Below are 268,333 nucleotides of genomic sequence, written 5' to 3' on the forward strand. Positions count from 1 at the left end.
TATACAACCTAAAAGTATACAATTAAATTATCTTCAAGCCAATTATATTTAGTATCATACTACTGAATCAATCTGACTATATTGAGTTACAGCAATTAAATCAATGTTTAAGGCTCAGATCATGTAGAAACCTCATGCAATCCAAGACTTTCTTTGTTATGCTGAACCCAAACTAAAATTATTAGAAAAATATCTCAGCTCTGTAGGTCCATACAATTCAAGTGAATTGTGGCCAGAACTTTGAAGGTCCAAAAAGCACATAAAGGCAACATAAATGTAATTAATATGACGCCAGTGGTTAAATCCATAACTTCAAAAGCGATATGATAGGTGTGGGTGAGAAACAATCAATATTTAAGTCCTTTTCAACTATAAATTCTCCTCCCTGCTCAGTAGGTGGTGATATGCATGAAGAATGCAAATCACCAAAAACAAAAGAATGTGAAATGGAAAATGGAGATTTATGGTAAAAAAAAAAAAAAGGACTTAAATATTGATCTGTTTCTCACCCACACCTATCATATTGCTTCTGCAGTTATGGCCTTAACCAGTGGAGTCATATGGATTACTTTTATGCTGCATTTATATGCTTTTTGGACCTTCAAAGTTCTGGCCACCATTCACTTGCATTTTATGGGCTTACAGAGCTGAGATATTTTTCTAAAATATTTTGTTTGTGTTCAGCAGAAGACAGAAAATCATACACTTCTGGGATGGCATGAGGGTGAGTAAATGATGAGAGAATTTTCATTTTGGGGTGAACTATCCCTTTAAAGAGCTGTAAAATAAATACAAATAAAATAGCAGCCACACTTCCGAATGTTCATCATCAACGAAATGCACGACATATGATAACCTACAGGCAAATATAATATAATGCAAAGTAATTTCATATAATATAAATATTTATAATATATTAAATATTAAAATATTTAAGCCATAATAATAAAAAAAAATAACAATAATAAAATAAAAAAATACAAACCGAATAACACGGAGAATAATAAAAAATTAACATAGATACTGAACAATATGTAAAGAAAGTATGAATCTCTACATGTTCCTTGGGATAAATATTTAAAAACTCGAAATGCGAAAGGAACAATGGATAGTTAAACGAATGGAGGCCCCGCCCCCTTTTCCATGTACACATCAATCACAGCTGTCAAAATGCACCACTTACACTTGTAAATGGAAGTGCCTTTAATTATATTTCATAGATACCACTGTTAATGGCATCCTTTATGTTAAAACCCGCAATAAAACAGCAGTTTTCAAGTGTAAACTTGGAAACACACACGCACGCACGAACGCACGCAATTTATTTAAAAACAAGTATTTTGTTGTGTGTACACTTGATTGGCTGCTCATAATGCCTCGACTGACTGACTGTGTTCATCTGTAGATGGCATTTGAGACGTATTCCTCGCTATTTCTAAACTTTCTCACCCACTTTCCGTACATTCACAACTCCATATAGTGATACTGAATTACTGGAGCGAATTCCAGAAGGACTTTACACACATATACACCCTATTATTTGTACCCACCAGCTGTCGTCTTAAGGTCAGCTGCTCGTGCTCTCTGCTGCTGCGGGCCGGACCGACATCACCCCACGCCGGGCATCCAGGCACTGTGTCCCCGAGCGACAATGCGCCTATGATCAGACTCTCCTGCCGCTGCTTTAACATTTCCAGCTCACACAGCCATGTCAAACTGGCCTCGAGACGCCCTTTATTCCGACTGCGCTCTCCATCCATCTTCAGAGAAATCCAGGAGTCCACTGAGTCTTCCCAACAGAACAAAAGCAATCAATCTTTCAGTATGATCTCGTGAGCATGCAGTATGTTTCTTCTTTTATAATTGTGGGTGTTTATCACCTCAAATGTGACAAATGCCCATTTAGTTGATGTGTTCTCCTAACACGAGTTTATGTTAATCATATTGCTGCGTTCGGACAGTGTTTGGGCATCGTACTTTTGAATCTTTCCCTCACATTGCTGTACATTGAGGTGTTCCCTGCTTATTAGAATATTCCGCTCTTTTCACTGTGATTGGTCGAAACATCACCGCTACCGCCCTCATGAGTAATATTGCCCACCCACACCCAGACTACTCAGACTCCTATTGGTTAGTCTCTGACAGCTTCATTTGCATGCAGGCCATAGACAGCGCTTCGTGCTCGTGACCATCAAGCACTATCTCTAAATGAATGGATGAATGAATGGACGCTGAGATTAATAATTTGTCTGGTGCTAATTATTCAGTGTTACCGACTAACAGGTCAGACGACTAGGAAATTCGTGCGTGGATGAGATAATGAAACTAATTGTTGAATACCTGGAAAATGGTTCCAGCTTGTATGACACAGGCTTTAATCCTTTTGCGGATATTTGGTGCGCGCGTGTAGGCGTTATGTATTTCAACGAAGGTTATTTTTTTGGAGAAATTATTACTTTAACTTACGTTTTATTTGCAGGAATATAAGAATATGTACATTCTACGTAAATAATATTTTCAGTTTTTATACACACACACACTCTCACACACACACACAGGCGGCCAAAAGTTTGGAATAATGTACAGATTTTGCTCTTATGGAAAGAAATTGGTACTTTTATTCACCAAAGTGGCATTCAACTGATCACAATATATAGTCAGGACATTAATAATGTGAAAAATTACTATTACAATTTGAAAAAAACTTCTTAAACTACTTCAAAGAGTTCTCATCAAAAAATCCTTCACGTGCAGCAATGACAGCTTTGCAGATCCTTGGCATTTTAGCTGTCAGTTTGTCCAGATACTCAGGTGACATTTCACCTTACGCTTCCTGTAGCACTTGCCATAAATGTGGCTGTCTTGTCGGGCACTTCTAACGCACCTTACAGTCTAGCTGATCCCACAAAAGCTCAATGGGGTTAAGATCCATAACACTCTTTTCCAGTTGTCTGTTGTTCAATGTCTGTGATTCTTTGCCCACTCTAACATTTTCTTTTTGTTTTTCTGTTTCAAAAGTGGCTTTTTCTTTGCAATTCTTCTCATAAAGCCTGCACCCCTGAGTCTTCTCTTTACTGTTGTACATGAAACTGGTGTTGAGCGGGTAGAATTCAATGAAGCTGTCAGCTGAGGACATGTGAGACATCTATTTCTCAAACTAGAGACTCTGATGTACTTATCCTCTTGTTTAGTTGTACATCTGGCCTTCCTCATCTCTTTCTGTCCTTGTTAGAGCCAGCTGTCCTTTGTCTTTGAAGACTGTAGTGTACACCTTTGTATGAAATCTTCAGTTTTTGGGCAATTTCAAGCATTTTAGAGCCTTCATTCCTCAAAACAATGATTGACTGACACGTTTTTAGAGAAAGCTGTTTCTTTTTTGCCATTTTTGACCTAATATTCACCTTAAAGCTAGGGTGTGTAATCCAGAGAGGCTAGCAGTTAGCAAGCTAGCTTTGAAAGCATAGAGCCCGCACTCACTTCAGAGGTGTCTCCAAAGCCACGCCTCCTCTATCACACATGAATACACACTCACACACACAGAGCAGAGTTAATTCTGCTTTTAGCACACTCTTGATCCAGACGTTTTTTCGTTGTAGAAGTTTCTAACACGGTCTTTCTTTTCTTGTTTCCTTTTACTGGTGGTTCAGGAGGAATATAAGGTAGCTGCGGTTCGCCTTCCATTCTCGCGCTCGCTCTGCACAGCGTCAAGGGTCCAACGCAGATTACATGTGATTGTCTGCACGAACAATTTGTGCGGTGGTACGCAAATATAGATTGACAGACAGGAAGGACATCCTATCATTATATTTGGACCGAATGCAATGATTGGTCGATCATTTTTTAGTCCTGTCCTTTCCACAGAGGATATATATATATATATATATATATATATATATATATATATATATATATATATATATATATATATACACAGGTGCATCTCAATAAATTAGAATGTCGTGGAAAAGTTCATTTATTTCAGTAATTCAACTCAAATTGTGAAACTCGTGTATTAAATAAATTCAATGCACACAGACTGAAGTAGTTTAAGTCTTTGGTTCTTTTAATTGTGATGATTTTGGCTCACGTTTAACAAAAACCCACCAATTCACTATCTCAAAAAATTAGAATATGGTGACATGCCAATCAGCTAATCAACTCAAAACACCTGCAAAGGTTTCCTGAGCCTTCAAAATGGTCTCTCAGTTTGGTTCACTAGGCTACACAATCATGGGGAAGACTGCTGATCTGACAGTTGTCCAGAAGACAATCATTGACACCCTTCACAAGGAGGGTAAGCCACAAACATTCATTGCCAAAGAAGCTGGCTGTTCACAGAGTGCTGTATCCAAGCATGTTAACAGAAAGTTGAGTGGAAGGAAAAAGTGTGGAAGAAAAAGATGCACAACCAACCGAGAGAACCGCAGCCTTATGACTGTCAAGCAAAATCGATTCAAGAATTTGGGTGAACTTCACAAGGAATGGACTGTTGCTGGGGTCAAGGCATCAAGAGCCACCACACACAGACGTGTCAAGGAATTTGGCTACAGTCGTCGTATTCCTCTTGTTAAGCCACTCCTGAACCACAGACAACGTCAGAGGCGTCTTACCTGGGCTAAGGAGAAGAACTGGACTGTTGCCCAGTGTTCCAAAGTCCTCTTTTCAGATGAGAGCAAGTTTTGTATTTCATTTGGAAACCAAGGTCCTAGAGTCTGGAGGAAGGGTGGAGAAGCTCATAGCCCAAGTTGCTTGAAGTCCAGTGTTAAGTTTCCACAGTCTGTGATGATTTGGGGTGCAATGTCATCTGCTGGTGTTGGTCCATTGTGTTTTTTGAAAACCAATGTCACTGCACCCATTTACCAAGACATTTTGGAGCACTTCATGCTTCCTTCTGCTGACCAGCTTTTTAAAGATGCTGATTTCATTTTCCAGCAGGATTTGGCACCTGCCCACACTGCCAAAAGCACCAAAAGTTGGTTAAATGACCATGGTGTTGGTGTGCTTGACTGGCCAGCAAACTCACCAGACCTGAACCCCATAGAGAATCTATGGGGTATTGTCAAGAGGAAAATGAGAAACATGAGACCAAAAAATGCAGATGAGCTGAAGGCCACTGTCAAAGAAACCTGGGCTTCCATACCACCTCAGCAGTGCCACAAACTGATCACCTCCATGCCACGCCGAATTGAGGCAGTAATTAAAGCAAAAGGAGCCCCTACCAAGTATTGAGTACATATACAGTAAATGAACATACTTACCAGAAGGCCAACAATTCACTAAAAATGTTTTTTTTATTGGTCTTATGATGTATTCTAATTTTTTGAGATGGTGAATTGGTGGGTTTTTGTTAAACGTGAGCCAAAATCATCACAATTAAAAGAACCAAAGACTTAAACTACTTCAGTCTTTGTGCATTGAATTTATTTAATACACGAGTTTCACAATTTGAGTTGAATTACTGAAATAAATGAACTTTTCCACGACATTCTAATTTATTGAGATGCACCTGTATATATATATATATATATATACACACTGTATATATATATTTACATTTAGACCACTTAAATTATTGATTGCTATCAGGATGTGAAGAGACTTTCAACCAGTATAACAAAAAACATTTCTGGAAAAGATTGCACACCCTAGCTTTAAGACATGCCAGTCTATTACATACTGTGGCAACTCAAAAACAAACACAAAGACAGTGTTGTGCTTCATTTAACGAAACCAGATATCTTTCAGCTGTGTTTGATATAATGGCAATGATGGCATGATTACTCAAGGATAAGGTGTTGGAGCGATGGCAGCTGGAAATGGGGCCTGTCTAGATTTGATCAAAAATTACTTTTTTCAAATAGTGATGGTGCTGTTTTTTATATCAGTAATGTCCTGACTATACTTTGTGATCTGGGTAGGGTTGCACCAGCTGTGTGTAAGTTCTCTTGTAAGTGTGGACGTAAAGTTCACACTAAGGGCTTAGTAACTACTAGATAGTTTGTCTCAGTGCTTAATTTGGTTGCACCACCTGTTCTTAAGGCAAGACTTAACTAGTAGGTTGTAAGCTCACCGTAAAGTAATGCGTAGTCGCATAATATGACGTTTACCTGTACTGATCCAATAAGCAGCCTTCACATTTGTACACAGAAGTGTTAAAAATCTGTGAACTTCAATTTGATCTTGTTATGGTTGATGTTCAAACCTGGTTTGCTCACGTAACTGTCAGCTGTAATAAATTATATCCCCATTAAAATACGATATGTAATAAAAGTAGATTTAATAAATAGTATATTTGCCCTGTGTAAATAACAATATAGGAACTGTATCTCAAATAAATAAGGGGACATAAATAAATACTAATACAACAGGCTGGAAAAATAGACATTTATTCATTTTAATATCTTATATATTTTGAATGTGTTGAGACTTTACACCGGGCGACGCACCCTGAAAACTGCACCGTCTTCATGCTTTTTATTCCAACCTTTACTCCTGGTTGGAGGCTTCCCTAAATATTTAGTTTATACGTAGGGTTACGCCCTACCTAAGTTTAATGGTGCAATGCTCAAATATTTAGTTGTGCGTAAATTGTGACTTAGTGCCCATTTATGCCACAACTAGGCTAAGTTTTAACTTGGTGCAACCGGCCACAGTTGAATGCCACTTTGGTGAATTAAAGTACCAATTTCCTTCCGAAACAGCAAAATCCGTACATTATTCCAAACTTTTGGCCGCCAGTGTATATATATATATATATAATAGTCAAAAAAATATTTTTCTTGTAATTTCAACAAAACAAAATAGTCTTTAATTATTTTAAAACACAGGGGTTAATACAAACTGATTATTTGGTACTTCGTTCATATAATAACATTCTTTGATCACATCACTCCCTCTAGTGGCCAGACAGGGTAGTGCATACAATCTGCACTATAGTGTGGAAGTAGTATTTTTAGTTTGAGATTCCTTTTTGGTAATGTGTTAAATAATCTCTTTTGACCCAGATTCAGACAAACTGCCATACTGGATAAATTAGAGCATCAATTCATTTATATTGTATAGCTGAGCCACAGAGAAAAATAATCACATTAAATACATTCTTTAACTGAAATATACATTTTCTATAGAAGTCAGTATATACTACCGTTCAGAAGTTTAGGGTCACTTACTCATTCTTTATTTATTTATTTATTTTTTTTTTTTTTTCACATTTTAGAATAATAGAAAATTCATCAAAACTATGGAATATCATAAATAGAACTATGGGAATTATTTTGTGACTAAAAAAAAAAATCCAAAATAAATCAAAACTGTGTTATATTTTAGCATCTTCAAAGTGGCCACACTTGCCTAGATTTTGCAGAAATGTGCTCTTGGTATTTTCTCAACCAGCTTCTTGAGGTATCACCCTGGGATGCTTTTTAAACAGTATTGAAGGAGTTCCCATCTATATGCTGGGCACTTATTGGCTGCTTTTTTTAATTATTCAGTCCAAGTCATCCATTTCAAAAACTTTTTTTTTTTTTTTTTAATAAAATTTTAGTTTTGTAATTCAATAAATGAATATGTTGGCACAATTATTTCAAACATTTAATCATACGCCTTCAGATCAAGAGGTTTTTAATATCACGAGAAACATTTCAGGCAAGTGACCCCAAACTATTGAATGGTAGTGTATGTATAAAAAACAAAAACAAAACAACAACAACACAAAGTGTTTTACCAGTATTTTTTATTATTCTTTTTAATCTGTCTACTTCACATAGATCAGAAAGCCACTGAATCTGAGTCTTTATTAGACAAAGTGGTTTGTAGAGTGGAAAACTGTGCACAGCACAGTTTTTCTTCCTATGTCAGTGAACACTGCAGATATCGTCATATACATACACTGCATATGGAATCAAGTACAAATCAGCCCATTTTAGAGATAAAAACAGCTCTAAAACGAAGAAAATAAAGAAAATAAACAGTTGATTTAGTGAGAGTTTGTGACATAAAAATATGTGCTTGGATACAGTTGCTATGTCCATCATGGAGTTACAGTGGAAATTATGTTGGTTTGCATTTCCATGGATACCCAAATCTGATAGCACATGGTCTAATGCTCTGAGTATGATATGAAATATAATTTAGAGCAATATCTTTCCTTTGCATTGAGCCTGGATAGTTTTTTTAATCACCATTGGTCAACATAACTTTGATTGCTAAATTGAGTATTCATCTCTCTAGTTGTGACAGCAAATTTTTCAGCTGTAAAATGCGAACTTGGTCACATCTTTGTTCAAATGCTTTAAGGAAGTTGCTGCATATGAGCAAAATAATGAGGCTGAATGTTAATTAAGTTGTGTTTTGCTCCAGTAGATTCAACAGTAAGTAAATTATCTTCTTTTGGGTTTTTTTTAGCATAAGAGAATAGGTGGTCCACAAAGGTGGGAAAAAAAGCAAAAAAACGAAAACAAAAAACAACATACAGTAATTTCACACGAGGCATTCGGACATGCACACACATACAGTACAATGAACATGATTGTGACAGCGTTTTGCTTGATCAATCACAGTAGCGTGCATCAGTTCCAAAATACCAAACCATAAGCAACCAATCCATCCCTTATCTACACACAAAGTGAAAAGTGATTAAAACCATACTGCAGAATACACACCAACAATCTATACAGATGCACTCTGATGCTAAAAAAAAAGAAAAAAAAAAGAAACTCTTAGCGCAACTAAGGCCTAGATGTCAAGCTTTTCAAATGTATTAAAATATTTTTTTAAAGAGTGAAAAAAGCAGTGAGAGAAATTGTCAAAACTGTAAATATCTCAGTTCCTCAACTGCAACAAATCTCACTTCTGGAATAAAATGCCTGCCCACAGAGCAACACTAAGACTGATTTGAAAGATTTGCACCAAAAACTCCATCATATTCCAAAGTGCTGGACTCTGGAATATGGTTCATGATTTTAGTTACATTTAAAATAAATGAAGATGCCTTTCTTGGAAAAAGACAGATCTTTCTTAGATACATTCATTAATACAACACCATCTTGTTTCTAGCTGGAGTGTTATACTGTATGTGCCAGCTGACATACAGTTGAAGTCAGAAGTTTACATACACCTTAGCCAAATACATTTAAACTCAGTTTTTCACAATTCCTGACATTTAATCGTAGAAAACATTCCATGTCTTAGGTCAGTTAGGATCACTGCTTTATTTTAAGAATGTGAAATGTGAGAATAATAGTAGAGAGAATCACATTCCCAGTGGGTCGGTAGTTTACATACACTTTGTTAGTATAGCATTGCCTTTAATTTGTTTAACTTGGGTCAAACGTTTTGGGTAGCCTTCCACAAGCTTCTCAGAATAAGGTACTGGAATTCTGGCCCATTCCTCCAGACAGAACTGGAGTAACTGAATCTGGTTTGTAGGCCTCCTTGCTCACACATACTTTCTCAGTTCTGCCCACAAATTTTCTATCAGATTGAGGTCAGGGCTTTGTGATGGCCACTCCAATAGCTTGACTTTGTTCTCCTTTAGCCATTTTGCCACAACTTTGGAGGTATGCTTGGGGTCATTGTCCATTTGGAAGACCCATTTGCGACCGAACTTTAACTTCCTGGCTGATGTCTTGAAATGTTGCTTCAATATATCCACATATATTTCTTTCCTCATGATGCCATCTCTTTTGTGAAGTGCACCAGTCCCTCCTGCAGCAAAGCATCCCCACAACATGATACTGCCACCCCCATGCTTCACGGTTGGGATGGTGTTTTTTTGGCTTGCAAGCCTCACCCTTTTTCCTCCAAACATAATGATGGTCATTATGTCCAAACAATTCAATATTTGTTTCATCAGACCAGAGGACATTTCTCCAAAAAGTAAGATCTTTGTCCCCATGTGCACTTGCAAACTGTAGTCTGGCTTTATTATGGTGGTTTTGGATCAGTGGCGTCTTCCTTGCTGAGCAGCCTTTCAGGTTATGTTGATATAGGACTCGTTTGACTGTGGATATAGATACTTGTCTACCTGTTTCCTCCATCATCTTCACAAGGTCCTTTGCTGTTGTTCTGGGATAGATTTGCACTTTTCGCACCAAACTACGTTCATCTCTACGAGACAGAATGCGTCTCCTTCCTGAGTGATATGATGGCTGTGCGGTCCCATGGTCTTTATACTTGCGTACAATTGTTTGTACAGATGATCGTGGTACCTTCAGGTGTTTAGAAATTGCTCCCAAGGATGAACCAGACTTGTGGAGGTCCACAATTTTATTTTCCTGAGGTCTTGGCGGATTTCTTTTGATTTTCCCATGATGTCAAGCAAAGAGGCACTGAGTTTGAAGGTAGGCCTTAAATACATCTACAGGTACACCTCCAATTGACTCCAATTAGCCAATTAGCCGATCAGAAGCTAATTGCCTAAAGGCATGACATCATTTTCTGGAATGTTCCAAGCTGCTTAAAGGCACATTTAACTTAGTGTATGTAAACTTCTGACCCACTAGAATTGTGATACAGTCAGTTAAAAGTGAAACAATTTGTCTGTAAACAATTGTTGGAAAAAGTACTTGTGTCATGCACAAAGCAGATGTCCTAAACAACTTGCCAAAACTATAGTTTGCTAATATGAAATCTGTGGAGTGATTAAAAAATGAGTTTTAATGACTTTAACCTAAGTGTATGTAAACTTCCGACTTCAACTGTATAGTAACAACAATGTCTGGACATAAAGTGCCACATCTCTCCATCATCATCATGAGAATTTTTTACATTGACCTAATTCTGTATAAAAGGGAACAATTTCATTTCACATATAAATAAATTCTACCTTCTATAAATACTTTATTTGGTTTAGGCTAGAGCACTAATGCTCTATAAAAAAAAAGGTGTATCACCACCTTTCATCCATAAGTTTTCTTTCATTTGACCAATTCAACAGATGACAAAAAGGGGCTTTTAGCTAAATTAAAGGTGATCAAGTGTTTTCAAACTTTTTGATGAAAAGGACCTCCTAATGACGATTTCCTTGTAATGGACCTCCTTAAAATAAAAAGGCAACTTTTTTCCCCCATGTATAAAGAGGCAATCAGTTACATAATTTTTTTTTTTTTTGTAGTTGATTGATTAACTCCCAACTTTAAGTCAAAAGAAATATCAGATTTTGTATTTCACATGCATGTTATTTGCTCTTGATTTAAAATACTGTGTAAGCTATCTCACATTTTTTATGGTGCTAAACTTTAAATGTAACTCTTTGGCTGAACTTAAAATTAACATGTAGGCTCAAATTAAGTACTTCAAGTACAGGACTCTAACTAATTAGTACAGCATATACTAGCATGCTGAATTAATGTTAATTGGAAGCATGCTTTGATTAGCATAGCATCTTAGACTTACCTGTCCTCAACCTAAGCTCAGGCTTCACTATTCACCATAATGGTAACCCCCCAACAACATAACAGAAACTCTTCTAAATAACACAAAACATTAAACAATAACAAGTCCCCCTTTGCATGTATTTTGCACAAAGACACATTAAATAACACTTAATTTTAACATTTACTCTCCCTGTAGAGTGCAATGAAAAGCATGCTGGGGAATTATAATCCCCTGCCTAGTTTCAGTTAAAAGTTCCTGTAAATTTAAAGAGACAAGTTCATTAAACTCAAAACAATGAAACAATTCAAGTTACTGAATAGGTGTAAGTTTTGAGAACTCAAAAGAAAGTTCTAAATACTCATCAGCCTTAATTTATTCAAACTAGTTTGTATGAATAAATGTTTCCCTACTCAAAGCAGTTATTAAATTTTAGGGTTTACAGTTATTTGTTGTCAAATAAATGATTGAAAAATAATTTTAATATTTTTTTTTTTATGAAAAAAAAAAAAAATCTGGATGCTAGACATATAAACCTGACAAAAGAACATTTTAATTTAAATTCAAATGTGTTTGTATAGCATTATTTTTATAATAGAAATCATAGCAACTATTCAAAGGACAGATTTCTTTTTTATTTATTTGAACAATCTGAATCTAATTTTATTTGTTATTTATGATACATTATTAATTAAAAACCAGAAGCCCTTGAGCGTGACATTATATCCTGTCCGTTGCGATGTCCGAAACAATTTCACATGCTCAAAGCCTAGTGTAACTGTGGCTTTACTGTTAAAAATAAATACATTGTTTATTATTATTTTTATCTAAAAATTTCTTCAGAACCCCTAGCACGCTTTTGCACCCTCCTGTGGCCTACAGTTTGAAAAACCCTGGTCAAGTTCATCAGATTTCAGTGAACTTCAAGAAGCTAGTACTACCATTTCCTGCAGTGCTTGCTTGTCAAGACACTCATCCCAAACAAAAACGGTGCCACAGCAGGAAAAGTGTGTGTGCACGGGTTTGGGCCGAGTCAAAACATAGTAATTTTAGATCACTCTCTGAAGCCAGGCAGAAGTGTAAAAAGACGCCCACTGGTCTGAGCTGCTGGGCAAGAAAAAGGCAGTTTGGCTTCATGTGCCGGGAGGAAGACACAAAAACATACAAAGTGGAATGATTTAAAATATCACATGAACACAGTTGTACACACTGTACATTCACCAAAATGGACCACTTGGGTATATGCTGACCACACACCCACACACACAAAAGTCACGTCTCAAACGTGCTTGTGCATGTTGAAGAAATCGCAGTTTTAATAATTATGAACTCTTCAGCCTGTCTAGAGCTTTGATAAGTTTTCTATGTACATAAATTAACAATAAATATTTGCAATGATCTCTATATTTATATATTGAAATATATATTAAATTTTGAATAAAAGTATACTTTTTGAACATATTTGTATCATTTTCTACATCTTCAAATAAATCTGGAGATATCACAGTTTAGTAATCAAACACAAACATACAATTCTTCCAACTTCCTAGCTGCAGTGTCCCTTTATACAGTTATTCACTGGCCTGTCATGGTGTAATTCCAGCATAACACAGCACGACTAAATAATGCACACTTCACAGAAATGTAAGGTTTCTGATTAGGTCAGTGGCCCTTTTGCAGAAACTGTACGGTATTTTGGCAATGCACATGAATGCGTTGAATGCTGCAGTGAATTGCAACACAAAACCTTCTAGGTCAGGATTATCAAGGAAACCAGCCCTGATACTACAGCTATAGTGAACTAGACTGTTTAATGTCTTGGAAAAAGTCTCAAATAGGAAAAGGGACATGGCAGCTTTACCTTTGCAGGTCAAACCAGGAAAACCACGCCCTACTGACTAAAATACAAAATATTTCCTCATCTGTGTCCCAATAATCCAATAAAATTAAAGCCACTTCAAAAGCAAGGAGGGCTGAGAGGATTCAAAATTAAAACAATGTGCTCTTCATTTTCAGTGCATTCCTCCTCAGTCCCATTGCATTTTCCATTCCTCTGGCCAAAGCATGCAGTGACACATCCTCTGAAAGAGATCCCGAAAGAAAACACCGGAACAGTGATGAGCCCATATTTGCGAACTCGGACTGCAACCTTCCCATGATTTCACGAGACAGATATGGCTGCATTTCCTGTCATGATCTAGGATGGGGCCAAGTGTTGACTGTCCACTAGTATCACCAGATGGTCCATCTCTTCTTCTGGTATCTCTGGTATCATTTGATTGGTATGCATAGTCATTCACACACAAATGGGCCCTTTGTTTTTTGCCTTTTGTGGTGTAGTATACACATCTGTAGACACAAACTCACATACGTGGCTCTACATTGCACAGCGTGCCCTGGTGGCCTGGAGGGTAATTGTCAGTAATATCAACTCCTCTTCTCTTCTGAGTCTGAGTTATAATCTCGCAGACCCAAGCCTTTCTGTAGGCTCAGCAAGGATTCCTTCATCTGTATGAACAACATATGACAGCAATGACATCACACTTTTGCATGACATTACGTTATATTCAAATCACTTGGTAAGAGCGTACAAAAAGACCACTTGCTGATCTCATTGTGCATACTGTATGTGTGTGTATTGTATACCTGATCCAATAACAGTACTGATGTTTTAATGATCTCTCTCCATTTCTGCAGCTCTGCATCATGGTATCGCTGCTGGGACTCTAAGAGCTGTGCCCATTCCATTTGTGTCTGTGGTAGTTTACTGCTAAAACACATATGCACAAATAAACACAAATACCCAAACAGAAACGCCACCTAGTGATCTAATGGTCTTATCAGATGAGTTTAGGAACAAGTAATTTGCCCGTCCTCACTGAAAGCATAATTGTTGCGTGACACGACACAATCACAACCAATCAGAGGAAATTTGGTGTTTAATGTACAGCTGTGTGGACTGGGATTTTGCAACAATGAGATTTAAAAATGGGTGGGGCTATCGAGCGCAACATGACAGAAGGTTAAATAAAGTGAATGACAAAATGTCCCATCACTTGTCGTGGCTAAAAGGAATATTCTTGGTTCAATACAAGTTAAGCTCACTCGACAGCATTTGTGGCATAAAGTTGATTACCACAAAAATACATTTTGACTTGGCTCTCCTTTTCTTAAAAAAAGGGGGAAAATATCTGGATTAATGTGAGGCACTTACAATGGAAGTGAATGGGACCAATTCGTAAACGTTAAAACACTCACTGTTTCAAAAGTATAGCTACATTTCATAAACAACATGAGTGTTAACTTGATTTTAGAGTGATAAAATCACTTACAGTCCTTCGTTGCCATGATGATGTAATGTCAACAAACCCTAAAACGACTAAAATGACGATAAAAAAACACACACACACACACACAAAAAACTGTCCTAGTCCCTGAAAGATATTATTGAAATAAGTGTTGTGAAATATCTCACCTGTCTCTATGACAGCACTAGGCTCTGTAAACAGCAAACAAAAATGTCTCCACGGGCCTGTCTGTCTGTCTGTCATTTTGAGCGTTTTCATAGTATTGTAGCTGCAGTGAATTATTGAGGCTTAATGCCATTTTTATGCCATGTTGCTAAGAGTTGTCAGTTGAGGGCACTATTTTTCTGCTGTTGTTTTCACAACCGTTTCTGCTGTGTTGGTCTCAATAAAGCTCATTTGGTATCTTTGGAGTGCGGGGTTTTGGAAAGAGGGGGCGTGGCTAATCCAACGACTGAGCTTTTTGAAATTCCAGAATAGCTATAATCACTTACAGCACCTTTAACACTGATTCACTATCAGCATGAAACGACGTCTTAGCGGTAGTGATGTTCATACCTGTTACCAGAGCAACCAGAAGTAGGAACGCCTGCTAGCGACCAAACAGACTACAGCAACAAAGTCACTTGCAGTATGAATAGGGGTTTAGATTTACAAGAGCCAGCTACAGTATTATCACCTACCACTTTTTCATGTCACACCAGGTTAAGATACAGTGTTAGGGGCTGTTCACACCAAACGCGTTATTGCGTCCATCTGTGCTTTTTTAAATTGTTTTTCTATGTAAACATGATCTAGATAAAAGGCTTTGACCGTTGCACGTGTCTCACTGTTCTTTCAGTGTTTTGCGCACGAACGCTGCATTTTTAAGTTGTGTCAAGTTAACCCAAAACATGTTTCGAGACACCTGCATTCTGTTCCATTCGTTGTGTGATATTTAGCTATTTCTAACATAAGAAAACATTTGTTCTGAAAGGCTCACGAATATGTGTGTGAGTATGTGTATTGTACCTTTCATGTAGGTGTAAACTCTGCCAGCTGGTGAGGCTCTGAGCAGAGTACTCCAGCATCCAGAGTTTATAGAACATCATCATATTAAGGAAAATCAGCAGCACCAGACTGCAGAGTAAACAAACATAAGAAAAACTGGGTTCAAAGGCCAAGAAAATATCTCCATGAACACTGTGGCCACATTTAGTGATAAAGAAAGCCAAATGCTAGACTTGTGATGACTAATGAAATACATGATCTTAAGTTAGATGGGGCAGTGTGCCAAATTCCTAGTGATAGTGAAAATACCTTGTGAAATACCAAGTGAGTAGTCTTGCTGCCTACCCTTACATAGGTAGCTGCCTCCTAAGACAATATTTGAAAAGCATCAAAATGGAACCTCATAAGTAACCGAACATTTCTCTCGAGTCTGTACACCTTTTCTGATGAATTTTCACTGAGCTTGTTTGTGAACCACTGAGGTACTTTATAGGTACAGTATCTTAAACATCTTAAAACATCTTAAACCTTCTCATTTGGAGTGGCTGTTTTATAAGTTTAAGATACCTATAAATTAAATAGGACTTTGAGGCCATAAAATGTTGTCTGGGTAGGCAGCTCACAAGGTATCAGAAGAGATCTTAAGGCTGAGAGAGGGGGCGTGGCAGTGAGAACAGTATGTGTCTATTGTACTAGTATAGCATACTAGGGATGAAACTTCCAGCATAGAAGAGAATGGATCTATATTTTATATCAGTAAAGGCATGTACCTTATACAGATCCTAAGGCCAGGCACAAGAAACAATACCAAAAAGAACAAAAAAAGAAAACAGTTACACTGCTAATTCATGTTTATAAAAATAACCTAAAAATAATCAGTTAAAATCAATAATAAAATATGACTTAGTACTGGTTAACAGAGTATAGAGAGAAGGACATTTTCGCTACTTACACAAAGCTGATGAAGAATAATGGTTTGGAGAGGTTGCAGAAAACCCCGCCCCCTGACATGTGCTCGGGAATGTGTCTTGTCTGAGTGGAACCTGTGAGTGGAGCAAACACAAATCAATACAGTGAAACCTTGAACTCTGGCGGTGTGGGTGTGTGATTTAAGTACAGATATCTGGGAGATTTTGTGTTTTTGGCTGTGTGCATAAAACTGACCTGCCACGTGTTTGATGCGGTGGATAACCTCCTCGTCTGTTGGCGTTGTAACAGAGCTGAGGGTCTCATCTAGAAGGGCCGTGCGGAGATGGGTGAGGGGTCTTTTTCTCCGCCTCAGGGAGGAGTTCTTCACTGCTTTAGCTTTAGGAGATGGCCTGTGGGTATCTATTATAGCGTCCTCCATCTTTGCCAACTCCAGCTCTGCCATAAAAAATCAATTATATATATATATATATATATATATATATATATATATATATATATATATATATTATTCTAAATATTTTTTAGTGGTGACAAAGGAGTTATTCTGCACAACTGCAAAATTAAACATGTAATGTGTGTGAAGCTCAAGAAGTTGTGGGTGGAGCTCAAAAAGGTTTTGGGTGGAGCTCAATAAGTTTGTGGGTGGAGTTCAAGAAGGTGTGAATCAAGATGGCGCCAGGCTATATGTTGGCGTGCCGTCGCTCCGTGTTTAGGACACTTGTTCTTTGTATGTTTGTTCTGTTTGTGTGTTTAACCATGCATTTGGACTGCTCCCCTTTGGTCTATGACCATCTCACGCTACTGAATATTCGATCATCGGCCATGGACCTCTGGAGCCGTGATTCTAGTGTGCAATGGTTTACTGAGCCGCCATGCATGTTTTTCGCTCAGATGAAGACTTGCCGTGTGCCTGGCTGCATGTGCTGGAGGAAGAAATGCCGCAGGAGATGGAGCAAACGAGCGGGTGGTTTAGTGAGATCAAAGAAAAATTTTAGGAATTTGGCCAGTGGATTAATAACAGCTGAGGAGTTGCGGATGTTTCTATGCTCTTACTTGATACCCGTCTTCCTGGTTCCATCAAAGTCATTGTCGCAGATTATTCCAATAAAGACTAAAAGTGGAGGAGTCAATCACTCAAATCAATGCTCTCTGGATCGAGGTATGCCGACAAATTCAAGTGTTGCATCTTCTAATCAGTCTTTCGAGTCAAATACAGTGCATATGGCTCTAGTAAATGCTCGATCTCTTGTCAAAAAAATGTTTATCTTGAATGAATTTTTTCTATCACATGGGACTGGATTTTCTATTTATCACTGAGACTTGGTTAAATGTTGCAGAGATAAGCCCTTTTTCTGAACTTTTGCTTCTGGGATGTGACTTTTTTAGACTTTTTGTTATAAGAGCTTTGAAGCACAATTTATCATGGTCGACTTGTCTAGGCTGGTGCTTTGCGCTCTTATATACAGGCCTCCTGAATATAATACAGATTTTTTAAATGAATTTTCTGATTTTCTATCTGTTTTTGTAACTTCTGCAGACAGAATTTTAATTCTGGGAGATAAATTCTGAAAGACAAATTACAGGTATCCTATGATATTTTGAAAGAATGTTTATTAAATTATCAAAAAGCTGTTAAGGTGGCCAGATCCTCATATTTCTCTGGAATTATTTCACAAAATAGCAATAATCCGAGAATCTTGTTTTCTGCTATAAATAAGGTGCTTAATCCGGTTATCACTATCTTCTTAGATCCTTCTACAGATTTGTGCTTAAGTTTTTTTAAGATTGTTCTACTGATAAAGTTCTCATAAAATCTACCATCTCACCATCAGGGAGTGCTGTAGTTGAATTTAAAACCACTTCACATTGTTTTAGTTGCTTTGAGCCAGTGTCTCTGGTACATTTAAAAGACATTATTTTACACTTGAAAAAGACAGTTTCTCCTGAAGATGTTCTCCCGTTGCAACTTGTTAAAGAGGTTGTGGACACTATTTGTCCTAGTATTTTATCTAAATAGCAGTCTAGCATATGGCGTTATTCCAGTAGTTTTTAAACATGCAGTTGTTGAGCCTGTTTTAAAAAAACCTAGTATTTCAAAATTACCTTTTATAAATAAAATCTTAGAGAAGGTAGTTTACATTCAGCCAGTTTCTTTTTTGACAGAAAATAATTTTTTTGATTAATTTCAGTCTGGTTTCAGGGCTAAACACAGTACAGAGACGGCTCATTTAAGAGTTACGAATGATATCTTGTTAAGTACTGATTCAGAAAAATGTGTGGCACTAATGTTATTGGATTTGAGTTCAGCCATTGACACTATAGACCATACTATTTTGATAAAACGTCTTAGGGATTATGTAGGCATTAAGGGCTTGGCCCTTAAGTGGTTTTCTTCATACTTGCAGGATAGAACTTTTTCAGTCAGGATTGGGAAATGTTCTTCATCATCTGTCACTATTTCTTGTGGGGTTCCACAAGGTTCAGTCCTTGGTCTGGTTTTATTTTCATTATATATGTTGCCTCTGGGGTTAATAAAAAAAATAAATAAATGGAATGTTATCATTTTTATGCTGATGACCTACAACTGTACCTACCCTTAAATCATGATGATTATTCTTCTATTACACTTTTTATAATTGTTTGGTTGAGGTCAAATGTTAGTTGGTGAATAACTTTCTCCAATTAAATGAGGATAAGACAGAATTTACTGTTTTTGGTCAGAATCAATGTGATAAGTATACGATTTATTGTTTATTTGCTTGTGCAGAATGCCGCAGCGAGGCTTTTAACTTATACCAGGAAGAGGGACCATATAACACCTGTTTTGGAAGCTCTTCACTGGCTTCCGGTGAAGTTTAGGATCCAATATAAGGGGTTAATATTTGTTTTTAAAGCCCTACATGGATTGGCGCCACTGTATATCAGAGACTTGATCATCCCTCATCAATCCCAAAGATTCTTGCGCTCTACTGACCAGTTGTGTTTTACAGTTCTGCGGTCCCGCTTGAAGTGCAAAGGCGACTGTGCTTTTTCAGTGGCAGCCCCTAGACTATGGAATGATTTGCCCGTCTATAAAATCAGCATCATGTATTGATGCTTTCAAAACTGGCCTAAAGACTTATTTATTTACTTTGGCCTTTGAATAAGTTTTAACTTTGTGAGTGGTATTTATTATGGTGTATGAGGCAAATTTGTATCTTTGCACAGTTTTTATTTGTATGTCTTTGTATAAGTATTTTAGTTGTTATGCTATGTGTTTTGTTTGATGTTGAAATGGGAATATCTGTACAGCACTTTGGTCCATTCTTGTGGTTTTGAAAGTGCTCTTATAAATAAAAGTTGAGTTGAGTTGAAGGTTGTGGGTGGAGCTAAAGACTGTTATGTGAGGAGTTTAGAAATGTTGAAGCTCAAGAAGATTATGGGTGGAGCATAATAAGGTTGTGGGAGGAGTTAAATAAGGTTGTGGGTGGTGTTCAAGACTGTTGTGTGAGGAGTTCAGGAATGTTGAAGCTCAAGAAGGTTGTGGGTGGAGCTCAAGAAGGTTGTGGGTGGAGTTCAGGAATGTTGAAGCTCAAGAAGGTTGTGGGTGGAGCTCAAGAAGGTTGTGGGTGGAGTTCAAGAATGTTGAAGCTCAAGAAGGTTGTGGGTGAAGCATAATAAGGTTGTGGATGGAGTTCAAGAAGGTTGTGGGTGGAGCTCAATAAGGTTGTGGGAGGAGTTCAAGAAGGTTGTGGGTGGTGCTCAAGACTGTTGTGTGAGGAGTTCAGGAATGTTTAAGCTCAAGAATGTTGTGGGTGGAGTTCAAGAAGGTTGTGGGAGGAGCTCAAGACTATTGTATGAAGAGGTCAGGAATGTTGGAGCTCAAAAAGGTTGTAGGTGGAGCTCAAGACTGTTGTGGGTGGAGCTCAAGACTGTTGTGTTCATGAATGTTAAAGCTTAAGAAGGTTGTGGATGTAGTTCAAGAATGAAATGGGTGAAGCCAAGAAAGTTGAAGCTCAATGAGGTTATGGGTGGAGCTCAATGTGGTTGTGGGTGGAGTTCAAGAAGGTTGTGGGTGAAGCTCAATAAGATTGTGGGTGGATCTCAGGACAGTTGTGGGCAGAGATAAAAATGTTGAAGCTCAAAAAGTTTGTGAGTGGGGCACAAGAAGGCTGTGAGTGGAGCTTAATGAGGTTGTGGGTGGAGTTCAAGAAGGTTGTGGGTGAGGCTCAAAAAAGTTGTGGGTGGACCTCAAGACAATTGTGGGTGGAGTTTAAGACAGTTGTGGGCTGAGATCAAGTAAGTTGCGGGTAGAGTTTAAGACTGTGGGACAAGCTCAGAAGATGGTGCTCAAGAAGGTTCAGGCGATGTCTTACCGAGGCTTTTAAAGTTCTCGTCTAGTCCACTCCAGAAGTTCTTTTCAATGAAGCCCTTCACCAACCCCCATGGCTGTTTCTTGTACCTCAGCTCTGTTGAAATTCTAAAGGACAGATAAATCAAATCATATTCAGTACTCCTGTTTTTCTATTTTAAAAATGTATGTACCTCAGTGCCAAAGCCATTATTGTCCTGTTCTTCAGTACCTCAGCCGACACTTGTTCTTGGCCACACGTGTAAGCATGTAGCGATTTAGGGTGTAGAAGTAGTCATGATATGGTACATCATGAGTAATGACCTCTGCGTCAATGATGTAGCACTCGCTCTCCTGGCTGGCCTTATATAGGGTCTAATTCAGTAAGAAATTGCATTTTGAACATACACATTATTAAAAAAATAATATACGGTATATTATAGTAGAGAATCCTGAATGATATCTTATGCTAATTGAAGAATAACCTACAGTGTGGTTATGTGACTACAGTATTTGAACTCTAGGATAGTTTCATATCTCACCTGAGTCTCAGTAACAGTAGCCGTTTTGGGGGCCAGTGGGTTGGTCAGGGAGATAGTGTACATGATCTCCCTCGTTTGGTTTCCAGCATCCTCCTTCTTCCAGGGGTGATACACCACATCTGTAGATAAATGTTTGAGTATTGAATGCAGAACCAAAGCAAGTGAGTGGATGTATTGCAATCAGAAAACTAAAACGAATAAACGAAACACATTTGAAATTCTATAAACACATTTACAGCTGTTTTATCCACACAAATACTATATTATAAAATGTTTAGTTCTGACTCTTAAATCTAATTGGATGAGCATTTTCAATGTTGCTGTACAACAACATTAAAAGTATATTAATATATATATATATATATAAACATATTATGTATACACAAATTACAAATCTAATGCATTGCATTATCTAACATTTTTTTATGTTTTTTGTGTAATTCTCTCTAACCGGTGAATCTCCTCTGCTCCATAAAGTCTGTCATGAACTGGGACTCAGTGAAGAGAATGGCATACAGCTTGTCAACACTGAATTTATACACCTCGTTAATGTACTGACGACCGTTCAGATCCTCATGAAATGCTTGCACTTCAACAACTGAAAATACACAAAAACATACAAGATGAACTTTACAGGAATACTCAAATATTAGCTTCAAATTATGTAAGTTTTACATTGTCCTCAATTCATATGTGCATATATTATATTTGTTTTTAAAAATGTAAAAACCTGCACTTTATATTGTAATGTTTACATTTTAAACGTTTTTTTATTTTTATTTTGTTATAGACTTTAATTTGCACATTGTTTAATAGGAGGCTTTGGGCAACATATGGAATAATAAGCTGCTAAGTGCTTTTTCAATAAAATTCAGGAAAATTCAATTTGGCTTTTTTAATCTACGTAATTATTCAAAGAAAATGGAAAGATTAATTTATAATAGTTGCAGTCCTAATATTTATGAATTAAGCTCTTGACTGCATGTGTACTGTATCTGAGAATGCAAACCTTCATCATGTGTTTCTGAGGAATCACTGAGGTCAGTGGGTATATCCTCATTGTCATTGAAGTCGAGGGCAGGTGAGGGCAAATGACCCAGAGGGCTGACTGGTTCGCAGTTCCCCTCCTCAGCCAGCAGAGGGAGTGGCAGCAGATCGCCATCAGGAAGGCAGTCTGTATATTCCTCAGCAGAAATGTCAAACTGAACGCAGTACAGGGCACAACTTTAAATGCTGTTTCTCAAAAATAGTATACACTGCATGGCCAAAAGTTTGTGAATACCTGCTTTTAATTAACAGGTTTGTCTATGCCCCTTAATTCCAGTGAACAGAAATCTTAATTCTACGGCATACAGTGACATTCTAGAGAAGTATATTCTTCCTACTTCGTGGCATCAGGATGGCGCTTTTCTGTTTGGAGTCTTGTTTGGAAGAACTTGAGCAGCCTGCACAAAGCCCACATCCTAAACCCTACTCAACCCCATTAAGGTGTATTGTAACGCTGACTGTGAGCCAGGCCATGTTCCAACATTTAGCAGAAAGCCTTTCCAGAGGAGTGGAACCAATGTTTTTGCAAGCACATATGGGTATGGTGTTTGGGTGACCACATACCTTTGGCCATATTGTATATGTAAAGTGTGTATCTCAGAGTGTACTTGTGTCTGAGCATATATACTCACAGACAATGGTGTATCAGTGCTGCTGGGAGGAGTAGTGGAGGTGATGGTAGAGTGGGTGATGGATCTCTTGTGTGCTGAAGGAGAACTGTTGTCTGGTTTGTTCTCACCACTGCTCTTAGATGAGTTATCATTACTGACCTCATTCTCTTCTGCTGGGATCTCCTCACAGTACCTGAACCACACACATAAACAAGCATACACAGAGAGAATGTCTAAGATGCTACCATTTACTGTATATGTTTGATTAAGTATATATGTGAGTAACATTACTGCAAACAAGGTGCAATATGCCAACTAGATTTTTATATTTTCTGAGTGAAATGTGAGTGCCAGTAAAAAACTACACCACATTGCTAGGATGTTGTGGGTGGTTTCCACGGTTGCGGTTTGCTAATGTGTTCTAAGCCATTGCTAGGTGGTTCTATCCACAAATCTTTACGATATTGTGGTTCCTAGATATGGCTCACGTTTGTTTTCACCCATTTTATCGTCCGCAAGGCAAAACTTGTAAGTGTGTTCCATTAGGAAGGTAATAGCACACATCTCCTCAACAAGCCACGCAATTTGAGGCATCATGTCCGAGGTGAGTTACACACTGAAGTTTATTACATTAGTTTGAGAATTTAAAAACCTTCAAGCCTAATTATGAGCAATAGTAATAATAGTAACAGATTTCCTGATTAGATTCCATTCCGATTCACAAGCTCTTAATTCGATTAGATTCCGATTTCGACATGGATTCATATGGGTATATTTCAGTTATAATGTCCCTTCTGCTTACATATAAAGGAAATTATCTCCCAGCTAATGTGGTTAATTATACAGGGGACCTTGATACATTACAAAAAAAAATATTTTATTAACTTTTCATCATTTTGGTCACATCTTAGCTTTTTTAAAATATAAAAAAAAAACATGTATTCAATCAATAAATATGATCATATTATACTGCATATATAATTTTTTTGTTACATGTTTATTTGCATAATTTGTACTATTCACAAGTATATACATTGATTTGTTTAATATGCCCTAAAAACCGGCACTGTCTCTTTAAGAACGTCTATAAATGAGCGCATGTTAATGAAACTCGAATGGCTTTCTCATCCCTGCTATGCGTGATTAGCATTACGTTTTTATTTTTTGTTGTTTTTTTGTTGAATCAACAACTGACTATAGCGAACAAAAAGTTTTAATAGAGACATTATTTATTGACAAATGGGCCGAGTAAATCTCGACTTTAGAAACATAGAAATAGTCAAACCAAACTTTTACTCTCAACACGCAGTGAAAGGATCTCGCTGCTGACTACACCACTATACTACACAATTACTGGAGGGGGAAATCTAAACATTTACCAGCCAGTTGCTAAATATATACATTTTAGTCGCATAGGGTGAAATTTGGTTGCAAATGCGAGTGATTTCCTGTCAGGGTTGCTGCATAGAATAAACGATCGATCTTGGGATTTAGGAATCGATATCAAGATCGTTCAAATGAAGATCACGATGCAATGGAAAATTAATATTTTACCCACCCCTAGTAATAATGATGAGCACCACTAATGAGTGCATGCACGCATGTGTGGCCACTTTAACTCACCCCATGGTGTTGAAATCATCATCAGGGGGCACATAGTCTTCGTCGTCACTGGTCAGACCCAGCTCATTGCCATAACACTGATGTACAAAGTGCCAGAGCTCTTTAGGGCAGAGGGGCTGCAGACAGATAGAACAGACCATTTAGGAGAAGGTGCCTATTTGAAATAACTCAGATCTACCATAATATAGCTTATTAAACAGGTGATTCTCACGAAACATGTTTTGCGTCGTGATATTATTTTCAGGACACTTAAGCAGTGTTTTAACCCCTCATAAGGCTAGCATAACTTTGGGGGTCCCCTGCTGTCTCTTTGAAACTAGAGTACTAGAAACATAAATATCGATTTTTTTTCAAATTATTGTCCTAGTTTTCCTAAGTAATTGGAATTTTTCCATCTTTAAATTCTAAACATGTTCAAGTGCACCATGTGCAGCTTTCTGAAGAAATTTACAGGAGGCATCTGACAGTGGCAGAGTGGATCCTCATTTTCACCTCACAATAATGGTTAGATATAATTATTCTTTGATTTACGATTGCTGATAAACCTAATAATAACCTAATTAATATATATATTTTTTTATCTTAGAATGATACAGTTGCTAGGTTAATATGCACCCAGTTAAAATGTATAGTATGTAGAATTGGCAGTATTGATCTAAGCTCACAGTCAAACAGTTGTAAAGTTATTGCAGTGATGTTATGTGGAGAGATATCTTTCTCCATCTATTATGCTGTAGTCATGACGAGCGGGCCCTCGCACAATATCTTGAAATACGGAAGCCATAAATGATAGCGATAACAAATAAAACAGTACTTTATACAATCTTATAATTAAAAAAAATGGAACCATATTACTACCATATACTATGCATCTCATCCACAGTAACCACTATTAAAAATTCGAAACATTTTTTAGTCTATTATTAAGCCTAACATTTTTGCTACTAAGCTGTAGGGATTCTTGGGAAATCTTACATACAGTTGTGCGCCTGACGTAAATATTCAGATCAAGTCATTTTTATTTGTATAGTGCTTTTCACAACACACATCATTTCAACAGAAAATTATACTACAACAGAAAATTATGCTGTAATGTCTTAAAGTCCTCATTGTGTGGTTTAAATTAATAATGCGATTGAGTTAAAATGGGACAAAATGCAACTTTTTCTGCAGCCCCAAACTCTTTTCTTCCTATCATTTCATTTCAGTTAAACTATAACAGTGAAGCACTGGGCATTGGACAGACATTTAACGTGTACTATTTCCATTGCTTTCAATGACTATTATCAGTCATGAACACAGTCAGTTTTTATTTTATTTTGTTAAAATCAGCGTAAATGAAAAGCAGTACCAAGGGAGTACTACTATGATATATAATAAATATTTCATAATTTAAATAATACATGGTTTCTTTTTCAAATTGCGGCAGGATATTATAATGACCATCTTTTTTGCATTTTTGCATCAGATATATTTAACTACATTTTAATTTGAAGCTTCATAAGATTTAAAATGTATTATACAATTTATGAGATGCAATAGCAATTTATAACTTGCTGCAATAGATCTTAAAGACACACAAACTCCTTTCGAGACAGGAAGTTGCCATGTGCGGCTGTGCATATGGTTCATATTCTCACCTTTTCCAACAGTGCATTCTGCCAAAGTCTGAACATCATCATGTAGGTCCTGTCCCTCGCACCAAATGATGTTAAAAAGTGCTGAAAGGAAGAGAAAAGCACAGAGAAACATGGATTAAATGATGAAAGTGAACCTGTGTTAATGCGTTTTTGGACACTTTGGTAACTGAGTATGTCTTGGTGGAGAGCTCTCACCTTATCAGTGTCTGTGCACAACTGGATGGCATTGGGAATTAGACGTGCTGTCTTTTCTTTCGTCATGGAGCAGATATCTTTCAGCCGCACTGTAAGCTGAACACACATGCACCAGATTAACAAAACACACTAAAAGAGGCAGTGCAGAATTTCTGTGCTACTAACAGCACCAAATGGAAATGCAAACTGTTTGTTTGAGCAGCCTGACATAGCACTGGCTGAACCAATGGCATGAGTTTAGGGCGGGACTATCTTTTTGCTGATCAAAGGAATGTTTGAAACTTGTTTGAAAATAATTTTTGCAATACTGTTTAATGCCAGTAGTGAAATTACAAACTGTAGCTTTAACTCTTAGTGTCAAAAAAGTGTAGATCCGTCAACAGCAACAGCAGATAAAACTGATAAAACAAACCAGCGTCTCCCAGCGAAAGATGTTGCTGTAAAAACAGATCCAGTTTTCGGAGAGGTAGAGGCGCCCCTGCAGGAGAATATCCCGCTGCAGAGCACATGAGTAGTCTGCCAATAAAAAGACAAGGTCAAAGTTCAAAATAAGTCTCTAATGTTCATTTTTAATGTTTACTTTATTTACATGGCACAACATAAAGCGAAGTGTAGTCGTGACTTGCTGCATTAATATAGAATTCAGTTGATGTGCGGCCATAGGCCATAGAGTATATCAGCAATTTACATCAACATTGAATGTGGCTCATCCAGTCAGAATTTAGAATCTGTTTTATAATATTAGTTTTACTGTTTTTATTATTTTATTACTTTAATGTTACATAATGTGAATGTGTTTTTGCACTAATGCTAGACTTATTCCTTATGAATAGTTACATCTTTCGGTTTTGCGTCCATCAAGTTACAAATAAAAACAAAGAATATTCAAATGTTAAAAATACTCATAAACTTCATTTTGAAGTATTTAATTCACAGGATTACCCAGAAATAGGCATTACCACATGATAATTAACATATAAATAATTTTCCATGGAATTTCAAGCAAAAATAATTATACTGTTATATATTGTTAACGTGTTACCGAAATTCTTTAAATGTGGCCATATTTTATGATATATGATACAGTATGTATAGTCATCAACCTACATTTTTTAAGTTTATTGTGATGTAAATTTCAACTTACCGTATAGAGGCCCACCCCTCCCTTCAAAGTCTGTCTTGCTATGTAAATCACTATTTGATGCAAAAATTATTTAATTGCCAGTGAGTTACTCTATCCATTTGTACGGTTACACTATACTTAGTGAGGGCTCTTACCCACAATAAGACGTTCTGTGTCTGGCAACTGCTTGAACAGCTTCCTGAAATCCTCATTGCGTTGCTTATATGTGGGACTGAGGACCTACAAAACAAATAAACCAATAGAATTAGGGCACACAAGCATACTCACACATCCATACTCAGAAAAGCACAACGGTACACCCATTTCCACTATTTCAAACAGCAATTAATAAGTCAGATGCTGGTTTAGTTCTGTCATGCAGCAGCATGGGAGGAACCACAATAAACCCATTCCTACAGTGGCACAACGGAAGCCGGTCGAGTGTAAAAGATGACTTCACACTGTTCAGCATTCAAAGATGCACTACACGCCTGCTAATGAGCAAACACAAACCTCATATTAGCAGCAAAGTGCAAACAACGTATTAAAAGACAAATACTCAAAAAAGAGAATATTTAAAATTTTGGTTACGTGTCTTGAGGTCAACTGTGTGAAATGGTAATTCCTTTTTACACAATAGAGAACCAGATACACTGTTGACTCCTGTTGCCAAAAACTTTGATTTTGATGCAATATCTAGAAAACACTGTTAAGAATAAAGATAAAATGAAGTAAATATATATTTTAAAATAAGCCGAATTCTTTTAGTAAAAAATTTAAAATAACATTTTTAACATTATTGTGTCAGTGATGTCTAATGACAAAATGTGTGGGGGACATGCGAGATGAAACATTAACACATCTAGTGGTTGACTGATATGAGTTTTGATATGAGTTGACAGATGCTGATATCAGTATCTAGAGAGCAGTGTGGCTTATGTATATTTTACAATTTAATGGCAACAAATGAGATGGACACAAAATTGCTGAAATAAACACTTATTTAAAAAAAAACAAATTATCCGTCATTATCCATTGACAAGGCAGCAGATTTTGGAACTGTCACAAGGGGAACTATAATTATAATTAATTCATTATCACACATTTGCACATATACAGTGAAATTCTTTTTTTCACATATCCAAGCTAAGCTGAGAGTGCAGGGTCAGCCATGATACAGCACCCCTGGAGCAGATAGGGTCAAGGGCCTTGCTCAAGGGCCCAACAGTGGCATCTTGGCAGTACTGAGGCTTGAACCCCTGACCTTCTGATCAGTAACCCAGAGCCTTAACCACTGAGCCACCACTGCCATAGTAATTTTATTTATTTATCACCACTTGGAGCGGTTCGAGCAGGACTGGTTACAGTGGTGCTGTGACCCAGATAGGAGTGAGGTTTAGGGATTGAGTGTAATGGTAGCCAGCTGGTAGATAGCTGTGCAGTGTGTAAACCTCACTCCTCTGGCCTCAAGAGATGCACTAGCGACTGATGCTAGAAGCTGTAGCCTTTAGCCGCCTCATTAACGCGCCTACCTCCCATGCCGGTTGACACCGGTTCGAATCTCACTCGGAGTGGGTCAAGAAGGACTAGTTACATTTGCGCACGGTTTTTGCCACCACTTCCATGTGTGACGTAAGCAATGACATTGGCAAAGGATCGGTCTTTTGGATACAGCTTTACATTGATATGGTTAGTGTAAGGGAGTCACACAGTATGAGGGAAGGAGGACACTTGGACAGGATGTGTCAGGTCTCAGGTGAGCTTTTAATCACAAACTTCGGGGTAACACAGTCACAACTGGCACAGTAACTTCTTCGGCTTCACAAACTCTTTAGCATCACAGGCTCCTAGTCACAGCCTCTTAATCATCACAAAGTCCTTATCACAACTCTTTAGCGTCACAAACTCAGTAGCTTCACCGTGAGACTCTCATGCCAGAATCTCTCTCTCTCTCTGCTGGTGGGGTGACCGCTTATATGCCACTCTCCCCATGCTCGCTGGAATTAGAGACAGGTGTTAGACATAATCTAGCTCAGGTGTAAGCGCACTTACCACTTTCTCTCTTTCCGGACGGACGCTTGACCAAGCCCCCGCTGCCACAGTTAGTAAGTAATTTTTGTCACACTAAAAATCATTAAAATTTATAATATTCACGTCTTGTGACTAAACTGTTGAAACCATGTTTATTTGAATGTTTATGCACTGGACCCCTTCACCTCCATTGTAAGTGCCTTACTATAACTGCGTTTGTTGATTCTTTTATTTTTTTGTAAATGGAGGAGTCAAAAATATTTTTTGTGGTAAACAACACTGCGTCACGAATGCTGTCGATTAAGCTGATTTTGTATTAAACCTGGAACATTTTAAGTGTGGTTCTCATCCATGACACTAAGAAAACAGCGAGACGCGGTGCAAAAGTCAAAGACTGTGTAGTGCATGTTTACCTAGAAAAACAATTACAAATAAGCACAGATGAACGCAAACAAGCATTGAGTATGACCGGTCCGTAACCCTTTTGTTAATCGCCTATACAGACACAGTTGTCAGCCGATGGTGATAATTTCTAAATTTACCGAACTGGCCTGACCGCCATATATCAGTCTATCACTAAACATGACTGTTTTGTATTTATTTTAAACCTGTTTTATTATAAGATATATATATATATATATATATATATATATATATATATATATATATATATATATATATATATATATATATATATATATTTATCATCAACAAAGTGTACACTAAACTAATCTTACTTCTCCAGGATATATCGTAATTCATAGATCTATAAGACTCAACAATCCTATGCATTAAACTATTCTCTTTATGAAAAACTCACAGCAGGTATTTCCTCATCCTGGTACGGGTTTTCCCTTGAACCCCAGGGCAAGTTCTGGTTCCAGTCTGAACCCTGAATCAACCACCCAGCCAAAGCCTCCTCCAGCTCCATTAGGGTCTCCCAGTCCTCCTGAGAGCCAAAGGAAGAATCCATGTTTCCAAACCTTTCCTTTTTTTTTTTTTTTGCCAGTATCTGGATCAAAGATCAATCAGTTCATCAATGACTCTCAACTAAGACTGTGAGATTCTTTCTGATGTGATTCCTCCAGCTTCAATATAGAGTGTGTTTGCCAGGTTTTAAATTTGTATGGGTCTGTAGATAAGTATCCCAGATGCAGACCCTCCTTGGTTCAGCGTATCTGTAGGCTAAGGGTGTAACCTCTATCTGTGTATAAATGTTGAGCTCTTCTGACTAGCACCACATGATTCCAGTGTGCAAAAACACACTCACATGCAAATGTCCTTTAGTAACCTCGGCAGACAGAACCTTTATTATGCTGGTGTTTGTTCCAGTTTGCTGTAGTTTGTACTGGGAAGCGTCTGGGCGTGTTTGTGAAATTTTCGGTCTTAATTCTTCATCCAATGTAGTCAGAACATTCAGTTACTTCCGCAAGCAATCATTAGTTGTTACCACAGTAAACGATGGCCACTATTTTTTCTTCATTGCTAGTTGGTCGATGGCTTTCAAGTTTGAGCATGAAAGTCCGCCAAGATGTGATTTGGTCCTCAGATATTGGACTTGTTGTTGTTGTTGTTTTCACCAGCTTGTTGTTATACTTTTGAGAAGAACGATGGCCTTCTCCAGGTATGAAAGTCAGAATTTATGACCACGGCATCAAATAAAGTCCCTCTGGAAATCCACTTCACCAATTCCTTTGGTTACTAAGCTGTCAAAAGCTTCCTAATGTTCAATTCACAATCCCATCTCTCAACTCCAACTTCTACTCACTCACTCTCTTTCTGTTATTTGTGCTGTCAGTAAACTAAAGATAACCAAGCACAAAGTGTGACATATGATCTGCAACAGTCGTAGCACTGAGAATGGACACAACGTAAGAGGAATTCTGCTCTTGCAAGCGGCAGCTTTAATCTCTGTCACGAAAGTATTCGTTCTTCAGTCGTTATGCACAGATATTATCCATATATGAAGGAGAATAGACTGTTGCTCCTTTGAAGATCTCATCAGAATCCCAATGGAATAATAGATGTCCAATCACATTCCAGTGAGCCAAACATTGATCAACTGGAGCAGTAGGATCAAATAGAAAAACCTATGAAGTTCTTTGGATGACAATAGCTCTGTCTGCCTTGCTTATTTATATAGAGCTGGAGGCTCTCTGAGTGTGTAAGGAGAATTTGCATATGTGTATGTGTGTGTGAGTTTATCCATGGTGATGAGTGTGTAAAAGTTAGTTACACATTAACAGCAAGAGTAAATAATGAGAGCTGCCAGTGGCTGGTACCAGGGTGAGTGGGTGTGATGACTCCAATAATGCCATCTCTCTCTGTCACATAGACACACATACTCATGAGGGGGTTACCTTTTGTTTTGTAACATTTGACAGGGACAAGTACAAGAGTGTCTGTCTAACTCAGGAATTTGGACTTTTGCACCCTAAGGGACAATTCACACCAAAAGCGTTCTTGTGCTAAAAAAAGCTAGACGCATTTTTAACATTTGAAGTTCTTTTAAGCTTAAAACAACGTATAAAAAACATAGCACTCATGCAGGTGACGCTGAAAAAACAGCAAGATGTGGTACAACAGTCAAAGATGCACATTTTGTGCATGTTTACATAGGAAAACAGTTGAAAAACAGCACTGATGTATGCAAAGCTGCTTTTAATATACCTTTTTTTTTTATCTTTGTCTCTCATCATGTATGTGTCTCTTGACGTCAACTGGGTTAATCAGGAATCTATTAAATACAGTGGTCCCAAAGTCTTTGGACCCTTAAGCAACACTAAGATGTATGAATATTAATTGAATTAGACAGGAAAATATCAAATCAAGTGGCATCTACAATAAAATGATGAACAAACTTTTATGAAATTACATTAAACCAAATGGTATTAGTTGTTTGATCTCATTTAACATAACACGAGATCACATCAATCTCCAATGATGACGCGCGAGAGCAGCACTTCAGCTCAGGCCTGACTGAGGAGAGGAAGAATTACACAGCTCACAGTCCAGATGCACTCTGAACCTTCCAGACAGCTTAAGGTGATGTAGATCGCAAAGTATGAGGGAATTATAATGCAAAAATACAAAATAAGTAAATCCAGAAGCACTCTAGTTGTGGAATCAACAGAGCCGGAGCTGCCGCTCCGCTAAAGCAAAACTTGAGAACTCAAGCGTTTTTAAAGGAAACATCCCGGCGTTACATCTTTAATGCAGTTATATTTTACGCGTTATAGCTTTAATAAAGTTCAAATAATATGGAAGCAGGTCATGTAAATAACTACAAACTCTGAAAATGGCATTTCTCTGTGCAGTCAGCGCCTCTTCTCTGAGTTGCGCGATGCGTCCCGATCTAAGAGACTGAAACTGCACCGGGCTGATGTACACTCTGGTGCGGGGACGCTCGTCCATCGAGCGCGTGCGCTTGCTGCAGCTAGATTATAACGTGATGGCTCGTGACTTATTGAATCATAATATGTGTCACTGTGCATTTATTATCTTAAAGAAAATTGGCAATACGCAGCTTTATTAATAAGACAGTGTTTGTTTTTTGTGAGTTAAAGATGGATTGAAGTGAACAGAAAGGTGACAGAGGGTAGTCTACGTTTTTGATTTTGTTTTGGCTTGTTTTCCAATATAAATATCTAAAACTTCTTTAAAACATACATTTACTTTAGGAGCTATACTGCAGAAGAACATTTTTTATCTGAGAATGTTGAATATAATATTAAAAATACAAATATTTTTAAATATCTAAAAATCCTTTAAAAAAAATGCATTCACCTGAGGCAGAATATGAGATATTTAGACTTGCTTTTAGAGAATAGATCTTGAATAAAAGTATATTTTGTCTTTACTGCACTCGCCGAAGTATATCAAAGTGAACAAATACACTAATATACAAAATACACTTATATTTAAGATACATTCTTTTAAAGCAAGTCTAAATATCCTATATGTTGCTTCTGTATCTTAAGAATTATTCTGTATAGTAAATATATCTTGTTTTAAGGATTTTTAGACAATTTTAAATGGAAAACAATACAAAAACACTTTATAACATTAGGATTTTTTGCAGTGAATTTCTTTACTGAATTAAATTTAATAAAAAGTATTTTTTTCCCCCATTTTGTGAATGTCATTTAGGTATTTTTAAAAGATGATTTTGTCCTCTTTGTTGTTAGTAAACACGTGTAATACAACCTTTTAAGTAGGGGCACAAGCTGAATAATCTATTAAGAGCTAATGATTAATCATTGCAATAATCGACAAATAGTCGAATAATCGTTCTAATAATACTTAGATTAATCGATTATCAAAATAATCGTTAGTTGCAGCCCTACCTAGTAGAGTAACCACAGGTATAGTTTATCACATGAGCATGAACAGCCATAAAGTATCCAAATACTTTTTGTTTTATTATTTGAAACCTATCAAAAAGCCAAAATTTAGCTTTAATAACGGTAGTCAACGAAGAACCAAATAAATGAGGAGTAGCACTGTGAAAAAATTATATACATACTTCTAATTTAGAAGGAAAATTAGAAAGAGCTTATTAACTTAAAGCTCCGTCGTCGTCATCTGATCCTCAACAAACATGGAGAGAGATGCGATCACTTGGAGCAAATACCTCTGGAATTATTCATTAACACCTTTATTAACTGTGTATTTATATCTAGTTTATAATCACCAGAAAGGATTCCAGTATCCAATAGAAGGCTAAATCCAAATCAAATGTGTGATGGAGGGGTAAAGTTGCTGGGAAAAAAATGTGGGATGATAACAGCCATAAAATTCAGAGACAGTGCAGGTCATTGTGCGACACATCTTATAAGTTAATGTAACACATCCCCTCTCTCTCTCCTACACTCACTACTTTTCCCACTGAATAAGAACAAATATGTCATTAAAATATCACCCAAAAATAAGCTACTTCACTTAGCCTGATGCTTCTGTATAAGTGGCAGATGCCACTGGGCTGTAATAATTAGTGGTCTCCTGTAAGCCCAAAATAATGGACGTTAATGGCGACACAGCAGGGTAGCCAACATTAACTCTTGTGGTCAGTACAGTTACGGGCTCAGAACTCACATGAGGACGGTTGAGATGTAATCACAGTGCTCTCAGGGCCATGGGAGATCATCACTGCCCATACCAACAAACTCACATTTGTTTTTCTGTCATGGTAGGGATTTATCTTTGACCAGGATATCTTATACAGTAGCTATCCATTGTTTTCATAGCAGGCTAATGGTATTATCTTAACCCCAATCCAACCCCTAAACCTAATCCTAACTCCTAACCTAACCTTAACACAAACCTGTACAAACCAGTAGATAATTATTTTTTTTACTAGTGATGACCACCTAAAATGTCCACACACAAACACTTGATAGATGTAAAAAAAAAACAAACAAAAAACAAAACAAAACAAAACAAAAAAACTAAGCTATATATTCAAGCTTATAAATTATTTATGGCAATATACCTTCAACCACATTTTGAAAAACTATATGCAATTAGTATGCATCACATCCATACAGCGGTCAAATAGCCACGATCAACCATTTCCATCACCCCACTGAGAATCAGAGCCATGCAGGTATTAATCCCACGCATCGTTGGTAAGCATTCAGTTTAGTGCAGTGAGTAAAATTCAATGGGGAATCCTATTCATTCATACAATAGCACTGTCAGGAGTTAAAGGGATAGTTCACCCAAAAATGAAATTTCTCTCATTTACTCACCCTCATGACATCCCAAATATGTATGACTTTCTTTCTTCAGCAGAACATAAATATTTTTAGAAAAAAATTTCTCTGTTCTGTAGGTCCGTACAGTGCAAGTGAATGGTAGCCAGACCTTTGAAGCTCCAAAAATCACATAAAGGAAACATAAAAGTAATCCATATAAAAAAGGTAACCTTTATTCTGGAAAATACAGTACTTTTACTGTGGTTTTATAGCCTCATGCGACCCCATGTCCACATTGTTTTTTGGCTTCGCTATATGCAACACATCATTTCAATGAATAAAAACTGACTGAATACTATTCACAAGACTCTAGACTGTCATTTAAAGGGTTAACTTCTGCTGCACTGAGTCACGTGACACAACAGCATGCCGTCAATTTCCTTGAAGCGTTCCTATGGACGCAGCGCCAACAAAAGTGCCTCTGGTATGAAATCACTTTAAGTGTTTCCATTGAAACCTGTTTGACTGTAAATAGTAGAGTCTCTAGTTTCGTTTGATATGCCACTTTAAAAAATCCATTGTTTTTTTACATGTCAGTGCCCTGATAAACATGATGTCCACATATGTGGAAACTGGCACCGCATTTCCTCAAAAGTAGAAAAAACATGTAAGTTATTTTGAATAACTTTTAACTCTAACACATCTGTGGGTCATTTAGTTTCATTTTAATATACATGTTAAATTTGATTATCACTGTGCAATACAATTCTATTTATTAACATTAGTTAATGCATTCCTATATATTTACTGTGCACTTTCACATTGAGAATAAATGGGTTCATCCAAAAGCTGAAAAATGCTGCTTTCAGAGGCATTATATTGAGTTAGGATGAAAATAAGGTGCATTTCAAACTGTTCTGAGACCAGTGAAGAACAGTTTGTAGAACAGTATTTAGTGAATGACTTGAGGTTAAGTAATTCACTAAATAGGGAGCAAGGGAGCATCCTATTGCTTTCTATGCAGCTAATCCTAAAATCACCAAAAAGTTCAGTTTCAGGCTGCAGATGATGTTTTGACCACTCAGCATGGGACAAGGGTAATAAGTACATAGATTCAGAATTTTATAGTGCTACATTTTATTTTTACATGGTTGGCAGTGATTGGATGATGCTGGACATTACTTTGAATAATAGTTATTTATTCAGCTTTACAGCAAATCAGCTGTAATGCCTGTAACGTCTCAAAAACACAAATAACCAACATTCATGGAAACATAAACAATTTGATGAAAAGATCTGACTTTATATAGCTTAGTGTTATTTAAAGTTTTACAACGTAGTCTCACTGTCCAAATATGTGGACACTATTTTTTAGGAAAACTATTTTCTCTAGATTAAAAAAAAAAAAAAAAAAATATATATATATATATATATATATATATATATATATATATATATATATATATATATATATATATATATCATTATTATTATTATTATTATTATTATTTATTTATTTTGCTTGTTTATTTGGTGCTACTAGTTACCAATTAAAAATGGAAATGGAAAATGCACACAGCAGTCACACAGGGGTCTCAGGAGGATAGGGTTTATTTGTCCTTTATGTACAGCCCGCAGTCACTATTCAATTTCAAAAGACATGCAAAGATAAAAATAAATAAAATAAATAAAAAATCTTTTTGCGCATGAAGAAAGAAAGTCATGCAGGTTTTCAGCAACAATAGGGTGAATAAATAATGACAGAATTTTATTTTTAAGGTGAAGTATCACTTTAAAGAAAATGCAGCACATTTGATGACACTGCCTAAGATGTTGTTGAGCAAGTGGTGGGACAGTTAGCATGGGTCGTGAAAACAGCAAGTCAGCTAACATTAGTAGTGAATTATACTTGGTTGCATTTGTTCTGTACAAATACATTAATTGATATCAATGAGCATATTCTGTTCTGGGGATCCCTAATGAGGTTTGTAAGATGACAGGGGTCCAGTCCTCAAAAAAAAGTTTAGAACCATGGATTCATTACAAAGTGCATACATTACAAAGCCATCACTAGACCTGTGGAAGCCTTCAAGGCTAATTTCATTCCTTATTTTCATACTGCACTTTTGGGAAAGGAATGGTGTGAGACTATTAGAGGAGACTGTGACAGACAGGAAGTACATTGAGGGCAGAACTGTAAATCATGCTTACTCGGAGGATGTGCTGTCTCTCATGCTAGAGGGAAAGAGTGAGGGAAAGAGACAGAGAGAGTAGAGGGGCAGACAAACAGAAGCTCAGACAGAAAGAAAGAAAATATATTGGATATTAAAGATAAAGGGACTGATACGCAACATAAAAACGTCACCCTCTTGTGGCTAAATGGTTTTAATTATAAATTGGTGGTTTGGATCTAAAGAGAAAATCTTCAAATTGCACTTTTTACAATGAAAATAAAACACTACCAAAAAATGCCAAAAAGCATTATATTACAGTATATCAAAATACCACCATATACCACCATATAATATTATTATTATTGTACCAAGAAAATGCACAGCACTTTTTGCAATGGAATTCAGCAAAAACAGAAAAAATGTAATTTAACATTTTGGAGACATTCAATATCTGACACACCACACAACTGTAAACTTTGCCAATGAGACGGTTGGTTGTAATCAGTCAGGGGTGCGTTTCCCGAACAATGACGTAACTCACTGCTGAACCACCATGGTACGTTGCATCGTTAGAGAAACTAACCAGCTAATCACGACTGTTTTCCAAAACCCTAGAAACTATGTTGCATATCCATCGTTCCAACCACGTTGGTTCAACAATGTGGAGGTGTCGTTAATGACGTTACTCAGGGGGTGGAGTAATCATTTCTGCAGAGATCGAATGGATATCAAATTGTAACAGCTCATTTACATGATCAGAAAGCCGTTTATTGTGAAAAAACCGCTTAAGACACAAAACAGACATTTAAGTTTATATGCACTTCATAAGTGGCATACTCTTTACTACAGTATACAAGTGGTTTGGTCAGTAAGCAGCTCCATAGCAATGTTATTTCCCCACGACGCTGCTGTTAATAACGAACATGGCATCTGAGGACTACTTCGCTATTTTCTTTTCTCTGTTGTTTCGCTTTATTTTCAAATTTCCTCTGTTGCTCGTGTGTTTGTTTTCATTGCGCCCTGTCGCAGCATTGAGCTGCAATAGTGGGGTTTCCCTCTTACCTCACTTTACAGCACTTGAGCACATCTTCAAAAACCAATAAGAATGGCACTTTTATTCTTGACACAATGAGAGATATAGAATTAAATATGGAGTGAAAGATACAGATAGGGTCTGGCAAATGGGGCTCTGGTGAAGCTGTGTGATGTTGCATGGCAACAAACATACGATTTTCAACTTGCTTTGAGAAGTTAAAACCCTTCACCATCTGAATTTAAATACAAAATATAATATCCCATTTGATGACCAAAAATACTCTGTCATTTTGCAATGTGTTTTGTGTTAGTGCTTTTCTAATACACACGACATTCAACCAGTAGTTTAAGATGTGGAAATGAGCACATAAATGTGATACTTGTGACTTAATGCATCACAGTAGCATGTCAGATCAAAATGTAAGTAATTATTGTTTGAATCATGTCTACCATGAATCCCTGTCATCCCTTCATTATCAACTACCAGAATAATGTCATGAATAAATTAAATAAGTATGATTATGAATCATATGGAATACAAACCTTTATTGTTTTGCAGTGGTGACCCACCATCACATACACTACAACAGTACACAATATAATTATAATTATATATATATATCCTTTATTTAAATCCTCAGACAAGTCTCAAGAGAGGCTTACTTCTCATTTCTCCCAAGCCACAGCACGAAAACAGATCAATAGAATTACAATATGAGAAACATGATAATCAAATCAAACTGTGCCCTATTACTGTCACAAATCATTGATGAATCACTCATATTTAGCTAGTTAATTTAGAATGATTATTAGCCACCAAGGTTTTTCTATCCATCCCTCAGGTACATCAGTAGCAGGTATACTAATGACTCTCCTAATAAAAACAGTATTTATGCATGTTTCAGATGCTCAACTGTGGCAGGGAGGAGGGCGGGGCCAAGTCATGATGCTGCACACCCGGCCCCTAATCAGGCTAATCAAGCCCTCGAGAGGGATAAAGGCGACCAGAGGCGGCAGTTCGGGAGAGAGAGAGTTACGGGCAGCTGCCCTGCATGCATTTATGTTTGTGTCTTTTTGTTTAATTAAACATTACTTTGATTCTTCGTCCGGTTCTCGCCTCATCCTTTCCCGTTTACCCTAGTTACATCAACAGTGGCGGCTTTACAAAGAATCCTACAGCTTGAGCACAGAAGGTGACACAGAACACAGGCAGTTTAAATAAATGCCTACAAAAGGACAACGTTCTCCCCGTTTGACTCTCTGTCCGATGGCGACATCATAAGAATATTCCAGCTTCCAAGGACCAAGATTCTTGAGAGGGCCAAAAGAAGAAACTATGCCTTATGTACAGCAATGCGGTTCTTAGCTGCAATGTGTTAATATGCTGTGGGAATTTTTATGGAGGTGGTTGATGGCCTGTGGCTCAGCAAGACTTCAGTCAGCAAGGCTGTGACAGCAGTAACACCTTTGCTGTTATAGCTTATGAACACATTGCTATCTTCCTCCTCAAGAAATCCAGCTGGCCAATCAACAGTTCCATAATATTGCCAACATCCCCAGAGTGATTGGTGACAACCATGGCACCCTTATCCCAGTGGCAAGTCCTGTGGTGAATGAGCCCTTGTACATTTGCAGGAAGGGCTATCCAGCCATTAATGTTCAAGTAGTGTGTGATCACCTGGGGATCTTCACTGACATTGTGGCAAAATTGCCTGGAAGCACACATGACTCTTTTAAGTGGGCCAATTCAGCAATTTGGTGACAGCTGGCTGCTGGGAGACAGTGCATGTCTTCTTCACCTGCACCTCTTGACACCTGTGCAGCATCCAGCCACCATTGTAGAGGAAAGATTCAATCAGGCCCATGGAAGGACACGCTCTATAGTGGAGAGGGCTATAGGAGTGTGGAAACAACGTTTTCGCTGCATCAGCAAGTCCAATGGCAGCCTGAAGCTGAACCGCTCCAAAACCTGTGCTGTTGTAGTGTTTACTGCAATTCTCAACAACACTGCAGTCAGGGAAAATGTTCAACTTCCTGAGGAGGAAGGGGGGTTCGTGCTGGTGCTGATGATGATGAAGATGATGCTGACGAAGATGATGATCGTCTGAACCCACATCAAGGCAGAATGCATCATGCAGGAGCATTTAATTTTAATTTAAATTACATTTAATTCAGAATACAACAAATTATGTTTATTTTTTAAATACAGTTTTGTTACTGTATTTTCTTATTTTATCTGACTGACATAATTTATGTTAATAAAAATGTTGTGTAATTGCCGACCTTGTTCTAGGTTTTTTTCCCTGCATACATTAATTGAAAAGACTGCTGCAAACAAGAAGCATACTGTATATTTTTTTTCTATAACAAAGCCTATTGAGAATATTCCATATTCTATTATATTCTACTTCTGTTATACTGTAAACCCAATAAACCCAAAACCACTTACACTGACATGTAATCCCATACAGAAATCAGATATATGGCCATGTACATATTTCTACAATTACTGTTCATTTATTTAGGTATATTGGATATATACATCATGAACATCATGATTGCGCCGTGGATGGCCGCCTCGGTGTGGAGCGCTCCTACTGTTTTGTTGTTTTTGTTTGTTTGTTCTGTGTTTAGTAATCTTTTTCCAGTCAGTTTTACTAGAGAAAAACTGCTGAACATTCAACAGCATATACCAGTCAATCTTTTCCCGGATTTTTAATATTCAGACATTTTACTGGACATTTTAGTCGGAGGCGCGGCTGTGTTGTTTAAATGCGTTAGGAGATGCAGGCGAGGGAGACAAGCAGGCACGCTGGTCAGGCTCTGTCAGTGCGGATTTCGAACAGTGCTGCCGAGCATTCATCTTGCGAATCTCCACTCTCTCCCTAACAAAACGGACAAACTACATCTCTTCACCCGCACAAACAAGGACTTTTCAACCTCTGCTGCCTTGTGCTTCACAGAAACTTGGCTGAGTGAAGCCATTCCGGACAGCGCGTTACATCTGCTGGGCTTCTAGCTGTCCAGAGCGGATAGCATCGCGGAGTTAACAGGGAAAACGAAAGGCAATGGAACATGCTTTTACATCAATGAAAGTTGGTGTACAGATGTAACAACGTTAAAGAAGATGTGCGGTCCTAATCTGGAAGCGCTCTTTATTAACTGTAAGCCTTTCTACTCACTGCGGGAGTTTTCCTCGTTTATTCTGGTGAGTGTTTACATTGCGCCAAACGCGTGTTTGAATGCCGCGCTGCAACAGCTGGCTGATCAAATCACAGACATGGAACAACAATACCCAGACTCAGTTATTATTATTCTTGGGGATTTTAACAAAGCAAACCTCACACGTGAACTGCCCAAATACAAACAGCACATTGCATGCCCAAACAGAGACACTGATTGGAGTGTTTTTGAAGCTGCAGACACCAATCTGAATGAGCTCACATATACTGTAACATCATATATCAGTTTCTGTGAGGATATGTGCATTCCTATTAGGACTTATTTAACATTTAACAACAACAAACCATGGTTTACAGCAGAATTCAGGCAGCTTCGTCAGGCCAAAGAGGATGCTTACAGAGTTGGGGATAAAGTCTTGTACAATCAGGCCAGGAACACACTGAATAAGGGAATCAGAGTGGCTAAAAGAAGATACTCTGAGAAGCTGAAAAACAAGTTTTCAGCTAACAACCCTGCATCTGTGTGGAGTGGCATGAAACAACTTAAGAATTACAGGACTCCTGCCCCCAACCCTGTGGTGGACCAACAACTGGCTGACGACCTGAATGTGTTCTACTGTAGATTTGAAAGGCCCAATCTCACACCCCACACCCGCTCTGACATTCACTTCACACGAATACCTCTCTCTGTTCCCACGTCTGTCTGTCAGTGGATTACTAGCTTTCTGACAGACAGGCAGCAGCTTGTGAGACAGGGGAAATTCACTTCCAGCACCTGTACAATCAGCACTGGTGCCCCCCAGGGATGTGTGCTCTCCCCACTACTCTTCTTCCTCTAAACCAATGACTGCATTGCCAAGGACCCCTCTGTCAAGCTCCTGAAGTTTGCAGACGACACCACTGTCATCGGCCTCATCCGAGATGACGATGAGTCTGCATACAGAAGGGAGGTTAAACAGCTGGCTGTCTGGTGCAGTCAAAAAAACCTTGAGCTGAACATGCTCAAAACGGTGGAGATGATTGTGGACTTTAGGAGGAACACCCCAACACTGACCCCCCCTCACCATTCTAAACAGCACTGTGGCAGCTGTGGAGTCATTCAGGTTCCTGGGCACTACCATCTCACAGGACCTGAAGTGGGAGACTCACATTGACTCCATTGCGAAAAAGGCCCAGCAGAGGTTGAACTTCCTTCGCCAGTTGAGGAAGTTCAACCTGCCGCAGGCGCTGCTGATACAGCTCTACTCAGCAGTCATTGAGTCTGTCCTCTGCACTTCTATAACTGTCTGGTTTGGTTCAGCTATGAAATCAGATATCAGAAGACTACAAAGGACAGTTCGGACTGCTGAGAGGATTATTGGTTGCCCCCTGCCCTCCCTTCAAGAACTATTCACTTCCATAGTGAGGAAAAAGGCTGGAAAAATCACTCTGATCCCACTCACCCTTCCCACTACCTTTTTGAACTGTTGCCTTCTGGCCGATGCTTCAGAGCTCTGAGCACCAGAACCGTCAGGCACAGGAACAGCTTTTTCCCCCAGGCTATCCATCTCATGAACAGTTAAAACTGCCGCTTTGAGCAATAATTAATGTGCAATACACAGCTTAGTCTTTTTATATTATCCAAAACATCCTACTTCTTCTGCCATTACATTCCCTTGCACTGTATATAACTGATTTGTATTTAGATTTGCACTACATATGTGTATGTGTATGTGTGTGTGTGTGTATGTATGTATGTATATGTATGTATACAGTTGTGCTCAAAAGTTTGCATACCCTTGGAGAATTGGTAATATATGTACCATTTTTAAAGAAAACATGAGTGAGCAGGCAAAACACATTTCTTTTATTTCTTATGGAATTCATATTCAACTGTAGGTTATAACAGAATGGCACAATCATACAACAAAACATGGCAACAAGGAAAAAATTAAATGACCCCTGTTCAAAAGTCTGCATTCCCTTAGTTCTTAATACTGTGTATTTCCCCCTTTAGCATCAATGACAGTGTGTAATCTTTTGTAATAGTTGTCTATGAGGCCCCAAATTTTTGCAGGTGGTATAGCTGCCCATTCATCTTGGCAAAATGCCTCCAGGTCATGCAAAGTCTTTGGTCGTCTTGCATGAACCGCAAGTTTGAGATCTCCCCAGAGTGGCTCGATGATATTAAGGTCAGGAGACTGTGATGGCCACTCCAGAACCTTCACCTTTTTCTGTTGTAACCACTGGAGGATCAACTTGGCCTTGTGCTAAGGGTCACTGTCGTTCTGGAAAGTCCAAGAGCATCCCATGTGTAGCTTTTATGCAGAAGAATGCAAATTGTCTGCCAGTATTTTCTGATAACATGCTGCATTCCTCTTGCCATCAGTTTTCACAAGATTCCCCATGCCTTTAGAGCTCACACAGAGCTTTGACATCAAAACATCAGTGAGCCACCACCATGCTTCACAGTGGGGATGGTATTCTTTTCACTATAGCCCTTGTTGACCCCTCTCCAAACATAGCGCTTATGGTTGTGACCATAAAGCTCTATTTTGGTCTCGTCACTCCAAATTACAGTGTGCCAGAAGCTGTTAGGCGTGTCAAGGTGTTGTCGGTAACTTGGCTTTTTTGTGGCATTGGCACTGTAAAGGCTTGTTTCTGGCAACTCGACCATGCAGCTAATTGTTGTTCAAGTATTCTCATATTGTGCTCCTTGAAACAACCACACCGTGTTTTTCCAGAGCAACCTGTATTTCTCCTGAGGTTTCCTGTGGGTTTTTCTTTGTATCCTGAAGAATTATTTTTGGCAGTTGTGGCTGAAATCTTTCTTGGTCTACCTGACCTTGGCTTGGAATCAAGAGATCCACGAATTTTCCACTTCTTAATAAGTGATTGAACAGTACTGACTGCATTTTCAAGGCTTTGGATATCTTTTTATATCCTTTTCCATCTTTATAAAGTTCCATTACCTTGTTACGCAGGTCTTTTGACAGTTCTTTTCTGCTCCCCATGGCTCAGTATCTAGCCTGCTCAGTGCATCCACGTGAGAGCTAACAAACTCATTGACTATTTATACACAGACACTAATTGCAATTTAAAAAGCCGCAGGTGTGGGAAATTAACCTTTAATTGCCATTTAAACCTGTGTGTGTCACCTTGTGTGTCTGTAACAAGGCCAAACATTCAAGGGTATGTAAACTTTTGATCAGGGCCATTTGGGTGATTTCTGTTATCATTATGATTTAAAAAGGAGTCCAACAATTATGTGATAATAAATGGCTTCATATGATCACTATCCTTAAATAAAAGACAGGGTTTTTTTTTGCATGATCAGTCATATTTTAAAAACCAATACCAAAATTTCACAATTTCTGCCAGGGTATGCAAACTTTTGAGCACAACTGTATATATTCATATATATATGTATATGTGTATATGTATGTATATATATACAGTATGTGTGTGTGTGTATATATGTATGTGTGAATGTGAGTGTGTATGTATGTGTGTATGTATGTGTGTGTATATGTATGTATTGTGTATTCTATATATACTTTTTTCTTTTCAATATTAATCTATTATTTATTCAATTTTAATTATTTTTTAAAAGTCTTGTTGCTGTTTTTGTATTGTTGTGTACTGGAAGCTACCAAGACAAATTCCTTGTATGTGTAAGCATACTTGGCAATAAAGCTCATTCTGATTCTGATTCTGGTAAAATTATATTGTGATTTGGGAAATAATGTTTTACATATATGAAAGTGTCATATTTTTAAATGTGAATGAATGTATTTTACACTTACATAGTGCTTTTATGACCCTACACTAAAGCACTGAAGATATGTTGAATATATGTACAGTACAGATAACTTTTTATATCAGTGAAAATCACTAACATACATATTATGTTTTACATATATTTCCATATGTGAAATTTCTCTTTTGGAATGCTGTAACAAAGATATTCGCTTGTAAATAATAAAATAAAAAAAGCCAATCCTGTGTACCAAATGGCATAAATAAGGACTTCGGAGTGCACTTTGAAGGGAGAACAGTTGTGACAGTCACGCTGGAAGATCGTTTCAAACAGAATTTCCAATAAATATAAATTATGTGATATTTGAACACCACAACTTTAAGCCTTCCAAAGCTCTCAAAGTGGATGAAGTATTTGAAAGGAATGGGGCATAGGGGTGATAACTCTGAATAGAACACACCCTAGCCGCAGCCAAATCAATGAAATCGACAATGCAAACTAACAAGGAACTATGCTTCTAACCACAGGCGGACAGCTGTAGTTCCCACTACACAACTTTGCGACGCAGTTTGCGAATGTTCGTTGGAACTATGGTTTCGGGAAATGCCAAATTGTTGAACTATGTTGGTAACGATGGAACTTGCAACCATAGTCGGCTGACGATAGTTTTGTGAAATGCACCCCAGTCTGACACAGTGATGTGAAATATGAGGAAAATGATAACAAGATCCTCAGTTACAGTAAATAAGATTTTGCATCTAACCTGATAAATGTGAGTGTAAAGAGTCTGTAAATCATTACTAACACAGGACAAGAATTCTCCTGTTTAATCACCAAGCACATCAATAATCACCTCTAAAACATATGTACACACACACACACACACACACACTACACACACTCACTCACACACACACACACACACACATGTTGGTGTGGCTATCCATATGAGGACTCTCCATAGACATAATGATTTTTATACTGTACGAACTATAGATTTTATCCCTATCCCCTAACCCTACCCCTCACAAAAAACGTTCTGCATATTTACATTTTCAAAAAACATAGTTTAGTATGTTTTTTAAGCGATTTGAATTATGGGGACACTAGAAATGTCCTCACAAACCACATTTACAGCATAATACCCTTGAAATTACCAGTTTGTAACCTAATTTTTTTTCCCTTGTAAACCACCTAAACCCACCCACACACCCACAGCCAACTGCAAAGAAATCCTTCTCAACAATAATAAAAAAACATAGAAATATCTCAATTTCCTGTCCCCTAACACAAGAAATACACACTAAGCAATATGTCATGCAACCTTTACCACAAAACACATACTGTATTTACATTTACAATTGTAAAGTCAGGGAGATACACAGCTTCAATTATTAACACATGCACAAACAAAAATAATCAATAAAAGTATGACTTACGTTGTACCAGCTCTGGCTTTTCTGAAAGAGGAGGAGAGAAAAAATATTATATTATGGAAAGCAACAAACTATGCAAAGAATTATACACCCCCTCACAGAGTGCATATTTACAGAGTGTGAGGGCTGGCCAAGGGCCTGTCATGAGCCAGCTGGTAAGTCTGTTGGAGTGACAGACATATCCTTTCAATGGATAATTACAAACATATACGTCATTTGACCTTTCCACAAATAGAGTGGAACAGAGATAGATGGTTAAATGAGCAGTTCTGAAACTAAAATGTCATTGGATTAAGACAAATTTATACTTTTAAGAACCAAAATAGGAACTGTGTGTGTTTGTGTACAGGGACGCACTGACATCACTGCGGGTCTGTGTGGAGGGACTGTTTTACTCTATGACGATGCGCTACATGTGCGGCTTTCGCTGTTGCGCACCATCATCGTGTTTATATTACCGTCTCCCACTGGACGCGTTTACATGCGTTTCTCCTGCGAACGCCACCAGGGGAGAAATGGTTGGCTGATTATGGAGATGGAATTGTTTCATATACAAATGGAAAGAGATTCACAAATAGAAAGTTGGTTCACAAATAGATTGAATGAGATCCAAAAAAAATAAATGTAAGGAGTTTCACAAAAATAAAGTGAATTCACAAATAAATAAAATGAGATCTGCAAATAAAAAAAAAAATTTTGCAAATATATTTAACTCACAAATACAACTCTGTCCAGCATTCATTTGTGAATCACGCGCATTTATTTGTGGATCGCTTCCTGAGCATTTGCGGATTGCTACACGCATTTGTCGATTTTGAAACAAATCTAGCGTCAAGATGTGCACACAAATCTACAAATAGGTGGACTCCACCCATCGTCTCCTCAAGCCAATCAGATAACGGCCACGTTACTCAGACCAACCATAGTGCATTCTATCTTCAACCAATCACGCTTCGTTTTACTATTAGGGTGGGACCAGAGTCACAGTGCTCTCATGAGCATGGAATCGAGCACATTCAGATAAGCTCCAAGGCTGCAAACTTTTAAAGAAACGGACGCCATTAGAGGAATACTGTGACTTAAGGTTCATATCATTTTCTCTCGGTTATAAACGTGTAGTGTCTTGTTAAATGTTGACAGCTGAAAATTGCCCATTTGTAGAGTGTACTGATCATTAGCTTTATAGTTAACCTGGCTGAATGTATGTGTCTGCTATTTTAATTTTAACCAAGTTTCTTAACTGAAATGTTTAGTCAAAACCTTTGCTCTTAATGTTACATGGCAGATCCAGACAGACACACTACTAGATGCTACAAAAGATCAGTAGTACAGATAGTGTCTTTATAAAACATGAATCATATTAGATGATCTTAGGAGCACAAACCAAAATTAATACCCTATATTACACAGTGTACAAAATCTGCTATGCCAATAATTTGGTTTCACATTATGTTAATGTATTTTATAAAAGCAGTTATAAGGTAATATTTATTAGAATTTTGCATTTTAGCACTTTCTTGTGAATATTTTAGGAGGTACTATTACGGGGTCCCTTTCTAAAATACAACATCATGTTCTGACAGTGTTAACTGGCTCATTGGTTACTGCTATCTTTTTCAGATATTCCCCCTGTGTACTGCCCATCAACTTTGGGCAATTGACTCACCTGCTCCAAAACTCAGTGGTTCCAGCTCCAATACAGGACACCTCTTAAAATGTGTAATATAACATTGTTTATTTTTCTGTTATATCAGATTTCTTATAAGTTACAATGTCATGTCTTGAAATGAAAGTGCAACACAAAATTTAAATAAACCGTAACATTGTCTTTGGCTTGACTTACTTAAAAATGAAAATTCTGTCATTTACTCACTCTCATGTTTTTTTTTTTTAAACATGTATTATTTAGTTTCTTCTGTGGAATATGAGAATACGGTGTGGTGTTGGTGTAGTGGATTAAAGCTCTGAACTGGTAAGCAGAAGGTAGTTGGTTCAATCCCCACAGCCACCACCATTGTGTCCTAGAGCAAGGCACTTAACTCCAGGTTGCTCCAGGGGGATTGTCCCTGTAATAAGGGCACTGTAAGTCGCTTTGGATAAAAGCGTCTGCCAAATGCATAAATGTAAATGTAGAATACATTGTAAAATGTAGATGCTGCTAATGAGGCTGAAATGAAAGTGAGTTCCTGACATCTCCTTTTGAGTTTCTCCCACAGAAGAAAGTCAGTCATTTGGGTTTGAACAACATGAATATGAGTATAAATGATGACTCATCTCATTTGACAAAATATTTTTTGCCATTTAGTTGACAAATCTTTTATTGAGTTCTATCGAGGCATTTTGAGGTAAATACGTTTTAAAGAGTGTTTGTTTTTAACACTTCAAAGCAAGTCTGTTGGCTAAAAGGTATGATTTGTTTGGTTACAAATTACAGGTTGTCATGCATATAACTACAAATGACAATAAATTTGAGTACATGTATTGACACACACAAACACTTTACAACTGGAGTACTGGCATTTTGCTTGATTTTGTTGTACATGAACATCCTCATTGCCACGTCATTGTGTTGTATAAGTTGTCTGGGATGGATACTCCAAGTCAGTGTAAGAGCATTCTGCACAAACGATTGAAAAAAATAACAGTTACTTGTTAAAAACAAGTCCATTACTGTATAGAAAGAATATGTTACACAAACAAGATTGGGCCATGGAGCTTTGTGATGTCTTATCACCAGTAGCACAAAAGTCCCACAACTGTTTCCATCTTTTTGTGATGTGGAGCAGAGAGCACCATTTTTTTTTTTATTATTATTATTATTATCATTGTCCTCCTGTATCTCACAGCCCATATACTTCCTGAGTAAATAAGTGAAACATGCATTGTTTTACAGGGTTAACATAATTATTTCTTGTGAGTAACATTGGACTGGTCTGTCATAACACTAAGTGCTAAAAAATATAAATCCTTTGAAATATTACTTCAATTATATATATATATATATATATATATATATATATATATATATATATATATATATATATATATATACATTAAAATAATGTGAAACCAAATTAATGCCATAGCAGACCATGTACACTGTGTAATATAGGGTATTAATTTATGGTTTGTGCTCCTAAGATCATCTAATATGATTCATGTTTTATAAAGACACTATCTGTACTACTGATCTTTTGTAGTGTCTAGTAGTGTGTCTGTTTGGATCTGCCATGTAACATTAAGAGCAAAGGTTTTGACAACACATTTCAGCCAAGAAACTTGGTTAAAATTAAAATAGCAGACACATACAGTCAGCCAGGTTAGCTATAAAGCTAATGATCAGGACATTCTACAAATGGGCAATTTTCAGCTGTCGACATTTAACAAGATACTACACGTTTATAACCGAGAGAAAATTATACGAACCTTAAATCACAGTATTCCTCTGATGGCGTTCGTTTCTTTAAAAGTTTGCTTATCTGAATGTGCTTGATTCCATGCTCATGAGAGCTGTGACTCTGGTCCCACCCTGATAGTAAAACGAAGCATGATTGGTTGAAGATAGAACATGCTACGATTGGTCCGAGTAATGTGGCCGTTATCTGATTGGCTTGAGTAGAAGATGGGTGGAGTCCACCTATTTGTGTGCACATCTTGACGCTAGATTTGTTTCAAAATAGACAAATGCATGTAGCGATCCACAAATGCACAGGAAGCGATCCACAAATAAATGTATGTGATTCACAAATGAATGCTGGACAGAGTTGTGTTTGTGAGTTTAAAAATATATTTGTAAATAATTTTTTTATTTGCAAATCTCATTTTATTTATTTGTGAATTCAAATTATTTTTGTGAAACTCCTAACATATATTTGTGGATCTCATTTAATTTATTTGTGAACCAACTTTTTATTTGTGAATCTCTTTCCATTTGTATGTTAATATGAAACAATTCCATCTCCATAGCTGATGGACCTCCTTGGTCAACTCAAAAGAAAGAAAATTATATTTGACAAACCATTTCATGAGTTCTATAAGGGCATGAATAAAGACCTAAAAAACTACTCACGAAGACAAGGAAACAAGAAAAATGTCCTTGTTAACAGAAAAGGAATCCAATGCTTAGTGTCATATAAGTGTCTTTAAAATGGTTGAGTCATTAAATGGTTTACATAACAGGGATAAAATGGCTTTGTATTTCAACAAACACTATCTGAGTAAGGTTAAAGGGGGAAATCAGTCATTTTGAGAAGTTATATTAGTTTAAATGTGATGTGATTAAATTTTCAATGCTCTCTTTCCCAGTTTATTAGAGCAAGACTGTTTCTAGCTATAAGCTGTATAAGCAGCTACCAGGGGGCCACACAAAGCAAGGTCATTTTTTATTTGTTAAAAACCTGGAGGCGGCATAAGGCGCCCACACAGACAAGTGTGGACTGAACTCCACCAGCCATCTCATTTCCAAACATCCATATTTAGACTTGCTTTAAGAGAATGTATCTTAAATATAAGTGTATTTTGTATATAAGTGTATTTTTTCACTTGGTTATACTTCTGTGAGTGCAGTAAAGACAAAATATACTTATATTCAAGATCTATTCTCTAAAAGCAAGTCTAAATATAATTTGTGCTGCTTTTCAGGTGAATGCATCTTTTTCTAAAGGATTTTTAGATATTTTTAAATATTTGTATTTTTAATATTATATTAATTCTCAGATTAAAATATATAATGTAAAATAGAAAATGTACGTTGTTTTAAATGAGTTTTAGATATTTATGTTGGAAAACAAGCCAAAACAAAAACAAATCAAAAACGTATTTTGTTGCAGTGTATAATGGGGTGAAGACCACCCTCTCTCACCTTTCTGTTCAATCCATCTTTAACTCCCAAAAAACAAACTCACTCTTATTAATAAAGCTGCATACTGCCAATTTCCTTTACGATAAGAAATGCACAGTGAAGTATATTATGATTCAATAAATCGTGTCCATCACGTTATAAGCTAGCTGCATTAAGCATGCGCGCTCGAGGGATGAGCTTCCCTGTGACAGAGTGTGCCTCAACCGGGTGCAGTTACAAATCTCTCCCCCTTAGATCGGGACATTCACACAACTCATAGAAGAGGTGCTGAACGCACAGAGAAAAGCCAGTTTCGGAGTTTGTAGTTATTTACATTACCTGCTTCCATATTATTTCAACTTTAATAAAGCTATAACGCATTAAATATAACTGCATTAAAGATGTAATGCCAGGGTGTTTCCTTTAAAGACGCTCGACATGCAAGTTTTGCTCCAGCTCCACTTATTCCACAACGAGAGTGCTTCTGTATTTACTTATTTTTTATTTTTTGTACTATTATTCCCTCATACTTTGCAATCTACATCACCTGAAGCTGTTTGGAAAGTTTAGAGTGCATCTGGACTGTGAGCTGTGTAATTCTTACTCTCCTCAGTCAGGCGTGAACTGCAGTGCTGCTCTCGCGCATCATCATTAAAGTTTAATGTGATCTCATGTTACGTTAAATGAGATCAAACAACTATTCGACAATGGAAATTTTTGTCGACAATTTTTTATTGTCGAAGTTGTCGATAACGTTGACTAGTTGTTTCAGCCCTAGAATCAACCAGTGGCATGGGTTTGGTGCGGCATTGTCTGTTTGTCCAACCAATGAAAGATGGAGGGAGTGAAACATTGTTTTTGCAATTTCATTTGGAAATGCATGTCCCAACCTTTAAAGGAAAGTTATGGTGCATAATGGACTCCTTTGTTTTGTGTCCCAGGTTAATGGAATAGTTCATCCAAAAATTTAAATTCTCTCATCATTTACTCACCCACATGCCATCCCAGATGTGTTTCTTTCTACTGCAGAACACAAACAAATATTTTTAGAAGAATATTTCAGCTCTGTAGGTCCATTCAATGCAAGTGAATGGTGACCAAAAATCTGAATCTCCAAAAAGCACATAAAGGCAGCATAAAAGTAATCCATATGACTCCAGTGGTTTAATCAATGTCTTCTACAGTGATCTAATCGATTTTGGTCTTGAGAACAGACCAAAATCTTACTCCATTTTTCACTGTACATTTTGCCATTGCAGTCTCTAGGCACGATCATGATTTCAAGCTCGATTACACTTCCTGGTGCTTGATGCATGTGCAGAGCGCTAGATGGTGCTAGGAAGTGTAATTAAACTTGAAATCATGATCACCAAGGAGACTGCTGTTGTCAAGATTTATAGTGAAAAAGGAGTTATATTTTGGTCTGTTCTCTCCCAAAACCAACTGTCTACAGAATGCATGGATTAAACCACTAGAGTCTTATGGATTAACTTTATGCTGCCATTATGTGCTTTTTGGTGCTTCAAAATTTGGTTACCATACACTTGCATTTTATGGACCTACAGACTTCTAAAATATTCTTCTAAAAATCTTTGTTTGTGTTCTGCAGAAGAAAGTAAGTCATACACATCTGAGATAACATGAGCGTGAGTACATGATGAGACAATTTTCATTATTTGGGTGAACTAGTCCTTTCAAGTGAATTGATATAATGACAGAGAATGTGTGTCAGCCGATAAGCCAATTAATTAGATTACTCCCTCAAAAAGAGAAACATTGTGTGCATGTGTGTGTTGTGTGTGTGTGCTACTTTAACACATTAGCTGGACCTACAGCACACAGCCTAGCTGTTCATGATCCTTAAAAGCTTAGAGATCAACTCAAAATAGCTCACACACACCTGCTCACACACATACTGGTCTATGTCTAGGGATTGGACAGTTTAATGTAGTCTAATGTGATCTACACTAAAAGAGCGGTAAGAGACAGGTCTTGCGTGTGAACATGTAGATAGAAAGAGAGAGAGAGACAGATGGGGAAGGGCTTGGAAGAATGGTTTGGGGTTTCTAACACTTATGAACTAATACTTAAAGTAATGTTAGTTCAGGGGTCAGGGCCAAATGAAGAGCAACATGAATGCTTACTTTAATCAGGTTTAATCTGTCATACTGCAAAGCAATGGAAACAGGATGAATTTACAAAAAATAACAACAAGCATTTGAGAATTTATCTCAAATAACAAATTATTTATGCCAAGAACTCTTAGAAATCCATTAGATTGCTTGTGACTAACGGACAGACAGAAATTGGAAATAGTACAAATAAAATACGAACAGAAACGGAGATAGAAGCTGTTTTCCGAAACCTAATGAGCTACCTACCTTGACAACATTTAATGGCATTTGTGATGTGAAGCCTGTTCCAAAAAGTAGCCATTCATTTTATGCTGCCTTGTAAGATACATACTGAAGTCTTGGCCTAATTCTATGGCAGCACTGCATGCATCCTATGCGGATTAGGCAATTACAGAATATAAAAAAGTAAATAAAAACAAGATGAGGGATGGAGAGAAATGTCTATTAGAAATATACTTTTACTGCATTTAATACTGACAAGTATCCATGAAATAGTTAAAAGTAGTTAAAGTAAGTATATATAGAGAGAGTAGATAAGTAGATAGATTAAGAACAGTTAAGAAGAGTTAATATCAGTTGATTAAAATAGGTAAATATTTTGCACAATGTGTGTGCATTGTAGGGATGCACCGATACCACTTTTTCTCTTCTGATCTTATTCCGATACCTGACTCTCAGTATCGGCCGATACCGATTCGATACCACTGTTGTTTTTTCCTTTATCAGTTTAGAATATCTGTGTGAAACTGGTTGGGAGTATTCTTTAATGTGTGTAAAAAAAAAAAAGAATTTCACATTTCAATACAAAATAGATAAGACAGAAAACAATTTCATTAAAAAATATTGCCTATTAAGAAAACCTTTTTTGTGAACTACTCTACTGGATAATGCAGCAGCAAAATTAACAGTAATTCCTGTGAAGATTTTAAGTGGACAAGAAACCAGTTCTAAGCCAGTCCACATTTTTTTCCTCACATTGTATCTGGATTTCAGACATATTTTTTGCACTTCGTTTGTGAAAAGATATCAGTACACTTCTCATTAACAGTTTTTTTTTTTTTGGAACTCAGTCAACCTAAATATTATTGCATTGTGTAATATAATATATCAAAGTTATATACTGTATATATACAGTACTGTGCAAAAGTCTTAGGCACATAAGATGTTTCACAAAACATTTGTCTTAAGAAGGATATTTATATCTTCAGTTTTAGTGTGTCAATAGGAAATACACTATATTGCCAAAAGTATTCGCTCACCCATCCAAATAATTGAATTCAGGTGTTCCAATCACTTCCATGGCCACAGGTGTATAAAATGAAGCACCTAGGCATGCAGACTGCTTCTACAAACATTTGTGAAAGAATGGGCCGCTCTCAGGAGCTGAATTCCAGCTTGGTACTGTGATAGGATGCCACCTGTGCAACAAGTCCAGTCATGAAATTTCCTCTCTACTAAATATTCCACAGTCAACTGTCAGTGGTATTATAACAAAGTGGAAGCGATTGGGAATGACAGCTACTCAGCCACGAAGTGGTAGGCCATGTAAAATGACAGAGCGGGGTCAGCGGATGCTGAGGCGCATAGTGTGCAGAGGTCGCCAACTTTCTGCAGAGTCAATTGCTACAGACCTCCAAAGTTCATGTGGCCTTCAGATTAGCTCAAGAACAGTGCGTAGAGAGCTTCATGGAATGGGTTTCCATGGCCGAGCAGCTGCATCCAAGCCATACATCACCAAGTGCAATGCAAAGCGTCGGATGCAGTGGTGTAAAGCACGCCGCCACTGGACTCTAGAGCAGTGGAGACGCGTTCTCTGGAGTGACGAATCACGCTTCTCCATCTGGCAATCTGATGGACGAGTCTGGGTTTGGCAGTTGCCAGGAGAACGGTACTTGTCTGACTGCATTGTGCCAACTGTGAAGTTTGGTGGAGGGTGGATTATGGTGTGGGGTTGTTTTTCAGGAGCTGGGCTTGGCCCCTTAGTTCCAGTGAAAGGAACTCTGAATGCTTCAGCATACCAAGAGATTTTGGACAATTCCATGCTCCCAAATTTGTGGGAACAGTTTGGGGATGGCCCCTTCCTGTTCCAACATGACTGCACACCAGTGCACAAAGCAAGGTCCATAAAGACATGGATGAGCGAGTTTGGTGTGGAAGAACTTGACTAGCCTGCACAGAGTCCTGACCTCAACCCGGTAGAGCACCTTTGGGATGAATTAGAGCGAAGACTGCGAGCCAGGCCTTCTCGTCCAACATCAGTGTCTGACCTCACAAATGCGCTTCTGGAAGAATGGTCAAAAATTCCCATAAACACACTCCTAAACCTTGTGGAAAGCCTTCCCAGAAGAGTTGAAGCTGTTATAGCTGCAAAGGGTGGGCCGACGTCATATTAAACCCTATGGATTAAGAATGGGATGTCACTTAAGTTCATATGCATCTAAAGGCAGGTGAGCGAATACTTTTGGCAATATAGTGTATAAATGTTAGACTCCCAAACATTACATTTGCAAATAGAAAAGATTAGAATAGAAGAACAGGGAGCCCTGCAACAGATGTCATGGCCCCCACAAAGCCCCCTACTGAACATCGTGTCAGTCTGAGATTACATAAAGAGACATAAGCAACTGAGACAACCTAAATAGAAAAACTGTGGCGAATTCTCCAAGAAGCTTGGAACATCCTATCTACCAACAACCAAGAAAACTGTAGATTTTTTATGTTTACTGGACTCTGTATGACATTAAGTGATAAATGAAAACTATTTATGTCATTATTTTTGAAGACATCCTCACTATGCAACATTTTTCACAAGTGCCTAAAACTATTGCAGAGTACTGTATATTAACATTGTAATGATGTTGGCAACAGGCAGATGAAGAGACGATGGTGTGAAGATGAACCCAAGTGCAGTTTAATTTTCAAACGTGAAATTCAAAAACCCTAACTAAAAACATGAACTAGACTTGACAAAAACTAGACTTGACATGACTTGACTATGGCTTGACTAGAACAAAACAACAAAGTTACATACACAATACCTCACACCAGAGGTACATGGGTAACAAGTAAACAAGACAACCAATCACAAGACTAAACTAATAAACAAGATAACAAGACTAAATCAACTTAAACCAATGAAAAGACAAGACTAATAACAAAGTAATCAAACAAAGAACCAATGAAAACAAGACACATGAACAGGGGAAACACATGACAAGATCACATCAGGGAACAGGAAATCACATGACATGAACAGGAACTAAACTTGAAAATAAAAGACATGAAAAACATGAACCAAAACACATAAACGTGACATATCCCCCGCTCTAGGGGTGGCTCCTGACGGCCCAAAACATAATAGCAAAGTTAATAGGGAGCTGGGGGGGGGGGTCCTTGAAACGTGGCCTGGCAAGACATGGCATGGGGCGTGGCCTGGCGAGACAGGGCATGGGGGATTGGAACAGGGCAAAGTCAATGGAAAGTTGGGGACCTGAGAGGCTCAAAGGGCGGAGCCGCAGGAATGGAGGTCCCCGGTGGAGAAGAGGTGGGCCTGGACCGTGGAGCAGAGGTGGGCCTGGACCACGGAGCAGAGGTGGGCCTGGACCGTGGAGCAGAGGCAGGCCTGGAGCTGACTCTGGCATGGCTGCGACATGGACTGGAGCTGACTCTGGCGTGGCTGCGACATGGCCTGGAGCTGACTCTGGCGTGGCGGCCATGACGTGGGGCAAAGTCGTGGAAGGCGGAGCCGTGGTAGGCTTGAGGAGCGAAGCCGTAGAAGGCAGAGCCTTGGTAGGCTCGAGATTAAGAGTCCTGGATGATTGGGAAAAGACCTCAGTGTTCATGAACGTGAGCAGAGTCTCGAGAACAACCTCTGTGGTCGTGGGCATAGACAGAGACTCGGGTACGACCTCCGTGGTCGTGTACATGGGCAGAGACTCGGAGATGACCTCCGTGGTCGTGAACATGGGCAGAGACTTGGAAACAACCTCTGTAGTCGTGGGCATGGACTGAGTCTCGAGAACAACCTCTGTGGTCGTGGGCGTAGACAGAGACTCGGGTACGACCTCCGTGGTCGTGTACATGGGCAGAGACTCGGAGACGACTTCCGTGGTCGTGAACATGGGCAGAGACTTGGAAACGACCTCTGTGGTCGTGTACATGGGCAGAGACTCGGAGATGACCTCCGTGGTCGTGAACATGGGCAGAGACTTGGAAATGAAAGCCTTTCTCCTCCTCCTCCTCCCCCGGGAGGCCGAAGTTGGCAATGCAGGCTCTGGGACGGACGAGGCTTCCAGCTTGTTGGCCGTGGCAGGCATGGGCATTGACTCGTTGGCCATGGCAGGAGTGGGCGTTGACTCGTTGGCCGTGGCAGGCGTGGGCGTTGACTCGTTGGCCGTGGCAGGCGTGGGCGTTGACTCGTTGGCCGTGGCAGGCGTGGGCGTTGACTCGTTGGCCGTGGCAGGCGTGGGCGTTGACTCGTTGGCCGTGGCAGGCATGGCCGTTGGCTCGTTGGCCATGACGTGGGACTCCGGCTCGGCAGCCATGACGTGGGACTCCCGCTCGGCATCCGCCTCCCCACAATGAACGTAGAACCAGTGATCTGCAGGGCAAGGTCGATATACTGAGCGAGGCTGAGGGAACTGCGACCACCAGGCATCAGGGAGGAAATTGGCTCAGTTAATCCGAAACGGAAACAGTCTTTGAGGCCGACCTCATTAAAGTCCACCTCGCTGGCCAGAGAGCAGAAGTCCCCCACATATTCCTCCAGGGATCGATTCCCCTGACGTAGGCGCAGTAGTCGGACCGCTGGGTTCATGGTGGTGGTATTTTGTGACGATGTTGGCAACAGGCAGAAGAAGAGACGATGGTGTGAAGATGAACCCAAGTGCAGTTTAATTTTCAAAGTGAAATTCAAAAACCCTAACTAAAAACATGAACATGAACTAGACATGACATGAACATGAACTTGACATGAACTTGACATGAACTTGACATGAACTTGACATGAACTTGACATGAACTTGACATGACATGACTATAGACTTAACTTAAGCACAACATGACTATGGCTTGACTAGAACAATACAACAAAGTTACATACACAATACCTCACACCAGACAATGGCAAACATGAGGGCTTAAATACAAGGACATGGGTAACAAGTAAACAAGACAACCAATCACAAGACTAAACTAATAAACAAGATAACAAGACTAAATGAACTTAAACCAATGAAAAGACAAGACTAATAACAAAGTAATCAAACAAAGAACCAATGAAAACAAGACACATGAACAGGGGAAACACATGACAAGATCACATCAGGGAACAGGAAATCACATGACATGAACAGGAACTAAACTTGAAAATAAAAGACATGAAAAACATGAACCAAAACACATAAACGTGACAAACATATTACAAATGATAATAAAATACAAAATATTATACAGTTATATTATACAATAATAATGTATTTAAGATGTAATTACTTAACTTTAAAACCCTCTGGCTTTTATTTTGGCAGAACAATCCAGGAAAACTTTGTGTGAACCTCACAGTTGTTTTAATATGCTTTTCATTCACAATCTGGTAAATTGCTCCCCCGGTGCAATCCAGTTATAACAATTCTTGTTATAAGGCAACCCAAACTATTGAACTATCATTCGTGTGGAGTGCTCACATATATTGCCCGTTGCTCTGGGAGCTGAAAGTAGAAGTGCATCACGCACCCCGTGTATGCTTTGAGTATGTACAACAGAGCAGTGCTCATTCACTGAAGCTTGCTTTGCCTGCAGACGATATATTTACTTATTAATCGCGACCTTTGTGATTCACAAAACTATTATATGGCTTTAAGAGACTGTAAAAATAATACATGAGTCTGCACTTTAATGGTGCTTTTATGGTTCTTTAATATCATTTTTGGATAGTAATGACTATGACTAACACACCGTAATGGATTTGGATCGGGCACTTTGGACTGATATTCGATCTGGTTAAATAAAGTCAGTACCGATTCAGGTACTGGATTGGTTTATTCCTAGTAATTTTGTATGCAGATTAGATGATCTTACTATCAAATTTTATAAAAAGAGAGAAAGAAAGCTTTATACTCTGTCCTATGTGGATTTGAGGGAGTTAACAGATATGGACTTTTTTTTTTTATTATTTTATAGATAGGTTCTTTATTGATCCCAGATAAGATAGTCAGGAATTACCCTCTGGTGGAAATCTAGAGAGGTAAATCATTACCATGCCTCCTTTTGACTCCCTAATTCAACAGTATAGTCATCTGTGTCAAAAGACTGCTAGGACAAATGCACTCTGACTGTTATATAATGATTTCATTGTAAAGCACTCTGATGTGACTCATTGGCTCGTCTGCCCCATCGGGCTTCCGGATGAGTCCACCGGCTCGTCTCACGGCGAGTTCGACCTCTTATTCGGAGCCCGCGAAGGTGATGAGCTCTCAAGCGCAGCATCGGAGAGTGGGCTCATCCGGTCAGATGCGGAAGCCTCAGCTGGGCTCCTCCCTTCGGGTGCAGTCGCCCAGTCACAGGCTGACGTGGAGATGACGGACAGCCGCGAGCGTCGGCTAGATTGGAACCCTCTGCTTTCCCCTGAACCCTCGCGGCTCGATGATTGGTTCCTGGGCTCATGGCGCCGCTCACAGCCACGCCCCACCCCGTTCCTTTCTTTCCGGAAGTGCACGAGGAGCTGACAAGGTTGTGGGAGGCACCTTTTACTGCCCAGTCCTGATCTTTCAGCTCCCCTGCCCTCACTACCCTCGATGGTGGGGCGGCCAAGGGCTATTTGGCAATCCCCCCAGTGGATAAGGCGCTCGCGGTGCACCTATGCCCGCAGAGCACCGCCACCTGACATGGGCGCCCAAAGCTCCCGTCCAAGGCCTGTAGGTTTACGTCATCCCTGACGGCCAAAGCCTACGGTGCCACTGGACAAGCCGCCTCCACCCTGCATGCCATGGCTCTCCTGCAAGTCCACCAAGCCAAGGCGCTAAAGAAACTGCACAAGGGTAGTTCCGCCCCGGGATTGATGCAGGAGCTGCGCTTGGCGACCGACCTCACTCTCCGGGCGACGAAGGTCACGGCGCGGTCTCTCGGGAGGGTGATGTCCACCTTGGTGGTCCAAGAGCGCCACCTTTGGCTCAACCTGGTCGAGAACCTGGAGAGGCCGACAAAACACGGTTCCTTGGCGCCCCCATTTCCAAGGTTGGCCAGTCCAGTGACACCGTCGAGGACTTTGACCAGTAGTTCTCAGTGGTGAAGCAGCAGACGGAGGTTATCCGGCACATCCTGCCCCGGCACAGCTCAAGATCCCGCACCCCGTCTGCTCGTCGCCAAGGGCGTCCCCCTGCGGTAACTTCACCGGCTCCACCGAAGCCCACCCCTGTGGCCCGGCCCCAGCGTGGAGCCCACCGCAGGAAGCAGACGCCACCCGTCTCACGGCCACCAAGAACCCGCGAAAGGCTTCGAAGCACCCCTGAGACGGGCGACCCAGGGATGACGAAACCCGCTGCTCTGGAGCTGGTAAGCAGACAACTCCATCCCCCGGTGGAGGGCCGGGAGGAGAATCTTTTGTTACCTTTACATTTAATTGTGCCGCATGCCCAAGTGGCTGCGGTACCCAAGAGTTCAGCAAGAGCGGTTTCCTTGTTCCCTGGGTCACATAACTGGAGTGCACGTCCGTCATCACGACCACTGTCCACCATTCCATTTTGGCAGTTTTGGCACTCCAGCGGCGGTCTCCCCACCCCTGAGCGCCCAGCTGTGGCACAAATCCGCCCCCCATGTGACAGTCTCCATGGGTCACGAGGACAGGCTTCTTCCTCCCCCATCCCAGGCTGTTCCAGGGTGGTCACAAGGAGCCAGGTAAGTACTTCGATGTCTCTGAACTCAGCACGGCCACGACACCTCAGGCTCCACCCTGCCACGAGGCCCCACCCGCCGGTACGTCCGATGAGATTGTCCCCTTGGTCCCCCTCACCTGGAGCTTGGACGCGTGGCTTTCGCTTTCCAACCCGTCACGATGGTTGGTCCGGACCGTCCAACTCGGCTACGCGATTCACTTCGCCAGGCATCCGCCCAGGTTCCGCGGCACCCACTTCACCTCGGTGAAAGGCAAGAACGCTGCTACCTACGGAAGGATGTGATAGAGCCTGTCCCTCCGGCCGAGATGAAGAATGGGTTTTACAGCCCCTACTTCATTGTACCGAAAAAAGGCGGTGGGTTGCGGCCAATCTTGGACCTGCAAGTACTGAACCGGGCTTTACACAGACTCCTGTTCAAGATGCTGAAGCAAAGATGCATTCTAGCGAGCGTCCGGCATCAAGATTGGTTCGCGGCGGTAGACCTGAAGGACGCATACTTCCACGTCTTGATTCTACTTCAACACAGACCCTTCCTGCGGTTTGCATTCGAGGGTCAGGAATATCAGTACAAGGTCCTCCCTTTCGGCCTGTCCTTGTCCTCTCGCATCTTCACGAAGGCTGCAGAGGCAGCCCTTGCCCTGCTAAGGGAAGTGGGCATTCGCATCCTCAACTATCTCGACAATTGGCTAGCCCTAACTCACTCTCAGGATGTGGTGTGCACACAGGGACCTGGTGCTCTTGCACCTCAGCCGACTAGGGCTTCAGGTCAACTGGGAAAAGAGCAAGCTCCTCCCGGTTCAGAGCATCTCTATTCTCAGCTTGGAGTTGTCTCACGAGCGAGCACGCACAGTCAGTGCTGACCTGTTTGAAGGCGTTCAGACAGAAGACAGCGGTTCCACTGAAACTGGTTCAGAGGCTCCTGGGGCATATGGCATTCTCAGCGGTGGCCTCTCAGCTCAGGTTGATGCATATGAGACCGCTTCAGCACTGGCTTCAGACTCGAGTCCCGAGATGGGCATGGTGCTGCGGGACACATCGCGTGGCCATCACGCCAATCTGTCACCACCTCTTCAGCCCTTGGATCGACCTCAAGTTTCTACGGGCAGGCGTTCCCCTAGAGCAGGTCTCCAGGCATGTCGTGGATACAACAGATGCCTCCAAAACGGACTGGGGCGCTGTATGCAACGGGCACGCAGCCGTCAGCTTATGGACGGGCCCGCGGCTGCGTTGGCACATCAACTGCCTCGAGTTGTTGGCAATTCTGCTCGCCCTGGGGAGGTTTCGGCCATTGATCCAGGGCAAGCATGTGTTAGTTTGGACAGACAACACGGCAACGGTAGCATATGTCAACTGTCAAGGCGGTCTGCGCTCCCATTGTATGTCACAACTCGCCCGCCGTCTCCTCCTCTGGAGTCAGCAGCACCTCAAGTCGCTGCAAGCCACTCACATCCCGGGGACCTCAACACTGCAGCGGACGCGCTGTCACGGCAGGTTACCCTCAGGGGAGAGTGAAGACTCCACCCTCAGGTGGTCCAGCTGATTTGGAGTCGATTCGGGCAGGCACAGGTAGACCTGTTTGCCTCCCAAGAATCCTCCCACTGTCCGCTCTGGTACACCCTGACTGAGGCAACTCTCGGTATAGACGCGCTGGCACACAGCTGGCCCCCTGGACTTCGCAAATATGCGTTTACCCCAGTGAGCCTACTTGCACAGACCCTGTGCAAGGTCAGGGAGGATGAGGAGCAGGTAGTCCTGGTAGCACCCTACTGGCCCACTCAGATGTGATTCTCGGACCTCACGCTCCTCGTGACAGCCCCCCCTGGCAAATTCCTTCTCTAGACTTCTCCACATGACATACTTCCGACAAAGCTCGGCAAGACCTTGAGATGTATTTCCACTCAAAATTCCGCCCCCCCGCCCTCTCTTTGGGCGGGGTGTGGTCTCTGCGGTATCTTCCCCTTGGGAGTGACACACCCCCGACTAGACTGGTGGCCCCAGTTGGTTAATTCCTTTTTTTTGGGGGGAGAGGATAAAAAAGAGGATAAGAGGCCACAACTGGTGTTTTGTGTTCCTTGCCACAGTCACCTACAGCTTGCTCACTGGGGTTCTAAATACAATTATTATTTAATTATTTATTTTTTATACACAATTTACAATCTTATTTAATCAAACTACACAATGATTATTCTAAGAATTTATAGATATTACAGTTTCATTTTCTCTTAATGCATGATTTTCTGTAAAGCTGCTTTGAAACGATGTGTGTTGTGAAAAGCGCTATACAAATAAAAATGACTTGACTTACACCGAAAGAAATGAATACTTTTGACAAATGTTTACAATGATGTACACTCTCATGAGATGAAGACTCCAGTCATATCAGTAGCCTAATTAAAGCTGTTTTATTTTACATTAGAGTGATCCACTTTCATGGTAAGATTACATGACCAGCCGAATACTACTCAAGTTGTCTTGGGTGACAAGTACACCTGTTAATATAGTAGTTCTAAAATTACTCTCAGATCTCAAGGATGACTACACATTCAAACATATTCTTATTAAGTAAAAGGAAAAGAGGATGGAGAGAGGGGAGTCTGTGTGTACTTCAGTATTTGTTTAAACAATCACTGGCACACACACTTATACTCACAGAAACACAAACAGGCAGAGTCAGACAGACAAATCAATAACAATGAAACAAACTAAATAAAGGCCATTGGAGCTGGCATACAGACACAGATAGTGTAAAAGGTTGAGATAAATGAAGTGAATACAGAACAGAAGAGAGAAATGCTTACTTTGGAAAGTCGCTTGTGAGACTAGCATGCATCAAGGAGAAAAACACAAATCAGAAAACTGAACACAAATCAGAATGACCACAAACAGATTGAAAAACATAATCAAGTTAAGATCAAAGACATTTTATGACATCAGCATAAGTATCAAACTTTTAAAAGAAGAAAAAAATGGTAGAGTAACAGAGTGAAAGGAAACACAAAGAACAAGTAACTAAAGGCGGGCATACATGGTGCGATTTTCGTCTGTCGTGTGAGCTGCCAACCAAATTTTTCCAGTCGGGAGAGATCGCGTGAAAATCGTTGGTGCTCGTGTGGTTGTGGCTCGCATTATGTGAGAGGAATTATGAGCGGAGCCAAGCAGCTTACGAGCAGCTCACGACCATTTTTTAATTGTCTAAAAAATTTGCCTGCTGACGGCTTGTTATTTGTGAGGTGTGTGGTTGAACCAGCCGATTTGACAATCTACCTGAAGCTGACCAATCAGTAGAAGATTACAACTCGCACGATCAATGAAAACTGAGTGTTCATGAAGCTTTTACACATTTGGAGTAAATGGTTGTGTTAAAACTGTGTTTTTTCCATATTATTCATGACCACATCACTGGGAATGATTCTACAGAAATGCCATGCTGTTCTCTGCTCTTCAAACAAATTATTTGCCATACAGGTTGTGCTAGAAAACAGTCTTTATCACTCTGATGGAAAAAGTTGTAAAATTTCCATCATGGTCTGTTTTTATTTGTCATACTTGCATTCGTTTCAGTTCTAGGGCGACATTTAGGAGGTATAGCATCTGTTATAATTGTATATACACAATAGTGGATATGTGAGAGATATTTTTAACTCCCCCAAGCATGAGTCTGGTGAAACCAAGGACTTCTAGGTTGAAAGTTCTACCTGTCAATCAACTGCAGCGCTAAAAGATGATTTTTAAACTTTGCTACGTGCAGGTTTTTAAAGCGCATTTACATGGACAAGACAACTTCAGCATGTCTGCTATCAACATGCAAGCAGTGACAGTGTGACACAGATGAGAATGATGTAGCCTACATCTAAAACTGAATAATACAGGTAGCTTACTTAAATAACTCTGAATTCTGCACTAAACATCATGTTTGCGCTTAGATTAAATATAACCATCAGAAACAGTGTGAAAATTTTGTGCACTTTCTTTTTAATCTTGTTCATTTTTATGCATTTTATTATCATGCAGTACTGGCAGCAACACACTGTTGTTATGATTGATGTATACAGTCATGAAATCACACAGCCTCCCTTCGAAACCTGAATCTGTCAAATGTCGGACAGTATTTGTAATCATTATACATACATACATATATATATATATATATATATATATATATATATATATATATATATATATATACATACACAGTTGTGCTCAAAAGTTTGCATACCCTGGCAGAAATTGTGAAATTTTGGCATTGATTTGAAAATATGACTGATCATGCAAACAAACTGTATTTTATTTAAGTATAGTGATCATATGAAGCCATTTATTATCGCATAGTTGTTTGGCTCCTTTTTAAATCATAATGATAACAGAAATCACCCAAATGGCCCTGATCAAAAGTTTACATACCCCTGAATGTTTGGCCTTGTTACAGACACACAAGGTGACACACAAATGTTTAAATGGCAATTAAAGGTTAATTTCCCACACCTGTGGCTTTTTAAATTGCAATTAGTGTCTGTGTATAAATAGTCAATGAGTTTGTTAGCTCTCACGTGGATGCACTGAGCAGGCTAGATACTGAGCCATGGGGAGCAGAAAAGAACTGTTAAAAGACCTGTGTAACAAGGTAATGGAACTTTATAAAGATAGAAAAGGATATAAAAAGATATCCAAAGCCTTGAAAATGCCAGTCAGTACTGTTCAATCACTTATTAAGAAGTGGAAAATTCGGGGATCTCTTGATTCCAAGCCAAGGTCAGGTAGACCAAGAAAGATTTCAGCCACAACTGCCAGAAGAATTGTGCGGGATACAAAGAAAAACCCACAGGTAACCTCAGGAGAAATACAGGCTGCTCTGGAAAAAGACAGTGTGGTTGTTTCAAGGAGCACAATACGATGATACTTGAACAAAAATGAGCTGTATGGACGAGTTGCCAGAAAGAAGCCTTTACTGTGCCAATGCCACAAAAAAGCCCGGTTATAATATGCCCGACAACACCTTGACACGCCTCACAGCTTCTGGCACAATGTAATTTGGAGTGACGAGACCAAAATAGAGTTTTATGGTCACAACCATAAGCGCTATGTTTGGAGAGGGGTCAACAAGGCCTATAGTGAAAAGAATACCATCCCCACTGTGAAGCATGGTGGTGGCTCACTGTTGTTTTGGGGGTGTGTGAGCTCTAAAGGCACAGGGAATCTTGTGAAAATTGATGGCAAGATGAATGCTGCATGTTATCAGAAAATACTGGCAGACAATTTGCATTCTTCTGCACGAAAGCTGCACATGGGACGTTCTTGGACTTTCCAGCATGACAATGACCCAAAGCACAAAGCCAAGTTGACCCTCCAGTGGTTACAGCAGAAAAAGGTGAAGGTTCTGGAGTGGCCATCACAGTCTCCTGACCTTAATATCATCGATCGAGCCACTCTGGGGAGATCTCAAATGTGCGGTTCATGCAAGACGACCAAAGACTTTGCATGACCTGGAGGCATTTTGCCAAGACAAATGGGCAGCTATACCACCTGCAAGAATTTGGGGCCTTATAGACAACTATTACAAAAGACTGCATGCTGTCATTAATGCTAAAGGGGGCAATACACAGTATTAAGAACTAAGGGTATGCAGACTTTTGAACAGGGGTCATTTCATTTTTTTCCTTGTTGCCATGTTTTGTTTTATGATTGTGCCATTCTGTTATAACCTACAGTTGAATATGAATCCCATAAGAAATAAAAGAAATGTGTTTTGCCTGCTCACTCATGTTTTCTTTAAAAATGGTACATATATTACCAATTCTCCAAGGGTATGCAAACTTTTGAGCACAACTGTAGCTAATGCAGCCCCTGGCCATGCCAGTATTCTTTTTTATTTCTAAATCGCAAGCTACAAGGAATGAAAGCAATGTCCCCCTTTTCTTTATGTCTTATAATGATAAATAGTGCAAAAAGTTGTGCGATTGCTTCGGAATTCGCTAGGTCGTCAAGCCGTGTCGTGTACCACTGGATCTATACGATATCAGATTAACTGACTCGTAACGTGTACAGGGGCTCACGACCTCCCGAGTGTCAGAACTCGCACTGTGTACGCCCGGCTTAACAGAATAAGAAGTATAACATGAGAGTAATGACTGAAATGGAATACAAATGTCTTGAGCTACTCTGGAATCAGTAGACTTTATTCATTACAAATCAGTAAAAACAATAGCAGAAAGAATCTCATTTTTATCCATCCTTCCATCCATGAGTTTATTAACATAATCCACCTGTGCATTCATGCAATACTTCATTCTTTAATATAAATATCTACTGATTTAAACATACATCTGAACATTGCATGCATGGCTGAACATAAAGTTTACATGGATTGTTGCATGTCTTTAATCTTGCTTAAATTGAAAAATAATGAATGCTTCTGTTTATAAAAATAATTGTAACTATTTGACAAATACCTTTAATTTGTGTTTGAGAATCTGTAATTGTCTTTCTATGAAATGTATCTTATGTTTTGTCATATTCATCAAAAGGGTGATTGTAAATTGTTGACTGTAAATTTTTAACCATTTTCTATTACATTTTATAGTGAAAAATTGATCATTGAAAATTGTATAGTCGTAAAATATTAAAAATTAAATGATCTTTCTAATGAACATTTCAAAGTGTCATGACTTTGAGTACAAGGCTCGTGATGGCTAAACAACCTGTTCATTGTTTGAAGGCATAGTTATATCCTAACAATTTTTTTTTTTTTTTATCTGACAGGATGTTTAAAGTCCTATAGAAGTTTACTTTTAAAAAATCACCTTTTCAAAATGGGAAAGGCACTCGTTTGATAGAATAACTGTTTATTTTAAGATGATGTAGAGATTTGTGGTTGGGTAATGAGAGTCAGGATTCAATTTGGTGCCAGACGGTACCAACAATGTCCAATCAGAGGAGTCCATAAACTGGACGCAAAGTGAGATTGGACAATAGGGACAAGATAGCGGTTAGACCCTCCGGCTCTCAGACAAGGCTGTTTCACATATTTAATTTCACCCTTCTCACTGAACACCAGAGGATCTTCAGCCTTCAAACACTGAGTATGATTCAGGTGTGCTGGTGGTGATGTTGATGTCATGTATGCAATGGGTGAGGTTGGAGAACCAAAGAGGAACCCAACAGGTAGGGCTGACTGAGAAGGTTTGACTGAAGAGGGCATACCTTGGAGTTCTTGGCCCCGCTTCGTGTTGACTGCCCAGAGAAAGTGCGTGTGACCAGCTGCTCAGGGGTGGATGGAGACTTGGAGATGTCCGAGTGCTCTGAGCCTTTCTCCACCATGATATCTGTCTCTACGTTCTGCAGAATGGGAGATTGACAACGCTTCCGCAGAACCGGAGAGCAAGCAGGGGAACTCCGGTTACTGGCAGTGCTGAAATAAAGACAGAGAGACAAATGATGAAGATAGTTCTTAGAATTCCCACAGATTAACTGCAACGTAAAGCTCTATAATAGATAATGTAATATATTTATTTACAACCACAGAAATTCTTAATCAATGATTCCATAATTTTGGTGATCGCAAACCAGGTCACCTTTTAAAATGTGTGCATCATGCACTCCTTCAGGTTTTTGGAATTCCTAAACAGCTTCTAAACTACAATAATAACATAAACATGAAAATATTAAAATCTTAGGCTTTGCCTGGTGAAATTAAATACACAGATGTGTTCCCTCTCAGACCTCAATACTTGCATTTAAAAAATCACCACCCTAAACCTTCACTAACCATCAATGACCTAAACAAGTCCACCACAATAAACACTGACCTAAACAAGTCCACAACAAAAACACCACTGAACTAAACAAGTCCACATCAAACACCACTGACATAAACAAGTCCACAATAAACACCATTGACCTAAACAAGTCTACCACAAACTCCATTGACATAAACAAGTCCACCACAAACACCACTGATCTAAACAAGTCCACCACAATCAACACTGACTTAAAAACGTCCACCACAAAAAACACTGACCTAAACAAGTCTTGTTTAGACTTGTTTAGACAAGTCTACTGCAAGCACCACTGACCTAAACAAGTCACCCACAAACACCTCTGACCTAAACAAGTCCTCCACACACACTGCTGAGATAAACAAGTCCACCACAAACACCACTGATCTAAACAAGCCCACCATAATCAATACTGTCCTAAAAAAGTCCACCACAATCAAAACTGACTTAAATAAGTCCACCACAAATACCCCTGATCTAAACAAATCCACATCAAACACCACTGACCTAAACAAGTTCACCAAACACTATTGACCTTAACGAGTCTACCACAAACACCACTGAGGCAAAACAGGTCTACCACAAACACCACTGAGCAAAACAAGTCTACCACAACCACCACTGACCAAAACAAGCCTACCACAAACACCATTGACCTAAAACAAGCCCAGCATAAAAAATACTGAACTAAAAAAAGCCTAGCACAAATAAAAACACACCTAACAAAAGCCTACCAAAAACACTGAAATAAAACAAGCCTACCACAAACATCATTGAGCAAAACAAATCTATCACAAACATCTCTAACATAAAACAAGTCTACCACAAACACCACTGACCAAAACAAGCTAACCATGAACACCACTGAACTAAAACAAGCCAAGCACAAACACCACTGACTCAAACAAGCCTACCACAAACACCACTGACTCAAACAAGCTTACTGCTAATACCACTGCCCAAAACAAGCTTACCACAAACACCACTGAGCAAAACAAGCTTACCGCAAATACCAATGACCAAAACAAGCCTACCACAAACACCACTGAACTTAAAAAAGTCTACCACAAACACCACTGACCAAAACACCCTACCACAAAAACCACTGACCTTAAACAAGCCTTCCAGTAACACCACTAAACAAAACAAGGCTGCCACAAAAACCACTGACCCAAACAAGCCTACCACAAACACCACTGAGTAAAACAAGCCTACCGCATATATCACTGACCCAAACAAGCTTACCACAAACACCACTGAGCAAAACAAGCCTACCGCATATATCACTGACCAAAACAAGCTTACCGCAAATACCACTGACCAAAACAAGCTTACCGTAAATACCACTGACCAAAACAAGCCTACCACAAACACCACTGAACTAAAACATGTCTACCACAAACACCACTGACCAAAACACCCTACCACAAAAACCATTGACCTTAAACAAGCCTTCCAGAAACACCACTAAACAAAGCAAGGCTACCACAAACACCACTGACCAAAGCAGGCATACCACAAACACAATTAAACTAAAACAAGTCTACCACAATCACCACTGACCAAAACAAGCCTACTGCAAAAACCACTGACCTAAAACTAGCCTACCAAAAACACCACTGAGCAAAACAAGGTTACCACAAACACCACTGACCCAAACAAGCATACTGCAAATACCATTGACCAAAACAAGCCTACTGCAAATACCATTGACCAAAACAAGCCTACAGCAAAACACAACTGACTAAAACAACCCTACAACAAAAACCAATGACCTAAAAGTTGTCAAGTCATTTTTATTTGTATAGCACTTTTCACAACACACATCATTTCAAAGCAGCTTTACAGAAAATCATGCATTAACAAAAAAATTAATCTGTAATATCTATAAAGTCTTAGAGTGATCATTGTTAAGTTTGATAAATTGTGTATCAAAATTATATAATAATTGTATTTAGAACCGCTGTGAGCAAACTGTAGGAGACTGTGGCAAGGAACACAGAACTCCATAAATTGTTGGTTAATGGAGAAAAATAACCTTGAGAGAAACCAGGCTCACTGTAAGGGCCAGTTCCCCTTTGGCTAACCAGCATGAATATAATGCCAAAACTAGTTATTTATGTACAGTGCAGGTCATGGTTTAAGATTAGTAAACTAAGTAAGTGTTAAGGTCCAGTGTAAAAAAAAAGTTTTTTTATGATCTGTAAGATTAATGACTAATGTCTTTGAAGTCCATCCTGGATTAACTGCAGAAGTTCACATAGATGCATTGTCCTTTGTTAGTTGGCTGATGAAGGCTTTTGTTGGTAATTAAATGATAGTCTATGTATTCCATTTCAAGAGTGTAGTCCATCAATAGACAAAAGTGATGCAGGCAGAAATCAGTGAGGTGCATTGCACTTAGGTCATTTCGGTGAGGTTCGGTGTGGTCCATCCTAAGTCCAAAGTTCAGACAGTGGCATTTGAAGTATTCGATGTCTTACAATTGGAGTTGGCATCAGTTCATCCTCTGAAGTCCATCGTAAAAGACTGAAGTGATGTCTGGCTAGCACCGGCTGCATTTAGTCATCATCACTTAGAGACACATAGCAGTGGAGTCTGACACCAAGCAGGAATGGAGCTGGATCTGGCCAGCTCTTGTAACCGATCCCAACAAACACCACTCAGCAAAACAAGGCTACCACAAACACCACTGACCCAAACAAGCTTACCGCAAAGACCACTAACCAAAACGTGCCTACCGCAAACACCACTGACCCAAACAAGTCTACCGCAAACACCACTGACCAAAACCACCAACCACAAACACCGCTGACCTAAAACAATCTTAGCAGAAATAACACTGCAAAACAAGGCTACTGCAAACACCACTGACCCAAACATGCCTACTGCATGACCACTGATCCAAAAAAGTTTACTGCAAACACCACTGACCTAAATCAAGCCTACCACAAACACCACTGACCCAAACAAATCTACCACAAACACCACTGACCCAAACAAATCTACCACAAACACCACTGACCTAAAACAAACCTCCCAAAACACCACTGACCTAAATCAAGCTTAACAAACCCCACAGACCAAAAAAGTTAACCACAAACACCACTGATCTAAAACAAACCTACCACAAACACTACTGACCTAAATCGATCCTTTTAAAAACACCACTGACCACAAACAAAGTGCACCACAATTACCACTGATGTAAAACAGTCCACCTTGAACAACACTGACCAAATACATGACCAAAATTCTTTATTTGCATTATGTCAGTCCTAAATACTTATACATATCCAATAACCCATTTACACCTCATAACAAAAAAAGGACCAGGGCAAGGACAGTGGAAGTGTTAGTAAATGGCAGACAATGAGTTGCACATGAGTGCAAGGCAAACACACAGACATCTTCATGACTTCATTGTTGTAGGGTTCCAAGGCATCAACCTGCAACCCACCGCATATCATTAATTAATTACAAGAATCATTTTCTCACCACTAACACACATACACAATAACACACTCACAGACCATGCCTTGTATATATGTAACCAAACTGCTCGTTGACTTCTCCCTGTAGATGCTTAACGCTCTCTCCAGTTTCGAACGGTAGCAACCTGGTCACATTATATGATCTTATGCAACAGCTTACATCACTACAAACCAATCACAATTGTAAAATGAGGTCACTACGCTATTCTACACTTTCAGTAGGGCCTTGAGAGAGCGAGTACACTGTGTGTGTGTGTGTGTGTGTATGTGTGTGCGTGTGCACGCACTGATCACAGTGATTAGCAGAGATAGCTGCCCACTGTGGCCTGTCAGGTGCACTGCTTTCTAGAGACGTATGCTATTCATAGCTTCAAACTAGCAATCTAGAGGACCACAGCAAATCACTGCTTTTCAACTTGTCTGGTAAAATTTGGAGCCTGAGACAATGGCAAATACCGCTTGTTACTTTTGCTTTTGGGATAAGGTGTAAAATATAAAGACTGAATTCTCATATAAAGGTGATTTTTAGATTTGTAAGACATGTTCAAGCAAGGTTATATCAGTATATTTGTGGATGATTGCATGTGTAAAATGGATGTTATTGCAATAAAGGACAGTGTTTAGTGTGCAGAAGCAGAGAACGTTTTATTTATGTATGATGTGCATTATAATATTTGCCCCAGTATTATGTCTTGCTATGCTAACATTTGCTGCACACAACATACATGCACAAGCCAAGAGGTTGTCAGCTAGTGGATCAACCAAAAATGGGTTGCATAAACAGAAAAAGTTAGTATGTGATTGTGTTAAACTAAAATCAAGTTAAAATGCATATTGTTTATGATTTATGGCTATACTTTTGAAAATGTGAGTATTTTAACGTTAAAAAAATGGCCTTCCATTGTGTCTCCATCCAGTGCCTCACTATAACCCAGATTTTTGTCAAACTAAACTTTTGTGGTAATCAATATTTTGACACAAATGCTTTCAATAGAGCTTAACTTGTACTGAACCTAGAACATTCCTTTAATACAAAATCTTAGTCCTTATGCAAAACCACACACACAGAGTAGATAATTTGTATGCCCCTGGCTTCTGAGAGCCATAATTTATCACATCGCACACTGGCTGAGTGGCTAATGGTCTCACAATACTGCTTTACGCTTTCTCTCTTTGATCTCACAGAAATACAAACAACGTGATTTGTTCCACCCTAAATTAAAAGCTTGATATGTGAAAGAGTATGAATTTCTGTTTGGATGAGTGTAGAGTCAAGCAGAGACGCCAGAACATCCTAAATAATGGGAATGACACACACACACACACACACACACACACACACGCACAGTGCCAGCTCTTTTCCTTTGCTGTAGCCTGCCACGAGTGAATATGTTTCCATGGAAACAGTCAGAGCAGGACTGGCCAAGTTTGCAAGTGTTTGGGCTCCAAAGGGAGGGAGGGGGGGAGAGAGAGAGAAAAGAGTAAGAGATGGCGGGATGTTAGGTAACAAACACAGTCATGGCACAGATAAAATGTATTTTTAATAATGTCAAAGATGTGCAGATAATCATCAAACAGAACATTTGATTCATCAAACTACAAACCCAATTTGTCTGACTCACAGGTACAAAACTCTGTTTTTGCTAGCATAAATTCCCACATTCAAGTAGAATACTGACGTGACAGTCCTGCTATAGTAATGTTGCTATGGTAACAGGGGACTGCAATATTCAGAGTTGTTAAACATAACAGCTCTCATTGTCTGCTCTTCTCACACGACTTAATACAATCCAACAAAACACTACAACAAAGTCAAGCAATTCAGCTTTACACCTCATTCATTCATTCATTCACAGTACTTAAAGAAAAATTTTTTTCCATGGTAATCATAGTTTCTGCAAAAAATACAATAGTTCCAACAGTTATTGTTACTACTGTAAAACCATAATAAAATAATAGTGGATCTCCTCTAAACAGTGTAAGGGACCGTTCACACCAATTAAGTACTTGCGCTAAAAAAAGCTACATGCAACACCATGAATAGAACAGAACACAGGTGTCTCAAACTTTTTAAAAGTTAGTTTTTTAACTTGATTCACTGACAAAAAAAACCCCCAGCAAGACAAAACGTCAAGTCAAAGACATCCGTTTAGCACAGGTTTACATAGGAAAACAATAAAAAAAAAAAAAAAAATCCAACCATGTAAAACTAAGGAACCACACACAAACAAACAAATACAATCAAAAACATTATCCGGGTCAAACGGGCACTCCTTAAAATGAATGATCTCACTGACAAATTATTGTCAAAGGACCCTCAAATCCTTACTCAACATCTCTACTAATTGTGAACACTCATGGGTCCAAAGAAGAATGGCCTCATCCAGTTTGGGAAGGACTCTGGGCTGTTCCGGAAGCCTCCGTTTTCTCTGCAGTAATGGCTGAGCTTGAAAAATGACCAACTTCCAGGACCCCACTTACACACACACACACACTAACACAGCAAGTCTGCTATGATGAGAGGAGCAATCACAAACATAAAAAGAAAATTTAGACCAATAAGAAGCGGAATGTACATGTTTGCATATGCGTGCATAAGGTTACTGTAGCTCAACTGGTAGAGGATGGCACTAGCAATGCCAACATCATAGGTTCAATTACCATGGAACACACAAACTGAGAAAATGTACAACTTGAATGCACTGTAAGTCGCTTTGGATAAAAGCATCTGCCAAATGCATAAATGTATGTTATGCATGTGTAGTGTGTGTGTATTTATCCTCAAAAACCAAGAGATGGACCAGACATCTGTCACTCAACCTGACTGTCTGTCTGTCAACAACAAAACAAAAACTGGTTCAAATAAAAAAACAAAATGACAGTCCAAACAATCATTGTTTGGTCCATCAAATCAAAGACACACAAAGAGATTATATGCAAAAAAGAAAACCTAAACAAAATGAAAAGTTTATAGCCAAATACACACCAAACAGGGCCATAACCACCATAGTGGTTTTGTTGTTTACATGATATTTAAAAAAATCAATCTGTGATCAAACAAGTTGTGGTCCGATTATTGTTTAAAAAAATGCATGTGAAGCTGAGTTACAAACACATCGTCTAGATCTTGTAACGTAGGCTGGCAAGCAATGACAGGCAGGAACAGACGATGAAGTGTAGAACCCAAGTGCAGTTTATTACTTGAAGCGTGGTAAATCAAGAAACATGAATCCAAACAAACAGACTTGACTTGAATGACATAACACAAACATAAATATAAACATGGACGCAACCTAAGTACACCAACACAAACAAATCTACAAACAATACCTAAACCTGATACAATCGAAACATGAGACTTAAATACATAGACAAGGGTAACATCAACCAATGAACAGACAGAACTATACACAAGATAACAAGACAATGACCATGAACCAATGACATAACAGAACTAATAACAAGACTATAACCAATGGGAACAGGACACCTGAACATGAGGGAAACAGGATGATCACATGACTTGACACGGAAACAGGAAATAACATGACATGGAACTACGTTTCAAAATAAAAGACAAACACAAAACATGAACACGAACACATCTAGACGTGACAGATCTGTTAGTCTGACTTCACAAAAATTTGAAAAGCATTTACATGACATTTTAAAAGACAAGTTGTGGTCAAGTAAGTTGTGGTCTTTTTAACGTGTATAAATGCCAACGTAGCCGAGTTACAGTTGCATAATCTAGATCTGTTAGCCCGACTTTGCAACAAACGGAAATCGTTTACATAACTTTAAAAAATCAAACAATTTGTTATCCAACAAGTTTTGGTCTGATTAATGTTTAAAAATGCATGGGAAGCTGAGTTACAAACACATTGTCTAGATCTGTTAGTTTGACTTAAAAGTGTTTACATTACATTTTAAAAAGACAAGTGGTGGTCCAGTTGTAGTTCGATTAAAGTGTATAAATGTGGACGAAGCTGAGTTACAATTGCATGATCTAGAACTGTTCCACAAAAAACGGAAATCATTTACATGACATTTAAAAAAATAATAAAATAAAAAATGTGTGATCCAACAAGTTTTCTGATTAATGTGTATAAATGCTATGAAGACGAGTTACAAGCACATTATCTAGATCTGTTAGTCCGACTTTGCAAAAATCAAAAAGCATTTACATGACAATTTAAAATCAATCTTGAATATTTGGTTACATCCCTGACATCAAAACACCAATCTTAAATATATAATGGTCTTAGTTATAGTAATAGTAAGACATATCCAATACTAGAGATACAAGGCTATGCAAACCAACATCTTTCTGTGAAATGAGCTGTATGTGCTGATCTATAGGTAAGCACACACAGGAGGTGAAGAGACCAGATGGTTGTGTTCACCCTCCACAGACAGACATACAGCGTGGGTGTGACAGAGACCATGTGCCGCACCCAGTTCCTGCTGCCAAATCAAAACACAAACATGGACACACACTCCTCACTTCAGAATGACACACCCCAAAAGAGAGAAAAGAGAGAGAGATGGAAAGACAAGTGTCGGAAATAAACGATGAACAGATCTAAATAAAGAAGCGTAGATGAGAGACTGTCGGTATGAACTTGTCAAATAATTTGGCAGAGATTATTTCACCTCAATCGCTTACACATTTGTTCACACAACCATTCAAATACACGATAACAAAGACACACACACACACACACACACACACATATATATATATATATATATATATACACACACACACACATACACATAAATAATGTTTGTATCAAGACTAACCTGGCTGCCATATATTACAGCTCCGTTGCGCTCTGCACCACTTGGAGTGAGGGAGAGATGGAGGGATGGAGAGATGAAAGAGGAGGAGAAGATGAATGATGAATGGATGAAGAAGATGGTATGAACGATGAGCGATCGGCACTACCGCTCTGCCTGCAACCTTGTCTCTACCTCTCTCATGGCTGTAGCAGCTCTCTCTCTCTCTCTCTGCACAACACAGACTCTCTATGCATCTACTAACTCGCGGCTCAGGAGACAGCTACGTCTCGTGCACGGTTTTGAGGGGGTGTTGAAGAACGATGACAGAGAACGAGATAGAGACATGGAGAGAGAGACTGAGTGAAAAGCAAAGGCTGTTAGAAGAGAGGTATGAAGGGTAGGTGAGAAAATGATGAAGACAAAACCAAGTGTGCATGATAGCCAGGCAGAGACAGAGAGAGAAAGAGGGACAGAAATGCATTCTGGTGGCTTGGTGCTGTGAACCAGTTGGCTTGTTTTTTATTCAGTCTTGATGAAAGAATAGTATATGTATATTAGTTTTATGACACTCATGTAATTTATATTTGTATAGCACTTTTCACAATTTTTTGATCTTCTCACCTATATACTGTAGATATTTTTCCTGTGTGCGCTCATCGCCCCCTCACCGTGGAGGAGATTGTTTCGCAGCTCTCAGTATATATTAGTGCTGTCAGTCCATTAAAATATTTAATAAGTAAGTTGCAGATATTGAATTCACATGATTCACTTCAGGGCATCAACGCACTGCTCAATGCCAGCATCAAGTGCCACTTTGAAGTTTGAACTCCAAATGAAAAGCGCTGCAGATAACCGCTAAGTTCGGTATAGTATACTAATCTAACTGCTTCTGCCATGTCTTTGTATGCTGGAAATTGTAAGAGTAGCCTAGTATGGTAGTATGCCATTTCGAACACGGCTAATGTCCTGTTCTGCTTTTAGCGCTGGCACTGCAAAGTAATGATACTTCATCCAAATTGTCCGGTAATCTCTGGCTGACAATTCAAAAAGGTCAGCGGCAACAGGGCAAAGTTTAAATAGTTTGAACTTTGAGCAGCTGTCAGTCAAACGTTGATGCTTATCTCCAGCGAGTCATGTGAATACGGCTTTAGTTTGCTACGCTTATGATTGTCGTCAGACCTTCCATGGGAGAATTCCTGGAGAAAGCTAGCTTACCGCTGGACCCTCATCAGTGCCATGTATCGTGTTTGGCTATTAGGTTATAGTTAAGACTTGACGTGCTTCTGTGGTAATTAATTTATGCCTTACAAAGGCAGCAAAGTACTTTTTGTTTTCACAAGTCCCATCTGGGTTTGTTTTGCAGAGGTCCTTTCTCCATCACTGGTGTTTGTGGTGTGTACATAAGTGTAATGTCCCCAGACATATCGCAAAGGTTCTGCCCTATTCCAACCAGTGGTTAGAACTCACACGGTGAGTTTATATATTTACAGTATAAAAAAAATAAAATAAAAATATATATATATTTTGACAAAAAAGCACCCCCCACCCCCCCCCCCCAGAGTAAATCAGGCATGAAATGTCATATAATTATGGTAAAGTGTATTATGAAAGACGAGAGTGCTTTCAGCCACAGTCAGCACTTAGTACAAACATTTTATGATCTGAGGGAAATAAATAGATTTATTCCTGAAACAAATGCTTTTTTTTTAAAAAAGCAAAGATTAATTTTAAAGCAATCTTGAGCTTTACAAAGACTTAACATATAAATAAAAAAGTATTAATTAATCAGTACATTTATTTATTTATTACTTGTTGTTTTTGATAATACTATAATTAATTACGCTAATAATAATTATTAACATAATTATTATAGAAGAAACTTCACACGAGGACAAGCAGAATAATCCATCACGCATAAACAACATCTACTAATCCCTTTCTAAAAATACAGAATGGAACAACTGCAGTTTAATCTGGGGCCATTTATGTTAGTGCTCAGTCAAATTATGGCATCACCTCATCAGCATGATTAAAGCTGAACACAAATAAACAAGCCTTTCAGAAAATGTGAAGGTATTTCTCATACTTTTGCTTTAAAGTTACATGTGTCATTCTTTCCTAAGCTCAACAACATATCAATAGTGCTTGCATAAATAAAATGCAATTATTTCTGAAACTGGCTACCTTCATCTTTAGGCTACACAGACACAAGTTAGTTAATGTTAATATTTAATTCAGGGCATTTGGCCTCTTTTTTTCAGGATGTTTCACATCATAACATGTATCCAGTGCTGGGCAGATTACTTGTGAATTGTAATTAGGTACAGATTACAAACTACATGACAAAAATACAGTAAATAATTTAATCTCATATATTACATTTTTGGGATAATCTAATCTGATTACTTTTGGATTACTTTAAACCAAAATCTATTTTATTTTAAGTCACATGCATTTGAGTGGGATAATCATTTAACATAAAAGTACAAAGAGGAAGAAAATGTATCCCATTCTTTGAACTATTGTGTACCTTGCAGGCAGGACCCTTAGATATGGCATCCACTAGATCATTTGAAGCAATTAGGTTCAGTGTGTGAGCTGCACACCATTGGTGAGGTAGTAAGAAATAATACATTTAAAAAACAAACAAACATCTAGTTTGTATTAAGCGCATAAACAATATAAACTTTACGTGAACAAACAGTAATGAACCTGAAATCAACAGCAATGACATTGCTAGGCCAAAGCTAACAGCTCAAAACTCTGACACAATTACTTTTAACACTTACTACTTAGTAATAGTCCATCACCTATTCTTAAAATGAGGTGCATATCTTACTGTTGTAAAGTAAAATGAGCACATACTCAAAATGTTAATCTGTGAGACTACTGCGCTTCAGGGTAAGAATATGATGATATTGATATGAAAATGATCAATAAATTATTAACAATTTACTGCCGTTGCCTTATTAATATGTAATCATGTAATCTATGAAAAAGTAACTGTAGTCCGATTATGAGTATTTTAAAATGTAATTTAATCAAATTACATGTACTTGATTTTTGTAATCTGATTATGTAATCCAGATTACATGTAATCCGTTACTACCCAATACTGCTTGTATCAGAGTCAGAAGAGTTTGGAAGACAGAAGAGCAACACTGGAGCATTCCAGAAGGAAAGTGTAAAGCACAAGAGTTAAAAGGTGTTTGTGGACAGTTTCTCCCCAGTAAGAGTGTTGAATCTAAAGCATGAAGACTGCTTTTCTGTTGCCAGTTGCATTTGTTCTGTTTACAGCATTGTCATGGCAACCTGGCCTTGGCAGGACATGACTGGGTCGGAAGTTCCCGGTGACTGTTATCGTAGAAGAGCCATATCCATGGTGACAGTGCCAGCAGTTCACATGCAGACTGTTGTACTATTCTGAATGGCAGACTAAGCTTAATGCGCTATGAAGCAAACACCAACAACCTCTATCACACACACACACACACACACACGACAAGCACGCATATGGTAGGTACAGACTGCTCATTCCATACTGACACTACACATTATAAACAAAACTTCCAACAAGGGGTGCTATTCTGAACTCACATACTCCACCAAAGCAACTGCTATATTAAGCATAAATGGGATTTTGCTTCAAAATTAAGATTAAACAAATTATCACATCCTTTTTTAGAATTCAATTTGATTTTAGAAATTAATTTATATTTGCATTCTTTACAATTGCAATTGCATACTTTACTAAATAATTCCAATGTAATGCCAGTAGCAGCGATGGACTGGCCACCGGGAGCTCCGGGACTTTTTCCGGAGGGCAGATCCAGTAGTGGGCCACTCAAAATCCTCAAACTGTGACAAAGTGGCGCTAACCGATTACACCGCACAGAGTATCAACCGCAGACCCCAGCTGGGACCCGTCTCTCTCAGCTACACAGCACTGATGCACATACCCCCCGCCCATAGGAAGGTGAAACAACAAACCCGCCAAAACCCCCCTTCCCCAGTCGGACAGCGAAATGGTTTATATGGGCCAATGAAAATAAGAGGGAATCAAAGTCAATGTGTGTCCATCCACCCGTCTGTGTGTCAGAAAAGGGACATTAACCGGAAGTTTCAGCAGACTGTTGTTCTGGGCCAGTTTGCCATTTGAGATGCTGGATACATGACCAGTGCCAAGAAAAGAAGCCTCCAATGCCAACCATCTAATTCATTGGCTGGAGCAAAGGGGGAGTAGTCAAACTCAGTACTGATGAGGTCATGCATTGCAATTCAGTTCAATCAAATAGCCCAATGAACTGCACAAAGGAAATCAGATCTATCATTGTGACAACTTGGAGCCATTTTGGCTCAATGGAGCTGGCTTACTGAGTTCAGTTTCTGCTACAACAGGAAACCAGTTAAGTAATGGTAACTGGTGGGGAGTTAGAACAGAGATATTTCCAGCGTTCATTAGAAAAATAGCTCTATAATCTTTAAAGAATAAATGCAAATAAGTTGTTGACATGAAATTTCAGCAGTGTCAGCAGTGTGACTTCATCTTAAACTATTGAAATACTTAATCTTAAGCTATTTTAAACAACATTTGATAACACTTTCCAATAAGGTTCCATTTGTTAGCATTAGTTAAAAACATTAGTTAACATAAACTAACAAAGAAAATTTTTTTTAAATCATTTATTAATCTTGGTTACTGTTAATTTCAACATATAGTAACACATTTTTTAAAACAAAAGTTAAATGTGTTAATGCACTATGAACTAACATGAACTAACAATGAACAATTGTATTTTTATTAACTAGCATAAACAAAGATTAATAAATGCTGTGCAAAATATATTGTTCATTGTTAGTTCATGATATCTAATGCATTAACTATTGTTAACTAATGGAAGCTTATTGTAAAGTATTACCCAACATTTTTCTTGTATATTATGTTGGCTTGACAAAGTCAACATACACTTATTTTACAAACATGGGTCAGTGTTTTTTTGTTTTTTTTTAATCCCTTGCCCAACAACAGCTGTTTAGGATTGCGTTAAGATTGTGTAAACAAGCAGAAAGATCGAAGCCAAGCCATTTAAGAAGCTGAATTATTAGCTGAGCTTGTGAGGAAATGTCCAAGATTTTGTACCGTCTTATTTTTATACTGTTCAGATTAAAGAAACTTAGAGCTCAGTTAATCAGCCTCCAAACAGAAAAGGACTTAAATCTTGGAGTTATGACCATATAGTTGGCTAAATTTGAACTGCTGAGTGAATCAGGCCTGAAATGTCGTATAATTATGGTAAAGTGTATTATGAAAGACGTGAGTGCTTTCAGCCACAGTCAGCACTTAGTAAAAACTTTTTATGATCTGAGAGAAATGCTTTTTAAAAGAGCACATATTCATTTTAAAGCAACCTTAAGCTTTGCAAAGACTAAATATATAAATAAAAAAGTATTAATTAATTAATAAATGTATTTATTTATTACTTTTATTAAGTTATTATTAATATTACTATAATTAATTATGATAAAAATAATTATTAACATAATTATTATAGAAGAAACTTCACACATGAGGACAAGCAGAATAATCCATCACTCATAAACATCATCTACTAATGCCTTTCTAAAAATACAGAATGGAACAACAGCAGTTTAATCTGGGGCCATTTATGTTAGTGCTCAGTCAAATTATGGCATCACCGCATCAGCATGATTAAAGCTGAACACAAATAAACAAGCCTTTCAGAAAATGTGAAGGTATTTCTCATCCTTTTGTTTTAAAGTTACATGTGTGTCATTCTCTCCTAAACTCAACAACATATCAATAGTGCTTGCATAAATAAAATGTAATTATTTCTGAAACTGACTACCTTCATCTTTAGGCTACACAGACACAAGTTAGTTAATTTTATTTAGCCTACTTAATTCAGGGCATTTGGCCTCTTTTTTTCAGGATGTTTCACATCATAACATGTATCCAGTGCTGGGCGGATTACTTGTGAATTGTAATCAGGTACTGATTACAAATTACATGACAAAAAAATGCAATCAGTAATGTAATCTCATAGATTACATTTTTGGGGTAATCTAATCTGATTACTTTTGGATTACTTTAAACATAATTCTGTTTTATTTTATGTCACATGCATTTGAGTAGGATAATCATTTTAACATAAAAGTACAATGAGGAAGAAAATGTATTCCATTCTTTGAAATATTGTGTATCTTGCGGGCAGGACCCTTAGAGGTGGCATCCACTACATCCTTTGAAGCACTTAGGTTTAATGTGTGAGCTGCACACCATTGGTGAGGTAGTAAGAAATAATATATATATACTAAGCAATAGTCCATCACCTATTCCTAAGCTGAGGTGCATATCTTACTGTTGTAATGTAAAATGAGCACAAGGTTCCATTTGTTAACATTAGTTAAAAACATTAGTTAACATGAACTAATAATGAAAAATACTTTTAAAGCATTTATTAATCTTGGTTAATGTTCATTTCAAAATATAGTAATACATTTTTTAAATCAAATGTGTGGGGGGATTTCTTCTGAAGTCCACTATCATCTCCACTATTTCGAGCGTATTCAGCTCAAGGTTGTTGTGACCGCACCAGACAACTAGTTGTTCAACCTCCTGTCTGTATGCAGACTCATCACTGTCACAGATGAGGCTGATGACCGTGGTGTCATCTGCAAATTTCAGGAGCTTGACAGTGGGGTCCTTTGAAGTGTAGTCATTCGTCGAGAACACATCCCTGAAGAGCACCAGTTATAATTGTGAGGTTTCCGGATGTGAGTTTCCCCAGTTTCACTAGCTGCTGCCAATCTGTCAGAAAGCTGGTGATCCATCGACAGATTTGGGTGGGCATGGAGAGCTGGGTCAGTTTGGTTGAGAGAAGATCAGGCATGATGGTATTGAAGGCTGAACTGAAGTCCACAAATAGGATCTCAAAAGTCCCAGATCTGTCGAGGTGTTGCAGGATATAATGCAGTCCCATATTTACAGCATCATACACAGACCTGTTTGCTCGGTAAGCAAACTGAAGGGGGTCTAACAGGGGTCCAGTGATGTCCTTCAGGTAGGCCAAAACCAGTCTCTCAAATGTCTTCATGACCACAGATGTGAGAGTGACAGGTCTGTAGTCATTCAGTCCTGTGATTTTGGGTTTTTTGGGGACCGGAATGATGGTGGAGCATTTGAAGCAGCAGGGAACTTCACACTGCTCCAGTGATCTAATGAAGATCTGTGTGAAGATGGGTTCCAGTTGGTCAGCGCAGACTTTCAGACAGGCAGGTGAAACACCCGGCACACATCCTACTCACAGATCATAAGTGCAGATTGAGATCCAGGAGGTGCTGGTGTGTGTGTGTGAAGTGAAGATCAGAGCGGGGGAGGGGTCTGAGACTGGGCTTTTCAAACCTGCAGTAAAACACATTCTGTTCATCAGCCATTAGTTGACTCTCTACAGAGTGAGGGGGAGGTGTCTTGTACTTGGTGATGCTTTTCAGGCCTTTCCACACAGATGCAGGATCGTTTGCTGAAAACTGTTTTTTCAGCTTTCAGAGTAGCTTCTTTTAGCCACTCTGATTTCCTTAGTCAGTGTGTTTCTGGCCTGGTTGTACAATATTTTATCCCCACTTCTGTAAGCATCCTCTTTGGCATGACAAAGCTGTCTGAGTTTTCCTGTAAACCATGGTTTATCATTGTTGAATGATAAAAATGTCCTAGTAGGAATGCACATATCCTTACAGAAACTGATATATGATGTCACAGTATCTGTTAACTCAACCAGGTCTGTGGTTGCAGCTTCAAAAACAGTCCAATCAGTGCAGTCAAAGCAGGCTTGTTGTTCCAGCTCTGTTTCATTAGTCCATCTCTTTACTGTCCTTACAACAGCCTTAGCTGATTTAGTTTCTGCTTGTAGGTCAGGAGAAGATGAACCATATAGTGATCCAAGAGAGTCCTAAAGCTGCACGTGGGACAGAGCGATATGCATCCTTTACAGTGGTGTAGCAGTGGTCCAGTATATTTCTGTCTCTAGTGGGGCATGTGATGTGTTGTTTTCATATTGGCAGTTCACGGGTGAGGTTAGCTTTATTAATATCTCCCATAATAATAATAAGTGAGTCCAGGTGTTGTTGCTCCGTGTCTGTGATGTGATCAGCCAGCTGTTGCAACGCTGCGTTCACGCATGCTTGTGGCGGGATATAAACACTCACCAGAATGAACGAGGAAAACTAGGTGAGTAGAAAGGCTTACAGTTAATGAAGAGCACTTCTAAATTAGGACAGCACATCTTGTTCAATGCTGTTACATCTGTACACCAACATTCGTTGATGTAAAAGCATGTTCCACCACCTCTCGTTTTCCCCGATGATTCCGCAACGCGATCTGCTATGAACAGCTGGAAACCCGGCAGATGTAACATGCTGTCCGGTTTGGCTTCATTCAGCCAGGTTTCCGTGAAACACAGAGCAGCGGAGTTATTTGTTTGAGTGAGCAGAAGCAGTTCGTCCATTTTGTTGGTGAGGGAGCGGACATTCGGCAGATGAATACTCGACAGTGGAGTCCTAAAACCGAGTTGAGAAAGCTTCACAAGTGTGCCGGTTCACATCCCTCACTTGTGTCTTTTGGATCGTTTGTAGAACACCGCTGGTGTTTGATTATTCACGTCTGAATAATCAAACACCGGCAAACAATTATCAGGTATGCTCTACTGAATATTCAGCAGTTCATCCCTGGTGAAACTGATCAGGAAAGAGTGACAAAAAACATGACAAACAAACAAAAGTAACAAAAGCACTAGGAGCTCCACGCTGAAGCAGCCATCTGCAGCGCCATCTTGCTCCATTTCAAGCTACGTATACCAAACTTAACTGCCAATTTTCATAGTGAACAATCAAATATCCCAAAATTCCTATAGACTCCCTCAAACCATATAACCCTCAATGTAACCCTCAAACTCAATGCTTTTTAAACTTTTTGTAAACTTTTTAAAAGGTTTTGTCAAGCCAACATTCAAAGTTGTCTTGACGGTTTTTCCTTTTCTAGTTATACAGTAATTTTTATTACTTTATTTTTTTATATTAATTAAGAGACTACATGGAATATGTGTCCTTTTAGTTAATTTGTCACACAGCAGGATTATTTAGCCTAAATGGACCTCATAAAAGCTAAAAAAAATTAAAAAAAATAAATAAATTAAAATGATTAAAGTCAAAGCACCAGAAATATACACTTTTCATTAAACATTCAAATTAAATAATTTATAAATATAAAGCTAATTATTACTTATAACAGTATAATGTTACCCACAGGCTGAAATCAAAGGTGAGGGAATATACTCTTTTAAAGAATTGCAACACTGTTCCTGTTTCGTGGCAAATCACATGACCATCAGTGAGTCAGATACTCAACAGCATTATGACTGACAGGAGGCAAAATGGTAAAATGCTCGTCACAGGCTCTCTTTACAAGAAGAAATGCACATAAATATGAAACCTCTTCTGATAATGGAAATGGGACTTTCTGAATTACAGTAGGTAAAACTGGAAGGAAGCTACATACTTCTTTCATAAAAAGAAAGAAAAAAAAAATTAAATCTCAGTCCAGGTGAGTATCTTTTTTTTTTGTGAGTTTTCTTTGGATAAGTTATTATTAAAGTCCCCAGTAAATGGAAACTATGACTCATCCTACAAAGCATTTAAGAAAAAAACTAAATAATCAATAATAATTACAACTGCTAGGGGTATAACTATACACAGAAGTCATGGTTCGGTACGTACCTTGGTTTAGGGGTCACGGTTCGATACGAGTTCGGTACAACAGGAAAAAGCAACACATCCCAAATGCTAGGTTTCATTTATTTTGAACAGACAGTAGTGCAAATTACAGTTTGTTCCATCTAGTGGCATTTAGTCCCCTGTAGAGCCGAGGAGGGCGGGGCCGGGCTGGAATGAGACACACCCAGTCCCCAATCAGCCTGATGGGGCGCACGAGGGATAAAGGCGGCCGGGGACGACAGTTCGAGAAAGAGAGAATTACAGACAGCTGTACTGTGTGTTTATAGTTGTGTGTTTTATTTAAGTTGTTTATTAAATTATTATTATTTAAGTTGTCAAGCCGGTTCTCGCCTCCTCCTTTCCACTGAACCCCCTTACACTGGTGCCGAAACCCGGGAAGGAGGAGGGATTCCCGTCGCAGAGTCCTCGACACTGCCGTCCACCCAGGGGTGCGCCGCTGCCGTCCGACGGGGGATGGAGTAGCCTGACCACCCGGACGCGGGGAACGGCCGCCGTCCGCGAGGCGAGTGGGGACGGGACTCCCCGACCGCCTGGAGCGAGGGAGCCGCTGCCGGGGGCGGAGGAGTGCCCTGCCGTCCCCCGGGAACGTGGAGGGGTCGAGAAAAGACCGCCGTCCACGGGGGGAGGAGGGAAGCGACTCCCCGACCGCCTGGAGTGGTAGGGCCGCTGCCAGGGGTGGAGGAGTGTCCCCACGGGACGCTGGGAACGCAGAGGGGTGTTCTGTCCACTGGGGGTCGGAGGTCTGACTCCGGTCCGCCCGGGGAGGAGCGGCTGCAGTCCGCCTGAGAGGGTGGAGTAGTGATCGAGGACCACGTGACGGCGCATCAGTGAACCGGTGAGTTTCTTTTTTTCTCTCTCTCCTCTCTCTCTCTCTGTCACTCCGTGTTGGCCTTTCCCTCGCCATTTTGTTTTGTTGTTTTTCCCCTCCTGTCTCCTCCCAGGTTGAGGAAGGCGGGGATGACCCACCGGCAGTCGGGGCATAAGGCACATAAGGCATGCCTTATAAGGCATAAGGTTGGTGCATAGATGGTCTCTTCTTCTTCTGCTCTTCTTCCTGTTGTTGCGGTTAGCAAACAGTGTTGCATTACCGTGCACACCCCCTTCTGGATTGGAATGGATCGCCTGTGACTGACTCAGATGTATTCTTCGTCTGACTGCATTCATCAAACCGTGACGTAAGTACCATGACGGTTCGGGACGAATACATGTACCGTTTCACCCCTAACATCTGCAGTACATATGACACAATGTTAAAGAGCCCATTGTTTTTGGTTGTTTGGTACATACTGTAAACACACTGTAAATTGATAAAAAAAAAAAAATAATAATAATAATAATGAGCTATTTGTTTACTAATAGAGGCATGACAAGTTTTAACTATTGAATTCTAAGAAAAAATATCAAGAATGTATCCAAAGGAAACTATAGATTCCTATGAATAAATATCAATAATGCCTTCACCTAATGAATTTACAATGCTAGAGAGATGACAGATGACAAAACAGCCAATGGAGACCAATGAAGAAAGACAAAATATAAAAATAATATGATAAAGCACTAGCTCACTAACTGTCTTTTGTTATGATGGGGAATTGTACGTATTATTGCATCTATTGATATTAAGGACCAATTCCTGATTGATCAACACTGCAGTGTTGTAAACAACACAGTGACCTCATTAGTGTGTTCTAGAATGCTTGTGTGATCTAACACGTCCTTTGGTCTAAGATTATTAAGAGCATTTTCTCCACATTAATACCCAAACAACAACACAACAAGCACGCAATGGTTCAAAGTACAGCACAGCACGAAAGGGGAAGAAACAAAAATAAATGTAAACTGCACCATAGTGTTGTGATCATTTTGGGGGCATTGGCCTGAAAATATTTAATTGTTACAGCGTATTTAAAAAAAATACAAAATAATAATCAGTCAGTAGTTGACCAGTGATAACATAGATATATAGATAACTTTATTCAATATCAAGATTTTAGGTTAACATTTATATGTATGTACAGTATAAAGAAACATGTATATTTTTGGGGTGCTGCAACTGGTCATCATTTCTTTTATGGTTTGTTTTTTTAAGAATTTTAAATCACCTTTTAGTTTTTCTTTTGTAGTTCACTTAAATAGTCCTGTGATGTGACATATGAAAGTACAAATATTCAAAGTAGTTCCTTAATTATTTTTTAATTTTCTTTTATATATATATATATATATATATATATATATATATATATATATATATTATTTTTCCCCTTTTCTCCCAATTTGAAATGCCCAATTCCCACTACTTAGTAGGTCCTCGTGGTGGCGCGGTTACCTCAGTCGGGTGGCGGAGGACAAGTCTCAGTTGCCTCTGAGACAGCCAATCCGCGGATCTTATCATGTGGCTCGTTGTGCATGACACCACGGAGACTCCACATGTGGAGGCTCATGCTACTCTCCGCGATCCACGCGCAACTTACCACGCGCCCCGTTGAGAGCAAGAACCACTAATCGCGACCACGAGGAGGTTACCCTATATGACTCTACCCTCCCTAGCAACCAGACCAATTTGGTTGCTTAGGAGACCTGGCTGGAGTCACTCAGCACACCCTGGATTCGAACTCGCGACTTCAGGGGTGGTAGTCAGCTTTAATACTTGCTGAGCTACCCAGGCCCCCAGTTCCATAATTATTAAAAATCATAAATTCCAAGTAGTCACTCAATTAATCAATAGATCATAAAGACCGTGCACGTAATAATTACACAAAAGTTAGAAACATGCTGTTTGTGCAGAGATCATAAAAACTGCATGCCTAATAATTATACAGAAATATAAATACTGAAATATTCATGCTTATATTTTGTCAGGTATCTTTAAGTGTATATATTGAGCCAGGCTGAGGGAACTGCGACCGCCAGGCATCAAAAAAGAAATGGACTCATTCAGTCCAAATCTAAAACAGTCCTTGAGGGCAACCTCATTAAAGTCCACCTGGAAAGCCAGATCACAAAAGTCCTCCACATAGTCCTCCAGGGGACGATTCCCCTGACGTAGGCGCAGAAGCCGAACTGCTGGGTTCATGGTTGGTCTAGTATTCTGTAACGTTGTTGGCTGCTGACAATGATGACGATGACGAAGATGACGTGAAGATGAAGAACCCAAGTGCAGTTTATTTCCAAACGTGAACCAAAAAACCCTAACTAGAAACGTTAAACATAAACATGAACTTGACTATAACCTGACTAGACTAGACTAGACTTGACTTGACTTGACTACAGCGTACCAAACACATTCATCACATTCAATACTTGACAACCAGACAATGCAAACATGAGGGCTTAAATACAAAACATGGGAGAACACAAACCAATGAACAAACAGAACTCTAACAGGCTAATTAAACAATAACCCAATGAAAACATGACACAAGAACATGGAGGGAAAACAGAAATCACATGACAAGGGAAACAGGAACACATGACATGAACCAGGAACAAGAATTTCAAAATAAAAGACATGAATCAACACAATACACATGACATATCCCCCCCACTAAGGGGCGGCTCCCGACGCCCCAACACAAACAAAACACGTAAAGCATGACATAAATTCAAAGTTCTTTAGGGAGATGTGGGGGGGGGGGTGTCTTGAGGCATGGGGCGTGGCGTTGCAAGAAAGGGCGAGGGGCATGGGACCAGGGCAAAGTCCGTGGGGGGTGAAGCCATGAGAGGCTCAATGGGCGGAGCCATGGAAGGTAGAGCCGTGAGAGGCTCGAGGGGCGGAGCCATGGAACGTGGTGCCCGGAGAGTAGCCGAAGACTCGAAGGGCCAGGGTGGAGCCGATGGCAGGGAGAAACAAGGCGGTGCTGGAGGCTCGGAGGAGCAAGGCGGAGCTGAGGGATCGGAAGACTGAGGTGGAGCCGGTGAGACTGAGGACCAAGGTGGAGCCGTAGGGAAGGAGGTCCCCGGTGAAGCTGACAGATCGGAGGGACGAGGCGCAGCCAGAGGATCGGGGAGCCAAAGCGGAGCCAGGTGTCCGACAGACCAAGGAGGAGCCGGAGGGACGAGGGACCCCGGCACAGCCGACAGGCTGAAGGACCGTAGTGGAGCCGAGGGAACGCCGAGCTGAGGCAATGTCGAGGGACCGACAGGCCAAGGCAAAGTCCAGGGCTCGGAGGGTCCAGGCGGGGTCGGAGGGCCGAAAGTTCCCCTTGCCTGCTCAGGAGAACTAAGGGTGGGTATAAGGGTGGGAACCATCTCCAGGTCCCACTGCTCAGGTGTGGCTGTGACATGGCATGGAGCAGGCTGAGGCATTGCTGTGACGTGGCATGGAGCAGGCTGAGGCGTTGCACTCTGGCTCGGTGGCAGCCATGTCGTGGACCTCTGGCTCGGCGGCAGCCATGACGTGGACCTCTGGCTCGGCGGCGGCCATGACGTGGACCTCTGGCTCGGCATCTGCCTCCCCCACAGCGAACGGGGAACCAATGAACCGTAGGGCGAGGTCAATATATTGAGCCAGGTTGAGGGAACTGCGACCGCCAGGCATCAAAAAAGTAATGGACTCATTCAGTCCAAATCTAAAACAGTCCTTGAGGGCAACCTCATTAAAGTCCACCTGGAAAGCCAGATCACAAAAGTCCTCCACATAGTCCTCCAGGGGACGATTCCCCTGACGTAGGCGCAGAAGCCGAACTGCTGGGTTCATGGTTGGTCTAGTATTCTGAAACGTTGTTGGCTGCTGACAATGATGACAATGACGAAGATGACGTGAAGATGAAGAACCGAAGTGCAGTTTATTTCCAAACGTGAACCAAAAAAACCCTAACTAGAAACGTTAAACATAAAACATAAACATGAACTTGACTATAACCTGACTTGACTTGACTTGACTTGACTTGACTTGACTACAGCGTACCAAACACATTCATCACATTCAATACTTGACAACCAGACAATGCAAACATGAGGGCTTAAATACAAGACATGGGAGAACATAAACCAATGAACAAACAGAACTCATAACAAGCTAATTAAACAATAACCCAATGAAAACATGACACAAGAACATGGAGGGAAAACAGAAATCACATGACAAGGGAAACAGGAACACATGACATGAACCAGGAACTAGAATTTCAAAATAAAAGACATGAATCAACACAATACACATGACATAAATAAAAGACATGAATCAACACAATACACATGACATTAAAATGTGCTTTATGTTGTTACATCTAAATTAACAGGTTTAATTCAAGTCAAAAATCTACTTAACATCATTGACTCAACCTGACGAAATACAGTCATCTCAATGGGAATCCACACGATCATTAATTTCGCACAATGGACTTCCGGTCGCAAACAATTTCCCCTTGCGGATTTTCACGTGGACTTCAAGTTTGGTGAACTCTTACAGCCGAATTCGCCACATTGACCAATAGGTACAGAGCTATACTGAATATCCACAATGGACAAGGATATCATTTAGCAGCATGTTTCTTTTAAACTTCACTCTTCCAGAGTTTAAAGTGCAGCATTAAAAAGAGGCTGCTTGGCCACAAGTTTTTTTTGCTGGTTTGACACACGCTGAATATTTGGCTACGCCTCTTCGCCCACGGAATTTCGCCATGCAAAGGTAAATGTGGCTGCACCTTAAGACTATGAAGACAAGTACAATTATACTGAAATATGACATTACAGTCTCCCTTATTAATGATGTAGTATATAGAGCTGTGTTTGTATGAGACTGCCTAAGTCTGGATCCTTCAATAACTCCATGGTGTGCTGCCCTATTTAAGAGTATGAGAGAGCTGTCATTTAGACAGAAAGAGAAAGGAAGAGCAGGGAAGAGAGCAGCAGCATCCCTGGGGAAATTAGAGCGACAAAAAAGTCCTCCAATGCAGGTGACAGAGAGAAAAAGAGAAAGAGAGAAAGAGACCCTATGAGAGTAACAATGCTGCGTCAATCAAAACCACTTGCTGGGTTTTGGGAATCACAAGTTCGGGCTGTTCCCAAAACAGATAGCAAGAGAGATCTTCGGAAAGAATGGAACAGGCAAACCAAGGCCTAACAAATTGAGTTCATGGACAATACCTTGTTCTTTGGGTTCATTTTCTCTGAACTGACATTCACAGCATAACACTTCATTAGTCATAATTTAGCAGGAGATACAGACGTTCCTGATGGGAAACAAATGACCAGAAACAATCAGCAACAGCACCTGGTTCTAATTCCAGCAGACAAAGCATAGAATATGCTCTGCTTATGCCACATGGAACTGTCTGGAACCGAACCGTCTTAAAATGGTGACTTAAGATTAATCTGGTGACAGATTAATATGTTTCCTGTTCCTGTTTGAATGAGCAGTATATGCTGGTTGACATGACATCAAAATTGACCATGGCTGGGTTTCCTGATAATGTTGCAACTTACCCTTTAAAGATATAAAGGGTTATGTGTAAATAATGTTATGTGTTATTTTACAATGGGGCAATGGCTGTTTTCCAAACCAGCGCGTAGATTTCTCATTATTCAGTAAAACTTTAGTGCATTGTTACAGGAGCTTTCAGGTCTAAAAGTGCTGAACCACAGCCAAAACTTTCACCAGTATGTTTGTCTCTTAAACAAGATATTCCCCATTAATTTTCACCAAAGGTATAATATATATATATATATATATATATATATATATATATATATATATATATATATATATATATATTTCTCAGCCTTAACCCAAACCACAAATCTATATTATTAATTAACAACATTAAAACATTTGATTTGAAGCAAATAACCCCCCCCCCCCAAAAAAAAAAAAAAAAAGAAAAAGTGATTGGTAATTGGGAACTTCCATGCGCACCACATGGAGAATAAAAAAAAAACTTTATAATTGAGCAGGCTGAGCATGCACAATCTTATATTCCTTCCTATTACTTATGATAACATTTTTTATAGTAAATGAGCATTTGTTGCGTGTGCGAAAGTGTTTGTGCATGCACTGTGCTTTGCCCAAATTACACTTCTTTGTTCACACTGCAGGAAAATCTGATTTTTATTTTCAAATATGATTTTTTTAGACTGACTGTTCAAACTGCAGGTTATATGTAGACAGATCTGATTTTTCTGTTCTGACTGCAGTTGCTTTTGCTAGCACATCCACTAGTTGTCATAGTAACGATGCAAACTTGCGTCAATGTCTGTATTATTTTAAAAGAGGTTTTCACAGCTTTGTCTGGCCTGTAACATACTTGACATAATGGGTGTGTTCCCTTCAGAAGTGATAGTTCCTGTTCCCCTCATAGACTTTACCTTCAACTGTCAGAGATGTAATAAAGACGTAATAAAACAGTGATCCTAACCTACATTTTTAAGTCATTTTTTATTGAAAATTCTTTTGTAACAATCTTTCTGTGTTGCCATCATTATAGTTTTCTCTTCCAAATGCACTGTGAAGGCATCATTTATGCCGTTTGGAACGCAGTATATGTCTTCTTGTTGCTATACCTATTTGCAATAATTAACTGCAGCTACAAAATGCGGGGTTGGGGGGGCGCCTGTGCTCTTGTCCATTCTGGAATGTGTTTTCCTCCACAGAAAACTGAATGTTTTTCTAAAATGCTCCCCATTACTGCCTGCTCTGGAACAGATGATGTTAAAACTGAGTTTTCAGACTAGAGAGGTAAAAATCTTTACGAATCCTCTAACAACTGGTTCACAGAGAAATTCCTGAAACCTTTATTATTGTCATCGCCATTTGCACTTCTTGTATGGCTGAATTAAATTATTGTACAATTTTCATAAATATGAAATAAGTGAAACACTGTTTAAGTTACAATTAATATCAATGTGATTCACATTACTCCTGATGGTTGTGTATGTGTGCTCTGACATAATTGTTCAGAAACGTCATATAATTTAAGGATTTACTTTAAAGGAATATTCCGGGTTCAATACAAGTTAACCTCAATCAACAGAATTTGTAGCATAATGTTGATTACCACAAAAAATAACTGACTCGTTCCTCTTTTCTTAAAAAAAAAAAAAAAATAACAAAATTGAGGTTACAGTGAGGCACTTACAATGGAAGTGAATGGGGCCAATTTTTGGAGGGTTTAAAGGCAGAAATGAAGATTATAATTTAAAAAAGCACTTTTATTAATTCTTCTGTTAAAACTCATATTATTTGAACAGCAAAGTTGTTTAAATCGTCATTTTTAAAGTCATTTTAGGGTTTTAGGGTTATTGACATTGCATAGTCATGACAAGGAAGTTGTAAAATTATATATAACTATAATTTTATACAAACATTTTTATCACACTTTATAACACGCATATTGTTATGTGGCAATACTTTTAAAACAGTGAGTATTTTAACATGAATGGACTGGCACCATTCACTTTCATTGTAAGTGCCTCACTGTAACCCAGATTTTTGCTTTTTTTAAAGAAAAGGAGAGAATTAGTCCATAAGTCCAAATTATGGTAATTATGGTGGTATTTATGGTAATCAATATTATGCCACAAATGCTGTCGATTGAGCTTAGCTTGTATTGAACCCGGAACATTCCTTTAATACATGTTCCTAGTACTACTAGGGTTTAGATGGCGCCGGTGTGCTTGACGAGCCATCGATTATCTGGTTTGTTTCTTTTTGTCTTGTCTTTGTTTATGTTCTGTTTTGTACAAAATGTATCGGCTCTGTTGGTTTATGATCGCCAAACGCTTCTTGAAATTAAAACTAGTGTGGAAGAGCGGCTCAAGTTGGCGCTGAGTGGACCAGGTGTTAACCATCTTCCCGTTTCATCTTCATGTCCAACAAACCTTTGCCAGCTGCCTTGCATCTCACGTCGGAGGAAGCGTCGTAGAAAACGTGGAAAGCGAGGTGGAATTTCAGCTAGAGTCCTGCCTGATGTCCCCCTGGGTGATTCTTCCTCGCGCTTTCCTCTCAGAACTTGAGCCAGACAGTCATTGTTTTATCTCCTGGTGCTCTCTTGAAACGCCATATCAGTGGATCACACCTGTTGTTCCAGACTCCGTCACTGAGATCCTACAGCACCGGCCTCCACGTCTCCAGAGAGGCGGAGTGAATCTGCGAAATCTTCGCTTGTTGCGCCGTGCATCACTGGTGATTGGCTTTGGTTAACGCCAGATCGCTTCTAAATAGGACTTTCATTTTGAATGACTTTTTTATTGCACAGGACTTGGATTTTTTATTCTTGACAGAAACATGGATGAATAATGAGGACCTAAGCCCCTTCTCCGATCTTGTTCCCACGGACTGTAATTTTTTCAGTACTCCTCGAACGACAGGACGGGGTGGATGTCTTGCATCCGTTTTTAAGAAAAGTTTCAACTGTCAGAATTTATGTGTTGATGTTTTTTCCAGCTTCAAATCTGACCCTATAGTGTGTGTAGTGATATACCGACCTCCTAAGTTTAATTAATAGTTGTCTTGAAACAGGATCAGTGCCACTGTATCTTAAACATGCTGTAGTGCAGCCTCTTCAAAAAACAAACATGGATAAAATGGTTTTAGCAAACTTTATTAGCCACTAAATTGCCATTTCTTTCTAAGGTCCTAGAGAAAGTCACTCTTAGCCAATTGCAGAGTTTCTTGGACCAAAATGCTGTTTTTGAGGCTTTCCAGTCGGGATTTAAAGCTCACCATAGTACAGAATCATCTTTGTTAAAAGTATTTAATGACATCTTTTTATTAATTGATTCAGGACACTCTGTGATCCTTATGTTTTTAGACCTTAGAGCAGCATTTAATACTATATATCATGGGATCCTTATCTCCCGCTCTTAAATGGTTCAAGTCTTTTTTGTCAAATAGAAGTTTTTCGGTCAATATTGGTCAGGTTTTTTCTTCTTCAGCCACTCTTAATATCAGGGTTCCACAAGGGTCCATCCTTGGTCCTATCTTGTTTTCGCTATATATGCTGCCCTTAGGGTCTATTTTTAATAAGCATGGTATTTCTTTTCACTGCTTTGCAGATGACACGCAAATCTATATGCCCCTGAGAAAAGATGATAAGAGTGCTCTAGATTCACTTTTGAATTGTTTAAATGACATTAAAGCCTGGATGTTGGTACATTTTTTAAATCTAAATGAAAGTAAAACAGAGATTGTTTGGTTTGGGGGATCTGATGTCCCTGACTTTTTGAAACTAGGTAAACTGGCCCCTTTTTGTAAACCGGTGGTGAAAAACCTAGGTATTCTGTTTGACATCTCTCTAAAATTTGACAAACAGATTAAGTCGAGATGTCAAATCGAGTTTTTTTCAATTACGATTATTGGCAATGGGGAAGCCTTTTCTTTCTTTTAGTGATTTTGCCTTTGTCTCGGTAAGGCTAGATTACTGTAACTCTCTATACGCTGGTGTTAGCCAATCATCATTATATCGGCTGCAATTAGTCCAGAATGCCGCTGCTTGGCTTCTGACGGGCCCTCCTAAGCGAGAGCACATTTCCCCTATTTTAGCTTCTTTGTATTGGCTGCCAGTCTGATAAAGAATCGATTTTAAGATTCTTATATTTGTTTTTAAATCTCTGAATGGGTTAGCACCCTCTTATTTGTCAGAACTCCTGCACATACATAAGCCTTCAAGGTCTCTTAGGTCTTCTGACCAGATGGTTCCCGGACACACTGAGAAGGTGGCGATTTGGCACAAAGTATCTCCGGGGTTTCTCTTTTATAAAAAAGCACACAAAAATGGTCTCATGTCCTCCTTTTCACAAACACTTTAAAGAAACGGCAGCACTGAAATAATCTTTTCAGGGTTTTGCTTTTCAGTCTTAATCTTGCACAATCACAAACATGCCCATTTTTGTGTTTTCTCACTTAAATAACCACAACTCGCACACCTGGGTGGTCGCAGGCAGGTGTGTAGACACAGTCAATACAATGGAAAAAAGTCATAGTATGCAAATCTTTATTAAATAACCACATCTTGGTCAAATGCATGAAGAAGGTATTTGACCAAAATGATATTTAATAAAAATTTGCAAGGTATAACAGTGTGCATGACTCGATCTATCTCTTACCAGGCGAGTTTGAAGCCTCTCATTGGTGCGGTGCTGAGAGCGTGTCAGGTATGGAGTCAGGTGGCTGCGGCTGTTGAGGCTGCATCTTGGTGATGTGCAGCCGGTAAGAAGAGAGCGCGTCCTGCTGTGCTGTCCCATTCAGAGAGCTGAGAGCCTACGTACTCAACCTAATGCTTCCAGGACATCCAATGATTCAGACAGTCCCATATAAAGCTGCTGACCTGATGTTCTTGTGGTCAGTCTGACCAAGTACTACTAAAAAATACCTGTCATCAAGCCTCGTCAGAGCCAAATGTGTGTTCGGGTGTGTTGTAGAGAAAACGGCAGAGATAAACAACACACACACACACACACACACACACACACACACACACACACAGATGTAGGCGTTATCCTTCTAATTAAATTGCAGAGCATGGGTGTATATGCTCACTCGTTCAGTCATTCTTTCACTCTCCGTTGCACTTGTTCAATAAATTTCTCTGCCGCTTATGTGCCCTGTCTCTCTCTCTATCTCATCCCCCCGCTGCAGTTAAAAGCTGCAGTCGCTGAGCCATGAGTGTTACTGAGCATGCTCATTGCAGCCTTTCCTCTCCCTCTCTCTCATTTTCTCAGCTATGAAAGATTGTTTGGATAGCTGTGACTGTCCCCTATGGTGAACGGAGGTGGCTGAAGTTGAAGAGGGTCAGACGAGGTGGGTTTTCTTGTCTTATGTTTTTTGGTGGGGGGTGGGTGTGTAGAGATTATAAAGACTTTGCCTTCCCGTCAGCCCCAATTAGGACTCAGTCAGCAGCCTAATCTGCTAATGTACATACGCTATGGTTCTGTTCCAAAACCTAGTGAGCTGCCTTGCAGTCAACTGCCTACACAGGCAGCATCCTAACTAAAATGAAACATTATAAGTGATTGATTTAGAATGCTCTACATAGGCAACAACTTAATCACACAACTAGTGCACCTCACGTGAAGCGCACAGGAGACTCAACTCACAATTAAACTCAGTAGAGCGACAACAGTTTCAACAGTCTGATTCCGGAAGTAAATATCCCATTAATTTATTTATTTTTTTTTCACAAACGAATTAATTTTCAATGACAGCTTATAAATCTTTGAAGACAGACTTACCGTGAACTCCTAGGTTGTTCATTGATGGTATATGCCTTGGTTGAAGCCATCAGTCTGCGTTATTTCAACTTCATTGTTTAAAAATGTTTAATAGTGGAATTCCTGGTGAACAGATACACTATCCATGGTCCAGCAGAGAAAGAACCACCAATCAGAGAACAACGGCCAACAAAGTCCAGCAAACAAGTCCAGCAGTGACGACCCACTTCCATGACACACTGTGAATGATGCAATCGAGTTGGTCTCCCTGCACTCTCAAACTACATATATATTTGTATGTATCAGAATATTTTGCAGTAAACATAATATATATTGTTTCAATATTTATAATCAACAATATAAAATCAATGGTTTCCCATACTGTATTTCCACAGTTTTTTATTTGATTATGTCATTCGCAATGCTTCAGGGATTGTAGTCCGTAAAAGATTGTAAGCACAGTCTTGTACCTTGTCTTTTTGTCCGATTTTCTTACACTTCTTCAAATCAAAGTTTGTAATGTTGTGATTCACCTTGGAGCTGGTTGATTTGGTTCATGGCTTAGAACTATTTTATGAAGGACTTTATGAAAAGTCTTTTGAAAATATTAATGGGAAAAATACTCCCGGAACCCAGACGGCGGAAAAGGTTGGTGGGCACTGTGCTCTGTATAGAGTTTGATGTTAGCATGTTAAGCTAACGACACAATAATCTAACAATCTAAGCATAAAAATTAGGACTGTCAATGAAAATCTTTCATCGCAACAAATTTTTCCATTGTTTATGCATTAATGCATCCAGTTCCAAGAAAACAAACACAAAAAAGGCCTATGTGTAATTATCAGGTTTGTCAATTTGTGTGGATAACCGACACATCCGTTAACCCTCTGGGGTCGACGGACGTGCCGCTGCGTCCTGCTGGATTGTTTCCACAGCAGAAACAACTTAAATACTCCATCATTTTTGTGCATACAGATAAGTGTAAGACATCATTAGAGACTATAAAGGGTCTACTTTTATTTGTGTACACTCACAATAACATCAAAACCTTGTGCTTTTGTAAAATAAAGAAAATAAACAGGGTGCGCTTTCAGCCGTCTCTGTCTCCGCGAGCAGCTTTCTGAAACGCGTCACAAAAATGAACTGAAACTCCACGAATATTTATCACACAAACATGAAACATATGTCTACAGAAAGCTTAAAATGTCTACTTTTAAATAAAATAATAAAAATTTAAGACAAATATTCTCCTGTAATGTAATCTGTATGAAACAAAGTGATGTACAGTTTCTCCTGGCTCAGCTAATTATCCCTAATGAGAACACACCCACCAGCAGAGCACGCTATTCATACGGTAATGTGCTGAGGCGATTGATGCAAATGGTAAATGCCCCCAACAGTGCCTTAAAAAGCATCAAGTTCATTCACTTTTCTGCGCATTTGGAAGATGGCATTCTACACAGGTGAGGAAGCTCTTCAGATGGTCCTGGATAGTGACGAAGAGTTCACATTTTCCTCCGAAGAAGAGCGGGATTCCGACGAGGAACGTTTGCATTTTGAAGAGCGACTGGGTCCAGCCGAGGATATAGTTTTGGATGAGTAAGTCATTTAGTTTTACTTACATATTAGTTGACATGCTATTTTATATAAACATGGACATATTTTACTAGTTGGACTATTTCCAGACTTGCCAGCCAGGATTCAGTGTATTGAAATTTGAAATATGTCCTAATAGGCAAGTTTTAGTTACATTTAAATGTTGTTTAGACTAAAGCAGGTATTAAATTGTATGCTGTATGATATAAATATGATATGTAATATGATATAAAAATAATATGAATGTTTAGATTATGTTTCAACTAGTGTTTATGCTGCCTCATTATCATCAACAAAGCTTGTGCTTGCAAATATCTGTTCGGGTGCAAATGTGCAAAATGTGCTGTAAATATGCCCATATTAGAAAATCAGCATATTACAATGATTTCTGAAGGATCATGTGACACTGAAGACTGCAGTAATGATGCTGAAAATTCAGCTTTGATCACAGGAATAAATTGCATTTTACAATATATTCAAATAGAAAACAGTTATTTTAAATTGTAAAAATATTTCACAATATCATTGTTTTTGCTGTATTTTGGATCAAATAAATGCAGCCTTGGTGAGCAGAAGAGACTTCTTTTAAAAAAATCTTACAGATCTAAAAACTTTTAAATGGTTGTGTAGGTCTAAAGTATTTCTGTAAAGTCTTTATTTAAAGAAAATTTATAGTCAGATTACTTCTTTTATGAATAAGCTACAAACAATACATTTAGTCCCATCAAATTCATTCTTTCTCAGGGGAGGGGTCTTTGTCTCCTCAGGTGTGAATCACATCAATATTCATGATCATCCACGCCTCCTCGCATATGGCCTTTCTAACACTAAAAGTGTCTTACAAAAGTTAAATGACTATATTGTTTTGTATGAATGAGTGATCAGGATGGTTTTCACATATTTTTTGTAGCAAAAACTCTAGGCTACAAGATCCAGTTCTCAAAAGTCCTGTGAACAAATATTGAATATGTATTATATGGCCTTATTTCGGTGACTTAAAATTTTTGTTTAAAAAAAACAAAAACATGCATAAACGTTATTTTCTCAAGAATACAAACATGTACACACATGTTGTTCACATATTATTGTAGCCTAGTTTGTGCTGAATACAGTGTTATCAGACTTTAGCCATTAATATGTTTTTAAGCAACTGAAAAAAGCACAAATGTCAAGGCATGTCAAAACCCTCTGGGGTCTGAGGGTGTTTTGGGCCCTGGAGAAGATTTGATATGCCTTGACATTTGTGCTTCTTTCAAGTAAAGTACATACATGTTTGTATTTTTGAGAAAATAACGTTTATGCATGGTTTTTGAAAAAACAAAAATTTTAAGTCACTGAAATAAGGCCATATAACATATACTAAACATTTGTTCACAAGACTTTTGAGAACTGGATCTTGCAGCCTAGAGTTTTTGCTACAAAAATGATGTGAAAACCATCCTGATCACTCATTCATACAAAACAATATAGTCATTTAACTTTTGTAAGACACTTTTAGTGTCTTACAAACACGCATATGTGGATGATCATGAATATTGATGTGATTCACACCTCAGGAGACAAAGACCCCTCCCCTGAGAGAGAATGAATGTGAAATAAAAATCTATTTATTCCTGTGATCAAAGCTGAATTTTCAGCATCATTACTGCAGTATTCAGTGTCACATGATCCTTCAGAAATCATTCTAATATGCTGATTTTCTAATATGGGCATATTTAAAGCACATTTTACACATTTACACCCGAACAGATATTTGCAAGCACAAGCTTCGTTGATGATAATGAGGCAGCATAAACACAGGTTAAACACATCATCTAAACATTCATATTATTTTTATATCATATTACATATCATATTTATATCATACAGCATACAATTTAAATACCTGCTTTAGCCGAAACAACATTTAAATGTAACTAAATCTTGCCTATTTCTTATTTCAATACCCTGAATCCTGGCTGGCAAGTCTGGAAATAGTCCAACTAGTAAAATATGTCCATGTTTATATAAAATAGCATGTCAACTAATATGTAAGAAAACTAAATGACTTACTCATCCAAAATTGTATCCTCGGCTGGATCAAGTCGCTCTTCAAAATGCAAACGTTCCTCGTCGGATTCCCGCTCTTCTTCGGAGGAAAATGTGAACTCTTCGTCACTATCCAGGACCATCTGAAGACCTTCCTCACCTGTGTAGCATGCCATCTTCCAAACGTGCAGAAAAGTGAATGAACTTGATGCTTTTTAAGGCACTGTTGGGGGCGTTTACCATTTGCATCAATCGCCTCAGTACATTACCGTATGAATAGCGTGCTCTGCTGGTGGATGTGTTCTCATTAGGGATAATTAGCTGATCCAGGAGAAACTGTACATCGCTTTGTTTCATACAGATTACTTTGCAGGAGAATATTTGTTTTAAATTTGAATTGTTTTATTTAAAAGTAGACATTTTAAGCTTTCTTTAGACGTATGTTTCATGTTTGTGTGATGAATATTCCCGGAGTTTCAGTTCATTTTTGTGACGTGTTTCAGAAAGCTGCTCGTGGAGACAGATATGGCTGAAAGCGCACCCTGTTTATTTTCTTTATTTTACAAATGCACAAGGTTTTGTTGTTATTGTGAGTGTACACAAATAAAAGTAGAGCCTTTATAGTCTCTACTTATCTGTATGCCCAAAAATGATGGAGTATTTTAAGTTTTTTCCGCTGTTATGACGAAAAAATCCAGCAGGGCGCGCCGGCGCATCCGTCGACCCAAGAGGGTTAATGAAGATTTATTCAGTGGCACTCTTTACTTGTCTCACTCATACAAAATAGGTTTCAACAGATTCTGTATTTCTCAAACTGCATCAAAACATGGAAAATGCAAACATGAAACTCAAACCTGCAGTAGATGTTTATTAGATTTAAATAGAACTTTTTATTAATACTTTGCTGAATATTATAATTTATCTCGGTTTGTCCGTCCTCTTGGATTTATTTTTTCACTAAGCTCATCACAATTCATTATGGGATTGCCTTGACTGTGAATGATACATGCGCTATGGTAACTTTAGCCACTTTTCCACTATCGGGCCAGTGCAAGCCAGGGCTATCAACTGGCCAGCCAGGCCAACAGCCTCGGACCTCGAGTCGCAAGGCCAAAATCGATCTGCGTTCCCACCTTCAGGCCAATAGCCCTGCAGCTTTGCCCTAAAGCCCGCCCTTAACACGCTGCCCTGGGGCCAACGTCACACACCCGCCCATTTTACAAGCAAGAGGGAAGCTCAAGCTGAGGTATCATGTTATCTACTGTAGTTATCTAGAATATCAAGGTTATATCGTTTGTAAACATTACCTAGCTAGCAAAATAAGTTAGCATTGACAACTCACTGACTGTAACTGCCATGGTGTCCCGAGTGGTATCTCCACTAACAGTGGGATGATATCCCAGCACACCATCCATGATCTCGAACCATGGAAAGTTATTTCTTTTGGCAGAGCTTTGTCCATTGTGCGTTTTAACGGTTTTGTACTGTACCGTTGTGCACTGGATACACAACCTGACAAGTTTGGTGAAACTCTGCCTTTGACATTGACCCCGCCTCACTCCCCAGTTGGTCTTGTTTGACCCAAGGTTAATTGGCGGGCCAAGGCCATTGGCCAGGGTGCAGCATGATGAAGCCCTAGAAGTGACAGTGGGAACGCAACTGGTCCTGGCACGAACTAGCATGCCCTCATTTGGCCCGATATTAGAAACATGGCTATTGTATACTACTACCATTACAAACATTTTCCTCTGTTTTTCTGTGATTTCTGGAAAGGCGTTTACAGATCAAGTCTGTCTGCTTTATAATTTGAATTAATTTTTCAATGCTGGTCTATCATTGTAGTATCAATGATTTCAGAGATGTTTGTAAGAGCATCTGCGATTTAAACTTCTGTAGCAAAAAACTCCGTTAGAGGTGGTAAGTTTGAATCATTCCCATGTATTAGTTCAAACTGTCCTTGTCTCAATTGTGTCATATCTCAAACAAAAAAAAAAAATCACAGACATCTAGGTAAATATTGCTGGAGAAGTGCAGAGAGGCGTATTAGAGAGTTGTAGTGTGATAAAGACCTAAGCTATGTCCAAATTTGCATACTGTGAGAGTATGTACTGGATTTGGTATTTAATAAATACCAAATCATTGGATTTGATTTGAAATTGGATTTGATTTAATAAAGGTATGCAGGTGAGTAGTATGAATACCTTACTGGACATACTTCATATGGGAATATGCCCATTGTTCCGTGATCCGAATATATGACTGTGGTGGTGGGGGTGTGGTTGAGGGATTTCCCTCTGGAGCAGACGTGAGATGAGACCCTTAGGCACACCTTTGATCAAGTGAAAGTGATTGTAAGTAATGGTCAACATCTTCAACCAGACATCACACTCTCATATCCGTATTTCTCTATTATAAATGATCGGTTGTATCGAGTGATGCAGGACGCTCAGACAAAAGAGGATACAACCCAATTGTTGATACCAGAGCTGTCGGGAAATGTTATTCCAGACAGCTCATCATAATCCGATGGCAGGTATCATAGGGCGAGAAAAAACATCAAACTGTCTAATGGCCCGTTTCTTAGAGTGGACAGCACGCGGGCATCGCTTTGTGTTAGTTCTGGTGGACTACGCAACACGATATCCAGAATCAGTGCCTCTACGCAACATTTCAGCACATAGTGTTGTGGAGGCACTCTTCAGAATCATCTCCCGAGTGGGGATTCCGAAAAAAATCCACACTGATCAAAGCACTACTTTCATGTCACGTACACTACGCAAACTGTACGAATTATTGCGAATTAAATCAATTCGGACAAGCATGTATCATCCACAAATGGACGGCTTGGTCGAATGGCTTAATCAAACCCTAAAAAACATGATTCGTAAGTTTGTGCACGAAGATGCTCAGAATTGGGATAAGTGGCTTGAGCCCCTGTTATTCGCAGTTTAAGAGGTCCCGCAAGCCTCCACATGGTTCTCCCTGTTTGAATTATTGTATGGGCGTATGTGTCTTAGACATTGAGAGGGAAAATTAGGAGGAATCTTCAAACAGCAAATCTCTTGACCTGAGAGCAAATCTCCATACATTGGGGCAACTATCACAGGAGAATCTGCTACAGGCTCAAGAAAGTCAGTCCTGGCTTAATATACACAGGGAAATAAAGTCCTTGTTTTACTACCCACATCAAGCTCTAAATTACTTGCAAAGTGGCAAGGGCCCTTTGAGGTCACACAGCGAGTCGCGGACGTCGATTATGAAGTTAAACGAATGGATAGGGGTGGAGCATGGCAAATTTACCACCTCAAACTCTTAAAAACGTGGAGGGAGGTGGTCCCGTGGCTTTGGTGATGGTGGTTCCGGAGAGGGAGGAGCTCAGACTGGAGGTGAACTTAAAAGCCAATTGAGACACCCGGTCACTTGCGGAGACCACCTCTCACCGTCACAAGTCACGAACGTGGCCCGGTTGCAAAGAGAATTCTCGGACGTGTTCTCACCACTTCGCGGACGTACGAACCTCATAAAACACCATATCGATAGTAGTGGTAGTGGTACGCACTCGTCCCTACCAATAACCCGAGCACAAAAAAAAAGTGGGTCAGGAAGAATTAAAGGCCATGCTTGATATGGGGGTAATAGAAGATTCCCACAGTGACTGGCCCAGACTGGTGGTGCTGGTTCTGAAGAGCGATGGCTTGGTCCAGATCTGTGTGGATTATAGAAAGGTCAACACGGTGTCTAAGTTTGACGCATATCCAATGCCATGTATTGATGAACTGCTCAATCGGTTGGGCGCGGCTCGCTTTTATTTGACACTTATCCCTTTAACACCAATGTCCCATGAGAAAACGGCCTTCTCCACACAATTTGGCTTACACCAATTCATGGCCCTTCCGATCGGTTTGTTTGGGGCCCCGGCTAAGTTTCAGCGCCTTATGGACCGAGTCCTCAGACTGTACACTGCGTATGCCGCTGCCTATCTGGATGACATCATTATATACATTAATGATTGGCAGCGGCACATGCAGCATCTGAGGATGTTTCTGAGGTCGCTGTGAAGGGTGGGACTCACGGCAATCCCCAAGAACTGCCCAATTGGACGAATGGAGGTACGGTATCTGGGGTTCCTGATTTTGCTCTCCCTTTTGTTGTACAGACCGATGCGTTGGACAGGGGGTTTGGAGCCGTATTGTCCCAGGTGGTCGAGGGGGCGATGGCCGGTCCTCATCCTTCGGTACTACCTCCTGGAACAGGCTTTCACCCTCTGTTCAGACAATGCCCTGCTCCAGTGGCTCCATCGCATGAAGGATACGTGGATCACCCATTGGTATCTGGCTCTTCAGCCTTTTAAGTTCGAGGTGGTCCACAGGCCGGGGGCACAGATGGCTGTTGTCGGGTGGTGGGGGTATGTGGTGGTGGGGGCATAGTTGAGCGCCAGCTTGTGAATGGAGAGTGAGATCAGGAGATGAGAACAGTAAGGATCATCACCTGGCAACGACTGTCTTTAACAGCTGATTGTCATTGCAGTGAGAGTTGGAGACGGATTTAAGAGTGAGCCAGATGCCAGTGAGGGAGAGAGCTACCACATGCCCACAGAGACTAGAGTGCTAAATGAATAAAGTGAAGTTTTCTTTTAAAAATAAAATACTTTTTTGTGTTGGAACTTGCCGACTCCCGCTTCCTCCTTGCCCCAACCACAAACTTTGTTACAAAGACTTAAAGAGCACCTATTATGGTTTTTCAAATATTACCTTTCATGTAGTGTGTTATATAGCTGTTTATAAATGTAAAAAAGTCTGCAAAGTTTCAAAAATCAAAGTGCACGAAATATGGAGTTATTGACACCCAAAAGAAAGAACTGATTCTGAACACCTGAAACGAGTCGTTAGTAATTCCAGACTAATTCCTGTACTAACCTACATAATTTGGTTACAAAAAACTCGCCTCTGGTCTGTTTACATATACAGCCAGTGCAGACTATTAGCCAGTTAGCCTCTGCTAACCGGCTAACTCACGTTATTGTCAAACTACATATAAACTTACCACAGAGAAACGTCCTGTTCTCGTCATGCTTGCGATGGTGGTTCGGGTTGATCTTCCGATGTATCACTATCAGACTCGGGCTCAAATTGGTAAGGTAAAACAGACATTTTTTCAGACGGAGCTGAAACTCGGATATGGTAGTGGGCGTTTCCTTTCTGACACGTGCTGTAAGCGGTAGACCAATCACAACAGACTGGGACATCTGACCAATCAGAGCAGAGTAGGCTCTCTGAAAGGAGGAGTTTAGAATGAATCCTTTAGAATGGACCGTTGGAGTAATTTTTGACACTGGGAAAAAAAGGTAATGCTGCAATTTAAATTATGAGCAAATTAAAGTGTTTTTTGACCTTGGATGCATGTAAATCTATTGTATGAGACCTTTAAAACAAAATTTGGCATGTTTAAAAATCATAGTAGGTGCACTTAAATAACAACAACCCTGAAAAATTATTTACTCTGGTTTTGTTAAACAAGTACAATGTAAGCACAAGGAACAACGTTCTTGGTATATTGAGGATTCTGACTATATAATAGGGAAATATGCATCCTCAAACACAGCTCTAAATTGAACAGGATCTTGAAAAGCTCATCTGACCTACCATGCACACAGCAACTATTCATCAACATACACTCCCAAGGTACAGAACCAATGGTAAAAAAATACCATGATACTACAGGTAGCATGTCCAGAAATCCATGGTATTACCATGGTGCCTATTGGTACTTCTGCTACTGTTTTCTTTAGTATTTTCCTCAGAACAAAATTATACATATCATGATATTTTCAATCCCAATTTTTCAAGTTTTCAAGAGTGGGTGACAGATGCAGTCTTTCTTGATGCTTAGCACAGATACACAGCTTGATATTTCTGTTTATTACACTGTTCTCTGTATATGCTTAGCATGTACATAACAGAGGACGTCACACTTTTTCCTGGAAAATGCTCACATTTCTTGCAAAAAATGACAGAGATCTATTTACACACTCACATGCAAATAAAATAGACATATACTGCCATTGCATAGACACAACAGTAATACAAGCCAACAGACTCGTGTTATCACAGGGTAGATGTGACCACTCAATCCACACCAAACATTTGAATTCTGGGAAACTGGAGGCTTCTGAAGATAAACAAGGCATGCTGACAGACCCTAATGATCTACATGGATAAGCTTTAAGTAACATGTGGTACTATGCCCTCTGAGTAATAAATAAATAGGAAAAACAATTGTGTTGTATACTCTAATCAAAACATCTGTAGTTGTTGTTGAGGGCAAATGCAATCAGACTATTGTATATCTAATTAATTTCACAGAAGGTCCCATATACATGACTGGAAATACTTATATTGGGACATTAGTCATATTAGCTAAAACTGACCTTTGAATGCTATGTTAGAGCGATCAGACATGTCAACTTCTGACTCAGCCAATGAATGAGTTTGAGGTGTAGCTGTGTAAGTGGTGAATTACAGATCACAAACCTCTTATCTTTAATTGGGCAATACTAGGTTTGTGAATGCATGGGGGATGTAACCCACAGTCTTCTGCAGTAGTGAGTGTTGTATGGTGCACACAGTCCAAACACTACAATAATACAACAGATCATAGTTTCTACTGAGACACCCTTCATTCTACCTGTTGGTGTTTCATTGATAAAAGGAGTCCAGGAAACCCTACTCACTGCTCACTGCCAAAGTGTGCATCAGTCGTGATCAATAATATGACATGAAATGTTTGACATTAGCACTGTTCCAAAAACTTAGCTTTGAACTGCTTTGTTGTCTATTGTCTACATTTTGCAGCTACCTTCTAAGTGGCCATTCACACAGGAAAGTTCTGTCTGCACATTTTGTATTTGTATTTGTATTTTGGTTTATGTAAAGGTGCAAGATGGACATCTTTGGTTGTTATGCCACATCTTGCTGTTTTTTGGGGGGTTTTTCACTCTTTTTGTCTTGCACCACGATTCAACACAATTCAACAAAACAGTTTTCAGTTTTAAATCAATGGGCCAATCAGATGGATCTGGGGGCGGGATCACCATATTTACAGACATATACAGTATGGAAATGTTTATTGAGTAATTCTTTTTTAAATGATGTTAGGGATTTATATGGGACGACTATAAGTGCACATTCTGTTCACCTTCCATTGCACTCTGTCAGGCTGGTTTTAACACAGAAATGCATTCTGTGTGAATGGCCCCTTAGGCAGCATCCTCACTGAATTGGAACCTGATTTGGAACACTCTACATAGCAATTCAGTGCGTCACACAACTAGCGCTCCGTACGTGAAGTGTACAAGACTCTTTACTCACAATTGATTACAATAGAGTTTGACGCTAGCATTTTGCTGAGCTAACAACATGCTAATTTAGTAAACATCAAAAATGTACAGCATACACAAATATTGGATGGATGAATAGTCTATTTTTATTTAGATTTAACTACTTTCATTGATACTATTCAGTATCGAATGACTCATGACTTGTCCACCATCTTGGGTAAACTTTTTCATGTATTTTTTTTTTTTTTGCAAGAGTTTGATTCAGTGGCCCGGGATTGTCTTCTCTGTAGATGAAACATGTGATGTTGCCTTAACATTTTGTTACCTTACTTTTAGAACAGCTTTCGCATCAGGTACACACTTTGACGCCTTTAAATGCTTCATATGGGCTTAATTTCTGATGTGATGTCAAATCCCAAAATAGTTACACATTTTACAAACATGTTGATTTGTGCAAATTTCAGTCACTCTCTCGGACTATCTTTCTTTGTCTTTCTATGCCTCTCACCCTATCTCTCACCCTGCCATTCTGGGTTCTTCAAGGGACCATTCTGGATTATTTTTAGAGCTGTGTAGGTTGATCAATGGCAGCCAATGAGAGGCTTGATGTCAGCTGACCGGGTGACTGTCACACCAGTTCAGTGTCAGAGTAGGGATGTGGCAGTATGCAGTAATCCTATTTTCTGTGACACACACACACACACACACACACACACACCGAGGATGCTCCATAGACATAATGATTCTTGTTCTGTATGAACTATAGATTCTATCCCCTATTCTAACCCTAACCCTACCCTAAACCAAACCCTCACAAAAAAAAAAAAAAAAAAAAAAAACATTCTGCATTTTTACATTTTAATAAAAACATAGTTTAGTATGTTTTTTAAGTGATTCAAATTATGGGGACACTATAAATGTCATCATAAACCACATTTATAGCATAATACCCTTGTAATTACCAGTTTGTAACCTGAACAAATGTTCTCATAAACCACCCAAACCTGTACACACACACACACACACACACACACACACACACATACAAATTTGTTTTTATATCATTGTGGGGACTCTCCATAGACTTCCATGCATTTTATGGATTTGATACAGATCTAATGATAATTTCTATCCCCTAACCCTACCCCTACCCCTAAACCTAACCCTAACCCTCACATATTGCATTTTTACATAAAAAAAAAAAAACAAACACACATAGTTTAGTATGTTTAATAAGCCATTTCTCTCATGGGGACCGCTGGCTGGGTAGGTGATCTCAGGTTTTACTATCACATTTGGTCCCCACAATGTAGTATAAACATGTACGCACACGCGCACGCACACTCATACACACACACACACACACACACACACACACACGCACACACACACTTCACTAATACTTACGGAAAATCCACATGTGGAAGTGTATACACAGCTGAGTGGGGTAGAGGTGAAGTAAGTAAAACAATATTTAGTCTCCTGTTAAACATCCAATCAGTGGCAGCCAGTGAGCCCTCATTAACATATTCAGTTGAGTTTACAAAAAGACACAACATGATAGACACAACAGATTCACAATAGACTGATCAGAGAGAGAGAGAGAGACATGAAGAATGAGAGATGGAACAGATCGAGGGATGAGAGAGGCAGTCTCTCTGCCCTTTAGAGCAGCTGTGTTCCTGTGTGACATTTCAACATCAGTAGGAGCTCCAGAGAGATCTCAGAGAGAAACACACACAGGCTGACAAGATGGTCAGTTTCCATAGAGACTAATAGGCCATAACTGCTGGAGTCACAGCCTCCCTGACAGACACTTTAAGGCCACATGCAGCAACCAATTATACCATGACAAGTGCCATAAAGTGAACCAAAAAACCTGGCAATCAATGGGAATATATCTAAAATATCAGATGTTTTGCATTTCAATGTTGACCATCTATATACTGTTAAAGGGGCCAACTTTGTAATGATTGTGTTATGCAAACATGGCTGACAGAGCATGTAAACTGATGGGACGAGGAACAGAAAGAGGAATGCCTATGCGAGGTGCAAGACAATAAAGAGGAATACCCAAGGTTAGAGGTCTTCCCAAGGTGTATCATCAGAGAACACATTCAATGTGATGTAGATGAAAACTTGTGGCCAAATGCAGAGGACCATACTGACTAGCACTATTAGTAATTACTCTTTTGATTTGAGTATTTAGCTTGTGTGTGTGTGTGTGTGTGTGTGTGTGTGTGTGTGTGTGTGAGTGTGTTGACATTATTGGCCTACTCTATTCGGAAAAGACCAGATACCTAATAGTACAAGATGCACTTATTGTGATTGGGCCCTTAAAATGCTGTCAGTCAAACAGAATATACCCTCTGGTGGTGCACAGGAGGAACAATATTCAAGGAATATTCAATACAGCATCTATCAACAGCATCTGTGGCATTACAGTCGATTAATTTAGATTTGTCCAATTTAGACTTGTCCATCAGTACTTACTGTATATTAATTCTTCCATACAAATATGTGTGTTATTTGATCTGTTCATTGTCCTTTTAGCGGTGGGACTTCTGGTTATGCATTACTAAAATAATTCCTGTGGGTGAATTTTTCTACTTTATGTAAACAGTCCCTTTCTAGTTTTCTAGTTTTCTGGTATTTCTGGTGCGTATTATGTTGAATTCACCCAGTTTACTGGCTTTGGTCATGACAGGAGTTGATAAGATATAACTTGACAAGCACAGACAAGTTTAGTTACCAATTCTATAACAAGTCAATGCAGTGACTGGCTTCATAGACTCCTATTTTAAGTGTAATACTGTACACACAATCTAAGTTTTTACAAACTGAAGGATGAGTTGAAATTATTTTGCATGGCAAATGACTGATACTGTTAGGGGAAAGTTCACCCTCATGTTGTTCTAAAGCCGTAGCACTGTCTTTCTCAAGTGGATAACAAAAAGAGATGTTTAAATAAATATCTCGACCCATCTTGTTAATACTATGGCAGTTGATATTGCCTCATTTTAAAGCTTAAAAAAAGACCCAAAAGTATCATAAAAATAGTCCATCCAGTTTGTGCATCATATTCCAATTCTTCTGAAGACATATGGTAGGTTTAGGTGAAAAAATATGCACATGTAAGTAATTTTCAGTGAAAGTCTTGACGTCTGTTGAATGTCCACAAGCGCCATGTTCACACGAGAACATGCGTTGTCTGGCACAAAAATAATGCATGTTTTTGTGATTCATTAAAAATAAAGAAAGTCGCTACCACCCCTGAGTATTCTGGGGGCCTGGATATCTCAGCAAGTAAAGACACTGACTACCACCCCTGGAGTAGCGAGTTTGAATCCAGGGTGTGCTGAGTGACTCCAGCCAGGTCTCCTAAGCAACCAAATTGGCCCGGTTGCTAGGGAGGGTAGTCACATTGGGTAACCTCCTTGTGGTCGCTATAATGTGTGGTTCTCGCTCTCGGTGGGGCGCATGGTGAGTTGTGCGTGGATGCCGCGGAGAATAGCATGGGCCTCCACAGGCGCTATGTCTCCGCGGTAACGCGCTCAACAAGCCACGTGATAAGATGCACGGATTGACGGTCTCAGATGCGGAGGCATCTGAGATTCATCATCCGCCACCCGGATTGAGGCGAGTCACTACGCCACCATGAGGACTTAGAGCTCATTGGGAATTGGGCATTCCAAATTGGGGAGAAAAGGGGAGAAAAAAAATAAAAAGATTAAAGAAAGGCATATGGGTTTGGGACGACACGAGGGTGAGTAAATGATGATAGCATTTTTATTTTTGGGTAACTACCCCTTTAACTTATTTTTCTTTTCTTCTTTTGAGTAAAGATCTTGCATGTCTTTTAAAATTAAACTTTCAAATATAAAAAAATTATATTTGTGTGTGTGTGTGTGTGTGTGTGTATGTGTGTATCTTTTCTCCTGTATCTCTGCTGACCTTACTGAGAATGAATCACAGGAACAGAGCTGTAGCACCCACATGTCCCCTGAGTCAGACAATCACAACATGCTCATTTTCAGTTCTATTACATCACTAGTGTTCTCCTCTCTGGGAACACTCATGAGCCTCCAACCACACATACATACACGCTCAGACTTATGTCACTGTAATTGGGTTTCGTTGCCATTACAGCGATTTCCTGCCCAAGCTGATGGCTACTCTCGAGAGGTTTCCATCTTTTTCATTCACAACAATCCTCTCACACTGCTAATGCTCCCTCTTATGAGGGATTGAGTTGAGCTGCTTTCAAATATGGCTCAATGAAATGCATGTAAAGAGCCAGCGGTGAAAGCGGCTCCCTCATTCTCCCCTCAGCTTGAGGTGCTTGTGGAAGAGTTGAGAGATTTGCCTGCCTCAGACAAACTCTGCAGATATACACTGGAGGCCAAAAGTTTGGAATAATGTACAGATTTTGCTGTTTCGGAAGGAAATTGGTACCTTAATTCACCAAAGTGGCATTCAACTGATCACAGAGTATAGCCAGGACATTACTGATGTAAAAAACAGCACCATCACTATTTGAAAAAAGTAATTTTTGATCAAATCTAGACAGGCCCCATTTCCAGCTACCATCACTCCAACACCTTATCCTTGAGTAATCATGCTAAATTGCTAATTTGGTACTAAAAAAAATCACTTGCCATTACATCAAACATAGCTGAAAGCTATTTGGTTTGTTAAATGAAGCTTACCATTGTCTTTGTGTTTTTTTTTTTTTGTTGTTTTTTTGTTTTTTTGTTTTTTTAGTTGCCACAGTATGCAATAGACTGGCATGTCTTAAGGTCAATATTAGGTCAAAAATGGCAAAAAAGAAACAGCTTTCTCTAGAAACTTGTCAGTCAGTCATTGTTTTGAGAAATGAAGGCTATACAATGCTTGAAATTGACAAAAAACGGAAGATTTCATACAAAGGTGTACACTACAGTCTTCAAAGACAAAGGATAACTAGCTCTAACAAGGACAGAAAGAGATGTGGAAGGCCAAATGTACAACTAAACAAGAGGATAAGTACATCAGAGTCTCTAGTTTGAGAAATAGAAGCCTCACATGTCCTCAGCTGACAGCTTCATTGAATTCTACCCACTCAACAGTTTCATGAACAACTGTGAAGAGAAGACTTAGAGGTGCAGGCCTTATAGGAAGAATTGCAAAGAAAAAGCCACTTTTGAAACAGAAAAACAAAAAGAAAATGTTAGAGTGGGCAAAGAAACACAGACATTGGACAACTGATAACTGGAAAAGAGTGCTATGGATCTTAACCCCACTGAGCTTTTGTGGGATCAGCTAGACTGTAAGGTGCGTGAGAAGTGCCTGACAAGACAGCCACATCTATGGCAAGTGCTAGAGGAAGTGTGGGGTGAAATGTCACCTGAGATTATTCACGTTATTAATGTCCTGACTATACACTGTGATCAGTTGAATGCCACTTTGGTGAATAAAAGTACCAATTTCTTTCCATAAGGGCAAAATCTGTAAATTATTGGTCGCCAGTATACATATACAGTACTGTGCAAAAGTTTTAGGCACTGGTGAAAAATTTAGTATAGTTATGATGTCGTCCAAGATAATGCCATAAATAGTTTTCATTTATCAATTAATGTCATGCAAAGTCCAGTAAACATAAAAAAAGCTAAATCAATATTTGATGAGACCACCTTTGCCTTCAAAACAGCATCAATACTCCTAGGTACTCCTGGTTGGTTGGCAACAACTTGGTTGTTGGCAGATGGAGAATTTGAAACAGTTCTTCTATCTGTTTAGGCTGTCTCAATTGCTTCTATATCTTCATTTAATTCTAGACTGACTCAATGTTCAGTAGGGGGTCTGTGGGGGCCATGCTATCTGTTGTAGGGCTCCCTGTTCTTCTATTCTAATCTATTCTATTTACAAAAGTAATGTTTGGGAGTCTAAAATGTATATTTCCTATTGACACACTAAAGCTGAAGATATACATAACTATCTTAAGATAAATGTTTTTGTGAAACATCTTATGTGCCTAAGACTTTTGCACAGTACAATATATATATATATATATATATATATATAATAAAAAAATATATAATTCAGATAATTAAAATGCATTACATTATTGTGGCAGACAAGTAAATCATTGATAAGACTGTAGTATAAAAATTGGCTTTAGAATCCAATATTTTGTTTATTTTCATATTATTGAACATAAGCCTAACATTGGCCTACAGTTCACAGCAATCCATTTAGCAACTGAATTCGTCAATCAATCCGAGATTTATAATAAGGGCTTGTAAGGTGGATGCTTTTTTGCTTTTCGAGCGTCTCACTTTGGTAGCGTCACGTCATAATATACCGTTTTTAGGTCGCTGTGTCAAGTTAAACATAGTTTGAAACTTAGAAAAACACGCATTGCCTATGCAGCTGGAGTTTTGTTTACTGCCCCCTGGAGAAAAAAGATGGTACTTCAAGCTTGAATCACTCCGATGGTAGAATATTCCTTATTACGGTCAGGGGACATGATTAATTGTTTTTTTAACGTGTTATTTTTTATATAATTAATTACACTGAATTAACATGTTAAGTTTACAGCATGTATTATACCATAACAAAAGACCGCCATGGAAAAAAATAATAAATAATGGTGTGACAGTCACAGCAAACGATTGCACAAAAAAACCTATGGAAAATAGAAGAAAACATGTAGAGAGTCTATGCACAGTAAAGAAAATAAGTACAGACTATTTCACACACATATCTAAGAAAACAAACAGAATACGCAGTTCTGCTTGTGGCGTTAATTCAGTGCGAATAATTCTATAAACAAATAACTCATAAAAAATAATGCAATTAATCATACCCCTGACCAAATGTAAATTCCGTAAAAAGGAATTTACCTACCAATGGGGCAATTCAGGCTTGCAGTACCACCTTCATGTTTTTTGGAGTATCAGGGGGCAGTCAGCACAACTCTAGCTATTCAGACAACATGCAGTAACTGTAAGGCTACAAACCGACAGCTGTTCAAACATAGCTGGATGAAGCATATCTAAAGTCACTTTTTGTATTGCCTTATCAATTAATCATAATTATTTTGATTAATTAATAGGCATATCATGTAATTAATTTTATTCTAGTTTGAACCCATCAATAAGCTTAGACCTAATCCTCTAGATAACAGTGGTAATGTTACATGGGTGGCACATAGCTTTAGTAGATTAATATTAGGTTAACAGCCCATAATGATTAGAGGGCTACCCTCAAATCACTAGAGTAAATCTGCTTACTCTGGATCCAGATAAACTCTGAGATACCTTGAATGAAATTGGATTTCATTATAATAATTAATTTCACATCAAGTCAAGACGTTACAGGAATTGAGCCTTAATAGTATGCAAATGTGCACACCTCAGCAAAATTAATAATGAAAGAGAAATTAGATGATAAACTGTAATAATGAGAGGGCAAGACGTATGCCTCATTATAAAACTGCCAAAGAACAACTTTTCATGAAATTTTTAACTGATTTAAAATTGCTTCAGAGATGAAGATCCATGGTATTGCACTGCTGTATTTAAAGCAGGTAGAGAATGAGCTTCATAAATCTCGCTCAGTGCTTAGCTCAGAGCTAGCACATTACTAGGCCCATGAATAATAGGCAGAGGTTAGCAATCTTCATGGGAGAGAGAGAAAGAGAGAGAGAGAGAGAGAGAGAGAGAGAGAGAGAGAGAGAGACTGACTGCTCTAACAAATGACCCAACTGGGAGCCACAACATCTTGAAAACCCCTCCATGAAAGGAAGCATAAATATACCCAGAGAGAAGAGAGAACACACACACAGAAACTATAACTCTCTAGAAAACACCTGCTGTATTACAACAGAAACAATGTGATGCTTTCTTGTGAAAAAAATGAAAAAATTATCATCCTCTTGTTGTTCCAAACTTTTATGACCTTCTTTCTTCTGTGGAACACAAAAATAGACATTTTGAAGAATGTGTAGACTGCTATTTTTTATAAAGTAACAGTAAATATGGACAGATACTAAATGAAAACCACCTTAATTATAAATTTACTGCATTTATAATTATAAAAAATAAAGGTATTATAAAAGTGGTCTGTGTCCTATACTCAAAGAAGAATATTTTCAGCAAAAAATGAATTAAAATTAAAATTTTCCTCACATAAATCTGGCTTCATAAGTTTTGGAATATAGCGCACAAGTGCTATGGACTATTTTTACGTTTTTTTTTTTTTTTGTTTGTTTGTTTTTTCTCTTGCTTGACAGCATCCGTGCTCATTCATGTTCATTGTGTGGAAGTTCAAATATTCTCCTTTTGTGTTCCATGGACAAAAGAAAAAGGGATCATATGGTTTTTGAATAACATAAGGGTGAGTATTTTTCATTTCAAGATTTGGTGCTTTGATATAATAACACAAATTTACTAATAAATATAAAATTCAAATCCTTGTACATTCTACAGTCTAATACTGTGTAAAATAAACAGTGTTTGTCTGCATCTATTTAGATTTACAAAATCGTGAATGAAAAATTTATTTAGAGCAGAGCAAATGGAAGGTCAAACAGCAAAAAGAGAAACGAGAAAAGTGACAGAATTGATGTCAAGGGTAGATTAAAAGACTAAAAGTTAAACAGATGTAATGCCTGACCTTATGGTGGAACATCATGACCAGACCATGTTGTCTCTCTTCAGTCTCATGGTCAGGACACAGTGAAGGATCCAGATGGTGTGTGCCTTTGTGTCTATCTACAGTACAGTCTGCTGTTACACACTTCTGTCAGTCCTTTACACTCTACCAATGTAAGAAATCCCTTCTTTTTCTTTCCAAACCCCATTTTCCTCTGCCATTTCAGCACTCTATACTACTTTTTGTACAACTTTTCTGTCACTAATACTACTACTCAACTATCATGTGCTGGTTATCTTCCCTCTGAGAGGATAAGATTCTCCTTTATTCACTCAAAAAAAATTAATAAAAAATAATTGTCATCATTTACTCAACCTCATGTCAGTCTGGCACTTTGACTGATTCAATGGCACCTTTTGATGCATAACAGCAGGTTTGATGCCACTGACACCAAACACCTTTGGTTCTCGCATGTCCTCACATACCTTTGAAATATAGGTCTATGTCCATAAAAATAAAGGTTCCTAAAAGGGTTTCACAGCCTAAAGCCATAATATAAACTTTTTAAGCTCCTACAATGCCAAAGGAGGAACTTTTCAAGTTCCCATGATGCCATACTTCTTGAGTTCCTATATGATGTCAGTGGTGCCACAGAAGGAACATCTTGAGTTTCTGTGATGCTATAGGAGGAAGTTCATATGATGCCTCTCCTTTTTGTAGAGGAAATAAGTATATTAAAACAACAGTTCATTTTGCTAAAGATCCTCTAAATCTCTTTAGCCAACTAAAGACCCCAACAAAAACAAGCTTCTGCCAAGAACCATTGAACAACCTTCATTCTTAATATGAAAACTACATTTCTCTCACTTTATCTCTCTTTCTCTCTCTGTCTCTTTCTCAGCTTAAGATGCCCTTTATCTGTGGACACCTCTCTTGAAAAGCAGCCATGTGAAATGTGCTGGGTTCAGTTGTGCTAAAAAAAAAAAACAAGAGAAGAGAGTGAAGTGAGAGAGTGACATAGAGAGAGTGTGGGGGTGAGAGAGTTATGCAAATGGGAGAGTGGCTGTGGCAGAGTGAGTAATCTAAGGATAATTCTGGACACAGCTGGAAGACACCATGATGGAGGGATTTGTTCTCCTCCGCGGGGTGTGCCAGTAAAGCTGGAGAAAGAATGAGAGAGCCAGTGGCTGACGTCCTCAACTGGAGTCACACATGAACAACTTCATCTGAACTGACCCTCCTCAACTCAAAACAGTCATATCCATCCACAGACACTAATATCTTTGCATTGGGCTGGTATCCGAAAAATAATTTGAACATTGAAGAATTTACACATTTACAAGTTAAACTCTTCAAGCTCTGAAGGTGTTTTTAAAGATTTCAGTGGCATGTCCAAAATTAAACACTTATAACTCTACAAAAAAAATTAAAAATAAATAAATACAAAGAAGGTCAATTGTTTGGTGTAATTTTAAAGAAAACTTTTCAAATGTTTTAATGATATTGATTATGATAAATTATGAGACTCAGCTTAAGAAACTCCTAATCTGATTGGTTTAGCATTCCATGATGCTGGACAACATACAACATAATTTCCGATGAAGTCATTTGATCCAAGAAAGAGAACATGTTTTTAGCCAGATAGCACATTATGTCTGATTACATTGTGTGTGGACTCGTTTTAACGGGAATCCCCTCCTTTAAGTAATGGTATGTGATATTTAATGTTCTGTAAAGTTATAAGCGAAAATGTGGCTTATAAGCAAGACCTGTTTTCATGTAACGTGAGTCAAATACATGTACTTAGCTATTATTCGCTATATTTTTGTCTGTGAGTAAAAAAATTAGGCTGGTTGTATTCTACTCAGAATGGAACACTTCGTCTTCGTCACACTTTGTCTGCAAATTTCAAAGCACTTTTTCTGTTTTAGTCATAATGCCTACATGCATTGTAAACAGCTTTTGAGCTTTAAAAGGATACCTATTTTGTGTTGGTCAAGACTGTAGTTATTAATATTTTGATCATAATTTTTTTCTCTGCAGGCCCGTCGGCAGGGTTAAGAATTATATAATGGCTTTAACTCATTCCCATTCTCAGACCATTCTCTATTGACTTCCTGAGATCACACTGGTGAGGTCCTGCTTTGTAGAAGTCTTCTACAGATACCTACCACAAATCGTACATCTTTCAGCACAATCAAGAGGCTTACAGCATGATTAATATGCTCCAACTTAATGCTCCAACCGTGTGGCTGTGCTGTCTTTGAGTTAGCAGGTTTTTGATACATACTGTAGTTTATTCATGTTCTTGGAGTCAAAAGCTTCATATAGTGCCAACCACATCTATAATGCATGGATAACTGCACTCCAAATGGCGTCTACAGCTACAGGAAGTGTAGGCATGAATATGGGCCAAAATAAGAGATTAGGGAGAAAAGAGTGGGCTAAAGAGTAAGAAATATGTTTTTTAGGTACACTGTATTTGTCCTCCTACCTCCTGAAGTATTTAATATCCGTGTTAGGTGGATGTATTCCAAATATATCCCTCTAATTTTGTTGTTTGCTAAATTCACCAAAGGGTGAAATAATTTGGAATGTATCATTTGACTTCAGGTCAAAAAAAGTGGGAGTTCGTATTTGCCCACTCTTTCTCGAATAATTTCCTTGCACTCACCAGATGAATTTTTTTATTGCTCAGATACAGGTGATGCTTCCATTTAGTGACGCTAGTGGCACAGAAATTACACACTTTAACTGTAAGCAAAGGTTTCCATTTGCTGTCCATTTAATCTCAATTTAATCTCTCACTGCTGTCTAGGTGAAACAATAAAAATTTCAAAGTTTCTTTCCGATGGATATACATTGTTATATGTTATATTAAGGTTATGTTAAATCTTGTATTGAAATGAGACAATGAGTTGCAGCCACACTTTTACATAGTGCCCATTGTGGTGTGTTGAATGGGCTTTTCTACATCCACAGGCGGCCAATGCAATGAAACAAAAGAGATGGGCTGTACCTGCTGTCACTGGTTAAACTGACATGTGGTGGTGATCAGGAGATGTTTACATGACCATTGATGTATGACTTTCAAAAATAAGCGTACCACCTATTCTGAGAAATATTTACTGGGGTAAAAAGCTAAGGAACATTTAGAATCTGTTGATGTGTTAAATAGACAATTTCTTGGTGCTTTGGAGATTGACATTTTGTTAATTATTTTTAATGTTATGTAAGAATGCATAAGATACATTAGAAATCTTTTAATGTTAGCAAAACAGTAGCAAAATGTTTACTTTGTGGCCTCTCCATGAAAATACAACTGTATCACAAATTCATGGGCATTTGCAATTTGTTATTGGCAGGGTTGGGGAGTAACGGAATACATGTAACGGGATTACGTATTTAAAATATAAAATATAAGTAACTGTATTTCACTACAGTTACAATTTAAATCAATGGTAATTAGAATATAGTTACATTCAAAAAGTATTTTGATTACTGAAGAGATTACTTTGCATTTTATTGTCATTTGTTTCATTTAAAAGTCCTTTCAGATGGAAAACATTTATACATATAAATTATGTGATCCAAAGAGCATTTGAACAGTGGTGAAACACTTTCTTATGATGTGTTACATTCATACGCGCAGACAGAGAAGTACGTTTGAAGTAAGTTTGGAGCAGAAGAAATAGAAATAAACCTTGTGTAAATTGTCAGCTTTACACTAAGCTAAAATGCTATTTCTAGCCATTTTACATGCACATGTTACCAGGCACGATCATATTTTTTTATCAAGAAAATTCACGTTGGTTCATAATTTCTTTTTTTCCAGTAAGACCTTTGATATTAGGGCAAAAATCATATTCTTGATAATATTTTTTTATTGTTTTCCTGTAAAAATATCTAAAAATCCTTAAATTTGATTTATCTTGTTTTAGAAACAACACTGCATAAGATATTTAGGTTTTTCAGAGAATGTATTTTTAACATGTGTATTTTGTCTTACTGTACTGGCAGAGTTTTTATAGACAAAACAAGTGAAAAAATCTACCAGTGCTGAAGAAGTAATCCAAAGTATTTAGAATATGTTACTAACATTGAGTAATCTAACGAAATATGTTACAAATTACATTTTACAGCATGTATTCTGTAATCTGTAGTGGAATACATTTCAAAAGTAACCCTCCAAACCCTGGTTATTGGCTTAAATAATTGAACTAGTAGGCCTACTTGTTGCAATGAAGCTTGTTATCTTAATCACGAAGAACTATGGATGGGCACTTACTTTGGTGTTGCCACCCCTCATAGTCCTCATGCCACTCCCTTGCTAGCCCACAAATTATTTTCTAGATCTGCCCCTGCACATCAGGGCTGGAAAACAGAAGAACAGCCTCTGTTCAGCATCTGGACAAAGAAAATTTTATGCAGTGCAGTGTGTACATAGGGGCACGAGAACTAGAACCATAGATGTTTACCACTGTAGATAGGTAATGAAGTAGGTTTGAGAAAGGCATTACACTATAAAAAGTGAGACATATAAAATGCAAATTATATGTCATCAATAGCTGTTCAGTTGCGTGAGTTAGAATGGATTGCCTTCATTCCAACTGTGAACCATTCCAGATAAACCCGGCCTGATTTCATGAAAATTATGTGACTGTGGTGAAATTTTTGCAAAATGACGCAGTTCCGAGGTTGTACATGTACACTGTGTGGTGCTAAAAGCAAGTTCAAATTTCTCCCAGATAGATCAAGTTTTTAAGTTAATGCTCTTTCGAGTTTTAAATGAACAAAACCTACCTCCCTACCCAAAACCTTAAAGGGGTCATGACATACTCTTTTTTATTAGTATCTTATTATCTTCCACTGATATAATGTTAGCATTTTTTTTTTATTTTTTATAATTTAGTAATATATGATCATTTTCCACCCTGTCTCTGGCCCTCTGTCTGAAACACTCAGTTTTGGCATCAGCGTCTCCTTAAAACTTAAACGTAAACGGCCACTGTTTGATTGGCTAACCTCGTGCAGCTCCTCGAATACAGTCATATTTGAAACTCAATAGGAAGAGAATGATCAAACTCCACAACATTTTAAAACAAAATTTCAAGGTTTACACATAATGTACATTCAACACATTGCATCTGAATATATTAAACTGTTCACTCAAGCACAGCAGCAACATAGACTATCAAAAAGTCATGACATTTGAAATAATCACAAATAAAATTGGTGATTTTGTGGGCACATTTACGCTGTTGCCTGATCTGCATAATTCTTTTAGTTAATTGGGCGCTAAATCAGCACAATTAACAGCTATTTTTACAGGGTTTTTACACCCCCCTAAGTGTTTATAAACTGCTTATCTGCCATTTTAGTCATGATTTGTGGGCATAAAAGTCATTGCTGTAGCACCTCTAGTGTTTATTTCACCAGGAAACAATTATTTTGCAAAAATGTAGGTATAAAAACATGATTCTATGATTTAATTCAACCAGGTTGGATAAATTGTACCCCAGACCACCCTTTTTTACCCCAGAACACCCTGCTCATATTTCACAGTCTTTATATTCACATTTTGAGTATTTGAGCTTTAGAGAGCTACAGAAGAATAAATCAGTATCATAACACACTTATCTACTGAAGCTGGGCAACAGAGGTAGAATTACTTCACAAACTTAAAAAGTAGAAAAAAGTCCAGAAACAATTTTAGATTTAAGTGCAGTTGTCATTAATTAAAAATGTGCAGACAGACTATTTTAACATTTTCAGTACAAACTCATAAAAACAGACAGACAAATACACACCATCACCGCAGCAGATGCAACTGTACTGAGACTCAACTGCTTAAAAAAACACCAATTACCTTTTCTGCTGATAAACTCCTCACAAGATATAATCTGTGTTTCCTGCTTCTACTTACCTTCTCTTCCAGGAAAATTATGGATGGTGATCTCTGTCCCCACAATGAAAGGTCACATTTCTGGCCTTCAGTATTTCTTATTTGGAGGTTAGATACAAAAATCAAAGAGAAACTCAATCAGCTGAAGCCCCAGAAAGCCTGGTCTGAGCATGGAGCTCTGTATGTGCCCAGGCATTGTGATTGGTGCTGTTTGTCCAATAAAAAAGGCAAACAATGACATTCCGTAGCTTGCAACTGTATTCAGGGCTCAATTTTACAAAAGCACAGCAGGGCTTTGAGATACCACACCTCAGACAAAACAGCCATCACACTGCAGTTTGCAGAGATATGTGGGTCAAGATTAATACATCTACCAATTCCTGTGCACAGTCATGCACAAACACACATACTCACACTTGAACATTTATGTACTGAGGGACCAAGGGGTGACCAGGGTTAGTTGTCATAGTGGTTTTGTATGATGGTTTCAAACACCTACTTTAAAAGCCTCTAAAAACAAATTTTTGTGAAGTTTTGTGAGTTAAAATTTCAGTGTCATCATGCTTTTGCTCTAGCTCTTGGGTAAACAAGTGCACAATGGCATACATTACATGGCATAAAAGCGTCAACTATTTAATTGTTGTTTGTTTCATAATTGTTTTACTGTTTAAATTTAGCTGAAAAGCCTATAATAGGCTGTTTAATGGCAGGTTCAATTGTGATAACTTACCCCATAATGTAACAACATCCCATGATATTGTGTTCAATGGACTGTATCTTCATTTCAGGACAACTGAGGTGGAAATGTCAACAGCTTTTTGTAGCCAAAACTTTAAGGTATATGCCTATTCAGAAATTGACTTTCAAAAGCAATCATACTGTCAGAAATATTTACTGGAGTAAAAAGTGTGACAATTAGCTCAGATGTTCCCTGTGATACTGAAGTGGTTTCTAATCTTACCTACACTTTTTTCTTATTTTTCTGATTTGACATATGTCTCTGGGTGTAAATAAGATGGCTCCAAAAAACTGATTTTGTTTTGTCTTCAATCATGTCAACTGTATCTAATTTTTTTTTGTGTTGATACGACAAATCAATCAAAAGTTATAGCATTACAAAAATAATGTTTAGATTTACTGTCTTGAGCCAAGAGTGCAATCTGTGACATGTATATCCTTAATCCTATTTTCGCTATATGATTTTGCCGGTCAGAATTCTTCAAACTTGAACATTAGAGCTCAGTGGAAGAATAAACCTTTTTTTTTTTTTCATGAGCTTGTGTTTCCACTCTCTTGCATTCACATATGTATGAATGGAAGTGCATGGAGTCTAGTGTGACCACCAACATGGAAATCGTTGTGTTAGTTTGGTGTAACTCGATGTGCTTTGAAGTCACATCCTAGATGCCATGTTTGCAAAGCAGTAAGTTAAAGATCGCTGTTTTGATCTCAGTACTCTTAGAGCTAGGTTTAAGGTTTGGGTTAGAAGTACTGCATATTTATGTAATTACTACTCATATGTTTCTGAAAACTGGACTCTGTGCCTTTCATGTCACATCCGTTCAAAGTAGTAATTTCTTTCACCTGCGCAGTGTGTCGCAACTGTAGTTCATTCGACCTCCTGTTCCCAATTTTTTGTAAGATAGCCTGATGACCACACCTTTAGTCTGCTATCTAAGTGAACGTGAGAGTTGGTTCAAAGGAGGCTGAATTTGGGTAATCTAGGACACTGGGTAATAAAGAACAATGAAATGTTCAGAGTTCTTGCTACATCACAATCAAACTGAAAGTGCAAAAAATGTCCCAGATTACCCAAATTCACCAAATTGCAAATATGGCAAAGAAAAGATAAGTTAGTTCTGAGAAAAGGTCTTGCATCATTTGTATTGAAGATATCACTTGATTTGATATTTTGCTATCTAATACAATTCACACATTTTTAAGTGTGGTTATTTTTTCATGTTTTGCTGGGACAACTGAGGCTTCCTTTACCTTTATATCTTAAGTTTTTCATTACCGATGCCACTGTATTCGCAGGCATATTGTATTTGTGGTTGCATGATTAATTTATTCCTCAATTGAAAGTTTCTATAACAAGGGTATTACCGAAATAATGTGAGTAATATTCGGCTGGCCGTGCTATTTTAACATGAGGGTATACCCAGTTCCTTGAAGAATAAAACTGAATTTCAGCGTACATTTAAAAAAAAAATGCTATTAAAGGAAAGTTCCGGGTTCAGAATAAGTTAAGCTCAGTCGACAGCATTTGTGGCATAATACTGATTACCACAAAAAAATAATTTTGACTCGTCCCTCCTTTTCTGAAAAAAAAAAAAAAAAAAAAAGCACAAATCCGGGTTACAGTGAGTCACTTACAATGGAACTGAATGAACGTTACATTTATATAGCACTTTTCTGACAATACACTCAAAGTGCTTTACACAGTGAACAGGGGACTCTCCTCAACCACCACCAGTGTGCAGCATCCACCTGGATGATGCGACGGCAGCCATAGTGCACCAGTACGCTCACCACACACAAGCTATTGGTGGAGAGGAGAGAGTAGAGTTATTGAGCCAGTTAATGGATGGGGATTACTAGGAGGCCATGACTGAGAAGGGCCAGTGGGGGGAATTTAGCCAGGACACCAGGGTTACACCTCTACTCTTTAAGAGAAGTGCTCTAGGATTTTTAATGACCACAGAGAGTCAGGACCTCGGTTTAACGTCTCATCCGAAGGACGGTGCCTTTTTACAGTATAGGGTCCCCGTCACTATACTGGGGCATTAGGACCTACACTGACCGCAGGGTGAGCACCCCCTGATGGCCTCACTAACACCTCTTCCAGCAGCAAACTTAGTTTTCCCCATGAGGTCTCCAATCCAGGTACTGACCAGGCTCAACACTGCTTAGCTTCAGTGGGCAACCGGTCTTGAGCTACAGGGTGATATGACTGCATAAATTGAATGGGGCCAATCTGTAAACATTCAAATGCTCACTGTTTCAAAAGTATAGCCACAGGACATAAACAATATGAGTGTTAACATGATTTTAGTGTGAAAATATCACTTACTAACCTTTTCTGTGTAAAGTTATAGCCAATTTTATAATTTCGTTGCCATGACAATGTAGTCAACAAACCCCAAAACTCTAAAAAAAAGACTTTAAAAATGACAATTTAAACAACTTTACAGCTCAAATAATACACACGTTTTAACAGAAGAATTAATGTAAGTGCTTTTTTAAAATCATAAGCTTCAAATTTTTGCCTTTCACTTCCATTGTAAGTGCCTCACTGTAACTTTGATTTTTGTTTTTTAAAGAAAAGGCAGGACGAGTCAAAATATTATTTATTTATTTTTTGGTAATAATCAACATTATGCCACAAATGCAGTCAATTAAGATGAACTTGTATTGAACCCGGAATATTCCTTTAATTTCTTCACGTGTAAAACTTTTTATAGCAAAAAATTACTAAGTGCCAAAAGTCCAGATACCTTTTCTTATGCTGTATGTGTTGTGTAGTGCTTTAAAAATTAGCTCAGATTATATCATGATTGTTAATAGTTGCTAATTCACTCTACTTTAATTTGTACTTGGAAATTTTCCTCTTTGCTTTTTCATTTTCAATATCAAGTACAAGAACAAATAGAGAGAATCAATGAGATCATAACACAAACTTTTGAGTGCTCTTGGAACAAATTAAATTTAGGGTTGACATTTTCTACTTAAAGACACAGTAGAGCAGAGATTATAATGGTGTGGAGCTTTTTCCATTGAGCCAGCCACCATAATACTTTATGCCTTTATTGCCATCGGATCAAGCTTAGCTGTTTAATCTATTTTTGTGCCTCTCATGCTTGTGGGGCAGCTGATTCTGAACATCAGTAGAAACATTATGTAATTCTTCACCTTTGCACCATGAGATCTGATTGGCCAATGATAGCTGAGCATTCAATTATATATATATATATATATATATATATATATATATATATATATATATATATATATATATATATATATATAAAATGACCTAAATCATTGATGTTTTCCATAAGTAGTAAAAAGTAGGAATAACTCTAACACTTCTTGTTTTGTACCCATTAACCCCTCAAATATTTAGCCTAAAGGTTTGATTTTTTTTACCTGTCAGCAGTCATTACCATGTCTATTAGAATTGTCAATTACATTAATTAAACCTAGGGCTGAATAATTTTATAAATATATATATATATATATATATATATGTATATATTTCATGTTTTTAGCCAATACTAAACACAGCAAAGAGTGCATTGTGTATTAAATTATTGCAGATGTTACCTTTAAATCTATAATGTTACATTTACATCTATGAGACAGGCAGTTACTTTGCATATGCAGGTACTGTACCTCTCCTCGCGGATGAAGGGAGTCAGGAAGCGGCTGGAATCGTCATCATGGCTACTTTGCTGGCTGCTCTGCTGACTGCTATAAAAGAGCCAATGAAAGACATCTGTCAATCAATGTGCCATGGCAACACAACACTGCAATAGGTCAATATCTGCCTAAAATTCAAAATAAAAATAATCAAATTTGGAAAACATTTACAATTCCTAAAGACACAGGGCTATAAAAATATTAGTTTAAGGTTACTCTAAGAGTAATAGACCATGTGGTATTTTCTCTCTGGAAATAGTGTCCCTATGGTTTTGCCACAAGAGGGCACAATCAGACTTTCGCAATCAGGCACCATTAAGGTCACAGAATCACAGCATTCAGTAATATCTCTAGGATGATACATCTAGAGTTTCATTGAACTCAGAAATGAAACTTTCATTGCATTCAGACAAAAAGCAAAACAAAAACAAAACAGTAGTACTCACTTGCAGCATTGTTACAAAATCACTATATTAAGGCTTCTGAGTTGACTTAAACACGAGTGTTTTCAGAGTAATTTTCACATGCAAGTGCACAAATATAAATACACATTAAAATGGTTATTTCTTTTGATTTAAAGCTTGAAAAACCTATTATACAACTTACTATATGGCTAAAGTAGTAACTTCTGTCACTATATTTTATTACTGCAAGCTATAAAACATCACAGCTCATCTGTTCTTTAGTCTTTATTGCATAACTGTCTGGATATTATTTCTTGTCCTCTATTCACTTATTGATTTGAAATTAAATTGACTGCTTTTGTAACTGCAGGAAAATTATTTGTCCTAAAATATGGGGTAGATCAGTGAGTAAGTATTACTGAGATTTGAAAATAACAGCATACACAGATATATTTCGGAGCATGCAGAAATTTTACTCACACTTTACATTACACTACAATATTGCTATTATATAAACTAAAAGTGAAGAGTGTATTTTCTGTGTCACTAGCAGCACTAAACGGAACTGTAAAAATAACTTGATTTGTACAGAGTGGTGCTTGCCCATGCAAAAATTATTGCCATGATGCTAGGGTGTTGTGTGTGGTTGCCAGGGCACCACTATGCAGTTGCAAAGGTAAAGTTGAAAAGTTTTTAGCATTTTATTATGTGGTTCTGGGTGGTAGGTTATTGGCACATGTCAACAGTCTGGCCTAAGTCTCAGATATTCTGTTCCTGAGATATGACTCAGGATTTTCCCCCTAAATATGAGGTGAAAATCTAAGTCCGATTGCTTTGAAAAATAAACGCACACCTCTCTCAAACAAGTAATACTATTTTAGGTAACATTCATGATGTAGCACAAACAGTGCAGGATGCACTGAATTTAATACTTAGGGTTTAAAACAACTAGCCGAGCAATCGTAACAGTGACACTTTTCTTAGCAAAACTTCTTTAATGTAGAATATCTGTAACATTGACATTGTTGCAATAATGTGCTATTGCATGTTTTATTCTTGTGTGAGCTACATAAATCCCACTGTTCCACTCACCGAATATTTTTATTCCATCAGCTCCAGGGATTTATTGTTGGGTGACACGCTCAGGTGCATACAGTTATTTGCCTGTGGTGACTACGGACTACACACACAGACAGGAAAGCTTGCATCTGCAATTCAAACTTTGCAGGCAAATTTTTCATTTATGGTCAGTTGGTTTGTCATCATTTCACCCATGTAGACTAATCTTGTTTCCTTTAAACACTAGAGATGTAGCCTCAGTCTCAGTGTGTTTATGCATCTGTGCCTGATGGGTCTAGAGTTTTCCTTGCATGTGCATTTATGTATAACTTCCCTGCTAACTGTAGATGGAGGAGTAGATGGAGGCTTGACATGACCTAGAACACTACTAAATCATTCATGACCGTTGACTGTTTGAAGCTGCGTGTGCTTTAACTGCTACTGAAACAAAACCCCAATGCTTTAAGGAAAACTGTCCTGACTGACGTCAGACTAGGAACATGCTGGTTTAAAGGAATGTTCCGGATCTAATACAAGTTAAGCTCTATCAACAGCATCGATTACCACAGAAAGTACTTTCAACTCATCTATCAGTTTGTAAAAACATGCAACAATCATACAGTAATGCGTTTACAATGGAAGTCCGAGGCAAGGTTTTTATTTTGGAGAACTTCAGGTTACTGATTAAATTCTTGAGGGCCGAGTTTACTTCATGTAAACAGTAGGCTACTTTCCATCTGTCTGCCATTAGTAGTACTGCCCCAAACTCATGCCATTGGTTAAGCAAATGTTAGGTAGAGATTAATGTATGTGGTGCTTTCAGTAAACTCAAGCCCCTAGTGCCCCCTGGCACAGCCCTGAAAGAGATGAGCTGTGACTGATCCTGCAACTGAAACTGAAAGAGCCAAGACATTTAAAGGTTTCTGTGACATAGTAATAGAACAATGCATTATCCTGCTGAGTTGAAGCCATCTGCTTTTCAGCTAGATGGATCTGCCTCTCTCCAGAGCTTCCTCTGTCAGCTCTGTTGAATCACTGGAAACCTGGAACTCCAGTAGGAGCATTGGTTCTTGTACTCTCTTTTCTTAACCACACAGCTCTCTTTTAAAGCCTTGCCAAAATAAGCCTGCAATTACCTAACAAATTACACAAGCCATCTAGTACAAACAGGCTTGTCCAAACAAAAATAAATTTCTGTATGGAGAAAATAAAACTGTACTGCACCCTCTACAGTATTTAGAACAAGCATCTAATAAACTTAAAATATGCACAAGTCTTAGCACAAACCATGCACTCTCATACTCTATCAGTAAGCTTACATGTGCAGTTATAATCAAGCCACAGTCTTCATCTGTCTGGCCAAGTATACATGACACAATGTGCAATTGAATATTTAAAGGAAGGAAGTCAACTGCAGAAGTGTTAAATACAAGTTGCGCATCACATGTCTTTCGGAGTATGCACACAACTCAGAGGCCAAACTGTGGTCAGATTAACGTATTTAAATGCTGGAGGAAGCCATCTGAAGCAAAATTCGGACTGGTACAATTCCAGTAGGACTAAAATGTTAACATACCATTATTCAAAAGACAAGTTATTGTTTCTGAAATCAAACTTTTAAAGTGCATGTAAACATAAGATCTAGTTTGTCCAATCAGATCAGACAATCAGCCCACCAGCAGACCAATTGGTAAACTTGGCTGCAGACTCACAAGGACATTCCTGCAAACTCTATCCCTGAATTATGTACCTATGAGAACAATTTTACACCTACTCCCTTCCAGCAGAAAAAGCTAACATCTGAAATATTAACAAAAATGTCTCTCAACTGGTAGGTGCACACTTATAAGTTCCCCATGTCTTAAAATAGCACTATGAGCTTTTATCAGAGAAAAGCAAGACTGCGAAAGGTCTTGATGCATCTCAGCAGCACGAGCGGACCCTTCACCCTCCCAGACAGTATTGAGCTCTGCCAGAAACTACATACACAACCATAGATAAGAGACCATACTGAACCGAGACTAACATTTTATGGAACTCCAAGACAAAGACGAGGAAAGCAAGTGTAATTTGAAAAGCTCAAAAAAGACTCTGTCAGATTGAAAACAATACTACTGCTGTACCGATAATGGGTTTAAACTAAACAGATCTTAAATTTTCTTGCTGAAATTGCAAATAAATGTTATGCAGAATGCCTATTTTAAAAGGTAGGCTACAGTTAATGATGAATCAAACCTTGAAAGAATGCTTCAAAAGCAAAGTGCTGCCCAAGAATTAATTCAGCTTTCATTCCCACCTTTCTGCTGGATGAAAATTGAATGTAGTCTTATTCTGCATAATGGCAGCTTCTTTATACTGAGTTTCCTTAGGTACTTCTGACACTTCACATCAGACTACACCAAAACCTGTTTAACTATTAATCTGCCTCCTATTTTCAACATTAACCTTTTTAACAAATTCACAACATACTCAGTGTTCTAAAGAGTGACAGAATAGACATGTACCAATTTAGTTGTCTGGAGACATTGTATATGCTACATTGCTGTGGCCAAAAGCCAGAGAACATTCATAAATGGTTAGTTTGGCTGCAATAAAATGAGTCATTGACGGAGTTGTGTATTTTTGTCTTAAAGACCCCATACAATCATGTTACAAGCAGTTGTTTTTAATGTGTAGATGTATTTCCTATTGAAACAAGAAGTTGGGGTAGGACATACTGAAGGGGTCAACCCTTTAAAAAAAAAACAATAGCCTTTTGTGGCAGCGGGGGTGTGGTCGAGCGTCCATCGAGAGAGAGAGAGCGGTAAGGGTGCATACACCCTGAGCCAAATTATGACTAACACCTGTCTCTAATTGTAGTGAGATTGGGGAGAGAGGCATAAAAAGACCATGCCAATGCCAGATTGAGAGAGAGAGACTGGGTCGAGAACTTTACTGTGAAGCTGATGAGTTATTGTGAAGCTGATGCGTTATTGTGGAGCTGTAAACCAGAGAAGTGGTCAATTAAAAGTTCCCTACCTGTATTTGAATAATCCAGTTCCCAGTGTCCTTCCTTGTTACACCTTTATATTACATCACAGTTATAAACCATGATTTGCTACATGCAATTTTAACTAACTAGGTTGTACTGGAGGGGTGTTCTTATTCTATAGAGCATTTTATTGTGCAAAAATCTGGATACACATGTGAATGCTAGATTCGTAAGAAAAAGTGTTTTGATTTGTTTTTCATGGGTAAACGTCTTAGTTACTGTTGTAACCTCTGTTCCCTGATGGAGGGATGAGATGTTGTGTCGATGTAGTGACACTAGGGGTTGCACTTGGGAGCCCTCTGATATTTGAGAAAAGGCTAATGATAATTGGAGAGTGGAATTTGCATGCCACTCCCCCGGACATATGGATATAAAAGGAGCCGGCTTGCAACCACTCATTCAGGTTTGTGCTGAGGAGCCGAGACAGAGTCCCAACCATTTCAGGGGGTAGTTCAGTGTTGTGGCAAGAGGGACACATCGTCTCGTTCCCTCCATCAGGGAACAGACGCTACAACAGTAACCAAGATTTTCCCTATCTGTCACTCACTCAACGTTGTGTCGATGTAGTGACACTAGGGGTCCCTATATTAAACATCACAACCAACTGAACTGTGTTAAGTGGACTGGCGGTGCAGGTGCAGGCAGGCCACTGCGTGTCTAGTAGCAAGTGCACTCGGCCCCCAAGTAACCTTCCCAAACGCCCACGAGCGTCGCAAGGTCCCTCATACCCAAAAAGGGGGGGGACAGGACGTACTTACAATGGGAACAGGCCGCACCAGCCACTTCAGCTTTTTCTTTTTCTCCCACTTTCTCTTTTTTCTTAAAAAAAAAAGAAAAATTATTCAGCTGGGGCCAAATGTATTCGTGTCGGGGAAGGTGTTCTTTTTCCCAAGACTGCGGAGACCACATCCTGCCTGAAGGGGAGGTGAACATGTGGGGAATGTGTCACATGGACTTACCAACCAGTAGTACACATGTGGAAAGAAGCCCCCACAGTAGGTCCTACCTGGAAGGGAGGAGCTCTACAAACGGCTGGGGGCAGAGGAGGTAATCGGTAACCTCACATGTGGAGCACCTACCCCAATACAGGGTATACCAGCACAAGTACTGGGCCTGGTATCGAATTTCTCCGCTGAACTTGCCTGACGCAGGGCTGAGGAGGAAAGACATCCAGGATTCACCGGTCTCGGGAACTCACGTGGGGGAAAAAGTGCACTGCTTCCCCTCGGGGAGGGGAAAGGTGCTGTGTGCAAGCGGTACACCCGCCCAGCTGCCCGCCACTTACCTGTTCGTACCTGCCAACACACAGGATGAAACTGGCTCAACCTGGAGATTATAAAACCTCGGAAAGGTATTGGGTGTCACCCAGCCTGCTGCTCTACAGCTATCTGCTAGAGAGGTGCCATTCGCCAAGGCCCAGGAGGATGCTATACTCCTAGTGGAGTGTGCTCGTACTCCCAGGGGGGATGTCACACCCTGGGCCTGATATACCAAGGTGATGGCATCCACGATCCAGTGGGCTATCCTCTGTTTGGAGACAGCCTTTCCCTTCTGCTGACCCCCAAAACAGACAAAGAGCTGATAGGAGCGTCTAAAGCTCTCCGTGTGGTCCAAATAGATACGCAAAGCACATACCGGACACTGCAATGACAAGGCTGGGTCTGCCTCCTCCCGGGGCAGCGCTTGCAGGCTCACCACCTGGTCCCTAAAGGGAGTAGTGGGAACCTTGGGCACATAGCCCGGTCGGGGTCTCAAGACCACGTGAGAGTATGCTGGACCGAACTCCAGGCGCATATCACTGACAGAGAATGCCTGCATGTCCCCAACCCTCTTGATGGAAGTGAGTGCAGTCATGAGGGCCATCTTCAGTGAGAGGGCCTTTAGTTCAACTTACTCCAAGGGCTCAAACAGGGCTCTCCGTAGGCCCAGCAGGACCACGGAGAGATCTCACGAGGGCACGAGGCACAGTCTAGGAGGATTCAACCTTCTAGTGCCTCTAAGGAACCTGATGATCAGGTCGTGTTTCCCTAAGGACTTACCGTCAACCGCATCATGGTGTGTCGCTATAGCAGCTACGTACACCTTCAAGGTGGAGGAAGACAGCTGCCCCTCAAACCGCTCCTGCAGGACTGAAGAAACGGTCTGTGCTGAGGCAAAATCGAGACATGGAATTACGCGTCCTTCAGGTCTACCACCGTGAACCAATCTTGATGTCGGACGCACGACAGGATGTGCTTCTGCATCAGCATCCTGAACGGGAGTTTGTGCAGGGCCCGATTCAGTGCTCACAGGTTCAAGATTGGCCGCAACCCACTGCCTTTCTTTGGTACGATGAAGTAGGGGATGTAAAACCCCTTCTTCATCTCGGCTGGAGGGACAGGCTCTATCATGTCCTTCTATAGAAGGACTGCGATCTCCGCACGCAGGACAGTGACATCCTCGCCTCTTACCAAGGTGAAACAGACGGCATTGAACCTGGGCAGGCACCTGGTGAACTGAATCGCGTAGCTGAGTCGGATCGTCCTGGCCAGCCAACGCGACGGGTTGGAGAGCACTAGCCACGCCTCCAACCTCCGACACCAAGGGGACAATCGCATTTGACGTACCTGTGGACGGGGCCTCACGGTGGGGTGGAGCAGGAACTGCCACATTGAGGAGCCTGGCGTCCCGAGCCCATGGCTCTGCTGAAGGAACTGCTAAAGTACTTACCTTGCTCCGTGTGCCCACCATAGGACCGGTCAGTGACAGGAGAGGAGGCTGCGTGTCCTTGTGATTCATCACAACCGCCTGAGCGTGGGTGTGTATGTGCCGAAGCTGGGTGCGCGAAGGCGGGGAAACCACATTCGTAGCGCCCCGGCCACGAATGTTCGATGTCCAGCGGTTGCTTCGAAGCCTTCCTGGGGTTCTTGGCACCGGATTGTGGGATGGGGGGTGTCGACTTCCTGTGGGGGGATCTACGCCGGGGCCGAGCGCTTGGCTTAGGCTGCGGCGGAGCCGGTGTTGCTGCTGCAGGGTGATGCCCTCAGCAACAAGCAGATGGGGTGCGGGACCTTGAACCATGCCAGGGCAGAATATGCTGGATAGACTCCATCTGCTTCTTGACCGTCGATAACTGCTGAGAAAAGTCCTCGATGGTGTCACCGAACAGGCCAGCCTGGGAGATGGGGGCGTCAAGGAAACAAACCTTGTCAGCATCCTTCATCTCAACCAGGTTAAGCCACAGGTGGTGCTACTGGACCACTATGGTGGACATCGCCTGCCTGAGGGTCCGCGCCGTGACCATCGTCACCCGTAGGGAGAAGTTGGTCGCTGAGCACAGCTCCTACATCACACTCGGGTCAGGACTACCCTCGTCTAGCTCTCTCAATGCCATGGCCTGGTGGACTTGCAGGAGGGCCATGGCATGCAGGGCGGAGGCAGCCTGTCCAGTGGCACTGTAAGCCTTAGCTGTCAGGGACAACGTAGACTTACAGGCCTTGGATGGGAGTCTTGGGCAATTCTGCCAGGTGGCGGTGTTTTGTGGGCACGAGTGCACTGCAACCGCTTTATCCGCCTGAGGAATCTCCATGTACCCCCTGGCCGTCACACCGTCGAGGGTAGTGAGAGTGGAGAAGCTCTGAAGCCGGGTCTGGGCAGTATAAGGTGCCTGCCACGACTTCCTCATGCACTTCCGGGAAGAATGGAACTGGGGCGGGGCGCAGCTGTGAGCGGCGCTCTGAGCCCAGGAACCAGTCATCCAGCTGCGAGGGCTCAGGGCAGGGTGGAGGGTTCCACTCGAGCCCGACACTTGCGGCGGCCTGTGCAAGAATGGTGGTCAGCCTCAGAATGGGCGAGCACACCCAAAGGTGGGAAGCCAGCCGAGTCATCCACGTCTGACCGTGCCAGCCCACTCTCCGATGCTGCACTCGAGAGCTCATCCTGCTCTCGAGCCCCGAAAGAGACATTAAACTCACCCTGGGGCGAGCTGCCTGTCTCATCCCAAACTCGACCGGGCAAACAAGCGTACAGGGGAATGGGATGTCCGTGGGGGTTCACCTGGCGAAACCACTCCCATTGGGGTTCCCAAATCGCCCCCAGCGCTAACCGTCATGGCCTAATACCCGTAGGTAGAAGAACCGGGGCGGTGAACGGCTGGGGTGGCTTTCCATCTGAAGAAGGACAGGTGAGAGACATGAACCATCCACGAACACTGTCTCCGCATGGCTACGGCCCATACACGTGAGGCAGCGATCGTGGCCATCAGAAGCGGAGAGATATCGACCGCATCCAGGAACTACACAAAGACGGAAAGGCATCTTTAAAAAAAACGCAGTGCTCACTCTTTTAGAGGAATATATTTAGTGTGGCTGTCGAAGCGCCCAGGTGCGAGATGGGGAGAACCCACTGCAATGCGCCGTATATCCAACAGCTTAAAATGCTCTTTTGAGGTGAATGGAAAAGCAGTGGAGTACATAGACACTGCTCGGCTCGAGTGGTTGCAAGCTGGCTCCTTTTATACCTGTATGTCCGTGGGAGGGGCATGCAAATTCCACTCGCCAATTTTCATTACCCTTTTCTCAAATATCAGAGGTGTTTGGGGCTCCCAAGTGCGACCCCTAATGTCACTACATCGACACAACGTCGAGTGAGTGACAGACAGGGGACTGTAAATTTGAAATGCGTATATCTGTTATAAGTTCATTTTGTTAGCTTTTAGGAGTACACAAGTATATAAATGAGCTCAAAGCTGACATGAAATAAAAGCCACAAAACTCCAATTTCATCGGGTCATTGAGTGTAAAACAGGTATTAACCTGTTGCATTACATTAGCTGACAACGCCAAAGCTACCCATGCAGGTCTGTAGCTCCATTGTGCAACCTGGATTAAAAAAGCATGTCTACTTTAATATACAGAAAATGCTTTTTGTTCAATACTTTGCAAGCAGATTTAATAAACATATTTAGCAAAAAAGGGAAACATTGATGCTGATACAAATAATTATGAGTAATACTGCATTTTTTTTAAAAAATGACACTTTTATAAAGGAAAGGAAGACAACAACAACACACCATATGGACAGAAGAGCAACTGATATAAACAAGATAGACCTGCTATTTTGAGATCTGTTAGTTTTTAAGAAGGATATAAGGATATAACACTTGAAAAAAAAGTGTGATTTGTTTTAGATCATTTATTAGAATAAGAGCAAAGAGTGTGTGCTAAAAATCAAGGACAGATGAGATATGATTCAGATATGATTCAATATACTAAACCTCTCTCTTGCTCTTCCCTTTTCCTGGCTGGCATTCCCCCTAAAATGACCTATGATTAATCGTTTTAATTTTGCTTCATCAATAATTGAGAGAAGAGATTAAATACAAGCTCTTAACTTATTACATAACTATACCTGCATCCATTCAGTTCCATTCATGACACAGTGTTCTTTGGTAAGACTGTCCCAACCTCATACCCTTTTAAAACATTGACAACACTTACCTTAATATAAAAAAAATATATATTATATGGTTTGATAATCATATTTAGCTTGTAGTAAATCTTTTACAGTAAAAGAGACCTGATTCTGGAAAAGGACTACCTCAATAAAACTGAAGTCTGAATCATTAAAAACTAACAGATGTACAGTATTAACACTTCTGACAAAGCTGAATGTTTCAGTTATCTTAGGATCAGTAATTCTTGTTACTGCATGCATAGCCCTAATATATTGCTTGTTGAATGTAATGCCCTATGATCTCCATGTTGCAGAAAACACAGACGGAATCGCGGAATCCATTGATAAAAACGGAATTAACTATAAAACACGAAATTTGACATATCAGGGATGAAATTAATGTATAAATGCACAATTAATCAAATTAAAATCATGATATGTCCTAGCGTGATGATTTAACCACAAAAGGCTGAGATTAAATAAAAAAAATAGCCCATACGGTCTACATAAGCTTTAACAGAAAGTGAATGTGAGAAGCCACTACTCATACGCTAACCGCATTATTAACATCACATGCGCATTGTGTGTGTATTAATGACAAAGAGTAGATCACTTTATTCAATGTGAAGAGCAGCACATACAGACTATATATATTTATTTAATTAAATCATAACCTTTTGCAGTTTAATAAGCACATTTGACCATTTAGCGAACTGCTTTCTGGAGGTGAGAAGTGAAGCTGTCAAAAACATCCGGTTTTCCACCAAAATGCCAAAACAAAAGCTCCATTTAACTAGACTGAAAAATTGAAAAAATGCTAAAGAAATGTTTTACTTCTGTATAGTAAAATGTAATATTCAATGTAGATGTAGTAGTAGTAATAATAATGATGATAATAATAATATATCAATAATAATTACATTATATTTAAGCAATATCGTAAGAGTTTCATCACTGCTTTCATTAATACTGTGATGTTCTACTGTGCAGCACTGTATTTGACCATAATAATAATAATAATAATAATAAAATAAAAATAAAAACCCTCCAATTTTGGGTTTTGGATTCTGCTGTGAAGATCAGTATAGATGATCTTAATTTACTAAAAAATAATGCAATGGTATGTTAAAAGTAATTGTTTTGTTTTTTATTTTATTAAAATTCTATTAATTAATTTGATTAGACAGTTTTTTTTAATGATGAAGTGTAATTAAACCTTAAAACCCGGAACTCAGAAAAAATAAAACAGAAAAACATGGAATTTATTAAAAACATTAAATGGATTTCATAGGACCCTACGAATGGCTTGCTGTGTAACATGCTGGCACTTATCCCAAATTCCAAATTATTCCAAACAATAAACAAATTAAATCGAAAAGTTAATTAACAAAATCATTAAACTGTTATTAGAATTAAAACAAAATCTTTGAAATAAAGACTTTGTTGAGGTGGTTTGCTTCTGTCTATAAAGTCTAAAGGTCTTGCTGACTCTTGTGTTTCCTCTGTTCCATCATTTAAGGACAATCTAACATAATTTGGTTAATCTAAAAACAACTGTGCTGATTTGTCTGGTGGTCTTGACCTGAACTTTGACTACATTCACTAACAATCAACCAAAAAACTAAAATACATATCCTAAAAACAAGAAGAGTGGTGTAAAAAGGCCTAACAACATGGTATTGATGGCAGATGTCTGGGTGACTCTAAAACATAAAATGAATTTTTTTTATTTTATATAAATACCATTAAATCTGTCAGATGCATTGCCTAAACTATATGGCAGTATTTTAAAATAATAAAGAATAAAATAGTAACAATGTCACATAATCAGTAAAAATTAGACAAATAATTTGATTCTAATAAGTTCATAAAACTGAGAAAGAGTGTCACCATTGTGCTTTGCATATCTCCTGCAAAAAATGCTTAAATTTAGCCCATCATTTTAGAGTAAAAACATTCACTCTCGTCCATTTTACTCATTCATTTCATGTTCATATTACTCAAAATTCATGTAACCAAGGGAACTTAAAGGAATAGTTCACCCAAAAATGAAAATTTGCTGATAATTTACTCACCCTCAGGCCATCCAAGATATATCTGAGTTTATTTCTTCATCAAAACAGAATTTAAGACTTTTAGGATTTCATTTCAGGCCTCCGCCTCTAAATATGCAAGTGAATGTCCTCCATTTTTTGACGGTCCAAAATGCATATTTAGGGTGCATCAAAATAATCCACACGACTCCAGTGGACAAATAAAGGTCTTCTGAATGCAAACGATTGATTATTTTTAGAACGCTTCCTGACGCGCTTCCTGACTCCTCCTCCACGTGACGCGTGACCTTATCATCGAGCTTACGTCATCCCTCTCATGAGCACACGTCACAGAGATGTACAGAAGCGAACATTTGTAGTTAAAAAGTATATAAGTATTGTTTTGTTTCTAAAAATAATCAATCGTTTGTATTCAGAAGACCTTTATTTCAATATAGCTTCCTACACTCCCTCTTCCGCTCTCTTTGAAATTTATCCCATCCTCATGGGCAGCGTTATATGGGGTTCCCTTTGGACATGCAAACGTGTCGTAGTTTTGCGACAATTCCGCAGATGTCACTATAATCATTAAGGCCAGTTCGCCTCTAGCCTCATCATCTCCCTTATGAGACATCTGACATGGCAGAGCATTTCCTGCAACTCCATTATCTCAGCCAGACACATTCCTGGGTTTTTCAATGTAAAAAAACAAACAAAAACAAAACAAAAAAAAAAAAAACATTCCCTGCCTTCCCCTCTCAGACCTCCTGCTGGATTAAGCCCCTCCTCACTACCCCATTTAAATTCCGCTCCAACTCTCATGCAGAAAGGACTTGCCCGGTCCACACTCACTTCCTACAACTCCGCCTGGGCTCACTATTCCTCCTTCTGCCAATCACACAGTACTCTATTTTCCGTTCTGATCTCCCAGTGTGCGTGTTCATTTCCTTTTGCTTTCACACTAGACATTTCAATTTCCTCCCCTATTCATCACTCCATCCCTAGCCCCAATGTCGCACTACTGGTTCAGGACCCACCTCACCACAACCCTCAAACACTGTGGTCTCTCCTCTCATATCTTCTCGGGGCACTCATTTCGTATTGGAACGGCTACTACTGCCGCTCATCGAGGTATTCCAGAGTCCACTATCAAGATGCTTGGCCTTTGGTCTTCCTCATCCTACCTGAAATATATTCGACCTAACACTCAAATCATCAAACAAGCTCAACTCTCCATCAGCTGTAAGTTTTCATACCTATCTGGTGGTGGTTGGTGGCTCTCTTCCATCACATCCTTCCCTACACAATGATTCAATTCAAGCACATCCATCGTTTCACAAGTATAATGCATAATTATGTCTACTCTCCTCACCAGGGCTTCCATAATCTCAAGCATGGTTTCCTTTGCATAAGTATTGCACAAGCCAGCTCGCCCTCACCGGAAAGCTCACACTATCATGGGATATCTTTTAACAGGGTATTGCACGACAACATCACCATTATTGTATGGCTTTATGTATGCTGTTCACCTCGGCAAAGATAACCATTAAACAACAGCCGCCCTCATTTGAGGGCTCGAGCCTCATGGAATATCTTTCTACGAAGGGTATTGCATGCAATGTCGCCATTATCATATGGCTTTACGCTACGTTGTTCACCTTTTGGCAAAGATAACCATCAAACAATCTCTTCCCTCGTCGGAGTGTTTTCATAATCAAACGTTGTTCTTTTCAATGAAGGGATTGCACGAAACGACACCATTATCCTATGGCTTTACACTATGTTGTTCACCTTTCGGCAAAGATATCTCAAACAACTCTTCCCTCGTCGGAGGGTTTTCATAATCATACATTGTTTTCTTTCAGTGAAGGGATTGCATGCAACGTCACCATTTTTGTATGGCTTTACACTACGTTGTTCACCTTTTGGCAAAGATATCTCAAACAACTCTTCCCTTGTCGGAGGGTTTTCATAATCAAATATTGTTTATCTTTCAGTGAAGGGATTGCACGCAACATCACCATTATTTTATGGCTTTACGCTACGTTGTTCACCTATCGGCAAAGATATATCAAACAAATCTTCCCTCGTCGGAGGGTTTTCATAATCAAATATTGTTTATCTTTCAACAAAGATACTGCACAACAACGCTGGGCTAACGTAGGGCCTCATACCACATTGTTCGTCTTTGGCAAAGATTCTGCACAACCAGGGGCTCCTCGACAGAGAGCCTAAAATCGCACTCAAGGACAAGGATAAAATTAAAATATATTTTTTTTTTTTATAAAACCCACACAAGACAAGGACAAAATCAAAGATAAAAAAATAAAAATAATACAAAATAAATAAATGCACAGCTTTTCCTATTGCAAAGGTATTGCACAACCATGCCAGAGATATCGTGCGCCATGTCAAATCTAGGTGTTCACATCTTTTTTTTTTCCTCTTCTCCAGAATGAAAGACTAACACAAGACCTGGTCGTTCCTGACTGGATCTTCTCATTTGGGGTAGTATTCTACTCTCTCTCTTTTGGGGTAGGCTCCTCGCCCCTGTCTCCTATCTCCGGCAGGATATGATGGTTCCGAGAACAACTTCTTCAGACTGCCAGATGGGGTTTATGCCAAAGAGAGAAACATTACATTTTCTGTTTTATATTCCTCAAATAAATGTCATCTTGAATTTCACTCAAGTATGCAAGTCTTCCTGATAGAACAATCATAACAACAAACAATTGCGTCTCAAACCCTCACCGCTCAGGAACAACAACCAACAACAAAAACAATCAATTGCGGTTGAGCATCCGCTCATGTTATTTCTTCCTGCACTGCATGTCACATGTTTACAATAGCTTCTTCCGTCAGCAGTGAGGGATTCACATGTGATAAATGTAAGGAATTAGTCAGGCTGACAGAGAAGGTTAATGAGTTAGAGACACGCATCCCGAATGCTAGTGGAGGTCAGTGAGAAAGAGAAGCTGGTAGATACTGTTTCGGATGTGGGTAGAACAGCGAGCAACACACACACTTTGGTTCCGGTTTTAGAGCCCCCGCAGCAGGGTGTTTGGGTGATGTCTCTGTGGCATACTCGCTCAGCAAAGCGACACCACTCTCCCATTCCTGTTAGGGTTTCCAATCAATTTTCCCTACTCAGTGATGCAACCACTGAGAATCATCTTGAAAGCGCCCCAAATAATTGGTGATTCTATTGTAAGGAACATGGAAATAGAGACTCCAGCCACTATTGTTAAATGCATTTTGTGCGTCTGACATCAGATCAAATTTACAAGTGATGGCTAATGCTAAACGTAGATTTTCTAAAATGTTTATTCATATCGGCACTCATGTTGGCTTCACCAGTCAGAGATCAATAGAGATAATGTTAAAGAGGTGTGTGAACTTATAAAGACGACGTCAGACACTGTATTATGATCTGGCCCCCTCCTTACTCGTCATGGTGATGAGGTTTATAGTACATTAGTGTCACTGAATAGCTGGATGTCTGCGTGGTGTCTGGAGAATAGCATATTATTTATTGACAATTGGAAGATTTTCTGGGGTAGACCTGACCTGCTAAAGAGAGACAGACTCCATCCCTCTAGGGAAGGTGCCGCTCTCCTCTCTAGTAATTTGGCTCATAGTCTTAATAATGATAGTATTTGACTAACTGGGGCCCAGGTCATTAAGCAGACAAACTGGTTAATCCGAACATCTGCTAGCTGCCTTGAGACGTCACACAGGTCACATAAGCTACAACACATAGAGACTGTATCACCTAGATATCACATAGAGACTGTGTCTGTTCCCTGAACTATCAAACACAAAACACTCACTAAATCATTTAGAAATTTTTTTTTAAGGTCAAACTTGAACCAAACAAAATAATTAAAGATAAAAGTCATATGAAGGTAGGGCTACTAAACATTAGATCTCTTTCTACCAAAGCACTAATTGTAAATTAAATTATTACAGATCATAGTTTGGATGCGCTCTGTTTGACTGAAACCTGGATTAAACTGGATGCATATATTCGTTTAAATGAATCTACTCCCCCAGGTTATTGTTATAAACATTAGCCTCTTCTGAAGGGTTGAGGAGGAGGTGTTGCTACAATTTAAAGTGAAGTTTTTGGTGTTACTCAGAGGACAGGATATAAATTTAAGTTTTCTGAACTAATAATGCTTAATGTGACACCGTCAGATATAAATAAAAAAAAAAACTCTGTCGTCTTTTACCCTTGCTAAAGTATATAGATCACCCAGGCCTTATTATGATTTCCTTGGTGAATTTGCTAATTTTTTTTATCAGATCTTGTGTTTACTGTAGATAGAGCTTTAATTGTTGGTGACTTCAACATTCACATAGATAATGAAAATGACACATTGGGATTAGCATTTATTGATATTCTCAACTCTCTTGGTGTCAGACAAAATGTGACAGGACCAACTAACTCATTGCCATAATCATACGCTAGATTTAATTCTGTCATATGGAGTTGATACTATAGAAATTCTACCACAGAGTGATGACATCTCAGATCATTACCTCGTCTCTTGTATGCTGCGATCAGCTAATGTTACTCAATCTACACCATTGTTCAGGTAGATTTATCCTTTCGACCACCAAAGATAGCTTCACTAATAATATTCCAGATCTGTCTCATACACTAAGTAAGCCCCAAAGCCTAGAAGAACTTGATGAAATAACAGAAAATATAAATACAGTTTTCTCTAGCACTTTTGATAGTGTCACCCCCCTTCGATTAAAGAAAATGAAAGAAAAAAGCCCTGCACCATGGTACAATGATCACACTCATGCTCTCAAGAGAGCAGCTCGGAAAATGGATTGCAAGTGGGAGAATACAAAATTAGAAGTATTTCGCGGTGCATAGAAGGATAGTGTCTGTAGCTACAGACAGGCACTAAAAGCTGCCAGGTCAGCATATTTTAGCAAACACATAGAAAATAACCACAACAATCCTATATGTTTATCTAGTACTGTGGCTAAATTGGTTAGGAATAAAGCCTCAACTAAACCAGATATTCCTTCGCAGCACAAGAGTAATGACTTCATGATTTTATTTACTGATAAAATTGAAATAATCAGAAATAAAATTGGAATTATGCAATCATCTGTCACAGTACCTCAGAAAACAGTGTCTCATAATTTTCCTCATGTGCACCTTCAGTCTTTCACTGTCATAGTTCATGAAGAGTTAACAAAACTTATCGAAACATCAAAAGCCACAACATGTATGTTAGATCCCATACCAGCTAAGCTCTTAAAAGAGGTATTCCCTGTAATCTCAGAACCTCTTCTTAATATTATTAACTCCTCACTATCCTTAGGACTTGTCCCAAGAAACTTTTAAATGGCAGTTATCAAACTGCTTATTAAGAAGCCACAAGTTGATCCTGGAGAACTGGCTATTTATAGACCAATTTCAAATCTCCCGTTTATGTCGAAAATACTAGAAAAGGTAGTATCCTCCCAACTATGTTCAATTCTACAGATAAATAGTATATATTAACAATTTCAGTCAGGATTTAGGCCCCATCACAGTACAGAGACTGCACTTATCAAAGTTACAAATGACTTGCTCTTATCATCTGATCACGGCTGCATTTAACTTCTAGTGCTTTTAGATCTTAGTGCTGCATTCGACACGACAGATCACGACATTCTCTTGAATAGGCTAGAAAATTATGTTGGCATTTGTGGACTTGCATTAGCATGGTTTAGGTCCTATTTAGCAGACCGCTACCACTTTGTCTATGTAAATGAGGAATTGTCAAACCAAACAAAAGTAAAGTATGGAGTGCCACAGGGATCAGTTTTAGGGCCTCTGCTTTTCTCCTTGATTAAGCTTCCCCTGGGAGATATTATCAGGAATCGTGGAATAAGTTTCCCCTGTTATGCCAACGATACCCAACTTTATATTTCTTCAAAACCTGATGAAATTTCACAATTCTCCAAATTAGCAGAGTGTAACAATGAAGTAAAAGACTGGATGGCCAGAAATGTCCTTCGACTCAATTCCGACAAAACAAAGGTAATAATTATTGGACCAAAAACAAGCCGCTAAAATATAATTTGACTCTCAATGAATGTACTGTTATATCGTCTTCAACAGCGAAGAACTTAGATGCTATATTTGATACCAATCTGTACTTTGAAAATCAAATTACCAATGTTTGTAGAACAGCATTCTTCCACCTAAGAAATATTGCTAAGTTACAACACATGCTCTCTGTTGCTGATGCCGAAAAACTAATTCATGCATTCATGACCTCAAGTCTAGATTGTTGTAATGCATTACTAGGAGGATGTCCAGCAAGATCAATAATTCAATATGTTCAAAATGCAGCAGCCAGAGTGCTGACTAGAACCAAGAAATATGATCATATTAGCCCCATTTTATAGTAGTTATATTGACTACCTGTTAAATTTCGTATTAATTGTAAAATTCTGTTAACTACGTACAAAGCTTTGAAAGGTCTCTGCAGTACTTAAGTGACCTTCTACCACGCTATATTCCATCATGTTCATTACGATCGCAAAATTCTGGCCTGTTAATAGTTCCTAGAATATCAAAATCTACAAAAGGAGGTAGATCCTTTTCATATTTGGTTCCTAAACTATGGAATAGTCTCGCTAACACTGTTCGAGATGCAGACACACTCACTGAGTTTAAGTCTAGACTAAAGACTCATCACAATGATGACTCTTAGACATTATAGATATTACAGTTTCATTTTCTGTTAATGCATGATTTTCTGTAAAGCTGCTTTGAAACGATGTGTGTTGTGAAAGGTGCTATACAAATAAAAATGACTTGACTTGGCATCTATCATAGACAACACAGACTTTGTAATCCAATTTATTTACCTCTTATTGTTTAAAATGAGCCACACAATTCAGTTTCAACCACTAAACTACATTAGGCTCTCCCGTAAAGAAACATTTATTGGTTCCCGTTTTGCAGTTCCATTCATTGAAAGCAAACTGAAACACAGAGTGCCAGAGAATCCCGGAAATGAGCGCTTTTGTTCATGGACACAATGGAGATCTGAATTACATTCCTAGTTGACCCTACTTAGAATAGAGCCTACAATCTTTAGTGTTGGTACACAGCTCACATTGGGAACCTGATACGAAGTGATCAAAATCATCAATGGCAAACAACTAGTGTTTTTAACATCACAGTACTATCCGTTTCATGGTTATTCAACTCTCGCCACAAATTACTCTCAAAAAGCGACTAGCATGGCAGAGACGAGCCCATCATTTGGCTACTTCTCTGTGTTTTCCAAACTGCAGCTGTTTCAAGAGTATTTTGCCCGCTAGTGTAGTAATAATCACTGTCAGTGCATGCTGTAAGGACTGTCAAGGATTGCTTTCCTGTTCAGATTGGTTGTATGTCACCTATACATTTTAAAATAGTCTGTTGCAAAGCTGTCTACAAGACTGGATAAAAGGTTTGCATACATTCCTTCCACTTAGTAAGTAAAAAGAATTCACATTCAGTGACAATTACTCCCAGATTATATTAAATAATCTTAACAATTCTATGTAACTAAAACTGATGCATAATTAACTTTTTTGCAAAAAAAAAAAAAAAAAAAACTTCTGTCGGGTAGGGCTGAGAATTACAGATTTCCCAAATTGATTTCCCGATTTTAATTCAAATCGATTCACAAGCTCTGGATTTTATTCAATTCATTTCCAATTTCGATTCAACTTGATTCTGATTCATTTGGGTATATTTAAATGTATATTAAATATATTAAAATGTCCATTTTGAATATGAAAGAAATTGTCTCTCAGCTAATGCTGTTAATTATACAGGGGACCATCTAACTTGATACATTAATTGATTTTACCAATTTTATTTTATATAATTTTGGTCACATTTAGCTATATAAATTGACAAATTCCATGTATTTCATCAATAATATTATGTCTTGAAACATCTACATCTGAAAATTTACCAGCCGGCTAATCACAGATATTTTTAGTCGCATAGTGAAAAATGTGGTTGTATATGCAAGTGATTTACTTTCATCAATCTTCGGATTTAAGAATCAATATCAGGATTGGAAAATCAATGTTTTTACACAACCCTAGTACAAAGTCACACACACAATGGTAACCACACAAATATGGAAACTGAGAAAAAAGGCTTCAATGCTTTTTTGATTGAGCCAAATGTGTATTATAAAATATTATCACTCTGCTTTTTCTGAATCTATGCATTGTTGAATTAAACTCCTCTGTCACAGGAAAGATCATTGTCTAAGAGACCTGATATCAGTCAAACTCTTTTTTGAAAAAATAAATAAATACATTTACTAAGTACATTTCGGCTTTGCAGGGCAGTGCAGACCTCTTTGCAAAGATCAACATTGTGTTTATAACCACATAACATTCATCTTGGTCACAAATTTATAAAACTCTGTTTTGGCATTAACATTTCTGTTCTTAACATATTCTTAACCTGAATATACTCATTTGGCAGTATTTTCTCAAAAGAAACTCCTGGAAATATTGGATATATCATCCGTTAATATCTCCTGACACTCATGTCTGAAACACCAACCTGCTTTCACTGACTTGCTCCTTCCTCTCTCGGACCTTTAACCACTTGCGAAGCAAGAAGCGTTTGCGGCGGGGTGAGGCGCTTGGAGTGGAGCTGTTAGACCATGCCACATCCTCATCACTGGATGGCGTGATCTCAATGGAGGGAAGCTGAAGGTATTTTTTGGAAGTTGAGTGTGACTCTGGTTGCCGTAGTAGCCCATTTTCAATTTGCTCCCGCTCGCTGGGCAACTTTTTCATTCGTCTCATCTTAAACCGCCGGCGCCGCAGGGTGGGGGTGGAAGAGCTGGACCAGACATGGCTGTCCTGACCTCCACTGCCGCCCTCCTCATCTCCATGGCTGGGCTCATCTCGTGGGACATGCACCTGGAGGGAAGGCGGCCGAAGGGTGTCAGTCATGCTCCAAGCTCACCACCCCTGCCGCTGTGATCACCGTTAAGATGCTAAGCAGAGCCGCTCTGGTTATCTAACCCTGCTATAAGAAAGAGGCACCAGTGAAGTTGAGAAGCTAACTGGCAAGCTGTCTGGGTTAAAGATACAAGAGGAAATGTTAGGAGGTGCTGGGTTAATCCAAAAGGTCTTTAGGGTTGCAGGAGTCTTCCAAAGGCTGTTTCTGAACGTCAAAGCAAAGAAACAGCCCAGCTACCTTCTATTCAGAGGAAATGGAGGCGTCTGGTTGATCCGAAGAGTCTACAGGGCTTTGAGAGTCTTCCAATAGCTGTATCTGAATGGTGGTGCAGGAAAAAGAAATGGCCAGCTACATAATATTAAAAAGAAATTGAGGTGTTAGGTTGATCCAGAAGGTCTTCAATGTTGCAAGAGTCTTTTAAAGGCTGTATCTGAATTTTGAAACAAAAATAATCCCAAGTTGCCTTCTATTAAGAGAAAATGGAGGTGTTAGGTTGATCCTGAAGGTTGTGAGAGTCTTCCAAAAGCTGTATCAGAACACTGCCCAGCTAGTTCTATCATGAGCAAATGGAGGTGTTGAGTTGATCCGAAGCACCAAGAATCTTTGAGAGTGTTCCTATGGTTGTATCTGAATGATGGAGCCAAAAAACTGCCCCACCACCTTATATTAAAATACACAAACCAAAATATACTTGGTCAGAAGTCGAACATCCAGTTCTGAGGAGAATAGACGTGTGATTTCTTGACAAAGGCCTTGGCTGATGATCGATTGATAATCCAACACTCTTTCTTCCTGTAAGAGCTACACAACTGACTGATAAAGGGCACCTGTAAGTGTTTGGATGAAGGAACAGGGGAATGAATTGGTGGAGGTGGGTAAAAGCAGGGCAGAGGAGGCCTACCGCGAGCACTCAGTCAGTGGATTGGACGTATAAAATAACAAAGGAAGGCTCTGTTCCCCTCCCAGCAGATGAAACATGCATAAGGGGTGACTATCAGTGTAACAGTACTCCAGGCCTCCTTGTAGCCTCATGAACACAAACGCATACACGCTCACACGCAATAAACACTCAGACTATGGAAATGACATTTATGATTTTATGTTTTTTTTTTTTTTTTTTTTTTTTTTTTTAAGAAATAGATACAAATCTCTTGTCAAGTGTGTCCTTCAGGTGGTGTAATCCTTGGTCAAGGATTTTTTTTAGAACCTTGGTGCCCTTTTCCAAAAACAAGCCTGTAGATGGTCGGTAATGTCTGGAACAGGGTTTATGGATAATTTGTTCTTTGGTCAAGATCCTGAGGGTCCTGTTCCAATAGAGATTTGCATCTCAGTCTTCTGGCCCACAGCTGCCACTACCTACAGATCAGAGTAAGGTGATAGGATGTGAGGTGACTAGGACAATAGAGACTTTGTAAAGTTAAAAATGCATATATCGCACACATACAGACCACAAGAACACAGTTATACACAAGCCACAGGAAGACATATAATCCAAACACATAGATTAATTTACAATGCTAAAATGAAGCATAGCAATCATGAAAATGCATGCACATACACACTCATTTGCACAAACACACACATGCCCATGCTGAAACTACACAATGAATTGGGGTCTGAAGATGTGATTACAGGGTGAAGCATTGCAGTAGCTTTAGTACAAATTTATTTTACTGTTTAACTTTCACAACAGATACAGCTAAAATTATTTTGTAGAACAGGGGTAGTATTTAGCTGAAAGGAAATCAGGAAGATTGCGATAGGTCCAGATAGTGCAAACACAAGCTTAACTAGAGTAAACAGCCCAATAAGAGTGATATAAAGAGCCCTGGGGCCTATCACCCAGACCACTGACCTAGTACTTAGAAACACAAATACAATCCAGTTGACACCCAATATTTAAACAATCGCATCCACTGAGCTGCATGGGGCACACAAACTAATGGCTATATTCCAAACAACGACAAATGCACAGGTCTTATTTTTTGTTTTATTTAAAAGAAGCAGTAACTACAATTAATAATATCATCAAGGAATGTTCCCTGCAAATCAGAAGAGGCGATTTTTATTGTTGAACAATACCGTTCTACACTTTTCGGTTCCTGAATAACAGGAAGCCAGCATTAGGAGCATCCATGTACCTGCACAAGTGTCAGGTTGCAACGGAACTGCCATGTTGACAGATAGTGACAGGACTGGGTTACTTTGAAATGAGAGGCTGTGTCATTGTGTCAAGACAGCTATCGCTGCTATGTAGCTACCACTTCTCCCCTCTCTCTCATTAACAGAATGCATAATACATGCAGAATGACACATGTAGTTCTCACTCTTACAATATGTGTGAACCGCAGGTAATGCACTGCTACCACAAGTCATATCAGTGACCTTTTTTAAAGACCAATTCAAATCGTGTTAGAGGGTGCTGCTGTTTCCAACACAGCTGTACATGGTTTCTGAATATATAAACCAGGTCACAGATTTAAAGCTTTCCAGAGGTTACATTTACAGTCTGTATAGAATGTACAACTGTTTGTATATACAGTAATAAAACCTGAAGATAGAGTAATCTCTCCCTTTAAAAGAAAAGGCAAAAATGTCTGCCAAAAAGACAAAAATGACTCCTCTTTAAAATGATTTTTTTCCAAGAAAGATGCAAATCTTTTTGCTAAAAGCAAAATGAATATGGCTGTATAGTAACTACACAAAATTGATGTTCAGATTGTGGCACAACCATTCAATGATGGATACGTTTTCTTAAAATAATAAATTTTCTTTTGCTTAGTTTATCTTAAACAACAGGTGATAGAAAAACATATTTCTCTTGATGTGTATCACAGTGGACATAAAGGCCAGGGGCTCTATTTTTGTGAGCGTGCAAAGAGCAGTGCTACACGCTTAGACCATGCGCGTCCAATTTTCATGAGATCGGCAATTCTAAATGCAAATTACGTGCCAGCGCAAAGAACAAGTGGGTGTGGGTGGGAGTGTTTGCACTTTTTGTGGGTGTATGCACGCAATCTGTGGGTGTATTGTATGGTAATGATGTTGCACAAAGCGCAAATTACTATTTTCCTATGAAATAGGTAATTGCACTAAGATGTTTCAAAAGCAGGTCTGTTTTCAGTGCAAAGTCTAAAGTCAGTTCCTGCATTTGCAGTTTGGAGATTCCACCAGCAGCTGGTAATAAAGTTCTTCTCCAAACTCTGAAAATATAGTGAATTATGTCCCTCACAATAGCTATTTTATGAAACAAAATCTGATTAGATTTGTATTAAACTATCTATAGTTCAGGGTTTATTTTCCAATTATTATAATTGCTATGTTTATATACACAATTGTATTTATGATATAATATGTATTGGCATTTTTTCATCTGTTGTTGTATAGTGATTTTTAAGTCACTGTAAAAGGGGCTGGAGTAAAATGTTTGGATTTGGTATGTTTTTTGATCACTTCATTATTTTGATTATATTTTCTTTTCGTTTGAAGTGTAATTTGAATTTAGTGAAATATTTTTGGTTAAATTTTTTTGTGTTACAATAAATTAATAACAATTTTCAAAATCAACTGGTAGAAGTGCGTGTCGATACAATCACTGTGAATACTAGCCATGATTTTTTGTGTCAGTAGATGAAAATGATTAACAGTACTTCCATTCTCTATACTTAAACGGAGCCTACAAATCCTGACAAGAACCACATTTTCCATGAGTATAAAAGAAGCATGTCACTGTGAAAGAAAAATGCCTGACATTCAACAAGGGTTAATGCATAAAAGAGGTAAATCCATATTTCTATTCTTCTAATTCATTGCTTACAGTCTATTACACTACCAACTTCTTATGAATGTGCTACCTTTGTTTATATTGCTGGTACTTGACAGGAAATGGACTACATAATAGGATGCAAAAGGTGGAATAGCCAGAGAAGAACCTCAGAATTAAATTGCACTTGACCCAGCCCATTTGCCCTTCACACGATACTTCACCAAATCCATTTGCGTCCAAGACTTCATGGCCATGCCCACTGGCTTTGCGCTTATGATTTAAAGCATAGCGCTGCACACAGTGCTAGCGCTCTTAAAATAGGGCCCCAGATGTAAAAATTGTGGTATGGTTTTTATAATATACTGTATCTCTGTAGACAATTCAAAGGTTACAAAATGTCTAATTCTTTAGTCTTGTATTTGAATTCCCAAATTAAAACTGTTGTATGTTATACTAGCAGAATCAAACTTAAAAATACTCTAACAAAATGACACAAATAATAAGTCAAATAACCGTACTAAACAAAAAATAAACAAAGATAATGAGTGGTTCCAAACAGGTTTCCAAAAGACTCAAGTGCATGCAGAATGTCAGAAATAGAACGGGGTGTCTGTAAACTGTTGGTGCGGCGCAACGTACCCCTCACATTTGGTGTAGACAGGGTGAAACTTCCACCATGGCATAGAGCCGCCTACAAATTTTCTGACTCATGTTGGCCACAGTCTGATTCATTTTTGTTTTTTAAAGATCATAGGGGTGTCACAGAGACAGGTGTCATTGCTCAGGACACCTATTTCAGAGATATCTGTCAAGAAGTCTGAAAATTTATGTGTGATATTCCAAAAAAAAAAAAAAAAAGGAGAAGCTTACAGTAGCTTTAAAATGCATCTGCATCTGTAGCCAGTTTCTTCACACCTCCAAACTTTTGGTTCTGCAATGTAATCAGGTTATGTAATAACAGATCTTATTAATAATGCATTTGTTGTTTTGCATCATATGTCAGCAGAGCCATCTGGCTGTGTGATTTTCTTAATTTATCTTTACAGCGACATAAGTAAAAAGTAAACATCCTCTGCTATATGTGTAACGTACAATGCTTAAGGCATTTTCTTTACTTTTTCATCACAGCAGATTATATTCAACACACATTATAAGACAGACTTGGTGACTGAACACAGATGCATATTAAAGACAGTACAATCAGTCCTCAGAGAGCTGGGTCTCAGTTCATGTGAACAGTGTGAAACAGCTAAACTGCTGGCAAGAAGTCTTCGAGTAAGAATAATCTGCCTGTGCCTATGACGGTCATCTTGACTGAGCAGCCTGTCTTATCTTCCACACTTTGACTGCAGCATGACATGTCAAAGAGGCTATGTTCTTCACAGGCCATCAAACGTCTGAGCCAAAGGTCCTTGTATAAATGCTTTTGACATTATTGCTCTTGTTAAGGCATTCTAGGCACAACCCAGACACGAAAGGCTGTCCCAAAAGGTAGGCAACCTAATTATGTTGCCACCAAAGATAACTAGTTGTAGCCAAACACTTCAACAAGCAACACTGCAAGTTCAGGGGGAAAAAAATCCAATGAAGATGGTGCATGATGGTTCTGGGTAATTGAAATTGATTATTTTACACAATATTTGTGTGTGCTATGTTTTTCTCTGCTTAGTAGAGTATTGTGTTGTAAAAGCATTGCATCACTATTGAAATTGAGTCTCCCATGCTGTGCGCAATTTGTGTGGTGCTTAGTCTAGTTATTACCTTTGTAGAGTGTTCCAATTCATTCACTTATGAGGTTGCATGACAGTTAGGATGCTGACTTAGAAGAGAGCTGTCTGTCTATGTATGCAGTAAGCAGTCAGGCAGCTCACTAGGTAGTGTAACGATCCATCGATCTGGATCGATGCATCGATCAAATCACCAACGATACAATGTCATCGATTCAACGCGTAAGCACCAATGTACAGTGCATTCATAAAGTATTCAGACCCCTTAATTTTTTTCACATTTTATGTTGCAGCCTTATGCTAAAATTAGGGATGTTCCGATACCATTTGTTTTTAGAACGTGTACGAGTAACGATAATCTTTTTTTAGTACTCGCCGATACCGAGTTCGATACATATATTTTTTCTGAACTCAATATTAGCAGTTTATTTCAATTTTATCATCAAAGTTGTGTTTAAATAAATACATTTAACTTTAATCAAATGAAAGTATAACAATTAATTTGCAACATGAAATTGTATTATTTTTATCAAATTAAGTGATTTCATAAAGAACCTCACAGCACTATCCAAAATACAACACTGGAGTTATTTTTGTCAAATAAATTGCTGCATACTAGAGGATCACTGATGTGAGATATTGCTTAAATATAATACAGTTACTATTGATTTATTATTATAAGTAGTAGTAGTAGTAGTAGTAGTAGTTTAACAGTGAATATTACATAACTATATAGTAGTGATCTATTTCTGTCATATTTTTTCATTTAAACTGAGCTTTTATTTTGGCTGAGCTTTTATTTTGAAGTGTTTCTGTGTTGTTAGACCAAGGAGCTCTGACATAATGATGGCATATTCGCAATCCGGAAAAGCAGGTCACTACATGAATCACAGTAATTACTAAACCACAAAAGGCTACTATATGAATAAATAAATATGTAGTCTGTATATGTCTTGTGCTAAAAAGTGAATTAGCACTGTGAATGTGATGCTCATAATAGTGTTTTCTGTGTATGAGCCAAGGATCTCTAATGGCATGAGCAGTTTGTCTCTATGCCCACACAGCACCGGCTCCACACATTCACAAGCACTCACATTTAAAAAGCTGCAGGTGCAAACAATCTATTTATCTCATTAAATCACAGCTTTTGCTGTTAAATAATCTCACTAGGACATGACGTAATTTTAATCTGTACACTGAATGTTTACGTAATGACATTCGTACGTCAGATGGTATCAGTTTTTGGTATCTGAGAATTTTTACGAGTATGAGTACACATACATTGACCCTTTCAGACCCTTTGCTATGACACTTGAAATTTAGCTCAGGTGCATCCCATTTCTCTGGATCATCTTTGATGTAGCTACACTTTGATTGGAGTCCACCTGTGGTGAATTCAATTGATTGGACATGATTTGGAAAGGAACTAGGGATGGGCACGAGTACGCGAGTACTCAGGTACTCGGACATGGCAGCAATGATCGATCATGAAAACGATGATCGATAGTGATCACGCATGATGTGACTTTTCACTTCATTCGAAATCCAGTGACAATTACCTGACAACTAAACACACAAACAAAGAGGGAGCTTATTTTTAATTTTGAGATTGATTATATTGTAGTTTTGAGGGGTACACTGATTGTCAGAAACGTCTCATAGCAACCAAACTGATACAACACTGCAATGCTATCGTTACGATAATCAAAAGAGAGTGTAATTAACTGTGTTTTGAACGCTTGTCTCTGCAAAACATTTGCTAAACATGTTTTATTATCATTTCATGTAAGAATTTTGACTCGTTAATGGATATTATTCAATAAAAGTAAATGTTTGTCACTGACTGTAAACCTCCCTGCCCTGCGTGAAGTAACATGCACCAGCATCTCGACGAAATGGGAGTTGAAGATTTCTGCACGAGTTTCCAAGTTAGATGTCCAACATAAAGTGTCATTCCTTTGCACTTTCCCCAGTTGAAAAGTGGAAATTCAGACTCTCCGAGTTGAATGGAACGCTTCATGAATCACAGCAACAACAATACAGAGCATCACGGCTTTCCTCACAAGAGCGAACACTTGGGGACACATACACACACCAGGCACGTGTGGCTGTGGACTCAATGTGCTAAAGCAATGCATATACAGCAGGCGAGTGTTTCAAACAGCTTGACAGAGCTAGACAGAGCGCAGCTAAATGGAACACAATGCAGCATCTTCAAACTGAACTTCAATTTAACACGTATATTAAAAACGCAATGGTTATGGCGTCTCCTGTTATTTGAAAATAGGCGGTTCAGACAGCACTAAAAAAAACGGTGCATGCTTACTAAGATTACTACGGTAACCTGAAGGAAGAACAGACACACGTGCGTTGGGCACATTCTTTCAGAGTTGGACTCGCTGTATCTTCACATAATGATAAAATATGATGCATTATATTTTGAAAATATATTATATTTTGAATCTTATGTACATTTTGTAACATATTATTTTATAACAGCCTATAATAATGAATAGACGATACACTGGAACACCAAGGCACAATGAAGCAGCCATAGATGTTTGTCAGACATGTTATTATATATACAGTTATGAACATGTAATCGCCCCTCGAGTATTCGACAAGTACTCGAGTAATTAGATCGAGTACTCGAGTAGACAAAATGACCAAAATGCTAGGAACACACCTGTCTATATAAGGTCTCACAGCTGAAAATGAATATCAGAGCAAAAACCAAGCCATGAGGTCAGAGGAACTGCCTGCAAAGCTCAGAGACCGGCTTGAGTCGAGGTACAGATAAGGGAAAGGATACAAAAAAAAATTGGCTGCATTGAAGGTTCCCAAGAGCAGAGTAGCCTTCATAATTCTTAAATGGAAGAAGTTTGGAACAACCAGGACTCTTCCTAGAGCTGGCCACCTGGCCAAACTGAGCAGTCGGAGGAGAAGGGCCTTGGTAAGAGAGGTGACCAACAGTGTTGGGGAGTAATAGAATACATGTAACGGGATTACGTATTTAAAATATAAAATATAAGTAACTGTATTCCACTACAGTTACAATTTAAATCAATGGTAATTAGAATACAGTTACATTCAAAAAGTATTTTGATTACTGAAGAGATTACTTTGCATTTTATTGTCATTTGTTTCATTTAATATTTAGTCCTTTCAGATGGAAAACATTTATACATATAAATGATGCGATCCAAAGTGCATTTGAACAGTGGTGAAACACTTTCTTATGATGTGTTACATTCATACGAGTAGACAGAGAAGTACGTTTGAAGTAAGTCTGAAGCAGAAGAAATAGAAATAAACCTTGTGTAAATTGTCAGCTTTATGCTAAGCTAAAATGCTATTTCTAGCCATTTTACATGCACGTTACCAGGCACGATCATATTTTTTTATCAAGAAAATTCACGTTGGATCATAAATTCTTTTTTTCTAGTAAGACATTTGATATTAGGGCAAAAATCATATTCTTGATTATTACGTTTTCCTGTAAAAATATCTAAAAATCCTTAAAACAAGATCAATTTGATTTATCTTGTTTTAGAAACAACACTGCATAAGATATTATTAGAGTTTTTATAGTCAAAACAAGTGAAACAATCTACCAGTGCTGAAGAAGTAATCCAAAGTATTTAGAATACGTTACTGACCTTGAGTAATCTAACGGAATACGTTATAAATAAAATTTTACAGCATGTATTCTGTAATCTGTAGTGGAATACATTTAAAAAGTAACCCTCCCAACCCTGGTGACCAAGAACCAGATAGTCACTCTGGTTGAGCTTCAGAGATCATGTGTGGAGATGGGAGAAACTTGAAGGACAACCATTACTGCAACACTCCAATGATCTGGGCTTTAAGGCAGAGTGGCCAGACGGAAGCCTCTCCTCAGTGCAAGTCACATGAAAGCCCGCTTGGAATTAGAAAAAAAGCACCTAAAGGACTCTCAGACTGTGAGAAACAAGATTCTCTGGTCTGATGAAACGAAGATTGGACTGTTTGGCCTCAATTCCAAGCATTATATCTGGAGGAAACCAGGAACCGCTCATCACCTGTGCAGTACCTTCCCAACAGTGAAGCATGGTGGTGGTAGCATCATGCTGTGTTGGTGTTTTTCAGTGGCAGGGACAGGGGGACTGGTCAGGGTTGAAGGAAAGCTGAACACAGCAAAATACAGAGATGAATGAATTTGAAAACCTGGTCCAGAGTGCTCAGGACCTCAGACTGGGCCGAAGGCTCACCTTCCAACAGGACAATTAATCTAAGCACACAGCCAAGACAACACAAGAGTGGCACTGTATATTTATTTTAAGATGCACCTTTATTTTGAAATTCCCTTGCCAGCCACATCCATATGCATTTCTGTCAGGTGATGCAGCAACCTTATGATATTCATCTTTTTTTATAAGCGCTAATCATGCTTCTCATGAGGCCGCATTTTCTATTTTAAAATGCTATGGAGCAATTCAACCAATTTAAATGGCTAAACAAATGCAATATTCTAAACAGCGCTGAAGAGGGAAAGAAAAACACCTGCCCTGTCAATTACAAGACTTTTCAAGTCTACACATAAACACCCTTACTAACATTTAGCACAGTAAACTGTAACAGAATTTTTCAATAGAACTGTTGAAGTTGTAGCCAAGAAAAAAAAAAACCCACGGATAACACATACTTTCCTGTCATGTGTATGTAGTATTTTGGATTTGGAAAGACTTGCTTGATTATTGTAGAGATGACAAATTGTCAATGTAGTGTTTACCTCATTCCACAAGGCAATGAGCTGTCATCAAACAATTTATGATCACATGTATGAGACTTTGTTTTTTGTATTGGGGATGTCCCAATCTGGATACTGGATTTGCGCTTTTCAGAGAGCTCAATAAAATATAAAAATTATATTTTGGTTGCATTTGTGAGATAATAAATGTACACTGAACAAAATTATAAACGCAACACTTTTGTTTTTGCCCCCATTTTTCATGAGCTGAACTCAAAGATCTAAGACTTTTTCTATGTACACAAAAGGCCTGTTTCTCTCAAATATTGTTCACAAATCTGTCTAAATCTGTCTTAGTGAGCACTTCTCCTTTGCCGAGATACTCCATCCACCTCACAGGTGTGGCATATCAAGATGCTGATTAGACAGCATGATTATTGCACAGGTGTGCCTTAGGCTGGCCACAATAAAAGGCCACTCTAAAATGTGCAGTTTTATCACACAGCACAATGCCACAGATGTCGCAAGTTTTGAGGGAGCATGCAATTGCCATGCTGACTGCAGGAATGTCCACCAGAGCTGTTGCCCGTGAATTGAATGTTCATTTCTCTACCATAAGCCGTCTCCAAAGGCGTTTCAGAGAATTTGGCAGTACATCCAACCGGCCTCACAACCGCAGACCACGTGTAACCACACCAGCCCAGGACCTCCACATCCAGCATCTTCACCTCCAAGATCGTCTGAGACCAGCCACCCGGACAGCTGCTGCAACAATCGGTTTGCATAACCAAAGAATTTCTGCACAAACTGTCAGAAACCATCTCAGGGAAGCTCATCTGCATGCTCGTCATCCTCATCGGGGTCTCGACCTGACTGCAGTTCGTCGTCGTAACCGACTTGAGTGGGCAAATGCTCACATTCGATGGCGTCTGGCACTTTGGAGAGGTGTTCTCTTCATGGATGAATCCCGGTTTTCACTGTACAGGGCAGATGGCAGACAGCGTGTATGGTGTCGTGTGGGTGAGCGGTTTGCTGATGTCAACGTTGTGGATCGAGTGGCCCATGGTGGTGGTGGGGTTATGGTATGGGCAGGTGTATGTTATGGACAACGAACACAGGTGCATTTTATTGATGGCATTTTGAGTGCACAGAGATACCGTGATGAGATCCTGAGGCCCATTGTTGTGCCATTCATCCACGACCATCACCTCATGTTGCAGCATGATAATGCACGGCCCCATGTTGCAAAGATCTGTACACAATTCTTGGAAGCTGAAAACATCCCAGTTCTTGCATGGTCAGCATACTCACAGGACATGTCACCCATTGAGCATGTTTGGGATGCTCTGGATCGGTGTATACGACAGCGTGTTCCAGTTCCTGCTAATATCCAGCAACTTCGCACAGCCATTGAAGAGGAGTGGACTAACATTCCACAGGCCACAATCAACAACCTGATCAACTCTATGCGAAGGAGATGTGTTGCACTGCGTGAGGCAAATGGTGGTCACACCAGATACTGACTGGTTTTCGGACCCCCCACCCCCGGACCCCCCCAATACAGTAAAACTGCACATTTTAGAGTGGCCTTTTATTGTGGCCAGCCTAAGGCACACCTGTGCAATAATCATGCTGTCTAATCAGCATCTTGATATGCCACACCTGTGAGGTGGATGGAGTATCTCGGCAAAGGAGAAGTGCTCACTAACACAGATTTAGACAGATTTGTGAACAATATTTGAGAGAAATAGGCCTTTTGTGTACATAGAAAAAGTCTTAGATCTTTGAGTTCAGCTCATGAAAAATGGGGGCAAAAACAAAAGTGTTGCGTTTATAATTTTGTTCAGTGTAATTGATTGTGTAAAACATAGCACATAATATTGTAATATCGATCGCAGGCTCCTGAATCCAGTCCTTTCGAAATCGCATTACAGCAGACTTTGAGGTATTGGCAAACATCGGATCGCTGGATAAGAGAATCGACATAATATCGTATCATGATGAAACTTGCGATTTACACCCCTACAGCTCACTAGGTTATGGAACAGAGCTTATGTAAGCTGCCACATTCCCACCATGTTGTTTCTGCCAAAAGTTGCTATATTGTCAGTAATATGTTACTTACAGAAGAGATTAAGCTCTGAGTTACCTGATTAAGCCTTAGAATGTTCTAGACTGAACTGTGACTGATATAAGTAAGAGCTTCTGGTTAGTTGGCAAAAATGTTTTTCATTTAATCTTTATCTCCCATAGTAGTGATTAGAGTCCAATCACATATTCTGATTATAAAACTGGTGTCTTAAAGGTGCACTCAGTAATTCTAATCCAATATACTTTTTGTCAAATTCTGCAAATATCTCCTCACAGTCTGCTAGCTGTCCGTTCTGTGGGTGGGCTGAAAAAAAATCTAGTATTGTACACAGCCCTGGCTCTGTAAATGGAACAAAAACAAAGTGGATCAGACCGATCCACTCAAAACTACTCCAGCCAGTCAGCAACAGGGGGTGGTTCTTGCGCGTGCACAGGATGTGGGGTGTGGGCAGAGCGAGAGGGAAATTCATTAGAAGAGTGATGACAAATCTGGCTGATGTGAACTTTCTAAACTCCAAGGAGGACAAATGGCTGAGAAACAGACCAAGAGAAAAAGGTTAGACGAATATAAACAAAAAAAGAAGGATTATGATAAGTCGAGGGCTAGGAGCCGCTTCAACATCGGCAAGGCTTTTCAGTGGTGGGGAGACCTCCGAGAGGTAAAAGGAATGAATTTGCGTGCACTGAAGGGAGGGGTTTGTTTATTTTGGCAGCTGAGTTCAAATATCAACCGTGTTTCTCAGGAGTCGCTGTGTGCACCTTTAAGTATTTAAGCTCCATTAATGTATTCATCTAAATCATGAACAATTTATCAGAGATGATCTTTGTTTCATAACCAGCACGTGTGTCTGCGAAAACTCGCAGCAGGAGTTTTGAGGAAAATTTCCCTCTGATTGCCTTGTGATGAAAAACTAAGATAGAAATCACATTCTGCTTGATGTAACGGCCACAGAGATTTGCCTCTAATCTTGTTTACCTCCCAACACATCTCCAAATGAGTGGCCCAGGGTTCCCTATCCCTCCGGCACAAAGTTGCTAGCAGCTTTATGTAAACCTGCGTAGGGCAACTATAATACGATGAGGACCAGTCTTTATTAATTTGCCATGCTATAATTTGAAATCGTTTGATTTAGGATGAGAGATAAAGTGACTTTCAAACATGAGAGACATAAGATAGACTGATTTCACTTTGAATTCGGCAACAGTAGGTCGAAAGTTCTGCTGCTGAAATAAGTCTGTGCTTACTCAAATTTGAACCACTGCCCAGTTTTTACGTAAAATGTCCACAGAGTGGCACCAAAAGCAAGTCATGTTTTTTGTAGTAAATGATGTAATACAGTCAAAAGTAATGCATATTTCTTTCAAGTCTACCCCCAAGCCCAACCCTAAAGCAGGGTTGGGCTAAAAAAAAATTTGAACTAAAAAAATTATCGGTACTCGTACTCATTCTCAAAAAAATGGTATCGGAACATCCCTAATTTTAGCATAAGTCTGCAACATAACAAAATGTGAAAAAAAATGAAGGGGTCTGAAAAAGTCAGTGGAGTAAAAAAGTAATTTTAGAGGGAAATGTTACCTCTGAATCTTTTCTTGGCTTCTATGGGGCAAGAAATTGTCTCAGAGGTTCCTCGTACAAGGCACTATAGAATCAGTGAGCATTTTATTAGCAACACCTGTACACCTACTTATTCATATGGAAGCAGTGCAAAACATAAAATCATGCAGATACGGGTCAGGAGCTTCAGTTAATGTTCACATCAACCATCAGAATGAGGAAAAAATGTGATCTCAGTGATTTCGACCGTGGCATGACTGTTGGTGCCAGACGGGCTGGTTTGAGCATTTCTGTAACTGCTGAGGATTTTTTCCTGGGATTTTCACACACAACATTCTCTAGAGTTTACTCAGAATGGTGCCAAAAACAAAAAAACGTCTAATGAGCAGCATTTCTTGGACAGAAATGCCTTGTTGATGAGGTCAACGGAGAATGGCCAGACTGGTTCGAGCTGACAGAAAGGCTATGATAACTCAGATAACCTCTCTGTACAACTGTAGTGAACAGAAAAACATCTCGCAATGCACAACACATCGAACCTTGAGGCACATGGGCTAAAACAGCAGAAGACCACGTCAGGCACTTTATTAGGACCATCACGTTCCTAATAAAGTGCACAGTGAGTGTAAATAGAGACAAAGGAAAAAATAAACCATTTGAATTGATGCAAAATATCTGATAGGGATGGCGCTTGCCAGTAATTCTGCAAAGTGGGGTAGATTTCAGGGTACATGGACATTTGTTTGCAACATTTTGTGTTTATGTTGTATGTTTCGCTTCAAAATAATAATAAAACAATTAGACATATTATCGTACCATTATGATATTTGCATTGTTACACATTTTCTTGTCTTTCTCAATTTTTTTAATGGCTTTAATTTATGATTTTTAAAATAACTGAAATGGGGGGGGGGGGTGCTTACAGTAATTGTCCCAATTATTTTATTTATGTATATATTGTTTTTGTTTTATATTGTATTATAATGTCACAATGAAAAAATATCTTAATGGTAAAAAAAATAAATAAAAAAAAACGTTATTGACTTTAAGCAAAACAGAATTTTATTCTCATTAATTATGATGTATTTTTTTTTTTATTATTATTTATTTTAAAGTGTCTATACATCAGGTTAGAAGTCTGTTTGTTTACTGCCTTTCATTTATGCTATTTTTTTTTTCAGTTCAAACAAAAAAGAAACACATTACAGTAAAATAATAACTTTTTCTTTTGATTTTGGAGTGAAATATGACCCTGACATGTTTTTGTGAGAATCAACCATTGGTTGGTGTAAGAGAGATGAAGAGGTTTGTCAGTCTCACGCTTTTGTTTCCCTTGCACGAATTACAATGCTTATTCCTCCAATGTCAAGTGTATCCTTTCAATAATGCATTCAGGAAACACGTTTCCAGATACAAATGTTCATTCCTCCTACCCCCTTCCATGCAAGTTAGAATTTACAGTATGTATTTCTATAATGTTATGCAATTGAGTGTGTGTAGAAAATTAAACAAGGTGGCCTAGACAACATGCCAGCAGGACGCAGACTCTGGAATGTGTTGTAATGAAAACATGCACCAGCTCTATTCAGGTCACCATTGTGTCTGACCTTCCCTATGCCAGTGGACATTGAATTTACTTTTATTTTAGAGTCCCAGGCACAACAGAACTCCCAATCTGCCTAACGTACCAAACATCAGCCTCCAAGCCTAAACAACCACCAAGTCATCCTGTAGACCATAAATACAATACTCCTTTGGCGATGTTTTCTTACTAGTGCAGTGTTTTTAAATGCAGCACCTTGAGAATCATTTTACTAGATCATTTTTGGAATGTTCACTCATTTATTAAGTATGTATTTACATAATATAAATTATGTCAATGTATGTCTGTCTGAACAATAATCCAGTGCATAAATGCCCACGTGGTCTGTGCAGTTTCCTTGTCACATGCTCTCAGTCATTTATAAACTTTGCCTGATCCAGCTCTAACTTGTTTTGACAACATAAATTTTCCACTCCTTACGTGGTGCTGCATGACCTTTAACCTACTGCATAACAGCAAAGCAATCCTGTCAACTACAGATCCAAATTTTCCCCTCCTGAACCAGCCCTGCTTTTACTCTCTCTTTTTAAGACAATATCACTTTAGCAAGTCTGCTGCACAGAATGTTCTGGACTTTGAACACATTCAGGCCTTGAGAGTAAAGCAATGGCAATTAATGCCGCCCTTAAATCCTGGGTATTTGAGAGAAAGTCAGAGACCATTCAGCATGTTGAGTTTTGATTGGCATGACTCATGATTCTCCCACAGTTAGATGCACTCATGATTCCCAATGAAGGACTGATAAAACCATATATATAATTCACTTAATACCTCTAAATTGCACTTAATTTCAAAGCCGATTTTGTTATAATCCTTTTCATGAAACAAAACTTTACAAAAAACCTACATTCATTGAATATGTTGTTTATTTAAGCCTATTACATCTAATTAAACAGTCGGTGAATTGACGATCATTAAGCTGCATAACATACTAAGTTCCAACAAGTCAAATCTTTGAATAAGAAGGAACACTTGTTCACGCATGCATACAGTACACACACGCACACACACACACACACACACAAAAACACACCATTTTGCTGTCTAACTTTGAGTGAAGCGCACACAGAGAGATTACCATGTGCCAGCCAACAGCTGGGAAGAGCTAGGGTTACATAAAGCAACAATGGTATGAGTGTTTGTGTGTGTGACAGAGAGAGGCCCCAACTGAGATTGAAACATTCTGATATACTGTATGAATACAAACATGTTCAGAATTACCATGGATGAGCTTCATCCACTCTTCTTTACTGCACTTTTACTTTATTTGCAAGCTGAGGGTTTGCTGGGGAGTTCAGCCATTTTTATCGGCCCCATCCTTCAATAACAGTCTCTTTGCAAAGCCTGCATTACATTTTGACAGGTTCACAAAACAAACCACACTTAAATGTTTCGCAAAAACAATTAAAATGAAACTGAAATGATAGTCCCGCCCCAAACTCACACCATTGGTCAAGCCACTGGCCACTCAAACAAACAGAAGAATGGGACTCATTCACTAATAATTGCATGGATTTTCCATGCTTATATGTACAGGAAAAGCTTTCATTAATAATTTCCTCCTGAATTAGGACTTACGCACATAAATGTGTTCTTACCTTCGTTCTAATGTTAATGAATCCGGATTATTCTACATGAAGGAGCATATGTACAAAGTTAGTAATTTGCAAAGACACGCCCAAACCATCTCCATATAAGGGCTTTTAGCACCGCCGTACCTGTACAGTTGTAAATGTGTAGAGAAAGATGCCATCGAAGCAAAAGGCCAAAACACATCACACCATAATAGCACAATACAGCATTACAATTTAGAATGATTTTATAATATTCAACACTTTGATGGATGAACTTTTGCGTACATGTGGTTTCAGATGGTCCAAAATTATTTAGTAAATTTTCAATAAATTGATGAATCATTATTTTTTCGTGAAAACATTCCAACTCAGATTTCACAAATACATGCGTATGCACGGTTAGTGATTGAGGCTCACCTTTTTATAGCCACAGAACATTTGGAACAAGCAATTTTTGCAACATAGTTTCAATTTTGGAATGAAAACTAAATTAGAGTTTGTTTTTATAGTACACAATGAACTCTTTCATTTCAAAGGATCAAAGGACATTTTATTCTAAATACTAGACTTCTGTCATTTGATCCCTTGGCAACTAAAACTTTCACAGATTACTTTTTGTGTACACCTTTTTGCTCCCCCTTTAGTGAGCCGCCGGCGCCCCCTTTCCATAGCGCCCCCATGCACTGCATACCTTGCATATATGGTGTTTGAGGCCTCTGGGTGCCTATTTCTCCAGGGCATCGTGAAAAATGACAACCGTGAATCTGACAGTAAACTCATGACTGTGATAACATCATGACCAATGTAGAGTAAGCTATAACAAAGTAACTTTTTAGCATGACGTCGAAACTCATCCTTACCTGCGCCGATATCCAGCGCGTGCAGTTTCCAGGTTTTCTGATTGACAGCTTGTGTGGTAAAAGAACTTGCAACATATTAAAACTCACTCAATCAGAGTTTCTTCATGTTTAGCAGATCCCAATAGCTGGCAAAAGGAGGAACTGTCAATGTGTCAAAGTAAGACACTCTACTGTCTCTGATGCAAGCTGGTACAGCAAAAATCAGTATGAGAGACAGACATAATGGAGAGTTTTTAATGCATAAATGCTCTGTTTGAGATAAATCCCCAACTTTAGAGACATCGCACATTCATTTCATTATTCATTCCCGTTACACCGACACGCACCGGAGGAGATCTCACACAGGCGAGCAATCACTGCTGCTCAGAGGAGGAGCCGTTACACTTCAAACGCTCGCGGAAAGAGCAGACCACCACACAATGACCTATCACTACCGAGCGCGTGCTGACCAAAACACAACTGACTCTGCTCTCAGTTAACCTTACGGTTTGTTTGAGGTCTGAGAAAGGCCAACAACTCTAATTTAACACTTGAAGCCTGTATATCTATAATGCATTAAAAAGGTATTCACAATGCCTTACAGCACACATTATAATGCATCATGTCTTGCTAATACATTATAATATTTAACTATTAGTTACCCAATTACCCTTTAAAGAGTATAATGAATAATAACACATTTAACACATTATATTTGGTGTCCATCATGTGTTTTAATGGATTATACTCTTAAAAAGTAAATATAAAAAATATTTAAATGTGGTTGTAATTATTTATGAGTATTTTCAACTGATTATGTACAATTAGTGTGTATTATTATAGTGTATTCTGCACACTAATGCATTAAGAATGCCTCTATTATGCATTATATACATAGACTTAAATTGTTACAGGCACACTTAACATTTAAGTATCATGTTAATGCTTACATTTTCCCTATTTTACGAAAGCTGACTATACACTAGTTTCTTACATGTTTCAAAAGTCCTGTACTGTATATGAAAACGTTACAGTGTATTACTTCTGTTTATGGGGGATTTTCATCCAAAAATACAAAGCTGTCAAACTGAACCCAAACACCTGGATAATCACCTACTTTGTGCTTAAATATAAAGTTAAAGCTTCAACAATATTTTTTCTACTTCACAAGATCAGAAAACCACAGGGCCATGAGCACCACCAAACTGAATAATAATAATAATAATTAAAAAAAAAAAAAAGATTGTTTTCAAACCAATTTTCAGAACACTCACATCTGCCATTGATCAGATTAAATAATAAATACAGTTAGCTCCACCCTAAACTCATGCTATTAGTTAAGACGATGTTATTCCCTGCGTTCCAAACAGCATACATGATGCCTTAAGAGGGCACTTTGAAGGGAGTACAATCATGATATCCATGTTGTAAAGACATTCCAAACAGAATTTCCAATAAAAATGACTTAAAAAGTGAGTTCTGAATAAATTAAATTATTTTTGAGCCTCACACTTTTTAGTCCTCTGATGCCATCATGGTTAATTGTAAAGTCTTCTTAGGGAATAGGGTGTAGGGATGATCACTTCTGAATGGAACACACCCTTCATGTCAGGCTAGTCAGGACCAGTGGCATGCACAGATCTCAGCAGGGACAGGGGTGGAAGGATTAAAAAAGGGCACTGAAAAAAAAAACTATGGTATTTGTTATAAAAAACTAATAGCCTAAACACATGTAGAAACCTTTAACTACATCTTTCACAGTTGCAACAAAAAAAAACAAAAAACTGGTTCCACCCGGAGGTTGTAGAACCTTGCAAAGGTGTTGGGTGTTGCCCAGCACGCTGCTCTGCAAATGTCTGTTAGAGAGACACCTCTGGCCAGGGCCCAAGAAGCCGCTACACCACGGGTAGAATGGGCTCGTAGCCCTACCGGGGGCGGCATGTTTGGGCAAGATATGCCATAGTTATGGCGTCAATGAGCCAGTGGGCGATCCTCTGCTTGGAGACAGCACTTCCTTTCTGCTGTGCACCAAAGCAGACAAAGAGCTGCTCAGAGACTCTAAAGCTCTGCGTGCAATCCAAATAGATGCGTAAAGCATGCACCAGACACAGCAACGACAGGGCTGGGTCTGCCTCCTCCTGGGGCAGCGCTTGCAGGTTCACCACCTGGTCCCTAAAAGGGGTGGTGGGAACCTTGGGCACATAGCCCGGTCGGGGTCTCAGGATCACGTGAGAATAGCCCGGACCGTACTCCAGGCACGTTTCTCTGACAGAGAACGCTTGCAGGTCACCTGCCCTCTTGATGGAAGTGAGCGCAGTCAGGAGGGCAGTCTTCAAGGAGAGTGCCTTAAGCTCGGCTGACTGCAAGCTCAAAGGGGACTCTCTGTAGACCCTGAAAAACTACAGAGGTCCGATGAGGGAACGAGGCGCGGCCTGCAGGGATTCAGCCTCCTGGCGCCTCTTAGGAACCTGATGATCAGATCATGCTTCCCTAAGGACTTACCGTCGACTGCGTCGTGGTGTGCTGCTATGGCAGCAACGTACACCTTCAAGGTGGAAGGGGACAGCCTCCCTTCCAACCTCTCTTGCAGGAAGGAAAGCACTGATCTGACTGCGCATCTCTGGGGGTCTTCCTGACGGGAAGAACACCACTTAGCGAACAGACGCCACTTAAAGGCATACAGGTGCCTCGTAGAGGGAGCCCTAGCCTGAGTGAACGTGTCTACCATCGCAGGTGGGAGACAGCTTAGGTCTTCCGCGTCCCATCCAGGGGCCAGACATGGAGATTCCAGAGGTCTGGGCGCGGGTGCCGGATGGTGCCCCTTCCCTGAGAAAGAAGGTCCTTCCTCAGGGGAATTTGCCAGGGGGGAGCAGTCGCGAGGAGTGTGAGGTCCGAGCACCACGTCTGGGCGGGCCAGTAGGGTGCTTACCAAGACAACCTTCTCCTCGTCCTCCCTGACCTTGCACAGGGTCTGTGCAAGCAGGCTCACTGGGTAAAACGCATATTTGCGAATGCCAGGGGTCAAGGAGACCGAGTCCAACTCCAAACCGAGAAAAGAGATGCTCTGAACCGGGAGGAGCTTGCTATTTTCCCAGTTGACCCAAAGCCCTAGTCGGCTGAGGGCACCAGGTCCCTGTGTGCACACAACACGTCTCGAGAGTGAGCTAAGATTAGCCAGACGTCGAGATAGTTGAGAATGCGAATGCCCACCTCCCTTAACGGGGCAAGGGCAGCCTCTGTGATCTTCGTAAAGACGTGAGGAGACAGGGACAGGCCGAAAGGGAGGACTTTGTACTGATACGCCTGACCCTCGATTGCGAACCGCAGGAAGGGTCTGTGTCGAGGAAGGATCGAGACGTTAAAGTACGCATCCTTCAGGTCTACCGCCGCGAACCAATCTTGATGCCGGACGCTCACTAGAATGCGTCTTTGCGTCAGCATCTTGAACGGGAGTCTGTATAAAGCCCGGTTCAGTACTCGCAGGTCCAATGTTGGCCGCAACCCACCACCTTTTTTCGGAACAATGAAGTAGGGGCTGTAAAACCCTTTCTTCATCTTGGCTGGAGGGACAGGTTCTATCGCGTGCTTCCGTAGGAGGGTAGCGATCTCTGCGCAAGGTAGCAGCGTTTTCGTCTTTCACCAAGGTGAAGTGGACACCACTGAACCTGGGCGGATGCCCGGCGAAGTGAATCGCGCAGCTGAGTTGGACGGTCCGTACCAGCCCTCGTGACAGGTTGGAAGGCGCAAGCCATGCGTCCAAGTTCCGCGCAAGGGGGACCAAAGGGACAACGTCATCAGATGTACTGGCAGGTGGGGCCTCGCGGCGGGGCAGAGCTCGAGGTGCCACACCACGTCATGGCCGTGCTGAGTCCGAGGACATCGAAGCACTTACCTGGCTCCTTGTGACCACCCCCAGAACAGCCTGGGACGGGAGGAAGAGGCCTGTCCTCATGACCCATGGAGACTGTCACATCGGGGGCGGATTTGTGCCACAGCTGGGCGCTCAGGGCGGGAGACCGCCGCTGGAGTGCCAACCTGCCAAATGGAGTGGTGGACGGTGGTCATGATGCCAGTCGTACACACCGGATACGTGACCCAGGGAACAAGGAAACCACTCTTGCTGAGCTCTTGAGTACTGCAGCCACTTGGGCATGCATCGCAATTAAATGCAAAAGGTAACAAAAAGATGAAGATCTGCTTACCAGCTCCAGAGCAGCGGGTTTCGTTGTCCCTGGGTCGCCCGTCTCAAGGGCGCTTTGAAGCCTTTCACGGGGTCTGGGCGGCCGTGAGACGGGTGGCGTCTGCTACCTGCAGTGGGCTCCACGCCGGGGCCGGGCCGAAGGGGCGGGCTGCGGCAGAGCTGGTGCAGTCACCGCAGGGGGACGCCCTTGGCGATGAGTAGATGGGGTGCAGGATCTTGAGCCGCGCCGGGGCAGGATATGCCGGCTAGCATCCATCTACTGCTCTACCATCGAGAACTGCTGGGCAAAGCCCTCGACGGTGCCGCCGAATAGGCCCGCCTGGGAAATGGGGGCAGCAAGGAATCGTGTCTTGTTGGCCTCACCCATCTCGACCAGGTTGAGCCAAAGGTGGCGCTCCTGGACCACTAGTGCGGCCATCGTCCGCCCGAGAGGCCGCGCCTTGACCTCCGTCGCTCAGAGAGCGATGTCGGTCGCCGAGCGCAGTTCCTGCATCAATCCCGGGGCAGAACTACCCTCGTGCAGTTCCTTTAGCACCTTGGCGGACTTGCAGGAGAGCCATGGCATGAAGGGCGGAGGCGGCTTGTCCAGCGGCACCGTAGGCCTTGGCCGTCAGAGACAACGTAAACCTACAGGCCTTGGACGGGGGCTTTGGGCACCCGCGCCAGGTGGCGGTACTCTGCGGGCATAGGTGCACCGCGAACGCCTTTATCCATCGGGGGATTGCCGAATAGCCCTTGGCTGCCCCACCATCGAGGGTAGTGAGAGCAGGGAAGCTGAAAAGATCAGGACCGGGCAGTAAAAAGTGCCTCCCGCGACCTTGTCAGCTCTTCATGCACTTCCGGGAAGAAAGGAACGGGGGTGGGGCGTGGCTTTAAGCAGCGCCGCGAGCCAAGGAACCAATCACTGAGCCACGAGGGTTCAGGGAAGAGCAGTGAATCCACTCTAACCGACGCTCGCAGCTGCCCGGGAAAGCATTGTCGTCATCTCCGCGTCAGCCTGTGACTGGGCGATCGACCCCGAAGGGAGGAGCCCAGCTGAGGCTTCCGACTGGACGAGCCCGTTCTCCGATGCTGTGCTCGAGAGCTCATCACTTTCGCGGGCTCCGAATAAGAGGTCAAACTCGCCGTGAGACGAGCCGGCGGACTCTCCCGGAAGCCCGATCAGGGCAGACGAGCGTGCTGGGGAATGGGAGGTCCGCGGGGGGATACCCGGCGGAGGCGGTCCCATTGGGGTCCCCAAATCGCCCCCAGTGCTAGCCGCGCTGTCCTCAAACCCCTGGGTAAAAGGACCGAGGCGGGAGCCTCTGGGGTGGCTCGCTTTCTTACGAAGGCGAGCCGCGACCGCAACGTTGCCATGGACATATTCTCACAATGAGAACATGACCATCCACGAACGCTGACTCCGCGTGAGCAGTGCCCAGACACGAAAGACAGTGATCGTGACCGTTAGAAGGCGAGAGATAACGAGCACAACCAGGAATAACACACAATCGGAAAAGCATCTTTAAAAAGACGCGTCTTTAAAAAGACGTTCCGTGTGTGCGCTCTTTTAGAGAAATATATACTCTTTTAGAGGGGAAAAATGCTCTTTCAGAAAATATACTCTCTAGTTTTTCTGCCGAAGCGCCCAGGGGCATTCTCTGCAGTGCACCAGTGCAGAGGAGGGAGAAGCCGCTGAAATGTGCCGTCAGATCCAGCAGAGGTGAATGATCAGCTCAATGAGCATGACCGTTCGGCTCCGAAGAGAAAATCTGAATGAGTGGTTGCGTACCAGCTCCTTTTATACCCGTATGTTCGGGGGAGTGGCATGCAAATACCACTCGCCAATTTTCATTGGCCTTTTATCAAAGACCAGAGTTGTCTCGGGCTCCCAAGAGTGACCCCTAGTGTCACTACATCGACACCAACGTCAAGTGAGTGACAGATAGGGAACAATGTTTTACATTAATTTCACAATTCTGCTTTACAATGATTCATAATGTGTGTCTCAGCATTGACAGTGCACCATGTCCTACACTGCTCTGCAGTAAATTACTGTGTGGCACGCACACAACAGTACACTAATCAGTGTGTATTTCAGTTTTGCCAGGTCATGGCATGCTGCCCAAGATGCTCAAACACAAATACACAAGAAAGTAAGCACATTAGAGAGAGTTTCCTTTCTCTCAGGGCAGGTTGCCCTGAAAAATTACAGGAGAGAAGAAGAGGTGGAGGAGACTGCTTTATGAAGGTCTATGTTTTCTCTTATTTTCCCTCCACCTTCATTTGCCTGTAAAGTTTAAATACTATCTCGTTCCCATGGTCATACCGTATATTAAAATGTTTGCTAACAATAAATGTTGCCCTGGAAAAAAAGTATTTTATGATATTTTTATATTGTATTATTTAAAATCCCAATGGATATTTACCGATTAAAATATATTGTAAATGTATCGCATCATCTTGTCAAGTGACCAGGCAACATATGAGATATAAATAATTTATTTATGACTTTTTTGACCTTTTGAGATAGATGTTAGTTATAGATGGTTAATATTTTTTAGAATCACCAATATAAACTTGTTACAATGTAGTCAATTTGAAATTAAATTTGACGCTTCTTATTCCTACTGTACGTACTTTGGTATTTAATCTGTTTGCAAAAAATTTGGATATATTGATTTTTTTTTTTTTTTTTTTTTTTACAAATAAAAATAAATAAGTAAATTAAATAAATAAATACACAAACAAACAACCTATAAGTTGGCTTTTGCAAGTTGCAAATAAGCTGGCTAAAATGTTTCATTTCTAATAAATGGTGTAGTAATTTAATATTCACTTACTCATCAAATTATCTGATGAATATCAAGGGTCAGCTAACGGATAGAGGATGAGTTGGCATAAATGTATGAAAAAAAAAGAAAAAAAAAATCCACATCAAACAATCAACCACATAATGTCCAATGATAATGATATATTGATTTATTAAATTACATAATGAAGAATGTTTCATCTGTGTGCTTGTAACCTTCATACAAACTTAAGAAATAACTTTCCTGTGGTGCATTCTAAGTATAGGCTTGAATTTATTCAAATGCTGTGCATTGTGTCAGATCTTTCGTGTCATAGCTCAACAATCACCTTACTTAATCATTGTAATTAGCTTCCATTTTTCCACTAAAAATGCATCTTGCTGCTTAGCAACAGGCATATAATTAGTGTTTGTTTCATTTGTACAACTCACTTGAACGTTTATTTATTTATTTATTTATTTTTATGAAAAGGGAAAAAAACAAGATTTTATTTCTTGGTTGCTACTGCACAGATTTGGTTATCAAAACTGTAAACATCTATCTGGTTATCAGCTAGATCGAATGCCATACTGATTCATTTTCTGTCTCCATTTCCTCATTAAAAAAATAAATAAAAAAAATCTAACAATCAAAAAAATAAACAAACAAAGGAAATGTACATAGAAGTGTAATTAAAATTTTGGTCATTGTGGAAATTATATAAGCATGCACATGTGCTAACAGAGATACACCAGCACTCTGTTATTGATACACCCTCTGTGCGGAGACAAAAAGACACACCATATCACCATAAACAAGCAATGTCATATGCAAAGGCTGAACACAGGACATGTCAAAAACATTCAGTACATTTAAATGCCCTAGAATTGAATATATATTCTCATGAAATCCCTACATACTGGGCTATTAATAAGCAAAATAATGTTAAGGGTGAAAAAGTCTCTTAAGAGAGCAACCACTGTGCTATAATGTGTGAATGCCTTAATGTATGCTCTTAACACATTGCCCTCTCTGATGTTCACCTGATTTCCGCGCCTGCAGTTCAGCTCGTGCAGCTGTATTGATTGCATTGACTGGTGCTGCAGAGAGTTTCTATTTAAAGCTATCATGGCACACAATCTCCTCTGCTTATGACAGCCAGTAAACCAAAGAAGAATGGGCTTCAACTAAAGGTCAAGATTGTAAGCCTTTAACAAAGAAGAGGAATTTTTTAAATCAGAGGTATCTGTCAAATAAAGTAGATTAATGCACAGAGAAAAGGTAACTAATATATTTTACATTTAAAGTGAAAGTGACTCTCTGGCCAAAAATAAATGTGCCGTTTGGATTTAAATAAGCAGATACTTAAGAGCCTGTGATTGGATCTTTATTGCAGTGATTAATATGTTTCAACTGGCAACAATTCTTTTAACGCTAACTGATGCAGTGTGTAGCTTCTCATTTCTTAAACAACCATGTCGGAAGACGTATCCTGTGGTCGTGGAAAACATGTTACTGTGTTTCAGAAGGGGCAAATTATTGGCCTGCATCAAGCAAAGAAAACAACTAAGGAGATTGCTGAAATCACTGAAACTGGGTTCCCTATCTGTCACTCACTCAACGTTGGTGTCGATGTAGTGACACTAGGGGTCACTCTTGGGAGCCCGAGACAACTCTGGTCTTTGATAAAAGGCCAATGAAAATTGGCGAGTGGTATTTACATGCCACTCCCCTGGACATACGGGTATAAAAGGAGTTGGTATGCAACCACTCATTCAGATTTTCTCTTTGGAGCTGAACGGTCATGCTCATTGAGCTGAATGAGTTCATTCACCTCTGCTGGATCTGACGGCGCATTTCAGCGGCTTCTCCCTCCTCTGCACTGGTGGACTGCAGAGAACGCCCCTGGGCGCTTCGGCAGAAAAACTAGAGAGTATATTTTCTGAAAGAGCGTTTTTCCCCTCTAAAAGAGTATATTTCTCTAAAAGAGCGCACACACGGAACGTCTTTTTAAAGACGCGTCTTTCTAAAGATGCCTTTCCAATCGTGTGTTATTCCTGGTTGCGGTCATTTTCTCTGAACTTCGGATGTTCATGATCGCTGTCTTTCGTGTCTGGGCGCGACCCACACGGAGGCAGCGTTTATGAATGGTTCATGTTCTCACTGCGAGAACATGACCATGGCAACGTTGCGGTCGCGGCTTGCTTTCATAAGTAAGCAAGCCACCCCAGTGGCTCCCTGCCTCGGTCCTCCTACCTACGGGTTTGAGGTCAGCGCGGCTAGCACTGGGGGCGATTTGGGGACTTCAATGGGATCGCCACCGCCGGGTATCCCCCGCGGACCTCCCAATCCCCAGCACGCTCGTCTGCCCCAATCGGGCTTCCAGATGAGTTCATCGGCTCGTCGCACAGCGAGTCTGGCTTCTTGTTCGGGGCCCACGAAGATGATGAGGTCTCAAGCGCAGCATCGGAGAGTGGGCTTGTCCAGTCGGATGCAGAAGCCTCAGATGGGCTTCCCCCTTCGGGGACAGTCACCCAGTTACAGGCCGATGCCGAAATAACGGACATGCTTTCCCGGGCGGCCGCGAGCGTCGGGCTAGAGTGGAACCCTCCACTCTCCCCTGAACCCTCGTGGCTTGGTGATTGGTTTCTGGGCTCGCGGCGCCGCTCAAAACAGCCGCGCCCCGCTCCAGTGCCATTCTTCCCAGAGGTGCATGAGGAGCTGACGAAGTCGTGGGAGGCACCTTTTACTGCCCGGCCCCGACTCCGCAGTTCCCCCGCTCTCACTACCCTCGATGGCGGGGCGGCCAGGGGCTATACAGTGATTCCCCTGATGGATAAGGTGCTCGCGGTGCACTTATGCCAGCAGAGCACCACCACCTGGCATGGACGCCCTAAGCTCCCGTCCAAGCCCTGTAGGCTCACGTCGTCCCTGACGGCTAAGGCCTACAGTGCTGCTGGACAAGCCGCCTCTGCCCTGCACGCCATGGCTCTCCTGCAGGTCCACCAAGCCAAGGTGCTGAAAGAACTGCACGAGGGTAGTTCCGCCCCAGATTTGATGCAGGAACTGCGCTCGGCGACGTGAAGGTCATGGCACGGTCTCTCGGGCGGACGATGGCCACACTAGTGGTCCAGGAGCGCCACCTGTGTCTCAACCTGGTCGAAATGGGCAAGGCCGACAAGACACGGTTCCTTGCTGCCCCCATTTCCCAGGCGGGCCTTTTCGGCGACACTGTTGAGGACTTTGCCCAGCAGTTCTCGATGGTAAAGCAGCAGACGGAGGCAATCCGGCACATGCTGCCCCGGCGCGGCTCAAGATCCCGCACCCCATCTGCTCATCGCCAAGGGCGTCCCCCTGCGGTGACTGCACCGGCTCCGCCGCAGCCCGCCTCTCCGGCCCGGCCCCGGCGTGGAGCCCACCGCAGGAAGCCGACGCCACCCGTCTCACAGCCGGTGCCAAAGAACCCACGGAGGTCCTCGAAGCGGCCCTGAGATGGGCAACCCAGGGACGAGGGAACCCACTCACGTTTAGCTGGTAGAAAGACCACTCCATCCCCCGGTGGAGGGCCGGGTGGAAAATCTTTTGTTGCCTTTTTGTTTGATTTCACCGCACGCCCAAGTGGCTGCAGTACCCAACAGTTCAGCAAAAGAGTGGCTTCCTTCCTCCCTGGGTTACATACCCGGTCTGTACGGTTGTCACCACGACGACCGTCCACTGACTTTTTCTTGCAGGATTGGCGCTCCAGCGGTGCCCTTTCCGCCCCTGAGCACCCAGCTGTGGCACACAGCCGCCCCCGATGTGGCAGCCTCCACGGGTTACGAGGACAGGCCTCTTCCTCCCCTGTCTCAGGCTGTTCCGGGGGTGGTCACAAGGAGCCAGGTAAGTGCTTCGATGTCCCTAGACTCAGCACGGCCATGACGTGCTGTGGCACCTCGCGCTCCGCCCCGCCGCGAGGCCCCACCTGCCAGTACGTCCGACGACGTTGTCCCCTTGGTCCCCCTCGCACGGAATTTGGACGCATGGCTTGCGCTTTCCAATCCATCGCGGTGGCTGGTCCGGACCGTCCAACTTGGCTATGCGATTCAGTTCGCCAGGCGCCCGCCCAGGTTCAGCGGTATTCACTTCACCTTGGTCAAGGGCGAAAACGCTGTCACCCTGTGCGCGGAGATCGCTACCCTCCTACGGAAGGGCGTGATAGAACCTGTCCCTCCAGCCGAGATGAAGAAAGGGTTTTACAGCCCCTACTTCATCGTACCGAAAAAAGGCAGTGGGTTGCGGCCAATCTTGGACCTGCGAGTACTGAACCGGGCTTTACACAGACTCATGTTCAAGATGCTGACGCAAAACGCATTATAGCAAGCATCCGGCATCAAGATTGGTTCGTGGCGGTAGACCTGAAGGATGCGTACTTTCACGTCTCGATCCTTCCTCGACACAGACCCTTCCTGCGGTTCGCGTTCGAGGGTCAGGCGTATCAGTACAAAGTCCTCCATTTCAGCCTGTCCCTGTTTCCTCGTGTCTTTACAAAAATCGCAGAGGCTGCCCTTGCCCCGTTAAGGACGACTGGCTAATCTTAGCTCACTCTCGAGACGTGTTATGCGCACACAGGGACCTGGTGCTCTCACACCTCAGCCGACTAGGGCTTCGAGTCAACTGGGAAAAGAGCAAGCTCCTCCCGGTTCAGAGCTTCTCTTTTCTCGGTTTGGAGTTGGACTCAGTCTCCTTGATGGTGCGCCTTATGAACGAGCGTGCCCAGTCAGTGCTGGCCTGTTTGAAGGCGTTCAAACAGAAAACAGCGGTTCCACTGAAACTTTTTCAGAGGCTCCTGGGGCATATGGCATCCTCGGCGGTGGCCACCCCGCTTGGGTTGATGCATATGAGGCCACTTCAGCACTGGCTCCAGACTCGAGTCCCGAGACAGGCATGGCGCCACGGGACACACCGCGTGGCCATTACATCGGTCTGTCACCGTCTTTTCAGCCCTTGGACCGATCTCTCGTTTCTACGAGCAGGTGTTCCCCTAGAACTGGTCTCCAGGCACGTCGAGGTCATGACAGAACGGGCTGGGGCACTGTTTGCAACGGGCACGCAGCCGCCGGCCTCTGGACGAGTCCACAACTGCGTTGGCACTTCAACCGCCTCGAGTTACTGGCAATTCTGCTCGCCCTGCGGAGTTTCCGGCCGTTGATCCAGGGCAAGCACATGCTAGTTCAGACGGACAGCACGGCAGTGGTAGCATATGTCAACCACCAAGGTGGTCTGCGCTCTCGCTGTATGTCACAACTCGCCCGCTGTCTCCTCCTCTGGAGTCGGCAGCACCTCAAGTCGCTGCGAGCCACTCACATCCCGGGCAACCTCAGCACTACAGCGGATGTGCTGTCACGGCAGGTTTCCCTCAGGGGAGAGTGGAGACTCCACCCTCAGGTGGTCCAGCTGATTTGGAGTCGATTCGGTCAGGCACAGGTGGACCTGTTCGCCTCCCAAGAATCCTCCCACTGCCCGCTCTGGTATGCCCTCACCGAGGCCCCCCTCGGCATAGATGCACTGGCACACAGCTGGCCCCCTGGCATTCGCAAGTATGCGTTTCCCCTAGTGAGCCTGCTTGCACAGACCCTCTGCAAGGTCAGGGAGGATGAGGAGCAGGTCGTCCTGGTAGCACCTTACTGGCCCACCCAGACATGGTTCTCGGACCTCATGCTCCTCGTGACAGCTCCCCCCTGGTGAATTCCCCTGAGGAAGGACCTTCTTTCTCAGGGATGGGGCACCCTCTGGCACCCGCGCCCAGACCTCTGGAATCTCCATGTCTGGTCCCTGGACAGGATGTGGAAGACCTAAGTGGCCTACCACCCGCGGTGGTAGACATGATCACTCAGGCTAGGGCCCCCTCTACGAGGTGCCTGTATGCCTTTAAGTGGCGTCTATTCGCTAAGTGGTGTTCTTCTCAACACGAAGACCCCCAGAGATGCGCAGTCGGATCAGTGCTTTCCTTCCTGCAGGAGAGGCTGGAAGGGAGGCTGTCACCTTCCACCTTGAAGGTGTACGTTGCTGCCATAGCAGCACACCACAACGCAGTTGACGGTAAGTCCTTAGGGAAGCACGACCTGATCATCAGGTTCCTAAGAGGCACCAGGAGGCTGAATCCCTCCTGACCGTGCCTCGTTCCCTCATGGGATCTCTCTGTAGTTCTTCAGAGTCTACAGAGAGCCCCCTTTGAGCCTTTGCAGTCAGCTGAGCTTAAGGCACTCTCCTTGAAGACTGCCCTCCTGACTGCGCTCACTTCCATCAAGAGGGTAGGTGACCTGCAAGCGTTCTCTGTCAGCGAATCGTGCCTGGAGTTCGGTCCGGGCTATTCTCACGTGATCCTGAGACCCCGACCGGGCTATGTGCCCAAGGTTCCCACCACCCCTTTTAGGGACCAGGTGGTGAACCTGCAAGCGCTGCCCCAGGAGGAGGCAGACCCAGCCCTGTCGTTGCTGTGTCCGGTGCGCGCTTTACGCATCGATTTGGATTGCACGCAGAGCTTTAGGATCTCTGAGCAGCTCTTTGTCTGCTTTGGTGCACAGCGGAAAGGAAGCGCTGTCTCCAAGCAGAGGATCACCCACTGGCTCGTTGACGCCATAACCATGGCATATCTCACCCAAAACATGCCGCCCCCGGTAGGGCTACGAGCCCATTCTACCTGTGGTGTAGCGGCTTCTTGGGCCCTGGCCAGAGGTGCCTCTCTAACAGACATTTGCAGAGCAGCAGGCTGGGCAACACCCAACACCTTTGCAAGGTTCTACAACCTCCGGGTGGAACTGGTTTCTTCTCAGGTAGTGGCATGCAACACAAGCGGATAAGCCCGGGATAGCCGGCCGGGTGTATCGCTTGCACATGGCGCCTTCCTCCGAGCCCTGTGGCAGTCGAGTTTTCGTGCGACTCACTGCCGGCCCAGTACACGCGCTAACTAAGAGCCCTGTTCTGGGGTAGGTGCTCCGCATGTGGTGGTTCCCTGTAAGGCTAAACCCCATGCAATCTATATCTTCCGCTAGTTCGTTTCCCTGCTGGCAAACTGCGTCTTCCTTGGGCAGAGCCCCTCTGCCCCAGTCTCCATGTTTGTAGTAACTCCTCCCCCATTGGGCAGGATCTACCTTGAAGGCTCTCCACATGGTTGGAAAGACCATGTTACGTATTTGTCCACTTAAATATCCCCCCCTCTCTTGGGGCAAGGTGTGGTCTCCACGGTGTCCTCCCCTTGGGAGGGACACCCCCCGACTAGACCTGGCGGCCAAGTCGGATAATCCCCCTTCTTTTTTAGGGAGTGGAAAAAGAGAAGGGGAAAAGAGGCCACGACAGGGTTAAGCCTGTCTCTATCTTTGGGTAGTCGACTTGTCCCCAAAAAGGGACGTTCGACACTCATAACTGTGTTGGGGGAGGTTACGTGTCGACCTGGTGTGCTGGCTATGAGGCACACAGCATGTCTGCCCACCGCACACCACCAGTTCACATAACACCGTTCAGCCTTGTGGCATTTTGTATAGGGACCCCTAGTGTCACTACATCGACACCAACGTCGAGTGAGTGACAGATAGGGAACGTCATGGTTACTGGTGTAACCTCCATTCCCTGATGGAGGGAACGAGACATTGGTCCCTCCTGCCACAACGCTGAACTACCCGCTGAAATGGCCCGACCTTATATCGGCTCTTCAGCATAAAACCTGAATGAGTGGTTGCATACCAGCTCCTTTTATACCCGTATGTCCGGGGGAGTGGCATGCAAATACCACTCGCCAATTTTCATTGGCCTTTTATCAAAGACCAGAGGTGTCTCGGGCTCCCAAGAGTGACCCCTAGTGTCACTACATCGACACCAACGTCTCGTTCCCTCCATCAGGGAACGGAGGTTACACCAGTAACCATGACGTTAAGAACTGTCCAACGCATTATTAAAACCTGGAAGTATAGTGGTGAACTGTCAGCTTTGCGGAAGAAATGTTGTCTGAAAACAATCTTCAATGATTGTGATTGGAGATCACTAAAATGCTTGAAGTCAAATCGTAAAAAATCAACAGTAGAATTCACGGCTATGTTTAATAGCGAAAGTAAGAGCATTTCCACATGCACAATGCGACGAGAACTTACAGGATTGGGACTAAACAGCTGTGTGACCACAAGAAAGGGAGCATAAAGATTGAACTGTGGAGCAATGGAAAAAGGTCATGTGGTCTGATGAGTCCAGATTTAACCTATTCCAAAGTGATGGGCACGTTAGGGTAAGAAGGGAAGCACATGAAGCAATGCACCCATCATGCATAATGCCCACTGTACAAGCCTCTGGAGGCAGTGTTATGATCTGGAATTGCTTCAATTGGTCAGGTCTAGGCTCAGCAACGTTATGCGGCAATAATATAATTGTTTCTTCCCTGACAGCACGGGCATATTCCAGGACGACAATGTCAAGATTCATCGGGCTCAAATTGTGAAAGAGTGGTTCAGGGAGCATGAGGAATCATTTTTACACACAAATTGGCCACCACAGTGTCCTCACCTTAACCACATTGAAAGTCTTTGGAATGTGCTGGAGAAGAGTTTGCAGAGTGGTTCGACTCTCCTGTCATCAATACAAGATCTCAGACAAAAATTAATGCAACTCTGCTTATCATTGCTTAAGGTTGTCGAAACAATGCCACGATGAATGCGTGTCATAATCAAAGCTAAAGTCCAACAAAATATTAGAGTATGCAACTTGGTTTTTTTGGGGGGGGGGGGAATACAAAAAATGTCTAAGCATCAGTCATCAGTAGCTAACCTCAAGCAGTTTTTGCTCTTTTACCCTGAAGAATGTCTGCTTAGCCACAGTTTTTCCTGTTCATCAAATTAAACTTGCATGTCACAGTCCCATTGACATCTGTTGAAATGTCATGAACTGTCTTGAAATGCATTCAAAGGGAAGAGGCAGAAGTTGTTAGTAAATCTACTTTTGCAATGTTTTCATGCAGAATAAAGGTAAGGAACTGTATTAAAATGCAGCTACAGTTTTTTTTTGTTGTTTTTTTTCTTATCTGATTTCAATTAAAATTATATGGAAGGTACATAAAGGATCCATCTGTTTGCAGATAAATTCGTTTTCATTTAACCAAACATTTGCATAATTTTGCTGTGGTTTCTTTTTAATTTATTGATATATTTATCTCTTATTTTTTAAGTAAACCTCTGTTTCTCTCACCAAAATAAAATAATATGGTAAAAGAAATGGATTAAAATGTAATAGTACTCTAATCACTAATTCACTGTTGAGAATATTGAACTGATTAAAATGGAACAAATACAAGAGAACATGATTAAAATTAAGTACTAATTATAAACAGACCAATGAACCATCAAAACAGTCAAAAACTAATCAGCATAAATCAAGATGATTTCCATAGTTATATCAGTAGATTGACTGCTCTTATTAATTGACTGTCTGGACTGTAATAGCAACATCAATTCCAAAAGCAACGTAAAAAAATCTCATTTTCAATCCCAAATTAGACATTCAGTTCATTAAAATGGATACTACAAATAAATCAACTCCCTTAGCAGACTTACAAGCTGGTAGTGTTATCTGTGAAAGTGATGAAAGAAGCCTGGAAAACATTAAGCTAAAGATGCTTAATTAAGTTAAAGTTACAGATAATTTGTCCATGTGGTAATACGGTACTCATACTAAATGGCCTCAAAATTGACTGTATTTTTTCAACATTTTCAATTCTAGATTGTTCAATCAACCTTTAAAATATGGTTTATCAAATAAAATAGATATTGGATTTTTTACGGTGCACAGTTATTGGATGAGTGGCTTAAATGAGCAGTGAGCAACCATGCAGAGTGTTTTCACAGGTGGATTAGACTGAAACGAGAGACATTATTTACTCAGAGTGCTCACAATCTACAAAATACACTGCTGTACATTGTATACTTCTTTTCTCAACTCAGTGACTATAAATGTCTCCCTTCTGCAGAACATGACTAATAATCAATTTCAAAGTATTGTTCAAGCATATAAAGAAGTGTCTGGATAGAGATAAGTGGAGTATGAAGTGGAAAATAATAGCTAATTGGATTCAGGAGTCAGCTAACATGGAGCTCAATCAAACAGGCGAAATTGGAGGCATTGGTCAAAGTCACCCCCTGTAAAAATAATTTTGTCAGGTAGCCTAAAATATGTGCTTGAGAAGACATCCTGCAGAGATGGCTGCAAGAACACAGCACAGAATGCTTATTGATGTTGGTGAAGAATCCTAGAGATTTGCTGGTGGACCAGCAGAATTTAGCTTGTGAGTCTTGCTGGTTAAGCTAGCAAAGACATCATAATCACATGGGAAGTTGGCATGTTGCTTCTAAATGTTCCAGTACCCTGACATCGGCCTCATCATGCAGAGTTACTGACAAGGGCCATCTCCCATCAAACATTTTTGCATTTGTCTCAAATATGTTTACTGTCTCCTGTGGCACAACTGGAAGTATGTTGCATCAGTAGTGTGGGAGACACAGGTTCCCGCACTGAAAACAGGAAGTAATTATATTCGCATAATGAGTGACGATCCCAATTTGGAGGTTACATTTTCCATCTAAGACAATTATTATTAGAACTTTATTAATCCCCGCGGGGCAATTAATGTAGGGCTACAGCAGCACTTCACACAACAACACAATAACTAAACAAGAATACAGCATACCAGATCACACATTGAGAATAAATATTAAAGATAAATAATTACATACATAAAAATACTATAATAATGATAAGAAACTTTGATATCACCCATTACAAATTCGAATAGCCACAGGCACAAAGGTAAATTTATATCGATTTGTAAGGCACCTTACACCACATAGATGCCTCCCAAGGGGCAAAAGCTCAAACTGAGAGTGCAAGGGATGTGTTTCATCTCCCATGATGCTATAAGCCCTTCTTATCACCTGTTACTCATAAAATACAGTTACACTACATTTTTACTCCACTGATGGTTAGGTTAAGGGTTGGGATTTGGGGATAGAGTTAATAAAATATGCATTCCTCTTCACTGTATTAAATCTTTTACAGCTAAAAACAACTTGCTTTTTTACGTACTTTTGGTGCCCCTCTGTGGGCATTTCACCTGGAAAATGGAGCTCACACGTGACCTTACGTTCAATAACACTTCCCGCTTCGGCCACTGGGGGCAATGCTTCAAATTTTGTTGAGCACAATTTCGCTTGAGGAAAGTCATCCTAATGTTTCCGAATTCACTGTAAAGGTGCAATCACACATACCTTTGTATGACAAAATTCCATGGGCAAAATACAATAATCTTTATGGGAATCCCCACGATCATGAATTTCGAGTTACGGACTTCTGATGGCGAATAATTTTTCCTCACGGATTTCATGTGGAGTTCAAGTTTGGTGAACTTTGCAGTGAACTATCGCTGCGTTAACCAATAGAAAGTTTCTTGGTTTGGCACTGACCTCTGAGTGGGCGGTGCTTCATACACAGCTACACTGTATACAAAATGGAAAGGATTTCATTTAAGTGGCGAGTTTCTTTTTCAACTTCACTCTGCCAGTGTATTAAGTGCAGCATTAAAAAGTGGCTGCGTGGCAGTTATTTTTTGCTGATTTCACACATGCTCAGCATCCGCCCACGTCATCTTTGTCCTTGGAATTTCGCTGTGCAAAGGTGACTGCACCTTAAGATCTGTCTGGTTAAGGCTATGTCCACATTAATCCGGATACATTTTAATCCTCTTTCTGTGCATGCAAAAAATCGCCGTGAAATGTATGGTCTGAAACACAGTTGTCCTCATGTTGCATCGCCGGACAGCAATTCTGAGTAAACTTCCCATCGTCTTTGAAGGAATGCACTGTAAAGGTTGAACAAAGTAACACTTATTTTTAACAATGCTGTCAAAGTGAATAACAGGCACAACAACACCACTACAATATGGGCCGCCATCTTGATTGTATTAGGTTGAATGGATCACAAGACCTTGTCACATGACAACAAATACATCATCATTTTCAGATATCTCCGTTTTCTCTGTCCACGCTATAATGCGAAGATGGCATTTTCAAATGTGTCCACTTGGGAAAGCGTTTTCGAACAGCTCCATTTTCGCTGTCAAAAACACCATCTAAGTGTGGACGGATGGTCTAAAAGTAGAGAAAAAGATGTATTTTCATCCCATGCTGGGCACCAGTGTCCAAACACAACATACAGCATGCTGGTGACCAGCTATGCTTGTAGTTTCAGCAGGGTATTTCGCTTAAATCAAACTGATAACTTGTAGTTATCAGGCTGGTTCAATCAATGCAAGTGAGTATTAGAGCAAAAAGATAATGCCTTTGCCAAAAATCTCCCATTAATTTTTCTACAAGTGGCCTATCTCCTATTAAAATACTGTCTCTGGTTACTCATTCATTTAGTAACTTCCTGACTAACTCACAATATTTATTTCCCCGTTTTGTGATAAAAAAAAAAAATGTCACAGATGAATTGTTTGTAACTGATATACATCACAAACCACCGTTTGTTCATAATCTGATCATTTACAACCACATTTAAAATTAATCTGCAGACGTGCTGACGCTAAGTTATTTTCCAGCTGAACCCAAGGCACAAGTGACTGTACTGTGACTGTAAAACTGGGTAATTATAGCATGCAGCACATTACACACAGTCATATCGTGAGACGGCACCGGGGGGTGTGCAGGTTTGTGTCTCTGAATAGCCTCTTTCAAACTCTGCACGTTGGGAGTGTGACACTGTGGTGAATAAATACACAGAACACATGTGGGGAGGGAAACAGACAAGACAACTCAGTTTCCAAGGAAACAACAAAACTTTGCAGTGCTCAGAGCCCCAGATCCCCCATAGTTTGAAGAGTCTATTTTAAACTAAGGCTATTAATCAATTAAACATTTTAATCGAATTAATTACACGGTGTGCCGATTAATTAATCGCAATTGATCACATATATAAATATTTGCTTAGAAACCCCCTCAAATAACAATAATTCAATAAATAATGATTAAATACTTATAAATAGTTATATTTAAATAATTATAAATAAAATATATATTATAAAATGCATTACATCATTGTGGCACACGAGTAAAGCATTAAACAAAGACAGTAACACTTTACAATACGGTTCTATTTGTTAACATTAGTTAACAACATTTGTTAACATGAACTAACAATGCCCAATACTTTTACAGCTTTTATTAATCTTAGTTCATTTTAATTTCAACATATACTAATACATTTCTCATATCAAAAGTTGTGTTTGTTAACATTAGTTAATTCACTATAAACTAATATGAATTAACAATCAACAATCTTATTTTTATTAAATAAAATTAACAAAGATTAATAAATGCTGTAAAAAATACATTGTTAATTGTTTGTTCATGATACCTAATGCAGTAACTAATATTAACCAATAGAACCTTATTGTAAAGTGTTACCAAAAGACAATTCAAAAAGTGGCTTTAGAATGCAATATATGTTTATTTCCATATTATTGAACTTATTTCATTTGCCTATAATTGGCCTACAGTTCACACAATCCATTTTGCAACTGAATTAGTCAATCAGTCCGAGATTTATTATGAGGGCTTTTCTAAGGACGCATCAATGCACACCTGCGTCAGACACTTTTGAAGCGTCTCATTTGCGTCACATCATAAACATACAGTTTTTAGGTCGCTGTGTCAGTTTTTAGGTCCCTGCGTTCATATTTGCACTCCACCAAGCTGTGTTTGAACGCAATAATGTAGGGGGCTATGAGTTCCGGTCCCTCAGCATCCTCGTCGGAGCCTCCCAAAGCAGAGCTCATGCAGGTCGGTCGGATTTGCTTATCTGCGGAGGAGTGGCAACATTGGATTACGCTGAGCCTCTGTCTGTACTGTGCCAAATTCGGACATTTTCCAACGCATGTCTGGTAAAAGCCGCTGGTCACCAGTAAAAGGGGGCATACTGGTGAGCACAATGTCTGTTGAGTCATTCTTTGCTGGAAGAGGGGCCAACAGCACTTCTCAGTATTCATCGATTCCGAGGCTGAGGTGAATTTCATCGACTCAGCGCTGCCCGTCCAGTGGGGCCTGCCCATCCAGTCTCTGCCATCTCATAGGATGGCCAGTGATCTCAGTGAAAGACAGCTGGAGAGGATCTCTCAAGTCACGGCCTCTGTGAGTCTGCTTATTTTTGGCAATCATGAGGAGGAGACTGAGGTTACCTAATCAGGGGCACCCCTGGTTAGTAAAGCAAAATCCTCAGGTTTGTTGGGCTAAGGACTTAATCTCTTCTTGGAGTTTCCAACAGCCATATCACCCTGCAGCTCTTGCCTGGTTGCCCACTAAAGCTAAGCAGGGTTGAGTCTGGCCAGTACCTGGATGGGAGACTCCTGGGGAAAACTAAGTATGCTGCTAGAAGTGGTATTAGGGAGGCCAGCAGGTGGTGCTCACCCTGTGGTCTGTGTGGGTCCTAATGCCCCTGTATAGTGACGGGGACATTATACTGTAAAAAAGAACTGTCTTTCGGATGAGACATTAAACCAAGGTCCTGACTCTCTGTGGCCATTACAAATCCCAGGGCACTTCTCTTAAAAGAGTAAGGGTATAACCCTGGTGTCCTGGCCAAATTCTCCCCATTGGCCCTTATCTATCATGGCCTCCTAATAATCTTCATCTCTGAACTGGCTACATCACTCTCCTCTCCTCTCCACCAATAGCTAGTGTGTGGTGGGCGTTCTGGCACACTATGGCTGCCATCACATCATCCAGGTGGATGCTGCACACTGGTGGTGGTTGAGTAGATTCCTATACTATGTAAAGCACTTTAAGTGCCTAGAAAAGTGATATCTAAATGTAAGGAATTATTATTATTATTACCTTGAGCATTGTCTTGGAGCAGCAACCCCTCCTGTCTTGCCTTCTCCTGTGTTTTAGGTCGAACCGGCAGATATGACTGGGGTTCTGTATGATTACCATGACCTGGCAGGGGTTTTCAGCAAGTCCCGGGCCGTATCTCTCCTACCGCATCGCCCGTATGACTGTGCAGTGGATCTGCTGCCAGCAACTTCTCCACCACGGGGCCGGCTTTGCTCATTGTCTGATCCCAAGCGGGAGGTCATGGATAAATACATTCAGAAGTCTCTGGCAGCGGGGCTCATCTGCCCTTCCTCATCCCCGGCTGGCGCAGGTATCTTCTTTGTGGGGAAGAAGGATGGTTTGCTTCGCCCTTGCATCAATTATCGTGGGATGAATGACATCACTATTAAGAACAGGTATCCGTTACCTTTGATGTCTTCAGCCTTCGAGTTATTGCAGGGGGTGACCGTTTTTACAAGGTTGGACCTGCGCAATGCCTATCACCTTGTGCGGATGAAGGAGGGGGATGAAAGGAAGACGGCTTTTAACACCCCTACGGGGCATTTTCAGTACTTAGTCATGCCCTTCGGCTTGACCAATGCACCGGGCATCTTCCAGACCTTGGTGAAAGACATGCTGCGGGATATGGTCAGTCGGTTTGTATTTTGTACCTGGATGACATACTGATCATCTCTCAGTCTCTCCAGGAGCACACCCAGCATGTCCGCCAGGTTCTCCAGAGGATCCTCAAGAACCAGCTGTTTGTTAAGGCAGAGAAGTGTCAGTTCCACACACGGTCAGTTCCGTTCCTGGGGTTTGTAGTCTCCTTGGAGGGGATTCGTCTGGATCCTGCAAGGCAAGGGCTATTTCCAGTTGGCCAATCCCTGATTCCCGCAAGGCCCTGCAGAGGTTTCTGGGATTCCAATTTTTAAAGATGCTTTATTAAGAACTACAACCAGGTTGCTGCTCCTCTGACGGCTCAGACATCCACCAAGAAACCGTTTCTGTAGTTGGCTTCTGCCCAAATGGCATTTGATAAGCTTAGATACTTGTTAACCTCAGCGCACATTCTCATTTCCCCTGACCCATCTTGTCGTTTTGTGGTGGAGGTGGATGCATCAGAGGTAGGCATCGGAGCAGTTATTTCACAATGGTCTCCTTCAGATGGTTTGACTCACCTCTGCGCCTTTTTCTTTCACCATCTCTCGCAGGCTGAATGGAACTATAACATTGGCAATCGGGAGATTCTGACGGTTAAACTGGCCTTTGAGAAGTGCCACCACTGGTTGGAGGGAGCCAAGGAACCATTTGTGGTCTGAATGTCGGTTCGTGGCAGCCTGTACAGTCTGTGCTCAAAACAAGTCTTCCAATCGCCCACCTGCCAGCCTCCTCCAGCCCCTTTCCATACCCTCCTGTCCCTGGTCCCACATCGCCCTTGACTTTGTTACTGGTCTTCCCCCATCCCTGGGCAATACCATGGTGTTAATGGTGGATGACCATTTCTCCAAAGCTACCCATTATATTCCCCTTCCTAGGAGACAGTGACCACTGTCATTGACCACTTCTTCCATATCCATGGCCTCCCGAAGGATGTGATCTCCGACAGGGGCCGGCAGTTTGTCTCTCATTTTTGGAGAGAGTTTTGCAGATAGTTAGGGGCCTCTGTTAGTCTGTCCTCAGGGTTCCATCCCCAGACTAACGGCCAGACCGAGCGAGCTAACCACATCCTTGAACAGATGCTCCGTTGCTTGGCCTCCCAGAACCCTGCCACCTGGAGTCGCCAGCTCTCTTGGATAGAGTACGCTCACAATTCTCTGCTGGTGTCATCTACAGGTATGTCGTCTTTTCAGTCTTGTCTGGGATACCAACTTCCTTTGTTCTCCCCAGGATCTGGATGCTGCTGTCCCTTCTGCCATGACATTCGTTAGATGATGTCGCCAGACCTGAGCACAGGCTCGGAGGGCTCTACTCCAGGCTAGGGACCGCACCAAGGCCTGCGCTGATGTTCGCCACTCGCCCCACCTATCTATGTCATGGGTCAAAGAATCTGTCTGTCCACCAAGGACCTCCTGCTCAAGACCCCCACCCGCAGGCTTTCCCCTCAGTTTTTGGGCCCCTTTTCCATCTCTAAAGTCTTGAGTCCAGTGGTGGTGCAGCTCAAACTTCCTCCCTCCCAGGGTAGAGTCCATCCGGTCTTCCACGTCTCCCAGATCAAGCATGTGATCTGTTCCTCCCTTAACCCTCCCACCCCCCCACTTCTCCTCCTCCCCTTGTGGTTGACAGAGCCCCTGCTTACACGGTTCGGCGGCTGTTGGATGTCAGGCGAAGAAGATGGGGTTTCCAGTACCTTGTCAACTGGGAAGGCTATGGTCCTGAGGAGATATTCTGGATCCATCCCTCATTGATGATTTCCACCATTGTCGCAAGTTGGAGCATCAGGGAGTGCCAGATGGTGCTCCTGAGGGGGTAGATAATGTCGGGATTTCTGGTTGATCTGGTGGTGAGACACTCTGTTATGTTGTGTTTCCTGTTTCCCCATGTGTCTCTTTGTGTTTGTTTTGTTTCTCCCACATGCTCATCGGTGCTGCAGGGTTTCCTCGCAGGGTTGGCGGGCTCATTATCAAGATCAGCCTCACCTGTTCCTCATTTACCTTCCCCTTTATAACTCCCTTATGTTTGCTGTCTTGTGCCAGATTGTATTATGACTTACCTAGTTACTGTTTGGCCTCTGTCGGTCTGTTTGTTTTCCTGCTGTTTCATTCCTGTGTGTTCGTGTCCTTCTTCCAGTCAATTCTCCCTCATCATTGCCTACTCACCTGGTTCCAGGAGTCATCTTCACTGCTCATCTTCATGCCCTGGTTCTCCTGGTTTCTCCTCCGTCCTCACCATCGGCCGTGGACTTCACCTCCACCAAGCCGCTATCCGCTGACTGCATTAAAGCACTGATAATTATCTCTTGTTCTCTGGGTCCTTCTTGACTGGTTCCTGACATTTAGGAGTTTATAATTTAACACTGTCACAGTGTTCATAAATTCAACACTTAAGAAAGTGTTCATTTAACCCTTTAATGGTGGTTTCCATATAAACACTGGGAAAGTGTTAATTCTAACTATGTGGGTGTTACATTTTTTATTTCAAATTTGCCTTGTGTATTGAAATTGAGTGAACAGGAACAGAGCCAGCTAGGCCAATCAAGGATGTGGACAAGTCCTTGGATTTGCAATTCTAAACAGTGGCTCCATTGCTGTGGCATAGAGCATATCGCTGCTGTAATAACAAAGGTTTATGTACTCTCTGTCTCTCTCTCTCTCTCTCTTTCTCCGTATGTCTCTGTTCGAAAACCTAGCGAACTGCCTTGCATACCTAGTCTACATAGGAAGCTTTCAACGGCAGCATCATAACTAAAATGGAACCTCATATGTGACAGATTAGGAAAATTCTATATGCAGCAACTCTGTATGTCAGGTTGGCAACCTGTTTGTCATGAAGTGCCATTTTTTATTTGTTCTTGTTTATTGTTGTGACTTTTAGTACAAAATGAGTCAACACAGTTAATATAATACATTTTCTTATTTAATTAGTGACCTAGAAATTGTGTGGAATCCTAAATATTTCTTTTTCATTTTATGTCAGAATTTTTTCAGAATCCTGAACTGTAATTTCAGAGGTTTATATATATTTTTGAATCAGACTCAGATTTTTTTAACCCCACAATGTTTTTTATGTTTGCTCTTTTCCCTTAAAGGAATATTCCAGGTTCAGTTCAAGTTAAGATCAGTCAATAGCATTTGTGGCTTAATATTGAGTACCACTAACAATAATTTTTGTTTAAAAAAGCACGTGCAGTGGACGTAAATGAGGCCAATTTTTGGAGGATTTAAAGGCAGAAATGTAAAGCTTATACTTCACTTACAGTAATTCTTCTGTTAAACATTGTGTATTATTTGAGCTGTAAAGTTGTTTAAACATGCATTTTAATAGTTGTTTTAGGGTTTTGGGTAGAGTTGGGGTATGGACTCGTTAAGCTGGCTCTACACTAGCAGAGTGAAAACAATTAGTTTTGGCCAAGGGTGTCACACATGCAGACTGTTTTGCTGAGATCTTGCTCTCTTCAGTCAGAGGTATGACACACTTGCCGATTAGAAATTGTGGAGGGGTGACACACATAACGACTCTCCGCAACTATCTCTCTCTGTTCCCTGTCACGTGGAGTTCATCAAAATAACAACATGAGAGTGATTTGGGGTGTTTTCATACCTGTAGCTTGCTTGATTGTTCCGAAACAGAGGCTAAAATAGTTACAATGTTGCATTTTCTTCATGGTTCAGTTGGCTTTTACAAGGTTATCTTTTAAAATGCACCAAAACTGTAAAATGCTGGTCAAGGTTATTTTTATCCATCATTAGTTGCTTTTGCATTATTTCTGCAGAATGACAGAATCCCTATGGATTTTAATCAGCGTTTGTGATGATATGCAGCAGAGTGTGATAAAAAAAAGTTCAGATCAGCTTGTCGTCTTGTCAGTTCTTCTCACTGACAGAATTATTTTTTCAAACAAAACAGATGGGTTTTTTCAGTGCTTTAAGCCATTAACTCAGCAGGGAGTCCCGATGGTCAAGTGATTAACACCTTCCGCTGAGAGGTGCTAATGGGTGCTCTGTCTCTCTCTGCCTGGCTGGTGATTATTTGAATGAAGCTAACACCTGAAAATTATTGGAAAAATCAGCTAGTGTAGAGCCAGCTTTATGAACTTGACTCAGACTCAAGCCTTTGGGACTCTGAAAATCATTCATGTCCTTGGCATTTGTTATGCATTGAAAAAGAAAGAAAAAATAATTAAAACAAAAATAAAATAACAAAAACGGGAAATAAAATAGCACATCTCTGTAGCTGTAGCACCCCCCGATGTCGTAGCCAGAATTTTCTTCCACCATGTTGTGGACACAAATACACAGGCGCACATAAGCACACTTAACAGTCAACCAGTACGTTTGAATGTTACTATGGGGAATAATGTATAACATAGATTACCGTGGTGGCTGGCATGACTGCTAATGTCTACCAACATGTGGCAAGAAAACATAAAGACAGGTATATGTAGCCAACGTAATATAAACTAAAATGCTGTTTTATACGGGATCTGACAAACGGCAAAATCACAAGTGGCCAATGCTTTCCCTTTTAGTGGAAGCATTTGTGCAGTCAAGCCAGTGCTCACATTGTGGTTTTAAGCCCCATCTGGAAGGTGCATAATAGCTAATGACTTAACTGTTTCACTTTTTAAAAAATCGTTAAATCAATATTGCTAAAGCAGACAGCAGCTCTAAAATGAAAAATTACTTGACTTGAACTGATGAAATAAAAACAGCACCTATTTATTATTGTTACTGTTTCTACAACGCATTGACAAGCTGCTTGAAATACGTTCTTTTGCAGCATATTTCCAATCACAAAATTCAATCATTCAGCAACTTCCATTCATCAGCGGTCGTACTCAGTTCCCTAAGAAAATTTCAGCCATTGGAGGTAAAATGTTAATCTTTAGAATCTGATACTTTATGATTATAGAAGGTAGGAATATGGGCCTATGATCACAACATGGTTAGAAATAGCAGATGTCCCTGCATGCTGCAAAGACCACTTCAGATAAGCATTCATTTCCATGCAGGTCTAGACGGGTTAATGCTGGTTTTATGCTGGTCTAGTGCTGGTCTGGCTGTTTGACCAGTATAGTCATGATGTTCACTGGCAAAACTTGACTGGTGAAGCATGTTGACCAGCATGGCATTTCTTTTAATGCTGGTTAATCAATATTTAAAAAAGTATGCTAGAGACACCAGCACATCATTATTCCATGTTTGGACCAACATAAAAAACACAATATGCTGGTCTTTTTAGCAGGGTTTTCACCATGGGTAATATGCATGTATGTACAGTATGTATGTGTGTACACTAACTGAGAACTTTAATAAAGTGCCCGACGTGGTCTTCTGCTGTTGTAGCCCATTCGCCTTTAAGGCTTGGCGTGTTGTGCATTCTGAGATGCTATTCTGCTCACTATAGTTCTACAGAGTGGTTATCTGAGTTACCGTAGCCTTTCTGTCAGCTCGAACCGTTGACTTCTCTCATCAACAAGGTGTTTCCATCTGCAGAACTGCTGCTCACTGGATGTTTTTTGTTTTTGGCACCATTCTGAATAAACTATAGAGACTGTTGTGCATGAAAATCCCAGGAGATCAGCAGTTATACTCAAACCAGCCCATCTGGCACCAACAATCATGCCATGGATGAAATCACTGAGATTGAATTTTTTTCCCTATTCTAATGGTTGATGTGAACATTATTTGAAGCTCTTGACCCGTATCTACATGATTTTATGCACTGCTGCCACATGTACAGGTGTTCCTTATAAAGTGTTCAGTTAGTGTATTTATGTACAGTGTCCCAAAAAAGTATTTGGACACTTAGGCTACACTTTTTAGGAATTCATTAACAATTTATGAATTTCATTGTATTGCAAATAACCAAATGGGATCTGCAAACAAATTTTAAACTTTCCAAAAACGAACCACTATTCTTGCAATTAACTGGTCTCAAGGTCATTTTTAGTGGATGTGTGATGTCGGTTACACTCAAGTTCACACAGGTGTCCTAGCACAGCAGTTACATGTCACTTAATTTTGAATAGAATACCAATTTTTACTTTTCATTTAAAACCTAACATATTTCTTTTGTGAAATGTTTTGCTTTAAATTTGTACTTGCACAATCTTTCTTTAAAATAAATGCCTCTTGGTTTTATTTTTATTTTTTTGCTATCTAATGAAATTAGATTCTTTTTTTCTCTCTCTCACACATACAAAAACTCTGTAGTTGGCACTAGAGGTCACAGTTAAATACCCTGCTGGGTTGTCTCTGTTCTTGTCTTTAGAAATTAACATCAAGCTAAATGCTCCTAACAATTACCTCAACACACAACACACCCTGGGAGAGTTAGGGGCCATTCAGACAGAACGCGTCTAGTGAATTTTCAGAATATCAAACAAAGCTTTAATACTATAGCCAAAAAAAGAAAAAAACTATGTGTTCCAATTCCATAAATTTTTCACAGTTATTTATGTTCATGGGGTCATGGTTTGGTTGGTTTGGCATGTTTATTGATGGTAGATGCCATAACTAAACCATTCTGGGGGAAAAAGTAATCTTTCTCCACTTACAAGCATTTAAAAGTAGGCTACATTGTGGTAGGTGTAGCCTTCAGTTAGAGTCAGACATATCGTAATTTTGAGTTACAAGCACATGAATGACCAAGCAAAGTTGTATTTACCAGTGGGAAACTCTGAATTCTAGGTGATACCCAAGTTGCAGAGTTGTGACATTGGAATGGACATGTCGACATAAAAGATAATGGAAAGCAACACTGCAGTTAATGATTTTGCAAAATTATTAGTTTTAATAAAATTAAATGTTATTTTGTTACAATTAGTAATAATATTCATATTACATAGCTTACACTCAACTACTGTAAATCTAATAATTCACCCTTCACAGTCTGCTTTATGCAAATTGATACATTTGTTTTAAAACATGCATAAAAAATTTATATACTGTAGGTTGTGTAAAAGTGATGAAGATCTATTTACTTATGCTTATCCACTGGTACAACAGAAAAAAAAGCAGAAAACAGCTATTGCTGTTGTTTATGGTGTTTATGTTTTAGATTGTCTTTTTTCATATTTTATTTCCGACTTGACTGCATGACATGTCATAATAATGAATTAAAAACTTGGACATAGGAGCTTCCCAGGTGCACTTGAAGGTAACATAATTGCCCACAAGCAAAGATGGCAGCATTCAAATCGCAAACTTCCTTGGGGTCATGCGCTTTCAAGCAACTGCCAATGAGATGAATAGAGTATCCTCCTTGGTTATATTAAATTCAGAAACTGATGGAGATATCAGATCCATGTTTCCTTCTAATCAGAGACTGTGGCCATGCAATCTGATGTCTACTACAATAAATGAACTGGAGAAGCAATTACACTTGGTACCAGGAGCTAGATTGTCTGTACTCGGAGACAGTGCTCAAAGTCTTTACTTAAAGACATCAATTCAGAAGCAAAATAATGTGTGGCTGTGTCAGGACTAGTGCAAGGGAATAAACATAATGAATGAATGCAACATCATTCAGATTCTGTCTAAGTGCTGGAATTACAGTACTGCAGTTCAGTTTTCCAATTGTTGCTGCCATTACAACCTGATCTTACATTAGCCTTATTCCTTAACTCAAGGTCAGCTGAGTATGACAGCGTAGAGGGAAAAAGTTGAGCTGAGCAGTGTCAAGAGAAGAGAATGAGAGGACAGAGAAAAGTAGAAAAAGAAAGAGAGAAAGAGACAAAACGAGAGTGAGTGTTAAAATAGTTTCACAGCAAACAGTTATCAGTAGAAAGTGTTAAATTGCAGGGCCATGCATAAGATCACATGCATTTTCAGCATCCTGCCTCTGTAACCTTAACGTACACACTACACAGCAGGTGTTCTGTTTGTTCATCCAATGCTTTGGTAATGACATCAGCACAATGCCAAGATACTTTTCCATACAACAACTTAGAGTAGCTGTCTGTGTGGAAAGAGAGGACGAAAAAAAAATGGAAGTTTTACATCTGCTCGTTTCCATCATGACATCTCAATGTGTTGAACTCACAAGGTGCATGAGAAAACATAAGAGTCTGAGGCATTACTGTGTTTACACATTCATACTGTGTCCGAAACAGCTCATTCATTCACTTATTTACTTTTGACTACTCATTACATGGCTCTCATGAATATTGGATTCCGATTGGTCAATCATGCCATCTAGTGGTCTAATATTTCTGAATAAATGCTGCACATTCAAGATTAAAGTGATATTTCACCAATCAGAAAATATTTAATGTCCATTTATTTATTTATTCGGCAAGTAGTCATGTAATAAGTAGGATAATGAGCAGTATTCGCAATATGAACACCAATAGAACTCCGACGGAAACTAGAGGTGGAATTTAGCTGTTTCTTGAGAACTCGCAGTCTCTTTCTTGTACCATAATAATGTAATTTCAGCTCAAATTATTATTTAATATCTGTTTAATTATTTATTTGGTAAATAACCATGTAATATGTGGATAATCTATAAAATAAACCCCTTCAGAATGATACAAGAACCCTCCGCTCCATGTTGCGGCACTGACAAACCTGTCAGGGTTTATTTTACAATATTGACCAGCTGATTGTATATTATCCTTTATATAGTGAATGCCACTAGTTCACTATTTATAGATAGAATGAGTGAAAGTGTTTTCAAACACAGTTCCAGAGGATATTGTGCACTTTATATGCTGTTACATACGCTTAATAGAGAGAAACTAATTGAAATCCGACCTGACTGAGACACATTCCAAAACATCAGATTTTAATCAATTTTCAAACCAAATACTGTATATAGATGTGCAAAGATCAGATTTCATGATTGTAATTCTTTTTTTTTTTTTTTTTTTCTGACTGTACATAGAAACAACTAAACAGATTTGAATTGGATAAGTCAAAAAAAAAAAAAAAAAAACAAAACAAAACAAACAAACAAACAAAGAAAACTTGAACAAAGCCTTACTTTTGCTTGCTCAGGCAATCCACATAGCAGGTCGCACTGATGAATAAGAAATATTTGTAGACATCTGAATTTTCAGTAAAATGTTCTCATTACGTGGTAAAACTGTAATGGATATTTTTTTACGGAAAATGCTTATAACAAAGAACTGGAAAGAGAGCGATTACAAATAAACATCGTCTATTGCAGCAGTACCTAAGAAATATTCTTACGCCTGGTATTGGACAACAAAATTGGTCACCTGACAGCTTTTTTTATTCACCTGTTTTAATGCTCCTCTTGGAAACTACTATACAGTCAGAGCCTGTTTAAAGAGTGTCTTCATATGGTTCGAGTGTTCTGTTCATGTTGTTTGAAGCTGTGAATAGATGTATGAATAATATAGCAAATTATCATTGGTACTCCTGTTTGTGTAATAAATAAGGTGTACGTGAACACAAAGCAACACAACATTCATGTTACTAAGAATAGAAAGACCCTGTGTGGAATAATTCCTCCCAAATGGCAGAATGAGGTGCTGTGTTACAAACAGAGGCAAAATACTTTCATAATTTCTAACCAACCAAAACTGGAGCAGCAGGGCTATGTGCCTTTTAAACACATCATGTTCAGCTGCAGTGGTATAAGTAAGTGTACTATAATACAGTTATATAGGCCTTTCTGCAGGGGGCCTCTATTTAATTAGACAGCAAATTGAAATTGTCCATGTTTGGCAAAAGATATGTGAGGTCTTAATGACAGGAGATTTAAATTCTATTAATTCACAAATATAAGGCTGACACAAAATTGCATCTACACTTTATGAGCGAACAAGATTCTTAATGAGCAATTACAGTCTACTGCATTTTTATGATGCCACAGTAATAAAAACAGTAGGCACTAGGCTTTAAAAATGTGCTTGGATGTTTTTTAGCTACAGAAGTTGGAACTGTGGTTTAATAGATTTGACCCATACTATGTAACCTCATTAAATGTGTTATAAAGTTGAACATGGTAAACCCCTTGTTTTAAAGCAGTTAGCTATAATTTAGCTATCGAGGAATCAAATTAAACTAATTATGTAATAACAAAGCTGACTGACAAATCTACTGAAATTGAAACTTGGCCTGTTCATACACTAGCTTACAGAAGCTGATTGAATACTACATATATGAACAAATAAACAAACGAACAAATGCTGTAGAACAAATCAACAATAAAGTCAATCCCCTTTTCTATTCTCGCAATAGGTGCGAATAACGCCTGCATGTATAGTGACAATGGCTTTAGTAAATATCAAAGATGGCAACTTCCATCTAAAGCTGCGTTCACACTGCCAGCGACTTTGTGGCTTGGAGACAGATGACGTGAGCTCTGCTGTCTTCGATCTCATTGGCAGTCGTTCGTGAATGTTGCTCGTCATTTGCATAAAGTTTACATTTTCTCAACTTGTCTTGTTGCTCTCCACGGCGATCTCTGTCGCCAACGGCCGCGACAGCTCGTGTCGCCGGAAGTTGCTGTGCTCTCACTGAAAATGAATAGGATTGTGTTGCTGTATCGCGCGATGTTGCTGGCAGTGTGAACGCAGCTTAAGGCACCAAAGAATATTATCACAATTGACACGACATAATTTAATAAATAATAAGAGTCAAAACAATAAAGGTACATAAATAATCATGTACTAATACCTGCTAAATCTAATGTTAATTTACCGACAACAGCTTTACATGTTATTTTTATTGTTTATTTAATTATTCATTTAATATTGGGGTGTGTTCAGGCCACAAAACTGATGGGAGAAGATCAGGGGCTTAACCACCATAGTACGATGCATCGTCGGAGAAATTAACTAGCTAGTGACGACTGTTTCCCGAAACCCTAGTAACTATGCACATCTATCGTTCGAACCATGTTGGTTCAACAATATAGAGCTGTTGTTAATGATGTTATGCAGGGGGTGGAGTAATAACTTCTGTGGATATTAAATCAGAATACTGTAGCTCATTTACACGTACTCCAGAAAGCTGTTTAATGCACGAAAGCTGCTGAAGACATGAAAGCTGCATGCACTATGTAAAATGCGACATATAGGCCTACATTGTGCTGCAATAGTGGGGTTTCCCTCTACATCAGACTTGGGGGTTCCTTTGATGTACTTGAGCACATACGCACATGCCCATTCTTCAAAAACATGTAAGAAATTATGCATTAACATGGACACATAAGCTGTGTTCTCTGACAAAACTGGGTGTTAAACCGCATTCTTAACAGCCTTTAATCCGTTAAACGGCTGCATTTGCATTTAAATGACATTTCAGAACACCACTTTTTGCAAAACCCCGGAATAAGCAGTTTTCTTAAGTGCATGTAAACGTGATCAAGGTCTTGATAGAATGAAAGATATACAGTATATGGAATAAAAGAAATAGAAGCTTAAGCGAAGTCAAATGATGTCCACACAGCAAACTAACAAGGAACTATGCTTCTAACCACAGGTAAAGAGCTGTAGTTCCAACCACACAACTTTGCGATGCTGTTTATGAATGTCCGTTGGAAATGTAAGTGCAGCGTAGTTCTAGCGGGAAGACTAGCAGCTGTACATCATCGCACCATTAGCTAGGTAACTCCTAGCCAATCACATGTCAGCCATTGCTTTATAAGTCTGCTCACAATCTATCACATTGCTGTTTCAGTGTGCTAACACGGCAACCTCCACCACCCCACCACCACAGTTGTGTCCCGTCCTGCATGGGGGTAGGCTCCATCGCTCCTGCCTCCTATCTCCGGCAGGTATGACGGTTCCAAGTACAACTTCTTCGGACCGCCAGACGGGGCTTACGCCAAAGAGAGACATTACATTTCTGTTTTATATTCATCAAATAAATGTCATCTTAAATTTTACTCAAGTCTGCGAGTTTTCTTGTTAGAACTACGGTTTTGGCAAAACACCAACTCACTGAACTATGTTGGTAACGATGGAACTTGCGACCATAATCAGCTAAAGATGCTTTTGGGAAACATACCCCTGGTGGAAAGGTAGTGACTGCATATAAAACCTTAGGATAACATACAGGTGATAGGTCCTATTTTAAGTGCAATGCTATGCAATACGTCATACGTGTAAAGTCAGTGGGCATGGCCATAAAGTTTTGATATTTTTTTGTGCAAGCATGCGTTAAGTCTAGGTGCAATAAAGTGGGATGGTGAATCCGCATGTGCAAAGCGCTAATGACTGAGTAAGTGCAATTTAATTCTGAGATTCTTCTCCGTTTATTGCACCGTCTGCATCCTATTTTATATTCCATTTCATGTCAAGCAATGTCAATATTTACACCCTCTATATTTTATCAGTATGTGTGTTCCCTGAGAATTGCACCCCTGCATGCATATACTGATAACAAGGAAACTAAGATTGACAAAAAATAGGTTCTCATGGCCTGCAATGAGTCAGGTTCCAGTACTAAAGCAGATAACTTGCCAATATTCCTAAAAATTGAAAAATTAGAAATAAAAAACCCACAAACACATCTGCCCAAACAATTAAATGAATAAGCACAATAAACAGGTTATTTCCACACTTGAACACTGTCTTCCATCATGTCTTTCATTGGATGCTATCTAATCAAAATTGGAAATGGGCAAATGTATTGTAACCCATTTAATGCAATTTTTCAATAAATGGGAAAGGGCTACAGATAGCTTGACTTTTCATCAAATTTAATGGAGATTCCACACCATTCTGTGAGGCATGTGAGGAAACCAGATACGGTACAATCACTCATAAAAGGCTCATACTTCAGATATCCTGCTGCAGTTTGATTACCACTTAAGCTAGCATTTCGATTAGCTAAAGTAATTTTTTTTTCCCATTAATTTTCCATTGAGTCCATTAATGTTTAAGTGACTGAACAAGGGTAAAAAAAAAAAAAAAAAAGAAAAGATCTAATGAAAAACAAAAATGTCAATTTAATCAGTTATCACATAAATATTTTTTTAAACAAATATAAAATGCTGTTTTACTGTATGTTAGTCAAAATTTAAAAACCTTAAAAAAGATTTGCTAGATTTGTCTGAAAACAAGACTACTGTAACGATCAGCTATGAGCCTTTCTTATAAAATGATATATCGTAAGTAAAGCCACTGGACTAAATTACAAAAATGTCCCCCTTGTGGTAAAGACTATCCTTAATTAAATGTCCTCTTTTTGAATTAACTATTTTTAAGCACCTGAAAACCTATACATGTTTAATCGTAGGGTCCTATAGCAAATAACTGAGTCAAATCCATTTAAATAGAATTAGAGGATTCTCTGTACTTAATGATCGATTTTTCTTATCACAACCTGCCTGCTGAACAAGCCAAGACACATTTCAGTGTTCTTAGAGGGAATTTTTAGAGAAAGAGAGAAGCACGTGGACACTTGCTTCGAATCATGAAAGAATTCTGTGAGCAATCCAGTCCTGATGATTATGGCTCACTTTGGCGAAACTTTACTTGTAAAATGCTTGCTTGGGAAATGTTAGCTATTTCTTAGTGTGACACTTGATGAGATTTATTTATTTATTCCCCTATAGCTGAACAGGTTAGGTGTGCTCATTAAGCCACAGTTTTTCGGCTGAGCTCATCTTCATTTCCGGGTAAAATTCACAGCCGTGTGAAAGGAATTTTACAGACGTTTTACAAGCGCTACCTGTGTTCAGCAAAGTATGAAGCTTATCTGTGCTCAACCACAAAGACCTATCAGTGTTTTAGACCAATTCTGTCAATCCATTGTAAGTATATTCAGGTAGGTATACTCCAGGGACAGATCCCACTTCCATTTTATTTATTTTTTTTACATTCAGCTTATAGTGAGCTTTACACTGTAGATGGTAACCAACAGTTAAAGAGGATGGTGAGGGAGCCTAACAGTCCCATTACTGAGCTGAGTTTTACAGTTTAAATCTGTGGCTCCACAGATATTTTAACAATTTTTAAGGAATAGTTCCCACAAAAATGTTCATTATTTACTCATCTTGTCATTCAAAACCTGTATGCAAACACAAAATAAATTTTTATGAATCTTTGCACAAGGCTATTTTCCATACGATGTTCAATTGTGACCACAACTCTCAGGATCTAAAAAATACTTTGAGAGGATCAAACCAAAATGTAATGAGAAATTCACATATGAACCAATCACGTTTAACGTCAATGATGCCACTTCTGGCATGACGTGTCTAAAGAAGCCATATTTTATAATTAAAATAATTATTATATTTTAATAATATTCAAATGTGTACCAAAAAAATAAGTGAGTGAAGCACATCTTGTTCATTCACAAAAAATGTTTTGTAAAAATATATGTAGGTAAATGGTCCTTTTTATTACTATGTATTGTTGTATGTTGGTGCATATAAATGAAAATTATAAAATATTATTGCCCCTTGTGTTAATTTAGAGAAAAACTTTGGAAAACATGCCTTCATTATTTTTAACTAGATTTGTACATAATACATTTAACATTTTGAATCTACTTGACTGATAAAAAGATCACATATAAGCCATTTCAGAGCAAATACATAATTATCAAGATTTTCAGCAAATAACAACTTTATACTGAAATTTCGGTCTGTTTCTCCGTGGCTTCAAAAGACTTAGAATATAGCGGACAAGTCATATGGACTACTTTTATGGTGTTTCCGGTCCCTTCGGGACTTGAAAGCTGTAATCAATATGTAAGGGATAATCCATGGCTATGTGTGCCTTAAACAATTTAAAGTGGCTCTAGTGGCTATAGGCGGCATTTTAGCACAGCAACATAACATACACAACATATTACAGTTTAAAACATCTTGCATCGCTTTGCCGGGCAGTGAAAGACGCATTTAATAGGTCCTGATTTCCTTCTCTTACCCTCTGTGCAAAACAAGCTGAATTCCATTATATTAGCTATGCTGATGAAAGTGGTTTGGAAATGTTTTATGTTATGTTGCTATGGTTACAAACAGCACATTAATATCGAACGGTGATTAAAACTGACCAGAACTACCTGTGCATTCAATGGTTTGAACCACACACATTCCAGACAATTAGAATCGAGTATCAAACACACCATGGTATAAGAACTGTTGCTGTTTTCCTTTGTGTTCGTTGGAAAAAAAAACTAAAGCATGCAGGTTTAAACTGACATGAGGGTAAATAAGTAAATAACGACAGAAATGTAATTTTTTTGACTAAACTGTTCCTTTAAGTTATAAATGTGGATATATCTCTTCAAAAATGTAAATAACAGAGAGTCTAAATAACAGAGAAACACATCAAGGAGGCATTTTCTGCAAATCTGCCTTTTGTTAGGGGCCTTTTGTAAGCATTACTAAATACCATAACACACTTGTTTTCCAAATTACATTTACATGTATGCTGTAAAAGCTGTTATAGAAGCACAATGATGTTCAGCTACCTCCTTATGGTCCTGTGGGGGTAGGAGTGGGTGGCTTTATGGATTAATAGGTAGGAATGCCTCTCTTTGGGGACTTGTTGCCATAACAACCTCAGGTTTCCATAAAGCTGAAATACTGCAGGAATGATACCCATGGCCTTGCCTTGGACACTCCAGATGAGACACTTCACTATCTCAGGCTCTTAGATCTTTCCTAGGAATGTTCATATCAAGTCAAGCTCTATTGTCATACAGTCATGTGCAGTACACAGGAAAACAAAATGCCATTCCTTCTATAGGGAAATTTATTTTAAAGGCCCTGGTGGAATATCTCAGTAAGATTAAAATAGTGCAAGTTCATTAGGCCTGATCCTTCATTTGTGTAACAAAATGTATTTTGGACATATTACTGTACATAATGAGATTACTAATGAATTGTTGAACAGATCCTATTCAGTAGTTGCTAAAGCAATCAATACTCAATCTAGGACACACACAGTCAAATTACAGACAAAAAATGTCTATTTTGTTACTACTTCCTGGATGCTATGCAGTGCACATTGTATGTTGCCTACTTAAAAAAAAAAAACAAATAGTATGTGATACAGTAAGTATTATTCCACAACAAACATTTCAAACAGTATTATGCTACAGTGTTGTCACATGACCTTGCTATGTTTGTACACATGACCTCATCACATTGCATGTTTAATTCAGTGAGCAGCATCCAGTCACCAGCTTTGACACAGAAACAGCATTTTTAATACAATATTGTTTATTTTTTGTTTTGTGCAAAAAAATCATAACTTTTGTTCCCTATCCTAACTCACTCGATGTTGTGTTGATGTAGTGACACTAGAGGTCGCTCTTGGGAGCCCCAAACACCTCTGATCTTTGAGAAAAGGCCAATGGGAATTGGTGAGTGGAATTTGCATGCCACTCCCCTGGACATACGGGTATAAAAGGAGCTGGCTCGCAACCACTCATTCAGATATTTTCTTCGGAGCCGAGCGGTGTTCATTCATTTAATTCATTCATTGAATTCCAATGCCGTTCCATTCACCCCTGCATATGCTGTTGGATATACGGTGCATTTCAGCGGTTTCTCCCCCTCGTGCATGAATAAGTGCAGAGAATATATCCTAATAATAAAAGAGTATATTTTCCTCTAAAAGAGTGGCACTGACGGAGAGCATCTTTTTTTAAGATGCCTTTCCGTCTGTGTATATTTCCTGTTTGTGGTCGTTACCTCTCCTCCTCTGACAGCCACAATCGCTGCCTCACATGTCTGGGCTACAGCCACGCTGAGACAGCATTCGCAGATGGCTCATGCTCTCACTGCTAGAGCGTGACCATGGCAACGTAGCAGTCGCGGCTTTCAATCTTAAAGGGGAAAGCCACTCCAGCTGTGGAGCAACTGGCCGGGCATGCCACTTGCGTGCAGCTCCTTTCCCCTCCTGGAGGGGAAGACGTGCGCTTATTTCCCCCCAGCCAAGTTCACGGGACTGTGGACCCTGAATATCCTTCCTCCTTAGCCCTGTGGCAGGCGAATTCAGCGGAGGAATTTGATGCCGGCCCAGTACGTGTGCTAGTAAGCCCTGTACTGTGGTAGGTGCTCCACATGTGCTGGTTGCCCGTGAGTAACCCCATATGATGTACCTTCCGCGGTACGGTTTCCCCATTGGTAAACCCGCATCTTCCTTGGGCAGAGTTCCTTCTGCCACTGGTCGCCGTGTTTGTAGAGCTCTGTCCCCTCTGGGTAGGACCTACCATGGGGACTTCTTCCACATGTGATACTGCTGGTTGGTAAGTCCATGTGACATATTTCCACACAATTACCTCCCCTTTGGCAGGGTGTGGTCTCCACGGTGTCTTTCCCCTTGGAAAATGACCCCCCCCCCCTCCAACTCGGACGCTTATGGCCCCAGCTGAACGATTTCCACTTTTTGGGGAGAAAAAAGAAGAGAAGGGGCCACGGCTGGTGCGGCCTGTCCCCATTATGGGTAGTCGGCTTGTCCTTAAGGTGCGGGGGACCATACAACGCTCGTGGAGCGTTGGGGGAGTTTACATGAGGGCCAGGTGCGTTTGCTATGAGGTACGCAGTGGCTTGCACGCACCTGCACCGCCAATCCATGTTACACAGTTCAGCTAGTTGTGGCATTTCATATAGGGACCCCTAGTGTCACTACATCTACACTTTTTTGCTGTTGTATACTTCTCATTTTGGAGTTTTCTACTTCTACCGTACAGTATGTATACAGAAAATCTGCATCCTGTGCATAATGTACATACAGTAAATACTATATAGCAAAAAAAGAAACGTCCCTTTCTCATGACGCTGTTTTTTAAAGAGCAATTTGTAAAAATACAAATAACTTTACAGATCTTTATTGTAAAGGGTTTCAACAATGTTTTCCATGCTTGTTCAATGAACCATAAACAATTAATGAACATGCACCTGTGGAACGGTCATTAAGACACTATCAGCTTACAGACGGTAGGCAATTAAGGTCACAGCTATAAAAACTTAGGACACTAAAGAGACCTTTCTACTGACTCTGAAAAACACAAAAAGAAAGATGCCCAGGGTCCCTGCTCATCAGCGTGAATGTGCCTTAGGCATGCTGCATGGAGGCATGAGGACTGCAGATGTGGCCAGGGCAATAAATTGCAATGTCCATATTGTGAGATGCCTAAGACACTACAGGGAGACAGGAAGGACAGCTGATCATCCTCGCAGTGGCAAACCACGTGTAACAACACCTGCACAGGATCGGTACATCCGAATATCACACCTGCGGGATAGGTACAGGATGGCAACAACAACTGCCAGAGTTACACCAGGAATGCACAATCCCTCTATCAGTGCTCACACTGTCCGCAATAAGCTGAGAGGGGCTGGACTGAGGGCTTGAAGGCCTGTTGTAAGACAGGTCTTTACCAGACATCACCGACAACAACGTCGCCTATGGGCACAAACCCACCTTCGCTGGACCAGACAGGACTGGCAAAAAGTGCTCTTCACTGACGAGTCGCAGTTTTGTCTCACCAGGGGTGATGGTCGGACTCATGTTTATCGTCGAAGGAATGAGCGTTACACCGAGGCCTGTACTCTGGAGCAGGATCGATTTCGAGGGTCTGGCATGGTCTGGGGCAGTGTGTCACAGCATCATCGGACTGAGCTTGTTGTCATTGCAGGCAATCTCAATGCTTACAGGGAAGACATCCTCCTCCCTCATGTGGTACTTTTCCTGCAGGCTCATCCTGACATGACCCTCCAGCATGACAATGCCACCAACCATACTGCTCATTCTGTGCGTGATTTCCTGCAAGTCAGTGTTCTGCCATGGCCAGTGAAGAGCCCGGATCTCAGTCTCATTGAGCACGTCTGGGACCTGCTGGATCGGAGGGTGAGGGCTAGGGCCATTCCCCCCAGAAATTTCCGGGAACTTGCAAGTGCCTTGGTGGAATAGTGGGTTAACATCTCACAGCAAGAACTGGCAAATCTGGTGCAGTCCATGAGGAGGAGATGCACTGCAGTACTTAATGCAGCTGGTGGCCACACCAGATACTGACTGTTATTTTTGACTTTGACCCCCCCTTTGTTCAGGGACACATTATTCCATTCCTGTTAGTTACATGTCTGTGAAACTTGTTCAGTTTATGTATTAGTTGTTGAATCTTTTTATGTTCATACAAATATTTACACGTTAAGTTTGCTGAAAATAAAAGCAGTTGAAAGTGAGATGACGTTTCTTTTTTTGCTGAGTTTAGCACAACCAGGGTTGGGAGGGTTACTTTTTAAATGTATTCCACTACAGATTACATGCTGTAAAATGTAATTTATAACATATTCCATTATTTTACTCAAGGTCAATAACGTATTCTAAATACTTTGGATTACTTCAGCATTGGTAGATTTTTTTTCACTTGTTTTGACTTAAAAAACTCTGCCAGTACAGTAAGACAAAATACACATGTTAAAAAATACATTCTCTGAAAAACCTAAATATCTTATTCAGTGCTGTTTCTAAAAAAGTTAAATCAAATTGATCTTGTTTTAAGGATTTTTAGATATTTTTACAGGAAAACAATACAAAAATTATTATCCAGAATACTATTTTTGCCCTAATATCAAAGGTCTTACTAGAAAAAACTTGAATTTTGTTGATAAAAAATATGATTGTGCCTGGTAACATGTGCATGTAAAATGGCTAGAAATAGCATTTTAGCTTAGCGTAAAGCTGACAATTTACACAAGGTTTATTTCTATTTCTTCTGCTCCAAACTTACTTCAAATTTACTTCTCTGTCTGCTCATATGAATGTAACACATCATAAGAAAGTGTTTCACTGCTGTTCAAATGCACTTTGGATCACATCATTTATATATATAAATGTTTTCCATCTAAAAGGACTAAATATTAAGTGAAACTAATGACAATAAAATGCAAAGTAATCTCTTCAGTAATCAAAATACTTTTTGAATGTAACTGTATTCTAATTGCCAATGATTTAAATTGCAACTGTAGTGGAAAACAATTACTTATATTTTGTATTTTAAATACGTAATCCTGTTACATGTATTCCGTTACTCCCCAACACTGAGTAACAACCCTAATTCTGAAAAAGTTGGGACAATATGAAAAATGCTAATAAAAACAAAAATGTGTGATCTGTAAATTATATTATATTGCTATTTTGAAAGCACTACAACTACACATTATATGATGTTTTACTCTGTGAATTTCATTTTTTTAATATATAACAGTAATTTCAAATCAGATGATTGCAACACGCTCCAAAAAAGTTGGGACAGTCGAGTGTTTACCACTCTAAAACATCACCATTTCTTCGAATAACACGTATTAAGCATGTGGGCACTGAAGACACAAGTTTGTTAAGTTTAGAATGTGGAATTTTCCCCCATTAATCCATTATGTAGGTCTTTAGCTACACAATTGTACCTGGTCTTCGTTGCCGTATGGTGTGCTTCATAATGCGCAACACATTCTCAATTGGAGACAGGTCAGGACTGCAGGCAGGCCAGTCTAGCACCCACACTCTCTGCTTACATAGCCATACACTTAAAATCCGGGCAGTATGTAGTTTGAATTTGTCCTGCTGGAAAATGCAGGGACGTCCCTGGATAAGACGGTACTGAATGGCAATATATGTTGCTTAAAAATTTGTATATATCTGTCTGCATTCATGGTGTTCTCACAGATGTGCGAGTTACCCATGCCATGGGCACTGACACACCCCTGGCCCATACAGACACTGGCTTTGGACCTGACGCTAATAATAGCATGGATGGCACTTTTCCTCTTTGGCCCGGATAACACAATGGCTTTGTTTTTCAAAAACTTTTTAAAAAGTGGACTCTCCAGACCAAAAAACACAGTTCCACTGTTCTACTTTCCGTCTAAGATGAAACCAAGCCAAGAGAAGTCGGCAGCACTTCTGGACAGTGTTGATGTAGGGCTTCTTCTTTGCATAGTAAAGTCTTAACTTGCATCTGTGGAGGTCTAGGCTATTTTTGGAGGCTCCTTATACAGTTTACAGTATTATGACAATTGCCTCACCTGTTTAACATCTCCTGTTTCACATCACTTTGTTATTTCAAACTCGTCAAATTGTTTCAAACTCGAGTTTGTTATTTCAAACTCGCCTTGTTATTTCAAACTTGCCCGTTTCAACTTTTTTGCAGCGTGTTGCAATCATCTGATTTGAAATTACTGTACATTTAAAAAATAAACAACGAAATTCACAAGGTAAAACATTATATAATGTGTAGTTGTAGTGCTTTCAATATAGCAATGGGTGAATATAATTAACAAATCATTCCTTTTTGTTTTATTAGAATTTTTCATACTGTCCCAACATTTTTGGAATTGGGCTTGTATATAGGATATTACAGTAGTATTGTAGTATGCTATTCCAATAATAATCACTGAATAACAAATAAGACATTGTTGCATGCTTTTGACTAAAAATGGAATGTATGAATGTTGCAGTAGGCATACATTTTCTCGGAGCCAACATGGACAACTTTCAAAGAATGCATTTCAAGAATACTTAATTATTCCATTACTGGCTGTAGGACATGCATTTAATTCATTTAGTCAGGCGTAGCATCACATCTACATAAGTGGCTCTTTGATTGATCAAAAACAAACAAGAAAAACTTGTGTTTGGTTGACCTCCTGCTAAGCTACAGTATTCACTTTTATTCCACTGGGAAATTACAGACAATGGTACAGTATTTGAAGCTACAGTATTTCAAAGAAAGATGTTTGTAACAGTTTGGGAAAGGAGGATGTGGGAACTGAATTAACAATCAACAAAACTTTAATTAGACAGAACATCAAACTGAAAACACAGCAAAATAAACACACCCACAGAGCGGCCGCATGTCTCTCTCTCTCTCTCTCTCTCTCTATCTCTCTCTCGCTCTCTCTCTGGCGTCCCCGGCTCCTCATTTATGCCTCTCCCGCTGATTGGGCAACTCAGCGTCGGGTGTGCATCCTCACGGCCCGGCCATGACCTCCTCCTCATCACATACCCCCACCGCCCGATTCAGGCTGGGGTAACCTCCGGCCTGACCTACTCCCCCCACTTCCGGTAGCGGAGGAGTGGCCCCTTCATTCGTTCCGCCGTGGCTAGTCTTCCCCGCCTCCTGGGAACCTGGGTAGGATGCGGGGAGGGGAGAGAGACAGAGCGAGTGGAAGAGACAGAGTGAGGGGAGAGAGAGAGAGAAAAGAAAAGAAGAAAAACTCCTGACCACACATTCAGTCCTCATCCAGCTGTCCAGCAATCCTCCACAATGCCAGATGATGGCACTGGATTTCACCTCCTGGCAGATGGCAGCAGCTCCTCCGCCCCTTGGTAGATGGCAGCGGTTGCTCCACTTCCTGGCGGATGGCAGCGATTCCTCCACCTCCTGGTGGATGGCAGTGACTCTTCCGTCCCCTGGCGGATGGCAACAGCTCCTTCGCTTCCTGGCAGATGGCAGCGGCTCCTCCGTCTCCTGGCAAACCACTCCAGTTCCATCTAACTAACCTCTCCTCGGCATTGCGATCATCCGTCAGTGGCGAGGGCTCTCTGACAGCATGTTTTCCTCCAGTCCCGGGTTTCAGCACCAGTGTAACAGTTCGGGAAAGGAGGATGCGGGAACCAGATTAACAATCAACAAAACTTTAATTAGACAGAACATCAAACAGAAAACACAGCAACATAAACACACACACAGCGGCCGCGTGTCTCTCTCTCGCTCTCTCTCTCTCTCTCTCTCTCTCTCTCTCTCTCTCTCTCTCTTGCATCCCCGGCTCCTCGTTTATCCCTCTCCCGCTGATTGGGCAAATCAGTGCCAGGCGTGCATCCTCACGGCCTGGCCACGCCCTCCTTGTCACAACATTTTTAAAGAAAGTTTCATGGTTGGAGTTCTGGCCATTACATAGTAGGACAAGCTCTCTGGAGATCATCTCTGTGGTGTTCATTGTTGGATCTTTCAGTTAAAGATCGGTTAAGTATTTGAAAAGAGACACTTAATGACCCATTGGTAAACTGAAACGGAAGTCCTATTATCACAAATGTCAGAGTTTTTGAAACTGAAGCAAAACACAATGATCTGATAAAACACTGTGGTACATTTGACTGGTGAGTGAGTTGGAATGGAAGAACAGGAGGTGGGGATTTTAGAAAGCACAAATTCACATTTCGGTCAATAATCTGTCAGAGAACATGTTGACATTTATTAACTAAACAGGATCACTCAGCAAGCCTCCCTATAATACTAATCTCTCCTCTCATCAGGCCCCCACAGCAAAGCCTGGCAAATATGCTCCACAAAATTTCCATGAATCAGTTTCATTGCTGTTGACCATAAAATAATATGATTTAAACCTAGATTTTATGTGTATGATAAAAATAAAACTCAATGGGATTATATAATAATTTTTAAATTAATTATTATTATTTTTTTTATTTATTTTTTTATTATTTTAATTATTTTTTTTTTTTTTGGTGACTGAGATCCACTTATAATGTTAGTCAAGTTGTTTTGTGCCAAAAACAGTACAATTTAGATTTTAAGACTATTTCCCAACCTCTTACTGGCGCTTAGAGTGAAACGGGTCACTGCTGTGCCCTCTGGAACGTATCAGGGTCCTAATCACACTGTTGGGTTTATTGTGCGATAACAACCGGGTGACTGTACATTATCATTTTCTTGCAAATCTTTCTGTGTTTTCTTTTAAACCTGCTGCCATGACGGCGTAACACAGTGAACCCTAAAAAGACTGTATAAACAATAATTTACTTTTAATTATAACTTTATAACTCAAATACATGAGTTTTAACAGAATAATTAATGTAAGTGCTTTTATACAATTATAAGCTTGACATTTCTACCCTTAAACCCTCAATAAATTGGTCCTATTTGCTTCCATTGCAAGTGCCTAACTGTAACCTCGATTTTTGCTTTTTTAAATGAAAAGAAGGGACAGGTCGAAACTAATTTTTTTGGTAATAAACATTGTGCCACAAATGCTGTCGATTGAGCTTATCTTGTATTAAACCCGGAATATCGCTTTAAGCTGTTCTTTCATAACTTTGGAATTTTTCTAGAGGATATATAGGATATTTCCATTAAAGTGATAATACTGTCATTTGACGATTGACTCATGGATCAAAGGGGGAGTCGGTTCGGTTTGTGTTATGAAATTGGTGGCAGGCAGCTGCTCACAGCGGGATGCAAGCGGTAAAATAATAATAGTCAGAAAGAGGGACAAAAGAGAGGGGGAGATATTGCATAGAGCAATAATCTTCATAATTAGCTGCATTAATGCTAAAAATATAATAATATTCTTTTGGAGTCTATGATCACTTTGTCTGGTCCCCCTCGACACTGATTAAGACTACAGATATGAGGCCGCAAATATAGTTTTCATATTTGCAGGGTTTTGAGATTAGCGGCGGTGCTTTAATTATAGCGTGCTGACAGCATGCTGTGCTTTAGCTGTTAGATAGCTAAATTTCTGCTACAGCCATATTCAGACTGACATTTTTTGCTGGTGTGTCACATCTCAAATTGTTTTTTGTTTTTTTTACGTTCTTCCACAAGTATGTCGTGTTAAAAATACACTGTAAAAAAATTTTTTTCTTCATGTTCTAAAAAAAAGTTTTCCATGGTCCTTGTGGTAACATCTAAATTAACTGGTTTTATTCAAATCAAAAATTGTATTTAATCTAACATGGGTTGTAATGTTTTGGAGTTATATCAAGAAGAAATATATCCTTGAGGTAACAATTGCACATTACCACTTTATTCAGTGTAGTTCTTTACAAATGTGTCCATTCAGTTGCACTTTGTCTTGCTGTTTTTGAATGCAAGAATGCTTATGTACTGTAAATACCCCCTAAGAAGCATGTCTGATTTTTATAATAAGTTGTTACATTTTGCTAAATAATGGTAGCTTTTTCTATTTGATCTAAACCTTATTTTTATTATTATTATTATTTTGGTGTAACCTGATGTACTAAGGTTGATTCAGACATGTTAAATAATACTTTTGACATTAATCAAAAAGTCATTTATATGATACCACATGGAGCATATTTTTTAGGTTAACATCTTTGTCAGTATACAGGGCTTGCTTAAGACCAACTAGTCATCTAGTTGTTCAGAAAACCCACCGACTAGTTTATTTTTAAAAATACGTAGCTTTGCACACCTTAGAAACATCCTTGGAAAGCTCAGCCAAATGAAACCTTTTTTTTTTTTTAAATATCTGAGCCAAGTGGATTTTAATTGCAAGTTCCTAAATAAATAAATAATATTATTTTCATCTTATTTGTATCTCATAATAAATACCTCAGAATTGGAACACAGTTCCCCTTTTTCACGACACAAAAAATGTACCAATAGACCAACACATTTTACACATACAGCCTGAATAGAACTACTAAGTTGTTAAAAAGTTAATTTTTCTTTCCCTTTGGTCATATCTTATCTTACCTAGGGCACCAAGTAAGCCAAAAATTCCAATGAATACAGTGCATCCGGAAAGTATTCACAGCGCTTCACTTTTTCCACATTTTGTAATGTTACAACCTTATTCCAAAATGGATTAAATTCATTATTTTCCTCAAAATTCTTCAAACAATACCCCATAATGACAACGTGAAAGAAGTTTGTTTGAAATCTTTGCAAATTTATTAAAAATACAAAAATAAAAAAAAATCACGTACATAAGTATTCACAACCTTTGCCATGACACTCAAAATTGAGCTCAGGTGCATCCTGTTTCCACTGATCATCCTTGAGATGTTTCTACAACTTAATTGGAGTCCACCTGTGGTAAATTCAGTTGATTGGACATGATTTGGAAAGGCACACACCTGTCTATATAAGGTCCCACAGTTAACAGTGCATGTCAGAGCACAAACCAAGCCATGAAGTCCAAGGAATTGTCTGTAGACCTCCGAGACAGGATTGTATTGAGGCACAGATCTGGGGAAGGGTACAGAAAAATGTCTGCAGCATTGAAGGTCCCAATGAGCACAGTGGCCTCCATCATCCGTAAATGGAAGAAGTTTGGAACCACCAGGACTCTTCCTAGAGCTCGGGGGAGAAGGGCCTTAGTCAGGGAGCTGACCAAGAACCCGATGGTCACTCGGACAGAGCTCCAGCATTTCTCTGTGGAGAGAGGATAACCTTCCAGAAGAACAACCATCTCTGCAGCACTCCACCAATCAGGCCTGTATGGTAGAGTGGCCAGATGGAAGCCACTCCTCAGTAAAAGGCACATGACAGCCCACCTGGAGTTTGTCAAAAGGCACCTGAAGGACTCCCAGACCATGAGAAACAAAGATTGAACTCTTTGGCCTGAATGGCAAGTGTCATGTCTGGAGGAAACCAGGCACCGCTCATCACCTGGCCATTACCATCCCTACAGTAAAGTATGGTGGTGGCAGCATCATGCTGTGGGGATGTTTTTCAGTGGCAGGAACTGGGAGACTAGTCAGGATCGAGGAAAAGATGAATGCAGCAATGTACAGAGACATCCTTGATGAAAACCTGCTCCAGAGCGCTCTGGACCTCAGACTGGGGTGAAGGTTCATCTTCCAACAGGACAACAACCCTAAGCACAGAGCCAAAATAACAAAGGAGTGGCTACGGGACAACTCTGTGTATGTCCTTGAGTGGCCCAGCCAGAGCACAGACTTGAACTCGATTGAACATCTCTGGAGAGATCTGAAAATGGCTGTGCACCGACGCTCCCCTCCAACCTGATGGAGCTTGAGAGGTCCTGCAAAGAAGAATGGGAGAAACTGCCCAAAAATAGGTGTGGCAAGCTTGTAGCATCATACTCAAAAAGACTTGAGGCTGTAATTGGTGCCAAAGGTGCTTCAACAAAGTATTGAGCAAAGGCTGTGAATACTTATATACGTGATTTTTTTTGTTTTTTTTTCGTTTTTTTTTAAAAATTTTATAAATTTGCAAAGATTTCAAACAAACTTCTTTCACATTGTCATTATGGGGTGTTGTTTGTAGAATTTTGAGGAAAATAATGAATTTAATCCATTTTGGAATAAGGCTGTAACATAACAAAATGTGGAAAAAGTGAAGCGCTGTGAATACTTTCTGGATGCACTGTATATCCAGTATGGTATGTATGAGTCCTCTCACTCTTTGTCAGTTCTCTAAAAATGCTAAAAAGTGGTTCAGCATACTTATCAAATAAGTCCACGGGCTGGCAAAGTACAGAGGAAAAATACATGCCAATGTAGCCTCTTGCATGGCCAAAGCCTGATGGTTTTGGCTGAAGAGTCTGCATGGTTTTGGCTGAAGAGTGAAGACTGCATGACACAGTAAACAGATGGAAAAGCACATATTAATGCATATTCATGCATGATTAATTGATGAATCCTAAAACAACAATATGCAGCATTTTGACTGAGCACACCTCTGTAATTCAGTCATTATTTCACAGGTGTGTGGCTGTTTGCTCTGGTATGTATTCTTTCTTTTTCTTTTTTTTTTTTTTAGATGAGTTAGTGCAAAGGTTACTTTAAATCTGCTATGTGTATTTTCTGTGCCAGAACTAGCGGAACCAAACGAAAAAAAATAATAATATGATTTTTAGATTTTCTAAGTGTTAGCCAACTGCCAGTGCATAGAGTGTTCTGGATGATTGCTAACTGGCCCAGGTAGACTTGATAGCTGCATTCCTACCATCGGGCCAATAGCGCTGCAGAGTTGCCCTAAAACCCTCTCTTAATACACCATCCTGGTGCCAATGTCACACACCCTGCCCATTTCACAAGCTGAGGTATCAGACTCTGGAGACTAGCTAGCCCTCAAAATGAACATGGTGGTGATTGAAACTGCCGTTTGTTTGCTTATTTTTGGTATTTTCTTGGTGGAAAGTGAGAACTGACTCAGTGAAACTCCACCATTGACATCTCAATCAACAGTTGGCCTTCTTTGACCAAGGGTAATCGGCAGGCCAAAGGTGCTTGGCCATTGGCCCTGAGGAAGCCCCAAGGAGGCACTATGAAACCCCGGAAGTGAAAGTGTGAACGCAACTGGCCCTGACACGCACTAGCACGTCCTCATTGGCCCGAAATTGGAAATTATATTCTAGTCCCTAGATGTGGCTTGTATATTTCATTTGGTGTAATTCTATGGGATTTTTTGGGCCGACAGTTGAAAATCATAAGTCTCATCGCTTAAAAAATTAATAGCACAAACAGGTATCCCTTACACTCCTTCCATCTTCCATTGTTTACTATGGGTCAAAACAAATAGTCCCGCCCCAAAAATCACACCATTGGTTGTGTCAGAAGCTTCCATGTCGGACTCAAAAATTAACAGGACAATGTTTTGATAGCACTATAGAACCACAATGTTTAGACTTTCTGGGGATATCAACCTACAGTATGAATCAACCTTACTTCTCTGCACTTTAAGCTGCAATAAGAGAATGTATTTCAACATAACAAATCAGCTCTACAATTTAAAATTTTACATGGGTCTGCAATTATCGCAATAACAGACATGCACTATATCATTTTCTCGATATTACTAAATAAAGGTATGTATGAAGCAGGCAATCATGCAGTTGAGAAACATATTTGAGCTATGTAATCTCTAGCTGTCTTCGTAATGTCATTCACATTCACAACCAACAGACACAGTGAAAAATCAATAAGCAAATATCATACTTTGTTCTGCTCTTTGAACAATCTGCACCAATAAGACAATGTTTTTGTGTTATTATTTGTCGGTTTCTTGATTTCAAAGTGACAACCAACTTGCACACATTGAGTGAGTTGACAGAATATGCCAATAAAGGCACTTTCAAAGCGAATTTCGAGCTCTAGCTTTGTCAATCGGGTTTTACTTAAACTGTTTATAAACTTTTATAACAAATCAAATAATACCTTTATTGTCACTCAACCATATACACAAGTTCAACAGTGGGTGAAAGTCTTGGGTGCAGTTTCAAGCAACATAGCAGTATGACAATTACAATAACATCTGATTTACACATAACACAATTAACACATCTTGTTACACAACACAATATACACCTAATAATATACAATATACAGTATACACAAAATAAGAAGACTGTATACAATAAAAAATAATATACAATATACAGTATACACAAAATAAGAAGACTGTATACAATAAAAATACACTGTACCACCTCCCCATGTAGTCAGTGGAAATAAATATGAAGTGTCGTGTTGACATTCAGCTGTCGGTTTATAGTCAGTTGCCAGTGTATTATTAAGAGAAGTATAAAATGTAAGTCCAGTCTGAGGATAATAAAGTCCGGTGCTGATATATGTATCATGAGTGATCAAGAGTTCAAAAGTCTGATTGCTTGGGTGAAGAAGCTGTCATGAATTCGGCTGGTGCAGGTCCTGATGCTGCGATATCGCCTGCCTGATGGTAGCAGTGATAGCAGCCAATGGCTCGGGTGGCTGGAGTCTCTGATGATCCTCCGAGCTTTTTTCACACACCTCCAGGTATAGATGTCCTGGAGAGAGGGAAGCTCACCTCCGATGATGTGTCTGGCAGTTCGCACCACCCTTTGCAGGGCTTTGCGGTTGAGGGCGGTGCTGTTGCTGTACCAGGCAGTGATGCAGACAGTCAGGATGCTCTCTACAGATGCTCTCTAGTCCATAAAAACACCAGCCAGTTGGTTCGTGCACGCTCTGATGACACGGCTCAGAATGCCACCTGGACCCGTCGGAAGGATCGGGTTAAGTCCGCTACAGAGACAAAGAGTGAACTAACCTCTGTGGCTTCGGCCGCGGGAGCTCTCTCTATGAGGGCGGTGTTGTATCCCTCGAAACGAGCATAAAATTATCACGCTCATCCAGGAGAGAGGCAGCGGTGTTCACGGCAGAGTTTTTATACCCTTTGAAGTCTGTGATGATATTAATTCCCTGCCACATGCTTCTAGAGTTGGTGGTGTTGAACTGTCCTTCAATCTTGTCCCTATACTGGCATTTGGCTGCTCTGATAGTTTTGCGGAGGGCATGACTGGCTTGTTTATGCTTCTCCATGTTCCCGGAATTAAAAGTGGAGGTCTGCGCATTAAGTGCTGCTCGAACATCGCTATTAATCCACAGTTTCTGGTTAGGGTAGATCCGTATTGTTTTGGTCAGCACTGCATCATCTATGCACTTCCGGATGAAACTCGTTACGATATCAGCGTAGACCTCGATGTCATCATCAGAGGTGGACTGGAACATCTCCCAGTCCACGTGATCAAAACAGTCCTGTAGCGTAGAATCTGAATGGTCTGACCAGCACTGGATCGTTCTGAGGGCAGGTGCTTCCTGTTTCAGTTTCTGCCTGGAAGCGGGCAGAAGGAGAATGGAAGAGTGGTCCGATTTGCCAAATGGTGGGTGGGGGAGGGATTTGTAACCATCCCGGAAGGAAGAGTAGCAATGGTCCAAAAGCCGGTCCCCTCATGTGTTGAAACTGATGTGTTGGTAGTATTTCGGTGCTATTGACTTGAAGTTGGCTTTGTTAAAGTCCCCGGTCACAATGAACGCGGCCTCTGGGTGCACGGTTTCCTGCTTGCTTATACTCTCATACAGTTCCTTGAGTGCCCGGTCTGTGTCGGCTTGTGGGGGGGATGTACACAGCTGTGATAATGACCGCTGTGAGATCCCTCGGTAGGCAGAATGGTTGACACAGTAGCATGAGAAGTTCCAGATCAGGAGAGCAGAAAGACTTGATAGAATGTACGTTCCTCTGATCACACCAGGATTTGTTGGTCATAAAACATACACCACCATCTCTGCTTTTACCTGAGAGGTCTTTCACTCTGTCCACTCAGTGCACTGAGAACCCCACAGGTTCAATGGCTGAGTCTGGAATCTCCGCAGACATGCAAGTTTCTGTGAGGCAGATAATGCAGCAGTCCCTCGTCTCTTGTTGGAAAAATATCCGCACTCTCAGCTCTCAGAGCTTGTTGTCCAGAGACTGAACATTTGCCAGTAGAATGCTGGGTAGCGGGCGTCGATCTGTCTTAGTCTGACGAGAACGCCGGCTCTCCTTCCCCTTTTACGGCTGCATTTCCACGGCCAGGCAGCCCAGACAAAAGGCTCCGCTGTCGTGTTTGAAAACAGCAGGTCGGCATTGAGGTATTTAAAGTCCGGTTTTCAGTGTGCTATTGATAAACCAATGTCCAAAAGCGTTTGTCTATCATAGACAATAAGGCAGATGACATCCAAGATGAAAAACAAGAATTGTAAACAAAACAAACAAAAAACTGCAATATTGGGTTGGAGCTCGCAGCGCAGCAGCCATACTCGGTGCCATCTTGAAGCAGGACCAGTTTATAAAGGTGTTTACATTACCTTACAAGTTGTCATTATAATGTAAGTTAAGTAAAATGGGTGTAAGATTGTGTATTGCACAAAACAAAAATAATCTTTGTTGAGATACAAAAGAAAACAAAAATCCTCATCATCAGTATCATCAATTAGTTGGAAGTGCTTTGAAGCATCTTGGCTAATGTCTTTGAGGTAATGAATAAACTGAGTTTCCATTTTCATGTTTTATAATGATGCAACCTTTGTTTTGTAAGCATTAGCTATATATCCTAATTGTAGAGATATGCTTCTATCTCTTGGTGCTATTCCTACCTAGTATGACTAAAGCAAGCACACTATAACCCTATATAACTCCACTGCATGAGTACAATGTGGGCTAAAAGAGGTTTTTTGACTGAAAAACGCCATAATCCTTATTGTGAATGGATGTAGCTTAAAGCTACAAGCAGACATCATTTTTCCATCACTGTAAATAATGAATGAGACCTAAGACAACTGTTCCTGAATCAGAAAGAAACCGTCTCAGCAGTATAAACCTCTGTGGATTAATGCTAGCATTACTGCATGAAATAATCAAGGAGAGATTTATTATTAATTGATCTCATGGAATAACTACTACATGCAATTAAAGACCATTATATGTGTTTTGTATTTAATAGCTCATAGAAAGAAAAGTCACTGGGAAAGAGGGTGCACTTTCATGGTTACTTAAGACTTACTAATGGCTGGTTAGTCCCAGTGTGAGTATTGCTTGAAACTGCTCCAGGTCTTTATAAGTGTGAACAGCACTTTTCCCATGTGAAATTACAGATTAAGGGACAACTACCTTCTAAAAAAAATAATTAGCAATACATGAAGAAGCATTCCAAACTGGCTGCGAATGGTGTTTCATGTTGACTTTAAATGAGCTCTTTCCTAGTTTGTCCTATCAAGATTGCGTGGTTTCAGAAAAGTCACCAAAGTACCCACTCACATTCTTTCCGTGATTATAATGTTAGCACACAAAAAAAAAAAAAAAAGAAAGAAAAAAAAAGTGGGTGGATTATTTCTTAATAACTATTCATTTCTGACGTGACATTCCACATCCAAAACTAAGAATATATCATAAATGTGTAGTAAATTCCAAGGTGCTCAGTTCAGTTTGAGAGTAAAATATCTAAGTGTCTCTACATCACCTCAGGCAAGCAGCAAGTACAGGTGTGTTTCTGATGTAACTGAATCAAAACAATTATGTGTTTTTAAGAATCAAAAGCTATTCTGATGGTGGTTCGGTCCTTGATTGTTGAATTAATAGATAGTTTTGTGTTTTGGAAAGCATTTCTGCTGACCGTATGATCCTGAGTCCCGAAATGGGAAACATTACAAACAAAATGTTTAGCAAAATGCAGTAATTAAAATGCAATAATAAATGCAATAATAATTTGGACTTAAGCACATAAAATATGATATTATTCAGCTACATGAAAATGTTTGTTTTACCAGTGTTGCAAGATAAAAAGCAAGCACAGCACATTCCCTATGTCTACACTAACAGGTTTATCAGATAAAATATTAATAAAATAACAACTAATAATAGTTATTTTTTTTTAAAATATTGTCATTCCATGAGCGTAATAAACACGGGAATGACTGTATATTATCCCGCTTATTACATTGCTACCTACAGAATGAATGAATGGATGGATGGATGAATAAAAAAATATATATATATTCAATTTAGAATGATGTTATTATTTGAGAAGAGGTGGTGGCATGGTGGCTCAGTGGTTAGCACTGTTGCCTCACAGCAAGACGGTCCTGGGTTTGAGTTCTGGCTCAACTTGGCCTTTTGCGTGGGTTTCCTCTAGGTGCTCCGGTTTCCCCCAAAAGTAAAAAAAAAAAAAACATGCAGGTTAGGTGAATTGGAGACTCTAAATTGCCTCGTAGGTGTGAGTGAGAGTCCCACAGCCACTGGGGCTTGTTTCAGGGAGGGCATCTGGTGTAAAACCTGTGCCAAGTCAAATAAGCAGATCACAGATGGTCCGCTGTAGTGACCCCTAATGGGAGCAGCCGAAAGAAGAAGTTATTATTTGAGAAGAGACCATAGATTCACCAGAAACACTGAACTCAACCTCCTGTTGGCATCAGATTTCTACCTGTTGGTGTTTATTATGAGAAAATTACCATCTGACTTCTCATTATCCACTTAATACACGACTACTTGCCAAATAAATAAACAGACATTAAATAGTGATTTATTTTTTTATTAACTTATAAAGATCGCATAGTGATACGACAGAACAGGGACACATAGGAAAGATTAACCAAAATATTAAGAAATATATGACCACTGAATGCCACGATTGACCAATCAGAGTCAAGTATTCCAGATAGCTGTGTAATAATAATGGTCAACATGTATTTTGTATGTAATTATTTCCTGGAGCAGCTTACACATAGTCTTACTGTAATTATGTGAAGGACCATGTATTGTAAAATACTACTCATCGAGTTAAACATCCAGTATTTTGGACATCAAATTTCCACTACAAGCTATTGTGTGAAAAAACATACAGTACTGTATATCTGCCATTTCCTGTTTCACATTTCATAACAGTAAGATTCTAATGACAAATGTACAAAGACATGTCAGGTAAAAATACTGTACATGATCATAAAATTCCAGTATATAAAGTCCGCACATTTGTCCAGTATACTGGATGTTTCGAAATGAGGATGGTATCTACCCACACTAGCGTATTAATTTATACATTTTATCAGTACTGCTCCAAAAAGTTTTGCCCTGAGCTCAGGTCACAATTCACAGAGTTTTTTTTTTTTTTTTACATTTATCAGAAGCGTTTAACACAGTTTGAGTTATGATTGCTCTGTGGACGAAAAGTGAAGGATGATGCCTCCTAGACAGTGCCCAAGGCAGGAGACTTAACTCTAATGGATTTTCCTTTCTACAGCCCTCCCTTCCTTCATGTATTACTCCTCCCTGTGCTCATTACTGCCTCATTCACTGCACACTAGGAAAACAGGGTGAGAAATGCATTGAATATTGGTAGTCTTTCCAGCATTAGGCTTCAGGCTTTATTTCCATCATCAACCAGTTAAACACAACAGATGCTGGTCTGTTCGCACACCACAGGTAGAGGTATTATGCCCGCTGATAGCGTCATTTATCTGGGCACGCTGTCTACATTGTTTCATTATTTACTGGCATATTTTACTGGGACTGTATATAATTGCTCAACAACTCCCAGTCAGGCACCTAAATTGTCTCTTTAAAATGCAGAAAGTGTGTCTGGACATATGGCCTGTTATAATGCTCCTCTACAACATTGGGTCATCATTTGATTAATAAGGCTTACTGCTTCCATAATAAATCGAAAAGGTACACAAACATTTCTTTTTAATAAAATTATATTTGCAGGAAAAAAAAATAGCTTGATACAGGAAAAAAAACAACCCAAAAGGACACACTCAGAGAAATCTCTGTAAAGCGGACTCTGTAAAAGGGCTTCTGAGCTTGTGTGAAGTTCTTAGAGGTGTCAACAACACAGACAGTCATATACAGTCATAACAACTTTAGCAAATGCCACCAGTGATTAGATGGGTAAATGGGTATATTGACATATCCTGCGGTGTAACATGCTATTCATCTTACTTTAAACAGCATATTAAGAATTCTTGTATAATGTTTATGGCCTGTTGTTAAAGGGATAGTTCACCCAAAAAATAAAAATTCTCTCATCATTTACTCACCCTCATGCCATCCCTGATGTGCATGTCTTTCTTCAGCTGAACACAAATAAAGATTTTTAGATGAAAATTTCAGCTCTGTAGGTCCATACAATGCGAATGGGTACCAAAATTATTTAAGCTCCAAAAGGACATTAAGGCAGCATAAAGGTAATCCATACGACTCCAATGGTTAAATACATATCTTCTTAAGTGATATGAAAGCTGTGGGAGAGAAACAGATGAATATTTAAGTCCTTTTATACTATCAAGCTCCACATTCACTCTTTCACATTCTTCTTCTTTTGTCTTTGGCAATTCACATTCTTCGTGCCACTTACTGGGCAGGTAGGATAATTTATATTAAAAAAGGACTTAAATATTAATCTATCACAACTATCATCTCACTTCTGAAGATATAGATTTAACCACTTAGGTCTTCTGCATTACTTTTATGCTGACTTTATATGCATTTTGGAGCTTCAAAATGTTGGTACCCATTTACTTGCATTGTATGGACCTAAAGAGCAGAGATATTCTTTTAAAAATCTTCTTTTGTGTTCAGCAGAAGAAAAAAACATCATACATCTGGGATGGCATGAGGGTGAATAAATGATGAGAGAATTGGAATATTTTTGGTGAACTATCACTTTAAGACATCCTATGAATTGAGAGACTACATATAATGCTTATACTTTTATAAATGCATTTTTCACACTGCACAGTCATATAAAATAAACCAGTGAAAGTAAAAGGTTATTTATTAATGGTGACCAGTTACATCACCAAAAATATGCACTTTCCCCTCATATATCCATATAAATTTTAACCTAAAATCTTGATGTTGATGTAAAAACACTTTACAATAAGGTTGTATGCAGTATGTTAATAGACAGAGATATTTGGCCATTTCGTGTTTATCAGCTGATAATAGTGTTCACTTGGCTGATGAACAGATGTTATAACTTTATCTTGTGTCAGTTCCAAAATCTACTAATAGATTTACCTGTGGATAGTAAACAGTTTCTGTTTTGAAGTTTAGGTGATTTTGAGTAAATATTGTATAAAATAAGTTGTTGTTTCACAACAGAAATTCTGTGCACATCTGATTGGCTGTTGTGAAATTGGATTATGTATATTGGCATTTATATCGGCATCTGCCACTGAAAAAGCCATATCGGTCAACCACAAATGTTAACAGTAGTTAACAAAATAGATAACATAAACTAGCAATGTAAAATACTTTTAGAGCATTTATTTAACTTGGTTAATGTTAATTTCTATGTACATTTTTAAAGGAATAGTTTACCCAAAAATTAAAATTCTGTCATCATTTACTAACCCCCATGTTGTTCCAATAATAAAAAGAAATAAATTCATACAGTTTTGAAATGATATGAGGGTTATTACATTTTGACCGAAATGTTATTTGTGGATGAAATATTCCATTAAAAGTTGTATACACAAGCATACGTTCATGCATTAACTAGCAATTAGTATTAACCATGATTAATAAATACTGTCTAATGCATTAACTAATGTTAACATATGAACTTATTGCAATAAATGCTTCAAAATGTTTTTATTTCAGGCTACCTAATGCATTACCTTATTGTAAAGTGTTACAAAAAAAGAAATGGACATATTGTTCATCACCAACCTAGCCATCAGAACTAATCTAAGCTTTAATGGTTATTTTATAAGGAAGCATCTAACTACTGTTAGACTGCACTGCTTCTCAATGTTACGTGTGCATGTATACACATGCTTACACTCAGACACATACCGAAATGTGCATCCACGCAAGGCATGCTGCAATAAACAATTTAAAAAAGAAACAATTGAAGTGGCAAACACATACATTAGCAACACGAAAGCTTTCACACACACATACGCAAGCAACCTCCACAGCGTGTGTAAGAAGGTGATGCTCTGTTACCTCGAGTATTGTGGTGCCTGAAGTGTGGCTGTAGACAGCAGACTACAAGAGCGCTTCACTTTGCCATGCCATCTGCTAAAAGACCAGGACCAAATCTCTCATCCAACACTCTGGCGTTCCTGCTCTTGCTCTCTCTCTCTCTCTCTCTCTCTCTCTCTCTCTCTCTCTCTCTCTCTTGCTCTCTCTTTCAGTGAACGGATTCCTTATAAAGGGATTGACTTAAGGAAGGGAGTAACACCTCTCTCTCCACTTTCTCTTTCTCCTGCTGGCTTTCTTCATACAATCTTAGGGTCTTTTCACACCTGGCTTGTTTGGAGTGTTTGTTTAGGAACCTGGCGCATTTTCTCCCTTGGTTCGGTTCATTTAGGCATATATGAACACGGCAATTGCACTCGGATCCGTACCGAAACAATCGGTCTGAGACCGCCTGAACAAGCTGGTCTTGGACCAATTGCAAACAAACTCTTGAGTGGTTCTCTTGTGGTGAGAATGCAAACCGACCTAACAGACCAACAAACCAAACAATATCCCTACAAAAACCATGAGCATAACTGAGGGATCTTTGGAGAAGACATCTGTAGGTCAGCAGTTCTCTGTAATTCATCATCAAAATGTGGATATAGCATTTTGGTTACTATATTAGATATAATTGCAAATTTAAAATAGGAGCTGTTTTATAATTCCTGAGGTAATTTTAGTACGATTGTTTCTCTCTTTTGTATAGTGGCAGAACACAGGTAGGATGACGTAAGCAGCTTTTTGACAAATAAAAAACATTCTTACGCGGCTTTACACTGCTGTTTGTGTGAGTGTGTATACGTGCGAGAGAGATCTGTGAGAACAGGCACGTTTCAATGGAGAAATAATGTAAAAGCAACTAATGACGGATAAAAATAACCATGACAGAAACTTTACTACTCATATCCATCTGAGTGAAGGATAATTTGTATTTGGAGCACAACCTCTAACTGGCGACGCTCGAAAATTCTCTAAAATTTTAAATGGTTGACACATTTTTCTACAGGCATATAATTTTAACCGGTATATCAATGGATGAGCTTAATCCTGGAACAGCGAACAAACATAGTGACCAATAAGGGGACAGTTTGCTCACATGTGACTTTTATTGACATAGTTTTGGCAAGTTTTGAAATGTTGCCTTGTGAAAGTGAACCGAACCTAGAAGAAAATGTAACATTGTAACAATTTAGTCCCCGTTTCGGAAAAAAGGACTGTGGTTCTGCCTTCAGAGCATCGTAGCACTCTCTCTCTCTCTCTCTCTCTCTCTCTCTCTCTCTCGTTCTTTACTGCACTCATTAGATTGTTGGATTCCCTCCTTCTCACATTCATGTTTGTCTTAGTGAAAGGGAGTGTGTGCATATAGGTGTATCTGTTCTTAATTACACCTGACAGCAATTTCCTACTGGATTTTCATGTTAAATATAACATAAATTAATTTTAAACCCTTGAACTCACTAACTTTCCCCCCTAGAATGCATATGGGTTACAATAAGATGTAGCCTATATTCTTCATTACAATACATGTTTTGTCAATGAAAATAATTTTTTGGATAATTTCTTTAAAATGTATGATTTTGTCAGGGTTTACGCACCTTCACGTCATTCCAAAACCATATGACTTCTCCCATACAACATAAAAGGAGAAATTATGAATATTTTGGTCTCACTTGTCCATAATGGGGTCTGGGGCTGTCACAAAAAAGCACCATAAAAGTATCATAAAATACTCTATAGTCTTCTGTGTCTTCTGAGATATACTGTATGATAACATAATAAAAGACCGACATGGGGAAACAAAACATTTATATAATGGCATTGCAATCTCTGCAAGCCATTGTACAGAAAATATGTAGTGAGTTTAAGTACAGCACAGAAAACCTCATCACAGAGTATTTCACAGACATAACTAAGTAACAAAGCAGAATATGCAGCTCTTTTTGTGGATTTCCGCTTTACTCTGCAATATGCTCATACGAAACTCTGAATATCTTTAAAAGATTTGATGTGACTAACCTGTCAAACTTGGGCAAATCTGGTGATTATTTTTATCCTTATTTATGCATTCATTGTATCAGCACAGCACCTTGTGAACATGACTTTGTTTCCAGGTGGACTGATTAAAGTCCTGTGTGCTTCTACTCGCAGATGTTTCATCAAACCAGCCAATCGGGTTAGGACTAATTAACTTCAAAAAGTGTTTTCCAGTTTTGAGAAATAAAGAGTGACAAGCACATTCCTCAAAATTACTCCTTTTGTGTTTCAATGAAGACAAAAAGTCATACAGGATTGGAAATGTGTAATTATGTGTATATTAGATATGTAAATTGTGTTGTGTAAATCTGATGTTTATTGTTAATTTGTATATGTCTCATCACTGTCGTAACTGCTATGTTGCTCAGAACTGCACCCAAGACTTTCACCCACTATTGCACTTGTGTATATGGTTGTGTGACAATAAAGTGATTTGATTTGATCGAAAGACATGAGGGTAAGTAAAAGATTACAGATTTTTATTTTTATTTATTTTTTGGGTGAACTATCTCTTTAAAGATAATTTAGATTATGTGTGTGTAGTCAGGTTGCTCCAAGGGGACTATCACTGTAAAAATAATAGTGTAAATTGCTATGGGTAAAAGCACCTGCTAATTTGTTGTAACGATTCGAAGGAAATCACAAGAGCAGGATCTAGGTGTGGCTAGGTGATCTAGAAGTTTAATAAAGAAAAGTATAAAAATAACATTGAAAACTCGGAAACAAGGCTGAACTAAGAACTAGGAAATAAAACAAATGAAACGTCCACGATGGGAACTGTTACATATGAACAGGAGAGAAAAACATAACAACTCAAAAAGACTGGGTAGAAATCTGGGCATTATATACACAGGGGTAAATGAGGAAATGAAACACAGGTGAGAACAATAGGGAACAGCTGGCAGTGATGAGGGCAGGGAATTATGAGAAGTGTGTCCGGGGAAACAGGGGCAAAACACAAGGCAAAACAACAGTGAACCATGACATTTGCGCTATGCTTTGTTAATTACTTTCTTACTAAATGTAAATCTGGACATGAACATATTTAACATTACCTGTATGTAATTACATACAGTATATAGACAACTTATGGAAAATGAAAAAAAAAATGACCTACAGTACATATGGAAGCTAAAGGTGTTAATAGAAACTCCCCTTTAATTTAAAAACAACATAAGCCACCCTAAATTAAGGGATTTCTGGAATGTCAGATGAAAAGACCACTTCATGTGAAAAATATAGCTAAATATTTGGACGTTTCAGCATTAAATAGAATAAATGTTATCAAAAAATAAACATAAAACAGTATGAAGAATCTGTACACATCCAAGTTATACAGGTCATTCTGATATATGGGCTTTAGTTTTTCCAGTGCTTGTGATAATTTTATCTTCATGCATGTCTTATCATATACCACTCATTGCAGTGACAGCATTACTGTTCCCATGTCTCATTATGAATACATGCAGCACAATGGAGAAGAGTATAAGGTTTTTTTTTTTAAATTTATTATTGCTTTTGAATCAGGAAAGTAGAAGATGGCACGAGAGACAATAGATATCAGCTGTATCAGTTATGAGGTGTATTTTTTAAATGGTTTATTTTTTATTTTTAAAAGACTGGATTAGTATCATTAGATTATTGCCTTAATATGATATCTCAAAATCACAAACCAAAATAAAATTGAATTTACGTAAATTTTGTCACCATTTACTCACCCCCATATCTTTCTAACCCTATATCATTTTCTTTCTTCTGTGAAACAATATATATATATATATATATATATATATATATATATATATATATATATATTTTTTTTTCTTTCCATACAAGTGGTGTTGTATACTGCCAAGCTATAAAAATGTCAAAAAAGCACCATAAATGTAGCATAAAAGTGGTTAATATGATTTGTGCACTATATTTCAAATCTTCTGAAGCAATATGATAGCTTATGTGAGGAACATACAAAATTTTAGTCATTATCCACTGCTAATGGATTATTATTGGACATTCCCTTCTGCCAGAAATCATCAATATAATTTGGGTAACACTTTTCAAATGTGCCACATCCTGATTGGTCAAGAAACAATACTGTTTGTTGTCAATGATGTCAAACCAGATGTGACTCATATAAAGGCACCATTTTTAAATTTAACACAAGTGCAGATAAGATTTGAGAGCTCCAGTGGAGGAAAGATTAAAAGTGAAAACATTTATGATACTTTTATGTTTTTCTTTTTTTCTTTTTAGTCCTTCTTGGAGATTGGCACTATAAATCACATCTCATTTTGTGTTTCACAGAAGACAAAAAATAATACAGGACTGGAATGACTTGAAGATGAGTATATGATGACAACATTTTTACACAGAAAATTTATTTACACCCACTGAGCACTTTATTAGGAACACTATTGTTCTAATAAAGTGTCCAGCGTGGTCTTCTGCTGTTGTAGCCTATCCGCCTCAAGGTTGTGCATTCTGATCACTACAATTGTTGTGTAAAGAGTTGTTATCTGAGTTACCATAGCCTTTCTGTCAGCTCAAACCAGTCTGGCCATTAAATTGAATACATTTATTAATCATTATTGATTAATAAATCCATAAATCATTAATTAGCATATTTAATGTAAAAAAGAAAAGGGTTGTTGGAATGACTACTTTCAGTACTTCTAGAGGTGGTGCAAGGAAGAATCTCAACATAAACTAAGTAACAATTCCAATTGCTGTTTTTTTTTTTTTTTTTACATGCCATGACCAGTTAACACTGTTCTATTAGACCGTGTGCAATATGACAGTAAAATTTGATTTTTATCAGTATTCAAAGTTAATTGTGCATAAAGTGTATTTCTACCACCCGCAGGTTATTTACACTTTGCTAGGCAATGATACATGATGAACCTCTAAAAAAATAAGCTCTTTACATTTGTCCTAATTTTAGAGACGTACAGATGCTGAAAAAAATCTAAATAAATGTAACAGCAGTAAACAATATTCTGTTAACCTAAACACAGGTTCCCTATCTGTCACTCACTCGACGTTATGTGTCTTGGGAGCCTCTGGTCTTTAATAAAAGGCCAATGAATATTAGTGGTAATAAGTGGTATTTGCATGCCACTCCCCAGGACATACGGGTATAAAAGGAGCTGGTATGCAACCACTCATTCAGATTTTCTCTTTGGAGCCGAATGGTCATGCTCATTGAGCTGAATTCTCATGACTGTTCATTCACCTCTGCTGGATCTGATGGCGCATTTCAGTGGCTTCTCCCTGGTCTGCACTGGTGCACTGCAGAGAATGCCCATGGGCGCTTCGGCAGAAAAAAAGAGTATATTTTCCTGAAAGAGTATATTTCTCTAAAAGAGCGGCACACACGGAACGTCTTTTTAAAGACGCGTCTTTTTAAAGATGCCTTTCTGATTGTGTGTTATTCCTGTTTGCGGTCGTTACCTCTCAACTTCAGATGGTCACGATCGCTGTCTTTCGTGTATGGGCGCGACCCACACGGAGGCAGCGTTCGTGGATGGTTCATGTCTCACTGCGAGAACATGACCATGGCAACGTTGCGGTTGTGGCTTGCTTTCGGTCCTTCTACCTACGGGTTTGAGGCCAGCGCGGCTAGCACTTGGGGCGATTTGGGAACTCCAATGGGATCGCCTCCGCCGGGTATCCCCCTGCAGACCTCCAATTCCCCACACATTCACGTCGTCCCTGACGGCCAAAGCCTACAGCGCTGCTGGACAAGCCGCCTCTGCCCTGCACGCCATGGCTCTCCTGCAGGTCCACCAAGCCAAGGCGCTAAAAGAACTGCACGAGGGTAGTTCCGCCCCAGATTCGATGCAGGAACTGTGCTCGGCGACCGACCTCGCTCTCCGAGTGACGAAGGTCACGGCGCGGTCTCTCGGGCGGACGATGTCCACATTAGTGGTCCAGGAGCGCCACCTTTGGCTCAACCTGGTCTGGCCTATTCGGCGACACCGTCGAGGACTTTGCCCAGCAGTTTTCGACGGTGAAGCAGCAGACAGAGGCTTTCCGGTATATCCTGCCCCGGTGCGGCTCAAGATCCTGCACCCCATCTGCTCGTTGCCAAGGGTGTCCCCCTGTGGTGACTTCACTGGCCCCGCTGCAGCCCGCCCCTTCGGCCCGGCCCCGGCGTGGAGCCCACCGCAGGAAGCAGACGACACCCGTCTCACGGCCGGCCTCTAAGAACCCACGAAAGTCATCAAAGCGCCCCTGAGACGGGCGACCCAGGGTCGACGAAACCCACTGCATTGAGCTGGTAGTTAGACCACTCCATCCCCTGGTGGAGGGCCGGGTGGAGAATCTTTTGTTGCCTTTTTATTTGATTTCGCCACATGCCCAAGTGGCTGCGGTACCCAACAGTTCAGCAAAAGAGCAGTTTCCTCCTTCCCTGGGTCACATACCCAGTGTGCACGGTCATCATCACGACCACCGTCCACGAGTTTTTCCTTGCAGGATTGGCGCTCCAGCGGCGGTCTCCCCGCCCCTGCGCACCCAGCTGCGGCACACATCCGCCCCCGATGTGACAGTCTCCAAGGGTTACAAGGACAGGCCTCTTCCTCCCCCGTCCCAGGCTGTTCCGGGGGTGGTCACAAGGAGCCAGGTAAGTGCTTCGATGTCCGTAGACTCAGCACAGCCACGACGTGGTGTGACACCTTGAGCTCTGCCCCGCCGCGAGGCCCCACCTGCCGGTACGTCCAACGATGTTGTCCCTTTGGTCCCCCTTGCGCGGAACTTGGATGCGTGGCTTGCGCTTTCCAATCCATCACGATGGCTGGTCCGGACCGTCCGACTTGGCTACGCGATCCAGTTCGCCAGGTGTCCGCCCAGGTTCAGCGGTTTTCACTTCACCTTGGTGAAGGACAAAAACGCTGCTACCTTGCATGTGGAGATCACTACCCTCCTATGGAAAGGTGCGATAGAACCTGTCCCTCCGGCCAAGATGAACAAGGGGTTTTACAGCCCCTACTTCATCGTACCGAAAAGGCGGTGGGTTGCGGCCAATCTTGGACCTGCGAGTACTGCACCGGGCTTTACATAAACCTGAATGAGTGGTTGCATCGCTGAACTACCCGCTGAAATGGCCGGACCTTGTCTCGGCTCCTCAGCATAAAACCTGAATGAGTGGTTGCATACCAGCTCCTTTTATACCAGTATGTCCGGGGGAGTGGCATGCAAATACCACTCGCCAATTTTCATTGGCCTTTTATCAAAGACCAGAGGTGTTTCGGGCTCCCAAGAGTGACCCCTAGTGTCACTACATCGACACAACGTCTCGTTCCCTCCATCAGGGAATGGAGGTTATGCAAGTACCCAGGACGATTCATGCAGACATGATAGATGTGTCTAAAAGGTTTACACTAACTACAGTATATGCTGTCCATATGTTGATGTGGTAACTTTACAATAAGGGTACATGAATAATCATGAATTAATACCTGAATTAATACTTACTTAAGCATGAATTAATGATGACTTAAAACATGGACTAATCAAGAACTAATGAAGAGCTAAGCCTAACTACGACTGGAGTCATGTGGAGTCATGCGTGAATAACGGCCACCTTAATTACATGTTAGTTCATGTTTGATAGTTGATGTATTAATTAACATTTGATAGTAAACTCCCAAAATGTTACATCAAATGTTTGTTACATTACATGTTAAATCAAACAGGCTTAATAAGAAAGAATATGCAGTAATTCAACCTTGAATTAAACATGCATTATTTAATATTTCATAATTTTACTAACTTTTGCTGTCTGCAGTTTCACCACAAACATCATAAGATGACACAGGATTATTATTTTATTGATCCATTATTTACATAGATCATCCTTATCAAACATAGAAAAACACATTAATAATTGCCGATAATTTGATCTCAGCCCATTTTGCGTGATTGTCCCTTTTCCTTCATATTTACCTTATTTCATATTTACCATATTTACCACTTAGTTCACTCATCATCCAGACCATATAGGAAAGAGTGCCCTTGTTACTGGATCAATATTTTATTTTATTATTTGTCATTTTTCATGATTACTCTGTAAGTTTAATCAAAATGTAAAATACTGTTTTTGTTGTTGTTGTTGTTGATGATGATGACATTTATGCAGGGCCAGAGTGGGATTCATATTCAGCCCGGAATGTCATGTCCAAGTCAGCCCACACACAAAAGGGGGACTGGAGGTGAAGAATGATAACAATAAAACAAGATCACAGCAAAGATATAATATATGTAATTACTTGAAAATTATTTAAGCTCTCCATGTCATTATACCACATACAGCATTCACTAAGATTTTCACTTTGTCATAAGACATCATTGTATGTGTTGTAAAAATAAGTGAATGTTAAAGGGATATTTGATAATTTCCTCACCCTCATGCCATCCCAGATGTGTATGACTTTCTTTTGCAGAAAATGAATTTAGATGTTTAGAAGAACTGTTGGTCCATTCAATGCAAGTAAATGAGAAGCGGTGAGAAACAGATCAATAATTAAGTCATTTTTTACTATAAATCTCCACTTTCACTTTCTCTTAAGAGTTCTTCTTCTTCTGTTTTTGGTGATTTACATAAGTATATTGCCCCCTACTGGGCAGGGAGGAGAATTTATAGTAAAAAAATACAAATAAACTTAAATATTGATCTGTTTCTCACCAACCCCTATCATATCGCTTCTGAAGACATAGATTAAACCACTGGAATTGTATGGATTACTTTTATGCTGCATTTATGTGATTTTTGTACCTTCTGAGTTCTGATCACCATTCACTTGCACTGAAAGGACCAACAGAACTGAGAAATTCTTCTAAAAAGCTTAATTTGTGTTCAGCAAAAGACAGAAAGTCATACACATCTGGGATGGCATGAGGGTGAGTAAATGATGAGAGAAATTTCATTTTTGGGTAAACTAAGTTTATTTTAAAGACTATCTAGGCACATAATAACACTATAGAACTGTAAATGTTTATAACTCTTTCAAGATGTACAGGCTCACACTTTAAATGGTCAGTGCTTTGTATTTTAGATCATTAAAATAGCAACAGATCCAGTGAAACAATTAAGGTTGAGTGACTGTTTTTACATTTTTACATGCCATTCAAAAACGTGCCATTTTACAATGATAAGAGTGAAATAAAGGACTAAAAATAACACATTTGTACTTTTCTTTTACTTGGAATGTAAATGTTCAGGACATAGGCAAAATGGTTACTGTCTTTTTAAGAGGGTTTTATCGCATTATACAACATTGAAGGCACTCTGTGCAGTTTGTTTCATTGAGTTTAATCTTTTGAGAGCTGTATAGTCCCATTATTTTTGTACCGTGTCGTGCTGTTGCATCTGTATTCATTTACTTTAAGTATTCTGTTATTTTGTGACAAAAATAATTTTGCTATTATCATTCTGCACTGCTAGGGAAGAGGATTTCAGAGATTGATTGAGATTGTGAGACTGCAGTCAGTATTAAACTTGTGATGATCCTGTAGGCTACCTGAAGCATGTTCATCCATTCAGCTATTAGTAGCCTATCTGTTCTTGATGGATCTTCCGTGATCCTTCCCGCACTGTCAAGTGAAGCGGCGCAACATCAGTTTCGTCTCTCACAGGCTACTCTCTCATTTGTTTGGGTGTGAGATGATAAAATACAGACTGTGTCCGCTATAATACGGAACGCATTTCTGATCCTTTAAATACCGGATGTTACTGACTGTTGGCAATTGTTATGCGACATATGATGAAAGTTTGACAACATGCGGACCTAACCGGACCAATTTTTGACTGGCCCAGCGGGAATTCTCCCGATCTTCCCGATTGCCACACATCATTTGTTGAACTTCATCCAAAGTGAGAGCAGTTAGGTAATTTTCTGCCCGGAACTGCAGTATGTGGAGAGTTTGTTTCTGGTGGGGCACTTATAAACGGCACACTCTACTGTTGGTGTAAGCTGTTTGCCATGCTTCAAATCAAATCAAATCAAATCACTTTTATTGTCACACAACCATATACACAAGTGCAATGGTGTGTGAAATTCTTGGGTGCAGTTCCGAGCAACATAGCAGTCGTGACAGTGATGAGACATACCAATTTACAATAAACATCAGATTAACACAACACAATTTAAAGTCTAATATACACATAATTACACACAACACAATATACAAATAATAACATACACTGTACAGTATACAATACACACTATATAGATACACATTATTCATTAAAAAAGTATATATAGTATATATAGTATGTACAGTAGGTTGTATTGTACTGTATTGACATTCAGGCTGTCGGTTGATAGTAAGTTGTTAAGAGAGAATATAATATAATTATAATATAATTTATGACAGTCTGGTGTGAGATATAAGAGTAAGAGTAATAAAGTGCAGTGCTGATGTATTTTGATCGTGGGAGATCAAGAGTTCAAAAGTCTGATTGCTTGGGGGAAGAAGCTATCATGAAGTCGGCTGGTGTGGGTCCTGATGCTGCAACACCGCCTGCCTGATGGTAGCAGTGAGAACAGCCCATGGCTCGGGTGGCTGGAGTCTCTGATGATCCTTTGAGCCTTTTCACACACCGCCTGGTATATATGTCCTGGAGGGAGGGAAGCTCATCTCTGATGATGTGTCTGGCAGTTCGCACCACCCTTTGCAGTGCTTTGTGGTTGTGGGTGGTGCTATTGCCGTACCAGGCGGAGATGCAGCCAGTCAGGATGCTTTCTACAGTGCAGGTGTAGAACCGTGTGAGGATGTGGCGGTTCATTCCAAACTTCCTCAGCCATCTCAAAAAGAAGAGGCGCTGATTAGCCTTCTTCATAATGACTTCAGTGTGGATGGACCATGTGAGTTCCTCAGTGATGTGGACACCCAGGAACTTGAAGCTGCTGACTCTCTCCATTGGTGCTCCATTGATGGTGATGGGACTGTGTTCTCTGTCTTTTCTTCTGAAGTCCACCACAAGCTCCTTTGTCTTACTGACGTTGAGGGAGAGGTTGTGTTCCTGACACCAGTGTGTCAGAGTGTGCACCTCCTCTCTGTAGGCTGTTTCATCATTGTCAGTGATCAGACCTACCACCGTCGTGTCATCAGCAAACTTAATGATGGCATTGGAGCTATGTGTTGCCACACAGTCATGTGTGTACAAGGAATACAAGAGTGGGCTGAGACCACAGCCCTGTGGGGCTCCAGTGTTGAGGGTCAGTGATGAGGAGATGTTGCTGCCTATTCTAACCACCTGGCATCTGCTTGACAGGAAGTCCAGGATCCAGCTGCACAGCGAGCTGTTTATGCCCAGAGCCTGGAGTTTCTCATCAAGCTTGGAGGGCACTATGGCGTTGAATGCTGCGCTGTAGTCTACAAATAACATTCTCACATAAGTGTTCTTTTTTTCCAGGTGGGAGAGAGCAGTGTGTATTGTAGATGCAATGGCATCATCAGTGGAGCGGTTGTTGTGGTAAGCAAACTGCAATGGGTCTAGAGAGAGAGGCAGCACAGAGCAGATGTAATCTCCGATTAGTCTCTCAAAGCATTTGCTGATGATGGGGGTCAGAGTAACAGGATGCCAGTCATTTAAGCAAGTGATTTTGGATTACTTTGGAACAGGCACAATGGTGGACATTTTAAAGCATGTGGGGACTACAGACAAAGAGAGGGAAAGATTGAAAATGTCCGTAAAAACACCAGCCAGTTGGTTCGCGCAGGCTCTGATGACGCGGCCCGGAATGCCATCTGGACCTGTGGCTTTGCGGATATTCACCTGTTGGAAGGATCGTGTTACATCTGCTACAGAGACGGAGAGTGAACTAACCTCTGTAGCTTTGGCCGCGAGAGCTCTGTCCACGAGGGCGGTGTTATTTTCCTCAAAACGAGCTTAAAAAGTGTTTAGCTCATCCGGGAGAGATGCAGCGGTGTTCATGGCCGAGTTTTTATTCCCTTTAAAGTCTGTGATGATGTTAATTCCCTGCCACATGCTTCTAGAGTTGGTGGTGTTAAACTGTCCTTCAATCTTGTTCCTGTACTGATGTTTTGCTGTTCTGATAACAGAATATAACTGGCTTGTTTATGCTCCTCCGCTTTCCCAGAATTAAAAGTAGAGATCCGCACATTAAGTGCCGCGCGAAAATCGCTATTGATCCATGGATTCTGGTTTGGATAGATCCGTATTTTTCTGGTCAGAACGACGTCCTCTACGCACTTTCTGATGAAACACATTACGCTATCAGCGTAAAGCTCGATGTCGTTCATCAGAGGTGGACCGGAACATCTCCCAGTCCGTGTCTTGTAGCGTAGAGTCTGACTGGTCCGACCAGCACTGGATTGTTCTGAGGGCGGGTGCTTCCTGTTTCAGTTTCTGCCTGTAAGCGGGCAGAAGCAGAATGGAAGAGTGGTCTGATTTGCCAAATGGTGGGTTGGGGAGGGATTTGTAGCCATCCTGGAAGGGAGAGTAGCAATGGTCCAAAACCCGGACCCTCGTGTGTTGAAACTTATGTGTTGGTGGTATTTTGGTGCAACTGATTTGAAACTGGCTTTATTAAAGTCTCCGGTCACAATGAACGCGGCCTCGGGTGCGCGGTTTCCTGCTTGCTTATAATCCTGTACAGTTCCTTGAGTGCTCGGGGGTCGATTTGCGTGGCGTCTTACTCTGATGAGAATGCTGGCTCTGTTTCCCCTTTTCCTCCTGCATTTCCACGGCCGGGCAGCCCAGACAAAGGGCTCCGCTTGCGTGTTTGTAAACAGCGGGTCGGCATTGAGGAATTTGAAGTCCGGTTTACGGTGTGTAATTGCTGAACCAATGTCCAAAAGTGTTTGTCTGTCATAGACAATAAGGCAGACAACATCCAAGACAAAAAACATAAGAATTGTAAACAATACAAAAACAAAACACTACCATGTTGTGTCGGAGCTCGCAATGCAGCAGCCATACTCGAGTAATATTGAGCTTCTCTGTAATACTGGCATTATTAATCTGAATATATTGGTTGTTTTGTTAGACCAAATTAATTTTTAAAGTCTGGGTCACACACATCATGTTATGTGCAATATTTAAATGTATTTTGCTATTTGAACATTTTATGTACTAACATTAGCCTATTAGCATTGAAATCCAGTGAGATGGGGAGAGACAAAACACACAATATAAATCATCTAAAAGTATCTTGTATGTCTTTACAGGTAAGTTTCCGATTTCCTTTGAGTCTGTATATGAATTAAAATAGATTTAATTCAATATAGTTTACTTGCATGTCATATTTATTTAAAAAGAGATTTGATTTAATTCATGAAGTTTACACACAATATTTAAGTTTTTATGTGTAATATAACATTATAATTTACTAATAAGAAATCGGGGATTAAAAAGAAAAAAAAAGAAAAATTTTTAAAATTTTAATCATAATCATGACTGGTTAATGCAGCATCATGTCATGACTTTACTTGAAGGGGTACATCATTATTAACTCATTATTAACTACACATGTACTACACTTAGTATTCATGTCAGTTAAATCACATATCTTTTATAATCTTTTGGTGGTTTGTTATGAAGAGAAAGAGTGAGATGTGGCATGTGAGTAAACTGAGTTGAAGGACCAATAGTGGTAGGGTGAGTATGAAGACAAAGGGATGGAGAATCATGCAAAAAGGATTAAGATATAATTATTTATGGCATTTATTGATATATTTTTTATTAATATGTTTGATAAGGACGATCCATGTAAATAATGGAAGAATAGTCCTGTATCATCTAATGACGTTTGTGGTGAAACTACAGACAGCAAAAGTTAGTATCAAATTATGAAATATTAATGTTTAATTCAAGGTTGAAGTACTGCATATTCTTTCTTATAAAGCCTGTTTGATTTAACATTTTGGGAATTTGCTATCAAATGTTAATTAATGCATTAACTATCAAATATGTAATAACATGTAATTAAGGTGGCCATTATTCATGCATGAATCCTTATGACTCTAGTCATAGTTAAGGTTAGTGCTTCGTTAGTTCTAGATTAGTCCATGCCTTAACTCATCATTAATTCATGCTTAAGTAAGTATTAATTCAGGTATTAATTCATGATTATTCATGTACCCTTATTGTAAAGTGTTACCTTTGATGTTGTGAATAGCTACCAATTCTAATGAGACAGACAGACAAGACAGACAATATAGATAGATAGATAGATAGATAGATAGATAGATAGATAGATAGATAGATAGATAGTATTTACTGAATGGTTTTATAATCTTTCAGTGCATGCACAAAGATGAGTTGTATTAGAAGAATTACAAATAAAAAAAAACATCTTTTTTTTTTCTTAGAGAGGCTGTCTATATCTTAGTCATCCTTGATCGTGATATTGGATTATGCATTAACCTTCCTAACCCAGAAAGCTCTTCATGGACTGGATGAATCTTAAATGAATCTTGTTGTGATACATTCATTCTTATTTATCATAATGGAAATTTGACTTCATGAGTGTATATCCAGGGTAAAAAAATTACACTCGCTGAGTGCCAAATGCGAGTAAAACTTGGCTTTGGTGAGTTGGCTGGTAACTTTATAGTAAATGCAATATAATATAATCCATGGCTCGAACTGAATTGTAAAACTTATATTCTGACCCTTGCTGATGTAAAAGGCATTAGCAATTGAAATCAAAAGACTCACAAACCTACTACAAAAAATCATTGACTGTCACTATTTCTGTTGTTTTACTCATGGGTTAGAATACCTTTATTTTTTATTTTTTACTTTTACCTCAGGGGTAATTTATTATCATAAGTTTATCTCTAGCATATTATGCTGTGTGACACAATGACCTGCATAGTTTATTGTATTGTATTTTATGTAAAAAACAGCTAGATATTAGATAATTGCATTGTAATAGGGACAAAATATTTTAAATAATTTCACATAAAGTATCATGACTGGTACGAAATATTAATGGCTGATAAATTTTCACAATTTGCCCTCCATTGGCACGTATGGCAAAAAGTAAAACTGTGACCCTGGTAACAGTATTATGTGTCAATATACATGTATCATATTGCATATTTAACTCATAGTTGATATATGTTTATTAAGTTTCTCTCATAGATCACCTATCGTTAATGTAAAAACATATAATGTAGCTCCATGAGTCTGTTTGTGGAGACAATAATACACTACATAATTTATATTAATTTGGTGGTAAAATCGTACCAGTAAATAACATTTAAGAACATAACCCAGCACTTTTATGTGAAAGTAAAAACAAACATATACAGAATATAAAAGACACATCTCTGCTTCTGATTGGCAAATTGTCTGTTGCTGATGATGTGCATTCCTGTGGCCAGTTTGATGGCAAACAGTCTGAAGAATCCAGTGACCATGCTGAACAGTCATGGACATCCATTCTGATTTCCCTGAACTAATTCTTTGATTAAGTTACACTAACGTTGAATAGGAGTGATTTGAACTGAAGCGCTTTTTTAATATGCATAGAAACACCCTTTTAATGTAGAAAAGACTTGATCTCTAATATATCAAGTGGAACTGAATGCATGTGAAATGAAGGATAAAGAGCACATTCTCTGCTTCCTGTTAGAAAAGCTTGTTTTAGACATTGTAGAGAAAAATAAATCAGTTGTAAGGTTGGATGCTATGAAAGTGATCCTTTCAAATGTCTTTAATGTTACTTTCATTCCTTTTTTAAATTATATACTAACTACTCTGATCTGACAGGTCAATTGACATGCAGTACGGGAATGCTTTAAGAAATCTGGCAGGGAGAAACTTTTGTGCAATCACACATGCACACACACACACACACACACACACACACACACACACACACACACACACACACACACACACACACACACAAACTTAAGGCACAGAAAAATTATGTATGTATGGTTAGTATTTATGTATGGTTATTTTTAAATATTATTAACTGCATGCATTCATCTCCACTGACAGATTACAGACTGTACAAATGGTTTATGCAATTAAAACACCTTGTTATCTGTAACACTCTCCATATTTCAATAACACAGCATACTGCTTTCATCAATATAATTTGTAAGAGTAGATATGATATTGTTTGTTCGTGCAGAAAGGTGTGCAGGCCGAAAAGTGAATATCAGGAACAGGCTACAGAAATAAAAAAATCACAATCACAAGATCACAATATTAAATATTCACTCTCAGAGAATGCAGAAAAACATAGAAAATGTCAGCAAAGACAAAATTGACTTTTTACATTTATTAATCTTTGTTAATGTTAGTTAATAAAATCAATATTGTTCATTGTTAGTTCATGTTAGTTCATAGTGAGTTAACTTATGATAACAACTACAACTTTTGATTTAAAAATGTATTACTATATGCTGAAATTAACACTAACTAAGATTAATCAATGCTTAATAATTATTGTTCATTGTTAGCTCATGTTAGTTTATAGTGCATTAACTAATCATTTATTAATCTTTGTTAATTTTAGTTAATAACATTACTATTGTTCATTGTTAGTTCAAGTTAGTTCATAGTGCATTAACTTATGTTAACAAATACAACTTTTAATTTTAAAAATGTATTACTATATGCTGAAATTAACACTAAGATTAATCAATGCTTAATAATTATGGTTCATTGTTAGCTCATGTTAGTTTATAGTGCATTAACTAATCATTTATTAATCTTTTGTTAATGCTAGTTAATAAAATTACTATTGTTCATTGTTACTTCATGTTAATTCATAGTAAATTAACTTACGTTAATAAATAAAACGTTACATTTAAATAATGCATTACTACCTGTTGTAATTAACATGAATTAAGATTAATAAATGCTTAATAAGTATCGTTCATTGTTAGTTCATGTTAACTAATGTTAACAAATGGAACCTTTTTGTAAAGTGTTACCATTATATTTATAAGAACTCATGGTGATCTCCCAAAGTTGACATGAAAATAGATTTGTGCATTTTCTGAAGAAAACGTGAGTGGTCCTTGTTCGTGCAAGTCACAGTGTGATATGGTGTTCTGGATGGTTGACACACCATTGTTATATGGTTGCTAGGTTGTTCTTGGTGGTTGCTAGGCAGTTGCTTACTAGCTCAAGTCAAAAGAGCCCACCCGAAGTATTTATGATATTCTGTTGCTTAAAAAAGGGCTTAGCTCCTTCTTCAATGTAAATGTATTGGATTTTTCTTTTCTTCCAGTTTTTATTATCCGGCAGGTGAAAATCTTAAGTCTGATTGTTTAGAAAAGAAATAGCACATCTCTCCTCAACAAGCCACACAATTTAAAGTATCATTCACATCCATAGTATAAACTGTGCAAAGTTACGTGCCGAAGTTTAATACTTAGTATCAGCGATTTGTTCAAATCCCTACCCGGAGTATGAGCAAAAGTAATAGTGATAATTTCCATAGCAAGCAGAGCTAAATACACACATGGATGCAAAACAGGTTGTCATACATATAATTTTTTTATGACATATAGGGATTTGTGTATACAAACACCATACAGTTACATGTTGTTGAGATTTGTACTGTTTATCCCTGTTCTGTGCTGTTGTTGGGTCATACAGCCTGATTTGATTGTAGTGTTGGGCTGTTGTTTTGCAAATGGAACTCTACTCATACTTATGTGAAATAAGAGAATAGAGATTGTTGCTTTGTCACCACTGTATTTGCATATCAAATAACAAATCCAGAATCTGACATGTATGTATGTCATTTATGGCTAATGCTAAGAGACAATAACGAGTCTACTTCAGTTGTATTCTTTTCTGATATCTCATTCTATGAGCAATTACGTTGTAAATTCATTTATTCAACACGTCCAATGCAGTTACAATGGTTAGAGTTCCACCACATCAGCTACAAAGTGGTTTTAAATCCAATTTTCAACAAAAATCAATGCTGAAATAGAATAAAGAAATAGATTAAACAGAATAGCTTATTCAAAAATGAAAATTCTGAAATTATTTGCTTACAATGATGTTGTTCCAAACCTATAGGCTGTTTTTGTTTTTCTCCATGGAACACCAAAAAATATTTGTGCAGTATCTTCACATAGATATTTTTCAAACAATGACATGTTCATAGTACCATATCTCCAGAAAGGACAAAAAAGCACCATGAAAGCAACACAACAGATTTCCAAATGACTTGTGCTCTAGTCATTACGAGACACTCAGGAGCCAATGATGTTTGGGGCTTTATTTTCGTGAGTGCACAAAGCGCAGTGCAACGCACTATGACCGTGTGCTACGCCCTATCCAATTTTTGTGAGAGCGCTAATTCTAAACGCAATTTCGTGCAGGCGCAAGGTGCAAATGTGCATGGGTGGGAGTGTTTGCACTACTGTGGGTGAAGGCGCACAAATTGTGGGTGTATTGTACGTAAATTAAGTGGCACAAAGCACAATTTGCTATTTTCCTAAGAATTTGGTTGTTGTGCTAAGACGTTTCATTACCACCTCTTAACTCAGCGCAAAGTCCAAATTCAGTTCCTGCATTTGCAATTTGGAGATTTCACCAACAGGTGGTAATAAAGTTCATGTCAAAATTCTGAAAGTACAGAATACTGTTGAAGCTGTTTGTTGAAACAAAAAAAAATTGAGATTGTGTTACATTTTCTAGAAGTCATGGTTTATTTTTTCAATTATTATTATTATTTGTATTGTTATGTTTAAGTCACTTCAAAAGGGGGCGGTGGAAGAAGGAGAGAGTAAAATGTTTGGATTTGGTATGATTTTTTTGACCACTGTTACTTTGATTATATTTTCGCTTCATTTGAAGTGTAATTTGAATTTAGAAATATTTTTGGTTAAATTGTTTTGTGTTTCAGTAAATTAATTTAAAACCCACTTGCACCTACACTTAGCGCATGATTGCACAAAAATAAAAAAAATTCATGGACATGCCCATTGACTTTGCGCTTATGAGTTAAGGCATTGCACTGCGCTTAGCGCTTGTGCACTTAAAATAGGGGCCTAGATGTTATTGACTTCCAACCAGCACCATTTTTTATTCGAAAGTTGCAGCAGAGGTGACGATTTTCAGTGAAAAGCAACTTAAAAAATGTGTTCTGTTCCTCACACAAAGCTATCGTATGGCTTCAGAAGACGTGGAATATAGCGGAAGATTTGTATGAACTATGTTTGCTTTTACAGGGTTTTTTGCTTTTTACAAGTCCCTGGTCACTATAAACACTATTTCATTGTCTGGAAAGAGCTCAGTAATGATTCTTCAAAATTGTATTTGTTCAACCGAAAATTGAGACCTTTTGGATTTGGAACGACATCAGGGAGAGTAAATAATGAAATAATTCTCTTTTTTTTTTTTTTTTTTTTTGTGAACTTTTCCTTTAATATCCCGCAAAATCTATAATTTGTTTTTTTTTAGTAATTTGTCTTATGAAGCACCATGATTACAAAACCCATGATAATGAAGAAAATTAAATGACACCATTAATTAATCTGTGAAATCAATAGGATACAAGATACCTGTTGTTGTTAAAATCAACAGAACAGTTCTGAGAATAAACTGAATACCATACTGAAGACCAGATTTATAATTGTAGTGGTGATAGTTTCTGTGGAGAATGAATTAATATTGCATTGTCAGCTGCTGACTTCATCAAAAAGCCACACAAGAGCTTATAAACCACTGTTACCGTGATGGCAAGTCAACCTCTCGTGGCCTTTCAATATCAAGGGTGGGTTACTCTGGAAATAAACAATTAATAAGAGAGGTGGTTTCTTATGAAAGAATGAAACAGTGTTATTCAGATAAACAGAATGAGAAAAGAGCATATTATGAATCATGAATCATGTTTTGGGAATGAAAAATAGACTGTTATGAAGAGAGTTGGAGATAAGGGACTTTTTCTCATCAATGTTTCAAAGCAAACTGTCAGCAAAAGCTGTCTGTGGAAATAAAGCCGTAGCCTTTAGTGGATGCTTGTGCACAAATCAAAGCTACTTTGTCCCAGACTGCCTTTGTTCAGCTGATGAGTAAGAACATGACTGCATATTCAGAGAAGACAGATAGTACATAGTAAAAGTCTTAAACTTTAGGCCCTGTTGAACAGACCCAGTTTGTATTAACATCTGTCGTCCAGTTTTAAACTTTGTTGGTTATGTACGGCTTTAAGCGAAAACAACCATGCGATCATGACCAGTGTTGGGTAAGTTCCTCAAAAAAGTAATCCAATACACAATACTTCTATGTAATTGTAATCAGATTAGTTTGCTGATTACAGTAACTGAAAAAGGCCATTCCACTGGCCCGATGGCGATATTCCAACAGGATGGCAAAGGTATCTGCGCGTTCGTCTTTCTGACGCGACATTGGTATTACATCTTAAATTATTTGATTTAGTTAAAGCCGAATCTGACTCCATTAATAATTTAATCTGACTCCAATTTAATAGACCTCAAATTTAGACTAAGGTTTCAATAAGTTTCTGATATTATTTCTAGATATAATCATAATTTGGTGTTTTTGATTATTCTGTCTCATTGATTAGGTGTGTTTTAAAGTGATTTTGAGCTGAGACGGACAGGAGGGAGAAGGAGGAGAGAGAATAGATGTGGAAAGACAACAATGAATGTTTTCACACTCAGTTGGGTATTTTTGGGATTGAAATGGTGTTTTTGCGAGAACATTAGTATGCTGAATTTCTCAGAGATTATATTGATTGTACTGGGCCTTCTTCTGTTTTCTCAGGAGGTAGTGCCTCCTGGGTCTAGACTTTTAGGCACCTTTGCCTTACAGTAATTAATACTACTTTATAATACTTTGTAATCAGATTACACTCAACATTGATCATGACATCATTTACTGCAGATAAAAATAATGCTAAATGAATAATGTAGATCATGTGAGGCATGCACATCCGAAGATGCTTGACTAATATAACATTCTTCTCGAAACGTCACATTTGTAGTGAAATTAAAGTGACAAAGAACTGTAGGTCAGAGGAGTCACATTTGAGACACATTTCAATACTAAAGTATACACAGTAATGTGTCTCGGCTGACCACTTGTGATCCGAGATGTTGTGTACCGGTGTAAATGTTATTTGTTAAGGAGACATTTAACCCAACTGTTTATGAGACAGCTAACAATTTTAAAAATTAGGTTCCTGACACACAAAACCATTGACACAATGCAAAAGACTTGAAAAAAGACACAACAGCAATACGACATTGGAAAGAGGATTAAATTATGCCAAATCAAGGCAATGTATACAGAGAGACTGTAAATCAAGGAGTCACTTTAATTTAATCTCATGGATATATTTAATTCTAAGACATCAAGCTATTATCTATTACAGTTGAAAGTCTAATTTTATGCCATTTTAGGCATAAAATGGTCATAGGAGATGCTAGAGCTCACCATCAAGTCATCTGTCTCCATGCCAACAAAACCTAATTATACCTTGGAAACAACAGCAAAGGCACTGGATCAAAGAGTCAACAACCCTTCCTTATTCCAGCCCGGCAGGAAGCAGTGGCTTACCTCCCAATTAAACCAATCTTTAACATTGTGAAATAGTGGACCTATTGTTTGACCCTTTCTCCAATTACAATATATGCATTAAGTTAGACAAATATTAGTTTTTTGAATGCATTTTTGTGTGTTCCTGCTACAATAATTGTATCTGAGATAGGATTATTATTATAATATACAGTATTTTACATATTATAATATGTGGAGCCAACAGCATTTTTGTTTTATTTGTATGAATATGTATAAAAATTTATGAATATCAAAATTTCTTAGATATTAGTTATGTAATAGATAGCTGTGAAGAGGAGGAGGGCGTGGCTGGGCTGTGAGGGTGCACGGCCGGCGCTGAATCAGATGATCAGCGGGAGAGTGAGATAAAGGGGAGCCGGAGACGCCAGTTTGAGAGAGAGAGAGACACGCAGACACGCTGCATGTGTGTCTGTGTTTGTTTGTTTGTTTTATGTTGACTTTCTCATTAAACTTTATGTTGACTGTTCAGCCGGTTCCCACCTCCTCCTTGCCCATCCTTTATCTGTTACAATAGCAAAATATCATAATATAGTTGTATTTATAGACAGCACCTGCATATACTGTTCAGCATTAAAACTAAAGGTATTTGGACACATTCTGATTGTCCAACCAAGTGGAACATGTCCATAGTTATTGTGATGAACTACACCTGTGGTTACTCTGCTAGAACACCTGAGTAAACTTGAGGGGAACTGACTTCATACATCCACTAAAAATTACCTTTACACAGTTGGTTAAAGAACACAAAAAGTGTCTCAGAAAAGTGAATTCAGTTGAGAATGGTCTTTCATCTTTTGTTTGTAGATGCCACTTTATATGTTCATATCCAGTGCAATAAAATACATTTTAGTTGTGGATCAAGTGTCCAAATACCTTTCCAGTCCAATGTGTTAGGTTTTGATATGTTATACTTGCATACAATAAAAAAATAAAAAAGTGTTAAAAGCTCTTAATACATTTGAAATCCATTGTAATTAAAGCATAACATACAGTAACTCAACTTTATTATTTTTCACAGAGGAACTGTCTTATGAATACACACAGTTCCCCTTTCTTTGTACTGTAATCTATGATTATACTAGTCCAGTCCCATTTGGCGGCATTTCTTGTCTTTTTTGTGCTGCAAGTATGACACCATGTGGCTAACAGGCTTTGTTGCAGGCCAAGTACTCTTACCATTGTGAGAGATACAGCAACTTGGCCTTCTTAGGATTGAACCTGTAACCTATGTATTAACCAGCCAGATGTTTCACCATTTACTATACTATTAAGCTGGTAAATGCTAACCTGGTACATGTTACTTTAATATATAACATGGTACTGAATTATATCCATGTACTATGGTATTTTATTTAATGGTATACTCCAAGGTACTGGACACAACCAACAAACGATTGAACAAATTTGACTGAATTTATGTTAATTATATCTTAAAAACTTTTGATCTAAGTTTATGCTTAAATTTATTACATTTGTTTTGTAGACAATATCCATTTTGCCTTCATTTAAAATTATTTACAAAACTGTTTTTTTCTTTCTTTTTTTTTTTTTTTCCTTTTTCTTCTTCTTCTTCTTTTGTATAGATTAGTTGGAGTGGTTAATGACAAAAAAGCACTAAACAAGTTCCCAGCAACATTTTGTTTACATTTTTTTATGGTCATTATATAATTCACATACTTCCATTTGTGTTATTTAATAGTTTTGATTCCTTTACGACTGTTCTAAAATAAAATAAAAATAGTAATATTATAGAATGATTTGGCACGACCAAACCTTTGATTGGCAGTGTTCATCAAAGAATAAGTTCAACAAAAAACACATTATAGTAACCTACCTTTATTTTTTTGTTAGTGAGTGCTTGGAAAATTATTTTTTTTATTAAATCTATTACTAAACTCCACCTTTCAAATCTTAAAAGAATAGTTCAAACAATAATCAAACTTCTGTCATAATTTACTCACCCTCATGTCGTTCAAACCGGTATGACTTTCTTTTTTATTACGCACTGAAAAATGCATGTTCTTGTGTGAACATAAAAACTACTGTGAATGAGCTTTTATCATGCATTCATGACCGTGCAACATGCGTCAAGATTTTCACTGTAAAATGACTTAAATTTCGTATTGTTTCTCAGCAAAATTGTATTCCTTCAGAAGGCTTGAAATAAGACACACAAGTCCCATAGGTTACTTTTATGATACTTCTGGGGCCTTTTTTAAGCTTTAAGGCACTATCCATTGCCATGGTATTGAAAAGACAGCCCTCGATATTTATTAAAACATTTACTATTTATGTTCCGCATAAGAAAAAAAGTCATAAGGGTTTGGAACAACATAAAGGTGAATAAATGATGACATAATCTTCATTTTGTTGGGTGGTCTAATTCTTTACATGTCCAAAAAAAAAAAAAGATAAAAAAAGATACACACACATACAAATACATTTAAAGAGCTTCAATGTCATGTGTGTACTCCAGTGAATCAATTAACATTCTGAATTCCAGCAAAAGCCTTTGCTGTAGCCACAACCAAAAGACTTCTAGAAAGAAGATCTAAGTCACAGGCCTCCTGTCATCCTTTTGCTCTCTCTCTCTCTCTCTCTCTCTCTCTCTCTCTCTCTCTCGTCTCTCTCTTCAGCAGCCATGGAAAAGGTAATCCTGTAGTTCACAGAGCTCTGCGCACTGACAGGACCTCAGAGAAAGAGTTTGAAATTTTAAATTCACAGCCCTGGTGCTTTGAAGTCGGCATAGCCAAAAGCAAATCAGAGAAAGCTGGCATGCTAGATTTGGCAGGATAAAGGTTTGTGATTATGTTTACTGAAACCCTACACTGGGTCTCATACCTCTAGGGCTTTAATTGAGTCTTCACAGCAGGCTGCCAACAGCAGAAGATATGAAACACAGTAAAAATTGAGTGCTAGAGAGAAGAGATCTGTTTTGGTAGAAGATCTCTCCTGAGGTACACAAGCAGTTTAGAGCCTGATTCTTCTCGTGCTACCACATCCATACATTTTTGTTCAGAGTCTTAATATAATTCCCAGTAAGCATTACATGAGTCAGTTTTTACAGTTTTATCAAATATTTTGCAAAGATGAAGAAACTTCAAAGGAAGGAATTTTAAAAATGGAAGTTCACCAAACCAGCCAGTCATAATCCAACAGTATTTAAAAGTGAAAGTTAGATAACACAGTCTCATGACAACTAGTAATAATTCATACGAGATGGCGAAATCGTAAGATATCACACGACTTGGATCGTTTGACTTTCATTCCCATAGAGACAAAACCATCAACAAACAGAATTTCAAATCTATAAAATACAGCCATTTAAAAAACTAGCCTCCTATCCAACACTTTATTTTAAAAAAGGAAATGGCTGTGAACAAATTTGGTTACTCATTCCATACTTGTTTATGCAATACAAATGAATATATATATATATGATCGCTACTTGTCAATAAGATGTCTACAGAGGCACTAAATCCATACTAAACCAATAAATAGATAGGCCTACAATATAACATTTAAATTATTAAATATATCAAATGCTGGGGCCTGGGTAGCTCAGCGAGAAAAGATGCTGACTACCACCCCTGGAGTTGCGAGTTCGATTCCAGGGTGTGCTGAGTGACTCCAGCCAGGTCTCCTAAGCAACCAAATTGGCCTGGTTGCTAGGGCGGGTAGAGTCACATGGGGTAACCTCTTCGTGGTCACTATAATGTGGTTCGCTCTCAGTGGGGCGCGTGGTGAGTTGTGTGTGGATAGAATAGCGTGAAGCTTCCAGACGTGGCTGTCTCAGACGTGGCTTAAGTCGCTTTGGATAAAAGTGTCTTCCAAATGCATAAAAAAATAAAACAAATAAATAGTGTATTGAGATATCAAAATGTACAATTATAACATTAGACCTTGCATTATCTTATCTGCATGATGAGCATTTGAAGTAAATGGCCAAATTATTAACAGCACATACTGTATATCTGTTTGTCCGCTGTATGTCTAATGGCTGTATGTCTGCTAGTCTAGATTATAGGCTCTGGTTTATTTTTCTGAATATCTTGATCAGTCCATTGATTTTTTAACACCCTGCTTTAAAAAGATTAAAGAGGAAATGACACATTTTTGTAACTGTATTCCATTGAAAAAAGTTAAAAAAAAAAGGCAACCAAAGTCCGTTCAGAGAACACTGTATCTCCCCTACACTGGAAAAATATACGCAAAGATCCAAGCATATCCATAAAATATATTTTCCTTATTAGATTGGTGCACAACAAGCAGTTAAGAAAATTCAGTCAAAGCATATATCCGCTGAGAATGGCGCTAACATTAAAATACCTCAGAGCTGTTAGAAAGAGTGCTTGTGTACAAGGCTTGCCTTGCCTGCTTACCTAGAAAAGTGAAGGGCTGATACCATGAGAGAAGGATGCACACTGAAGCTAAGTGGCAGATGTGTGTTAGGAAAACCATAGGACTGATGATTAAGCATTCAAGCTTAATGTTTAAAGGCAAATTGATTTAAAAAGCACCTTGATAAGTTAGTATTGTGTATACTAGACTTTTGACTTTCCACATTGCAGCTTTTTCTGGCCTAGAACCACCCACTTAGACAGGAAGAGAAAGTCTGACTGACATGTAAAGCGACCAACCACAGTTTGTTTTGTTTTAAGTGTATTTATTGTTGATACCACAAGGCAAAAATGGGCAAATCCAGATCACTCAAAAATTTGACTCTATTTCAAGATGGACTAGTTGCTGAAAGTCATCCAATGCTTGCCATTTTTTTTAGCGTGCAATATACAGCAGTTAAAGAATTGTGGGCGGTCCATGCATCAGAGGATGAGGGAAGCGTAATTAACACATTAATGAAAATCTTCATCAGATCAGCTGAGTGAGTAAAGAGCAGAAGGGACGCTTCTGCTTTAAAAGGTTCTGAAACAGAAATTAGATTAGACTTAGGGTGCTGATGAGCTAAAGTGTCTGAAAAATTCCCTTCTCAATTACGAGAAATGCGATGGCAAAGAGGCTTAACAATATTAGTTACAGGATTTGAAATTATCTAGGGACAGACTGCTTTCATTTAGCATTAGGAGGGAGTTAAAAGTTGCTTCTATATCTCTCCTCTCTGTGTTTGTAGAGAGGTGCCCTTCAAAAACCTGAAATAACAATTATAACATGGACATATTTTAGAAGCACTGAATCTGATGTCTCACAACATTTACAAACATTTCCATTAGAGATGTGCTAGGACATTCGACAAATTGACTAGTCACCCAACAACTAAAATTTGATTAGGTTGGACTACTAGTTATTTTATAGTTGACTAGTATTTTATAGCGGTAGTGCTTTTAACAGGAGATGCAATTCTCAAATAATTGAGAGATGTAACTTCTTGGAGAGCATTATTTTTTAGTACTTTGACAGCCCCCGGTTACTCTATGCTGTCATTGTATGAAAAGGATCAGCATCAACTTTCTGCTAAACTTCTCCTTTTGTGTTCCACATATGAAAAAAAAAAAAAAAAACACAAAAAAAAAAAACATTGTTATGTTTGTTTGAGGATCTCATCCACCCCAACCTAGTAACACTGGCTCAACCAATGGCATGAGTTTGGGGCAGGATTACCTGTGTTTAGGAAACCTTTTCCTTATTTTAAAAATTCTGGTAAAAATTGGAGTCACTAGTGGTGCAGAAATTACACACATTTATTTTTTTTTTAAAGCAAAAGTAAGAAATTTCACAGGGAGTCCTCCAAAATGCATATTTAGGGGGCATCAAAATAATCCACATGACAAATAAAGTTCTTCTGAACCAAAATGATTGATTATTTTTAGAAACAAAACAATACTTATATATTTTTAACTACAAATGTTTGCTTCTGTACATCTCTGTGACACGTGCTCATGAGAGGGATAACGTAAGCTCTTTGGTAAGGTCACGCGTCATGTGGAGGAGGAGGCAGGAAGCGCATTGTTTACAAGAGAAACTTGCACAGACCACAGACCAAGCGCCGTTCACAAACCAAAACAGTCCAAAACAATTTCAAAACAATATAAAATAAAAAAATAATTTCCAAATAATAATTAAAAAAAACATTACTGCAGTAAATAACATCCTTTACTTGTGCTTTTTCTTTAGCAGAAATATATAGGCTATATGACTGTCAGGAATTCAAGCCATACAAGTTGTAGTTAGTGAAACCAAGTGCGAGAGCATTTACTGAGATTCACAGGATTTACAGGGTTTACACAGTGAGATCAATGGTACAGGTGATATCACACAGAAGAGAAGCTTCACAAACTGAAGAAGGGGTATCTGGCGAAACAGCATGGTAAGCACTAAACAGATATCGACGAAGATCAAGAGTAAATACAGACAGGTTAATAAACACTGCGAGTCCTTTGTGTGAGACTTGACAGTGAAGTGGCGTAAAGGTGAGTTATTCATGCAGGCAATGATGAGCGAGTGAATTGAGTGCAGGTGCGGTGAATTAGAAATCGGGTGATGAGGAGCGGAGTGCTGAGGGAGGTGCAGAGCCCGAGGGAGGCATGACAATGACACAGATTTCACACATACCTGAGTTCGCTGGAAAAACAGCACGGGCGCAGCCGATGAATTCAGATATCGAACTTTTGTTTCTTTCAATGGTCTGAAATCCTCAGGGGTAAAATGTTCACTGCACACCCTCCAATTTGAGAGAATGTAGGGGTGTACTGATATCCAGGTTCAGCGCAATAAGCCAGAGCTTCAATCGCTCATGGTCATGTATAGGCAATCGATGAAAAGTTTATATTTTTCCTGCCGTGCATTTTTTGGGGGGTTTCTGAAGGTTGAAGCATCCAGGATACACACGCCAAACAACCATTTTGAACAATACACTTATACAAATACAAATCTACAGCAAAGACAATTAAACTTTTGTACAGCGCTCCTTCTCTTGTAAACAATGACCCCGCTTCCTGCCTCCTCCTTCACGTGACGCGTGACCTTACCAATGAGCTTACGTCATCCCTCTCATGAACACGCATCACAGAGATGTACAGAAGTGAACATTTGTAGTTAAAAAGTATATAAGTATTGTTTTGTTTCTAATAATACTCAATCGTTTGGGTTCAGAAGAACTTTATTTGTCGACTGGAGTCGTGTGGATTATTTTGATGCACCCTAAATATGCATTTTGGACCGTCAAAAAATGGAGTACATTCACTTGCATTGTTTAAAGGAGGAAGAAAGAAACTCATATACATCTTGGATGGCCTAAGGGTGAGTAAATTATCAGCAAATTTTCATTTTTGGGTGAACTATTCCTTTAATATGGCAAAGTTGACCGACAGACTGACAGGTTTCTTTGTGAAACAAATGTTTTAAATTTCAGTTATACAAATCCCACAAAATCTGTTCACAATCTGAGCTGGGCTGAAAGTACTAAAATAAGAGATGCTTTGTGTTGTTTGAGGAGCTGAGTTGTACCAGTGCTTAGTGCAACTCTCATATTATTTCAAAGGGAGAGAGAGAAAGAGAAGGTCTGATAGAGAAAGAGAGATTGCATTGGCAGCAAACTGAACTTACAATGGAAGCACTTTAGCTTTAATTAATTAAATAGTTAAAGCAAAAACAGCAAAGCAGTGGTCTGTGTTAACCACATTTTCAAACCTGCATAACTCCAACACAAAGTGCTTAGTCAGTAAATGTTAGCATGAAAGCTGCCAGGCCAGCACTTAATCAGCAAGCACACGTTTTGTTAAATACTGTAAAAGTATTACAATACAGAGTTGTGTGCCATCCAGATTGAATTGAGAATACCTTTTAACCCATTTAGTGTAATCATACTGGTTTGATAGCACATGTGATAAAACCAGTGTGATTACACTAGGCTGGGCTCAGACATGTACGATCAAACCGGTGTGATCTGCATTCGTGCTGCTGTTTACCAGCAAAAGAGGGACTGAAGTGGTTGTCATAATGAACCAGCTGCTCAAATAGTCTTTTCAACATCACAATATCTTTATTTTTATATGTTACAAACATTCAAACAATTACTAAATAAAAGTTTAAAGCCATTACCGCCGGAGCGCACTGTTTTGATACAGCACTGCGGCCATGTTTTTTGACATACAAAAGAATATACAAACTAGACAGTCCACTCGAGCCTTCTCCCATTCTGTCCGTCACTCATTCTAACCACTTCCAGTGCTGGGAAAGTGGAAGGGCTAGAACCTTCTATGCACCTATAATGAACTCAGAACCCCATGCTGCACTGCATGGTGGCGCACATAACTGGCAAGCAGATCGCGATTGCATCTTATTTATCATACCCTTATGAAAATCGAAAGTTCATGGCAAATTGGCCGCAAACTTACTGCAAATTCGCCACTGATAATTTTCACATGCAAATGAGCTTGCGGCAGACTTGCGGCAAATTATCCATTGTTGCCAAAGGTTTGCCGAAGGTTCACCACTACCTGCGACGAGCTGCAAACTTCTGGCAAAAATGTGCGGCAAATCAAATGCTCATTTGCATGTGAAAATAACGAGCTGCAAATCTGCTAGTTTAGGTTTTTTGTAAAGGAATAAATCATTATAAACATCTAAAAACCACATTATATGTTTGAGAATATATAACCTGAACTTCAGTGCACCTGCTGTGATATAATTACAGTTTAACACCACCTAGAAGCATGTGGCAGGGAATTAACATCATCACGGACTTTAAAGGGAATAAAAACTCCGCCATGAACACCGCTGCCTCTCTCCCGGATGAGCTAAATAATTTTTTGTGCTCGTTTTGAGAGAAATAACACCGCCCTCATGGAGAGAGCTCTCGCGAAGCTACAGAGGTTAGTTCACTCTCCATCTCTGTAGCGGATGTAACCCGATCCTTCCGATGTGTTAATATCCGCAAAGCCGCGGGCCCAGACGGCATTCCGGGCCGCGTCATCAGAGCATGCGCGAACCAGCTGGCTGGTGTTTTTACAGTCATTTTCAACCTTTCCCTCTCTTTGTCTGTAGTCCCCACATGCTTTAAAATATCCACCTCTGTGCCTGTTTCAAAGCAATCAAAAATAACTTCCTTAAATGACTGGCGTCCTGTTGCTCTGACCCACATCATCAACAAATGCTATGAGAGACTACTCAGAGATTACACCTGCTCTGTGCTGCCGCTCTCTTTTGACCCGTTGCAGTTTGCTTACCACAACAACCGCTCCACTGATGATGCCATTGCATCTACAATACACACTGCTCTCTCCCACCTGGAAAAACAGAACACTTATGTGAGAATGGTGTTTGTAGACTACAGCTCAGCATTCAACACCATAGTGCCCTCCAAGCTAGATGAGAAACTCCGGGCTCTGGGCTTAAACAGCTCGCTGTGCAGCTGGATCCTGGACTTCCTGTCAAGCAGACACCAGATGGTTAGAATAGGCAGCAACATCTCCTCATCACTAACCCTCAACACTGGAGCCCCGCAGGGCTGTGTTCTCAGCCCACTCTTGTACTTCTTGTACACACATGACTGTGTGGCAACACATTGCTCCAATGCCATCATTAAGTTTGCTGATGACATGACGGTGGTAGGTCTGATCACTGACAATAATGAAACAGCCTACAGAGAGGAAGTGCACACTCTGACACACTGGTGTCAGGAGCAGAACCTCTTCCTCAACGTCAGTAAGACAAAGGAGCTTGTGGTGGACTTCAGAAGGAAAGACAGAGAACACAGTCCCATCACCATCAATGGAGCACCGGTGGAGAGAGTCAGCAGCTTCAAGTTCCTGGGTGTCCACATCACTGAGGAACTCACATGGTCCATCCACACTGAGGTCGTTGTGAAGAAGGCTCATCAGCGCCTCTTCTTCCTGAGACGGCTGAGGAAGTTTGGAATGAACCGCCACATCCTCACACGGTTCTACACCTGCACTGTAGAGAGCATCCTGACTGGCTGCATCTTTGCCTGGTATGGCAATAGCACCGCCCACAACCGCAAAGCACTGCAAAGGGTGGTGCGAACTGCCAGACACATCATCGGAGGTGAGCTTCCCTCCCTCCAGGAAATATATACAAGGCGGTGTGTGAAAAAAGCTCGGAGGATCATCAGAGACTCCAAAGGAAGTACAACCTCTGTTGGGCCTTTTTCGCAATGTGGGTCTCCCACTTCAGGTCCTGTGAGATGATAGTGCCCAGGAACCTGAATGACTCCACTGCTGCCACAGTGCTGTTTAGAATGGTGAGGGGTGACAGTGTTGGGGTGTTCCTCCTAAAGTCCACAATCATCTCCACCGTTTTGAGCGTGTTCAGCTTTGTTTTGACTGAACCAGACAGCCAGCTGTTTAACCTCCCTTCTGTATGTAGACTCATCATCCTCTCGGATGAGGCTGATGACAGTGGTGTCATCTGCAAACTTCTAGAGCTTGACAGAGGGGTCCTTGGTGATGCAGTTGTTGGTGTAGAGGGAGAAGAGTAGTGGGGAGAGCACACATCCCTGGGGGGCACCAGTGCTGATTGTACAGGTGCTGGAAGTGAATTTACCCTGTCTTACAAGCTGCTGCCTGTCCATCAGAAAGCTGGTAATCCACTGACAGATAAGATGTGGGAACAGAGAGTTGGTGTAATTTAGTCCAGAGAATAGCTGGGGTGGTGGTGTTGAAAGCTGAACTGAAGTCCAAAAAAGGATCCTTGCATATGTCCCTGGTCTGTCCAGATGTTGCAGGATATGATGCAATTCCATGTTGACTGCATCATCCACAGACCTGTTTGCTCGATAAGCAAATTGAAGGGGATCTAGAAAGGGTCCAGTGATGTCCTTCAGGTGGGCCAACACCAGTCTCTCAAATGACTTCATGACCACAGACGTCAGGGCGACAGGTCTGTAGTCATTAAATCCTGTGATATTTGGTTTCTTTGGGACAGGAATGATGATTGAGCATTTGAAGCAGCAGGGAACTTCACACTGCTCCAGTGATCTATTGAAAATCAGTGTGAAGATGGGGGCCAGCTGGTTATCACAGGATCTAAGACATGCAGGTGAAACGCCATCTGGGCCCTGTGCTTTCCTTATCTTTTGTTTTCAAAAGACGCGGCACACATCATCTTCACAGATCTTAAGTGCAGGTTGAGTAGCAGGAGGGGGGTTGCAGGAGGTGTTGGTGTTTGTGTGAAGTGAAGGTCAGAGCGGGTGTGGGGTGTGAGACTGGGCCTTTCAAATCTACAGTAGAACACATTCAGGTCATCAGCCAGTTGTTGGTCCACCACAGGGTTGGGGGTAGGAGTCCTGTAATTCGTAAGTTGTTTCATGCCACTCCACACTGATGCAGGGTCATTAGCTGAAAACTTGTTTTTCAGCTTCTCAGAGTATCTTCTTTTAGCCACTCTGATTTCCTTATTCAGTGTGTTCCTGGCCTGATTGTACAAGACTTTATCCCCAACTCTGTAAGCATCCTCTTTGGCCTGATGAAGCTGCCTGCGTTCTGCTGTAAACCATGGTTTGTCATTGTTCAACATTAAATAAGTCCTAGTAGGGATGCACATATCCTCACAGAAACTGATATATGATGTAACAGTATCTGCGAGCTCGTCCAGATTGGTGTCTGCAGTCTCAAAAACACTCCAATCAGTGCAGTCAAAGCAGGCTTGTAGTTCCAGCTCGGCTTCATTGGTCCATCTCTTACAGTCCTTACTACAGGCTTAGCAGATTTTAGTTTCTGTCTGTAGTTTGGAAGAAGATGAACCAGACAGTGATCAGAGAGTCCCAAAGCTGCTCCAGGTACAGAGCGATATGCATCCTTTATTGTTGTGTAGCAGTGATCAGGAATATTTCTGTCTGTGGTGGGGCATGTAATGTGCTGTCTGTATTTGGGCAGTTCGCATGTGAGGTTTGCTTTGTTAAAATCCCCAAGAATAATAATAACTGACTCCGGGTATTATTGTTCCGTGTCTATGATTTGATCAGCCAGCTGTTGCAGCGCGGCATTCAAACACGCGTTTGGCACGATGTAAACACTCACCAGAATAATGAGGAAAACTCCCGCAATGAGTAGAAAGGCTTACAGTTAATAAAGAGTGCTTCCAAATTAGGACAGCCCATCTTCTTTAACGTTGTTTCATCTGTACCTCAACTTTCATTGATGTAAAAGCAGGTTCCACCACCTCTCATTTTCCCTGTTAACTCCGCGATGCGATCCACTCTGAACAGCTGAAAGCCTGGCAGATGTAATGCGCTGTCCAGAATGGCTTCACTCAGCCAGGTTTCTGTGAAGCACAAGGCAGCAGAGGTTGAAAAGTCCTTGTTTGTGTGGGTGAGGATATGTAGTTCATCCTTTTTGTTAGGAAGAGAGCGGAGATTCGCAATTTGAATACTCGGCAGCGCTGTCCGAAATCCGCACCGACGGAGCTTGACCAGCGCACCTGCTCATCTCCCTCGCCTGCGTCTCTTGAACAACACAGCCGCGCCTCCAACTAAAATGTCCAGCAAAATGTCTGAATATTCAAAAACCGGGAAAACATTGTCTGGTATATGCTGTCGAATGTTCAGCAGTTCGTCTCTGGTAAAACTGACTGGAAAAAGATTACTAAACACAGGACAAACAAACAAAAACAACAAAACAATAGGAGTGCTCCTCTGTGCCATCATGATGAATGTGTTATGTGTTTTGTGAATAGACCTACTATTGAGTGACAGAATGTGGTGGAGAGAAACTGTCATAAGTCCAGTCCTATGAGCCATTGGAAAATACAGTGCCTGTCACAATGGCTTTGATGACTGGTCCTCGAGATAACCTTCACTTTCATAGTCCACATACTGTAGCCAAAGTCTTTTGAAGAAATACTTGCTCTCCTTTAACACAAGCCCTTGAAATACCATGCGATAAACAGAAAAGCCAGCAATTCAAGGTATGAAATTGTCATTAGTCCCTCGGAGAGCATGTTGAGTCTTAGTTATTGCTTTACTGTGGGCAAACATATAAAATGTCCTAAAGAGGCTTGAAAGCCATGCTCCATTACATTGGAATGGATGATCAAATCTAATGTTACAGTCCCTTGAGAATTCGATACCATATTGTGCATGTCTCTTAAAGGATATTTTTTAACTGTGTCACATGAGCACTGCTCTTTGGGTTCACTGGCATGGCTTAAAATGTCATTTGCAATACCCAACATGGACAAGATGAGATTATCAAGCAAACTGATTTTCTTGTTGGAGAGGACACTGTCTTGGAAGAGTTTAAAGAAATGTGATGAAATTTTAAAACAGCTCTCTGTAATTTGAGCACATTCTTGAGGTATGTACATTCTCCAGCACGGTGGTCTATTGACATACATAATTTTCAGGCCTTTGAAGGAGATTGCAAACAAATATAGACTAGAACAATGACACCAATGTCTGCTGTGCTCTGTGTAGAGTATTTTTGTTGAACACCATCCATCGAACCTCTAACATTTTGCATCAACAAAGTGAAGTAAAAAGACCACCATTTAAAAACGCAAGTGCACATCTTTTCGAACAGGGTGTCTAATTTATCTTCCTGATACTCAAGAGTTCATTTTTGTCCACTCTAGGGGACATATTTTATGTTGTTAGTATCTTTCAATCCAAGGGTTTTCATACTTTTGATGCCGAAGACCCCCAAATATGTCCCTTGCGAGGGACCTCCTTCCCAAAATACAAAGGCAGCTATATATTTTCATGTATAAAGACCCATTTACACTCACTTAGCACTTTATTAGGAACATCTTTACACCTACTTATTCATGTGATTATCTAATAAGCCAATTGTGTGGCAGCAGTGCAATGCATAAAATCATTCAGATACAGGTCAGGACAGGAGCTTCAGTTAATGTTTACACCAACCATCAGAATGGGGAAAAAATGTAATCTCATTGATTTCAATTGCGGCATGATTGTTGGTGCCTGCTGAACTGCGATCTCCTGAGATTTTCATGCACAACATTCTGAGTTTACTCCGAATGGTGCCAAAAACAAAAAAAAACATCCAGCAAGTGGCAGTTCTACGGATGGAAACGCCTTGTTGATGAGAGAGGTCAAAGGAGAATGACGAGACTGGTTCGAGTGGACAGAAAGGCTATGGTAACTCAGATAACCACTCTGTACAATTTAAGTGAACAGAATAGCATCTCAGAATGCACAACACGTCGAACATTGAGGCGGATGGGCTTCAACCCCAGAAGACCATAGTGTTCTTAATAAAGTGCTCAGTGAGTGTATACTATGTGAGAAAAAAAGTAAGTGTAATATGATAAAGATAAAATGTTATTTTGAAAATTAAATAATTGGATTTTATTATGCACTAAAGCTAGAAGAAATTATTCAAATATTATATGGAAAATGTTTATTGTATTGAGTCAAAATATCTTTTTTTTCTACCCACTATTATAGTTTTGTCATTTTAAACTGTAAAATCTGAAGAGTTATTAGAATATATTTGTAGTATTTTAAAAGCAGAATGAAACAGAAATAATGTTAAATTTGGTAAATGTAATTTTTTTTTTTTACTTTTTTTTTCTGTTAAATATTCCTTGGACCCCTAAGCACCCCCTCCCTGTTAATTATTACTTTTTGTAAAATGATTTATCAAATATTAATTATTGTTAATAATAATAATAATAATAATAATAATAATAATAACTATCTATATCTATCTATCTATCTATCTATATATATATATATATATATATATATATATATATATATATATATATATATATATATATATATAATTATTATTATTTCTCCCCTTTTCCACCCCAATTTGGAATACCCAAATCCTAATGCACTCTAGGCCCTCATGGTGGTGTAGGGACTTGCCTCAGTCCAGGTGGCAGAGGATGAATCTCATTTGCCTCCGCATCTGAGACCGTCAGTCTGTGCATCTTATCATGTGGCTTGTTGAGCGCGTTACCACGGAGACATAGTGCGTGTGGAGGCTTCACGCTACTTTCCGCGGCATCCATGCACAACTCACCACACGCCCCACTGAGAGCGAACCACATTATAGCGACCACAAGGAGGTTACCCCATGTGACTCTACCCTCCCTAGTAACCAGGCCAATTTGGTTGCTTAGGATACCTGGCTGGAGTCACTCAGCACGCCCTGGATTCAAACTCGCGACTCCAGGTGTGGTAGTCAGCGTCTTTACTCGCTGAGCTTCCCAGGCCCCCATGTTAATAATAATAGTAATAATAATTTAAAAAATAAAAATAAATTAGAAACAGCAAGCACTGCACCACAATAAGCAGGACACAAAGAAAACATAGATCGTAAATGACATGCAAAGCAAGCCAACACCATGCCGCAAATCGCCTCAGGGTAGTATCGAACCCGTACCTTGCCACTTCACATTTCTGCACACTATCCACTGCATCATACTGTCACAGGGCTAACAGCTACCAAAGGGACATACCAAGCTGAGAGTCAACACAGCCAAGCGCAGCGGTCACTCCAGTCAACTTGGTACTGGAGTAACTTTTCAAGAAAGATGAAAATCAAAACTCTGTTCAGTTATTCATGCACTGCTTGGGCAGAAGATCACCTGAGACATATTTTACAGGCATAGTAGTGGAAAAACCAAACATAAATGCCACAATCCAACATTGCATTGTAATATGTGGAGTTCTTATGTAAGTGGTGTAATTAAAATCACCACAAGGAGAGTAATTAGAAGTAATAATTTTGTTTAGACCAAACAGTACAAAAGTTAGAAGCAAAGAAGTTAATTTTAGAGTTCTTGTTTTGAACTAAAAGTGACACTGCCTCCAAAATGTACACTTTGAACATGATGTTGATGATGCATAACATTTTTTTTTTTTTTTAATGCGACAAAGCATTCAGAAGATACATTACTTTTATATAAATTCAAAATGTAGGATAGGCAATATGGTCGATGTTGAAAACATTTTATCGTTGAAATCCTCATTACCCAAGGAATCCATAGACACCAAGCTTTTGATTTTAGGACTTACAGTTCAAACATTACAGGTAAATATTCCATTTTTTTCCCATTGACCCATAGGTGGTGCTGTCACTAAACCTGTAATGAACCCTCAGACCATGGTTCTGATGAAGCATTCTAAGTTTCATTTTGATAGGACAATGCGTTGCCAAGATACAGCCTCACATCCTGCTTCAGGTTGATCTTGGGTTTGGCCCCTAATAGGAAAACCAACTAATACAATAGGTTCCGCAGCACCTTTGGTGCTTTGCCCCTAATAATAATACAAAAATAAATAAATTCTTTAATATGTATAAAAATATGATGTTTAAATGCATGAATTTATTATGATTTTATAATCATTTTAAATATAAATATTATCAAGATTTTTATTAATAATTATTAAATATAATTATTGCCAGGGTTGGAGAGTAATGGAAATCATGTAATGGGATTACATATTTGAAATACAAAATATAAGTAACTGTATTCCACTACAGTTACAATTTAAATAATTGTAATTAGAATACAGTTACTTTCATAAAGTATCTTGATTACTGAAGAGATTACTTTGCATTTTATTGTCATTTGTTTCATTTAATATTTAGTCCTTTCAGATGGAAAACATTTATACACATAAAAGATGCGATCCAAAGTGCATTTGAACAGCGGTGAGACACTTTCTTATAAAGTGTTACATTCATACAAGCAGACAGAGAAGTAAGTTTGGAGCAGAAGAAATAGAAATAAACCTTGTGTAAATTGTCAGCTTTATGCTAAGCTAAAATGCTATTTCTAGCCATTTTACATGCACAAGTTACTAGGAACGATCATATTTTTATCAAGAAAATTCACATTGGATCATAATTTCTTTTTTTCTAGTAAGATCATTGATATTAGGGCAAAAATCTTATTCTTGATAATAATTTTTGTATTGTTTTCCTGTAAAAATATCTATAAATCCTTAAAACAAGATCAGTTTGATTGATCTTGTTTTAGAAACAACACTGAATAAGATATTTAGGTTTTCCAGAGAATGTATTTTTAACATGTGTATTTTGTCTTACTGTACTGGCAGAATTTTAATAGTCAAAACAAGTGAAAAAAATCAACCAGTGCTGAAGAAGTAATCCAAAGTATTTAGAATACGTTACTGACCTTGAGTAATCTAACGGAATACATTACAAATGATATTTTACAGCATGTGTTCTGCAATCTGTAGTGGAATACATTTCAAAAGTAACCCTCCCAACCCTGATTATTGTTATGATTATTATTATTATTATTATTATTATTATTATTATTATTATTATTATTATCATTAAACAAACATTTTAAAATGTATAACAATATAAATGCATACATTTAATGTCTTTTATAATAACTATATTTATTTAACTTAATTTAATTTGATTTTGTTTAATTTAATTGATTGATTGATTGATTGATTGAGCAATCCTCAAGCAGTGTCAGTGTAATGGGTCTATTACCAGTGCTGTTTTCTGCTCTTCCCAGGTGAGCTGCTGGATTTCTTCAGATGTGTGAAAGGTCTCAGAGTGTTCTTCAGCAAACTATCTTCAGACTGCTCTTCCAATCTCGGCCGCGGTAAAAGGTGACCAAAGCCATCTATCAAAATCTTGTCTTTCTCTTTTCAGCATTCACTATTATTCTAGATCTCAGTATAAAACAGAAAATCAAACGGATTTAGTTTTGAGTAGCTCAGCTGTTATTGACAGTTGGTGGCGGGAATGCAAGTTATTAAGCTGTGCTGCGATGGTCCGTTGACTCCACTCATCAGCTCTTTTCCATGAAAAATGAAAAGGAGGAGATCTCTCGGGTGCTCTCGGGATTACCAGAGGAAAATTAAAGGAGATTGCCATGCTCTGTGCTCACCCACACGCATGCGTGTTTCTGCATAAGGTGAAGCTAACTTTAAGGTGATGTGTGCATTTTTGTAATGTTAAAATACTTTCTCACATGCCAGTTTAATGTGCAGAGAAAACCATAAATTGCCAATATTAGCTTCATTTCCCTCAAAAAAGTGTAAACACTGGCTCTAGTGATGCTTTGGGCATTGATCTGTTTGGCTGTGTGCTGTATACCATGCCATGCTTTAAAATACTATTACTAATTCTGCTGTATATAGTATGTATACTGAAAATACATTAGTATGCAGATTTTCTGTATGCATGAACTACCCAGATGACCTAGTACTATATTTGCTCAAATGTGCAGTACAGATCACACTACATGAATATACCTTATACCTTCCATTTCACAAATGTGAAGAAGGCTACTGTCATCTGTGATTTTTAACACTTATGTTCTGACTGTTCATAGTGGTTACACAAAATGAGATTCATAAAAGCAAAACAACTTTTGCCTTTATCTTATCATGGCCTTTTGGTTGTTTCACCTATCTGTGCAGCTAAGGTAGGTTTACAGTTCAGGCCAAATGCTCTGATTAATTAACTGATTTACGCTTTACACCACTTTGGCTGGGGATTTTCTCTCTTTTAATGAATGTGATTAAAATGTTTCAATTTCAACATTTATCCATTTAATCCCATCATCAATCAAAAATAATGTGTGCAAAGTGTAAATGAACTTCAAACATTAATTCACAGGTGCATGACAGTATAGTATTCATTACACAGCTCTCTGGAATACTAAATTCTGATTGGTCAGTTGTGTTATATATACACTGTGT

General features: G+C 39.6%; 2 protein-coding genes across 4 annotated transcripts in view; both read right to left on the reverse strand.

Annotated features, from left to right (window-relative positions):
* Nucleotides 1-1,980, reverse strand: part of LOC127456179 (dapper homolog 3-like) — a 13,405-nt gene extending 11,425 nt beyond the window's left edge. For both annotated transcript variants that reach the window (XM_051724539.1, XM_051724538.1), the window contains exon 1: nucleotides 1,551-1,980. In XM_051724539.1, the coding sequence (XP_051580499.1) occupies nucleotides 1,551-1,760 (210 nt within the window). In that variant the 5' untranslated portion in view covers nucleotides 1,761-1,980. The remainder of the gene's footprint in view (nucleotides 1-1,550) is intronic.
* Nucleotides 1,981-7,715: 5,735 nt separating this feature from the next.
* Nucleotides 7,716-228,158, reverse strand: LOC127456175 (protein Aster-B-like). Of its 2 annotated transcripts, XM_051724525.1 has the most exons (23): nucleotides 168,668-168,969; nucleotides 150,355-152,118; nucleotides 129,772-129,849; nucleotides 69,067-69,274; nucleotides 64,668-64,688; nucleotides 47,006-47,026; nucleotides 37,648-37,671; nucleotides 27,865-27,949; nucleotides 26,999-27,102; nucleotides 26,587-26,682; nucleotides 26,392-26,472; nucleotides 24,752-24,867; nucleotides 23,150-23,321; nucleotides 22,480-22,672; nucleotides 21,922-22,068; nucleotides 21,471-21,589; nucleotides 21,161-21,303; nucleotides 20,954-21,057; nucleotides 16,833-17,033; nucleotides 16,621-16,711; nucleotides 15,690-15,797; nucleotides 14,020-14,143; nucleotides 7,716-13,881 (listed from the first exon to the last, which is right to left on the reverse strand). In XM_051724525.1, exons 2-23 carry the CDS (start codon nucleotides 150,750-150,752, stop codon nucleotides 13,801-13,803), a joined length of 2,715 nt encoding a protein of 904 aa, XP_051580485.1. In that variant the 5' UTR covers nucleotides 150,753-152,118; nucleotides 168,668-168,969; the 3' UTR covers nucleotides 7,716-13,800. The 2 variants fall into 2 exon arrangements, with proteins under 2 accessions (XP_051580485.1, XP_051580486.1); XM_051724526.1 differs by lacking the exons at nucleotides 37,648-37,671; nucleotides 168,668-168,969 and adding an exon at nucleotides 228,075-228,158 and having other exon boundaries at nucleotides 14,020-14,140.
* Between the last annotated feature and the right edge of the window lie 40,175 nt (nucleotides 228,159-268,333).

The sequence above is a fragment of the Myxocyprinus asiaticus genome, chromosome 18 (genome assembly GCF_019703515.2).
Source record: "Myxocyprinus asiaticus isolate MX2 ecotype Aquarium Trade chromosome 18, UBuf_Myxa_2, whole genome shotgun sequence".
NCBI lineage: Eukaryota > Metazoa > Chordata > Actinopteri > Cypriniformes > Catostomidae > Myxocyprinus > Myxocyprinus asiaticus.

Coding starts and splice junctions, on each gene's coding strand:
- LOC127456175 (XM_051724525.1), bottom strand. CDS start 150,752: ATGACTGACACCCTTCGGCCGCCTTCCCTCCAGGTGCATGTCCCACGA. Junction 47,027..64,667: donor CTCACAAGCGACTTTCCAAA/GTAAGCATTTCT, acceptor CTCCTCTTTCAG/AAAAGCCAGAGCTGGTACAA. Junction 26,473..26,586: donor TGTGCACAGACACTGATAAG/GTGAGAGCTCTC, acceptor TCTTCCTTTCAG/CACTTTTTAACATCATTTGG.